The following is a 288,358-nucleotide window of genomic DNA, read 5'->3' as shown; positions in this document are numbered from 1 at the left end:
CAAAAAACGATGGGCTATAACCCATGTTTTTTTTGTTTTTTTTTTTCAAATCCTCAAAAATGACGAAAAACTGCGTGCTATAGTATGCCGTACGGTATGGGCTATAGCCCATGGTCAAAAATGATGAAAAACGAGGTTAAAAACTTTTTTCAAAAATTCAAAAAACGATGGGCTATAACCCATGTTTTTTTTGTTTTGTTTTTTCAAATCCTCAAAAATGACGAAAAACTGTGTGCTATAGTATGCCGTACGGTATGGGCTATAGCCCATGGTCAAAAATGATGAAAAACGAGGATAATTCTTTTTTTCAAAAATTCAAAAAACGATGGGCTATAACCCATGTTTTTTTTTTTTTTTTGTTTTTTCAAATCCTCAAAAATGATGAAAAACTGCGTGCTATAGTATGCCGTACGGTATGGGCTATAGCCCATGGTCAAAAATGATGAAAAACGAGGTTAAAATCATTTTTCAAAAATTCAAAAAACGATGGGTTATAACCCATGTTTTTTTTTTTTTTTTTTTTTTCAAATCCTCAAAAATGATGAAAAACTGCGTGCTATAGTATGCCGTACGGTATGGGCTATATCCCATGGTCAAAAATGATGAAAGACGAGGATATTTTTTTTTTCAAAAATAAAAAAAACGATGGGCTATAACCCATGTTTTTTTTTTAGTTTTTTTTTAATTCTCAAAAAGGATGAAAAACTGCGCGCTATAGTATGCCGTACGGTATGGGCTATAGCCCATGGTCAAAAATGATGAAAAACGAGGTTAAAAACCTTTTTCAAAAATTCAAAAAACGATGGGCTATAACCCATGTTTTTTTTTTTTTCATTTTTTTCAAATCCTCAAAAATGAGGAAAAACTGCGTGCTATAGTATGCCGTACGGTATGGGATATAGCCCATGGTCAAAAATGATGAAAAACGAGGATAATTTTTTTTCAAAAATTCAAAAAATGATGGGCTATAACCCATGTTTTTTTTTTTTTTTCAAATCCTCAAAAATGATGAAAAACTGCGTTCTATAGTATGCCGTACGGTATGGGCTATAGCCCATGGTCAAAAATGATGAAAAACGAGGATAATTCTTTTTTTCAAAAAATCAAAAAACTATGTGCTATAACCCATGTTTTTTTTTTTTTTTTTTTTTTAATCCTCAAAAATGATGAAAAACTGCGCGCTATAGTATGCCGTACGGTATGGGCTATAGCCCATGGTCAAAAATTCAAAAAACGATGGGCTATAACCTATGTTTTTTTTTTTCTTCATTTTTTTCAAATCCTCAAAAATGATGAAAAACTGCGTGCTATAGTATGCCGTACGGTATGGGCTATAGCCCATGGTCAAAAATGATGAAAAACAAGGATAATTTTTTTTTCAAAAATTCAAAAAATGATGGGCTATAACCCATGTTTTTTTTTTTTTTTCTTTTTTTTTTAAATCCTCAAAAATGATGAAAAACTGCGTGCTATAGTATGCCGTACGGTATGGGCTATAGCCCATGGTCAAAAATGATGAAAAACGAGGATAATTTCTTTTTTCAAAAATTCAAAAAACGATGGGCTATAACCCATGTTTTTTTTTTTTTTTCAAATCCTCAAAAATGATGAAAAACTGCGTTCTATAGTATGCCGTACGGTATGGGCTATAGCCCATGGTCAAAAATGATGAAAAACGAGGATAATTCTTTTTTTCAAAAAATCAAAAAACTATGTGCTATAACCCATGTTTTTTTTTTTTTTTTTTTTTAATCCTCAAAAATGATGAAAAACTGCGCGCTATAGTATGCCGTACGGTATGGGCTATAGCCCATGGTCAAAAATTCAAAAAACGATGGGCTATAACCTATGTTTTTTTTTTTTTTCATTTTTTTCAAATCCTCAAAAATGATGAAAAACTGCGTGCTATAGTATGCCGTACGGTATGGGCTATAGCCCATGGTCAAAAATGATGAAAAACAAGGATAATTTTTTTTTCAAAAATTCAAAAAATGATGGGCTATAACCCATGTTTTTTTTTTTTTTTCTTTTTTTTTTAAATCCTCAAAAATGATGAAAAACTGCGTGCTATAGTATGCCGTACGGTATGGGCTATAGCCCATGGTCAAAAATGATGAAAAACGAGGATAATTTCTTTTTTCAAAAATTCAAAAAACGATGGGCTATAACCCATGTTTTTTTTTTTTCATTTTTTTCAAATCCTCAAAAATGACGAAAAACTGCGTGCTATAGTATGCCGTACGGTATGGGCTATAGCCCATGGTCAAAAATGATGAAAAACGAGGATAATTCTTTTTTTCAAAAATTCAAAAAACGATGGGTTATTAACCCATGTTTTTTTTTTTTTTTTTTTTTTTCAAATCCTCAAAAATTATGAAAAACTGCGTGCTATAGTATGCCGTACGGTATGGGCTATAGCCCATGGTCAAAAATGATGAAAAACGAGGTTAAAATCATTTTTCAAAAATTAAAAAAACGATGGGCTATAACCCATGTTTTTTTTGTTTTTTTTTTCAAATCCTCAAAAATGATGAAAAACTGCGCGCTATAGTATGCCGTACGGTATGGGCTATAGCCCATGGTCAAAAATGATGAAAAACGAGGTTAAAAACTTTTTTCAAAAATTCAAAAAACTATGGGCTATAACCCATGTTTTTTTTTTTTTTCATTTTTTTCAAATCCTCAAAAATGATGAAAAACTGCGTGCTATAGTATGCCGTACGGTATGGGCTATAGCCCATGGTCAAAAATGATGAAAAACGAGGATAATTTTTTTTTCAAAAATTCAAAAAATGATGGGCTATAACCCATGTTTTTTTTTTTGTTTTTTGTTTTTTCAAATCCTCAAAAATGATGAAAAACTGCGTTCTATAGTATGCCGTACGGTATGGGCTATAGCCCATGGTCAAAAATGATGAAAAACGAGGATAATTTCTTTTTTCAAAAATTCAAAAAACGATGGGCTATAACCCATGTTTTTTTTTTTTCATTTTTTTCAAATCCTCAAAAATGACGAAAAACTGCGTGCTATAGTATGCCGTACGGTATGGGCTATAGCCCATGGTCAAAAATGATAAAAAACGAGGATAATTCTTTTTTTCAAAAATTCAAAAATGATGAAAAACTGCGTGCTATAGTATGCCGTACGGTATGGGCTATAGCCCATGGTCAAAAATTATGAAAAACGAGGATAATTTCTTTTTTCAAAAATTCAAAAAACGATGGGCTATAACCCATGTTTTTTTTTTGTTTTTTTTTTTCAAATCCTCAAAAATGATGAAAAACTGCGTGCTATAGTATGCCGTACGGTATGGGCTATAGCCCATGGTCAAAAATGATGAAAGACGAGGATATTTTTTTTTTCAAAAATTCAAAAAACGATGGGCTATAACCCATGTTTTTTTTTTTTTTTTTTTTTATCCTCAAAAAGGATGAAAAACTGCGCGGTATAGTATGCCGTACGGTATGGGCTATAGCCCATGGTCAAAAATGATGAAAAACGAGGATAATTTCTTTTTTCAAAAATTCAAAAAACGATGGGCTATAACCCATGTTTATTTATTTTTTCTTTTTCAAATCCTCAAAAATGACGAAAAACTGCGTGCTATAGTATGCCGTACGGTATGGGCTATAGCCCATGGTCAAAAATTCAAAAAACGATGGGCTATAACCTATGTTTTTTTTTTTCTTCATTTTTTTCAAATCCTCAAAAATGATGAAAAACTGCGTGCTATAGTATGCCGTACGGTATGGGCTATAGCCCATGGTCAAAAATGATGAAAAACAAGGATAATTTTTTTTTCAAAAATTCAAAAAATGATGGGCTATAACCCATGTTTTTTTTTTTTTTCTTTTTTTTTTAAATCCTCAAAAATGATGAAAAACTGCGTGCTATAGTATGCCGTACGGTATGGGCTATAGCCCATGGTCAAAAATGATGAAAAACGAGGATAATTTCTTTTTTCAAAAATTCAAAAAACGATGGGCTATAACCCATGTTTTTTTTTTTTCATTTTTTTCAAATCCTCAAAAATGACGAAAAACTGCGTGCTATAGTATGCCGTACGGTATGGGCTATAGCCCATGGTCAAAAATGATGAAAAACGAGGATAATTCTTTTTTTCAAAAATTCAAAAAACGATGGGTTATTAACCCATGTTTTTTTTTTTTTTTTTTTTTTTCAAATCCTCAAAAATTATGAAAAACTGCGTGCTATAGTATGCCGTACGGTATGGGCTATAGCCCATGGTCAAAAATGATGAAAAACGAGGTTAAAATCATTTTTCAAAAATTAAAAAAACGATGGGCTATAACCCATGTTTTTTTTGTTTTTTTTTTCAAATCCTCAAAAATGATGAAAAACTGCGCGCTATAGTATGCCGTACGGTATGGGCTATAGCCCATGGTCAAAAATGATGAAAAACGAGGTTAAAAACTTTTTTCAAAAATTCAAAAAACTATGGGCTATAACCCATGTTTTTTTTTTTTTTCATTTTTTTCAAATCCTCAAAAATGATGAAAAACTGCGTGCTATAGTATGCCGTACGGTATGGGCTATAGCCCATGGTCAAAAATGATGAAAAACGAGGATAATTTTTTTTTCAAAAATTCAAAAAATGATGGGCTATAACCCATGTTTTTTTTTTTGTTTTTTGTTTTTTCAAATCCTCAAAAATGATGAAAAACTGCGTTCTATAGTATGCCGTACGGTATGGGCTATAGCCCATGGTCAAAAATGATGAAAAACGAGGATAATTTCTTTTTTCAAAAATTCAAAAAACGATGGGCTATAACCCATGTTTTTTTTTTTCCATTTTTTTCAAATCCTCAAAAATGACGAAAAACTGCGTGCTATAGTATGCCGTACGGTATGGGCTATAGCCCATGGTCAAAAATGATAAAAAACGAGGATAATTCTTTTTTTCAAAAATTCAAAAATGATGAAAAACTGCGTGCTATAGTATGCCGTACGGTATGGGCTATAGCCCATGGTCAAAAATGATAAAAAACGAGGATAATTCTTTTTTTCAAAAATTCAAAAATGATGAAAAACTGCGTGCTATAGTATGCCGTACGGTATGGGCTATAGCCCATGGTCAAAAATTATGAAAAACGAGGATAATTTCTTTTTTCAAAAATTCAAAAAACGATGGGCTATAACCCATGTTTTTTTTTTTTTTTTTTTTTTCAAATCCTCAAAAATGATGAAAAACTGCGTGCTATAGTATGCCGTACGGTATGGGCTATAGCCCATGGTCAAAAATGATGAAAGACGAGGATATCTTTTTTTTCAAAAATTCAAAAAACGATGGGCTATAACCCATGTTTTTTTTTTTTTTTTTTTTTTATCCTCAAAAAGGATGAAAAACTGCGCGCTATAGTATGCCGTACGGTATGGGCTATAGCCCATGGTCAAAAATGATGAAAAACGAGGATAATTTCTTTTTTCAAAAATTCAAAAAACGATGGGCTATAACCCATGTTTATTTATTTTTTCTTTTTCAAATCCTCAAAAATGACGAAAAACTGCGTGCTATAGTATGCCGTACGGTATGGGCTATAGCCCATGGTCAAAAATGATGAAAGACGAGGATATTTTTTTTTTCAAAAATTCAAAAAACGATGTTTTTTTTTTGTTTTTTTTTTATCCTCAAAAAGGATGAAAAACTGCGCGCTATAGTATGCCGTACGGTATGGGCTATAGCCCATGGTCAAAAATGATGAAAAACGAGGTTAAAAACTTTTTTCAAAAATTCAAAAAACGATGGGCTATAACCCATGTTTTTTTTTTTTTCATTTTTTTCAAATCCTCAAAAATGATGAAAAACTGCGTGCTATAGTATGCCGTACGGTATGGGCTATAGCCCATGGTCAAAAATGATGAAAAACGAGGATAATTTTTTTTTCAAAAATTCAAAAAATGATGGGCTATAACCCATGTTTTTTTTTTTTTTTTTTTTTTTAATCCTCAAAAATGATGAAAAACTGCGTTCTATAGTATGCCGTACGGTATGGGCTATAGCCCATGGTCAAAAATGATGAAAAACGAGGATAATTCTTTTTTCAAAAATTCAAAAAACGATGGGCTATAACCCATGTTTTTTTTTTTTCATTTTTTTCAAATCCTCAAAAATGTCGAAAAACTGCGTGATATAGTATGCCGTACGGTATGGGCTATAGCCCATGGTCAAAAATGATGAAAAACGAGGATAATTTTTTTTTCAAAAATTCAAAAAACGATGGGCTATAACCCATGTTTTTTTTTTTTCATTTTTTTCAAATCCTCAAAAATGTCGAAAAACTGCGTGATATAGTATGCCGTACGGTATGGGCTATAGCCCATGGTCAAAAATGATGAAAAACGAGGATAATTCTTTTTTTCAAAAAATCAAAAAACGATGTGCTATAACCCATGTTTTTTTTTTTTTTTTTTTTTTTTTCAAATCCTCAAAAATGATGAAAAACTGCGTTCTATAGTATGCCGTACGGTATGGGCTATAGCCCATGGTCAAAAATTATGAAAAACGAGGATATTATTTTTTTCAAAAATTCAAAAAACGATGGGCTATAACCCATGTTTTTTTTTTTTTTTTTTTTTTAATCCTCAAAAATGATGAAAAACTGCGCGCTATAGTATGCCGTACGGTATGGGCTATAGCCCATGGTCAAAAATTCAAAAAACGATGGGCTATAACCTATGTTTTTTTTTTTCTTCATTTTTTTCAAATCCTCAAAAATGATGAAAAACTGCGTGCTATAGTATGCCGTACGGTATGGGCTATAGCCCATGGTCAAAAATGATGAAAAACAAGGATAATTTTTTTTTCAAAAATTAAAAAAATGATGGGCTATAACCCATGTTTTTTTTTTTTTTTTTTTTTTTTTAAATCCTCAAAAATGACGAAAAACTGCGTGCTATAGTATGCCGTACGGTATGGGCTATAGCCCATGGTCAAAAATGATGAAAAACGAGGATAATTCTTTTTTTCAAAAATTCAAAAAACGATGGGCTATAACCCATGTTTTTTTTTTTGTTTTTTTTTTCAAATCCTCAAAAATGATGAAAAACTGCGTGCTATAGTATGCCGTACGCGGCGTACGGTATGGGCTATAGCCCATGGTCAAAAATGATGAAAAACGAGGTTAAAATCATTTTTCAAAAATTAAAAAAACGATGGGCTATAACCCATGTTTTTTTTTGTTTTTTTTTCAAATCCTCAAAAATGATGAAAAACTGCGCGCTATAGTATGCCGTACGGTATGGGCTATAGCCCATGGTCAAAAATGATGAAAAACGAGGTTAAAAACTTTTTTCAAAAATTCAAAAAACGATGGGCTATAACCCATGTTTTTTTTTTTTTCATTTTTTTCAAATCCTCAAAAATGATGAAAAACTGCGTGCTATAGTATGCCGTACGGTATGGGCTATAGCCCATGGTCAAAAATGATGAAAAACGAGGATAATGTTTTTTTCAAAAATTCAAAAAATGATGGGCTATAACCCATGTTTTTTTTTTTTTTTTTTTTTTTTTAAATCCTCAAAAATGATGAAAAACTGCGTTCTATAGTATGCCGTACGGTATGGGCTATAGCCCATGGTCAAAAATGATGAAAAACGAGGATAATTTCTTTTTTCAAAAATTCAAAAAACGATGGGCTATAACCCATGTTTGTTTTTTTTTCATTTTTTTCAAATCCTCAAAAATGATGAAAAACTGCGTGCTATAGTATGCCGTACGGTATGGGCTATAGCCCATGGTCAAAAATGATGAAAAACGAGGATAATTTTTTTTCAAAAATTCAAAAAATGATGGGCTATAACCCATGTTTTTTTTTTTTTTTTTTTTAATCCTCAAAAATGATGAAAAACTGCGTTCTATAGTATGCCGTACGGTATGGGCTATAGCCCATGGTCAAAAATGATGAAAAACGAGGATAATTTTTTTTTCAAAAATTCAAAAAACGATGGGCTATAACCCATGTTTTTTTTTTTTCATTTTTTTCAAATCCTCAAAAATGTCGAAAAACTGCGTGATATAGTATGCCGTACGGTATGGGCTATAGCCCATGGTCAAAAATGATGAAAAACGAGGATAATTTTTTTTTCAAAAATTCAAAAAACGATGGGCTATAACCCATGTTTTTTTTTTGTTTTTTTTTTTCAAATCCTCAAAAATGATGAAAAACTGCGTGCTATAGTATGCCGTACGCGGCGTACGGTATGGGCTATAGCCCATGGTCAAAAATGATGAAAAACGAGGTTAAAATCATTTTTCAAAAATTAAAAAAACGATGGGCTATAACCCATGTTTTTTTTTGTTTTTTTTTCAAATCCTCAAAAATGATGAAAAACTGCGCGCTATAGTATGCCGTACGGTATGGGCTATAGCCCATGGTCAAAAATGATGAAAAACGAGGTTAAAAACTTTTTTCAAAAATTCAAAAAACGATGGGCTATAACCCATGTTTTTTTTTTTTTCATTTTTTTCAAATCCTCAAAAATGATGAAAAACTGCGTGCTATAGTATGCCGTACGGTATGGGCTATAGCCCATGGTCAAAAATGATGAAAAACGAGGATAATTTTTTTTTCAAAAATTCAAAAAATGATGGGCTATAACCCATGTTTTTTTTTTTTTTTTTTTTTTTTCAAATCCTCAAAAATGATGAAAAACTGCGTTCTATAGTATGCCGTACGGTATGGGCTATAGCCCATGGTCAAAAATGATGAAAAACGAGGATAATTTCTTTTTTCAAAAATTCAAAAAACGATGGGCTATAACCCATGTTTTTTTTTTTTTTCAAATCCTCAAAAATGACGAAAAACTGCGTGCTATAGTATGCCGTACGGTATGGGCTATAGCCCATGGTCAAAAATGATAAAAAACGAGGATAATTCTTTTTTTCAAAAATTCAAAAATGATGAAAAACTGCGTGCTATAGTATGCCGTACGGTATGGGCTATAGCCCATGGTCAAAAATGATGAAAAACGAGGTTAAAATCATTTTTCTAAAATTCAAAAAACGATGGGTTATAACCCATGTTTTTTTTCTTTTTTTTTTTTTCAAATCCTCAAAAATTATGAAAAACTGCGTGCTATAGTATGCCGTACGGTATGGGCTATAGCCCATGGTCAAAAATGATGAAAGACGAGGATTTTTTTTTTCAAAAATTCAAAAAACGATGGGCTATAACCCATGTTTTTTTTTTTTTTTTTTTTTCAAATCCTCAAAAATGATGAAAAACTGCGTTCTATAGTATGCCGTACGGTATGGGCTATAGCCCATGGTCAAAAATGATGAAAAACGAGGATATTTTTTTTTTTCAAAAATTCAAAAAACGATGGGCTATAACCCATGTTTTTTTTTTTTTTTTAATTTCAAATCCTCAAAAATGACGGAAAACTGCGTGCTATAGTATGCCGTACGGTATGGGCTATAGCCCATGGTCAAAAATGATGAAAAACGAGGATATTTTTTTTTTTCAAAAATTCAAAAAACGATGGGCTATAACCCATGTTTTTTTTTTTTTTTTTCCAAATCCTCAAAAATGATGAAAAACTGCGCGCTATAGTATGCCGTACGGTATGGGCTATAGCCCATGGTCAAAAATGATGTAAAACGAGTTTAAAAACTTTTTTAAAAAATTCAAAAAACGATGGGCTATAACCCATGTTTTTTTTTTTTTCATTTTTTTTAAATCCTCAAAAATGATGAAAAACTGCGTGCTATAGTATGCCGTACGGTATGGGCTATAGCCCATGGTCAAAAATGATGAAAAACGAGGATAATTTTTTTTTCAAGAATTCAAAAAATGATGGGCTATAACCCATGTTTTTTTTTTTTCATTTTTTTCAAATCCTCAAAAATGACGAAAAACTGCGTGCTATAGTATGCCGTACGGTATGGGCTATAGCCCATGGTCAAAAATGATGAAAAACGAGGATAATTCTTTTTTTCAAAAATTCAAAAAACGATGGGCTATAACCCATGTTTTTTTTGTTTTTGTTTTTTTCAAATCCTCAAAAATGATGAAAAACTGCGTGCTATAGTATGCCGTACGCGGCGTACGGTATGGGCTATAGCCCATGGTCAAAAATGATGAAAAACGAGGTTAAAATCATTTTTCAAAAATTAAAAAAACGATGGGCTATAACCCATGTTTTTTTTTTTTTTCTTTTTCAAATCCTCAAAAATGATGAAAAACTGCGTTCTATAGTATGCCGTACGGTATGGGCTATAGCCCATGGTCAAAAATGATGAAAAACGAGGATAATTTTTTTTTCAAAAATTCAAAAAACGATGGGCTATAACCCATGTTTTTTTTTTTTCATTTTTTTCAAATCCTCAAAAATGTCGAAAAACTGCGTGATATAGTATGCCGTACGGTATGGGCTATAGCCCATGGTCAAAAATGATGAAAAACGAGGAATTTTTTTTTTTCAAAAATTCAAAAAACGATGGGCTATAACCCATGTTTTTTTTTTTTCATTTTTTTCAAATCCTCAAAAATGTCGAAAAACTGCGTGCTATAGTATGCCGTACGCGGCGTACGGTATGGGCTATAGCCCATGGTCAAAAATGATGAAAAACGAGGTTAAAATCATTTTTCAAAAATTAAAAAAACGATGGGCTATAACCCATGTTTTTTTTGTTTTTTTTTTCAAATCCTCAAAAATGATGAAAAACTGCGCGCTATAGTATGCCGTACGGTATGGGCTATAGCCCATGGTCAAAAATGATGAAAAACGAGGTTAAAAACTTTTTTCAAAAATTCAAAAAACGATGGGCTATAACCCATGTTTTTTTTTTTTTCATTTTTTTCAAATCCTCAAAAATGATGAAAAACTGCGTTCTATAGTATGCCGTACGGTATGGGCTATAGCCCATGGTCAAAAATTATGAAAAACGAGGATAATTTCTTTTTTCAAAAATTCAAAAAATGATGGGCTATAACCCATGTTTTTTTTTTTTTTTTTTTCTTTTTCAAATCCTCAAAAATGATGAAAAACTGCGTTCTATAGTATGCCGTACGGTATGGGCTATAGCCCATGGTCAAAAATGATGAAAGACGAGGATATTTTTTTTTTCAAAAATTCAAAAAACGATGGGCTATAACCCATGTTTTTTTTTTTTCATTTTTTTCAAATCCTCAAAAATGTCGAAAAACTGCGTGATATAGTATGCCGTACGGTATGGGCTATAGCCCATGGTCAAAAATGATGAAAAACGAGGATAATTTTTTTTTCAAAAATTCAAAAAACGATGGGCTATAACCCATGTTTTTTTTTTTTCATTTTTTTCAAATCCTCAAAAATGTCGAAAAACTGCGTGATATAGTATGCCGTACGGTATGGGCTATAGCCCATGGTCAAAAATGATGAAAAACGAGGTTAAAATCATTTTTCAAAAATAAAAAAAACGATGGGCTATAACCCATGTTTTTTAATTTTTTTTATTTTTATCCTCAAAAAGGATGAAAAACTGCGCGCTATAGTATGCCGTACGGTATGGGCTGTAGCCCATGGTCAAAAATGATGAAAAACGAGGTTAAAAACTTTTTTCAAAAATTCAAAAAACGATGGGCTATAACCCATGTTTTTTTTTTTTTTTTTTTTCAAATCCTCAAAAATGATGAAAAACTGCGTGCTATAGTATGCCGTACGGTATGGGCTATAGCCCATGGTCAAAAATGATGAAAGACGAGGATTTATTTTTTTCAAAAATTCAAAAAACGATGGGCTATAACCCATGTTTTTTTTTTTTTTTTAATTTCAAATCCTCAAAAATGACGGAAAACTGCGTGCTATAGTATGCCGTACGGTATGGGCTATAGCCCATGGTCAAAAATGATGAAAAACGAGGATATTTTTTTTTTTCAAAAATTCAAAAAACGATGGGCTATAACCCATGTTTTTTTTTTTTTTTTTCCAAATCCTCAAAAATGATGAAAAACTGCGCGCTATAGTATGCCGTACGGTATGGGCTATAGCCCATGGTCAAAAATGATGAAAAACGAGGTTAAAAACTTTTTTCAAAAATTCAAAAAACGATGGGCTATAACCCATGTTTTTTTTTTTTTCATTTTTTTCAAATCCTCAAAAATGATGAAAAACTGCGTGCTATAGTATGCCGTACGGTATGGGCTATAGCCCATGGTCAAAAATGATGAAAAACGAGGATTTTTTTTTTTTCAAAAATTCAAAAAATGATGGGCTATAACCCATGTTTTTTTTTTTTTTTTTTTTTTTTCAAATCCTCAAAAATGATGAAAAACTGCGTTCTATAGTATGCCGTACGGTATGGGCTATAGCCCATGGTCAAAAATGATGAAAAACGAGGATAATTTTTTTTTCAAAAATTCAAAAAACGATGGGCTATAACCCATGTTTTTTTTTTTTCATTTTTTTCAAATCCTCAAAAATGTCGAAAAACTGCGTGATATAGTATGCCGTACGGTATGGGCTATAGCCCATGGTCAAAAATGATGAAAAACGAGGATAATTTTTTTTTCAAAAATTCAAAAAACGATGGGCTATAACCCATGTTTTTTTTTTTTCATTTTTTTCAAATCCTCAAAAATGTCGAAAAACTGCGTGATATAGTATGCCGTACGGTATGGGCTATAGCCCATGGTCAAAAATGATGAAAAACGAGGTTAAAATCATTTTTCAAAAATAAAAAAAACGATGGGCTATAACCCATGTTTTTTTTTGTTTTTTTTTCAAATCCTCAAAAATGATGAAAAACTGCGCGCTATAGTATGCCGTACGGTATGGGCTATAGCCCATGGTCAAAAATGATGAAAAACGAGGTTAAAAACTTTTTTCAAAAATTCAAAAAACGATGGGCTATAACCCATGTTTTTTTTTTTTTCATTTTTTTCAAATCCTCAAAAATGATGAAAAACTGCGTGCTATAGTATGCCGTACGGTATGGGCTATAGCCCATGGTCAAAAATGATGAAAAACGAGGATTTTTTTTTTTCCAAAAATTCAAAAAATGATGGGCTATAACCCATGTTTTTTTTTTCTTTTTTTTTTTTTTTCAAATCCTCAAAAATGATGAAAAACTGCGTTCTATAGTATGCCGTACGGTATGGGCTATAGCCCATGGTCAAAAATTATGAAAAACGAGGATAATTTCTTTTTTCAAAAATTCAAAAAACGATGGGCTATAACCCATGTTTTTTTTTTTTTTTTTTTTTTCAAATCCTCAAAAATGATGAAAAACTGCGTGCTATAGTATGCCGTACGGTATGGGCTATAGCCCATGGTCAAAAATGATGAAAGACGAGGATATTTTTTTTTTCAAAAATTCAAAAAACGATGGGCTATAACCCATGTTTTTTAATTTTTTTTATTTTTATCCTCAAAAAGGATGAAAAACTGCGCGCTATAGTATGCCGTACGGTATGGGCTGTAGCCCATGGTCAAAAATGATGAAAAACGAGGTTAAAAACTTTTTTCAAAAATTCAAAAAACGATGGGCTATAACCCATGTTTTTTTTTTTTTTTTTTTTCAAATCCTCAAAAATGATGAAAAACTGCGTGCTATAGTATGCCGTACGGTATGGGCTATAGCCCATGGTCAAAAATGATGAAAAACGAGGATATTTTTTTTTTTCAAAAATTCAAAAAACGATGGGCTATAACCCATGTTTTTTTTTTTTTTTTTCCAAATCCTCAAAAATGATGAAAAACTGCGCGCTATAGTATGCCGTACGGTATGGGCTATAGCCCATGGTCAAAAATGATGTAAAACGAGTTTAAAAACTTTTTTAAAAAATTCAAAAAACGATGGGCTATAACCCATGTTTTTTTTTTTTTCATTTTTTTTAAATCCTCAAAAATGATGAAAAACTGCGTGCTATAGTATGCCGTACGGTATGGGCTATAGCCCATGGTCAAAAATGATGAAAAACGAGGATAATTTTTTTTTCAAGAATTCAAAAAATGATGGGCTATAACCCATGTTTTTTTTTTTTCATTTTTTTCAAATCCTCAAAAATGACGAAAAACTGCGTGCTATAGTATGCCGTACGGTATGGGCTATAGCCCATGGTCAAAAATGATGAAAAACGAGGATAATTCTTTTTTTCAAAAATTCAAAAAACGATGGGCTATAACCCATGTTTTTTTTGTTTTTGTTTTTTTCAAATCCTCAAAAATGATGAAAAACTGCGTGCTATAGTATGCCGTACGCGGCGTACGGTATGGGCTATAGCCCATGGTCAAAAATGATGAAAAACGAGGTTAAAATCATTTTTCAAAAATTAAAAAAACGATGGGCTATAACCCATGTTTTTTTTTTTTTTCTTTTTCAAATCCTCAAAAATGATGAAAAACTGCGTTCTATAGTATGCCGTACGGTATGGGCTATAGCCCATGGTCAAAAATGATGAAAAACGAGGATAATTTTTTTTTCAAAAATTCAAAAAACGATGGGCTATAACCCATGTTTTTTTTTTTTCATTTTTTTCAAATCCTCAAAAATGTCGAAAAACTGCGTGATATAGTATGCCGTACGGTATGGGCTATAGCCCATGGTCAAAAATGATGAAAAACGAGGAATTTTTTTTTTTCAAAAATTCAAAAAACGATGGGCTATAACCCATGTTTTTTTTTTTTCATTTTTTTCAAATCCTCAAAAATGTCGAAAAACTGCGTGCTATAGTATGCCGTACGCGGCGTACGGTATGGGCTATAGCCCATGGTCAAAAATGATGAAAAACGAGGTTAAAATCATTTTTCAAAAATTAAAAAAACGATGGGCTATAACCCATGTTTTTTTTGTTTTTTTTTTCAAATCCTCAAAAATGATGAAAAACTGCGCGCTATAGTATGCCGTACGGTATGGGCTATAGCCCATGGTCAAAAATGATGAAAAACGAGGTTAAAAACTTTTTTCAAAAATTCAAAAAACGATGGGCTATAACCCATGTTTTTTTTTTTTTCATTTTTTTCAAATCCTCAAAAATGATGAAAAACTGCGTGCTATAGTATGCCGTACGGTATGGGCTATAGCCCATGGTCAAAAATGATGAAAAACGAGGATAATTTTTTTTTCAAAAATTCAAAAAATGATGGGCTATAACCCATGTTTTTTTTTTTTTTTTTTTCTTTTTCAAATCCTCAAAAATGATGAAAAACTGCGTTCTATAGTATGCCGTACGGTATGGGCTATAGCCCATGGTCAAAAATGATGAAAAACGAGGATAATTTTTTTTTCAAAAATTCAAAAAACGATGGGCTATAACCCATGTTTTTTTTTTTTCATTTTTTTCAAATCCTCAAAAATGTCGAAAAACTGTGTGATATAGTATGCCGTACGGTATGGGCTATAGCCCATGGTCAAAAATGATGAAAAACGAGGATAATTTTTTTTTCAAAAATTCAAAAAACGATGGGCTATAACCCATGTTTTTTTTTTTTCATTTTTTTCAAATCCTCAAAAATGTCGAAAAACTGCGTGATATAGTATGCCGTACGGTATGGGCTATAGCCCATGGTCAAAAATGATGAAAAACGAGGTTAAAATCATTTTTCAAAAATAAAAAAAACGATGGGCTATAACCCATGTTTTTTTTTGTTTTTTTTTCAAATCCTCAAAAATGATGAAAAACTGCGCGCTATAGTATGCCGTACGGTATGGGCTATAGCCCATGGTCAAAAATGATGAAAAACGAGGTTAAAAACTTTTTTCAAAAATTCAAAAAACGATGGGCTATAACCCATGTTTTTTTTTTTTTCATTTTTTTCAAATCCTCAAAAATGATGAAAAACTGCGTGCTATAGTATGCCGTACGGTATGGGCTATAGCCCATGGTCAAAAATGATGAAAAACGAGGATTTTTTTTTTCTCCAAAAATTCAAAAAATGATGGGCTATAACCCATGTTTTTTTTTTCTTTTTTTTTTTTTTTCAAATCCTCAAAAATGATGAAAAACTGCGTTCTATAGTATGCCGTACGGTATGGGCTATAGCCCATGGTCAAAAATTATGAAAAACGAGGATAATTTCTTTTTTCAAAAATTCAAAAAACGATGGGCTATAACCCATGTTTTTTTTTTTTTTTTTTTTTTCAAATCCTCAAAAATGATGAAAAACTGCGTGCTATAGTATGCCGTACGGTATGGGCTATAGCCCATGGTCAAAAATGATGAAAGACGAGGATATTTTTTTTTTCAAAAATTCAAAAAACGATGGGCTATAACCCATGTTTTTTAAATTTTTTTATTTTTATCCTCAAAAAGGATGAAAAACTGCGCGCTATAGTATGCCGTACGGTATGGGCTGTAGCCCATGGTCAAAAATGATGAAAAACGAGGTTAAAAACTTTTTTCAAAAATTCAAAAAACGATGGGCTATAACCCATGTTTTTTTTTTTTTTTTTTTTCAAATCCTCAAAAATGATGAAAAACTGCGTGCTATAGTATGCCGTACGGTATGGGCTATAGCCCATGGTCAAAAATGATGAAAGACGAGGATTTTTTTTTTTCAAAAATTCAAAAAACGATGGGCTATAACCCATGTTTTTTTTTTTTTTTTAATTTCAAATCCTCAAAAATGACGGAAAACTGCGTGCTATAGTATGCCGTACGGTATGGGCTATAGCCCATGGTCAAAAATGATGAAAAACGAGGATATTTTTTTTTTTCAAAAATTCAAAAAACGATGGGCTATAACCCATGTTTTTTTTTTTTTTTTTCCAAATCCTCAAAAATGATGAAAAACTGCGCGCTATAGTATGCCGTACGGTATGGGCTATAGCCCATGGTCAAAAATGATGAAAAACGAGGTTAAAAACTTTTTTCAAAAATTCAAAAAACGATGGGCTATAACCCATGTTTTTTTTTTTTTCATTTTTTTCAAATCCTCAAAAATGATGAAAAACTGCGTGCTATAGTATGCCGTACGGTATGGGCTATAGCCCATGGTCAAAAATGATGAAAAACGAGGATTTTTTTTTTTTCAAAAATTCAAAAAATGATGGGCTATAACCCATGTTTTTTTTTTTTTTTTTTTTTTTTTCAAATCCTCAAAAATGATGAAAAACTGCGTTCTATAGTATGCCGTACGGTATGGGCTATAGCCCATGGTCAAAAATGATGAAAAACGAGGATAATTTTTTTTTCAAAAATTCAAAAAACGATGGGCTATAACCCATGTTTTTTTTTTTTCATTTTTTTCAAATCCTCAAAAATGTCGAAAAACTGCGTGATATAGTATGCCGTACGGTATGGGCTATAGCCCATGGTCAAAAATGATGAAAAACGAGGATAATTTTTTTTTCAAAAATTCAAAAAACGATGGGCTATAACCCATGTTTTTTTTTTTTCATTTTTTTCAAATCCTCAAAAATGTCGAAAAACTGCGTGATATAGTATGCCGTACGGTATGGGCTATAGCCCATGGTCAAAAATGATGAAAAACGAGGTTAAAATCATTTTTCAAAAATAAAAAAAACGATGGGCTATAACCCATGTTTTTTTTTGTTTTTTTTTCAAATCCTCAAAAATGATGAAAAACTGCGCGCTATAGTATGCCGTACGGTATGGGCTATAGCCCATGGTCAAAAATGATGAAAAACGAGGTTAAAAACTTTTTTCAAAAATTCAAAAAACGATGGGCTATAACCCATGTTTTTTTTTTTTTCTTTTTTTTCAAATCCTCAAAAATGATGAAAAACTGCGTGCTATAGTATGCCGTACGGTATGGGCTATAGCCCATGGTCAAAAATGATGAAAAACGAGGATTTTTTTTTTTCCAAAAATTCAAAAAATGATGGGCTATAACCCATGTTTTTTTTTTCTTTTTTTTTTTTTTTCAAATCCTCAAAAATGATGAAAAACTGCGTTCTATAGTATGCCGTACGGTATGGGCTATAGCCCATGGTCAAAAATTATGAAAAACGAGGATAATTTCTTTTTTCAAAAATTCAAAAAACGATGGGCTATAACCCATGTTTTTTTTTTTTTTTTTTTTTTCAAATCCTCAAAAATGATGAAAAACTGCGTGCTATAGTATGCCGTACGGTATGGGCTATAGCCCATGGTCAAAAATGATGAAAGACGAGGATATTTTTTTTTTCAAAAATTCAAAAAACGATGGGCTATAACCCATGTTTTTTAATTTTTTTTATTTTTATCCTCAAAAAGGATGAAAAACTGCGCGCTATAGTATGCCGTACGGTATGGGCTGTAGCCCATGGTCAAAAATGATGAAAAACGAGGTTAAAAACTTTTTTCAAAAATTCAAAAAACGATGGGCTATAACCCATGTTTTTTTTTTTTTTTTTTTTCAAATCCTCAAAAATGATGAAAAACTGCGTGCTATAGTATGCCGTACGGTATGGGCTATAGCCCATGGTCAAAAATGATGAAAGACGAGGATTTTTTTTTTTCAAAAATTCAAAAAACGATGGGCTATAACCCATGTTTTTTTTTTTGTTTTTTGTTTTTTCAAATCCTCAAAAATGATGAAAAACTGCGTTCTATAGTATGCCGTACGGTATGGGCTATAGCCCATGGTCAAAAATGATGAAAAACGAGGATAATTCTTTTTTTCAAAAAATCAAAAAACTATGTGCTATAACCCATGTTTTTTTTTTTTTTTTTTTTTTAATCCTCAAAAATGATGAAAAACTGCGCGCTATAGTATGCCGTACGGTATGGGCTATAGCCCATGGTCAAAAATTCAAAAAACGATGGGCTATAACCTATGTTTTTTTTTTTCTTCATTTTTTTCAAATCCTCAAAAATGATGAAAAACTGCGTGCTATAGTATGCCGTACGGTATGGGCTATAGCCCATGGTCAAAAATGATGAAAAACAAGGATAATTTTTTTTTCAAAAATTCAAAAAATGATGGGCTATAACCCATGTTTTTTTTTTTTTTTCTTTTTTTTTTAAATCCTCAAAAATGATGAAAAACTGCGTGCTATAGTATGCCGTACGGTATGGGCTATAGCCCATGGTCAAAAATGATGAAAAACGAGGATAATTTCTTTTTTCAAAAATTCAAAAAACGATGGGCTATAACCCATGTTTTTTTTTTTTTTTCAAATCCTCAAAAATGATGAAAAACTGCGTTCTATAGTATGCCGTACGGTATGGGCTATAGCCCATGGTCAAAAATGATGAAAAACGAGGATAATTCTTTTTTTCAAAAAATCAAAAAACTATGTGCTATAACCCATGTTTTTTTTTTTTTTTTTTTTTTAATCCTCAAAAATGATGAAAAACTGCGCGCTATAGTATGCCGTACGGTATGGGCTATAGCCCATGGTCAAAAATTCAAAAAACGATGGGCTATAACCTATGTTTTTTTTTTTTTTCATTTTTTTCAAATCCTCAAAAATGATGAAAAACTGCGTGCTATAGTATGCCGTACGGTATGGGCTATAGCCCATGGTCAAAAATGATGAAAAACAAGGATAATTTTTTTTTCAAAAATTCAAAAAATGATGGGCTATAACCCATGTTTTTTTTTTTTTTTCTTTTTTTTTTAAATCCTCAAAAATGATGAAAAACTGCGTGCTATAGTATGCCGTACGGTATGGGCTATAGCCCATGGTCAAAAATGATGAAAAACGAGGATAATTTCTTTTTTCAAAAATTCAAAAAACGATGGGCTATAACCCATGTTTTTTTTTTTTCATTTTTTTCAAATCCTCAAAAATGACGAAAAACTGCGTGCTATAGTATGCCGTACGGTATGGGCTATAGCCCATGGTCAAAAATGATGAAAAACGAGGATAATTCTTTTTTTCAAAAATTCAAAAAACGATGGGTTATTAACCCATGTTTTTTTTTTTTTTTTTTTTTTTCAAATCCTCAAAAATTATGAAAAACTGCGTGCTATAGTATGCCGTACGGTATGGGCTATAGCCCATGGTCAAAAATGATGAAAAACGAGGTTAAAATCATTTTTCAAAAATTAAAAAAACGATGGGCTATAACCCATGTTTTTTTTGTTTTTTTTTTCAAATCCTCAAAAATGATGAAAAACTGCGCGCTATAGTATGCCGTACGGTATGGGCTATAGCCCATGGTCAAAAATGATGAAAAACGAGGTTAAAAACTTTTTTCAAAAATTCAAAAAACTATGGGCTATAACCCATGTTTTTTTTTTTTTTCATTTTTTTCAAATCCTCAAAAATGATGAAAAACTGCGTGCTATAGTATGCCGTACGGTATGGGCTATAGCCCATGGTCAAAAATGATGAAAAACGAGGATAATTTTTTTTTCAAAAATTCAAAAAATGATGGGCTATAACCCATGTTTTTTTTTTTGTTTTTTGTTTTTTCAAATCCTCAAAAATGATGAAAAACTGCGTTCTATAGTATGCCGTACGGTATGGGCTATAGCCCATGGTCAAAAATGATGAAAAACGAGGATAATTTCTTTTTTCAAAAATTCAAAAAACGATGGGCTATAACCCATGTTTTTTTTTTTTCATTTTTTTCAAATCCTCAAAAATGACGAAAAACTGCGTGCTATAGTATGCCGTACGGTATGGGCTATAGCCCATGGTCAAAAATGATAAAAAACGAGGATAATTCTTTTTTTCAAAAATTCAAAAATGATGAAAAACTGCGTGCTATAGTATGCCGTACGGTATGGGCTATAGCCCATGGTCAAAAATGATAAAAAACGAGGATAATTCTTTTTTTCAAAAATTCAAAAATGATGAAAAACTGCGTGCTATAGTATGCCGTACGGTATGGGCTATAGCCCATGGTCAAAAATTATGAAAAACGAGGATAATTTCTTTTTTCAAAAATTCAAAAAACGATGGGCTATAACCCATGTTTTTTTTTTGTTTTTTTTTTTCAAATCCTCAAAAATGATGAAAAACTGCGTGCTATAGTATGCCGTACGGTATGGGCTATAGCCCATGGTCAAAAATGATGAAAGACGAGGATATTTTTTTTTTCAAAAATTCAAAAAACGATGGGCTATAACCCATGTTTTTTTTTTTTTTTTTTTTTATCCTCAAAAAGGATGAAAAACTGCGCGGTATAGTATGCCGTACGGTATGGGCTATAGCCCATGGTCAAAAATGATGAAAAACGAGGATAATTTCTTTTTTCAAAAATTCAAAAAACGATGGGCTATAACCCATGTTTATTTATTTTTTCTTTTTCAAATCCTCAAAAATGACGAAAAACTGCGTGCTATAGTATGCCGTACGGTATGGGCTATAGCCCATGGTCAAAAATTCAAAAAACGATGGGCTATAACCTATGTTTTTTTTTTTCTTCATTTTTTTCAAATCCTCAAAAATGATGAAAAACTGCGTGCTATAGTATGCCGTACGGTATGGGCTATAGCCCATGGTCAAAAATGATGAAAAACAAGGATAATTTTTTTTTCAAAAATTCAAAAAATGATGGGCTATAACCCATGTTTTTTTTTTTTTTCTTTTTTTTTTAAATCCTCAAAAATGATGAAAAACTGCGTGCTATAGTATGCCGTACGGTATGGGCTATAGCCCATGGTCAAAAATGATGAAAAACGAGGATAATTTCTTTTTTCAAAAATTCAAAAAACGATGGGCTATAACCCATGTTTTTTTTTTTTCATTTTTTTCAAATCCTCAAAAATGACGAAAAACTGCGTGCTATAGTATGCCGTACGGTATGGGCTATAGCCCATGGTCAAAAATGATGAAAAACGAGGATAATTCTTTTTTTCAAAAATTCAAAAAACGATGGGTTATTAACCCATGTTTTTTTTTTTTTTTTTTTTTTTCAAATCCTCAAAAATTATGAAAAACTGCGTGCTATAGTATGCCGTACGGTATGGGCTATAGCCCATGGTCAAAAATGATGAAAAACGAGGTTAAAATCATTTTTCAAAAATTAAAAAAACGATGGGCTATAACCCATGTTTTTTTTGTTTTTTTTTTCAAATCCTCAAAAATGATGAAAAACTGCGCGCTATAGTATGCCGTACGGTATGGGCTATAGCCCATGGTCAAAAATGATGAAAAACGAGGTTAAAAACTTTTTTCAAAAATTCAAAAAACTATGGGCTATAACCCATGTTTTTTTTTTTTTTCATTTTTTTCAAATCCTCAAAAATGATGAAAAACTGCGTGCTATAGTATGCCGTACGGTATGGGCTATAGCCCATGGTCAAAAATGATGAAAAACGAGGATAATTTTTTTTTCAAAAATTCAAAAAATGATGGGCTATAACCCATGTTTTTTTTTTTGTTTTTTGTTTTTTCAAATCCTCAAAAATGATGAAAAACTGCGTTCTATAGTATGCCGTACGGTATGGGCTATAGCCCATGGTCAAAAATGATGAAAAACGAGGATAATTTCTTTTTTCAAAAATTCAAAAAACGATGGGCTATAACCCATGTTTTTTTTTTTCCATTTTTTTCAAATCCTCAAAAATGACGAAAAACTGCGTGCTATAGTATGCCGTACGGTATGGGCTATAGCCCATGGTCAAAAATGATAAAAAACGAGGATAATTCTTTTTTTCAAAAATTCAAAAATGATGAAAAACTGCGTGCTATAGTATGCCGTACGGTATGGGCTATAGCCCATGGTCAAAAATGATAAAAAACGAGGATAATTCTTTTTTTCAAAAATTCAAAAATGATGAAAAACTGCGTGCTATAGTATGCCGTACGGTATGGGCTATAGCCCATGGTCAAAAATTATGAAAAACGAGGATAATTTCTTTTTTCAAAAATTCAAAAAACGATGGGCTATAACCCATGTTTTTTTTTTTTTTTTTTTTTTCAAATCCTCAAAAATGATGAAAAACTGCGTGCTATAGTATGCCGTACGGTATGGGCTATAGCCCATGGTCAAAAATGATGAAAGACGAGGATATCTTTTTTTTCAAAAATTCAAAAAACGATGGGCTATAACCCATGTTTTTTTTTTTTTTTTTTTTTTATCCTCAAAAAGGATGAAAAACTGCGCGCTATAGTATGCCGTACGGTATGGGCTATAGCCCATGGTCAAAAATGATGAAAAACGAGGATAATTTCTTTTTTCAAAAATTCAAAAAACGATGGGCTATAACCCATGTTTATTTATTTTTTCTTTTTCAAATCCTCAAAAATGACGAAAAACTGCGTGCTATAGTATGCCGTACGGTATGGGCTATAGCCCATGGTCAAAAATGATGAAAGACGAGGATATTTTTTTTTTCAAAAATTCAAAAAACGATGTTTTTTTTTTGTTTTTTTTTTATCCTCAAAAAGGATGAAAAACTGCGCGCTATAGTATGCCGTACGGTATGGGCTATAGCCCATGGTCAAAAATGATGAAAAACGAGGTTAAAAACTTTTTTCAAAAATTCAAAAAACGATGGGCTATAACCCATGTTTTTTTTTTTTTCATTTTTTTCAAATCCTCAAAAATGATGAAAAACTGCGTGCTATAGTATGCCGTACGGTATGGGCTATAGCCCATGGTCAAAAATGATGAAAAACGAGGATAATTTTTTTTTCAAAAATTCAAAAAATGATGGGCTATAACCCATGTTTTTTTTTTTTTTTTTTTTTTTAATCCTCAAAAATGATGAAAAACTGCGTTCTATAGTATGCCGTACGGTATGGGCTATAGCCCATGGTCAAAAATGATGAAAAACGAGGATAATTCTTTTTTCAAAAATTCAAAAAACGATGGGCTATAACCCATGTTTTTTTTTTTTCATTTTTTTCAAATCCTCAAAAATGTCGAAAAACTGCGTGATATAGTATGCCGTACGGTATGGGCTATAGCCCATGGTCAAAAATGATGAAAAACGAGGATAATTTTTTTTTCAAAAATTCAAAAAACGATGGGCTATAACCCATGTTTATTTTTTTTCATTTTTTTCAAATCCTCAAAAATGTCGAAAAACTGCGTGATATAGTATGCCGTACGGTATGGGCTATAGCCCATGGTCAAAAATGATGAAAAACGAGGATAATTCTTTTTTTCAAAAAATCAAAAAACGATGTGCTATAACCCATGTTTTTTTTTTTTTTTTTTTTTTTTTCAAATCCTCAAAAATGATGAAAAACTGCGTTCTATAGTATGCCGTACGGTATGGGCTATAGCCCATGGTCAAAAATTATGAAAAACGAGGATATTATTTTTTTCAAAAATTCAAAAAACGATGGGCTATAACCCATGTTTTTTTTTTTTTTTTTTTTTTAATCCTCAAAAATGATGAAAAACTGCGCGCTATAGTATGCCGTACGGTATGGGCTATAGCCCATGGTCAAAAATTCAAAAAACGATGGGCTATAACCTATGTTTTTTTTTTTCTTCATTTTTTTCAAATCCTCAAAAATGATGAAAAACTGCGTGCTATAGTATGCCGTACGGTATGGGCTATAGCCCATGGTCAAAAATGATGAAAAACAAGGATAATTGTTTTTTCAAAAATTAAAAAAATGATGGGCTATAACCCATGTTTTTTTTTTTTTTTTTTTTTTTTTAAATCCTCAAAAATGACGAAAAACTGCGTGCTATAGTATGCCGTACGGTATGGGCTATAGCCCATGGTCAAAAATGATGAAAAACGAGGATAATTCTTTTTTTCAAAAATTCAAAAAACGATGGGCTATAACCCATGTTTTTTTTTTTGTTTTTTTTTTCAAATCCTCAAAAATGATGAAAAACTGCGTGCTATAGTATGCCGTACGCGGCGTACGGTATGGGCTATAGCCCATGGTCAAAAATGATGAAAAACGAGGTTAAAATCATTTTTCAAAAATTAAAAAAACGATGGGCTATAACCCATGTTTTTTTTTGTTTTTTTTTCAAATCCTCAAAAATGATGAAAAACTGCGCGCTATAGTATGCCGTACGGTATGGGCTATAGCCCATGGTCAAAAATGATGAAAAACGAGGTTAAAAACTTTTTTCAAAAATTCAAAAAACGATGGGCTATAACCCATGTTTTTTTTTTTTTCATTTTTTTCAAATCCTCAAAAATGATGAAAAACTGCGTGCTATAGTATGCCGTACGGTATGGGCTATAGCCCATGGTCAAAAATGATGAAAAACGAGGATAATGTTTTTTTCAAAAATTCAAAAAATGATGGGCTATAACCCATGTTTTTTTTTTTTTTTTTTTTTTTTTAAATCCTCAAAAATGATGAAAAACTGCGTTCTATAGTATGCCGTACGGTATGGGCTATAGCCCATGGTCAAAAATGATGAAAAACGAGGATAATTTCTTTTTTCAAAAATTCAAAAAACGATGGGCTATAACCCATGTTTGTTTTTTTTTCATTTTTTTCAAATCCTCAAAAATGATGAAAAACTGCGTGCTATAGTATGCCGTACGGTATGGGCTATAGCCCATGGTCAAAAATGATGAAAAACGAGGATAATTTTTTTTCAAAAATTCAAAAAATGATGGGCTATAACCCATGTTTTTTTTTTTTTTTTTTTTAATCCTCAAAAATGATGAAAAACTGCGTTCTATAGTATGCCGTACGGTATGGGCTATAGCCCATGGTCAAAAATGATGAAAAACGAGGATAATTTTTTTTTCAAAAATTCAAAAAACGATGGGCTATAACCCATGTTTTTTTTTTTTCATTTTTTTCAAATCCTCAAAAATGTCGAAAAACTGCGTGATATAGTATGCCGTACGGTATGGGCTATAGCCCATGGTCAAAAATGATGAAAAACGAGGATAATTTTTTTTTCAAAAATTCAAAAAACGATGGGCTATAACCCATGTTTTTTTTTTGTTTTTTTTTTTCAAATCCTCAAAAATGATGAAAAACTGCGTGCTATAGTATGCCGTACGCGGCGTACGGTATGGGCTATAGCCCATGGTCAAAAATGATGAAAAACGAGGTTAAAATCATTTTTCAAAAATTAAAAAAACGATGGGCTATAACCCATGTTTTTTTTTGTTTTTTTTTCAAATCCTCAAAAATGATGAAAAACTGCGCGCTATAGTATGCCGTACGGTATGGGCTATAGCCCATGGTCAAAAATGATGAAAAACGAGGTTAAAAACTTTTTTCAAAAATTCAAAAAACGATGGGCTATAACCCATGTTTTTTTTTTTTTCATTTTTTTCAAATCCTCAAAAATGATGAAAAACTGCGTGCTATAGTATGCCGTACGGTATGGGCTATAGCCCATGGTCAAAAATGATGAAAAACGAGGATAATTTTTTTTTCAAAAATTCAAAAAATGATGGGCTATAACCCATGTTTTTTTTTTTTTTTTTTTTTTTTCAAATCCTCAAAAATGATGAAAAACTGCGTTCTATAGTATGCCGTACGGTATGGGCTATAGCCCATGGTCAAAAATGATGAAAAACGAGGATAATTTCTTTTTTCAAAAATTCAAAAAACGATGGGCTATAACCCATGTTTTTTTTTTTTTTCAAATCCTCAAAAATGACGAAAAACTGCGTGCTATAGTATGCCGTACGGTATGGGCTATAGCCCATGGTCAAAAATGATAAAAAACGAGGATAATTCTTTTTTTCAAAAATTCAAAAATGATGAAAAACTGCGTGCTATAGTATGCCGTACGGTATGGGCTATAGCCCATGGTCAAAAATGATGAAAAACGAGGTTAAAATCATTTTTCTAAAATTCAAAAAACGATGGGTTATAACCCATGTTTTTTTTTTTTTTTTTTTTTTCAAATCCTCAAAAATTATGAAAAACTGCGTGCTATAGTATGCCGTACGGTATGGGCTATAGCCCATGGTCAAAAATGATGAAAGACGAGGATTTTTTTTTTCAAAAATTCAAAAAACGATGGGCTATAACCCATGTTTTTTTTTTTTTTTTTTTTTCAAATCCTCAAAAATGATGAAAAACTGCGTTCTATAGTATGCCGTACGGTATGGGCTATAGCCCATGGTCAAAAATGATGAAAAACGAGGATATTTTTTTTTTTCAAAAATTCAAAAAACGATGGGCTATAACCCATGTTTTTTTTTTTTTTTTAATTTCAAATCCTCAAAAATGACGGAAAACTGCGTGCTATAGTATGCCGTACGGTATGGGCTATAGCCCATGGTCAAAAATGATGAAAAACGAGGATATTTTTTTTTTTCAAAAATTCAAAAAACGATGGGCTATAACCCATGTTTTTTTTTTTTTTTTTCCAAATCCTCAAAAATGATGAAAAACTGCGCGCTATAGTATGCCGTACGGTATGGGCTATAGCCCATGGTCAAAAATGATGTAAAACGAGTTTAAAAACTTTTTTAAAAAATTCAAAAAACGATGGGCTATAACCCATGTTTTTTTTTTTTTCATTTTTTTTAAATCCTCAAAAATGATGAAAAACTGCGTGCTATAGTATGCCGTACGGTATGGGCTATAGCCCATGGTCAAAAATGATGAAAAACGAGGATAATTTTTTTTTCAAGAATTCAAAAAATGATGGGCTATAACCCATGTTTTTTTTTTTTCATTTTTTTCAAATCCTCAAAAATGACGAAAAACTGCGTGCTATAGTATGCCGTACGGTATGGGCTATAGCCCATGGTCAAAAATGATGAAAAACGAGGATAATTCTTTTTTTCAAAAATTCAAAAAACGATGGGCTATAACCCATGTTTTTTTTGTTTTTGTTTTTTTCAAATCCTCAAAAATGATGAAAAACTGCGTGCTATAGTATGCCGTACGCGGCGTACGGTATGGGCTATAGCCCATGGTCAAAAATGATGAAAAACGAGGTTAAAATCATTTTTCAAAAATTAAAAAAACGATGGGCTATAACCCATGTTTTTTTTTTTTTTCTTTTTCAAATCCTCAAAAATGATGAAAAACTGCGTTCTATAGTATGCCGTACGGTATGGGCTATAGCCCATGGTCAAAAATGATGAAAAACGAGGATAATTTTTTTTTCAAAAATTCAAAAAACGATGGGCTATAACCCATGTTTTTTTTTTTTCATTTTTTTCAAATCCTCAAAAATGTCGAAAAACTGCGTGATATAGTATGCCGTACGGTATGGGCTATAGCCCATGGTCAAAAATGATGAAAAACGAGGAATTTTTTTTTTTCAAAAATTCAAAAAACGATGGGCTATAACCCATGTTTTTTTTTTTTCATTTTTTTCAAATCCTCAAAAATGTCGAAAAACTGCGTGCTATAGTATGCCGTACGCGGCGTACGGTATGGGCTATAGCCCATGGTCAAAAATGATGAAAAACGAGGTTAAAATCATTTTTCAAAAATTAAAAAAACGATGGGCTATAACCCATGTTTTTTTTGTTTTTTTTTTCAAATCCTCAAAAATGATGAAAAACTGCGCGCTATAGTATGCCGTACGGTATGGGCTATAGCCCATGGTCAAAAATGATGAAAAACGAGGTTAAAAACTTTTTTCAAAAATTCAAAAAACGATGGGCTATAACCCATGTTTTTTTTTTTTTCATTTTTTTCAAATCCTCAAAAATGATGAAAAACTGCGTGCTATAGTATGCCGTACGGTATGGGCTATAGCCCATGGTCAAAAATGATGAAAAACGAGGATAATTTTTTTTTCAAAAATTCAAAAAATGATGGGCTATAACCCATGTTTTTTTTTTTTTTTTTTTCTTTTTCAAATCCTCAAAAATGATGAAAAACTGCGTTCTATAGTATGCCGTACGGTATGGGCTATAGCCCATGGTCAAAAATGATGAAAAACGAGGATAATTTTTTTTTCAAAAATTCAAAAAACGATGGGCTATAACCCATGTTTTTTTTTTTTCATTTTTTTCAAATCCTCAAAAATGTCGAAAAACTGCGTGATATAGTATGCCGTACGGTATGGGCTATAGCCCATGGTCAAAAATGATGAAAAACGAGGATAATTTTTTTTTCAAAAATTCAAAAAACGATGGGCTATAACCCATGTTTTTTTTTTTTCATTTTTTTCAAATCCTCAAAAATGTCGAAAAACTGCGTGATATAGTATGCCGTACGGTATGGGCTATAGCCCATGGTCAAAAATGATGAAAAACGAGGTTAAAATCATTTTTCAAAAATAAAAAAAACGATGGGCTATAACCCATGTTTTTTTTTGTTTTTTTTTCAAATCCTCAAAAATGATGAAAAACTGCGCGCTATAGTATGCCGTACGGTATGGGCTATAGCCCATGGTCAAAAATGATGAAAAACGAGGTTAAAAACTTTTTTCAAAAATTCAAAAAACGATGGGCTATAACCCATGTTTTTTTTTTTTTCATTTTTTTCAAATCCTCAAAAATGATGAAAAACTGCGTGCTATAGTATGCCGTACGGTATGGGCTATAGCCCATGGTCAAAAATGATGAAAAACGAGGATTTTTTTTTTCTCCAAAAATTCAAAAAATGATGGGCTATAACCCATGTTTTTTTTTTCTTTTTTTTTTTTTTTCAAATCCTCAAAAATGATGAAAAACTGCGTTCTATAGTATGCCGTACGGTATGGGCTATAGCCCATGGTCAAAAATTATGAAAAACGAGGATAATTTCTTTTTTCAAAAATTCAAAAAACGATGGGCTATAACCCATGTTTTTTTTTTTTTTTTTTTTTTCAAATCCTCAAAAATGATGAAAAACTGCGTGCTATAGTATGCCGTACGGTATGGGCTATAGCCCATGGTCAAAAATGATGAAAGACGAGGATATTTTTTTTTTCAAAAATTCAAAAAACGATGGGCTATAACCCATGTTTTTTAATTTTTTTTATTTTTATCCTCAAAAAGGATGAAAAACTGCGCGCTATAGTATGCCGTACGGTATGGGCTGTAGCCCATGGTCAAAAATGATGAAAAACGAGGTTAAAAACTTTTTTCAAAAATTCAAAAAACGATGGGCTATAACCCATGTTTTTTTTTTTTTTTTTTTTCAAATCCTCAAAAATGATGAAAAACTGCGTGCTATAGTATGCCGTACGGTATGGGCTATAGCCCATGGTCAAAAATGATGAAAGACGAGGATTTATTTTTTTCAAAAATTCAAAAAACGATGGGCTATAACCCATGTTTTTTTTTTTTTTTTAATTTCAAATCCTCAAAAATGACGGAAAACTGCGTGCTATAGTATGCCGTACGGTATGGGCTATAGCCCATGGTCAAAAATGATGAAAAACGAGGATATTTTTTTTTTTCAAAAATTCAAAAAACGATGGGCTATAACCCATGTTTTTTTTTTTTTTTTTCCAAATCCTCAAAAATGATGAAAAACTGCGCGCTATAGTATGCCGTACGGTATGGGCTATAGCCCATGGTCAAAAATGATGAAAAACGAGGTTAAAAACTTTTTTCAAAAATTCAAAAAACGATGGGCTATAACCCATGTTTTTTTTTTTTTCATTTTTTTCAAATCCTCAAAAATGATGAAAAACTGCGTGCTATAGTATGCCGTACGGTATGGGCTATAGCCCATGGTCAAAAATGATGAAAAACGAGGATTTTTTTTTTTTCAAAAATTCAAAAAATGATGGGCTATAACCCATGTTTTTTTTTTTTTTTTTTTTTTTTCAAATCCTCAAAAATGATGAAAAACTGCGTTCTATAGTATGCCGTACGGTATGGGCTATAGCCCATGGTCAAAAATGATGAAAAACGAGGATAATTTTTTTTTCAAAAATTCAAAAAACGATGGGCTATAACCCATGTTTTTTTTTTTTCATTTTTTTCAAATCCTCAAAAATGTCGAAAAACTGCGTGATATAGTATGCCGTACGGTATGGGCTATAGCCCATGGTCAAAAATGATGAAAAACGAGGATAATTTTTTTTTCAAAAATTCAAAAAACGATGGGCTATAACCCATGTTTTTTTTTTTTCATTTTTTTCAAATCCTCAAAAATGTCGAAAAACTGCGTGATATAGTATGCCGTACGGTATGGGCTATAGCCCATGGTCAAAAATGATGAAAAACGAGGTTAAAATCATTTTTCAAAAATAAAAAAAACGATGGGCTATAACCCATGTTTTTTTTTGTTTTTTTTTCAAATCCTCAAAAATGATGAAAAACTGCGCGCTATAGTATGCCGTACGGTATGGGCTATAGCCCATGGTCAAAAATGATGAAAAACGAGGTTAAAAACTTTTTTCAAAAATTCAAAAAACGATGGGCTATAACCCATGTTTTTTTTTTTTTCATTTTTTTCAAATCCTCAAAAATGATGAAAAACTGCGTGCTATAGTATGCCGTACGGTATGGGCTATAGCCCATGGTCAAAAATGATGAAAAACGAGGATTTTTTTTTTTCCAAAAATTCAAAAAATGATGGGCTATAACCCATGTTTTTTTTTTCTTTTTTTTTTTTTTTCAAATCCTCAAAAATGATGAAAAACTGCGTTCTATAGTATGCCGTACGGTATGGGCTATAGCCCATGGTCAAAAATTATGAAAAACGAGGATAATTTCTTTTTTCAAAAATTCAAAAAACGATGGGCTATAACCCATGTTTTTTTTTTTTTTTTTTTTTTCAAATCCTCAAAAATGATGAAAAACTGCGTGCTATAGTATGCCGTACGGTATGGGCTATAGCCCATGGTCAAAAATGATGAAAGACGAGGATATTTTTTTTTTCAAAAATTCAAAAAACGATGGGCTATAACCCATGTTTTTTAATTTTTTTTATTTTTATCCTCAAAAAGGATGAAAAACTGCGCGCTATAGTATGCCGTACGGTATGGGCTGTAGCCCATGGTCAAAAATGATGAAAAACGAGGTTAAAAACTTTTTTCAAAAATTCAAAAAACGATGGGCTATAACCCATGTTTTTTTTTTTTTTTTTTTTCAAATCCTCAAAAATGATGAAAAACTGCGTGCTATAGTATGCCGTACGGTATGGGCTATAGCCCATGGTCAAAAATGATGAAAAACGAGGATATTTTTTTTTTTCAAAAATTCAAAAAACGATGGGCTATAACCCATGTTTTTTTTTTTTTTTTTCCAAATCCTCAAAAATGATGAAAAACTGCGCGCTATAGTATGCCGTACGGTATGGGCTATAGCCCATGGTCAAAAATGATGTAAAACGAGTTTAAAAACTTTTTTAAAAAATTCAAAAAACGATGGGCTATAACCCATGTTTTTTTTTTTTTCATTTTTTTTAAATCCTCAAAAATGATGAAAAACTGCGTGCTATAGTATGCCGTACGGTATGGGCTATAGCCCATGGTCAAAAATGATGAAAAACGAGGATAATTTTTTTTTCAAGAATTCAAAAAATGATGGGCTATAACCCATGTTTTTTTTTTTTCATTTTTTTCAAATCCTCAAAAATGACGAAAAACTGCGTGCTATAGTATGCCGTACGGTATGGGCTATAGCCCATGGTCAAAAATGATGAAAAACGAGGATAATTCTTTTTTTCAAAAATTCAAAAAACGATGGGCTATAACCCATGTTTTTTTTGTTTTTGTTTTTTTCAAATCCTCAAAAATGATGAAAAACTGCGTGCTATAGTATGCCGTACGCGGCGTACGGTATGGGCTATAGCCCATGGTCAAAAATGATGAAAAACGAGGTTAAAATCATTTTTCAAAAATTAAAAAAACGATGGGCTATAACCCATGTTTTTTTTTTTTTTCTTTTTCAAATCCTCAAAAATGATGAAAAACTGCGTTCTATAGTATGCCGTACGGTATGGGCTATAGCCCATGGTCAAAAATGATGAAAAACGAGGATAATTTTTTTTTCAAAAATTCAAAAAACGATGGGCTATAACCCATGTTTTTTTTTTTTCATTTTTTTCAAATCCTCAAAAATGTCGAAAAACTGCGTGATATAGTATGCCGTACGGTATGGGCTATAGCCCATGGTCAAAAATGATGAAAAACGAGGAATTTTTTTTTTTCAAAAATTCAAAAAACGATGGGCTATAACCCATGTTTTTTTTTTTTCATTTTTTTCAAATCCTCAAAAATGTCGAAAAACTGCGTGCTATAGTATGCCGTACGCGGCGTACGGTATGGGCTATAGCCCATGGTCAAAAATGATGAAAAACGAGGTTAAAATCATTTTTCAAAAATTAAAAAAACGATGGGCTATAACCCATGTTTTTTTTGTTTTTTTTTTCAAATCCTCAAAAATGATGAAAAACTGCGCGCTATAGTATGCCGTACGGTATGGGCTATAGCCCATGGTCAAAAATGATGAAAAACGAGGTTAAAAACTTTTTTCAAAAATTCAAAAAACGATGGGCTATAACCCATGTTTTTTTTTTTTTCATTTTTTTCAAATCCTCAAAAATGATGAAAAACTGCGTGCTATAGTATGCCGTACGGTATGGGCTATAGCCCATGGTCAAAAATGATGAAAAACGAGGATAATTTTTTTTTCAAAAATTCAAAAAATGATGGGCTATAACCCATGTTTTTTTTTTTTTTTTTTTCTTTTTCAAATCCTCAAAAATGATGAAAAACTGCGTTCTATAGTATGCCGTACGGTATGGGCTATAGCCCATGGTCAAAAATGATGAAAAACGAGGATAATTTTTTTTTCAAAAATTCAAAAAACGATGGGCTATAACCCATGTTTTTTTTTTTTCATTTTTTTCAAATCCTCAAAAATGTCGAAAAACTGCGTGATATAGTATGCCGTACGGTATGGGCTATAGCCCATGGTCAAAAATGATGAAAAACGAGGATAATTTTTTTTTCAAAAATTCAAAAAACGATGGGCTATAACCCATGTTTTTTTTTTTTCATTTTTTTCAAATCCTCAAAAATGTCGAAAAACTGCGTGATATAGTATGCCGTACGGTATGGGCTATAGCCCATGGTCAAAAATGATGAAAAACGAGGTTAAAATCATTTTTCAAAAATAAAAAAAACGATGGGCTATAACCCATGTTTTTTTTTGTTTTTTTTTCAAATCCTCAAAAATGATGAAAAACTGCGCGCTATAGTATGCCGTACGGTATGGGCTATAGCCCATGGTCAAAAATGATGAAAAACGAGGTTAAAAACTTTTTTCAAAAATTCAAAAAACGATGGGCTATAACCCATGTTTTTTTTTTTTTCATTTTTTTCAAATCCTCAAAAATGATGAAAAACTGCGTGCTATAGTATGCCGTACGGTATGGGCTATAGCCCATGGTCAAAAATGATGAAAAACGAGGATTTTTTTTTTCTCCAAAAATTCAAAAAATGATGGGCTATAACCCATGTTTTTTTTTTCTTTTTTTTTTTTTTTCAAATCCTCAAAAATGATGAAAAACTGCGTTCTATAGTATGCCGTACGGTATGGGCTATAGCCCATGGTCAAAAATTATGAAAAACGAGGATAATTTCTTTTTTCAAAAATTCAAAAAACGATGGGCTATAACCCATGTTTTTTTTTTTTTTTTTTTTTTCAAATCCTCAAAAATGATGAAAAACTGCGTGCTATAGTATGCCGTACGGTATGGGCTATAGCCCATGGTCAAAAATGATGAAAGACGAGGATATTTCTTTTTTCAAAAATTCAAAAAACGATGGGCTATAACCCATGTTTTTTAAAAATTTTTATTTTTATCCTCAAAAAGGATGAAAAACTGCGCGCTATAGTATGCCGTACGGTATGGGCTGTAGCCCATGGTCAAAAATGATGAAAAACGAGGTTAAAAACTTTTTTCAAAAATTCAAAAAACGATGGGCTATAACCCATGTTTTTTTTTTTTTTTTTTTTCAAATCCTCAAAAATGATGAAAAACTGCGTGCTATAGTATGCCGTACGGTATGGGCTATAGCCCATGGTCAAAAATGATGAAAGACGAGGATTTTTTTTTTTCAAAAATTCAAAAAACGATGGGCTATAACCCATGTTTTTTTTTTTTTTTTAATTTCAAATCCTCAAAAATGACGGAAAACTGCGTGCTATAGTATGCCGTACGGTATGGGCTATAGCCCATGGTCAAAAATGATGAAAAACGAGGATATTTTTTTTTTTCAAAAATTCAAAAAACGATGGGCTATAACCCATGTTTTTTTTTTTTTTTTTCCAAATCCTCAAAAATGATGAAAAACTGCGCGCTATAGTATGCCGTACGGTATGGGCTATAGCCCATGGTCAAAAATGATGAAAAACGAGGTTAAAAACTTTTTTCAAAAATTCAAAAAACGATGGGCTATAACCCATGTTTTTTTTTTTTTCATTTTTTTCAAATCCTCAAAAATGATGAAAAACTGCGTGCTATAGTATGCCGTACGGTATGGGCTATAGCCCATGGTCAAAAATGATGAAAAACGAGGATTTTTTTTTTTTCAAAAATTCAAAAAATGATGGGCTATAACCCATGTTTTTTTTTTTTTTTTTTTTTTTTTCAAATCCTCAAAAATGATGAAAAACTGCGTTCTATAGTATGCCGTACGGTATGGGCTATAGCCCATGGTCAAAAATGATGAAAAACGAGGATAATTTTTTTTTCAAAAATTCAAAAAACGATGGGCTATAACCCATGTTTTTTTTTTTTCATTTTTTTCAAATCCTCAAAAATGTCGAAAAACTGCGTGATATAGTATGCCGTACGGTATGGGCTATAGCCCATGGTCAAAAATGATGAAAAACGAGGATAATTTTTTTTTCAAAAATTCAAAAAACGATGGGCTATAACCCATGTTTTTTTTTTTTCATTTTTTTCAAATCCTCAAAAATGTCGAAAAACTGCGTGATATAGTATGCCGTACGGTATGGGCTATAGCCCATGGTCAAAAATGATGAAAAACGAGGTTAAAATCATTTTTCAAAAATAAAAAAAACGATGGGCTATAACCCATGTTTTTTTTTGTTTTTTTTTCAAATCCTCAAAAATGATGAAAAACTGCGCGCTATAGTATGCCGTACGGTATGGGCTATAGCCCATGGTCAAAAATGATGAAAAACGAGGTTAAAAACTTTTTTCAAAAATTCAAAAAACGATGGGCTATAACCCATGTTTTTTTTTTTTTCATTTTTTTCAAATCCTCAAAAATGATGAAAAACTGCGTGCTATAGTATGCCGTACGGTATGGGCTATAGCCCATGGTCAAAAATGATGAAAAACGAGGATTTTTTTTTTTCCAAAAATTCAAAAAATGATGGGCTATAACCCATGTTTTTTTTTTCTTTTTTTTTTTTTTTCAAATCCTCAAAAATGATGAAAAACTGCGTTCTATAGTATGCCGTACGGTATGGGCTATAGCCCATGGTCAAAAATTATGAAAAACGAGGATAATTTCTTTTTTCAAAAATTCAAAAAACGATGGGCTATAACCCATGTTTTTTTTTTTTTTTTTTTTTTCAAATCCTCAAAAATGATGAAAAACTGCGTGCTATAGTATGCCGTACGGTATGGGCTATAGCCCATGGTCAAAAATGATGAAAGACGAGGATATTTTTTTTTTCAAAAATTCAAAAAACGATGGGCTATAACCCATGTTTTTTAATTTTTTTTATTTTTATCCTCAAAAAGGATGAAAAACTGCGCGCTATAGTATGCCGTACGGTATGGGCTGTAGCCCATGGTCAAAAATGATGAAAAACGAGGTTAAAAACTTTTTTCAAAAATTCAAAAAACGATGGGCTATAACCCATGTTTTTTTTTTTTTTTTTTTTCAAATCCTCAAAAATGATGAAAAACTGCGTGCTATAGTATGCCGTACGGTATGGGCTATAGCCCATGGTCAAAAATGATGAAAGACGAGGATTTTTTTTTTTCAAAAATTCAAAAAACGATGGGCTATAACCCATGTTTTTTTTTTTTTTTTTATTTCAAATCCTCAAAAATGACGGAAAACTGCGTGCTATAGTATGCCGTACGGTATGGGCTATAGCCCATGGTCAAAAATGATGAAAAACGAGGATATTTTTTTTTTTCAAAAATTCAAAAAACGATGGGCTATAACCCATGTTTTTTTTTTTTTTTTTCCAAATCCTCAAAAATGATGAAAAACTGCGCGCTATAGTATGCCGTACGGTATGGGCTATAGCCCATGGTCAAAAATGATGAAAAACGAGGTTAAAAACTTTTTTAAAAAATTCAAAAAACGATGGGCTATAACCCATGTTTTTTTTTTTTTCATTTTTTTTAAATCCTCAAAAATGATGAAAAACTGCGTGCTATAGTATGCCGTACGGTATGGGCTATAGCCCATGGTCAAAAATGATGAAAAACGAGGATAATTTTTTTTTCAAGAATTCAAAAAATGATGGGCTATAACCCATGTTTTTTTTTTTTCATTTTTTTCAAATCCTCAAAAATGACGAAAAACTGCGTGCTATAGTATGCCGTACGGTATGGGCTATAGCCCATGGTCAAAAATGATGAAAAACGAGGATAATTCTTTTTTTCAAAAATTCAAAAAACGATGGGCTATAACCCATGTTTTTTTTGTTTTTGTTTTTTTCAAATCCTCAAAAATGATGAAAAACTGCGTGCTATAGTATGCCGTACGCGGCGTACGGTATGGGCTATAGCCCATGGTCAAAAATGATGAAAAACGAGGTTAAAATCATTTTTCAAAAATAAAAAAAACGATGGGCTATAACCCATGTTTTTTTTTTTTTTTTTTTCAAATCCTCAAAAATGATGAAAAACTGCGCGCTATAGTATGCCGTACGGTATGGGCTATAGCCCATGGTCAAAAATGATGAAAAACGAGGTTAAAAACTTTTTTCAAAAATTCAAAAAACGATGGGCTATAACCCATGTTTTTTTTTTTTTTTTTTTTTTCAAATCCTCAAAAATGATGAAAAACTGCGTGCTATAGTATGCCGTACGGTATGGGCTATAGCCCATGGTCAAAAATGATGAAAAACGAGGATAATTTTTTTTTCAAAAATTCAAAAAATGATGGGCTATAACCCATGTTTTTTTTTTTTCTTTTTTTTTTTCAAATCCTCAAAAATGATGAAAAACTGCGTTCTATAGTATGCCGTACGGTATGGGCTATAGCCCATGGTCAAAAATGATGAAAAACGAGGATAATTTCTTTTTTCAAAAATTCAAAAAACGATGGGCTATAACCCATGTTTTTTTTTTTCCATTTTTTTCAAATCCTCAAAAATGACGAAAAACTGCGTGCTATAGTATGCCGTACGGTATGGGCTATAGCCCATGGTCAAAAATGATAAAAAACGAGGATAATTCTTTTTTTCAAAAATTCAAAAATGATGAAAAACTGCGTGCTATAGTATGCCGTACGGTATGGGCTATAGCCCATGGTCAAAAATGATGAAAAACGAGGTTAAAATCATTTTTCAAAAATTCAAAAAACGATGGGTTATAACCCATGTTTTTTTTTTTTTTTTTTTTTCAAATCCTCAAAAATGATGAAAAACTGCGTGCTATAGTATGCCGTACGGTATGGGCTATAGCCCATGGTCAAAAATGATGAAAAACGAGGTTAAAATCATTTTTCAAAAATTCAAAAAACGATGGGTTATAACCCATGTTTTTTTTTTTTTTTTTTTTTTCTTCAAATCCTCAAAAATGATGAAAAACTGCGTTCTATAGTATGCCGTACGGTATGGGCTATAGCCCATGGTCAAAAATGATGAAAAACGAGGATAATTTTTTTTTCAAAAATTCAAAAAACGATGGGCTATAACCCATGTTTTTTTGTTTAGTTTTTTTTCAAATCCTCAAAAATGACGAAAAACTGCGTGCTATAGTATGCCGTACGGTATGGGCTATAGCCCATGGTCAAAAATGATGAAAAACGAGGATAATTTTTTTTTCAAAAATTCAAAAAATGATGGGCTATAACCCATGTTTTTTTTTTTTTTTTTTTTTTTTCAAATCCTCAAAAATGATGAAAAACTGCGTTCTATAGTATGCCGTACGGTATGGGCTATAGCCCATGGTCAAAAATGATGAAAAACGAGGATAATTTCTTTTTTCAAAAATTCAAAAAACGATGGGCTATAACCCATGTTTTTTTTTTTCCATTTTTTTCAAATCCTCAAAAATGACGAAAAACTGCGTGCTATAGTATGCCGTACGGTATGGGCTATAGCCCATGGTCAAAAATGATAAAAAACGAGGATAATTCTTTTTTTCAAAAATTCAAAAATGATGAAAAACTGCGTGCTATAGTATGCCGTACGGTATGGGCTATAGCCCATGGTCAAAAATGATGAAAAACGAGGTTAAAATCATTTTTCAAAAATTCAAAAAACGATGGGTTATAACCCATGTTTTTTTTTTTTTTTTTTTTTCAAATCCTCAAAAATGATGAAAAACTGCGTGCTATAGTATGCCGTACGGTATGGGCTATAGCCCATGGTCAAAAATGATGAAAAACGAGGATAATTTTTTTTTCAAGAATTCAAAAAATGATGGGCTATAACCCATGTTTTTTTTTTTTCATTTTTTTCAAATCCTCAAAAATGACGAAAAACTGCGTGCTATAGTATGCCGTACGGTATGGGCTATAGCCCATGGTCAAAAATGATGAAAAACGAGGATAATTCTTTTTTTCAAAAATTCAAAAAACGATGGGCTATAACCCATGTTTTTTTTGTTTTTGTTTTTTTCAAATCCTCAAAAATGATGAAAAACTGCGTGCTATAGTATGCCGTACGCGGCGTACGGTATGGGCTATAGCCCATGGTCAAAAATGATGAAAAACGAGGTTAAAATCATTTTTCAAAAATTAAAAAAACGATGGGCTATAACCCATGTTTTTTTTTTTTTTTTTTTCAAATCCTCAAAAATGATGAAAAACTGCGCGCTATAGTATGCCGTACGGTATGGGCTATAGCCCATGGTCAAAAATGATGAAAAACGAGGTTAAAAACTTTTTTCAAAAATTCAAAAAACGATGGGCTATAACCCATGTTTTTTTTTTTTTCTTTTTTTTCAAATCCTCAAAAATGATGAAAAACTGCGTGCTATAGTATGCCGTACGGTATGGGCTATAGCCCATGGTCAAAAATGATGAAAAACGAGGATAATTTTTTTTTCAAAAATTCAAAAAATGATGGGCTATAACCCATGTTTTTTTTGTTTGTTTTTTTTTTTCAAATCCTCAAAAATGATGAAAAACTGCGTTCTATAGTATGCCGTACGGTATGGGCTATAGCCCATGGTCAAAAATGATGAAAAACGAGGATAATTTCTTTTTTCAAAAATTCAAAAAACGATGGGCTATAACCCATGTTTTTTTTTTTCCATTTTTTTCAAATCCTCAAAAATGACGAAAAACTGCGTGCTATAGTATGCCGTACGGTATGGGCTATAGCCCATGGTCAAAAATGATAAAAAACGAGGATAATTCTTTTTTTCAAAAATTCAAAAATGATGAAAAACTGCGTGCTATAGTATGCCGTACGGTATGGGCTATAGCCCATGGTCAAAAATGATGAAAAACGAGGTTAAAATCATTTTTCAAAAATTCAAAAAACGATGGGTTATAACCCATGTTTTGTTTTTTTTTTTTTTTTCAAATCCTCAAAAATGATGAAAAACTGCGTGCTATAGTATGCCGTACGGTATGGGCTATAGCCCATGGTCAAAAATGATGAAAAACGAGGTTAAAATCATTTTTCAAAAATTCAAAAAACGATGGGTTATAACCCATGTTTTTTTTTTTTTTTTTTTTTTCTTCAAATCCTCAAAAATGATGAAAAACTGCGTTCTATAGTATGCCGTACGGTATGGGCTATAGCCCATGGTCAAAAATGATGAAAAACGAGGATAATTTTTTTTTCAAAAATTCAAAAAACGATGGGCTATAACCCATGTTTTTTTGTTTAGTTTTTTTTCAAATCCTCAAAAATGACGAAAAACTGCGTGCTATAGTATGCCGTACGGTATGGGCTATAGCCCATGGTCAAAAATGATGAAAAACGAGGATAATTTTTTTTTCAAAAATTCAAAAAATGATGGGCTATAACCCATGTTTTTTTTTTTTTTTTTTTTTTTTCAAATCCTCAAAAATGATGAAAAACTGCGTTCTATAGTATGCCGTACGGTATGGGCTATAGCCCATGGTCAAAAATGATGAAAAACGAGGATAATTTCTTTTTTCAAAAATTCAAAAAACGATGGGCTATAACCCATGTTTTTTTTTTCCATTTTTTTCAAATCCTCAAAAATGACGAAAAACTGCGTGCTATAGTATGCCGTACGGTATGGGCTATAGCCCATGGTCAAAAATGATAAAAAACGAGGATAATTCTTTTTTTCAAAAATTCAAAAATGATGAAAAACTGCGTGCTATAGTATGCCGTACGGTATGGGCTATAGCCCATGGTCAAAAATGATGAAAAACGAGGTTAAAATCATTTTTCAAAAATTCAAAAAACGATGGGTTATAACCCATGTTTTTTTTTTTTTTTTTTTTTCAAATCCTCAAAAATGATGAAAAACTGCGTGCTATAGTATGCCGTACGGTATGGGCTATAGCCCATGGTCAAAAATGATGAAAAACGAGGATAATTTTTTTTTCAAGAATTCAAAAAATGATGGGCTATAACCCATGTTTTTTTTTTTTCATTTTTTTCAAATCCTCAAAAATGACGAAAAACTGCGTGCTATAGTATGCCGTACGGTATGGGCTATAGCCCATGGTCAAAAATGATGAAAAACGAGGATAATTCTTTTTTTCAAAAATTCAAAAAACGATGGGCTATAACCCATGTTTTTTTTGTTTTTGTTTTTTTCAAATCCTCAAAAATGATGAAAAACTGCGTGCTATAGTATGCCGTACGCGGCGTACGGTATGGGCTATAGCCCATGGTCAAAAATGATGAAAAACGAGGTTAAAATCATTTTTCAAAAATTAAAAAAACGATGGGCTATAACCCATGTTTTTTTTTTTTTTTTTTTCAAATCCTCAAAAATGATGAAAAACTGCGCGCTATAGTATGCCGTACGGTATGGGCTATAGCCCATGGTCAAAAATGATGAAAAACGAGGTTAAAAACTTTTTTCAAAAATTCAAAAAACGATGGGCTATAACCCATGTTTTTTTTTTTTTCTTTTTTTTCAAATCCTCAAAAATGATGAAAAACTGCGTGCTATAGTATGCCGTACGGTATGGGCTATAGCCCATGGTCAAAAATGATGAAAAACGAGGATAATTTTTTTTTCAAAAATTCAAAAAATGATGGGCTATAACCCATGTTTTTTTTTTTTTTTTTTTTTTTTCAAATCCTCAAAAATGATGAAAAACTGCGTTCTATAGTATGCCGTACGGTATGGGCTATAGCCCATGGTCAAAAATGATGAAAAACGAGGATAATTTCTTTTTTCAAAAATTCAAAAAACGATGGGCTATAACCCATGTTTTTTTTTTTCCATTTTTTTCAAATCCTCAAAAATGACGAAAAACTGCGTGCTATAGTATGCCGTACGGTATGGGCTATAGCCCATGGTCAAAAATGATAAAAAACGAGGATAATTCTTTTTTTCAAAAATTCAAAAATGATGAAAAACTGCGTGCTATAGTATGCCGTACGGTATGGGCTATAGCCCATGGTCAAAAATGATGAAAAACGAGGTTAAAATCATTTTTCAAAAATTCAAAAAACGATGGGTTATAACCCATGTTTTTTTTTTTTTTTTTTTTTCAAATCCTCAAAAATGATGAAAAACTGCGTGCTATAGTATGCCGTACGGTATGGGCTATAGCCCATGGTCAAAAATGATGAAAAACGAGGTTAAAATCATTTTTCAAAAATTCAAAAAACGATGGGTTATAACCCATGTTTTTTTTTTGTTTTTTTTTTTCAAATCCTCAAAAATGATGAAAAACTGCGTGCTATAGTATGCCGTACGGTATGGGCTATAGCCCATGGTCAAAAATGATGAAAGACGAGGATATTTTTTTTTCAAAAATTCAAAAAACGATGGGCTATAACCCATGTTTTTTTTTTTTTTTTTTTTTTTTTTAAATCCTCAAAAATGATGAAAAACTGCGTTCTATAGTATGCCGTACGGTATGGGCTATAGCCCATGGTCAAAAATGATGAAAAACGAGGATAATTTTTTTTTCAAAAATTCAAAAAACGATGGGCTATAACCCATGTTTTTTTGTTTAGTTTTTTTTCAAATCCTCAAAAATGACGAAAAACTGCGTGCTATAGTATGCCGTACGGTATGGGCTATAGCCCATGGTCAAAAATGATGAAAAACGAGGATATTATTTTTTTCAAAAATTCAAAAAACGATGGGCTATAACCCATGTTTTTTTTTTTTTTTTTTTCAAATCCTCAAAAATGATGAAAAACTGTGCGCTATAGTATGCCGTACGGTATGGGCTATAGCCCATGGTCAAAAATGATGAAAAACGAGGTTAAAAACTTCTTTCAAAAATTCAAAAAACGATGGGCTATAACCCAGGTTTTTTTTTTTTTCATTTTTTTCAAATCCTAAAAAATTATGAAAAACTGCGTGCTATAGTATGCCGTACGGTATGGGCTATAGCCCATGGTCAAAAATGATGAAAAACGAGGATAATTTCTTTTTTCAAAAATTCAAAAAACGATGGGCTATAACCCATGTTTTTTTTTTCCCATTTTTTTCAAATCCTCAAAAATGACGAAAAACTGCGTGCTATAGTATGCCGTACGGTATGGGCTATAGCCCATGGTCAAAAATGATAAAAAACGAGGATAATTCTTTTTTTCAAAAATTCAAAAATGATGAAAAACTGCGTGCTATAGTATGCCGTACGGTATGGGCTATAGCCCATGGTCAAAAATGATGAAAAACGAGGTTAAAATCATTTTTCAAAAATTCAAAAAACGATGGGTTATAACCCATGTTTTTTTTTTTTTTTTTCTTCAAATCCTCAAAAATGATGAAAAACTGCGTTCTATAGTATGCCGTACGGTATGGGCTATAGCCCATGGTCAAAAATGATGAAAAACGAGGATAATTTTTTTTTCAAAAATTCAAAAAACGATGGGCTATAACCCATGTTTTTTTGTTTAGTTTTTTTTCAAATCCTCAAAAATGACGAAAAACTGCGTGCTATAGTATGCCGTACGGTATGGGCTATAGCCCATGGTCAAAAATGATGAAAAACGAGGATAATTTTTTTTTCAAAAATTCAAAAAATGATGGGCTATAACCCATGTTTTTTTTTTTTTTTTTTTTTTTTTAAATCCTCAAAAATGATGAAAAACTGCGTTCTATAGTATGCCGTACGGTATGGGCTATAGCCCATGGTCAAAAATGATGAAAAACGAGGATAATTTCTTTTTTCAAAAATTCAAAAAACGATGGGCTATAACCCATGTTTTTTTTTTTTCATTTTTTTCAAATCCTCAAAAATGACGAAAAACTGCGTGCTATAGTATGCCGTACGGTATGGGCTATAGCCCATGGTCAAAAATGATAAAAAACGAGGATAATTCTTTTTTTCAAAAATTCAAAAATGATGAAAAACTGCGTGCTATAGTATGCCGTACGGTATGGGCTATAGCCCATGGTCAAAAATGATGAAAGACGAGGATATTTTTTTTTCAAAAATTCAAAAAACGATGGGCTATAACCCATGTTTTTTTTTTTTTTTTTTTTTTTTTCAAATCCTCAAAAATTATGAAAAACTGCGTTCTATAGTATGCCGTACGGTATGGGCTATAGCCCATGGTCAAAAATGATGAAAAACGAGGATAATTTATTTTTTCAAAAATTCAAAAATGATGAAAAACTGCGTTCTATAGTATGCCGTACGGTATGGGCTATAGCCCATGGTCAAAAATGATGAAAAACGAGGATAATTTCTTTTTTCAAAAATTCAAAAAACGATGGGCTATAACCCATGTTTTTTTTTTTTCATTTTTTTCAAATCCTCAAAAATGACGAAAAACTGCGTGCTATAGTATGCCGTACGGTATGGGCTATAGCCCATGGTCAAAAATGATGAAAAACGAGGATAATTTCTTTTTTCAAAAATTCAAAAATGATGAAAAACTGCGTTCTATAGTATGCCGTACGGTATGGGCTATAGCCCATGGTCAAAAATGATGAAAAACGAGGATAATTCTTTTTTTCAAAAAATCAAAAAACGATGGGCTATAACCCATGTGTTTTTTTTTTTTTTTTTTTTTCAAATCCTCAAAAATGATGAAAAACTGCGTGCTATAGTATGCCGTACGGTATGGGCTATAGCCCATGGTCAAAAATGATGAAAAACGAGGTTAAAATCATTTTTCAAAAATTCAAAAAACAATGGGTCATAACCCATGTTTTTTTTTTTTTTTTTTTTTTCAAATCCTCAAAAATGATGAAAAACTGCGTGCTATAGTATGCCGTACGGTATGGGCTATAGCCCATGGTCAAAAATGATGAAAGACGAGGATATTTTTTTTTCAAAAATTCAAAAAACGATGGGCTATAACCCATGTTTTTTTTTTTTTTTTTTTTTTTTTCAAATCCTCAAAAATGATGAAAAACTGCGTTCTATAGTATGCCGTACGGTATGGGCTATAGCCCATGGTCAAAAATGATGAAAAACGAGGATAATTTTTTTTTCAAAAATTCAAAAAACGATGGGCTATAACCCATGTTTTTTTGTTTAGTTTTTTTTCAAATCCTCAAAAATGACGAAAAACTGCGTGCTATAGTATGCCGTACGGTATGGGCTATAGCCCATGGTCAAAAATGATGAAAAACGAGGATATTATTTTTTTCAAAAATTCAAAAAACGATGGGCTATAACCCATGTTTTTTTTTTTCTTTTTTTTCAAATCCTCAAAAATGATGAAAAACTGTGCGCTATAGTATGCCGTACGGTATGGGCTATAGCCCATGGTCAAAAATGATGAAAAACGAGGTTAAAAACTTCTTTCAAAAATTCAAAAAACGATGGGCTATAACCCAGGTTTTTTTTTTTTTCATTTTTTTCAAATCCTAAAAAATTATGAAAAACTGCGTGCTATAGTATGCCGTACGGTATGGGCTATAGCCCATGGTCAAAAATGATGAAAAACGAGGATAATTTTCTTTTCAAAAATTCAAAAAATGATGGGCTATAACCCATGTTTTTTTTTTTTTTTTTTTTTTTTTCAAATCCTCAAAAATGATGAAAAACTGCGTTCTATAGTATGCCGTACGGTATGGGCTATAGCCCATGGTCAAAAATGATGAAAAACGAGGATAATTTATTTTTTCAAAAATTCAAAAATGATGAAAAACTGTGTTCTATAGTATGCCGTACGGTATGGGCTATAGCCCATGGTCAAAAATGATGAAAAACGAGGATAATTTCTTTTTTCAAAAATTCAAAAAACGATGGGCTATAACCCATGTTTTTTTTTTTTCATTTTTTTCAAATCCTCAAAAATGACGAAAAACTGCGTGCTATAGTATGCCGTACGGTATGGGCTATAGCCCATGGTCAAAAATGATGAAAAACGAGGATAATTTCTTTTTTCAAAAATTCAAAAATGATGAAAAACTGCGTTCTATAGTATGCCGTACGGTATGGGCTATAGCCCATGGTCAAAAATGATGAAAAACGAGGTTAAAATCATTTTTCAAAAATTCAAAAAACGATGGGCTATAACCCATGTTTTTTTTTTTTTTCATTTTTTTCAAATCCTCAAAAATGATGAAAAACTGCGTTCTATAGTATGCCGTACGGTATGGGCTATAGCCCATGGTCAAAAATGATGAAAAACGAGGATAATTTATTTTTTCAAAAATTCAAAAATGATGAAAAACTGCGTTCTATAGTATGCCGTACGGTATGGGCTATAGCCCATGGTCAAAAATGATGAAAAACGAGGATAATTTCTTTTTTCAAAAATTCAAAAAACGATGGGCTATAACCCATGGTTTTTTTTTTTCATTTTTTTCAAATCCTCAAAAATGACGAAAAACTGCGTGCTATAGTATGCCGTACGGTATGGGCTATAGCCCATGGTCAAAAATGATGAAAAACGAGGATAATTTATTTTTTCAAAAATTCAAAAATGATGAAAAACTGCGTTCTATAGTATGCCGTACGGTATGGGCTATAGCCCATGGTCAAAAATGATGAAAAACGAGGATAATTCTTTTTTTCAAAAAATCAAAAAACGATGGGCTATAACCCATGTTTTTTTTTTTTTTTTTTTTTTCAAATCCTCAAAAATGATGAAAAACTGCGTGCTATAGTATGCCGTACGGTATGGGCTATAGCCCATGGTCAAAAATGATGAAAAACGAGGTTAAAATCATTTTTCAAAAATTCAAAAAACGATGGGCTATAACCCATGTTTGTACATTTGGAGACATTTGGACATTTGGAGACATTTGGACATTTGGATACATTTGGAGACATTTGGACATTTGGACATTTGGACATTTGGAGACATTTGGACATTTGGACATTTGGAGACATTTGGAGACATTTGGACATTTGGAGACATTTGGACATTTGGAGACATTTAGAGACATTTGGACATTTGGATATTTGGAGACATTTGGACATTTGGAGACATTTGGACATTAGGACATTTGGACATTTGGAGACATTTGGACATTTGGACATTTGGAGACATTTGGACATTTGGAGACATTTGGACATTTGGACATTTGGACATTTGGAGACATTTGGACATTTGGACATTTGGAGACATTTGGACATTTGGATACATTTGGATACATTTGGACATTTGGACATTTGGAGACATTTGGACATTTGGAGACATTTGGATATTTGAAGACATTTGGACATTTGGACATTTGGAGACATTTGGACATTTGGAGACATTTGAACATTTGGAGACATTTGGACATTTGGACATTTGGAGACATTTGGACATTTGGACATTTGGAGACATTTGGACATTTGGAGACATTTGGACATTTTGACATTTGGACATTTGGAGACATTTGGACATTTGGACATTTGGATATTTGGAGACATTTGGACATTTGGAGACATTTGGACATTAGGACATTTGGACATTTGGAGACATTTGGACATTTGGACATTTGGAGACATTTGGACATTTGGAGACATTTGGACATTTGGAGACATTTGGACATTTGGACATTTGGAGACATTTGGACATTTGGAGACATTTGGACATTTGGATACATTTGGATACATTTGGACATTTGGACATTTGGAGACATTTCGACATTTGGAGACATTTGGATATTTGAAGACATTTGGACATTTGGACATTTGGAGACATTTGGACATTTGAACATTTGGAGACATTTGGAGACATTTGGACATTTGGACATTTGGACATTTGGAGACATTTGGACATTTGGACATTTGGAGACATTTGGACATTTGGACATTTGGAGACATTTGGACATTTGGAGACATTTGGACATTTTGACATTTGGACATTTGGAGACATTTGGACATTTGGACATTTGGATATTTGGAGACATTTGGACATTTGGAGACATTTGGACATTAGGACATTTGGACATTTGGAGACATTTGGACATTTGGACATTTGGAGACATTTGGACATTTGGAGACATTTGGACATTTGGAGACATTTGGACATTTGGACATTTGGAGACATTTGGACATTTGGAGACATTTGGACATTTGGATACATTTGGATACATTTGGACATTTGGACATTTGGAGACATTTGGACATTTGGAGACATTTGGATATTTGAAGACATTTGGACATTTGGACATTTGGAGACATTTGGACATTTGAACATTTGGAGACATTTGGAGACATTTGGACATTTGGACATTTGGACATTTGGAGACATTTGGACATTTGGACATTTGGACATTTGGACATTTGGACATTTGGAGACATTTGGATATTTGGAGACATTTGGACATTTGGACATTTGGATACATTTGGACATTTGGAGACATTTGGACATTTGGAGACATTTGGATATTTGAAGACATTTGGACATTTGGAGACATTTGGACATTTGGAGACATTTGGACATTTTGAGACATTTGGAGACATTTGGACATTTGGAGACATTTGAACATTTGGAGACATTTGGACATTTGGACATTTGGAGACATTTGGAGACATTTGGAGACATTTTGACATTTGGAGACATTTGGACATTTGGAGACATTTAGAGACATTTGGACATTTGGACATTTGGACATTTGGAGACATTTGGACATTTTGACATTTGGACATTTGGAGACATTTGGACATTTGGACATTTGGATATTTGGAGACATTTGGACATTTGGAGACATTTGGACATTAGGACATTTGGACATTTGGAGACATTTGGACATTTGGACATTTGGAGACATTTGGACATTTGGAGACATTTGGAGACATTTGGACATTTGGAGACATTTGGACATTTGGATACATTTGGATACATTTGGACATTTGGAGACATTTGGACATTTGGAGACATTTGGATATTTGAAGACCTTTGGACATTTGGACATTTGGAGACATTTGGACATTTGGAGACATTTGAACATTTGGAGACATTTGGACATTTGGACATTTGGACATTTGGACATTTGGACATTTGGAGACATTTGGACATTTGGAGACATTTGGACATTTGGACATTTGGACATTTGGAGACATTTGGACATTTGGACATTTGGATACATTTGGAGACATTTGGACATTTGGACATTTGGAGACATTTGGACATTTGGAGACATTTGGATATTTGAAGACATTTGGACATTTGGACATTTGGAGACATTTGGACATTTGGAGACATTTGGAGACATTTGGACATTTGGAGACATTTGGACATTTGGAGACATTTGGAGACATTTGGAGACATTTTGACATTTGGAGACATTTGGACATTTGGAGACATTTGGACATTTGGAGACATTTAGAGACATTTGGACATTTGGACATTTGGATATTTGGAGACATTTGGACATTTGGAGACATTTGGAGACATTTAGAGACATTTGGACATTTGGACATTTGGACATTTGGAGACATTTGGACATTTGGATACATTTGGAGACATTTGGACATTTGGATACATTTGGAGACATTTGGACATTTGGACATTTGGACATTTGGAGACATTTGGACATTTGGACATTTGGACATTTGGAGAAATTTGGACATTTGGACATTTGGATATTTGGAGACATTTGGACATTTGGAGACATTTGGACATTTAGAGACATTTGGACATTTGGAGACATTTGGACATTTGGATACATTTGGAGACATTTGGACATTTGGATACATTTGGAGACATTTGGACATTTGGACATTTGGAGACATTTGGACATTTGGACATTTGGAGAAATTTGGACATTTGGACATTTGGATATTTGGAGACATTTGGACATTTGGAGACATTTGGACATTTGGAGACATTTAGAGACATTTGGACATTTGGAGACATTTGGACATTTGGAGACATTTGGACATTTGGAGACATTTAGAGACATTTGGACATTTGGATATTTGGAGACATTTGGACATTTGGAGACATTTGGACATTTGGAGACATTTAGAGACATTTGGACATTTGGACATTTGGATATTTGGAGACATTTGGACATTTGGAGACATTTGGAGACATTTAGAGACATTTGGACATTTGGACATTTGGACATTTGGAGACATTTGGACATTTGGATACATTTGGAGACATTTGGACATTTGGATACATTTGGAGACATTTGGACATTTGGATACATTTGGAGACATTTGGACATTTGGACATTTGGACATTTGGAGACATTTGGACATTTGGATACATTTGGAGACATTTGGACATTTGGATACATTTGGAGACATTTGGACATTTGGATACATTTGGAGACATTTGGACATTTGGACATTTGGACATTTGGAGACATTTGGACATTTGGACATTTGGACATTTGGAGAAATTTGGACATTTGGACATTTGGATATTTGGAGACATTTGGACATTTGGAGACATTTGGACATTTAGAGACATTTGGACATTTGGACATTTGGACATTTGGAGAAATTTGGACATTTGGACATTTGGATATTTGGAGACATTTGGACATTTGGAGACATTTGGACATTTAGAGACATTTGGACATTTGGAGACATTTGGACATTTGGATACATTTGGAGACATTTGGACATTTGGATACATTTGGAGACATTTGGACATTTGGACATTTGGAGACATTTGGACATTTGGACATTTGGAGAAATTTGGACATTTGGACATTTGGATATTTGGAGACATTTGGACATTTGGAGACATTTGGACATTTGGAGACATTTAGAGACATTTGGACATTTGGAGACATTTGGACATTTGGAGACATTTGGACATTTGGAGACATTTAGAGACATTTGGACATTTGGACATTTGGACATTTCGAGACATTTGGTCATTTGGAGACATTTGGACATTTGGAGACATTTGGATATTTGAAGACATTTGGACATTTGGACATTTGGAGACATATGGACATTTGGAGACATTTGGAGACATTTGGACATTTGGACATTTCGAGACATTTGGTCATTTGGAGACATTTGGACATTTGGAGACATTTGGATATTTGAAGACATTTGGACATTTGGACATTTGGAGACATATGGACATTTGGAGACATTTGGAGACATTTGGAGACATTTGGACATTTGGAGACATTTGGACATTTGGACATTTGGAGACATTTGGACATTTGGTGACATTTAGAGACATTTGGACATTTGGACATTTGGAGACATTTGGACATTTGGAGACATTTAGAGACATTTGGACATTTGGACATTTGGACATTTGGAGACATTTGGACATTTGGACATTTGGAGACATTTGGACATTTGGACATTTCGAGACATTTGGTCATTTGGAGACATTTGGACATTTGGAGACATTTGGATATTTGAAGACATTTGGACATTTGGACATTTGGAGACATATGGACATTTGGAGACATTTGGAGACATTTGGACATTTGGAGACATTTGGACATTTGGACATTTGGAGACATTTGGACATTTGGTGACATTTAGAGACATTTGGACATTTGGACATTTGGAGACATTTGGACATTTGGAGACATTTAGAGACATTTGGACATTTGGACATTTGGACATTTGGAGACATTTGGACATTTGGACATTTGGACATTTGGAGACATTTGGACATTTGGATATTTGGAGACATTTGGACATTTGGAGACATTTGGACATTTGGAGACATTTAGAGACATTTGGACATTTGGACATTTGGACATTTGGAGACATTTGGACATTTGGATACATTTGGAGACATTTGGACATTTGGATACATTTGGAGACATTTGGACATTTGGACATTTGGACATTTGGAGACATTTGGACATTTGGACATTTGGAGAAATTTGGACATTTGGACATTTGGATATTTGGAGACATTTGGACATTTGGAGACATTTGGACATTTGGAGACATTTGGACATTTCGAGACATTTGGTCATTTGGAGACATTTGGAGACATTTGGACATTTGGAGACATTTGGATATTTGAAGACATTTGGACATTTGGACATTTGGAGACATTTGGACATTTGGAGACATTTGGACATTTGGAGACATTTGGACATTTGGAGACATTTGGAGACATTTGGACATTTGGAGACATTTGAACATTTGGAGACATTTGGACATTTGGACATTTAGAGACATTTGGAGACATTTGGAGACATTTGGAGACATTTGGACATTTGGAGACATTTGGACATTTGGACATTTGGAGACATTTGGACATTTGGTGACATTTAGAGACATTTGGACATTTGGACATTTGGATATTTGGAGACATTTGGACATTTGGAGACATTTGGACATTTGGAGACATTTAGAGACATTTGGACATTTGGACATTTGGACATTTGGAGACATTTGGACATTTGGAGACATTTGGACATTTGGAGACATTTAGAGACATTTGGACATTTGGATATTTGGAGACATTTGGAGACATTTGGAGACATTTAGAGACATTTGGACATTTGGACATTTGGAGACATTTGGACATTTGGATACATTTGGAGACATTTGGACATTTGGACATGTGGACATTTGGAGACATTTGGACATTTGGACATTTGGAGACATTTGGACATTTGGATATTTGGATATTTGGAGACATTTGGACATTTGGAGACATTTGGACATTTGGAGACATTTAGAGACATTTGGACATTTGGACATTTGGAGACATTTGGACATTTGGAGACATTTGGACATTTGGAGACATTTAGAGACATTTGGACATTTGGACATTTGGATATTTGGAGACATTTGGACATTTGGAGACATTTGGACATTTGGACATTTGGAGACATTTGGACATTTGGACATTTGGACATTTGGAGACATTTGGACATTTGGACATTTGGAGACATTTGGACATTTGGAGACATTTAGAGACATTTGGACATTTGGACATTTGGATATTTGGAGACATTTGGACATTTGGAGACATTTGGACATTTGGACATTTGGACATTTGGAGACATTTGGACATTTGGCGACATTTGGCGACATTTGGACATTTGGACATTTGGAGACATTTGGACATTTGGACATTTGGAGACATTTGGACATTTGGACATTTGGACATTTGGACATTTGGACATTTGGATACATTTGGAGACATTTGGACATTTGGAGACATTTGGACATTTGGAGACATTTGGAGACATTTGGAGACATTTGAACATTTGGAGACATTTGGACATTTGGAGACATTTGGACATTTGGACATTTGGACATTTGGCGACATTTGGACATTTAGACATTTGGACATTTGGAGACATTTGGACATTTGGAGACATTTGGAGACATTTGGACATTTGGAGACATTTGGACATTTGGACATTTGGAGACATTTGGAGACATTTGGACATTTGGACATTTGGACATTTGGACATTTGGACATTTGGAGACATTTGGACATTTGGACATTTGGACATTTGGAGACATTTGGACATTTGGACATTTGGAGACATTTGGACATTTGGACATTTGGAGACATTTGGACATTTGGAGACATTTGGATATTTTAAGACATTTGGACATTTGGACATTTGGAGACATTTGGACATTTGGAGACATTTGGAGACATTTGGAGACATTTGAACATTTGAACATTTGGAGACATTTGGACATTTGGACATTTGGAGACATTTGGAGACATTTGGAGACATTTGGACATTTGGAGACATTTGGACATTTGGACATTTGGAGACATTTAGAGACATTTGGACATTTGGAGACATTTGGACATTTGGAGACATTTGGAGACATTTGGACATTTGGAGACATTTGAACATTTGGAGACATTTGGAGACATTTGGACATTTGGAGACATTTGGACATTTGGAGACATTTGGAGACATTTGGACATTTGGAGACATTTGAACATTTGGAGACATTTGGACATTTGGACATTTGGAGACATTTGGAGACATTTGGACATTTGGAGACATTTGGAGACATTTGAACATTTGAACATTTGGAGACATTTGGACATTTGGACATTTGGAGACATTTGGAGACATTTGGAGACATTTGGACATTTGGAGACATTTGGACATTTGGACATTTGGAGACATTTAGAGACATTTGGACATTTGGAGACATTTGGACATTTGGAGACATTTGGAGACATTTGGACATTTGGAGACATTTGAACATTTGGAGACATTTGGAGACATTTGGACATTTGGAGACATTTGGACATTTGGAGACATTTGGAGACATTTGGACATTTGGAGACATTTGAACATTTGGAGACATTTGGACATTTGGACATTTGGAGACATTTGGAGACATTTGGACATTTGGAGACATTTGGACATTTGGACATTTGGAGACATTTGGAAATTTGGACATTTGGAGACATTTGGACATTTGGAGACATTTGGACATTTGGACATTTGGAGACATTTGGACATTTGGAGACATTTGGACATTTGGACATTTGGAGACATTTGGAGACATTTGGAGAAATTTGGAGACATTTGGACATTTGGACATTTGGACATTTGGAGACATTTGGACATTTGGAGACATTTGGACATTTGGAGACATTTGGACATTTGGAGACATTTGGAGACATTTGGAGACATTTGGAGACATTTGGACATTTAGAGACATTTGGACATTTGGACATTTGGAGACATTTGGACATTTGGACATTTGGAGACATTTGGACATTTGGAGACATTTGGACATTTGGAGACATTTGGACATTTGGACATTTGTAGACATTTGGACATTTGGAGACATTTGGAGACATTTGGACATTTGGACATTTGGAGACATTTGGACATTTGGACATTTGGAGACATTTGGACATTTGGACATTTGGAGACATTTGGAGACATTTGGAGACATTTGGACATTTGGAGACATTTGGACATTTGGAGACATTTGGACATTTGGACATTTGGAGACATTTGGACATTTGGACATTTGGAACCCATGTTTTTTCATTTTTTCATTTTTTCCAAATCCTCAAAAATGATGAAAAACTGCGTGCTATAGTATGCCGTACGGTATGGGCTATAGCCCATGGTCAAAAATGATGAAAAACGAGGATAATTTTTTTTTCAAAAATTCAAAAAACGATGGGTTATAACCGATGTTTTTTTTTGTTTTTCATTTTTTTCAAATCCTCAAAAATGATGAAAAACTGCGTGCTATAGTATGCCGTATGGTATGGGCTATAGCCCATGGTCAAAAATGATGAAAAACGAGGTTAAAAACTTTTTTCAAAAATTCAAAAAGCGATGGGTTATAATCCATGTTTTTTTTTTTTTTTTTTTTTTCAAATCCTCAAAAATGATGAAAAACTGCGTGCTATAGTATGCCGTACGGTATGGGCTATAGCCCATGGTCAAAAATGATGAAAAACGAGGATATGTTTTTTTTCAAAAATTCAAAAAACGATGGGCTATAACCCATGTTTTTTTTTTTTCAAATCCTCAAAAATGATGAAAAACTGCGCGCTATAGTATGCCGTATGGTATGGGCTATAGCCCATGGTCAAAAATGATGAAAAACGAGGTTAAAAACTTTTTTCAAAAATTCAAAAAACGATGGGCTATAACCCATCGTTTTTTTCATTTTTTCATTTTTTTCAAATCCTCAAAAATGATGAAAAACTGCGTGCTATAGTATGCCGTACGGTATGGGCTATAGCCCATGGTCAAAAATGATGAAAAACGAGGATAATTCTTTTTTCAAAAATTCAAAAAACGATGGGCTATAACCCATGTTTTTTTTTGTTTTTCATTTTTTTCAAATCCTCAAAAATGATGAAAAATTGCGTGCTATAGTATGCCGTACGGTATGGGCTATAGCCCATGGTCAAAAATGATGAAAAACGAGGATAACTTTTTTTTTCAAAAATTCAAAAAACGATGGGCTATAACCCATGTTTTTTTTTCATTTTTTTTTTCAAATCCTCAAAAATGATGAAAAACTGCGCGCTATAGTATGCCGTATGGTATGGGCTATAGCCCATGGTCAAAAAGGATGAAAAACGAGGTTAAAAACTTTTTTCAAAAATTCAAAAAACGATGGGTTATAACCCATGTTTTTTTTTTTTTTTCATTTTTTTCAAATCCTCAAAAATGATGAAAAACTGCGTGCTATAGTATGCCGTACGGTATGGGCTATAGCCCATGGTCAAAAATGATGAAAAACGAGGATAATTCTTTTTTCAAAAATTCAAAAAACGATGGGCTATAACCCATGTTTTTTTTTGTTTTTCATTTTTTTCAAATCCTCAAAAATGATGAAAAACTGCGTGCTATAGTATGCCGTACGGTATGGGCTATAGCCCATGGTCAAAAATTATAAAAACGAGGTTAAAAACTTTTTTCTAAAATTCAAAAAACGATGGGCTATAACCCATGTTTTTTTTTTTTTTTTTTTTCAAATCCTCAAAAATGATGAAAAACGAGGATAATTCTTTTTTCAAAAATTCAAAAAACGATGGGCTATAACCCATGTTTTTTTTTGTTTTTCATTCTTTTCAAATCCTCAAAAATGATGAAAAACTGCGTGCTATAGTATGCCGTACGGTATGGGCTATAGCCCATGGTCAAAAATGATGAAAAACGAGGATAACTTTTTTTTTCAAAAATTCAAAAAACGATGGGCTATAACCCATGTTTTTTTTTGTTTTTCATTTTTTTCAAATCCTCAAAAATGATGAAAAACTGCGTGCTATAGTATGCCGTACGGTATGGGCTATAGCCCATGGTCAAAAATTAAAAAAACGAGGTTAAAAACTTTTTTCAAAAATTCAAAAAACGATGGGCTATAACCCATGTTTTTTTTTGTTTTTTTTCAAATCCTCAAAAATGATGAAAAACTGCGCGCTATAGTATGCCGTATGGTATGGGCTATAGCCCATGGTCAAAAATGATGAAAAATGAGGTTAAAAACTTTTTTCAAAAATTCAAAAAACGATGGGCTATAACCCATGTTTTTTTTTTTTCAAATCCTCAAAAATGATGAAAAACTGCGTGCTATAGTATGCCGTACGGTATGGGCTATAGCCCATGGTCAAAAATGATGAAAAACGAGGTTACATTTTTTTTTCAAAAATTAAAAAAACGATGGGCTATAACCCATGTTTTTTTTTTTTTTTTTTTTTCAAATCCTCAAAAATGATGAAAAACTGCGCGCTATAGTATGCCGTATGGTATGGGCTATAGCCCATGGTCAAAAATGATGAAAAACGAGGTTACATTTTTTTTTCAAAAATTCAAAAAACGATGGGTTATAACCCATGTTTTTTTTTCTTTCATTTTTTTCAAATCCTCAAAAATGATGAAAAACTGCGTGCTATAGTATGCCGTACGGTATGGGCTATAGCCCATGGTCAAAAATGATGAAAAACGAGGATAATTTTCTTTTAAAAAATTCAAAAAACGATGGGCTATAACCCATGTTTTTTTTTTGTTTTTTTTTCAAATCCTCAAAAATGATGAAAAACTGCACGCTATAGTATGCCGTACGGTATGGGCTATAGCCCATGGTCAGAAATGATGAAAAACGAGGTTAAAAACTTTTTTCAAAAATTCAAAAAACGATGGGTTATAACCCATGTTTGTTTTTTTTTCCATTATTTTTCAAATCCTCAAAAATGATGAAAAACTGCGTGCTATAGTATGCCGTACGTTATGGGCTATAGCCCATGGTCAAAAATGATGAAAAACGAGGATAATTCTTTTTTCAAAAATTCAAAAAACGATGGGCTATAACCCATGTTTTTTTGTTGTTTTTTTTTCAAATCCTCAAAAATGATGAAAAACTGCGTGCTATAGTATGCCGTACGGTATGGGCTATAGCCCATGGTCAAAAATGATGAAAAACGAGGATATGTTTTTTTTCAAAAATTCAAAAAACGATGGGCTATAACCCATGTTTTTTTTTTTCAAATCCTCAAAAATGATGAAAAACTGCGCGCTATAGTATGCCGTATGGTATGGGCTATAGCCCATGGTCAAAAATGATGAAAAACGAGGTTAAAAACTTTTTTCAAAAATTCAAAAAACGATGGGCTATAACCCATGTTTTTTTGTTGTTTTTTTTTCAAATCCTCAAAAATGATGAAAAACTGCGTGCTATAGTATGCCGTACGGTATGGGCTATAGCCCATGGTCAAAAATGATGAAAAACGAGGATATGTTTTTTTTCAAAAATTCAAAAAACGATGGGCTATAACCCATGTTTTTTTTTTTCAAATCCTCAAAAATGATGAAAAACTGCGTGCTATAGTATGCCGTACGGTATGGGCTATAGCCCATGGTCAAAAATGATGAAAAACGAGGATAACTTTTTTTTTCAAAAATTCAAAAAACGATGGGCTATAACCCATGTTTTTTTTTTTTTTTTTTTTTCAAATCCTCAAAAATGATGAAAAACTGCGCGCTATAGTATGCCGTATGGTATGGGCTATAGCCCATGGTCAAAAATGATGAAAAACGAGGTTAAAAACTTTTTTCAAAAATTCAAAAAACGATGGGTTATAACCCATGTTTTTTTTTTTTTTTCATTTTTTTCAAATCCTCAAAAATGATGAAAAACTGCGTGCTATAGTATGCCGTACGGTATGGGCTATAGCCCATGGTCAAAAATGATGAAAAACGAGGATAATTCTTTTTTCAAAAATTCAAAAAACGATGGGCTATAACCCATGTTTTTTTTTGTTTTTCATTTTTTTCAAATCCTCAAAAATGATGAAAAACTGCGTGCTATAGTATGCCGTACGGTATGGGCTATAGCCCATGGTCAAAAATGATGAAAAACGAGGATAACTTTTTTTTTCAAAAATTCAAAAAACGATGGGCTATAACCCATGTTTTTTTTTTGTTTTTTTTTCAAATCCTCAAAAATGATGAAAAACTGCGCGCTATAGTATGCCGTATGGTATGGGCTATAGCCCATGGTCAAAAATGATGAAAAACGAGGTTAAAAACTTTTTTCAAAAATTCAAAAAACGATGGGTTATAACCCATGTTTTTTTTTTTTTTTCATTTTTTTCAAATCCTCAAAAATGATGAAAAACTGCGTGCTATAGTATGCTGTACGGTATGGGCTATAGCCCATGGTCAAAAATGATGAAAAACGAGGATAATTCTTTTTTCAAAAATTCAAAAAACGATGGGCTATAACCCATGTTTTTTTTTGTTTTTCATTTTTTTCAAATCCTCAAAAATGATGAAAAACTGCGTGCTATAGTATGCCGTACGGTATGGGCTATAGCCCATGGTCAAAAATTCAAAAAACGAGGTTAAAAACTTTTTTCAAAAATTCAAAAAACGATGGGCTATAACCCATGTTTTTTTTTTTTTTTTTTCAAATCCTCAAAAATGATGAAAAACTGCGCGCTATAGTATGCCGTATGGTATGGGCTATAGCCCATGGTCAAAAATGATGAAAAACGAGGTTAAAAACTTTTTTCAAAAATTCAAAAAACGATGGGCTATAACCCATGTTTTTTTTTTTTCAAATCCTCAAAAATGATGAAAAACTGCGTGCTATAGTATGCCGTACGGTATGGGCTATAGCCCATGGTCAAAAATGATGAAAAACGAGGTTACATTTTTTTTTCAAAAATTAAAAAAACGATGGGCTATAACCCATGTTTTTTTTTTGTTTTTTTTTTCAAATCCTCAAAAATGATGAAAAACTGCGCGCTATAGTATGCCGTATGGTATGGGCTATAGCCCATGGTCAAAAATGATGAAAAACGAGGTTACATTTTTTTTTCAAAAATTCAAAAAACGATGGGTTATAACCCATGTTTTTTTTTCTTTCATTTTTTTCAAATCCTCAAAAATGATGAAAAACTGCGTGCTATAGTATGCCGTACGGTATGGGCTATAGCCCATGGTCAAAAATGATGAAAAACGAGGATAATTTTCTTTTAAAAAATTCAAAAAACGATGGGCTATAACCCATGTTTTTTTTTCCATTATTTTTCAAATCCTCAAAAATGATGAAAAACTGCGTGCTATAGTATGCCGTACGGTATGGGCTATAGCCCATGGTCAAAAATGATGAAAAACGAGGATAATTCTTTTTTCAAAAATTCAAAAAACGATGGGCTATAACCCATGTTTTTTTGTTGTTTTTTTTTCAAATCCTCAAAAATGATGAAAAACTGCGTGCTATAGTATGCCGTACGGTATGGGCTATAGCCCATGGTCAAAAATGATGAAAAACGAGGTTAAAAACTTTTTTCAAAAATTCAAAAAACGATGGGTAATAACCCATGTTTTTTTTTTTTTTTTTTTTTTTTAATCCTCAAAAATGATGAAAAACGGCGTGCTACAGTATGCCGTACGATATGGGCTATTAGACGAGCGTCTAAAAATGGGATAAAAAACGTCTAAAAATAGACGTCTAAAACACGTCTAAAAATAGACGTGTTTTAGACGTCTATTTTTAGACGTTTCTTAGACGTCTATTTTTAGACGTTTTTTATCCCATTTTTAAACGCACGTCTAATATCCGGCTATTGCTCAGTGGGATGGTCAAAAAGGATGAAAAACGAGGATTAAAGAAAAATCGTGCTATAGTATGCCGTACGGTATGGGCTATAGCCCATGGTCAAAAATGATGAAAAACGAGGATAATTTTCTTTTCAAAAATTCAAAAAACGATGGGCTATAACCCATGTTTTTTTTTTGTTTTTTTTTAATCCTCAAAAATGATGAAAAACTGTGCGCTATAGTATGCCGTATGGTATGGGCTATAGCCCATGGTCAAAAATTATGAAAAACGAGGTTAAAAACTTTTTTTTTTTAATTCAAAAAACGATGGGTAATAACGTCTCCCGATGGTCCTCCAGCACCTTGATGTCATGACATGGGACTTGAACCTGCCAACTGCCTGTAGCAGAGGCAACGGGTCAAGCACTCCACACCATTACGCCAAGGCACCTTTGGGCATTCAGCAAATGTCTCCTGGTGCTTTTGAGTTTTTATTTTTTATTCAAGCCTTGAAAAGTTCAAATTACTGCAGCATTGAGCTGTAGGAGGAACACGACTTGAACATGGAAGGTCTGTATTGAAAGCCTGATGATTAGACCACTGCACCATCAGTCAGACACTCTCAGGCAAAGTCTCCTGGTAATTTTGAAGTGATCTTTTGTGCGTTAGCCTTCAGTAAAGTTTAAATAACACAGAATGATATTAATCAGATGTTTCTTAGCGCTGTTGAGGTCTTCTTTTGTATGATAGTGTAACAGCCGGGAATCGAACCCTGGTCTCCAACGTGGAAAGCCAATATCTTAACCACTACGACAATTAGAGTTTTGAGGTAGTCAGGCTGAGGCTGTGAGCCACTGCTAGAATAGCAGTAAATGAAGCTCAATAACTAGCATTAAACTTTAGGAAGAGTGGGATTTGAACATGAACTCTCTGTGCTGAATAGCCCCTACTACACCATCACTCAGTAACATCTGCCTCTTTGTACTGTTGAAGCGATCTTTTGTATGTTAGCCTTCAGATAGTAAAGTTGAAAGAATCAAGAGTTGAACATAGACTCACATTCATCAGAGTGTAACACCCAGGAACCGAACACAGGTCCCCTGCACTGAAGGCCAACATCTTAACCACTAAGCCAAAGCAACTGCCTATGGCTCAGGGGAGATATGAGACTTTTGAGGTTATCAGGCTGAGGCTGTGAGCCTTCAGTTAATACACCTCTAAATGTTAAAATCCCTGTTCTCCTATAGCTTAATGCTGGAGTGTTAAACCCATAGTTTTTTTCATTTTTGAAGAAAAAACAAATCCTCGTTTTTAATCATTTTTGACCATGGGCTATAGCCCATATCGTAAGGCATACTATAGCTGTATAGCACACCGTTTTTCATCATTTTTGAGGATTTGAAAAAAATGTAAAAAAAACAAAAAAAACATGGGTTATAGCCCATCGTTTATTTTTATTTTTTTAATCCTCGTTTTTTATCATTTTTGACCATGGGCTATGGCCCATACCGTACGGCATACTATAGCACGCCGTTTTTCATCATTTTTGAGAATTTGAAAAAAATGAAAAAATGAAAAAAACGATGGGTTATAGCCCATCGTTTTTCTTTTTTTTTTTTTTTTTTTTTAATCCTCGTTTTTCATCATTTTGGACCATGGGCTATAGCCCATATCGTACGGCATACTATAGCACGCAGTTTTTCATCATTTTTGAGGATTTGAAATTTTTTTTTAAAAAACAAAAAAAACATGGGTTATAGCCCATCGTTTTTTTTATTTTTTTTAATCCTCGTTTTTTATCATTTTTGACCATGGGCTATGGCCCATACCTTACGGCATACTATAGCACGCCGTTTTTCATCATTTTTGAGAATTTGAAAAAAATGAAAAAATGAAAAAAACGATGGGTTATAGCCCATCGTTTTTTTGAATTATTGATTATTTCTTTTATCCTCGTTTTTCATCATTTTGGACCATGGGCTATAGCCCATATCGTACGGCATACTATAGCACGCCGTTTTTCATCATTTTTGAGGATTTGAAAAAAATGAAAAAAACGATGGGTTATAGCCCATCGTTTTTTGAATTTCTTTTTTTATCCTCGTTTTTCATCATTTTGGACCAATGGCAGAAATTGGCACGTCAAAAAAGCACTTTCACCTAGAAACTCCATTCACACTTTTAATTATTCAGCTTACTGTGGAGACACATGCTGGAACTTTTTACTTTGAAATGTTTTGTAGTTTCTGAGTTATTTAACTTAAACGCCCAATGCATTCTCTATGCACAAACTTTGGCATGCTACTAGTCCTACATACTTACACCTAGCAACTCCATTCTAGCCTACTTAGGTTCATCTTACGGTGGACATGTTTGCCTGAAAAGGAATCACAAAAAGTAAACCTTATATGGTAGGGGAAATAGGGGAAACCTAAAAGATGGAGTTAGGTGGTTTCTGCTGGACAGCGACGACGATATGTATGACATTGACAGTGTCACACAAAATGTGCAGAAATAGCGATCTACAACAAGCTCACATGCACTGTGAAATGTACAATGACATGAAAAATACATGTAGGGATGTTAAGATGAAAGTGGTTATGTCGGTCTGTCTGAGTTTTACAAATATTTAACTAATGACTAACAAGAGCTCGTGACTAAACAATAACTATAGGATCCACTGGGACACAGTTCTTTATTACATTCCTGAAAAGTAACAGTTTTGTGCATAAGGTTTCCACCCGACAGCGACGATATACAGTAAGGCCTGACTTCTACAAAGTCAATCTTACCATTCAGACACCTTTGGGTAAACTAAAGCCCAGAGCCAGGTATATGCTGCGTTATGAGCCGAGTAGGCCTACTGGAGGTGGTGTGGCCACCCAGCGCCTGGTGGATGGATGGCCTCTTTGGGCCTGTTTGACTGGAAACAGGTGTGTGTCATCCGAAGATGAAGGCCTGCGTGATAAACATTATTGGAGAACATCTGCTGCTTGTCACAACACGGGAGCGAGCCGGAGCGCCCCCCGCATCCATCAGTTTCACCGGGGGAGTAGTGGGGTGGTTGATGGGTGGGGAGGGGGTGGACGGGCTCTGTCCCTCGCCCGCGGGCCTGTTGGTCCCATCACTCACCTCAGGGACGGTGTTTCTGCCGCAGCGGGGCCATGCGTGGTCTGTCCTCCAGGCACCTGCCTGCCGGCCAGCAGCCGCCTTTGGCCACTAGCAGTGGAAACGCTCCATCGCACACTTGAGAAATGCCTCAGCAATAGCATTCTCACTAACACACACACCCGCACGCACACGCGAGCGCACACACACACGCACACACTTAGCTTTGTATTACTATATTTGTGAGGACACCCTTTCAGGACAGCATAGGGATTTTAAGTGTGCAATTTTTAACCCTTTAACTAAAGCTGAAAATACCGACAAACAAGCTTATTTAAACAACTCATCGCTCTGCGAGCTTGTATTTTGAGTATAACAATCTGTGATTTCTTTCATTTTCTTTCTCTCTTTTTTTACCATAAAACCATTAATTTAGTGAGGACCAGGAAAATTGTCCTCACTATGTAAATGTTCCAAATACTACTCGTGGGGAAAAATTTTGGCCCACCACACAAGTATAGTAATACAAACAGACACACACAAGACTTGCACACTGGGCACTGCAGCTGAGGCGTATAGTGTGCAGGGGAACACACACAGACTATGATGTACACACACACACACACACACACGAACATTCACCTCCTATCAGCACACATACACTATGTTGTTACACCCTCCCATTTCAGACAGGTGTCAGGGAGGCAGCCGAGGCCTCGGTGCTTGACCCCCCACCGGCTGATGAGAATGAGAGCCTGGGCACCCTGGCTGAACCCCTCTGAGTGAACGCACACGGGCGCGCACACGCACACGCACACGCACACGCACACGCACACACACACACACACACACACACACACACACACACACACACACACACACACACACACACACACACACAATCAGAGCTGTGACAGCAGGTACCCCCACCTTCCCCACTATTCCTCCTCTCAGGAATCACAGGAGCCAATACCATGCAACATCGCTCTCAAATCCCACTCCTCACATATCATTTGTTTACACTAACACACACATCAAGCTCTCAAAGTGGGACATGTTGTCCGAGCTTGAATTACCGGTAAGTGGTAAATTCTTGCACAACCGATATATGATTTTCCAACCCGTAATGAAAACATTATAAGATCGTGATCACACACTGAAGAAAATAATGTTTGTATGTACGGTAAATACAAACACACATTGAAATGTAGAGTAGACCAAAACAAAAGTATGAAACTCATTTTTATCAAAATGGCACCATTTACGTGGGCATTCCATTAGGCAGAAGGTACAGTACATTATGAGTCATGTAGTAGATATTGACCTGAGATACAATACAAATTCAATTTTGCAATAATCACACACGCTTATTTACATTATATACATGTTTGGTAAATGATAGCAGTAGTGGTACGGGGAATAATATTGATCAGACCATGATCATGTTGTCCAAAGGCCTCAAATATAGACATATTTTTTTTATATTCACTTTTACCAAAGACAGGTACACAAAAGAAAATCAAGGTCAATTTACGTGTATTGAACTTCACGCTCTACATCCACTCCTAAATGGATCTTCACATACAGTACCTGAAAGAGCTACAGGACACGTCATATTTAATATGGTAAAACACCTAGTGCTCTGTGCACAGCACAGCGCACTGCAATAGGAAACGCTACTGTGTGATCAATGCCAATTAATTTAGAACGTTTGCAGTGCCGAGGAGCAAAGCTTGCCCATGTCTGCTCAAATTCCCAAGCCAATATGTGGGAGTGATTTGTAGATGGGGGATGCATGCACAGCATTATTTCACCACAGTCATATTTTATAAATCAAGCATACGCAGGATTATGATGAAGTTGAAAGTCAATTTTTATGGCCAGGCCCACATAGCTGGGTTTCCCTAAAACATCTGTTTGGAATAATTTAGATTTTTTTCTGTAAGCCTAAGAACAAGGAAGGACATGATCTTAGTGAAGAAAAGAACAATCAACACATTTAAAAAACATGGATTTACTAAAGGGCAACATTGACGTTTCAAATTAAAAACAAAAGGAAATCATTTAGTAACAACATTCTCATACTGTACTGTACATGATAACAGCATAAATATGTTTGCGTGACAACATCAGTGTGATGGTATTGAATGACATCATTGGTGAGGATTTAGACAATGTGCTACTTGATATTTAGAGAGACAACCAATGAAACTGACTTTACTGTAGCTTTATCCGATTCGTTTTTTCTTTTTGCAGATTATGCACAGTAGGGGGAGGATAATTCAACAAAATCATTTCTGTTAAAAATGAATGCTGAAGTTCCTAGTGCAGAGGTGGTCCTAGAGACCACTGCATGGCACACTGTGAAATGTCCCTGTACATTAGGATGATGGATCACGCATCTCTACAGGTTTTCACACAACAATCTACATATTTGAATAGGGCTTAAATGGTTAAACTCTCATTTCCATGTTTCCTTACCTGTGAAAAGAATTGGCAGAGAAAATGTTACGTTACTGTGGAATCACACTGGAGAAGACAATGTTTTACAAGCTTGATGGTTAAACAGGAAGGTACTGTATCTGGGAGTAGTATTTACATTAAACGTAAATGTAAATTATTCCAGATCCCTTCCTGTTTTGCAAGTTACACTGTAGATTTGCCATTATGACAGGCATATGTTTGTTCAATATTGCTAAGATACTTGTGAAAAACCTTGCCTGGTACATGGAGTTGTACTCTTTGTTTTAGTCTTTTCCAGAGCCTCTTTTAAGTCCATTGACTGCGTAACACCACCACCAGTCTCAGTTCTGGAAGCCTGGTTCCAGTTTCCACAAAACATCTTCATATGAGCATCAGCTTGGGTTCCTTTGTAAGATGATCTCAGTGTGAAGATGCAGTGGTGAAGTGGTCCTGTGCTTCAGGACTCCCCGGTCAGGAGCGAGGCCCTCTATCTGGGCTATGTGTGTTTGACGCCTGCTCTTCTCCTGGTCCGCTGGGACACGGAGGAGTTCACCGCTGCTGGGATCTGCTCCAGTAATCCTGAGAGGAAGGAGAAAAAAAGCACACAAAAGACCCACGAAGACATTCAGCACCGTTCGGGAAAATCAAAAGCAAATGTTCTGGGGTTTTGGGGAAGAGAAGTAAACTGCTACGCAGGTCTCCCGTGAGCTTGGCTTTTGGCGGGGGGGGGGGGAACGGAGACAGCCTGAAGCCTGGTAACCTGCTGAGTGCAGATTAAAATAACTGTCAGGTGACAGGAGCCGCTATTGAGGTAGACAGGGAGACACACAGAGCGATGGGGCTCAGCCTCACTCACTTACTGACACAGTATTTCACCAAAGCTGGTTCAGCTTTACTGCTTATAGGTGTGTGTGTGTGTGTGTGTGTGTGTGTGTGTGTGTGTGTGTGTGTGCATGCGTGTGTGCGTGCGTGCGTGTTTGTTCATGCTACATTGGGCTTCATAGGCAACAGGAGAGTTTACCTTTGCTACAGGTGGGACCCAGCCAGGTGAGGGGGCAGTGGCAGCGTCCACTCCGCTCGTCACACCGGGCCCCATGGGAACACTGGCACAACAAGGAGCACTGAGGGCCAAAACGATCTCCACCACAGTCTGAGAGAGAGAGAGACAGAGAGAGAGAGAGAGAGGGAGAGAGGGAGAGAGAGAGAGAGAAATAAAGGAGAGACTAAAAGACAGCATAGCCAGGGGATCCGCGGAATAATTCACAGATTGTTTTATTTATTATTATTACCAGTAAGATGCCCTGAGGGCGAGAAGCGACCTCGCCCTTTGGGGCTATAGGTCGCCCTAAAGGGCACGCATCCGCCTGGGTGACTGCTGGGCGAGCGCTGGTGCTTTGGCATGGGGGGGTCAGATTAACATATGGAATTAATTCTGTACTGGCCATAATATGGAGCGTGTGTTGAGTGTACAGGGTTTGATGAGGTCAGCTCCATATATGGAGATCTAAGGGTGGACAGTGGGGGCACAGTGTACAGAGTTTGATGAGGGCCCAGGTAGGGCCTTAATTTCAGGGCCTGTTCAGAACTCTACTGCCGGGCTGCACTAATAACTTTGGGGAGGGCCCGTCTAGAGTTTGAATGGACAGGTATATCAGTCAAAAGGCATGTTTGGTGCCCAAACATGCCCAAAATCGGGATGTTAGGTTGAAAGTGGCTAGCAACGGTGCCATGTACTGTACCTCTGTCACATCTGTCTCCTGTCCTTCCTGGGGGACAGAGGCACCTTCCTGTGGCCGAATCACATGGTACGTCCCCGACGCAGTCACATGACTGTTGACAGTCCAATCCAAACCACCCAGGATCACATCCTAAGAACACACGCAATCACGCACAGATGCACACACAAACACAGTTTTGCATGCATGCAACAACAAGATGTGCATACAGATATAAATGTCCAACCAACCCATATATAAACACAAACATGGGAGGACAGATGCAATGGTAAAGCATGCACAGACATCTCCTCTCTCTCTCACACTCACGCACGCACACACACACACGCATGCACAGTTGCACACAGGTCAGGTTTGATGGTGGAGTCATTGGCTATCTTGCAGCTGCTGTACAGTGCTCAGTCATATCTCCTGCTGGGGCCGAAGTGGCCATTTAGGCCCCAACACTGTGGCAGAGAGCCTCCAAGCCGGCTGGAGGACACATATATAGGCCCTCACACACTGTGAGCCTCATAAAAGGCGGGAGGGCACAGGGATGCAACAGGAATGCATTAAGCAGGCAGGAAACACCTGTCTCTCATCAAAAAACCACATCTGCCTGCCCTCCTGCCAGCCTGTCTTTCTGTCTGTCTGTCTGTCTTGGCTGGGTTTTATTAATTTTTTTGCAATGTGTTGTTCATGCAGGTATATGTTCATACTTACATAAATGTACTTCTAACAGATGCACAACATGGGGGGTTTCCTGGTAGACTAATGTGTATACCACATGCATTTGGCTTTGAAACCTGGCCCACTCTTTCTTCAAGAAACATCCTCACTCTCTCACCTTTTCTTATTACAATTTAGGCGTTTAGCAGATGCTTTTACATCCAGAGCGACTTACTGTACAAGTGCAAGTATACAGCGTAACTGCGTAAGCATGAATCCTTGTCAACAAACAACAAGGCAAACAGTCACGTAAGTCAGAGAACAATGCAGTGGCTCAAACCTAGCACCTGTGTAAACAACATGCTGTCTAAATAACATTCTTGATATTTGTAGTCAAGCAAAACAAAGAAACATGTATAAAAAAAACATTTTGAACAAGTAACCGATGTAGATCTGTAGGCTATAATAGATTATGTGACTACTTGAAAAACTATTTTGTTGAACGAATAAGATATTACTCCCATTTTCCTAATCTTGACCTCTTTGTGAACAAACATTAAACACAAACAGGCTGAATCCAAATGCTTGTCTAATTAATTAAACTCACGTCTCTGGCACTGTGATCCATGGTATCCTGGGGGACACACACAGCTGCCTGTCACATGGTCACATGACTGCCCCATCTTACAGTCACAGGGAAAGGCACAGCTTGCTCCAAAGAACCCGGCCGGACATCCTTCAACAAATCAAGTTTATGGTGTTTAGTGACTCCAGCCATTCCCAACTTCCCAACTGGGCCGTGAGGGTATTGCAGGTGGGACCCAAATAATTACCAAAACATGCTTTATATTATAACAAAATAATGCATTTTTAAAAGGTTTTAACCTTGAAAAATTATACCAATGCATAGGAACTTAGTATACTGTACTATGTTAGTGCTATTGATCCAAGCCGGTGCACAATACATTGATTGATCATTAATATAAACAATATATGGTCAGATGGGTGTGCTGCGAACGCTTTTGAGATTTTCAAGTGGGCCCTGGTCAAAAAAGGGTTGGGAACCATTGGTTTAGTGTATTCTGAACCAATCCAGTCCTCTTCGTGACAGGTGTTTTCAACACTGTTGAAGGGATTAATTTTCATTCCAAAAATTCTCCTCACATTAAAACAGGTAAAAAAAAGGAGATGTGTTAGAACCTCTGTAGTGATAGCGTCTAAATAAAACAGCATTGTCCATTAGGCCATGCAGAGATAAACAAACCAAAGAAAGCGTAATAAAGGAAAGCGTACTGTGCTGACAGGAGTGTCCATAGTGGCCAGCAGTACAGCTGCAGCTGCCACTGATGCGGTCGCAGGTTCCATTGTTGTTACATGGACAATCAAACTCGCAGTCAGGCCCGTACTTCCCTTGTGCGCAGGCTATACACGCACGCGCGCACACGCACACACGCACACACACACACACACACACACACACACACACACACACACACACACACACACACACACACACACACACACACACACACACACACACACACAGTTATTACTACACTTTGTACACACGTTGTAAGGACAAGGAAAAACAACCACACTAATAACGTCACATTTTTAACCATAAGCCTGAGATACACTTAACAGGGGTGTTGATACAGTACATTTAAATTTAACAGTAAAAATGTAAAAAGAAAAAAACAACACAACTCACAAGGAACTCTACATGTCTGCACACTAGGAAAATAAGACTTTATAAATAAAACTGTGGAGATTAAATTATAAAAAGAGCAATGCACTCTTATTTTCTCAACATGCCAGGTTGTTAATTCATGTCTGATAAGTTCATCAGTTACAACAGTGGATCTCAAAGTGGGGTCCAGGGACCGATAGGGTTCCTTGAGGGATATACATACAATCAAAATAGTCATGGGGTGTGATGGGGAGTTATGGCGTTCTTGAAATAAAAACGTTTGAGAACCACAAGAGAAAAAAATACGTACCTATGTCACAGCGAGGTCCGGTCCAGCCCAGACCACACCTGCAGGTCCCGTTCACAGGGTCACACATCGCCCCATTCTGACAGCTGCACGTGTTCCTGCACTGCAGGCCATAGCGCCCCCTAGAACATGCTGGAGCAACAGCAGAGACGGGCTCAACGTCAGAAAGAGACAAGCATGACCAGGCCTCTGCTAGGGCTGGGTAATTCACCGAAAATATAGAACCAACTAGAAAATCTATCTATATCCACCAGGATAGGAGCATTTTTGGAAAAATGTCAAGTGGCATTTCTTCCTCAACCTAGTGAGAATATGCATGCAACACTGTAGTGTTGCATGCATATGTGTTGGACACACACATACACGGACGGACGGACGGAATGCAAAACATATACTCTCCCCATGCCTTCGGCCTGGTGGAGACAATAACTGACTTAATCTTGCTCATGTACTGTAGGTTTATCAATAACTAATCAAGAATAATCAAGAAGCAGGGGTTTGTTTTAATGTTTTGATTTCTTATAGGAATCAACAAAAAAATATGCCAATGGATTTATTTAATAATCAAGTACATTTATTAATTAGTTCTATTAACCACTTAACCCTGTATTATACTTTGGTGCACAATCGTGGCATACAGAAATAGCCAATCTACAATCACAATGTGTGAAAATACAACCCGTTGTGAGCTTGTAGGTCTGCCATTTTCACCATTTATTTTCTATAAATAATCGAAATCGAGGTAAACGTTTGAAATAATCATAATATTGATTTGAGCCCTAGCTTAGCACTCCCACTGCAGACGAACGCAGATACTCTCACAAGCATGAACAGGCGCATGCATGCACGCACACACGCACACGCACGCACACGCACACACACACACACACACACACACACACACACACACACACACACACACACACACACACACACAGACAGACGCTCCCATGCAGATACAAAATGCACTAACATTTAAGTTTATTTAGGCAGCAGTTCATTAGTGAGATGGCAAAGTGGTCTAATTTGGCACCGATATAAAAGAATAATCATGTTTCTCTGGGTAATTTAGATTGGAGAAACAATAAGCGAGTCTTCTTTGATTCCCCTGTTTATTTATTTGTTTCGTTGCCAAGTCCATCGACACGGAACATGGGGAACGAGCTACTAATAGGCCTCTCCAAACATTCAACAAGAGCAGAACATAAGTGGTGGCACGTCCACAGCACTACGTAGTATAGGGAGCGTTTAGCTCAGGCAGCCATGGAAACTCCCGTTCTTCAGTCCAATGGAACTGCTGATAAACGGAGAGATTAGGAGGCCAGACAACCGCCTATGTTCCCCAGGAAATCAACTCTCTGATCATCAGAGCCCCTCAAACTGAGGAAACTGAGAATTTGTTACTTAAATATACAGTGGAAAATGGAATCTTGAAAATATACACCCTTAATACTTTTCCCCAAATGTAGATGTTTTCCCACTTGTCCGTTGTTCTGTTCATTTGTGATGAGCTCATTAAGGCAAATAGTGCCTGTTGCCGTCTGTATCTAAAGTAACTCAGTATCAACACAACAGAGGAGTTGCATGTGGGTTCAGGGGTGTGCCCGCTGTACATATTTTTGGTAACTTTACTGATTAGATATTGATTAGTATCTCATTAAATGATGTCATAACGAGAGATGGAATTACGGAATGTCACTGTTAGACATTGGTGGATTCGGCCTCTATTGCCCATGTACCTTGTTGGCAGGACTGTCCTATCCTACCAGGAGCACATCTACACCTCCCAGTCACTGTGTGGCACTGTCCGCCTTCCCCACAGGAGCACAGCAGACCACAGTCCTTCCCATAGTAACCCTGTGGACATCCTGCAGAAATAAACATTTCACGGTCAGAAATGTCAGCACATACCAAAGGAGAGCAGAGCTTACTGTGCAGACCTCATGGGATGTCCTCTGTGGAGGTTAATACTTAATGGAGTAGATATCTTGTCTATGAAACAGTCCATATCGTTGCCATCAGGAAAGAAAACCTTGTATCTGTATTGTATTCAACGTTCTTCAGTTAAAAAATAAATCAAGTCATATGAGGGTAATGCAAAAGTAGCGAAAATAGCTGTTCTATTTTGAAGGGAAACGTTAAAGTGGTTATGTGTGGATTTTATGAATATTGAACCAATGAAAATAATTTTATCAAAATGACAACCCGGGCACTCAGGCTTCCCCTCACCTTTTTACTCCTGATTGCCCGGATTGTCTGTTTTGATTTTGTTTAATCCGTGAGCACCATTGACACTTTTAACCATTTTATATCTTCCATGTGAACACCTGGTTGTTCCGTTTTCTCAATGAAAAGTATTAACAAGAGCTTGTACCTCAAAAGTTGTACCTTGGAGCACATTTTTTAACATTTCCTGAAAAGTAACCATTTTGGACATACAAAGTCTACAAAGGTTTCCACACGACAGCGACATTATATTGTTTACTGCCACATTGCTTTGATCTTTTTCTCCCATCACAGATCTATACATAATATCCATAAGTGGACTGACATGAAAACGTTTCTCTGGAATAACCAGTACAGACAAATGCAAGGTGTCCTGATAGTGTCTGTGCGTAATAGTTTCAAACATAACGATATCTGATATAAAAATATTGGTAGCTACCTGAGCTACAGTTAGCTCCGATGAAGCCAGGTGGACACTGACAAGCTCCAGTCTTGAAATCACAGCGACCACCGTTGATGCAGCGACATCTTGACTTGCAGTTTGGTCCGTAAGTCCCTCCTCGACATCCTATGGATGGAGAGAGACAGAGAGAAATAATGAGTTATTACCCATTGTCTTTATAAGCACTTCATTCCTATACTTCGTTATGTGATGTGTGCGATGCATTGTGTGCTTGTAGATTGAGTATTTTCCAAATTTCTGAAGATGTTGGGAAAATAATGTTTGAAACTCAAAATGTTTTGCCTACATTGACATGCCCAGAATAAGGAAACCAGATTGAAAGTGGTTCATTCTGTGGCTGTTGGAAGACCAGAATATGTTTATCTTCTATGATAAATAATTCTTTTCCTCAATTATTTTCCAAAAAGAAGTAAAAGTTGGATATTTGTCTTTTCTTTTATTAAAAACAAACCCTGAATATAAAATATTACATAAAGCTCCATTTTAAAATGATGGGTATTATTGTGTGTGCTTCTGTTCTACTCACGTAGCTCACAGCGTGCTCCATTGTAGCCTGGTAGGCAGGAGCATCTTCCCGTGACAGGGTGGCATTGCTCCTGGTCTCCTGAACACTGGCACAGCTGGGTACAGTTCTGTCCATACATCCCAGCTGGGCAGGCTAACAACAAAAGTATATATATTAATAAATCTAACAACCCAGATAGTGGGCGAGTACATTGTTCTTCAAGTCAAGACGTCCCTGATATTTACCTAAACCCAAGAGTTAAAAGACAACTTTTTAGCTTTATTTCCTCATACTAATAATGGGAAGATTAATAGCATTTGATCTTAAAGTGCAAGACCACTTTGGTAGAGGTTTGGGTTGTATAGTTACCTTGCCATGTGGACTCCAAATGTGGATAAGAAATCAAAAATAATTGCTCCAGTGATTAGAAATTGATAATTTGTTTACCTACTAAAATAGTGACTTTGAGAGCTGTTTCAGCGTACAATGTAAGTCACTGAGGAGCATATTTTGAATTATCAATTTCTAATCACTGGAGCAATTATATTTAGATTTCTTGTCCACATTTGGAGTTACATCATGGCAATGTAACTACACAACCCAAACCTCTACCAACGTGGTCTTGCACTTTAAGCATTCAGCATCTGGCTGCAAACAGCAGGTGATGTAGCCAAACAACATGTTTAGACAATTCAAGTAGGCTACAGATGTTCCTAGATAAAAGACAACAATCCAATTTATTCCGATTCCGATTATTGTCCCGAAGGCATGGGGAGAGTATGTTTTGCACTCCGTCCGTCCGTCCGTGTGTCCGTGTGTCCGTGTGTCCGTCCGTGACCAGCTAATCTCAGCCACCGTTAACCCGGTCGATGCCAAATTTTGCACACACACTCCCTGGATGCCAACCATGAACCTCTGCCCCAAACTTTCCAGAACGGCCTGTTATAGCGCCACCAGGAGGCCGCTTTGTGCAAAACAAGTTTTTGCACAGTACACCTACAGATTTTGTCCAAACATCACGCAAATTGGTACACAGTCTCTCTAGAGCCATTCAACCAAACCGCTCTTTCAGATTTCTCAGACTCCATCCTGATTGGTTAAGATTGGCTTCCAAAGTTCACAGGAGTGCTCAGTTTCAAACAAAATGCTGCAAATCATGAACACATCGTGAGATTTCCGTGAAATTGTGCACCCACATTCCCACTAGGCCGAGGACGAAATGCCACATGAACAATTTCAACTCAGCCTCAAGGTGGCGCTATAACTGGCCCAAAAGTGTTTTTACCTCTAACTGCACGGATCTGTGGATAACTTTCTATGCCAACTCCCTAGAGGCCAAGGAAAAACCTTTGCCTGGAATTCTTCACATCTGCTCATCCTGGTGGAGACCTGTGCCCAGTAGGGCACTTTTTCTAGTTCCGATCTATTCCGGTGATATTATGTTACATTATTAACAAGAAAGCATTCAATATTTTGCAGGTAAGAAAGAGAAATGTCATCAACTAACCAGTTTCAAATCACATCACACGCACGCACGCACACACTTCGCACATGCATACTGCACATTGAATTATTATTGAATTAATAATAATGAATTGCATTTTTATAGTGCTCAAAGCGCTTTACAATGGTTCATTCATTGGGAGGTGAAGCGGCGAACAGTCGATGCCAGCGTCCTCACTTCCCACATTCACACACCAATGGTGGCAAGCTCACACCAACCAACTCATTGGAGGCAATGTAGGGTTCAGTGTCTTGCCCAAGGACACTTCGACATGTGGACAGGAGGAGCCGGGATTCGAACCGCCACCCCAGGGATCATTGGACGACCTGCTCTACCTCCTGAGCCACAGCCCCTATGGTGCAAACGCAGTAACGCACCATAATATAACATCTTCAGTGTTCATTTAACCATTTGTTACTCAGAGAGTGTACAAAATGTAACCAGATGGACCCTCACAGACACAGTACATTTGGATTGTACTGTGTATACTGTCACGGTAATGAATGTGGCCCGCAGACAGAAGTACAATCAGTCATAAATAGCGAGATAGATCTGTGAACCAAACATGTTGTTTTGTGGTGTGTGTGTGTGTGTGTGTGCGCAGCACTGAGGTACTCGGCAGTAGGCAGCATGGGGGACAGATAAGAAAAAGGACCCCAGACTAAAGAGGCAATTACGGCGCTGTCATTATGCATGTCTGCCTTCCAAAAGCCCTTATCCGCTGCTGAGGAGACAAAAACAATGCCTTCTGTTTTACTTGGCAACCGGAGTGTAACATTTATCAGATGTCTGGGGAGTTAGCTAGCCTGTGAGGAGAGGGGGGTGGGTCGATGCTAGAGGGAGAGGGGGGGGGGGGGGGGGGTAAAGTCATAAACCTGCTAGTACACAGACCTACAGGGTAGAGAAGCAAATGGAATTGATTTGGTATAATTCTGTATCACACAGTGCAGTTTCCACGTCGAATAACCGAAGGACTTGTGGCGTATCGGCGATACTGAAACACGCCACTCAAGACTGGTGGCTTTACTTAAAAACTGTCAACATGATGTCGAACATGCAAAAATACAGACAAATAATTTTGTCCTTCACACATTGTGGAGACTAAATGTCTTTTTTTGTCCACTTAATTTTAATTATTTTTCAGAACAAGGGATTTCTGTGTTGCTGCACCACAGATAAAGGCACCAACAGTATTTAAATTGTTTGATGCTACAAATATTACTTCCAATAGAACACCGAAGTCTGACGTCAATATCGGTAGAGGGTGGTTAAGTCCACGGGTTCATGTACTTTTTATTTGCATTGTAATAGGCATTTTAGAGCGCCTCATATAAGAACTATGATTGAAAAATAAGCAAATCATCCCGGCCGTTTCACTCATATGGATATGAAGAATCAACTGACTGTGAGAAAACGCTGATGTTACTGCTGTTGAATTAGTTACATTTTTGTCTGACTGTAGCAAATATGGGGGACTGACAGTCATAAACGATACAGAGACACCTCCCCGACAATATCGCCGGGACAGTATTTTTGAAAAGCTTCCATGAACCAGGGCATGAGCGAGTGACGTCAGGACTTCTGCGCTCTATAGTCATTCTGTTTATCCGTTACGCCTGTGGTTTGTTTTGTCTTCAAAATGTTGATGGATAATTATGAATATATTATATTCATCATAAATCACAGAATCCAGCACAAATGATTGGGTGCGTACGTTTCTTCCATGATGCAATTCTGTCGTTAATACCGTTGTGCGAGTAGTGTGGCTGCATCAAGGTGCAAGTGGTTTGTTTTTGAATAGTGTAAAAGCCATGACAGCAATATGAGCCACATGCCAAAGGCTCAATAGACAGGATAATTTCTGTGTTGAGCATTTACAGGAGACAGTAAAACTGCCTTTGACACATAATCATCAAGATGTACAGCCCCTGAAGTTAAGCAGTGACCTTGTCCTCCAGGATAAGAGAGTCTCCACCATCACTCAGGTCGTCTCGGTGAAGTGGTATTACTTTAACCGCACAATTATATTTATTTTATTTAGCTGCACTCAAATTGTTGAGAACAATTAAAGTGAGCAGTGAGAGCGCTGACTCAGGTGAAGAGAACACTTGGAAGGGTCGGTAAATTAAGCAGTTTTGTTTTATTTTATTTCTCTATTTGGCAGTACTCTTTGGCTGGGTGGTTTGACTGGTTCTGGAATAGTGCACGTCCATAACCGTGCCATGTATTTGCATTCAAAGTAACGGCATCAGATCAATTTTTTTTGTGTTTCTTACCCTTTTCACAGCCGTTCCCAGTCAGCCCCGGACGGCAGCCACAGGTCCCTGTCTCATGGTGACAGGATACCCCAGACTGGCACTTACACTGAAGGGCACAAGAGGCACCGTATGACCCCGGCAGGCAGGCTGCGAGACCACAGAAGAAAGAAATCCAAGAAAGAAATGTTTTTCATGTTATCACAAAATTTTCCCTTAAGGCCCATTTTACAGTGAAAATACTATGTAGCACATCTAGGAGCTCACTGTCTATAGTTTAGCTGCTTAGTAGAAATGGAAATTCAAAAATATGCTTCATATTTTAGCCAACGGAAATGAGAAAGGGCTGACGAGTTACGGACATCCGAAGAGTTGTCTGGCTTGAGAAGACCAGTACATGTATTTCTTACACCACTGGTTCCCAAAGTGGCGGGTCCACAGCTAAATGAGTTCACACCACATCGCATCGTGATAATAAATCCTGAAATATTTTGTTTATCCTCGACATAAAAAGGTCTGAGAACCACACACACACACGTACGTTTGTCACACCTGGGTCCTCTCCAGCCTGGTTCACATTCACAGTGGCCTGTGACATGATGACAGTTGCTACTGTGTACACAGTCACACCTCTGCTCACATCTGTCCCCATGGAAACCCTTAGAACAGGCTGTAGCCGGAAAAACAACATGCAACGTCAACGTCCAGGAACAAGAAAACAATATTTCTCCATCTTTATCAAAACTTTGGTACATATTGACTTGATTTTTTTATGCAAGGTAACTAAGCTCTCTGACTGAACAGTTGTATTTTCTGTGCCAAACACTATAACAAAGTGTTCTCTATAAATATATGAAAAGAGAAAATAATGGATTGCTATATAAATGATGAGGCATACTGTATAACTGTTATTTTTATTTTCCGGTTCGCATTATTCAGGAGCATTATTCACATTCACGTAAAAGGAGCTGACAGCAGAGACAAATAAATACTGTACTATATGCAAGCCACAGCTATATCTGTACAGCTACTTGCTGTAAGCTTAATAGTGTTGTCACTTGTAGCGTGCTTAGTAATTAAATGCTATAGGACTATGCCTTAACGATTGCCCGTTGGGAACAATGACTGTTGGGAACCCATGCCCCTCTGGTTATGCAAAACCTGTTGTACCTATCCGTTGCCTATCTGTCCCTTTTATACCCAGAGATCCCAACCGCTGATCCGACCACATAGGTACTGTCTATATTTTAGGAGAATATTTCGACTTCACACCGGGATCTGCACTCTGATATCTTTGGCAAAGAGATTTGATGTAGAGTAGACAGAAGAAAGCATAGAGACAACTCAGGTTCAGTTCACCTGTCTGACAGTGCTCGCCCTCCCAGCCAGGTGGACAGCTGCACTGCCCTGTCACTCTGTCACATCGTCCTCCGTTGGTACATCTGCAGGTCTGGGCACAGCCCTCTCCGTAACGCCCTTCCTCACACTCTAGGAGAGAGGAGAGGGACAAACAGTTTGTGACAAGACTTTTTTTTCTTTCTTTTTCTTTTGTTAAAGTTAACATTCATCATCACACCCAGGGAAAGGGAATATTTTCTGGTCCCAGGGGAAGGAAAATAGCTTTTACTGCTTCGCCCAGCTGAAGTTGGTTCAGATGGCTCTCTAACTACAGTAGCTCTCTAACTTGATATGGTATGGTATACTGGATGAGCCGGGGATCGAACCCGGCAACCGTCCGATTCCCAGACGGCCTCTCTACCCACTGCCTCCAAAACGTCCACATTTGGAAGCCTGAGAAATGTACGACTTTGACCTTTATTACATTGTGTGTGGGACATGATCCTAATAGCAATGTGCCTCCAACATTAGCTCTAATCCTGTCAAGTGCTACTAGTGAGAGCTCTGGTTGACGTGCCCTCCAGAGGAGGAGGACAACTCACCCAGCTCACAGGCTGCTCCTGTCCAGCCATGGGAACAGGACAACTCACCCAGCTCACAGGCTGCTCCTGTCCAGCCATGGGAACAGGACAACTCACCCAGCTCACAGGCTGCTCCTGTCCAGCCATGGGAACAGGACAACTCACCCAGCTCACAGGCTGCTCCTGTCCAGCCATGGGAACAGGACAACTCACCCAGCTCACAGGCTGCTCCTGTCCAGCCATGGGAACAGGACAACTCACCCAGCTCACAGGCTGCTCCTGTCCAGCCATGGGAACAGGACAACTCACCCAGCTCACAGGCTGCTCCTGTCCAGCCATGGGAACAGGACAACTCACCCAGCTCACAGGCTGCTCCTGTCCAGCCATGGGAACAGGACAACTCACCCAGCTCACAGGCTGCTCCTGTCCAGCCATGGGAACAGGACAACTCACCCAGCTCACAGGCTGCTCCTGTCCAGCCATGGGAACAGGACAACTCACCCAGCTCACAGGCTGCTCCTGTCCAGCCATGGGAACAGGAACACTGGCCAACGATGCTGTCACAGGAGCCGCCGTGTTGGCAAAGACATTGATGGGAGCAGTCCTCACCGTACTGTCCTGCAGGACAAGCTAAACACACAAACACAGGAGGTTAACGGATAAGAAGACAAAGCAGCTCATGTGAAGAAAAAATAATAATATACAAGTATCATCGTGATTATGAATATGAATTATTAATTTATAATTGTCTGACTGTGTTGAAAAAATACATACATTTCCATATGTAATAATATTTTGGCTAGATCATTAAACCAAGAATATATTGAAATTACAAGCATTCTAAGGCAAACATTATATTTATCACGTACAGTAAGAGAAATGCACAAATGACATACCATCCTCCGTGTTAATTTAGGCTACTGCATCCATTTGAGACTCTGAGACCCTTATGGGTGTTTACATGTGTTCACTCTCAAGAGTTGAATTAACACACCGAGACAGTGACACATTGACAGTGTCACTATCAATGTGTCCATGAAAGGACATCCTTATTGAAATGAACCTCCTCAAGTGGCCCTGTGGTAAAGCGTAGAGACAGTGAGCCATAGAGCCGTTGTCACTGTTTTCCTTTGCATTTCTATGGGGCTGACTGCTGAGTGATGAGCTACTCACGCTGATGGCAGTTGGCGCCTGTCCACCCGGCCGTACAGCTGCAGCGGCCGGTGACGTGGTCACACCTGGCACCGTTCTGACACACACAGGTCTCACTGCACCGCTCGCCAAAGAGACCCTGCGGGCAGGCTGCCCAAACACACAACCCACAGCACACACACATTTAGTCAGTAAATGGACGACGGACATTCAAGTGCATCATGCAAGCACGTGTGTGAACACACACATACAGTACTGACAGACACGCATGTGTGTGTGTGCGACACACACACACACACACACACACACACACACACACACACACACACACACACACACACACACACGCACACACACACACACACACGCGCACACACACACACACACACACACACACACACACACACACACACACATTTATCTCACAATCAATGCACTGTGGCTACAGTATATCCACACTGATTTATCCAGACTAGAGGACTTTATGGAGGAATAGAAAGGAAGCAACAAAAAGAGCCAACATTTTTAGGGCATTTTTGGGTTTTCTGGGCACGTATCGTGAACTTCCCCTAATGATCAATGTCTGCGATGACATTTGAGTCAAAGAGAGAGAGAGGGAAACCAGCTAATGACAGAGACGTGTCATTAAGTCATGCTAGTGGCTTTCTGCTGACTCTGGCAATGGTAATCAGGACCGCAAAACGGGCTGTGGCGAGAGGAGCGCCTTGAATAAGACTTCAGAATGACAGACTCTGAACTTTTAGAGGGCATTTCACTGGATTCATTAAAATAAGGGCATGAAGCTCTCAGGAAACCTTCGGCATGCTAACACTGATGGGCCTTGCCCCGACTATAAGAGCTTTCCATGTAAAGTCCTCCCTCTCCCGATGTTCATCCCAATAAACACGTGGATGTATTTATCCAGAATAGACCCCAATTAACCATCGTTGCCCGAGGGAACCGTTGTCCCCCCCTCCCCTTGCTCCCTCCGCCCCACCCTGCCCTTACCCATCCCTAAAAAAAAAAGTCATTGGCAATGTCTCATTATAGAGATAATTGTTCACAAACACATTGCAGTTGTATTTAAGGAGAGGATGTCGTGATGGGATCGCAGAGAGAGGGCCTCCCTCACACCCCGTTTTAATGATGTGGCTTCCATTACCCAGAATGCAGTGTGGTCCGGCCCAGCCGGCGGTGCAGAGGCAGGCTCCTGTGATGTGGTGGCAGCGGGCATCGTTCCTGCACTCGCACATCTGGCCACAGTCAAGACCGTAAAAGCCGTCCGGGCACACTGTGGGCCAAAGATAAAACATCCCAATGGTTAGGACTGGCAGCTCCACACACGAGGAGAGGAACACGCTCAGATGCCAACTATTTTTTTATTCTCTCTCCCCATACTCCTCCCTCTCTCTCCCTCTCTTACCACCTACCGAAAATACCAATATCAAATTGCAGTACCGTGCTGCGGCTGTTCATTTGCGGAGCGTCTGCGTTCGTTAAGTGAGCTCATGTCCCACATGTGCAGCGTATCTGGGCCACATCAAAGTGGCCCGGCGGCCCGGGGGCCGTTCTCCTTTGGGGGGCGGCGGAGGGGGCCCACCGAGCGCTGGTAATTAGAGCACCTGCTGGGCCCACAGGCCCCGGCAACACACGGCAAAACAAAGCCAGGTTACTGTGCCCCCTCAGACAGACACACACACACACACACACACACACACACTTGTAGACATACACAGTACAAAATATCGGTGTTAATTTAACTCTGGGATGCCTTCATGGACATACACCATGCTTTCATTCACGCAACTCGCATGCAACGACTGACATTTTGCATATGCACGTGTATACACACTACACATGCATGTGCGCGCTCACTCCTCCTAGTGTATTATCATTGCCGGTGCGCAGAACCGCCAGCACAAAAGTCTGTTTCCCATTCTCAAGGCGGGGTTCTAGAGATTGTTTAAGTGTGTGTAGAGTCAATAGACACTCAGCGAGTTTGGTAAACACAGTGCCTGCCATCCAGAAGGACTCAGCGAGAGGCTGGGGGATGAATGGGCCTTTCCACTACCGGGATGTAAATATTGTCTGCAGGCATGACTTCACCAGAGCAGGAAAGAATGACTCTGTTTATTCACTGTCTTCTTTTGATTGCTCAATTTGTCACCAAACAGTTGTAGGGATCACAGCCTAACACGAGCATAATGGTACTATTTTTGCAAAACACGTACCTCCATTCTGGAATGTATTTACATGAGCGCTACTCTTGCTCTGCCAAAGCCCTTTGATTGATTGACAGATATGGTTGACATTTCTCCCTTACAAATCCCCTCTCTTCTGCTTTCAGCTGTTATTATGTGTGGGCAAATCTGGAGCTGATTATGACTTTGGCCCAGTCCCAATTCCTATACGTCTCCTGCTCCAATATCATTCGTGGGCAGCAGCAGACCTTCTCATTTACATACTACCTCTCATGTGTGTGTAAAGCCTGATTTATACTCCTCTGCGCACCGCTGTCACGTGATTTATACTCCTCTGCGCACCGCTGTCACGTGCAACCAAGTGGGCAATGAATTAAGCATAAGGGAGAAAGGAGGCGTGGCACAATGCCATCATAGCGAGACAGAAAATGGCAATGAGATAAAGTGCGGAAATTTGTAAAATGTTCAACAATTTGGTGCATTGTAAATGCCACTGTGTAGGGCTGGGTGATATGACTTCGAATCAATATCACCATATTATTGTTTCATTGTTTCAAATGTATGTCTCGACTACGATTAATGAGCGATTATTATACTTAATCGATTATTATACTTTTTTAATAGTGAAAGAATTGCAGATCTACAAGCACACTATTCATCACAATGTGATACATTGTGAGCTTGTAGGTTATTTTCACTGTCACTGTTTTGATTGACTGACACCTTTATTGATACGAAACAAATATGTAACAATACATATCAGGATACAAGGAATAAATAAAATGCAAAAAAGCTGACTGCTTGTTTACATCGTAAATGCAATCCTTGAGATGTGTATGTGTAAAATGAGACGTGTATGAAATTATGAAGTGAGGGATAAGTATGAATGTGTAAAATACATTACAATGCGTCCGAGCACACTATGGGTGTAATAGATTAGATCTGATTAAGTGGTAAATCAGACTAATCTATTTAGAATTTTGTTGTAGATTCTTTGAAATAAAGAACATTCTAAAAACAAAACACATGGTCCTCGATTATTCGATTAAGCTAAGTTTCGGTCCCAAGAGTCCCTTCCTAGAAGCAGTGGAGCAATTTTTAAATTATTTCAAATGTAGCGGCGTGAAAAGGAAAAAGAATCACACCTGTGTCAAGTGAGGGGCGCTCTTATCATCATACATCATCTCATTCTGGCCAATCACAATTTGCGTCCTCACTTTTGTCTTCAACATTTGTGTTTACACACTTTTGTCTTCAATGTTTGTGTTTACACACTTTTGTCTTCAATGCTTGTGTTTACACAAAGACTCAAAGCTGGGCATAGGAGGGGCTGGCGCCCCTCAAAAATATGAAATAATAAATACTAAACAAAATGAATGTACTAAAGCACAGTACTCAAAGTAAATGTACTTAGTTGCTGTCCACCACTGCATGATGGTGTACACGGGTCGTTGCTCCTGTGGAGCTTTCCTTAAAGGCTTCTTCTACTACTGAGGAAAGCATCCCTCGTGCTCAGCAGTTTTCTGGCCCGCACCACTGCTGTGTTCCCGGGCTGACAGCATGACGTCTGTCTTTATAGTGGTTTAGACTATCGTCCATTGATGATGCTGTCATCTTAAGCTGGCTGCGCTGTAACTCTGCGGCCGTGCTGCTTCATTGTTTATTATTAACATCACGATTACTGACGACATAGTGACAAGTTAGACATCCTCTCACTGCCGCGGGAAGAACAACCCCGTTTTCTTTATTAGGGAAGGCATAAATTTATATGAAAACATACCACAAAAATATACTTTTTCAAAATCTCCAATATTATTATTCTCTGCAGTACAATATGACCAGCACCGCAGTAGGTATGGTGTACACAGTGGCTCCATTCTCAAAACAGAAGACTATACTCATTTGCACCAGCAGGGGGCAGACCACATAACATAAGTCATCTAATATTAGCCTTGGCCCTGCCAGTATATTTCAAAGTTGAGGCATTTCTTTTTTGCAGCCTGTGTTTATAGGTAGGCATGGAGGAGTCGATCCGCCACCACTACCACACACACTGTGCCATCACTGAGAGACTCCATCTCTGCTCTAAATGAGCTCTTTAAGACAGCGGGATTATTTCCAGATCCCTGGTTGTGTAAGAGCCTCTGCTGTCAGCCTATAAAGCAGACCCAGGGACCACACAGCCAGGCTAGAGCAGACCACAGAATTAGAATGGATAGAAGGAACGCAGAATAGAACTTCCTGGTGCCACTCAAGGACTTGCGAGACAATGAATAAGGTCGATACAAGTACGATAACAAAACGCTCACGTTTCCCTGACAATATTGCGGAAGTTTGGCGGCCGTTTACCGGGGCAGCTGCGAGCACAGCTGAACTGTTTTGATGCAAAACATCAAAGAGGACCTTAGCAGAAAGAGAGCATGACGCACATTAATTGAACTACGTTTGAAGAGCTTTGGGTCAATGTCAGCCCTTTGACTGCTTTCTTTCTGCTAGACTGGCTTAAAACTTTCATCCTGGGGTTTTTCAGTTAAATGATGCCTTTGCCATGGCAACATATCAGCTTTCCAATGATAATAATGCACAGCCCCAATTGTTATGACCAATGAATTACTTTATCTGCTGCTGATACAATTCTATTGATGCCAAATAGACTGTGTACCATGCCAAACCAAGCCCTTTGTGAATGCTAATTTAACCACTATTCTAGACATGCCATCTCTATACGGATCAATTCTGAGGATCACACAGACCTGGTCCTCCTCACCGAGCAGGCCTCTTCCTGACTACTCCTGAAGGGAAGAGGCCCAGTGGAAGACTGGAGAAACTGGACACCTCTGTTTTAGGGGGAAAGGCCTTTAAAAAACAGAATCTGGCCAGACCGATAGGCCTATTTCCACGGCAACGTCCAATCAGAATGACGTCTGTGTCTGAGGCCATTAGACTGTTATGGCTAGGGATGTGAAGCTCTGTTCTAATGTGACACGGCAGTGATTTACAATGCCCCATGCACCGCTGAGCTGGTAGGACTTTCCAGGGCTGCTAGTACACTTACAGTAAATCTCACACCTTGTAATAACATACGACCACTTCCAGTCAAAAGACCATGATCAAGATCAAATCCATTATGCTGTTAAGACTCTGTGAGGGATGGTGCGGTATGTCTTTCATAAATAAATAAATAAATAAATATCACAACGATAAGCAGAGCATCAGAGAGAGAAAAGAGTTTGCCATGTCACGACACCATAAATGCGTACAATAATTCTTTACAGACGGTATGCAGATTATGAAATATCATAAATCCTGCTGTCCCAAAATGTAAACTATTATGATTCTATATATGTTTTGTTGTGGTTTGATTGTCTGTGTTAGATTACTGATGGTTCATATTCATATACTGAACATTAAAAGCAGAAGACCATCCTACAGCTCCCTCTAGAGGATGTTCAAGATAATGACATAAGGATCTGAGGGCAATGAGCACACAGGGAGAAATGAAGAAATGAGAAATACTACAAAGAACATAAAGATAATAAATCATCATACAGGCCTACTCGCCTAAGCAAAAAAATAAATACATGCATATTTTTGTATTTTTCTAAACTTTCTTAAAATATATTTCTAGAGTCCAGAATATAATGTCAAAATGTGTTTTTTTGGCCAGTGTTAACTATACAATTTATTATTATTATTATTAATAATAATAACAATTAATTGATTAATTGATTAATTGATTAATGTATTTATTTTCAGGATCAAAACAGATCAAAGTGGTTGTCTCTAGCAGTGTGTGTGTTTTGTGTGTTCTATCAGAGGGGACTATACACAAAGATACTGTATCATGTGGAATCTATCACTGGAAATGTTTCACAGAACATTCCAGTCCATACAAACAATTTTGACCTGAGATCAGATTCTAAAAATGTCTCCTAAATCCTGACAGTTTTCTGAAAAAGCTATGTTTCTATGTCAGTCGTTCTTCGATTTTTCAAAAATAGCAGACCTACAAGCTCATAGCGCGCCACTCAGTGGCGCGCTATGAGCTTGTAGATCTGCTATTTTCCAATAGCTAAAGCATAACATAATGCTAACACCAAAAGGGGTTAAGAGGCATGGTCATGTACAGTAAATGGGAGAATAAGTGTCAAGTGAGTTTCAGATAAATACTGTATATTCACAGAACATTATATCTGATAATGGAAATTATTAATTGTCCTTTAGATATCTTTCTCAAAGCAGGCACAGTCCCAGGACATCCAAAGGAGGTACAAAGGACCCCTTGCAATCTGAATAATGTTTGTAAATGTCAGACATGTAAATATAAAAGTTATAAAATATGTCACATAAACTACAGTTTAATTGGCATTATGGTGGCTCCACCAAACAGTATCTCACTTTTTTAGGAATCATAGCCTGTAAGAATTAAAGTGTGCCTACACATTTAATTTGGTCAAATGCATCAAAGGATGAAAGGTGCACTGAGGAATTACATTAGATCAATGGCTAGAGGTCTATATAAGTTTAACTACGCACCAAGTCTGAATTTTTAATCCTAAATGGTCACGCGTTAAATAATTAATACGACCTGAGACCTCACGTTGTGTCAATCACCTTTACACACTATATCATGCAGTGACTGAGGCTGTACTCTGTAGAACGAAGCCTGTGGATTCAGGAAAAACTCATGGTCTAGTGCACACAAAAATGTGGAATGCACTTCCCATTGCAGTCAGAACTGCAGCATCACTCCCAATCTTCCACCGTAGCCTGAAAACCCACCTTTTCAGACTCCATCATGGCCCATAGCACTTACCCCACCCCCTTGGATAGCATTTCTGTTGGCTTAGATAGCATTTGACACAGACTTATAGCATGTTATGTAGACAGCACTATAATTGTATTGTATATAGTCATAGCACGCCATAGTACATATGTATAGCATAGTAGTAAATATGTATAGTTTATATGTATAGTGTATGTATAGTTTCATTATATAGATATTCCACTGTTACTTTCTTAGCTTACGCATGTTTCATGATATTGATAAATGCTTTTATGTGATGTATTCCCATGCTTTTGTTCTTGCTTAAATGTAAGTCGCTCTGGATTAAGAGCGTCTGCTAAATGCCTAAATTGTAAATTGTAAATTGAATGCCCCCAAAAACATTAAAATAAAATCAATTACATTTGGTGGTCCAGTAGGAGGTGGACCACTGAAATAAACATTTAAACCATTGTGTAAAGAGCATCCTGCAGATATTCACAGGATGCATCCAATAATTCTCTTTTAATTGTTTTGTTCAGTAAGTGAGAGGACCATCCAATCATCCTCATTGCTTTTTATTGGATACGAAAAATAAGGACTCAGTGTGCAAGCGTTATACGTAGGTGAAAATCCTGAAAGATATAGCCAGGGGCTATTCTCATTTCAATCACATCGTACTGTGGTGTTGTGTAGAAAAACATCACACCCGTGTGCTCTTGTCGTCGTACATCAATTTATGTTAGCGGACATTTGACATTGCTACAAGAGTAAGGTGGTCCCTTATTGGCCAACCATGTGATTGGTTAGCCGATTTGCTCGTTTACATATGACGTAAGTTTTCCCTTCAATGTCAATGGCGTTTAATGTTTTTTTTGTGGCTTTCGCCTTTATTTTATAAAGAAATGTATGGCGGGACAGAAAGTAGGCTGACAGGAAATGGGGAGAGAGATGGGGGGATGACATGCAGTAAAGGCCGCCGGGATCGGGAGTCGAACCCGCGGCACACTGCCAGACTGGATTGCCAGCCAAGGTGCCTGGACCACTGAGCCATGGCCCAGGCCGGCGTTTAATGTTTTGATGTTTAATTTACGTCATATTTAGCGGAATTATCAGCTCTTATCATCATACATCATCATGCATCATCTCATACTGGCCAATCAGAATACCTGTTGCCTGTGATTGGTTGGCTGATTTGCTCGTATACATATGACGTAAATTTTCCCTTCAATGTCAATGGCGTTTAATGTTTAATTTACGTCATATTTAGCGGAATTCTGACGTCATTTCTCTGTTCATTGTAGCTGACATTTGACCGGAATTCCCCTTTCATTGTCAATGGCAAATCTTGAGACGTGTGGGGACAAAAGCTGTTTATAGAAGGGGCTAGCAATAGCAGGTCTACAAGTTCAGGTCTACAAGCTCACAATACACAAACTCTTTTCATAACTTACTTTTCTCACAGAAGGAACCGGCCCATCCAGGGGAACACGTGCAGGCTCCGCTGACATGGTCACACACAGCTCTGTTCTGACAGTGGCATCGCTGGGCACAGCCCTGCCCATAGCTTCCATTCACACACTCTGGAAGAAGACACACGCAAGGACAATGCAATAGGCATAGTAAGAGCACAGTATGTCCTGTATCTTAAAGCAGTGGTTCTCAACCAGTGGTCTGGGGACCACCAGTGGTCCTTGAGAGGGTCCCCAGCTAAATGATGGCGTTGGTAACCAAATGGACCCTTATAGGTCTTTAACTCTATAGTTACATTATTGTTAAATATCAATTGTTGTTAAACAATTTACAAGAGGTCTACACAAGTAAGATAATGTAGAATTGTTATTTTGATCAACGTTTGACTGTTATCTCTCCTATGATCCTAGATTACTATTTCTATGCATTTGATGTACAGTATTACCCTCTGTTGTCCTTGCTTACTGTACATCACTCTGGATTAAGAGCACATGCTAAATGCCTAAATGTAAATTTAATGTGACCCAGGCATCCTTCAAATTTAAGGGTTAGATTCTTATCTTCAGAGGTCCAACCAGTCTGATTGAATTAATTCATCAATTACTTTGTTTGTTCAATGTCCTATCCAGTATTCCAACTCAAACTCAGCGCCACATGTACTACTGCGGAGCTAATACAGCTAAGACTGTTTGAGCAAAGGATATGATTGTGCTCCTGAGCATCATGCAATGCCACCCATCAACCAGTAGTGGTCCAACCTGACCACAGATACAGTATACATTTCAGAAGATCAGGGTAGTAAAAGGAAAAGCACCACATGTGTCATATTGTATTATCATATACATACAGATTGGTCAAAACAATATTTTATTCATTAAAAAGGTTAAGGATTGCAGCTTTAATCATTTCTTAATTAATGTAACTGAATTCATTAAATGAAATTGCTGTAAGTGTGTGCTTTATAGAAACAAAAGTACAGTATGTCCTAACATGAACTCATCACTAGGGGGCAGCATGCACTAAAATATACCGTAAGTTAATGTTTTGCTAATAGGAGTTACTTACTGTTTTCACAGTGGCCTCCGGAGAAGCCAGCCTCACATGTACAACGGCCGGTAACAGGCTCACAGCCCAGGGAACTGTCACCACACTGGCATTTATCAACACAATCCTGTCCCCAGGAACCAGGTACACATGCTGTGGAGGTCAAGAAAACATTACAAACACACTACATCTAATAACAAAATTGCCTTCAAAAAGTGTCTTAGAAACTGATTCAATATTAGAAGTCATAGCATCCACAGGGCTTAAACCTTTACTGTTTTCACCCGCCTACATCACCTGCTACGGAAATACTCATAGCGAGATTATCAGAGGTCTCCGCCTACCGAAACATCTGGTGACCTCTCAATGTAGGGGCTAAAACTGTGTGAAAACAATTCTGAATTTCTGAGATTAAAAAAAATAACAGCATTCCAAAACCAGTGAATATTGGGATGGTATCTGAAGGAGTAGTTTCCAAAACAGTAGGCGTATGTTTGTTAGTAGCCATTTCCCTCGCTGTTATAATTGATGAATTTAGATGTCACCAGATGTATCGCCTGGCTACACAAGACTATAGGCTACCTGCTATGGTTAAAAAGACAGTCCCAATGTAAGCGGTTCCCAAACCTTTTCTGGAACAAACCCCGCTTGAAAATGTTGGTGACACTGACAACTTGACTGACTTATTTTTGTTACATTAATCTTTTTTTAATATTGATGTTATATAATTATCATGACAATCCTAGTGCTTTGCTAATTATTTGGGGGCCTATAAAGGCTAAGAATCGCTTCCCTACATACGTGTGATGCAGTCAGGGCCTGTTTTGCCAGGTGGGCAGGAACATCGTCCACTCTGTGGGTCACAGCTGGTGTCAGTGTGGCATAAGCAAGGTATCAAACAGTCTGCGCCGAAGAATCCTGAAGGGCAATCTGTGGAGAAGACAGTAATATACATAAATTAAGCAGTGGGTAGTAACAAACATGAGGAGTGTACTATACTAGTAGTAAAAATATATGACTTTCATTCCACTACATACCAACCTTACAAAATATACATCATGAATCCACCACTTAAGCCCCGTTTTGTATTTAAATAAATATATATAATGAAAATAGACGACCTACAAGCTCACAATACATTGTGAGCTTGTAAATTGGCTATTTTTCACAATTCTTGGAGCGGCGCTAGCCCCTCCTATGACCAGCTTTCAGTGTGCGTGTAAACACAAACTTTGTCCTAACAAACATGAAACACCATTGACAATGAATGGACAGTTTTGAGTGTTTGTGTATAGACAAACATTGAAGATGAAGGTGAGGACGCAAATTCTCATTGGCGAGTGAGACATTTTTATTTCAATACCCTGATTATTGATTTGATATATTAAAAAGAAAATCACACCCATGTGAAGTGACTGCCATGTTCTCAGCTGATAAGCCTCTCTGACCCTACTTACTTTTGTTTTTTTTAATACTTTTTCCTTTTTTCTCTCTTTACTACAAATTTAACTGAGAAACTTTCACTTGTAGCTGTACATGGCCACTATTGGGGTTCAGTATGTTGTCTACCACTGTATGCAATTAATATACTTTAGTCACGCATGCTGCCGCATTCTTGGCTAACATCGAGCTTCAGAAACAGTCACTGACTGCAACTTTTTATGACTTCAGTAAAAAAAATAAGAAACTTCAAGAATTGAAGCAATTAAATGAACAGACAGACAGACAGACACATGATTGAAATGATAAAGGTGGAATTCAGAGACTGTCATGTAGTTGTTTTTTAACCACTGTAATTAGCATGCTTTAAAACACATGGGAGTGAATAAGCGGTCTGCATATTGACTTGTGATCCTTCCAAAGCTAAAACAAGAATGCTGGCACATATTTATAATTGCTGCAAAACTTGGCTTCGAGCTACATGTATGATTATGGTTGTTTCATTCATGAGAAGACATGTCTTACTACAGTTCCAAACATAACATCAAAGTCACTGAAGTCTGACCGATGCCAGAATTTGGTATTTTTGGAATGTCCTAGACCTCCAATTACCAATGTTTTGAGACCAATATCTTGTGGTGTAAAGTCTTTAAGTGAATTTGAAAAACTTAAGATTTGATTTAAGTTTTTATTTGAGAGCATTTAATTCATAAGCAAACAAAAACAAAAAATTAACAAATAACTCTTTGATAGAATACACACATTGAACATTGAGAATCCTTTGAAACGTTTTTAAACTTCCACCTATAATGACATGCCTAAAAGAGTGAAGCCAGGGTGAAATTGACGGATTGGCCGCATAATTGCCAATAGTGATGACGTCCAAAAAGTAAAATAATGATGGATACAAAGCAATGTATCAGTCTAATAGTGAGTGACAGCACGTCTTGGTATTCCAATCCCAGTTTTGTCTTTATTTAAGTCTCAATGTATAGCAGTTTAAGCCTATACAAACCATGAGGTATAGTGAAAGAATTCCAAGACGGGTTCACCACATGGTAGGCTACAAAGCGATGAAAAGTGGTAATTTTCTCCCCAATTTAGTCATCGCCAATTCCCTCCATGTGTACTGCGGTCCCTGGTGCTGTCAACCCCCACTGTCGGTCTTGGGGAGGGTGTAGGCCGCTGGTTCTCAATGTTTGGTCTGGGGACCACCTGGGGTCCAGATGGACCCTTATCTGCCTGTAACTCTGAGAAGTGTACAAATGGAACCAAATGGACCCGTAATTGTACACTCTCATTATTGTGGCCTCCTGGTGGTGGTGCTATAACAGGCCAATGTGAAAAGGGTGCCATTTCTTCTTACGCCTTTGATGGCAATTGGATGATTTGTGGCATTTTCTACCAAAAATGTGTTTTGCAAAAGTCCACCTTTGACGGCGCTATAACAGGCCAATGTGAAAAGGGTGGGATATATTCCTCAGCCTAGTAGGAAAGTGTGTGAAAGCGTTCACGTAAATTGCATGCTGTGTTCATGATTATTGGACAGATCCATCTTGCGAGACATGGCCAAAGGATTTCTGGGGATCCCCAGCCAAAAACGTTGAGAACCCCTGGTTTGTAGACAACCATTATGCCTCCTCTGATTCACATGGAGCCAGCCGCTTGATTTCAACTGACAGCCCAGAGCAAGCAGCAGGAGTCACTAGTGCAGTGGACAGTCCCCTGCCGTCTTCCCAACCACGCTGAGCTGCCTGGCCAAGCCAGAGGCACCGTTGCCAGGTGAAATACACCTGGCTTCTCCAGAGACTCGTAACTTGTATGTAAAAACACGTCTTGCCATGTACTGTACCACCTTCCTTCGATTTTACAGTAGCTCTAGTGAGAGAAAATGAGGCATAATGCAACTAATACCAGGTCAGGCTCTGATGGTGTAACTGTGTAGGCCTATTCATTCATTTTCTGAAATTTGAATACATAATTTCTTCAAAAAGCTTGATATTTCCAAGTCAAATAATAGCATGGCTTCCCTGTGAATGTCTGATGTCATACTGATGATGTCGGTCTTGCCCAATTATGGAGGGATGGCGGAACAGCGGAACTGAGATTTCAGATCCATCACAAAACGTGAAACATTATCTCAGACACAAAAACAAAATCACAAATTGTGAAAGATATTGGGGATTGGTTTCCTTGGCCTACTGGCAGCATGCACAAGAAATGTGGCACTGATCGGTGTAGTGGTTTGCGAGATTAGCTGCAGACGGACAGGCAGATGGACGGATGATTTGGGGATATTACATACATACTGTGGGATGGCTATTCAAACTAACTGTACCCGGAGCTACAGTAGTGTGAGTGTACACTTGTTGTGCATCGAGGTAATCAATGCACTCAGGATAAACCAGCCATCCCCCCATTGTACATCAATGTCGCTGCCATAATTGACATAACTCCACTAAAATATCCCTGAGCTGTAGCTGAGACAAAAACCTTTTCTATGTTATACTTTGTCAAGTGTTTTGTTCTAAGCAAATATACCCTCTAACGTACGTAACCTAACATAACTACTGTGTTTGACATTTGTAACGAACCAAACCACTTGTAAAACGGTTGAGAATTCAGCGAGTTACAATGATTTTAATTGTGGAGAGACCTCCTGCTTCAAAAGACATACTGTATGTGGCATACAGTAGATGCATTAGGAGGCACGGCTTGCCCCTACTCATATGGCAGCCGCGATGAATGATGTATCACTCCAATGAACAGCAGCAGTCAATCCAGTATGTCCCCACACACACTCAGGGAGAGAGCCACTCCCCAGCCAGAACACTAAATCTGCTCTCCCCTGTAAGCGTTTTTCTGTAGCGATTCAGTTTCAGTTATACCACAGTATGGAGAGCAGCCCTGTTTTATTCTGTAAAGCTCATTGCAATAAAGAGAACTGTGTGATCCAGGAACATTGGCTGCTGTCAGTGTCTGTCCTAGCATGGAGCTGTTCACACATACAGACAAACACTGTTCTAGATGGCTGACTGCTTTGGTGCCATGCTGTAAACATTAAAATAGTTGTGTTGTGTTAAAACACAGATCTGCAATATGTTGGATAAAACTCACCAGCCTGGCAGAGTGTTCCAGTGAAACCTGGCCTGCAATCACACACACCAGTCTGCTTGTTGCAGGAGGCTCCATTCTCGCAGGCTCTACAAGACAGCTGGCACTGCAACCCCCAGAAGCCATCGGGGCAGTCTGCAGGAAACAAGGGAACACGCAAAGAGCTCATCTTCCAGTTTGCAAGACACATACCATTAAACAGGGAGGGTGTTCCGGGGAGGGCCCAGCAAGATTAGTTATGGTTTAACCACTAACATTCATTCTATGGATATTAAAAAATAACCATAGTCCCTGGCACAAATCAAATGCAGGTCCACGGCCAAATACATACTACATTTGGGGGTTCTAGACATTAAAATGATTGAGAACCGGCCTGGGCCATGGCTCAATGGTCCAGGCTCCTTGGCTGGTAATCCAGTCTGGCAGTGTGCCGCGGGTTCGACTCCTGATCCCGACGGCCTTCACTGCATGTCTTCCCCCCATCTCTCTCCCCATTTCCTGTCAGCCTAGCCCTCCAAGCAGAACCCAATGCTACTGAAGTTTCTGACATTTGTTAGACCCAGTGCATTGGGTCCTGTTGCATCAGTACCATGCCACCTGGTACGCGGACATACATAAAACATAAACAACATGGATAACGCCTGTCTGCGCTCTTTGACGACATTTTTTCGTGTGAGGGTTTCTGAATATGTGAAGTATAAGTACCCATACATGCCGCTGCGAATATCTCCTGTGGCGCGGAAGCCGTTAAGTATTTTTAATACTATATAAGCGACCAAATCGGTCAAACAAAGATTAAAAATACTTAACGGCTTCCGCGCCACAGGAGATATTCGCAGCGGAATGTATAGGTACTTAAAGTTCCCAAATTCAGAATAACGCAAACAAAAAAAGGCAGTCAAACGCCGCAGATTCTATCTTAGAGAGCATGTTTATCATCCGCGTTCCAGAATTCCCATACGAAAATATAGTCATGAACAGGGACCCTACATAAAACTCATCAAAATTTCAGAAAAGCTTTATGTAGGGTTCCGAGAGGGGCTACTGTCAGCCTACTGTCTGTCCCTCCATAAAATATATATAAAATAAAGGCGAAAGCCACAAAAGAAAAAAAAGAGAAATTATTGAGAACCTACACTAGATACATTTAAAGTCAGATGATGATAAAGTTACACCCAGTGGAAAAACACATTTTAATGGCCTAAAAAGTTCGTAGTAGCAGTATCCAAAAGTAAAGCTATCTGACCTAAGAGTGTCATTAGATCGATGTACCTTAACTGCTGAATGTTTAAATATGATAAACTGAATTATTTAAGACTGTGGATAAGGTTAGAAATAAGTTTAGGGTTAGGCATAATTTTACTGAGGTTAAGTTTAGGAATACGAGGTTCCGAAGTCGCCAGATTTACACCCCGGGGCGACTGTGTTTTGGGTCGAGCGTTTTGGTATTCACTTGCACGCATTTGTGTTCAGTGGAACAAATGACTCCATGTGACATCAGGCTAAGAGGAATGCTATGAATTAATATATAACAAAAACAAGCAGGATTCTACCGTATAGAAAAACAGAGGCTGGAGGGCATTTTCTTTGCAACAAATACAGAAAATAGCCGATCTACAAGCTCACAACACATTGCGAGGCGTTGTAAGGACATAAAGACAATGAAAAGTTGTGCACCTTGTTGACATGAGTCTCCAGTCTTCCCAGCAGGGCAGATGCAGCGTCCAGTCATGGGATCACATGGAGCTCCTCCACACTCGCAGCTTAACCCACAGCTGGCTCCATAAGTCCCCTGTCTGCAGGCTGACAGCACACGCCAATACATCAAAACCCAATGCAACAATGGTACCAAAAAGCACAGTGCAAAGTGTCACAGAGGCCTGACGTCTGACGAACACCAGACTTGGTTGATACATTGTGCAATAAATAATGTAATAAAAAACTAAAAAAAAAGATTTCACTCTTGGGAACACAAAAGCTGTTTGCAGTTATTTTCTCTTCTCTTCAAAAGCACAGTGCAACATACAGTAGGAGTCGGGCTGCTCAATATTATATAGCAGTAGCACAGACAACTAGAACTACCCTACACAATACAATTGTGCTTGTACTCTACTTGAGCTTGTACTGTAGATCTGCTATTTTAGCCACTGAATATATAGTATATAAAACTGTTGAGGCATAAAATATAGGGTTAAAGTGGTTAAACTGATATTGATACTTTTTTAACAAATATGTATGGGATCCCCTGGAAGCACCTCAAGGACCCCTGGGGGTCCCAAAACCCAGCTTTGAGAACCACTGGTTTATGTAATACATTTCTGCCAATAGTCTCTGGGCTTGAACTAAGAGGCCCCCTGTTAAAACATAGCGTAAATACATTCTAGTAAAGGTGAATGATTTGTTTTCTTTAATAAAATCAGCCTGCCAGAGCATTTAGGGATGACATATTGTCACTGTTATCTCGGACTTAGCCTCGGAAAGGACTCATCCGCAGAGACAGTAACATTATGAGTTTAACAGAACCTCCTGAACCAGATAGATTTTTTTCTGGACCACAGTTCTGAGAGCTCAGCCACCGGAACTTTCCATCAGCCAGTAGAGCAAGCAGCCAGATAGACGAGGGCCTGCTGAGGAGGGGACACGTACGCTGATGGTACAGCATATTAGGTCCACAACATTTCCATTAAATACACAAGATTCGACCTTGGGTCTCCTGTGTGGGAAACCAAACATTACCATTAGGGCAAGAGGGAATCCCCCAGGCCTAAGATTGAGCTACTCTGCTACACTAGTATAAAACTTTCTTGGAGTTTGCCCAAACAAACTCACTCCAACCATGAAGGAGATTTAAGAATTCAACTTTTATATTCAACAAAGAGAGGATGAGGAAGAAGTGAAATTGCACTTCTTCGTGGTCGCTGGAAGGAACCACCTAATGTAATTTGCGCCACCCAGTGCAAACCTGTGTCAATTTGTATCTTTGCATTGACTTTGTATGTAATCACACTGTGCTGCACTGCAAGCTTGTACATCTGCTATTTTTGTTTTGTAATCTTGAAAGAACTACTGGTTTAGAAGACATTTGTAGAAATGTCCTCAGGTCTTAATGGGTTAAGAGTGTCTGCTAAATGCATAAATTGCAAATTGTTACTGCAGGTGTTGTGAGGCCTTGTCTCACCCAGCTGGCATTTGTCCCCATGAGGGCCTGCAGGACATCTCTGGCTGCACTCCCCACTACTGGACTCACATGGTCCTCCACCTGGGCAGTCACACTGCTTCTCACAGCCAGGCCCAAAGAACCCTAACGCACATTCTACACATGGAAAACACACACACACACACACACACACACACACACACACACACACACACACACACACACACACACACACACACACACACACACACACACACACACACACACACACAGGGAGTTATAGGGAGTCAACCTAGTAACGCTATACTGTAAGGATAAAATGTAATGGGAAACAGCTTGCACATATTTTATTTCCTCATATTTTAAGTCTCTCTAAAAGTTATAATTCAAATAAACTCTGTCTGAAGCTGCTCCGTGAGCAACGTATTGATGTCTGACTTTATGCAATCATAGAATGGCAAAGATTTCAGGCAGACATACTTCCACAATAATTAAAACAGTACAAAGAAGGTTGTTATCAGTACAGCTAAGATTTCACTCAAGTGTCCTTGAGTGAAAAGCTGAACCCATACCCTCCCACTCTATCCAAATCACTCTGGACCTCAAGATTTCACCTAAATTCCTAAGAGATACATTTAAAATGCTAATAAATGAAAACGTAAGAAAATCACTGTTCTCTGGAAAGTCAAGCCAGGACACTGAGGACAGTGCTTACCTTGCTGACACCGTGCACCATGGTATCCAGGCTTACAGAGACAGGTTCCGCTCCTAGGGTCGCAGCCAGCGGAATGTTGCAGAACACAGTCGCATTCCTTGGAACAGCCTGTACTGTGGGTCCACCTGGGACATGCTGGGGGAAGGAAAGGGACCACAATGAGAAAAGGACACGTACGTACTATGTTTTATTTCGATCTGATGTATGTCGCAGTGCTTGGGTAATGCTTTAACCACTTACGTACGGCGTACGCCCTATTGTAATGATTGTAATGATTGTAATGATGTAATGATTGTATAAAGCTCTCAATGGTCTCGCACCTTCCTACCTACATGACTGCCTGCCTAAATATGTCCCAAAACCGCCCGCTAAGGTCTTCCACTGCTGGCCTGCTCGCTTTGCCTAAAAAAATGGCAACTAAAAAATACGGGGAAGCAGCTTTTTGCTTCTACGGGCCGTCGGCATGGAACAAGCTCCCACTGTACCTTCGTCAGGCAGCCTCTGTAGACATTTTTAAAGCTCAGCTCAAGACCCACTTCTACAACATTGCTTTTAAGTGATCTTATATTTTTGTCCTCACTGTATTGCATTACTGCTTGTTTTTTAATGTCGTTGCCTAGCTTTTCTTTTATTCTCCATTGTTCTGTAAAGCACTTTGAGCTGCATTTGATGTCATGAAAGGTGCTATACAAATAAAGTTTTATTATTATTATTATTATTATTGCAAGAGCTAGTAGATAGGGATGACAGGTTGAAGGTGGTTAATACATACTGAATCTAAGAAAGGCATGTGTAAAAGGGGAAGAAGATAATATCATAGATGGGGGAAGAAACAAAACAAAAAGTAACTTAAAAAATATATTAATGATATATTAATTTGCACTTAATTTGGTGTGCAGACAGTTTTTTCTGGCTGTACGTTGTCATCCTGCACCTTCACATGACTTTGGTTGGATGTGCACTCTGACGCAAGGGTTCATTCATGTGGTTAAAGTTTAATGCTCATTTGAATGAACCAAACAACTGAAAGCCGAGATGTTACACAAACAAAGTTTATGAATGAAAGTACGCCCCAAAACCTGACACTAAACCATGGGTTTAAAACAATCAATCTCTACTAAACTCTGTCAGGATCGTCCCGGTTCAGCGACTTCAGCCTCAAACAATTACAGATCTGAACTCAACTCCGTCTCCACCCTGTCCCGCTTGACATCTACTGTTTTGTGTTAGGTGCAGCTGCAGTCTTGGTTACACCCTCTCCACCCTCCTAATGTCCCTCAGCAGGATGGAGCAGACAGCTGTATGATTCTGATAATATTCGGCTTTCACATACTTCCATCATGCACATTTAGTCTAGACTTAGAGAAGAGAGGGCCTGCTGACACATTCACGCCTGAGAAATTATTTCTTCAGCATCAAGGAGGCATAAACCTTGTTGCCATGTCTCTCCGCAGACTTTGGAGCAGCCCTAAAACACTGGACGATGTCAACATGGTCACTGAGGAGCTGAAGAATCTTTATTATAAGAGACTGATGCCCATAGAGAAGTACTACAGCTTCCAGCATTTCCATTCTCCCAGCTATGAGGATGCAGACTTTGAAAACAAACCAATGGTCTTAGTGATGGGTCAGTATTCAACAGGAAAGACCACTTTTATCAAGTGAGTATACGATCATCATTGTTACCCGAGTTCATTCCCACTGTGCATGTTCTAATGCATATTACTGTCAAATGTTGTCTATCATATATCTGACATGTATGTTTATGCACGTGTGTGTGCTTGTGTGTTGTGTAATGTGTACTCATCTGTGTGTGTGTGTGTGTGTGTGTGTGTGTGTGTGTGTGTGTGTGTGTGTGTGTGTGTGTGTGTGTGTGTGTGTGTGTGCGCGCGTGCGTGCGTGCGTGAGTGCGTGCGTGCGTGCGTGCGTGCGTGCGTGCGTGCGTGCGTGCGTGCGTGCATGCGCGCGTGTGTGTGTGTGTGTGTGTGTGAGTGCATGCACGTTTCTTTAGGTATCTCATAGAGCAAGATTTTCCTGGTAGCAGAATTGGACCAGAGCCGACCACTGACTGCTTCACTGCCATTATGTATGGAGAGACAGAGGGAATTATCCCAGGAAATGCCCTGACTGTAGATCCAAGGATGCCCTTTCGTAACCTCAACCCTTTTGGAAATTCCTTTTTAAACAGGTGATGAGAACTGAGAGAGAGAGAGAGAGAGAGAGAGAGAGAGACATGCTATTCATGTCAATAAAGTATAATGAATAGCAACGAAATAGCTCTAGCCTATCTATTAGATGCATGTTAAATAATACATGTTCTTTGTTTGTCCAGGTTTAAGTGTGCTCAGTTGCCAAATCAGATCCTGGAGAGTATCAGCATTATCGACACACCTGGCATCTTAACTTCTGCTAAGAGAAAACTGAGTCGAGGTGAGAGACAATACTCCTTCAAAAAGTATTGAAGGTGTTGGTCTGGATGTTGGGAGGAAACCTAAAAATAATTTCCTGATTTAGTCTTGAATCTACTTTTGATAGTTAAAAAGTATTTACCATGTCAACAGCTGTAATTTTACACTAAAGGCTGACAACATTATTGACAGGCCAGGAATATTATTGGTATCAGAAGGAGTCAAGGTGAGTTGAAATGAAATTGGATACTGGGATAATCTTCATATTTTTTTCACTATAGATCAGTTATAAATGTACGTTGGGAGTTAAAGGGCACTCCAATCATATACATAGAAAACTAGGCAGGCCAGGAGCCTATAGCGAATGAGATAATATGACTTGGATATGAGATGTAAGCATAGGGCAGGTTTTGCTATACTTTATGGACGCATTAATCTCTGGGTGTAACCGACACAGCCTGAAACTGATGAGGCCTATTGGGACACGTTACATGTTCTACCTCTCAAGGCATAACAGCCTGGCCACAGCACATCATGTGCTAATGAAAACCCTGTGCTGTCTTAATCCAGGGTACGACTTCCCAGCAGTGCTGCGCTGGTTTGCGGAGCGCGTCGACCGGATCATCCTCCTGTTTGACGCACATAAGCTGGAGTTCTCCGATGAGCTCACCCGGACCTTCGGGGCTCTGTGCGGCCACGAGGACAAGCTGCGGGTGGTTCTCAACAAGGCAGACAGGGTGGAATCCCAGCAGCTCATGCGGGTGTATGGCGCCCTCATGTGGTCACTGGGGAAGGTGTTTAAAACCCCCGAGATCCTGCGGGTTTACATTGGGTCTTTCTGGTCTGAGCCGAGGCGGACGTGTGACCACTACCAGCTGATAGAGATGGAGGAAGAGGATCTCCTGACTGACATAAGGAACCTGCCCCGTAATGCTGCTATACGGAGGCTGAACGACCTGGTGAAGAGGGCCCGTTTAGTCAGGGTGAGAGATGAGAGATTCTGACAAATGTTTATTTTTTTTAAGATATTTTTGGGGGCTTTTTGCCTTTATTGATAGATTACCGTAGTTTGACAGGAAAGGGGGAGAGAGATGGGGGGAAAGACAAAGGTCGTTGGGATCGGCCTGGGCCGTGGCTCAGTGGTCCAGGCACCTTGGCCGGTAGTCCGAGCCTGGCAGTGTGCCGTGGGTTCGACTCCCGAACCCGGCGGCCTTTACTGCATGTCACTCCCCCATCTCTCTCCCCCATTTCCTGTCAGCCTCTATAAAAAAATATAAAATAAAGGCCATCGGGATCGGCCCAGGCAAGATTCTGGCAAATGTTAAATCTATATTGACAAAATTATTGGGGCAAAGAAAATAAAATAAATTTGAATTATTATAAAAAGGAAATATTTGGGGATTCATTCAGTTGTAATGCATAATGCAGTATCCACAAGATTTGTTTTAGTCATCTGAGTCATCATGTTGACGGCAAAAAAGTCCACTAATATAATAATAATAAAATGCATGTATTCATGTACGGTATGTTATTGGGGTTTTGCTTTAATTATCACACTCGTTTGGTCTCTCTATATAGGCTCATGCACACATCATTGGCTATCTGAAGCAAGAGATGCCCACCATCTTCTGCAAAGAGTCAAAGAAGCACAACCTGATCTACCAGCTTCCTGTGATCTTCAGCAAGATCCAGCAACAGCATCGAGTCCCAGCGGGTGACTTCCCAGACTGTACCAAGATGCAGGTGTGCACTTGAAGCACTTCACACTTTATATTCTCACAGATCTCTGACTAAACTCCTAGTCACAGTGATTGTGATGTCTATGTCAAATAAATAAACATAACATAACATATCTCAACTTGACTTTCAGGAGAGGCTTTTGGGTCAAGACTTCTCCAAGTTCAAAGCGCTCAAGCCAAGTCTCATGGCTTCCTTGGACAAGCTGCTGTCCACAGACATAGCAAAGCTGATGCCCTTACTTCAACAACAGGAACAGAAGAGGGAAAAGAAGAAGTCCCTCCCCGGAGTGTTGGATGGTGATTTTTTGGGAACTTTCAAGAGAGGGCATTACAAGAGAGATCCCTTCAAGCAAATCCCAGAGGAGGAGGAGGGCAGTGATATATATCTCGACGAATGGGTGGTGGAGAAACACAAGCCAAAATACGATGAGATTTTCCACAGCCTCTGTCCCGTCGCAGGAAAGCTGACCGGCACCAAAGTACGAGAGTGGATGATGACAACCCTCCTGCCCAACTCTGTGCTCGCTCATATCTGGAAGCTGTCTGATGTGGACTGTGACGGAATGCTAGACAATGAAGAGTTTGCCTTGGCCTTACACTTTATTGAGGGAAAACTAGAGGGCTATTGGCTCCCACATGAGTTGCCTCCTCACTTGGTGCCACCATCGAAACGGCCACAACACACCGATGAATGATGAGAAGTAGTACTATCAGGCAGGGTTTGATTTGTTAAAAAAAAGAAAACACACAAAAAAACACTTTAGCGCTTTATACTTCATCATACAATAACTAGGGGAAATGGCCAATCTACAAGCTTTGTGAGATTTGCTATTTTCATTATGTTTGTGTTTGATATATTTATGTTTGATGCATAATCAAACATCACATTGTAGAACAAAGGCACTGGAGCAGCAATTAAAGCCTTTTATTCACAGGGTGCAGGCCAACAGAGCCACAGCGTTTTGATGTCAATACATCTTCGTCAGGTCTCCCCCCGGCACCTCCCCCCCCCCCCCCCCCCCCCCACCCACCACACACACACCCCCCGCGGCAAATCCAACACAAGAATGAATGTTACAGTTAATCTACTCAAACATTTACAGCAAAATAACTCCTGTTTCAGGACTTGTATGATATCACTTCAAATAAACTATTACAATGATATATGATGCAATAATGTCCAAATGTAGACTAACCTGATAATATCTCATTTTGGGTACCTGTACTACACTTGTGAAATTTGCTGTTCACGTATCCTACTGTATCACTACTGAAGATTATAGATCTCTTCAGATTTGTACTCCTTGCCGTATACTTATATACATTCATATTCTATGCCATCGCTGTCGGGCAGAAACCTTGTATCGTCATAATTAATCTTTTCTTTTCATTTCATAAATGCCCCTATTTAAAACGATGTATGAAAGTGTTGTGTAGTTAAAAGTAGTTCAATCAATCAATTAGCCAATCAACAAGCTTATAAAACATTGTGATGCAACGTTTTAGATGTCTGCCTATATGACATGCAATGCAGATGAAAGTGGTTAACACTACGGGTTTCACAAATATTTGACTAATGAAAAGTGTTAACAAGAAGTGACTAAATAATAACTGCATTTACGACACCTTTTGTTTTTCATTTCCTGAAAAGTTACAGTCTTGGACATACAAGTTTTCCACCCGACAGTAACAATGTCTAATGACATTTTGCACAATCACAGTTCATGTATAAGACAAATGCATTCTAAATAAAATAAGCTTTCATTGATGTTCAGTTTGTACTCACTCAGGTGACAGAAGCGTCCATACAGTCCTGGAGAACACAGGCAGGACCCGAAGAGTCGGTGACAGCGGCCATTATTGGGACAGTTGCACTTCCTTTGACAGAGCTGCCCGAAGTAGCCTTGAGGACAACCTGTTAGTATTGGCAAGAAGACGAAGAAACACATAAAGAATTTCCTGTTTGCCGTCCCTATTTTGGGCATGTCATTATAAGCGAATATTCTCAAAAATAGCCTAGGGGTACAGTATTATTCTTCATCATTTAATATTCCATCGTACGCCAGTGTCACACTGCAAAGATAGCTACAATCTCACAATGGGTCGACACGCAGTGGCTATTTTCACCACATGACACCAGTATACGACAGTATACGTAAGTGGTTCAAAAGCCAGAAAACTCTCTCAGTGGCACTGACACTAAGATGAAGGTCTAAGCTGCAGCCAGACTAAAGCTTTGGTGTGGAACGGTGGGACTCCAATGTAGATCTCAGACTTCGTTCATGACGTCAGTCATGAACATAATATTCATGTCATGACCTATGGCGTTTGACTCCACAGTTGGCAAGAGTCACATTGACTTTGATCATCAAACTAAGTTAAATATTTCCAAAACATAATGTGAACAATAACATCTGTGGCCTACTGGCTGTGCTAACAGACAGACACACATACAGCTAGCCTCCTACAAAGCCACACTGTAAACAAACAAACACATTTAGTAAAATAAACTATTATTCTCTGGAAAATCTAATCAAACTACAATGTTAGACATGCAAAAGACACTGGCATAACCAAGATTCTGTGTGTGTGTGTGTGTGTGTGTGTGTGTGTGTGTGTGTGTGAGGGTGTGTGTGTGTGTGTGTGTGTGTGTGTGTGTGTGTGTGTGTGTGTGTGTGTGTGTGTGTGTGTGTGTGTGTGTGTGTGTGTGCGCACGCACATACCATCCTCACAGAGCGGGCCATGTACCCCAGGTGGGCACAGACAGCTACCAGTCACAGGGTCACAAGAGCCTCCATTCTGACAGCGACACAGACCATTACAGGCCTTCCCATAGGTCCCCTGTGGACAAGCTGGAGGGAGGGAGAGAGGGAGAGAGAGAGAGAGAGAGAGAGAGGGCAAAATAAGGAGAATGATATATAGTTATACACAGAACATTATGCAAAGTTATAGTAGGGGTAACAGTAGTGTAACATTATTGATGCCACAGTGTGAAAATGCTCACAGACAGTACAGTACAATCAGGCCCGGATTATATTAATGCAATACGTTTTAGGGGCTGCAGACCAGGGCACCAAACGCCTGACCAAAAAGAAAGACAGACAGACTAAATACTGTCCGGGGGCTAAATCAATGTGTAAATGCGTCGGCAGTGCCGTGATTATTTTCCACCCTAAAACATGATTATCAGGTCAAGACAAATATCCTTCGGGACAATAAAGATTATTATTATTATTATTATTACAGTATTTGTTAAAATGTTGTTTTTATGTGGGCACCAGTTCATTAAGTATGCCTGGTTTGCCTGGTGGGTGGTGATGGGTGGTGATCCACCTGATCTGAAGCCGCACCCACAGCTGTAGTTGTATGATAAAGGGGGGGGGGGTGGCTGATAGTGTGACACCATTGCACATAAAAACGACTCCAGGGTGTCTAATGAAGTACTGTCACCTCATAGACACACGAAAAACTGGAAAAATAAAAAAAATTGTGGCACTCCCTCTTTAAGTCGAAACACCTTGGCTTTTCTAGCAAGACAGATACAGTCCCAAGACTCAAGAGGCTGTGGGATGACTGCAGAATAGCTATGGGGCATTGTTGATGTGGAGCGGTGTGACTGATTTACTTGATAAGAAAGCAAACGCTTAATTTCCACCACTCACTCATCCATGCTTAGCCCAGCCAGTAAATCCAAAATGTAAATCACATGTTGGAATGAGAGAAGAGAGACATGCTGACAAGATGGGAGTTGGATTGAAACTTGCGCTCACAACAAGTAGAATGGTACTGTACGTGCGCTACACATTACATTATGCATAGGAGTGGTTTGGGCGTTACATTGATACAACCAATCACTGTGCCAGATGCCATTGCCTTTAAGAGAAGACTAGTCCCTATAGTCCCTAGTGCAATCTTATGCTCTCTCCCTATCTGCCCGTGGAAGAGCGAGGTTGCCTTGGAATACAATTAAGCAATATTACACGAGAGGGTGTGCGTGTACTCCTTGCCTTATACTCATATTCATTCATATATTCCATATATTCATTCATATATTCCATATATTCATTCATATTCCATATTCTACGCAGGCCATTAATGACAGTAATGCACACCCTCGAGTGTAATATTGCGATTATACATAACAGTTACCGTTAAAAGATGAAGCCACTACGACCACAAATGTTCCAAGAGACTAGCTACCCTAGCCATGGAGTCTGCTGCGCTCTGGGAGAACAACTATATATATTATATATATTATGAATTATAATTTGTTTTAATTAGGTGTTCCATGATGCTGGTTTGAAGTATGGCTAGAAGTTTGTTTCAGCAATATGCTTGTGTTCTGGATTCATTCAACTGAATGGTCTGTGTTGTTAGAGCAAACACAGATCAAAGACATTGTATTTGTCTTTGATAAGCTTAAGTGGCAACTGCTGATAAAAACACAATTTATTGACAAAAGGAATTAACAGTCACACTTTTGTAGATTACAGTAAAATTGTAATAAGCATATTCACAATCACTTAATTCAGAAGTGCAGTGGGTCCATGCCACTGAGGCGTTTGCTTCAGAGTTCAGACGCTTAATTGGTCTTTGATTGCCTTTCAATAAAAACATATTTGATAGACATAAGTATCACCTACAACATGTTACTGATTATGGAGAATGTTATATTATCGTAATTCGATGTTTACCCTACACAATGGATTAATACAAAGTGTGTAAGTTGGAGCACATGGCATTGCATGGCACAATTGTCTTCTATGAATAGAGTAGTATCATCTTGACACAATTGACATAAGGAGTAATTTACACTCATTTCTGCTGATTATAGGAACATTAGAATCACAGAGAATCATGGAGAATTAGGGGAGAAGGAGACCTCTGAATATTGCGCTATTGTGCGCCCCTACTCCGAACATGTCCATTGCAGGCGAGTGCTCTACCAAACGAATTTGGCATAGTGGGTGGTTTTAGAATCCGCTATGTCTTTTTCTAAACGTGTGTGGGCAAGAAAGGAATTTTAGGGAAAGTGCAACAACACGCCCACAGCCACACCTCCAGGTGCAAATAACAGAGTTGGCATAATGTATAGCAGGCCCTAAGATACAATTTAGGGAAAGGGCCAGCTGCCTTGCCTGTAATTCACAGGTAGCGGGTAAAGCTAACGCGTAAGGCACTGGCAAAGATGTTGTTTGTTTTCTTTGTTTGGCACAATGGTAGAGTGTATGCCATTACATGCCAGATTTAAATGCTGAGGGCACGGGACACCATGCCCAAACAGCCTAACTCTAGTTCTCAGTCACCACAACTGTTCTAGTCATTCCTATAAGATTACAAATAATTTCTCAACCTAGCAGTAGAATACATGTGTTATTGCTTAAATTGATGTTCAGAAGAATCTTCCATAAAACCCTAATGGTCTCAGATATTTCATAAAAGCAAATGTGATTGTCTCAATCTGCAATTTCTTCAACTGGTTAGCTAAATAAATTACAGCAAGAATTTTGGTTTAGAATGATAATAGCTAAACATCAAAATTCTACATTGTGCTAATTGTTCAGGAAACACAGCGCGGTTTCACAAATTGCAGATTTGGACAGATTAACAAAACAATTTAGTCGTATGTGTTATATAAATAAGTGTATGCACCAAAAGTGTGGTGGAGCAACTTCATTCAATACTTTTGACTAAAAATACTATACTGATTTTCATTTTTGAGACTCAGATTATAAAAAGAACATGGCTCCATATTGTACGTCAGACAAAAGAGGGTGGTAAACTATATTTACCTCTGTAAAAGCCATAATACACACAGTATGATCATGGGAGATTTACAAAAGAAATTATGACCAACAGCATTTCATCATTAGACTTTCATATAGGCCACAATGTCATTCACACGGATTCCCAGATACAAATTCCTACCAGCGCTGCAAGCCATGATGCTCATCTCCACTGCCTCCTAATGTTGCCCATGTATCATCAACTCTGAAAAACTCCACTGCCACAGGAGCATGTTGCTAAAAGTGACAGATTGCTTGTAATGGATTTATCCCCATGTGGCTCTCTTCTCATGATTACAGACAGCCCTGTCTGGAGTTCACACCAAAGACAGCCATTAATCATACTGTTGGATGGGAACAATGGAGCCCTGATTCCCAACCTACTGTAGCACTGGACATCCTTGGCCTGAGGCTGATGCTCTCACTGAGGGCCTTGGCCCGGCTCCACTGACTAGCAGACAGATTGATTCCCCCTGTGCCCTCTGTGTTCCGGGGCCCATAAACAAGCCAGCCTCCCACACGGTTGAGTAGACAGGGTTTGATACATGGCCCTGAGTGGATGTACACATACAGTAGGGAGCCCTCTCATCTCTCTCTGGAAGAGGCCTGCATGGATCCCAATGGCTGGTTCAAACCTATAGACCTACAGGGCCTTTTGATTATCTTCTTAGCAATTATACATTGCCCTATGTATTTATTTATTTATTCATGTATTATATTAACAAATCAACTGTTATTGTTTTATTAATGTACTAAATCAATTGGTATGATTAACCTCTCAATACTATGTTTTGTATCCCACTTTCCCCTCTTTTCTGCATTTCTGAACATTGAGGATTAAAATCTATATTTATTTTCTTTGAGGTTTGTTGCACTGTTTAATATAGTGTTTTACAGGGCACCCGCTGGCCAAGTTGTCCAGCGCATGCCACATATAGGCTTTGGCCTGACAGCGTGTCACGTGTTTGAGTCCCATTCATGACGACCTTTCCTGCATGTCTCTCCCCTTCTGTCTCTCACTCTTTCCTGTCAATCTCCACTTGATACTACCAATAAAAGCAGAAAAGCAAAACAATATATACAGTATATAGTGTTTTACTCCTTGTTCTAAAAAGATCACCTTCCCACATTGTAGGTGATAATGCATATCTGTGTGGAGTTTGCATGTTCTCCCTGTGTCCCCTAGGTTGGTACCCTCACAAAAACATGCAGTAATCCTGGTCCCTAAACTGCCTCCGCCTGGCCAGCCTGATGGAGGAGAATGTAACTGGTTGGAATAATGTGTTCCTTCCATGCGCTACGTCCAACCAGGGAAACTCCCCCTGTCAGGTGAAAAGAAGCGGCTTGGACTACTCATGCATAGAAGAAAGCATGAGGTCAGTCCGTTGCTCTCCCCAGGTTGGCAGAGGAGGCCCAGGATTACATTTGATTAGATAATTGACACTGGGTGAAAGAATGGGTTGCAAAATCGTGGAACAAAGAATACAAATAAAAGAAAAGGCATGTCATGCATGCAGTTAAGATGTTCTTTTTACATTTGGGGAAATATTATATATTTTCTGCTCAACTCAGTCTCTTGCTATTAAAGAAGCTAAAATGTCTTACTCTCATTGCAGATGACCCCGGTCCATCCAAGTTGGCATTCACAGCGGTCTTTGTCTGGACCACACACACCTCCGTTGACACAGTCCTCACAGCTCACACTGCAGTCCTCTCCAAATGAGCCATCTAAACACACTGAGAAAGACTTGAGCTACAACTGTACTTTTATTCATCGACTCAACACCAATTTCAGCTTGTAGATCTGCTATTTTGGCAAATGTTCCCCCAGGGAGGCATGTAGATTGAATTCAATATACATTATTTATTATTTATTGAGCATAAATGTAATATTTGATATCAAGGCTCTGTCTCAATTGACTAATTCCCTGTAAGCATAGGAATTATTTATAATAAATAACTGACATGCCAAATACAGAGAATATAAATAGCAAGACCCCAAAGGGGATTATAGAAACAAAGCTAGAGGTAGATAGATAGTGGTCTTATTTGGCCAATAATGACATGCAAAACATAGGGACGCCATGTTCAAAGTTTAAAAACATTTATTATATACGAATCTATATAAAAAAAGAACGAATCATGTGGATCTCAGAAACCACATGAGAACAGTGTGGCTCCAATGTGAATCTCCTATTTCAAGTGGCCAGCCTGTGATGTCAGTCATCATATCCATGTCCAAATACAGAGCCAACTCAGGTGTCTATAGAATCTACTATCTATACTAGAGATGGGGTTTTCAACGTTTTTCAGGCTAAGGACCCTTTTGGCCGAGAGATATATGAAACAAGGACTATATAAAATATTACGTTTAATATTTCATATTAAACATTTTCCATAGATTTCATAGACTTGTTTGACAGCACTATCATCAGCATTATGTAAATTCATAATTATTTTCCGTTAACTACATTTTGTACACTTTTACAGAATTATGGTGATCCTATAAAGAGTTTGAGAACCAATGGTGGAGGGTTTAAGTGGTTAACGGGGGTCAGTATTGTACCTATATGGCTGACGAGTCTGAGCTCCCCTCGCTGTTCTCTGTGGGCCTCGGCCTCCTCGTCGTTGTCATAATCCTCATCATCACCACCGCCATCGTCATAGCGTGAGTGCAGGGCTGCTGTGTACCGCAGGAGCTGAGGAGGACGTCGGAACAGCAGGTCGGGCAACCGACGCACCTCAAGATCCTCATCTTCTTCCCCATCCTCTTCTTCATCATCCAGGTCACTGTATAGAGCTGAGATGCACAGACCAAGGTATAGTTGTAAATTCACTGGCGGAAAGTAACTATGGTGCATTTACTTACTTAAAGGACAACTTTACCACTTTTCAACCTATCTTCATTTGATTGATTGATTGAAATATTTATTAACAGTTTGTAGAATTTACAGTACATTTTAAGCACAAACTCAATACAAAGACTGTCAACTGTGAGTGGACGACCCAATTAAGCATTACACTTGTTTACAACAGGGTCCACATTGTTCAATTCATCAAAACATTTAAAGACATACAAACATTTAGAGACATACAAATAGACATTTCTATGTAGCTAAATTCATCATATGGGAAGCAAAAAAGGGAAAAGATACATATAATATATATAATAGGTCCTCACTAATAATCCTAATCCTAATAATCCTCACTAATAATCATGATAAAATGGCATGATTCTTTTCTACTCCGTCATCTCTCATAGGAGGGCTGTTCATGATTATTTTGTTCATGATTATTAGTGAGGACCTAGTATATGAAGATAGGTTGAAAAGTGGTGAAGTGGTCCTTTAAGTACAGTTTTGAGTACAGTACTTTTATTTTACAAGGCAAACGGTGTACCTTTTACTCCACTACAATTATTTGACAGCTTTAGTTACAAGTCACTTTAGTTTGTAGATTACTATTACACAACATAATAATAACACAATAACACGCCAGACTTCCCGGTCCTTCATTGCCATCCCCAGTTGCCATCCCCAGTTCCCCAGTGATGCCTGCTTTGAGGCAGGACTCCAGAGAAGAAACTGGCAAACTGTGTTCTTCTGGATCGGATTAGTGAAGAAACACGGGGAAGGTTGCCATATATTAGATTAGTCGATGGGTGGCTCTTCCAAGACAGATTTTGCGCGCTCATTAGAAGGTGTAAGTGCCATCCAACCGTTTCTCTAGTTTCTTTGAAAGTGTCCATGTCTCGGAGCCATAGAGTAGAATTGGCTCAACGGTCGTCCAAAATATTTTTACTTTAAACATCTTACTAAGCTGGGATGACAAGATCTGATGCATGTCATGTTGTTAAGTGTTGTTAGGTGTTTTTATAATGTGGTTATTGTTGGATTTGCATATATTTACGTATTCAGTTTTCGTCTCGTTGAGATAAAGACCATCACAGTTGGAGGCCTGCTCAAGAGACTGAAGGAGAGCCTGAGCGTATTCCAATACTGATAAGCGCGATGTCATCAGCGAAGTCAGTGTCGGTTAGGTATTTAGCAGGATGATGAGAGCTTCTCCTAGGGTGTAGTTGGTAGCCCTTATCATTGATAGTATCAACTGACATACGAAGAACATAATCAACTAGAAAAAGTGCCCTTCTGGGCACAGGTCTCCACCAGGAGGATAGGAATGTTTAGGAGTAATATAAACATGTTTTTTGTTTGTTTGTTCCAATCTTTGCCAATCAGGATGGAATATGGGAAATGGTGCAGATCCGTGTTGATCGCACGCATGCACAATCCACCTGTTGGTGGCGCTATAACAGGCCAATGTGAAATGGGTGGGCTATATTCCTCAGCCTAGTAGGAAAGTGCGTGAAAGATTTCACGTCAAATTGCACGCTGCGTTCATGATTTGAGGCTTTTTGTTCAAAACAGGCCAATCCTGCAAAATTTGAAAGCCAATGTTAGCCAATTAGGATGGAATATGAAATATCAGACACATCCGTCTTGAGCACATGACTATGGAGATACTGTGTAACGATTTGCGGGATTTTTGGACAAAATCCGGAGGAGTAATATCCAAAAATGTGTTTTACAAAAGTCGGCCTCCTGGTAGCGCTCTAAAAGCCAGATGTGAACTAGAGAGACTGTGTACCAATTTGCGCGATGTTTGGACAAAATCTGTAGGTGTACTGTGCAAAAACTTGTTTTGCACAAAGCGGCCTCCTGGTGGCGCTATAACAGGCCGTTCTGGAAATTTTGGGGCAGAGGTTCATCGTTGGCATCCAGGGAGTGTGTGTGCAAAATTTGGCATCGACCGGGTTAACGGTGCCGGAGATTAGCTGCTCACGGACACACACACGGACGGACGGACACACGGACGGACGGACGGAGTGCAAAACATACTCTCCCCCCATGCCTTCGGCCTGGTGGAGACAACAACAATAATAAATAGAAACGGGGCAAGTGTGTCGCCTTGGAGAATGCCAGCAAGGATGGGGAATGATGGTGTTTCTTCATTAACACAACTGACACTGATAATTCACCGGCATTTACTTACAAACAGCTCAAGGACAATATTTTTGGGGTAGTTGTGCTGATAAACTATCCGCTATAGTAATTGATTACATTATTCTGCACTGTAACTGTATCTATTATTTTTTACTTATTTTGTTTTATGCATGCCCCTAATGGCCTTTTATAAGTGTGTTTCCTTAGCTTGATGTTCTGTGTTGTTGAAATGTGTTAACCCAATTTGGGGCTAGTAGAACCCCTTTTGGTGTTAGCATTATGTTATGCTTTAGCTATTGAAAAATAGCAGATCTATAAGCTCATAGTGCGACACCGAGTGGCACTCTACGAGCTTGTAGGTCTGCTATTTTTGAAAAATCGAAGAACGACTGACATAGAAACATAGCTTTTTCAGAAAACTGTCAGGATGCAGAAGACATTTTTAGAATCTGATAAATGGGTTAATGCAAAAAAAAACTCCCTTGTCTTCCATTTGATCGTTCATGTCATCACAAAACCTCACTCACGGATGCAGGCGTGGCGGTCGTGATCCAGACGGAAGCCCAGTCGACAGAAACACTCGTAGGTTCCCAAGGTGTTGATGCAGTAGTGTTCACAGCCTGAGCTCTCCCCAAGACACTCATCAATGTCTAACAACACAGATCATGACATATCTTCATTAATAACCACATTAACCCATTAACCAAATCTTTAAAAAATATGTTCACAAATGAGGTTGCATTTTCACTATATAAGTATGATATATACTTTGTTTAAAGTATAATATATATCTAATGTTTGTGAATAAAACATTATTTTTGACAAAATATGGCAGGGTGTGTCTATACAAGGCCCACTCTTTTTTGCCTCTATAAGAATTCTTACAGTATAGCCATTAGCCAATCTACCCACAGAGCTTGTAGAGCTAATACTTTAGCCAAATGTCCGCCCTCAAAATAGGGATGCTAGGGTAAGTGGTTTATAGTTGTTGATCGATTTGAAATAATATTCAATTAAGTTCCTTTCCCAGCATGCAAATAATTATGCTGACACTGTACACATTCATTGGTTTATGTGATAAAAAGTTATATGGAATATTTCATTGGACAGTTATACTGGTGATCTAATAGTTACAACAACAGATCTGTAAAAAATATATAAGAACTAGAAAAAGTGCCCTTCCGGGCACAGGTCTCCACCAGGTTATCCACAGATCCGTGCAGTTAGAGGTAAAAACACTTTTCGGCCAGTTATAGCGCCACCTTGAGGCTGAGTTGAAATTGTTCATGTGGCATTTCGTCGTCGGCCTAGTGGGAATGTGGGTGCACAATTTCACGGAAATCACGCGATGTGTTCATGATTTGCAGCATTTTGTTTGAAACTGAGCACTCCTGTGAACTTTGGAAGCCAATCTTAACCAATCAGGATGGAGTCTGATAAATCTGAAAGACCCGTTTCGTTGAATGGCTCTAGAGAGACTGTGTACAAATTTGCGTGATGTTTGGACAAAATCTGTAGGTGTACTGTGCAAAAACTTGTTTTGCACAAAGCGGCCTCCTGGTGGCGCTATAACAGGCCGTTCTGGAAAGTTTGGGGCAGAGGTTCATGGTTGGCATCCAGGGAGTGTGTGTGCAAAATATGGCATCGACCGGGTTAACGGTGGCCGAGATTAGCTGTTCACGGACACACGGACGGACACACACACGGACGGACGGACACGCCGACGGACGGAGTGCAAAACATACTCTCCCCACATGCCTTCGGCCTGGTGGAGATAATTAGTACATAAATGAGCCTTGGAAACGTATGTCCTGCCATTGTAAGTGTGTCAGTGAATTAGAAATCAATTGTACAATGAGATCTTACTCTTAGACTCAAGCCCTCTTACCATCGCAGCCGCAGCCATCTGGGTTGGGTCTGTGTCCGGCCTTGCAGCTGCACTCGTAGCCTCCTGGATAGTTCCTACAGTAGTGGCTGCAGCATGCATCCCCACTCTCACATTCATCGCTATCTGAGGATGGAAAAGAGTGGGTAGGAGCCAGCTGGCATCAAGGCATTTATATAGCGCCTTTATCCAAAGCACTTTACAATGTGCATTATATTCACACACACATTCACACACTGACAGCGAAGGAAACCATATGGTAAATGGTGCATTTATATAGTGCCTTTATCCAAGTCGCTTTACATTCACCCATTCACACACACATTCATACACCGATGGCAGCGGAAACCATGCAAGGCACCAACCAGCACATCAGGAGCAATTAGGGGTTCAGAGTCTTGCTCAAGGACACTTCGACACTAACTCTGGGGGAGCCCAGGTTCGAACTGGCAACCTTGCGGTTACCATCCGGCCACTCAAACCCTGAGCCACCGCCGCCCCATACCGGAACCAACTGCGAAACCATGTAAGGCACAAACCTGCTCATCGGGAGCAGTGTCTTACTCAAGGACACTTTGACAATAACCCAGGGGGAGCCAGGGATCGGACCAAGAACTTCCCAAGTGGCCAATCTATTGTACCTCCTGAGCCACTGCCGCCCCGATATGATCATCAATAGAAGGGGAAAGAGAGGGAGAGAGGGAGGGGGAGAGAGAGAGAGAGAGAGAGAGAGAGAGAGAGAGAGAGAGAGAGAGAGAGAGAATCATACCCAGGAGAGGACATCAATTATTTACCAACGCAGGTCTTCCTGTCCTTGTCCAGGTGGTAACCCTGGTTGCAGGAGCAGAGGGGTCCATTGGTGGTGTGCTCACAGTGATGGGAGCAGCCTCCATTGTTCTTCTCACAACTGTTCACTATCTCCATCTCAATGCCTGGAGGACCCAAACCACAACCAATTTTGCTCCGTCAGCTCTGTCTGTTCACAGTCTCTTTTCTATTGTGTGTTTTTTTTTTTTTACTATTGTGTATTTCATGCACTTCATGAATATTGTTTGTGTTTTGTTTTGGGCAATATGTGGGGACTTGGAAAGTGAAAGACATATTTTGAGGGTAACGCTGATAAAGACTGTCTAGACAAAACATCCTCTGGGACTCCTACGCTGTCCTCTCAAGACATTGTTTATTTAGAGTTGAGCGTGCCGCCTTTAGTTCATCTTGGCTGTCGGGCAGAATGTGTCCATGTATCGTTATATAATTCAACTTTGTATGTATTTATTTCATTTAAAAAAAATCACACACACTAAGTGTAAATGTTTCCTGAATAGCATCCCTCTGCTCGGAAAACACTGAGCATAAGTAGTGAGAGAGTCACTCAGTGGGAAGAAAGAACTGGCAACCTCCCACCAGCTACAACGATGGAGTTAAAGGCTAGCGAGGCACTACCCCCTGGAGCAGACTGAACCTACGCAGTGTGGAACTGCTTAAATGGATTAAGATCTGGTGTTGGGCGAGCAAAAGCCACTCTCGCAAAATGGGGATTTTCAAATGACGAGGACATTGTGTGTGACTGTGGCACTGAGCCGCAGACCATGCAGCACCTCCTCACATGCCCCCTGCTGGAACATCCCTGCACAGCATCGGACTTGGCAGAGTTTAATGAGAAGGGACAGCAATGTGTTCAGCTGTGGCTGAACCACATCTAGCCAAGTGTTGTAACTGACTGTCTTGTGGACACGACAAGAAGAAGAAGTGTAAGTGTACAACAGTGTAACTGTTGTATAATTGCAATATTTGCAATATTTGCAATATTACACTTGAGGGTGCGGGCGAGTACCTGCAGCATCGCAGGCGTGCGAAATGACGGTAAAGCACACCCTCTAGTGGAATATTGCTTAAATAAATACAATGGATATTGGTTATTGTGTTCCATACTGAAAAGTAATGGTTTTGCACATGGGTGGTTTCCACCCGACAGCGACAGTGTCACGGTATTTTAAAATGTATTTTGAGCGTATCAGCAAAAGTCTAATCAAAAATAGTAACATGTCCACTTGTCCAGTAATCACACTGCATTGGATCACACAAAGACAAAGACAGTGTGTACTTACGGTAGCACTGTTTGCCATCAGAACCCAGTTCAAAGCCGGGGTTACATACACAGCTGAAGGAGCCCAGCATATTCACACAGCCATGGGAGCACTTGGCATGGTCTGTACTGCACTCATCAATGTCTAAAAGGAAAATGCACGCACACGCACGCACACACACACACACACACACACACGCACACACACGCACACACACACGCACACACACACACGCACACACACACACACACACACACACACACACACACACACACACACACACACACACACACACACACACAAAGGTTCAGTTAGGGTTAGTGCCAGGTCAGACTCTGGGGTCTAACTAAGTATCGGAGGTCAGATAGTTGTCTCGCCAGTGGAGGCACTTTCGAAACAATAGTAATATAGTGATGAATGCAGCTTTTGTTTAGCGCTATCCTACTGACACCACGGTTCAATACTGTTGAACACACCATCTATGAGGGTGGCTGTTATGAATAGTAGATGCTTACTTTTTTGCTCAAATATGGAGCACAGGCAAAGATTCAACAAACAAGCTGTGTTCAATTTCCTCTACTTTAAAGTGGGACCACAGATGCCACTTAAATTATTACAATCTTTCAGATAAGACGGTTGTCTATAATGTGTGTCTATGTTTGTGCATACACACGTGTGTGTGTGTGTGTGTGTGTGTGTGTGTGTGTGTGTGTGTGTGTGTGTGTGTGTTGTGTGTGTGTGTGTGTGTGTGTGTGTGTGTGTGTGTGTGTGTGTGTGTGTGTGTGTGTGTGTGTGTGTGTGTGTGTGTTTGTGTGTGTGTGTGCATGCGTGTATGTCCACGTGCATAACATAATTTGTATTGTTATTATTACAGTATATCTAAAACGTGTGTGTTTCTCTGTACCGTCACAGCTCTTGCCATCTACAGCCAGGGTGAAGCCAGGCCTGCAGCTGCACACAGCCAGGATGTCTTCTGAACGACACAGCTGGGCACAGCCTCCATTCCTCTCCTCACAGGCATCCTTCACTGGACCACACACACACACACGCACACGCACAAACACACACACACGCACACGCACACGCACACACACACACACACACACACACACACACACACACACACACACACACACACACACACACAAAATGAACCAAAATGTGGTCAGTAAACACATGAAAATTTATCAGACAGGGACACGCCAACAAAGGGAGGGAGACAAGAACCCAGCAGGCCAGCTCAGACCAGCAGGTGATTATATGGCCTCTGTCACTGATGTTCAGTTTTTAGTGCCCTCATATCTGGGCCATGATAACGTATAAAGCTCAAAGTCTCCTGCTTACGCACAAATGCTTATGTTCCATTGCATCAAGAAATAGGTTGAAAGCTGGGATATTATGTGTTATCTAACCACACCCGAGATGAGGGGAAGTGAGTGATAGACACTATGCCTATTTGTACGACAATATGACGTAACATTCTCCATTCATTGTCAATGGGAATTTGATGTTTGTGTAGAACAAAGTTTGTGCACACACCAAAAGCTGGATATAGGAGGGCTAGCAGCCCTCAAACAAAAATCTCTAAAACATACAATATAATGGCCATTGTTGCTATTCCAGGTTAGGATGTAAGATTTGCTGCCAGTTGTAGTCGGTGTTGTATTCCCTTTAACTTCCATATGAGGTGTATTATAGTCTGTATTACTTGTGATGACAGGTTGCATTCTAATCCTAGCATTCCTATCTAGCCTGGCATAACAAGACTATATTTCGCTTTGGCAGAATTGTCTGTTTTCCAGGCTAATTCCTATCAAACCGAAACTGAAACTGAAATGCCAGTTTAAAACTAGAAATGCCGAGCTGCCAACTTGCGATTTGCACACAAGTAGGCCATGTGCACACAAGTAGGCCATGCATGGCCTACTTGTGAGCAGATCGTGCCATGATATCTGAGCGTTCATGGCACAATGCTATTAACCAATGTCTACTAGAATTGCCGTTCTAATGTTCTACACCCTTTATATACAACTTTGAAAAATAAATGAGAATGTCCACCGGCCAATGGGTATGGCCGGTGGAGGACACCAACATACATACATACCCATTGGCCGGTGGACAACACCGACATACATACCCAGCAGATTGCAGCACTTGCACGCTCTGCTTGAGCAAGTAATACTAGCTCAAATTGTTTGCGTCAGACAAAGACACTCCCTTTATACGTCACGTGAAAATGTATATTTGATTATCAGTGAGAAGTTCCTGTCGGTAGATGAATTACATTGACAGTGTTTGCCGTCTCTCTTCAGCTGGTAAGTCTTCCGACATTCACACTTGTAGTGATCATTTCCCATGTCCACACACTTATGCTCGCATCCACCATTCTTCACCGAACAGGAGTTCACCGCTGTGTAGCACAAGACAAATAAACGACAAAGAAAAACAACTTTAGCAAGTGACAGAACCCACATCTCACAAACAAATTATGAATGAAAATGTACCCTCATAATGAATACACAAAATAGGCACAAAAGCTTACTACACACCTATACACCGTGTAAAAACTCACACACGCACAATTTTGATTATCATGGCCCCCAGTTCCTCTACTCTCAGTTATATAAGTAATGGTGTAATGCCTAATGCACAAAAGGGGACAAATAGCACCCTGGAATGGTTTTCACACCTCGAGCTCAGTGGCCATGTGATTAAGGAAAGCAGTCGGGTAACGGCTGGAAACTGGAAAATGATAGTGAGCCCATTCCAGTGGTTAACCCTGATTACTTTCTAATGCGCTTTCCAGCCAAAGTCATTCTCCTGTGATTTAATGATGTGCCGAATAAGGAAGTCAGCCCTGCGCCTATGGGTGCTCTAAATACAGACATGATGACACAGACTGGCCATAAAAGTGAAAGAGAGCGGCTGGGTTTTAACAATGATGACTTCAGCAGATACAATTAGGAAAACCAACCATACACCCAACCATACAGTAAACCACAGAGCTTGAAACCAACAGTCAGCAAACAGAGATATTATAGAGTGAATCATGGAGGTGACCATGGAAGTGATCCAAGACAACCTTTGCTTCATCATCCGCTGATGAAATCATGGGGAAATATATTGTCGATGTCAGGCAGAAACCTTGCATCTCCATATTTCATCTTTTGAATGAATATTTTTGCATTTTTTTTTAAATGTTGGAACATTTTCGGCTAACAGGGATGCCAGGTTATACAATTTTAAGTATATCTTTACGTTTTATAAATATTGAAACAAAGTAAACTATTAACAAGACTTGTGACTAAATAACAACTACATTGGAACTAGCACAGCTTATTTTTTTCCATTTCCTGAAAAGTAACAGTTTCCGCCCAACAGTGGTCAGGTTTCCTGTGGACTTACAGGCACCAGATGTTCTCGCCATGTGAGCAAATAATACAAAACTGAAATCCAGCATAGCCGTAGTAAAGTCTACATTGTTGTTGTAGTGGAGGGGAAAAAACACTTGATTGGTTAGTATTGTTTGAGGAGCTGAGTATATTGAATTTACATTAGCAGAAAGCTTTTAATTAGTGAACGTAAAACTATTTAACGTAGTTCAATTGTGAGAAAGACGTCAATAGCTGACAGTATACGATTGTGACAGTATAGGGCTAGCTCTAGCTCAGTCCAGGAAAATCTCTGCAAGCCTATGTGAAATGATGCATTTCAACGTGTCTGGTCTGTATCACAACAGAAGGATGTTAAATAATGCCTGCACGGCCCAGGCCGTGGCGTAACGGTCTGGGCACCTGACTGGTAATCCAGTCGCAGTGTGCCGCGGGTTCGACTCCCGAGCCCGACACGGCCTTTACTGCATGTCATCCCCCCATCTCTCTCCCGTTTCCTGTCAGCCTACTGTCTGTCCCTTCAAAAATCAATAAAAGGCGTAAGCCGCGAAAAAATATCTTAAAAAAATTATAAAAAATAAAAAATAATGCCTGCACCCCCCCCCTTTAGCTATTACTGCATGCAAATCAGCCACACAATTAAAAAAATTAATAAATAATTTGTTTTTTATTCCCTGAATAAGAAAGAAAGAAATGGCTCTCTTTCATTGTTTTCTTACTTAATTACTAAGTGCAATCCTCAAATATGTTATCTATTCAACACTGTATGTGTATTATATTATTGTACTTTTAAAGGTACATACTAGTATCTCTAAGGTCATCGAGATTACCAGCCTAGGTGCCTGGACCGCTAGGCCGGTCCAGGCCAACGATAAATGTTGCACTCACTTAATTCCTACAGCACATACACAGCACTCTTTCTTCAACTTTCCTGTGAAGTTGGCAAACTCCTGCAGCATTCATGTTGTGTGGGTGTGTGAGGGGAAAGGGGTTTAGTGCTCACCAATGCAGGTCCGTCCATCGCTGTGCATGCGGAAGCCATGGCTGCATTCGCAGTGATGAGAGCCTGGTGTGTTGACACACGTCTGCTGACACCCTCCATTGATTTCTTCACACTCATTCACATCTACAGCACACACACACATGCACGCACGCACGCACACACGCACGCACGCACACACACACCCACACAAACACACACATTAAGATTAATGTAGATCTGCTATTTCCGCAGTGTAAAAAAAATGTCAACCAAAATTGTCCAAATCAACTGGCATTGCCATCCTTTGAGCTTGCACCCTAGTGCAGATAAATAGATAACCAGCAAGGGCGAGATCCAAAATCCCTTTAAAACATGAAAACACGTTTTGGCACTAGTGTTTAAGGCCATTGGGTCCTACAACCTGTCAAGTAGAAAATGAGCATTCCTGTATGCAAAGTTGACATTTTGACCTGAAGGTGGCATTAGAGTAACAGTTGTGGGGTCACTCAAATGATTATTATGGTTCCTAACTTCCTCCCCTGGGGAATGTGCTCAGCAAATGTCATTAACCTCTTAAACCACTGTAGAACTGGACTTGAGTTACAACTGTACGTACTTTGGTAACGTTTTTCCATTTACACCATAAGTCAAATTAGTTGTGTTGCGACGCATTGTGTGAGCTTGTAGATCTGCTATTTTTGGCTAATACATGCACGCACACACTCACGCATGCATAACACACACACACACACACACACACACACACACACACAGACACTAGTTCAAGAACGCACTGTTATAACATTTGAGGCTGTTGCTCAGACGTTGAATAGCATCCCAAGTAATAGAGTGGCTGTAAGTCATTTTCATCTCTTTTGCCCATGCCTGTCCATCCGAGCACACGCACGATGTGTTCGTGCTCACACGTTTGGTAGGAATTGAGGAATGGGGGGGGGTTCTCGTGCATTCGTGGGAACAGCCCCTCCAAAATGACCAGGAACAGATTAATATGATCAGGTTAGTTAGAGGAACCAGAAAATCATCCACAATTCCTTTAGACAGCTGACTGACTAAAATAAGGGATCTCTACTACACAACCCCCTGTGGACGTTGGCATATTCATGAAGTCATGGGGCCCAGCTCTGATGTGGGGGGAATATAATGCATACAAGATCCTAGATGTAGGGGATGTTTGATGAGGTTAATATACTCAAAAGCAGCCTTCGTCTGAGAGGATTTCAATGGGGAACACAATGGCGGCCTTTCAATACTGGGTGAATTTGGGTCTGTGGTACTATGTGTGGGGGTGGTGTTTTGGAATTATGGGTGGGGGGGGGGTGGTATTTTGTCGTCTGAGGCCATGCAGTGTGAATGGTATCGTATGACACCACCTGACCCTAACCCTGAGCTGCTGAACAAGCATTTAGAGTAGGCTAGACCTGGACAAATTAATACTTTAAGGTATTTTGAGCCGTTTAAAAATAGCAAATATGTCTGGGGTGTTTGATCAATCTCATCTTCCATGGACAAACTAAAATAAATAATGCACTACATTTACATACATTTGATTATGTTTTTGTCTGCAAGTGGTCAAATGTACCTCAGTGGACCCCCAGATGTTGTCTCACAATCCCCCTTTCAAGGGTAGAGTATCATCACACACTAAACCTGGACAAGGAAATTCCACTGTTCCATTTCGTTTTTCTCAGGTTCATAAAGAAAGACCACACATTCCACCATGTTCTGGTCCACTAAAAGTGAACCACATCCCGTATCAGGAATCCATCCATGGTCATGGACACCTGTTCACACCTGTAAGTTCTGTAGAACTTAATGTCTGAGCAGATGAGCCCAAATTACTGGTCAGTCACAAGAGATGCTTGTCCAAGAGATTATTAGAAAGCTATCCCAGCCTGTGTGGTCTGCTGACTGCTCAGATCTTTTACAGCCTAGGCAAGATATTTAAGATTCAGTGAGGCTAGACAGCATAGCTAGAGAGGCTGTGATTCAGATAAATCGTGAGATAATTAAAGCAAAGAATCATATAGTATGTATAGGCTGCTACAGTTTGAGGTCCTAAAACCCAGAAATTAGATCACAATCAGTTTGTTCGCAATCATTTATCATAGCGTTATTGATTTATACAAAAATAAGGTCTGTAGTTAAAAACAGAGTTTTACGGGTTGTTGTACAACATAAATTACACCCATTAATATCTTGCCTGAAAATGCTGAAGCCATAAAACTTTGCTTTGTTTTCTACTGATCTTATTAAAACGCACTAGTAATTCCATTGTTAATCTTCTGTGGGAACCCATGGCGTGAGTAAAATATAAAGCCTCCTCCCCACTTCCGTTTCGTCTTTACAGTCACGCAAATTTATCGTAATATAAAGCATATATAGCTTGCTGCTTAGCAGAAATAAAATTTAAAGATATTGTAAAATATATTTTTGTGAAGGTGTAGTTCCAGACTCTATATAGCATTCGGAGATTGTAGAATAGTTGTCTGGCTACGCGAGACGAATCTGAGTTCCCAGAAGTTTTATTTTTCACCACTAGGCGGGCGAGAAAGACTTCTGGGAAAAAAGGACCGTATCCATGTGAGGGAAGTACGTTGCGCTCAGAATCCGAGCGGACACTCCCCTTTCCGGTCTGAAGCACTGTGCATACCATGAAAATAGTCCGAAGGGAATCCAATTCCAAATTGAATTGTAGTAGGCCACCACCGCTCAAGGAGCAATTGTTTCCCTTCCGTCTTATTTAGATGTAGCTCCATGTGGAACCCGCCCCTGTCTTTTGATTCGCATTTCATTTGAAACGCAACGCACTGGGCCACGCCCCTGCTGCACAGGATCTGAGGCCAATTTTCCTAGACTAACGCGAGACTAACGTCTACAAGGTAATGTAGGTATCCTTGTAGCACAAAATGAAACAACATGACATCAGAATACTACACCGTCCCTCCCTTTCCTTTCTTATATTATTGTGAGGCGCCATGTTCATTTAATGCATCTTCATTTAAAAAGTGGTACTGTACTGTACTGTACTGTACTGTACTGTACTGTACTGTACTGTACTGTACTGTACTGTACTGTACTGTACTGTACTGTACTGTACTGTACTGTCACACCTGAAATCATCATATATACAGTAAATATGTACAGTATGTGTGTGTTAGGCTGCACAACAGTGACACCAGGGACACCAGGGACAGACCCAGCCAGGCAGGCAGCCAGCCAGAGACACACAAAGCTCCGTAATGAAGTGGTTGCACCACTTAAAAATAAAATAAAATAAGGGAATGTACTTGGAAGTTTAACTCCTTGACGAGATTCAAACATTCAAGTTAGTTCAAGTAACTTCTCCCATTCAGCACTTCCCACAGGAAGCTCTAGCTGGGCAGGAAAGCCTCTAGGTATGCCAGGTTATTTACAATGCACTTAAAACATACAGTACAACCTTTCTCTGTTTTTAATGTACCCCTCTTAAGTAGCAGACCTATGTACAGTATGTGCAAGCAACGACACATTTCTATCTTTTGCAGGCAAAAAGTGCACAATCGTAGTAAATATATTTTTAATTTGTTCACATCCAGATCTTCATCTTACCCTGACAAGCTCTGCCGTCCGGCCCTAGTCTGGTGCCCTCAGGACATTTGCAGTAGAAGCTGCCAATGGTGTTGCAACAGTAGCCTTCACAGATCTGGACGCCTTCATTCACCTCACATTCATTGACATCTGAAAGGAGAGGCCGGTGTTATTAATGCATGTTCAGAAAAACGCTCAGATCAAATCAAAAGTGAGGGCTGTATGCTTTCCAATCTAATTCAATTCTGCTGAAGATTCCCCTCTCTCTGTGTAACACCCTTCTCTCTCTGTCTGTCTGTCTGTCTCTCTCTCTCTCTCTCTCTCTCTCTTTACTAAAGTAATTTTCACATCGCACATTGTAGATCCTTGCTGTCTCACAACACTGTCGTAAGTTTGAGTCTATAGCCATTAGTCAATGTACCAGTCTAGCCAAGCTAAGGTTAAAGGGAAATGTGTGACAATGGTCACACATTACACCACCCAATCCAAGTTAAGGGATATTTTATATCCAGGGTAGTCAAATCTAAATTAAACCCCATCAGTCAATTGCTTGTACTTAAAGTCATGACTCATTAGTCTATTGCAATCATTAATCTGCATCTAAATCTAAACAGGTATGTCAATAAAAAACTCTATGCTTTCCTTCGATGTTTCTTTCTTTTTAGTTCAACACTCAAATAGTTTCCAGCTTGGTTCGTTGTTTACTAGTGCTCCAGCAACAGGCCTGCAGGCTCTCCTCGTCTTGTTACTATAATGAACATTGTTTACGAATGAGCTAGTGCATCACCACCAAAGAATATACATTGAACGACACAAACACTACTAATATGATCAAGCTGTATGAAGAAGCTGTAATAGTTAGAGACCACAATATGGCTGTGTGTGTGTGTGTGTGTGTGTGTGTGTGTGTGTGTGTGTGTGTGTGTGTGTGTGTGTGTGTGTGTGTGTTTTTTTTGTATTGATCATGGAGAAACATTCATGTATGGACACTGTTGTTTTATAGAGGTATCAAAGGAAAGTCGAAGCACAATTTCAGCAGTCAAATTTAAGTCGGGGGAGTTAAGCCATACCACTGTGCCACCTGAGCGCCCCAATATAGCCTACATTTTTAAGTTTATATTTCCAAAAAATATGTGAACATGTGAACATGTGAAAAATGGTACTTATTTCCCCTGCTGGTAGCATGTGACAAAGTGAGTGAGACATTGATCATCTTGGCAAAGCATTCCCACAACACATTTGGCACTGATCGGTTCCAGCAGTTTACAAGATTGGCTCCAGACAAGCACACGCACGCACGCACGCACACATGCGCACATACGTGTGCACGCACACACACACACACACACACACACACACACACACACACACACACACACACACACACACACACACACACACACACATCAACCCTCTTATAGACTAGCCTTGTATGTGGCCAGACTATATCACTGGAAATCCGCCATGGGCAGTTTTTGCACCAGCAGATTTGTATGGACCCAGGCTACTATATAGACGGTAAAAGGACAGTATATCTATCTATCTATCTATCTATCTATCTATCTATCTATCTATCTATCTATCTATCTATCTATCTATCTATCTATCTATCTATCTATCTATCTATCTATCTATCAATCATCATTATTAAATTCAAGAACCGCTGTCTGTCAGTCTGTCCCTTCCCTAGCATAGAGCAAGACAGCTGCTCGCCTAGAGCGCCTCCTCACAACGCCACAACGCACGGACAGCCTCACGGAACCTAGCGCCGCGCAGCCCTGTCCTCCAACCTCAATCTGCCCCACATTACACACACCAAACATTCTAACAATCATCTTAATTACATTCATTTGCGTCATTTCTTTTGGCTTAAATTATATTTATCGATATGTTCAGCTTGTTCTGTATCCCCGGATAGTGGAGCATTCCAGTATCTGATGTTGCATTCCTTTGCAGGGTCACAGAGGAGAGTCTCGTCTGTTGAAAGATTCAAATATAACTTTTTTTTTGCTAAACCTATGACCCTGACAACATGGCTAGAGTTGCTTGTAAAGAGAGAGAGACAGAGACAGAGAGAGAGAGAGAGAGAGAGAGAGAGAGAGAGAGAGAGAGAGAGAGCAGAATATAGAATGGGAAGATGAAAACAGGCCATGCCATGAGCAGTTTCGCTGCTTGTTTGTGCAGATTGAGACCACATGACAAATCAAGTTCTATGTACAGCATCAGGATGTAAAAAGACAATTACAGTGTTCAGTCTAACCACTGCTGCTGCCTATGGCAAAAAGGAAACCTGATCATTACCACACTAACGATTAGAGTCTGCATTTCACTTAGAACTGTCTTGCATCATATTCAAGGTTATATCATCATAATGCTATCTCTTATGCTGTGTTCACACAGACAGATACAAAGCTACAATCCAAGTTGAGCTGGCTTCAACTTCAGCTACAAAGCTACAAAACGATCAGTGTTATTTAGCCATTTCCACTCATGTTCTCTCTTCACACAAGCCCTGCTTGTAATGGGGGGCAATTAATTATTTCCGTCAGCCAGTTATTTTTAACCCCAAGCTTTATTTTCCTTAATATTGCTCTCGCTCGTCGGAAGCACAATTGATGGCGTCAAGGAGCGTGTTGATCATCACTTGCATCTTTTTATCTTTTGTAGCTACCAGTGTGCAGTTGACCGCGGAGTACCCCAGGGGTCTATACTAAGCCCCCTGGGGACTCTTTTTGAGCGGTGCCTAGCCTCTCCAATACGCAGCCATGTGTGTGTGTCCGCCAGAGTCCTGCAACGGGTCGGATACCTGCAGATACCCCGTGGGTACCCGAGTTTGACGGGTGGGAACGGGCAGGACAATATACCTTTATAAATTAACGGGTGCGGGTACGGGCGGAAGTTCGGAACGCAACGAGGGTGGGTGACCTTTTTTAATCAGCAGACCCACACTGCACGATGTTATAAACAGCAGCTGAGCTGGGGGTTTTCAAAACAGCGGAGGGAGACAAGTTAAATCCGTCACATGCCCAAGGAATCGTCAGAGTTGTCACATCACTGCCGATTCCTTCATAAGGGCGTTCTGTTTCTGCTGCTGTGCTTCCCTGTGCTACTTCCTTGTTGCATAGCAGTGACATCACGGCCGAATCCTTTCTTCCTTATCGTAGCATTTCACGCGTGGAGTTTATTTCTTTATCACCATTCTGCAGCCTGTACTCCTGTAGCCTATATTTCCGTTCGCTCACGCTGAAGAAACACCAAGGGATTATAATGCCAACACAAGCTGTAAAGCTAACCCAGGTAATGTTGGCCTAATTCCTAATGCGTCACTCTGTCTAAGTGTAAATAAAGTTAAAAAGATTAGCCTGATGAGTGATGACCGTGTTTGAAACAGCCTTGTATCAAGACGGTCGACTCATCAGGCTAATCTTTTTTTTATCATCCTCTCCTTGTTGATATATTATGCCAATATGCCATTTAGGTTGAAATCATGATATAACTTTATGTTGTGATAATAAGCAGCAGTAGCCTCAGTCAACTACATGTCTTCCGTTCCGTGTGCAAAGCACTGCTGCCGCCCACCACCACCACCACATGAAATAAAGTCAATGATAGAGCTCTACGAACGGGTAACGGGGCGGCTAACGGCCGGGTACATTTTTTGACGGACGGGACGGATCTGGTTTTGAGTTTTATATAAATCACGGGTAACGGGCGGGTTGCGGAACTGATGATTGACGGTCGGGGCGGGTACGGGTATCGAAAATTGGTTCAGCATAGTTGCACCGCTCAGTTCACACAGGTGTAATTTTTTTCCATACTACAAGCTCACAAAAAGCTTGTAGATCTGCTATTTTTGCTGAATGTTCGTCCCGGTTGTGTCATGTGTTCAAGAATTTATTCAAAGTTTAATACAAAGTTCATCCACCAAAATGCAACCCAAAAATATAAGCTATATCAGGGCCATATTCTCCAAGGTCATTGTGATGAACGGTTGAAAATCAATTCTGAGTGTGTGTGTGTGTGTGTGTGTGTGTGTGTGTGTGTGTGTGTGTGTGTGTGTGTGTGTGTGTGTGTGTGTGTGTGTGTGTGTGTGTGTGTGTGTGTGTGTGTGTGTGTGGTGGGGGTAGATAAGTGGCTCAAAGCTGCTGAAGCATTCAGTGAATTTACATCCAGCTCTCCCCTGTGTTCATGTTCTGATGTTTCTCTGGCCAAGTGCACGGGAAACATCCATCCTGCAACAGTAACTCACATGGCATTCCAAACAGCAGAAAACTCCATGAAATATAGTCAGCAACTGCTGCTCAGATAAAATGCATGATTCCCCATCTCTCTGCTGCAAATACATGCACGAGCGTACAAAAACACATGGATGAGCACACACGCACACACGCACGCACGCACACACACACACACACACACACACACACACACGCACGCACGCACGCACGCACGCACGCACGCACGCACGCACGCACACACACACACACACGCACACACACACACACACATACAGAACTGCTTGCGGCTGATTTTGTAAAGACAGGGCCACTGTACGAAGATGGAGATGAGAAACTAAGACTGAGAAATGACATTTATGTAAGGCTATAGGCAAGGCTGTGCCTTAACAAATTTGAAGCTGGGATTTTTTTTAATCATATATAATATATATATAACATAATATTACAGCCCCGTGCCCCTAGTGACAATCAGGTAGGCTAATAATACAGCAAGCATGAGGTGATTATGGGTAGGCACAGAGTGGTGTAAACGGCACTGGGTAGGCAGACTAAAAAAAATGTCCTAAGTGGCCAATCAATTTTGAGCTGGGAGCAAAGCGTCATGCTGCAGGGTGTGATTGGCTACTTGGGACGTCTGTTACAGAGTAATCTAGTAAGAGAGTGGTGTATTCATGCTGACACCACGGTCAGCGGAGTAGGCGGAGAGGCTGTCCAACGCGCCCGCCTCATGAGGAGCAATGAGTGGGGTATTTCCCTCTACACTAACTCTCTTCGCACAAAATATCTATCTACAAGCTTAACACACACTGTGAGCTTGTAGAACAGTTATCTTTGCTGAATGTTCATTCCAAAAAAGGGGAGATATGGTCAATGTGTAGAAAATAGGGTAAGAGTGAAAAAATGTTTTCCCCCATGTGGGCCAGTAGGCCACACCAGTCCCTGAGGGGGAGACTGTACCTAGTTGGCCATGTGACATTCATCATCACTATTATTAACTCATTGGACTGCTGACTGACAACATTGTTACTTTAATTTGGCAAGCAGTGCTTGAATTTGGCTAGAACTCATTGGAAGTAACATTAACTTGGATTTTTGGAGACCTTCATAGTGAGTACTGAGTACCCTTTCTTCTTATTAACAAAGCTAAGTAGGAAGACTTGGAAACCAACGGTTCCTGGGCCATGTTGTCAGGAGGAGCCTATCTCATGTGCACAGCGTCAGGCAGCTTGCTGTATGTCGCAGGGACCCCAATCCAACCCTTGAGGTTGAGTGCCAAGCAGGCACGCATTCGGTACCATTTATCATCTATCTACGGTATGATTCGGGATTGAACCCCTGTTCTCCCAATCTTAGGGCAGACACTCTAGTCTAACCATAGCCATGAGGCCACTGTTCTTAAATGTACAATTATTCACAAGTACATACAATTGCTTGCATTTTTCCTGTCAGTGCTTTATAATCAAGGACTCAATGTCAGTCTATCAGTCTACGTTGGTATATCAAACAATGTGAGGAATAATCCACTACAAGAGACAATCCATACATTTTATATCTGTTGTTTCTCCCTAGGGAGAGGCAAACCGATGTTAATCAATATTCCCAAAACAGTTTGTCATCTACATGCCAAATGCCGTTGGTGTATTGTGGCCTTCAGTTCAGCCTGCAGGATCCCACATGACCTCAGAAACCAAGGATGGGTCGCCGTGTTGTCATGTCAGGCCACACCCACGCTTGGTTTCTAAGGGCAAGCAGAGTGATCTGGTTCAACTGGGATGGAGGAAGAATAGGTCAGCACTTTGGATGTTCTCAGGCAATGACAAGGTATTGTTATTTTTTATTTGGGGTCCAAATAGAGTCACAATTTCAGACACGCGCACACAGGCACAAGGTGAGTTCTGCGCCACTTGTAAACAACATGGTGCAAACGTTGAGCTATACTCCTCTGGGGCCTGTGTCCTGGTCTCCATGTAGGCCAGCAGGCCACCATGTGGGTTTAGCACATTCCACTTCACCAGGGGTGATCCCAAGACCCCTGCCCCCATCCCCAAAACAAATACTTGTCATTAACAATATGAGACCCCGTACACATTAACCACTTTGATCCCTCTGGTTCTGTGAGCCCTAATGAGGTCCCAATATCAGCTCGAAGTGTCTCGTCATCATTATCAAAAGGCTAACTGGACAGAAGACACTGTATGAGAGGTAAAAGATCCATTCAGTCACTGTGAAGACATGCTAGAACATATCCATTTATGGGAGGCACCTGTTATGTTCAGTAGACGATCAGTAGAGGAATGATGCCAGAGTTTTGCATCTGATGCCGACCCGATTCTGGAGAGTCTGATTACGGATATTTTGACCAATATTCTGTCAAAAAGTTATATTTTACAACTAAGCAAAAATTTGTTACGTATGTTGAAAGTGGTAAGAAATCGTGACACAGTGGCTGCATAATTACAGATACAGATGTTGTCAAAAACATCAAATAGTGGCCTATACATTGGCCTACCCGATATACTGTAATGGTCTGGCTCTAATCCTCAGGCTGATGTATTAGTGATTTCCAGCATGAAGTCCCAATGCCACAGCTCCTTAATATGTACAAATGCAACCATTAATCTCACCATAACATTTACTATCAGCTTCGATAGTCTTTACAAAAACTTGGATGGGTTTTAATATTTCGGAGTAAGTGAGTGCCTGAAGAAGGTCAGTAGACCGAAAGCTTCATTATTGAAATGACTTGACTCACAATCAAGCCAGTTTAGCCAGGCAAGTACTGTAACACAATTTCAACTGTGACGTAATTAATTGAAAGCCATCAGTCAACTCTTGTCCTAAGCTGACAATCAGCAACTTACGGCCACAATACTGGGGTCAGTTGAATGGCTTTTCTAAAGTGATGACTCTTTAGTAAGCTGACTCTTGAACCAAATCATGAAGAAAAGATTTAGCTATGGCATTTAACGTCATTTGAGGGACGTGAGGGATTTGCCTACGACGACTGTACAGTACAGTAAGCCGTCCTACTGACATAACCCACATGCATAGCCAGAAATCCATCCCTGTGGTTTGTAAAACAGCTCAAGGGAGGAGAATAAAGATTATTTGCTGTCTGCAGTCAATTTAAAGTGTAGTAATTAGCGCTTTGCGCTGGACTTAAAAATAACCAGAAGCAAAAACAAACAAACAAATGAAGATGTCATTAGATGTGCACTGACTCCCGTCCAACACCAACAGAGTGGTTGAAGTCATCAAAGCAACGTGCTTCTAGTTCTGGGTCATGAATTGAACCATATTATAGCTTTCTCACGTCACCGGACAGGATGACCCTCTTAGGTACTACCATCTAAAAATATATTCTATATTAAAAAACAATGCTTAATGTAAATCGCTCTGGATTAAGAGCGTCTGCTAAATGCCTAAATTGTAAATCGTATACCGGTATTCATAAACCATAAAGAGATCCAATGAAGTGCATATGATATGATACCAATTATATTTTACAATGTTGGATTATTTGCAGAAAAACGTTTAACCAAGCCCAATGAAAAATATAACACAGTGTATAGGTCATGTGATAGGCCAGGTGGGATGTTGAGAAATGCAGCCAGGGAAATAATTTGCAGATGCAGCCGTAATAGAGGAGTCATATATCATAACCTCCACCTGGAAGCAGGATTCTGATTCCACCACCATGGGGAATTGTTTGGGAAAGAAAATGACATTGACAGTGTGTGTGTGTGTGTGTGTGTGTGTGTGTGTGTGTGTGTGTGTGTGTGTGTGTGTGTGTGTGTGTGTGTGTGTGTGTGTGTGTGTGTGTGTGTGTGTGTGTGTGTGTGTGTGTGTGTGTGTGTGTGTGTGTGTGTGATCTTGAGCAGTCAGTGTGGGTTTGATTTTTGCAATATTTTGTAATTCAAAGAAACAATACTGAATCACTTTCTTCACATGTATCTCTACGTTCACTTGATGGTCAAGGAAGACTCTGTTTCACATTAACTGCTAAGGGACCAACAGGGACTATCAAAAATATTTGAGAGATGCTCTCAGGACCTATGACAAGGATCTCAGTTTTGTCTGGACTGATTCGGTAATTCGGTTTAAACGAAAAGTACAACTGTGTATCAAGTATCAAATATATAATCCACACAACAATGATAGGAAATGCACTGAAAATGTCAAATGAGGACACCAAGGGGAAGCATATGCAGAGAAAAAATAAATGTACTCAGGATTTAACCCTGGGGCACGCCAAAGGTCAAAGACGCACATGATGAAACATGATTGTTGCTGCCAAAGCAACACTCCTAACTGACAAAATACAAGTTAAACCGAATCAGCCATGGGCAGACACAGTTGAACTACGGTGACCAGACGTGCTAAAATTATTGTCCCCCATCCTGATAAAAACAGCAGACAAAAAACAACAACAAACCGTTTGGCCACCAGGATTAATTAAAGAATGATTACTAGTCTATATGCCAGGATTTTCCTCAGTTCAACCCTTATTTTGAAGATCCAAAACACCGCAACCGGAACCGGATGTTGACTGAATGGTGTGTGTGTTGTCGGATTAGGTGTTGATCTCTCACTAGCCGATGAGAAGTACAGGCCGGCGCAATTACAGCGACCGCTATGCTCTGCGCAATAAGCGTTGTTTGACCAGAAATGGACGGGGAATTGGAGATAAAAGTGACTGAAGCGTGCGTACGTGGGTGCATGCGCAAATCAAGTTGGCGCAGTCCAGTGTTATGGCTAACAACAGATCCATCCGAAGCTAATGTGAGTAGCCTTTCGACTAGATCGGATCAAAACATGTATACAACTTAAAACTGCCAAGACTAATGGTTAATGTAGGTTACGTTTTTCGGCGGGGATTATGTTAAAAGGAATAGCATGCTTTAAAGTATCTGGCACACAGTCACAGCTGAGAGGACTATTTCCACTATATACTACAATATATATTGGAAAAGTGAGGTTGGAATAATATCAACAGTCAACCCTAGTGATACGTACAGAGCCCCTGAATGGCCATGCATTCAAAATATATTTTATCTTCTCCGTACAAGATAATATATTGTACGTACAAGATAATTATTATAAGATACGTACAAGATAATTATTAATTATCTTGTACGTACAAGATAATATATTGTATGTACAAGATATTATCTTGTCCGTACAAGATAATATCTTCTCCTATTTATTTTTTTAGCTCCTATGCACAGCTTTGTGCATAGGAGCTAAAACAAATAAAAAATAGACGTCAAAAACGTGATTGGCGGTGAGCACCTGGTTGGCAAATAGTCCTGCATATGACGCCCATAAGCCCAATATCTTGCCTGGCCAAGCAGGGATTCACTCTCTCTGAGTGGTACATGTTTGGTCAACCATGTTGGAGACCCATGGGTTTGAATTCCGGATGTACATTTGCATATCTCTGTCTGGAGAGGACATACAACTTATGGATTGCATCTTTAAACAGGCAACCCACATGGCGAGCAAGCTAACACACAAGCCCATAACCAGCTGCAGAAGGACATTGTGTAAACATACACAATGATGCAGGCAGGCACGCATGCACGCACGTTTCATTACAGTATATATAGGATCAAAGAAAATCTGTAGCATTTCTATAATGCATCTCAACACTAAGGTCATCGTCATTTCGTTAACATGTAATGGAGCAAAGATGTAATTTTTTTAATTCCCACTCTGGGTATCTAAAAGCAAAGGTTTTAAACATGTGGATATCCAAAGTACACACCAACATCCAATGAGTTCATTTAACTTGCAGCTTTAATTTAAATTAAATTAAAGCTAATTGTATTTAAATTAAATTATGGCTGCAATCTGAAACTTTCATCTCATACCCGGGTTTGGAACTTTGGATCCCTCTCAAAAGGCCTCTAAAACTGCATCTGGATCATCCATCTTCATTCAATGCAACACTGACACGCTGGAGGACATGTACCTCAATGGAGTCATCCTACTATATAGTTCTGTACACCAGAGATTCTCAACCTTTTTAATGTCAAGGACCCGCAATGTGATATGCATTAGGCCAAGGGCCCTCGTGTGATATGATGTTCTGGGCTGTATTTTGCGTGTCTTAAGTACCAGGTCTTATTCCCTAACTTGAGTAAACTAAAGACCTGGAGGCGTGATCAATGCTCTTTGGCCACTCAGAATAGCCAAATGGCATTGATCACGCCTCCAGGTCTTTAGTTTACTCAAGTTAGGGAATAAGACCTGGTACTTAAGACACGCAAAATACAGCCCTCTGTCTCTGCAAACCATACACTGTAAAATCCTGAGTTATTCATTTTTGAGTGGTGCAACCACTCCTACATCCAGCAATGTCCGTGTACCTAGGTAGGTATGTATGTGTACCTGTATGTATGTATGTATAAGTGAGCATGAGTATGTTACTTATTTATACCAGTAGGGGGCACCAGAGTACAGAGAAGAAATTGGAACGATACAGAGAAGAAATTGGAACGATACAGAGAAGAAATTGGAACGATACAGAGAAGAAATTGGAACGATACAAATTGGAACGATACAGAGAACCAATAGATGGGAGTTGCACCACTCGGTTCACACTGGTGTGATTTTTTACTGATAATGGACCCATAAGGTTTAGAGACCCATAATGGTCCATTTGGTTTCTATTCTAAGTATCAATCATTTAGCAGGGGACCCTCTGAAACCCTCTCAAGGACCGTTCGTGGTCCCTGGACCTCACATTGACAAACCACTGCTGGAAATGGTTCTGCTTTGTGTCAAGTACATGTTTGGAAGTCATAGGAGATTCTTGGTTTGTAGCTTGTGGATAATCTCTCAGTGTTATATGACATCTACTTGCCAGCCAAAGGGAGGTATTAGACTTTACATTGCTACTCATATGTAGCTAGGAGGACACTATTATCAATGCAATCATCATTTCAAATCGCTATAAGAACATTATATTGTGTAAATATACCGTATGTCAAACATTATATGTTTGATATACGGTTTATCAAACAGTTTGTCCCCTGGTAACATTTATGCTGACAACTGAATGCTATCAGGTACTGTAACTCAGTGGTTCTCAAAGTGGGATCAGGGACCCCCAGGGGTCCTTGGCGGGGTTCAAGGGGTCCCCAGCTGTAGCAGTAAATGATTGATAGTTAGAAACCAAGTGGACCCTCAGGTCTGTAACTCTGAGAGTGTACAAAATGGAACCAAATGGAAGGGCCCATTTGTACACTTTCAGAGTTAAGGGGGTCCGTAGCCTAATAATGCACTCCAAACTGGGGGTCGTTGAAATGAAAAGGTTTGAGAACCACTGCTGTAAGTGAGTGAGCAGACAGCTGTGGAATGCTCTGATGTCCTGTACTGGCAAACATCTGATGCCTGCTTACCTCGTTAGATGTTATTGACCCCCCCCCCCCCTCTCTCACACACACACACACACACACACACACACACACACACACACACACACACACACACACACGCACACACACGCTACTCTACCCCAGAACCGTCCCAATCCCACCAAGGACCATCTTGCTTCCTCTCCCGGCGGAACCAGCCTGTTAGAAGTATGCAAGCACCAAATAAATCAGCAGACCTCTGTTGCAGCTACTGCTGCTTCTGTGTGTGTGTGTGTGTGTGTGTGTGTGTGTGTGTGTGTGTGTGTGTGTGTGTGTGTGTGTGTGTGTGTGTGTGTGTGTGTGTGTGCGCGCGTGTGCGTGCGTGTGTGCGTGTGTGCGTGTGTGCGCGCGACGCGCGTGCATGCGTGCATGCGTGCATGCGTGCGTGTTAAAAATGTATGGATGTTCCTCACAAGTTAATATGTAAATCATCTTCAAATACCTTCAAATTTCCTTGTTTTGTGTTGTGTCCAAGTCTGGCATATGTGTGCGTGCGTGCATGCGTTTGCCTGTGTACATGCATGAGTTGTTCTTTCTCTCAGATGTTAAAGACATATAAGAAATTGCAGCCAGGTCCAGATCAATAAGTGAATCAGCTGACAGGTCCTTGAACAATGACTGTGGAATACTTAGGATTCGCAACTCAGTGGACAAAACTGATTGTACAGTATCTCCACCACAAGCTGCAGTTTCAATCTAAAACCAGAATGAAATGTATTTCCTGCTTCATCAAAGTCCAGATGCTCTGACAATTCAATGAACACAGCCTGGGCGCTCATCTGCACCTGTAACACTACTGACCACAAGGATGTTGACAGTGTGTTGTCATAGCAGCGTCATAACAATGTATTAAACCAACCAATAAACATTGATTCTGAGAGGTGATAATCTCTCAGATTAATTTGGCGAGATTCTTAACAATAAACACGTATTTTGCTAGTTTGTTTTTCCGCAACATTTGATAAACAGAACCAGGGCTACATACAGTATGAAGAACTGTCATAATAGGAAATGCTTGGATTATTGCTCCTTCATGCTGCAAAAATATTACATGAAGCCACAATGTCATCTAAAAAAACTGGATTCTGTTTCATTGTGCTTCACCATGGCCTCTCCTCTTTCCATCTCTCTATTTCCCTTTGCATCCTTTGTTCGTCGTTGGTGCAATGGTGCTGTCACACTTTACAAACAATGTCAATCATGTGGATATGGGATTATGCAGCACTGCTTACAATCTTACAGGTTGATCTCGAACTTCAAGTGGCAAGTCTGTAACTTCAATCTGTGACATATCTATTATTACAGTATTATATATATTATTACACATATGACTCGATCTGACCCCATTGACTTCCAATCACAGTGCTTGTGAATGGCTGAATCAGAAGTAATTTATGAACAACTGAGGGAGCGATATGCCGATACACGACTTGTCAGGGAGAGAAAAATCAAGCTTCAACAATAATCTCACCGGGAGATAAACAGCAGACAAATGTTTAATTGTTTTCAAGCTGACTGATGGACACCCAACTCCAGCAGGTGACATGGTCAATCAGGGCCCTGGACCTTATCCGATCAGGGCTATCGCAAAGAATACGTGCTCATTAAAGTCCTTATTCAGGAGGATGTTGATACAGGGGACTGTAACACAGTGCTGTTGTTCGCTCAAACACAATCAAATGTCTTTTCTAACTAGACTGCAAGATAGAAGCTATAGGGCTGTAAATGTAGACTACACATGTTCTTCTGTACCCTCAGCTCCCCCCCCCCCCCCCCCCCCTCTCTCTCTGCAGTGTACTGTATGTGTGGAACCAGCTGCCAGCTACACCTTTTCAACTACATAGTTGAAGCACTGGCACTGCCTCACCAAAGCACATAATGTTTTCCATTTGTCTTAAGAATGTATATACACCATGGCATAAATACTTAAGCCCTATTCTTTTAGCTACAGTGATGCCACACCCTAGTATGGGCAAATAGGGGAAAGGAATTGACATAACAAGAGTGTGTTGGAGGTGCAAACAAGGATGCTTTTTATGGCTTGGGAACTTAAAACTATATATGTTCCTGTGCTGTTTGCACTTACAAGGCAATGGCCGACTTGGTCACACCCCTAAATACCTGTAGGCCTACGTGGAATCGTTTTTGAAAGTTTGGAACATTTCTGAAAGTTTCTGCCTGTAAATAATTTCTGGCAAACTAATAGTGACACCAGGGTTAATGCGGTTCATAAAGGACCTTCACAGAGCACGCGTTAAATCAGTTTATTTATTTATTTTTTATATTCTTTCTGTGGCTGTGCCACATTTTTCTCCCGTTTCATTTCTGTTACTGTATCTATAAAACGTTATTCCTTTGCTGTCAGCAACGAACAAATCACGGGGATGATGAAAACGCGGTGCTACTCCCCTATATATGCACCCTATTTCACCCCTGGTACTGTAGGCCACTCACTCATCACATAAGCCAAAGCACGTGTACTTTCAGATGAGAGCTGATTTATTGAGTGAAGAAGATACAGACAATGCTCCCAGACCAGACAGTCCTATATAAAATTCCAACGATCAGCACATATTTTGACAGAGTATGTGATACCTCTGTATGCAGGGACCATGTGAATTATTTGAAAGCTGAAATAATTCAGAAGCAAAAGCACAAAAAACATGTGAAATAAATAATCAAACTATCATCACCAAAACACACCAACATGTTGCAAGCCATTCGTTAAAATCTGAAATTGTATATTTCGTAGAACCGTAGATCGATCGAGATATACTTTATTCATCCGGAGGATGATCAAGAAGCTTACAATACAAAATGTATCAAACCAATTAAACTATCTTTACAAATGCCTGAGACGATGCACCTGGTACCATAGATACTGTACTTTCGTGAAACAAAATGTACAACAGTGCTAGATGCTTTGGCCCAGTGGACGTAGATAGGCCTTTCCCAGAAGGTATCGCTAAACCACGGCCAATTCACTGTTAAGTATGCTGACCCCTGAGGAACAGCCTCTGCCTGAGGAATCTGTTTAAAGTGAAGGACAGATAATGGCTTAAACAGACTGAGAAACAGAAAGCTAGCTCTAGATTCATACTCCTGATGTTGTTGACTTGGATATTCTTGAACGGAAGGAAGGTACATATGATGAATTCCTGTTCTGTTCTTTAACTATATAGAAGAGTCTATTTGTACGTCTCTAAATGTTTTGATGAATTGAACATGGTGGACCCTCTTGTAAACAAGTGTAATGCTTAATTGGGTCGTCCACTCACAGTTAACAGTCTTTGTATTGAGTTTGTGCTTGAAATGTACTGTAATTCTGTAACTGTTAAGAAATATTTCAATCAATCAATAAAAAAAAACAATTTGGCATCTCAAAGCAATGAAATAACTGCTATGAAATGCCAAATTGATTAAGAGTAATCCGAATCTAAAAGTATTTTTATATACAATTAAAATAGACAATTCAGAATTGATTAATTGCTTAATATTAAGAAATCTCCATATAATTGACCCTTAAAAGAATACTGAATATACGATAAAAATCAAATGCTGAGTTTTTCCATCCTTTCTAAGGAACAGACACAATCACACACACTGTTTCACACTTTCTCATCAAGCCAGTAGAACCATTTGTTCTCCATCTGACGTGGGATACGGGAGAACTCGACAGTTTACCAAGTCGCCACGCCGAACATTTTTCATCAATGTATTCATCGTTATGCTAACATGCTGTCTTCATCAGTGTAGTATGTCCAACTCACAGTTGTTATAGTTAACTTCCAAAGTGATCAAATTATTTTGTGCAATTAAATGGTCAGCTAGATGATGATACAAAGGTGAGTATGTGAATACCAATGATAAGTAGGCCTACCATTTCTGGAATTGTTTACTAATTAATTACATTGCTTTGGTACTTTGGTGTTTAAACTTTTAACATTCGTACGTGTAAACAACAATCCTCTCTCTCTCTCAATTCAATTGAAGGTGAAGTAAAACTAAAATGCACTAAATGGCGGCGAGTTGGTGAACTGGCGAGTTCTCCGGATACCCTGACGTGGACATTGAGCTGCTACAATACTACACATGAAGTTGTAGGTTAGGTAGCTTGCTCAAGGGCACATTGACTATCATTGTTGACGAAATAACTTTGTCAGGATTCAAGACTTTCCTGACTGAAACTTGCTTCTCTAAATCTTTTTGACCAAATTGGAACCAATCCGAACTAGTTTCATTAATCTAAAGTGTGATTCTCTGCTGGGATCTCACAGTAGAGCCTGGGGTGCACATGGGCAATCACACAGACCATTACCTAGTACCCCACGCCGCATTAACCTGGTAAACAATGGTGCCTTAATGCACATGGAGAGATGAGGGACTGCTTAAGGAACTTCTATACCATATGGCAGCCATTATAGCTCTAATGAGCGTCTTCCTCCGATAGTAATGCTAAGCACGTAGTGGTGGTGGTGGGTGGGGGGGGTCATGGTATCTGCCTGACAAGCTTCAGGGTTGTGTCTCGCCTCTGACATATGGTTACTTTACTCCACAGAGTCACTGGCAGTCTTGCGGAATGCAGAATGTAATAATTGCGATCATAGGTCGCATTTACTATGAAAACGTGCATTCCCCGTTGGTTCGTTGGTCACACGGTCACACCTCCATATATGGACATGCCTCGTGACCTCAATTCTGCATGGCAGCTTGTGACCGACTTGATGTCCATGTTGGCGCGCCAGCACAGGAAGGCCTCTGTCTAAATGGGGTAGTTATTCATCAGTGCTGGGCACGACATCGCCAGGGGCCCTTCCCCATATATGGGAATGTGAATACATGGCCATATTGTGACAGTCTCATGATAACCAGTGTGGCTGCCATGACGTGAGTCACACTTGCAAATGAACCAAGTTGGTACAACACATGGATCTCCATATGATGGAGCTGACTATCATCACCTGGATCTCCATATATGAAGATCACGCCACTGACCTCATCAAACCCTAGATAGCCATACATGGTTTGACATACTATATCTGCATATATGGACCCGGCCAGCAACTCTACATCTGACCTCACTGACACCAGATTAATAGTTGAACTGCTTCTCAACTGTGCCATATTAAAAAGCTCTGTTGTTTCAGCGAGGTCTAGTTTTTCTTTTTGTATCAAAAAGCAGGTAACTCTCAATCACTATTATTTCTCAATTGCTCATTATAATTGAGCTTACCTTGCAACAGAAATATGTTATATAACTTCATGTGACTTGTGTCATCGCTGTTGGCTTTCTACTCACACAGGAATCAGGAACATATGTGACTTGAAATAGCGTGTGGACAGAAAAACACCAGTATGTTATTGCAGTTTTAGCACATCAGATTTGGTTGGAATGGTAATCTGCCTGGGCTTTACCGGTTCCCCAAAGGAACATCAGGAACTCACACCACAGAGAACATTCTCAGTAACAGATCAGACGAGCCAGTCCTGACTCCCCATCTCACAAAAATTCTTTGGCACATCGATGGTTATTAAATATTGCTATCTAAAAACTTAGATTGAATGCTTATATAAGGGTTATTTCTTATTTCATATAATCAAATGTTTAATGGTCAGTAGTATTATGTCGTAGTAGTAGTATTATAGCTGGCAGTGAGTGCTGGAAGTTCTCCAGTACTGCAATCGTTAATATTGATTCAAATTCTATCCAAAGGTGCTTGGTTTGTTTGCAATCTCTTTCCTCTATCCTTCAGGTGATCCTTAATAACTATGTAATGTATTCAAAAGGTTTACCATGTACAAGTCTCAAGTCATAATACAATATGGCTTGCTCAATATGGAACTTCATGTTACACCTGACCTGTGTCAGAATTAAAATGTAGTTGTAATTATTCTGTCTGGCAAAGAAGGCTGAAACCTCTAATACAGCTTTATGGGTACCTTCACCTCTAACCTCTAATACGAAGAACAAGGAAGGCTGTCAGCCAAAGCATAGACCATACTATCAGGGGTAATTGAAAGGGCTGTGCTGCAGATCCTTATGAAAACAAAGCACATCATGCCCAGACATCCACACTTCTGAAACGTTGTCACCACAGGGGCCATATTCCACATTTCTGTTAGACATCTTTGGAAAAAGGACCAAAGCAAACAATGGGGCCTGTTTTCATTGTGTCCACATGGTTCCCATTATATATTAATTCAAAACACAGTATGCAGTGTACCTTTGACACAATTAAGATCCTGTAATCTGTTAACTAGGCATTACAATTATGGTCTACTCTAAGTGTTGGGCTTGAATGGTGTTAAAAGCAGAGGTGATAATGTCAACCCCTGTTGCATCCCCCTGTCAGCTGACAGTGACTTAACTGTGAACCCTCACATTTGGCTAGTTTTTTCCCTGTTTATCTTTTTTAAGTAATTTACTCAAAACAAAAACATTACAACATTAGTGGCTCTAGCTATAATATTCCATGGAGAGCCATTCTCACGGAGAGGACAAACTCACTATGAATGTTACACACATTTATTTCAGGTGTGAAAATCTTTCATGCCAATCTTCTAACTATTATTCAAATATTATGAATAATAGTATACTGCACCAGAAAACTTGTACTGGTTTCTACTGTACTGTACAGTGTACAGTATACAAAAGTATATGTTGCATTGGCAGGTAATTGCCCATTTTGACCAACTTCTTGTGACAAAATAATTTCCTGTCAGGTAAAACCGAAACAGACATTTATAATTATACTGGTCTGGTGCATCGCGTTGTTCCACATGAGAACAGATGGCCTGCCGAACTCTGCATGCTTAGGATGCCGGGAACATTATGATGGACAATGCAAGAGGAACACTAGCTGACAGGTTATTATCAATATCCTGACCTAGCAAGTAGCACATGGTTACAACTCACTATTGGGGACTATGCTCTAACTCTAACTAAGTTCACAAAACTGGTTAAAGAAAAGGGCAATCTGTGCTAATGGCAAAAAGTCAAAATTATACTGGTATGACCGGTCCTTTAATGCAGTGGTTCCATGCTGGCTTTGGGATTTTGTGACAACCACACATTATTACGTCAATATACTGTCTACAAAAAGTTATCACATTAATTAAACCACTTTCAACCTGGCAACCCTACTTTTCTCTCCACAAATGTTCTCACATCGTGTCGCATCGCAGCATGTGAGCTTGTAGATCGACTATTTGCTATGAATACAGCTCTGCCTTGACATTCCCATTGGCGTGCCTTTGGCAAAAGAAACACTGCTTTAATGCATCCGACTTTGAACATTTCATAGACTGGATCCTTTCGGAAAACGACTTCAAGCAGTCTGCAAGAACTCCTGTAGTATCTTTACCTGCTTGAATTCTTTCACATGCTCTCTATTTAAGGCATATAGCAAGACCAGATGCACTAATAAAACAGACACAGAGGAAATGTCTCCTGTTGTCCAGGATCACTAGTATGTATGATTTTATAGCCAGATCAATGGAGGAGATCACATACTGCCTAATGGGCCATGGAAGACATCACAGTTACACAATATAAACGGAAGAAAATGGACCAGGGTTTTCCACAGAGCACTTTTCCAGAGTTTTCCAAGATGCTCTAACTTTTTAACCTGATTCAAAGCATTTTATAATGACTTTCACAACTTGTCCTGAATGCCATTCATGCTTCATTCATTTTAACAAACCCAGGATGATTAACCCAGGAAGTCTAAACACAGCAGAATAATGAGTTATAAGATTGCTTATCAAGAGCCATTCCGATTAAGAGAGGACAAGAGAAAGTGTGCACAACCATTATACAAACACAACTCCAGTGATGAAGTGAGAACATTAACATCCATCTGGTGAATAACATCTTTACAGACACATTCTGACACACACACACACACACACACACACACACACACACACACACACACACAGAGCTTGGAACTGGTAGCTTGGAAGGGAGCCTGAAGGGAGCCTGACTCCCAAGCTGGTTCACCTGTCGTGGACCACTGATAAACCCACAATAAAAGCCAAAGGTAGACACTAGACACATTTTCTGTTATAATGTTTAACACACACACACACACACACACACACACACACACACACACACACACACACACACACACACACACACACAATAAGGCAATAAGGCAAGTCCAGATCAATTGGTCAACCCAGAGCGGACAAATGGATGAGGAGTCTGACAGATTGACAGACAGAGATTTTGTGCTTTTATGGTAAGATAATGAGAGAGGATCTAGTCTTAATTCTTAAACCATGACAACTATAAAAGAAACGCTGTAACCACACAGTAAAAGTATCAAATCTGTAACTCGGAGAGGGTACAATGTATCCCTCTCTCATGTCTACCCTCTCAGAGTTAAATACATGCTGTAGAATTTTACTGTGCAGTGTGCAGGCTTTTTTTTTTTTTAATTTATATTTTTGTCCCACGATTTTGTAACCCATTTTTCACCCCTGTGTCAATCATCCTGTGATGTGATCCTGGGCTCTACACACCCTCCGCCAACCTAGGGAGAGCAACGGACTTAACTCATGCTTCCTTCATGGTTGAGTGTCCAAGTTGCTCCTTTACACCTGACAGGGGGGAGTTTCCCTGGTTGGACGTAGCGCGTGGAAGGAACACGTTATTCCAACCAGTTCCTTTCCCCTCCATCAGGCGTCCCGGCTGGCCAGGGGGAGGCAGTTTAGAGACCAGGATTACTGCATGTTTTTGTGAGGGTACCTACCCTAGGGGAGTGTGCAGGCTTCAATAGCTAGGACCAGATGGGATTTCTCCTTTTCATACTCTCGTTTATTCTGTGTTGCCTTAACTTCTTTCCCGCTGATGAATTCAGTCATTCCACCAAAGCAATGCTTGGTCTGAGGCATAATGGAGTGGGACACAGGGGTGTCATTAACTGGCAAAGGGTAAATGCCACCATCACAGAGCTAAACCTCAAGTGCCTACAGCACTATCGTGTTTTAAGGCAAGCTTGAGTTATGTCCAGGCTCGCTATCATCAGCCTGCAGTGTGCAGTCAACACCATGGCCTTGGTGTCAGAGACAGAGACACATGGCATCATGGATGCCCCCCCCCCCCCCCCTCTCTCTCTGATATCAGAAATTGGAAGCAGGTGCCCCGCCCCCCCCCCCCCCAGCATACACAGAGGCGGTACCACCACAGCTTGGCAGGAACACCAAAGAGAGGATGTTCACAGGAGGTCAGCCGATGATGAGTGCTGAAAAGAGGAGGGAGAGAGGGAGGTAGCAGAGCAAGGATTCTCCTCGAAACTGTACCCAGAGACCAGGGTTTTATTACATGTTCCTGTCAGCATGTATTCTCCCGAGTTGTGCTGAAAAGATGCGGTTGATGATCCCACTGCTCATTGCCCTAACCATTATTCTTTTCTGCTCTGCATTTTGTGTAGCTTTGAACAATTCAAGGTGCTTGCGACATGAGTTAAGCCTGATTTATACTTAGTTGTGTGCCTAAAATAGCAGATCTACAGGCTCACAACACATGCACTGCGGTGCTGTGGGCTTGTAGACTGGCTTCTACAAGCTCACAACACATGCACTGCGGTGCTGTGGGCTTGTAGACTGGCTTTTTTCACACACGACACTGGCGCACAGATTAAAGGGTTTCAATGACCCATTGCGCATGACAATTTTAATCTGCTTTTTTATGTTTTCTGTACACATACGTAGTACGTACACACACACAACACACAAGAGATGCAGTATCAACAAGTGCTTTCTCTCAACTCAAATATATCTGTATCACACCAAATTGCTGTTTCAGTGTCAGTAGCAGAGGCTGTTGAGAGCAGCTGAGCAGAGAGAGACAGCAGTCTCTGACTCATGGGGGCCGATAAAGACTGATTTATCATAGTCGTGAGAACAGCAACTTACATGTTCTGTCACATGTTCTCTAGCTCTCTCACAATGCCCAAGATTAGATCGTACTTAGTTGTCACATCACATCTGTAATCTGTATACTCTATAACAAATACTAAAAAAATAAACCTTCAATGAGGGTCAACTGCTATTCCCACCAACAACACGCACGCATGCACGCACACCTTTGTCCTTAATAGCTTTAACAGTGCACCTCAGGAACCCAAACTACTGCACAGTCAAATCCTCTGTGTCCATTTAACTCAGAGATTGTACAAATGTAACATTTGTTGCATTAATACTCTCTCTGAGTTACAAATGGATAGATTAACACTGATGATTCAACTGTGCACAGTGAAAATGAGTGATAGATAATTCCGCTTTCGCATACAGTAAGTATGCAGAGCAATATGGATAGTTTATCGTTACATAATTGTTAAACGTATAGCCAGAACCTCATACCATACTGTAAAAAACGAAATACTTTAAGTTTCCCCTTAGGGCATCTATTTCAGAAATGTACTGTAGGACTTGAAATGCTGCTGGTCTGTCCATTAGGCCTCTAAAAACTATCTAAAATATTGCTTCAATATATCATAGCATCCCTAACGGACTCTAAAAAGGATTTTCCATTAAGATTCCCAACAAACGTTTTGGCTATAAAAGTTTAGTCACCATGGTCTAAAAATAACCTCAACACTGGACCCCAACATTTTTACAGAGTAGAAATAACGTGCTGAGCAGAGGTACAGGTGGGGAGATCCCTGGCATACTATGACCATACAATAACTATGGCTGCAACCAGCCTTGGTTTTGCTGATGGCGATTTGGGGGTGTCTAAATCCATCCATGCCTCTGCCTTTGTAGGCTATGTTTTATCCCTGCTTCTGATCAGACTTAATTACATACATGTATTTACCTTTTTGGGAAACATAGTCTGTCTGACATGTTTAATATTGCGTTTGATAATATCTAAATTGCATAACTTCATTGTGACAATAGCAAAAATACCAGATCTACAAGCTCACAACATGCCAATGGAGGAATTGTCAGATTGCAAGTACAGAGACAATAAGTTGTGTACAGTTTACGAAGTATAGAGTGGTTAAGGACAAGAGAAAAACGAGGGCTGATGGTGCAGACTGAGGTATAGACGAATCCAGAAACGGGTCTCATGTTCGCAGCTTACGTATTTCCTGTAGGCGGAACTGACGTAGCTGCGGGGTAAACCTGCACGTCTTCTACCACATTGAATGGTAGAGTGACTGATGTTAGTCTGCTCAAACATTACTCCTTTACCTGCTTTTTACTAACACTAACATAACATTACAAAGATGCCCAGAACATCGGGATGGACCTGTGTTGTTTATGGCTGCTCCAACAGTAGTGGCAACAAAAAAAAAAAAAAAAAAACGGAATGTCAAAATATCCACCGTGGTGGCTGAGACCAGAGCCAGGCATAGAGTAATGGTTGAGACAAAGCAGTGAAAGGTCCTGAAAGATACATAACGTCAGTCTTACCCAATACCCAATCTTTCTGTTTTATGAACACAAGGCTGCTGTACTTTATACCTCATACTTTAAATGCTTAGTATGAGGTATAAAATACAGCAATAAAGTGTTCATAAGACCTTTCACTGCTTCGTCTCAACCATTACTCAATGGCTCTGGTCTCAGCCACCGTGGTGGATATTTTGACATTCCGTTTTTTGTTTTTTTTATGTTGCCACTACTGTTGGAGCAGCCATAAACTACACAGGTTAATCCCAATGTTCTGGGCATCTTTGTAATGTTAGTGTTAGTAAAAAGCAGGTACTGTAAAAGAGTAACATTTGAGGCAGACTAACATCAGTCACTCTACAGTTCACTATAGTAGAAGAGGTGCCCCTGGTGAGGGTTTAAACCCTGCAGCTACGTCGAGTCCGTCTACAGGAAATACGTAAGCTGCGACCATGAGACCAGTTTTTTAATTCGTCTATATGGGGTGCAGAGAGGTAGAGAAGGAGGATTGGAAAGCCAAAGAGGAAGAGAAAAGGCTGTCCACCCCGCTGTGTGAAAAACAAAGACACTCTGTGAAAACAAACGAGCACAAACAAACTGTGACGTGTCCCTGTGAAATCTCTCAGCCAGCGGAAGAGCTTTGTGTAGAACCAGCAGGTATAGGCCTTCTTTTCTGGGGATGTTAGTTCAAGCTGGAGGGAAGACCCTTGGGATTGAGTGTTTGTGTGTGCATGTGTTTGTGTGTGTGCTTGTATTACTATATTTGTGAGAGCCAAAAGTCCCCTAATGTATAGCAGAATTTGAGATGGGATGACTATTTTCCTGGTCCTTGAGCAGTGGCGTTTCCAGGAATTACATTTTGGGCAGGCAAGATGTGTTAATTGTCGTCCCCCCTCTCACAATCAGTAGCACTACAGGTTTCCAAAGAGATATACAGTACCTGCCAGCCTAGGATACAAAGGCTGAAAGCCATGCATTTGCATTCGAATGGGTGATTGCGGGTCTCTATACGTGCAACGGCCAATCCGCTGTCCACTAATAGTTCTCAGATCTTGTTTTTGTCCTCAGTGTATGGATTTTGGCCAGGCAGAAATGGATTTGGACAGGCGGATGTCCTCGCCTTATTGTAGATACGCCTCTGTCCTTGAGAATGTTTTGAGATAGGTTTACGATAAGAAAAATATGAAGTTTGAGGTGAGCATTTAGAGCAAATTGTCCTAAAATGTGTAGTATTACAAGCGGGCGTGGACACATGTGATGCTTCATATTTTGGCACTGTCCCTCAGAGGTTAATGGTAATATGGAAATCATTTTCAAATAAGGTGTGTGTGTGTGTGTGTGTGTGTGTGTGTGTGTGTGTGTGTGTGTGTGTGTGTGTGTGTGTGTGTGTGTGTGTGCGCGTGTGTGTGTGCGTGTGTGCGTGCGTGTGTGTCTTGAATGGGAAACTAAAAGTCATCCTGTGTGTGTTGGTGTGTTGACCTAGATCACAGGGGGTCAAATAAAAGTCAGAACGGAAAACACACTGATCTGACTGAAGAGGAACAGCTCTGCATTGTACCAGCTCACACCCTGGGTCAAGATTGTTGAGCTGAACCTAAAGGTGGCAGGTCCGGTTTCAGGTTTGAGTGTGCATGTTTGTGCATATGTTTGTGCGTGCGTGTGCGTGAATGTGTGAGCATACATGCATGCTAGAGAGAGAGAGATAGACATGTTTGCCTCCTTTTAAATGGTCTAATTCAAAAGTGCTCAATTCAGGTAGCACGTAAGTGATGTTGTTTAATTCATGATTCAAATGTAAGCGGTAATAATTCTCGTCATAATTCATTTTACTCTTGTCTGGTTCTTGCTACTGTCAACGTTACAAACTCTGTTATAGTGTCATGGTGACTCCTTCAACAGCACAGCACGTGCCCTCATTAACATCCGGATTTCTGAGAACGAATGCAGGGTTGAGTTAGCCACAGCCCCCCTGGCTCCAGTCTTCAAAGGTAGCCGCTCTTCCTAGACTGCACTTCTGCTACCTTTAATAAACCCAGAGTTCCCCACAGAGCGGCCTGAGCCAATCACAGCATCTGGATAGACTCATTTATCTTTTTACAAACTGAAAGCATGAGGTCTGATCTCGTTCCCCTGGAACTTTAACAACACACTCTCTCCTGAAGACGTGGGAAGCGCGGTCTCAGAACAGCAGCACAACACTCAATTAGCTTAACACATAACTGGTCAAGTATGCTTTGCGTGAGTGTGGGTGATAGATTTATTTTTGGCATTTGTATGCTTTATTATTTCAGACAGGAGCATGGAGAGAGATGAGAAACCAAGGGCAGAGAGAGAGGAGATACACAGGAGACAAAACGGAGGGTCAGTCCTCGCACTCCCTTGCTTGGACCATAATGGTCTGTGCACTAACTGGCTGAGCCACCAGGCACGCACATGAGTGTGAGTGATAACTCACCATATTGGCAGCGTGTCCCTTGGAAGCCTTGTGGACACTGACATATCTGGTCTCCGCTCTCTGCACACCTGCCTCCATTGAAGCAGGTATTGGCACCACACACCCCTGCACAGCACAAAGTGCCACATTCATCATTATAGAACATAACTGATTATTTGTGTTTGGCCATCAGTTTGTTCACCCATCTATCTATTCCATCTATCCGTCTGTCCGTCCATCTATCCAATGGTTTGACAGACGACCCTCACGTCCTCCCAAGTTCAATTCACTTGGGAGGATGTGAGGGAAATCCATGCTGCTTTTGATGTACCCCCAGAGGTATTTCATCAATCATTTTGTATCGCCGGTGGGGATAAATACATTAATTTTGTTTTTGGAAAGGTAGAATGTCTTACGTTATGTTATTCTGAGTGTTAACATTTGTTGTGATGCATTGTGAGCTTGTAGATGGGCTATTTTCGCAATTTGACATACACATTACCGGTAGTATATAGGACTTAAGAAAGTTATTTTATCTTATCTATCCATTCCATCAAATGGATGGATATATGGATGATAGATAGATGGATGAATGGATCCATTCAGCCATGTTGATGAAATTGAATGAATGAATTAAAACTGTAAATGATGCATCACTACTTACTGTGCAAACAGCCCCTTTCATCACCCTTCTGCGTCCACCCAGGACAGCACTTATAGACTGTGTGCAAATCCATGTTATACACCTGCCTGTAGGTGGTATAGTAGCCTGTCCTGAAGAAGAAAAACGTTACAGTGTTGCAGAAAAGTATGAATTCAATTTGTATGTAAATACTGCTGACTGTCGATTTGCTGCAACTCAAGGGACTATCCTTCAGGGAAATTAAAATAATGAATTAATAAAAATAAAAGTCTAGTCCTAGTTGTCTATAAACATTCTGTGTCATGATGAAGAATTAAACAAATCAAACAAATCAAATTACATTCCCACCATGTTGTATACTTGTTTCTGGTCTACAAAGTGAATCATGCTTGCAATCAGAAGGTCACTGTGGCAATATATCTGGGAGGGGACAATTGAAGATACTGTAAGCACTGTCCCCTCAAAGGTTACTACTTACTACTATGAAAGTACCCGAGAGTGAATAAACAGCCAAAACATTGGACCGTAATAGCGCTAGTGTCGTAGGTTAACAGGCAGCCGTGGCCGAACGGTTTGCGGAGCGGTCTTGATATCGGAAGGTCGCTAGTTCGTATCCCTGGACCGGCACGTTAAAATTACCACCGCTGAAGTGCCCTTGAGCAAGGCATTGAACCCCTACTATGAAATGTTCTATGAGCCTGGCTGTAAACAAGTTCTTGAGCTTAGTCCAGTTACCCTGGGTAAAACAAACATTGCTTTGCTTTGCTTCGTCATTGAACAAAAGCCCAAGAAGTTTGTGCTGGACATCTTCCAGCTGTGGGTGTGTTTAAATCTACAATAATTATATATATTTTTTATATATACACAATTCCCCTGTGTATTTTCATTGAATTGGCCTAATCATGAAAACATTAGAAAATATCTAGTTCATTGTAAATGTAATAGTGGTCCTCACCTCCTCTCGTAGCCCACACACCAGCTGTGGCCAGTGCAACCCTGCCTCCATACCTTGACCATACGGGTGAATGCCTGGACACAAGGCTGACGTGCCCCCAGTATGGACATCTCCTGGTCGGCACACACATTTGGCCTGCACACGCAAACACACAAGACAGAAGAGAAAGACAGGGATATACAGACAGACAGATGAAAAAAGTAATAGAAGAGAGATCGAGGCACACACAGAGAAAGGTGGGATATGGTGAAATGTTCACAAACAGGCTAGCTGTGTTAGACACAAAAGTGCTAAAATTTACATTTGGTACTTTAATGCTTTTACTTGTGCTTATATTTTACTCATAAGCGTATTTCTACATTGTCGTATTGCAACTTTTACTTCAGAGCATGGGCTTGCTCCAGAACAGATGCAGACATGAACTGTAACTTGCTACACATAATGATGCACTCAAACAAAGGGACCCATACGGGGCAATAGTATACTTAGTATACAATGCTTCTAAAGTTGTATACTGTAGCATGATCACGTGTGCTCGAAAAATGCCATGGTTTGACCACCCAATAAACAACAAATTAAACACCACAGGAAACTCGTTTGCATGTGTCTGCCGTGTGGCTTTGTGTAGGGAATGCTGTATACAGAGTGTAAACAGTACATCTCTCTATTTTATTGTACACAGATGTGCAGTAAGCCTATACATCACTCGAAATCACAGCCCATACTGGTGACATTGGGGCAGGTACTCAGAACAGAATCCAGAGGTGTATTTGCAGTAGAGTAGACCATCTGGATTCAATATTCAGCTGCCATGGGTTAATTAGAGGAAGTACTAACCCTCCCTGGTCATGAAACATTCTCCAGTGTACATGTCCAGCAACACCATTTAGTTTCTAAAACATGTCATAAGGTTAGCAAAGAATGCATAGTCCAAATAATCTGCAATATGCATCAACACTACAATACTGCATGGACATCATAGCAGGGGCCAGGAAAGTGCTCCTCCTACTGGCCAAATAGTGAATACAAAACAACATTCAAAAGAGTTCAAGAATAGCAGGCAGCATGCAACACTTGCAAAAAAGATGGTTCAAACGTCAAAGAGTAATCATTTAATTAAACTGTACATTCAATGCGAATGATATCACACAAACCAAGCATTTACTGTTTTAAAATACATTTAAAATGTAAATAGTCTGACATGACAATTATATTCATGAATGAGTTCGATCGCTATTTAAATGAGACAAAATTTCAAAACACTTACATGCCAACCTGCAACTCCACAGACGATGCGATGCGTGCTGTGTTAAACGATATTACACACCAGAAGATAATGTCCAAGAACATTATTAATCTTATTGAAGAAAGAGCGAGAGAAGAAGTTTGGTGTTCAGATGGAGCAGCAGCCTTTGTCCGTCAAATATCACATCCTCGAGGATGTCAGGATCCTGACATTGAATTGAACGCATGCCTTGAGACCCGGTGTTGAAAACAGTTACGGCTACACACCAGTCAGACTGTCCGACCTACACACTACAATGCTGTAATACTCTGTCTGCACTCTGCAGCTCTGCACAGTCTGGACTCACTCACTCTCTCTCTCTCTGCCTCTGGTGTCTCTCTCTAGTCTCTGGTCTGGTCCACTTGGTCGTGTCGTCGTGTCTCTGAGTGGGATGAACGTTTGTGCAGTGCAGTGGCGTGAACGCAGTGTCATTCAAATTCCACAGTCACACGGTTAAAATAATAATCGTGTGAATAGTGGTTAGCTCTGATTCCATAGCCCTAATGCCATCTGATGAACGCATTAGAGCTAGACCCAGTTTCTACTTTTCAACAAGTAGATGTCCTACTCGACATGTGCGGGTTCTCTCAATTCAATGGAATGGAAGAGTAGAGTAGGGACACATGATACAACCACTGCAGGAGTGCAGGTGTAGCCTACTGGTTATTATTGACTAGACTACCCCACTCAAAGAGGGTTGCTTTTGTTACTCACTTAGGTAAGCCTACATCTTTAAAGATTTTACATAATATTCAAATAATGTAGTAAAATTGCACATAGCTAAGGCTATAATTTGGCATATTTTCATTTCATAAACTACAAAATATTCAGATAAATCTGCTCTGCCCGAACATTCAATAATCTCAAATTCCCCAGTTTTGTGAAAACTCACCCAAACTCCATAAAAAATACAAGGATACTAAAATCATCAATAATTTACTTTAAAGGTATATTCAGTGATTTCACTTAATTCAAATACTTATTTTTTTGTTTTGTTGTGATAATCCTCTCTACTATAGAGTGTGCTGACCATATAAGGAGTTCCTCCCTGTCCCCAGTTAACCCCTGGGGGTCAAAAAACCGTAGGTTTCGTTTTTGGCTCTCTATCCTGATTGGATGAAAGGGTCCCAGCCAAAAACGAAACCTAAGGTTTTTTGAGTGAAATCACTGAATATACCTTTAACCTTTTACAGTGGAGTCATCTGGCTTCTATAGCAAATAGGCTATACCTAGTTTTACGTGTTAGACATCTACAATATATTGTACACTGACAGTACTTTGAGTACAAATCTTTGACCATTCATACTTCAATTGAGTGAAAACGCAGAATCAAGGTCTTAATATAATACCCACATTTTATTCAAAAAGGTATCAAAGTACAACAGTGGACAGTGCTGGGAAGTTGATCAAAGAGCACAGTGAGCCCTGATAATCACTTGTCCATCACTTGATCCGCTCTGTGAATGGACATCTGCATATCTAAGCTCATGCAAAAATGGTGTTCATTGAAGTGAGTGACACATCGTTTGCTGAACTTTGAAATATTCAGATGAAAAAGCTTATATATTAGATATATTCCCAATATATTATTGTTCTCCCAGCTTGGTTTTTAAACTCCCTTTGCAATCACATCAAAACCAATAAAACTTGAGATTGCCCATACAAACATTTGACTATTAAGAGGATGAACTGATAACACAATAAAGCAAGAGAAGAAGTTGTTGGAAGTGCATGCAAGATATTGCCATCTGTGTACCTGTGAACAAAATAAATTGAGAACGGAGAGGCATGAAACTAAGTGGGAATGATGAGTAGGCTGCTCCGACAAGATGATTACCTATTCTATTGGGTCAAACAGTTCAAAGGTTAAAGTCACAGTCAAGGCAAAATTACATATTCAGTCATATCTAAAGGAACAACCGATGAAGTTGCATTCAGGATTTGCAACCCCACCCCCCATGGCGTATTTTAATTGAAAACATAAAGAGTGTCTGTCATCACAAGGAACCTTCTCACTGGAGGACACAGATTTCGGGGCCATGGTTGAGAGTTTCTCCAGCCCGATCATGCTCTCCAGTTCTGTGGGAGTGCAGGTATTCATCTCGCTCAGAGTGCTCCTCCTGGTACATACTGTGTCTCAGCTCCATTAGCAGAGCCTTGCCGTCACTGGAAGGAAGGTTCCCCAGGTAGTACTGAGGAGTCAGCTCTACAAGCCTACAGCAAGGAGAGAAAGACAAAATGAAGGAAGGTTCCCCAGGTAGTACTGAGGAGTCAGCTCGACAAGCCTACAGCGAGGAGAGAAAGAGAAAATGCTTGTTTATAAATGCAGTGTCATTACAATGGCAGCCCATTTCCACCACTGAATAGTAATAAAATACTTATTTTTTCCTCCTGCAATTGTGACTTGTATCACCGATTTCTTTGTCTCACAGTTGTTAGATGGGAAATTCAAAGAAAAACACATAATAATTACGATATGAAGTTGCGATTGTGAGGGGGGAAAACACCTCAGTATTCTGAGAAACAGCATACCGGTAGTAGGAATTGTTTAAAAAAAAGAAAAGAGTGAGTGAGAGAGAGAGGGGGGAGAGAGAGAGAACTACATAGAGCTTGCCTTTAATTAGGGTTAACTCCAAGTACCCAGTCCAAACAAGGACAATGTATTGCAATGACAAAAGTGTCCCCTTAACATACTGTACTGAGGAGGAAACTCACATGTGCGGGTGGACTTCTGAAACGGTGCGGATACAGTTATCATGAGAGATGGTGAAGTCGTGATACAGGACCCAGGGAGGGGGGCTGGGGCAGGGCTGGCGACACAGGTAGGACGACGAAGGGTGGAGATGAGCCACATGACGGTGAGTTAATAAAACATAGTTCCCTGAGCCGTCCACATCGTGGGCCACCTAATGCACACAAGAGCATTTCAATTCCAACAGGACAGTAAAGAAAATCAGTTGAGGTCATTAAATCAAGCAGGATTAGCAAGTAAAGGATCCCATGCAATGGAGTTACACAATTTCAGACAGTAAAGACTTCAAGGCGGGTAGTAGTAACAGATGAATATCTTTTGTTTTGATATTTTATTTTGAAACACCAAAACAAGCTTCAATGATGTTAAACTGAAGAACCTTGAATTACTAAACACTGAGTATTCATAATGTCTTGCTGCACTAGGACATTTCTTGATAGTACAAGTAAGACGCGCAAACGCGGGAAGCGAACGCAGCTCGTAAATTGCAATAACAACAATTAGAATAAATTACGTACTTCTTTTTTCTTTTTAGTTAGTCATTTTTTAAAGTTTTCTACTGTGTGTGTGTGTGTGTGTGTGTGTGTGTGTGTGTGGTTGTGTGTGTGTGTGTGTGTGTGTGTGTGTGTGTGCTACAGCTGCGCCCTCTGGTGGCGGGCGGGTGGTGTCACAGCGGGACAGACAGACACACAGACAGACATGATCTGCAGGGTCTCATAGTTAGTGCTGATCTGCAGGGTCTCATAGTTAGTGCTCATTGCATTCGCAATCATTGCATTCGCAATCATTGCATTCGCAATAATAAATACTAACCTGATTTAAAACATCCATTTATAAAGTAATCAAATAGTAATTAAAAAGGTAACCTTCCAACCCTTAATTAAAGTGAAATAACAGAATTGAATGGCTACAAAAATAAACAACATGAAGGATGAATATAATAGTCTGATTACTTTCAGGAATAACCCAGAGATGAGAGCCCGCTTGATGTTAGTGCAGTTGTCTTGGTAACCGAATGCAGGAGGTGATACAGGCAACTCGATTCGTTGCATCACTTCTAGCAGCTCCGCCCTGATTGTCACGGCCAATTGTAAGGCAGCAGGATTGAGGAAGTTTGTCGCACACCATGTCTCATCCTGATTATCTGTAATGTCAATATCACACAGACATATTATGACCATTGAGGTTAAATAAAGTACCGCTATAGCATTATACAGTATGCAGAAATATTGAATAATAATCATTTTAACACTTTAAAGGTCTTTAGAGTCATTCAGTAGCGTGTGTGATAATTCTCATTCGTTCCAGTGTAACAGTCACTTGATGTTTGAATATTAGGCTTAATGTGACTTTTGAAAAAGTAAAAATTACATTGTATTAACAAGATAAGTAAATATAATTTATTTAAATGTAAATAAATCATATTTCACCCGTTCAATCCAGGAAAGCGTGTGTGTGTGCGCGCATGTGTGTGTGTTTTTGTAAATTAACTTGATCATACTGAAGCTTGTCAGTGGATCAACCCAGTGTGCGTGCTCAAACGTACGCTCTGTGAAGGCTTTGTAAATGTTAATGAGAGTCATGTGGTCGCCCTCTGTGTGCAGTAGAGGGCGTCGAATATTGGCTGCGGCCTCCTCTTTGTTTGGAGCTGGCTTGGCGAAGCAAGGTGGAGCTGGTGGGACACAGAGGACACAGAGTTAAGGTACTTTCAGATGGGCAGCGATTAACGTGTCTAGTAATTCATTTTCAATGAGACCTGTGTTTCTTTTGTACACGTGGAGAAGTTGAGGGGCAACAACGCAAGCGTATTTCCTGTCAAATTGACGTGCGCGTGCTCGTTCTGTGCACACGCCCGTAACTGACTAGACCTAGATTGTGTTGAGCTTTTGTACGCTTGTGTTGTCACGCCCCTCATGAACAGACCTGGAGCAGACCTGTCGTTGATCCAGGCGACAACGTCTGCGTTAATTGATGCCCGTCTGAAAGTAGTACCTTTAATGTGGTTCACATTGAGTCCATATTGCTGATCACATCATTTGATTGGACAAGAGGCATTCGTTGTACCGCATCAGTACATGCGGTACAACCTAGCCCATGACTTAACTGCACCCTGTTTTTGGCGCTCGCTACATTTACAAAAAATACGTATATATAAACATTCGGATTTCAAATATAAAGTACTCACAATTTGTCCCACGGGTGTTAGTTAGTTGCTGCACCAGCGATTAGAATTGCTGCATCCCGCGTTGTTTAATAAAAAGCATTTTTATCCGAGTGCCCCGGCTACTTTTTTCAAACGGGGTTCGTTTGGGAAATCCACAGTTGCACACCGGGAGTGCACTCGCCTATTAGTCTGTATTGGCAGGGCGGTCAGCGTACATATATCGAACACACCGAGTGCCACCCTCCTCCCGACCGATAGGGGCGCGTAGTTGAAAGCCAATGGCAAAATAACAGCTCGGATAAAAATGCATTTTATTAAACAACGCGGGATGCAGAAATTCTAATCGCTGGTGCAGCAACTAACTAACACCCGTGGGACAAATTGTGAGTACTTTATATTTGAAATCCGAATGTTTATATATACGTTTTTTTTGTAAATGTAGCGAGCGCCAAAAACAGGGTGCAGTTAAGCCATGACTCTCGTATAAATACGAGAGTCATGAACCATGGCTAGGTACAACCAAGCTGGAATTATTCACTGCTAGCTACATTAGCCTGTCAGTTATTTGGAGAGCTGGGATTACGGGTGATATTTAGATTTGTAATTTCTCTACTGATAGTAAGAATCACAGCCGTGCTTACAGCACAACAGCCCTCCCTAGTAGTCTAGTGTGACAGCACAATTATCTCATGGGACTTTATATTGTGTTACCTGTTAGCATGGCAGCGATGGTCAGCAGTTCATCCACACAGTCGTACTCGCAGGCAGCGATAACAGCCTTGGCCAGAGGGGGAGCTAACGGAAGCTCCGACATGATGATCCCCACCTCTGACAGATTCCCATCATCATCCAGAGCTGCCAGGTAATCAAGGTCCTCCAGAGCCTGCATTAGAGCCTCAGGGTCTAGACATACAACAAATACACGTTATTTAACACATTGGCAAGTCTGCCCTGTGACATAATGGAGGACTACACCTGACTTGATATTTATGCATTATTTTCATTTTAATTGAGTGAGTAATACCATGAGTCAATGTCAGGCCCCCTTTACATGAGAACGGTGTCCATAGAAAATGGCAAAATAAAGTATCGTTTGCAGGGATCAACAGCGTTTTTGGGGGTTGAAAACGCAACCCCCGAAAACTCCTTCCAGAGTGGAAATCTTTGAAAAGGCTGTTTCCATGTGCAAAACGGTGAATCCGCAAAACGTGTGACCTCATGGCTCACAACGCTTATGTTTATTACATTGATGCAGAGCCGTAGGCGATATTTGGTGCTCCCTCACTCCCTCATCCTACGAATACAAATGTAGTGACTAACGATGGTGAATGTAAACCATGATGAAATTGTAAACAAATTAACAAACAGCCTTGTTGTTATAGGAAGTAGAACGGAAGTGGTTCTACTACGCGTGCCTGGTCTATCTGGCAGCCCATCACCGCCACCTAGCAACCTGGCATGCACATAACAGAGTGTTCAATCATTGTTGCGTCTCTGTGTAAAGGCTATATAAAAAATTAGAACGCAACAGGACTTTGCTGTTTTTTCTGGAGACTGTTGCCGTGTGATACAATTCTCATGTCTGGGACCAAAATCGACACTGGAGCGTGTACAATTGGAACCAAATGGACCTGTAAGTGTTAATTTAGTTCGATTTGTTCATTCTCAGAGTTACAGACCCATAAGGGTCCATGTGGACTCACAGTGGTCCCCGGGAGTCGGGACCCAACGTTGAGAAACAGTGGTGTACTCAATAATGACAGACCACTGCTAAAGAGAGTTTAGAATGAATATCCAGCAGAGATGGTAGCATCGTAAGGTACCTGGTCTGTCCAGGAACTTGCACTGTCCCATGTCAGCGATGTCCAGTCTCTTGAGCAGCAGCACTAGGTGGCTGAGGTTCTCCTCTGCCACACCTGGACAGCGAGCTTCCTTCATTCCCTCCTCGTACAGTGACTTGGGGTATAGACGCAAACACAGTCCTGAAGAACAGACATAAAAGGAGACTGGTATTAGACAACAAACCCTGACAGGTCAATTTCTGCACTCTCAAGAGTTAAATGAACCCTATGAGCTGATTGTATATATTTTATACAGTTGAACGCAGCTGAACTGCAGCACCATGCATCTGCATTTCAAACATTTAAATTTGACTGTCCTGAGTTCCCCAAATTTTTGGTGCAAGCGTAACTTTCAAGCATCACTTTCTTGTTTTGCAACAGAGATTGTCGACACCAAGCTGAACCATTTTATTATTAATAGGGACGTAGAGCCTTCGTCCTACTCCTCCTGCCCAACACTCCCCATTGATGTACACGGGCCAATTTTGTTCACATTGAAGCCATTGACAATGCCGGTTGCAGCACTGTGGATTCGAACCCACAACCTCCATTGGTGGTATTCCCCCTTCATTATTTTGCTTCTCTTTCTGGAAACAATCCAAAAGATGGACTTGCACTGTTGCGGGTTCAAATCCAGATCCAGACAACCTTTGTCACTTCACATCTCCCTCTCCCTCTCCCCATGTCAGCCTACTGTGCTATGAATAAAGGCATAAAAGCCAAAAAATAAATCTTAAAGAATTAAAATAATAATAAAGATGATTCTGACCATATTCCAATGTGGCTGCCAGAAAGCCATGAATTCTGACGTACCTGGCAGAGAACTGTTGACCCTCTGAGTGCGGATGTCTGCTTGGTGCTTGCTGATAGGCTGCAGGACCTGAGAATTTGCTCTTATTTGTGGATTGTAAACCTATTCAAATACATGAATAAGAAGTCATTTTTGAGCTGACTGCAATCATAGGGGGAAAAAATATTTTATTGCAATATAATTGACTTTAGTTATTGATATAAATGAAGTCACCGTTCTGAGCTGAAGGCCCGTGTCTATCACGTAGCGGATACCCGTCAGAGAGAAAGACGCCTCAGCCAGGGTGTCTGAGAGAATGACCCTCCGTCTAAACCCTGATCCTGCTGGTTCTTCAGCACCGTTCGACTCCCCGAGGCCAGCGTCAGGCTCCAGCTCATAGACTCGCTGGGTTGCAGCGCCCAGGCTGGCATGGAGGGGCACGATCTTCAATGGACCCAGCTGAGGACTTAGTGCTACAGACTCCTTCTCTAGCAGTAAACCACATTCTTCTATTTGCTAGTGTAAAAGGGATCAGATGAAGAGGCATTGTTGTTTATTCAACTGGTTTTTACTCTAACCTGGATTTGAATCCTGTTCGTCCACATGAGGAACTAATATGGGAGAAGAGGATTCAAATCCAGGACTTTTCAAATCAGTCCAAACACAACAACAACCCCACATGTATTAATTATTTCAAGCTAAAAGCTCACAATGCACCCAACACTTAATGAGCTTGTAGATTGTCCATTAAAAGAATAATAATAATAATAAATAAAAAACATTGTACAGTACCTGTGTGCTTGCCAGGAACACCATCACATCTCCTGCCTCGCCCCTGCGATGCAAATCCAGCACAGTGTGACAGGCAGCAACCAAGGGTTCTCTCCCCTGTGGTGGCTCGCGGTAAACTATCTCCACCTCACGTGATCCTCCTAGTGTCCTTTCTGTTGTCTCCGTGTCCACCTCCCCTACCTGGTCCGTGTCAAGCAACTCTGTGCTTATAGTGTCCAGTGTGAGGACAGGGATGTCTGGCCCCAGGAATGTGGTGAGGCGGGGCAACAGTGTCGGGTGGCTGAGAAGGACCACACGGAGGTCGTGTGGCCTCTGACTGCAGACATCACAGAGCAGGCCGAGGAGGACATCGGTGGGTACGGTGCGCTCCTGAAGTTCATCCAGCACGAGCACGCCGTACTGCCGCAGTAGTGGATCTGACATCATCTCCTCCAACAGAATAGAGTCTTTGACAAATCTGAGTGCAAATCAAAGAGGAAAAATTAAGAGTAAACAATGTAAAAAGATTTCATAATAAAAAATATGAGGTAAAACTCATTTTTCGATTTGTTCATGCCGTGAGCTGGCATCTCTCTGATTGGTTCACATAAGTCCCTGGTTTTAGAAATGCAGAATTTGAGATTAAGACCATTCCTTGAGATCTAAGAAAAGAAAGAATGGGTATGATTTAATCATATACTATTACTAATTAATACGGTTACGTCTGGGGTGTTTTTAAATCAGTGTTAATAAAGTGTCATAAAAATGCTTTATATGGTTGGATTGTTCCTTTAACATCGTTCTTCTGTACGTCAAAATATTGATTATCCTTCCTAACCTGAGCAGAGTGTCTGGTGTACAGCTGTCGTCATGTGGAACCCTGTATCCCACCTCCAAACCCAGGCTCAAATCCATCTCATCAGCCACTCGCAGCGCCAGGCTCCCAGCCGCTACAGAATGTGGCTGAGAGCAGCACACTAGCCCCTGAGAGAACTCGTGGGACAAAGCATACTCTACACACCACTGGGGCACCTGGAGGAAGAGGAGAGGGACATTAGTTTAACCTGAGTGTAAATGCGGCCAGCAGGTATTCATCTAACATCCTGTCCTACCTGGGTGCTCTTGCCGACGCCGCTGGGTGCACTGAGCAGCACCATGCTGTGGTCCTCCAGGTGCTCTAGCAGACTGCGCTTAAGCTTCGAAACGGGCAACAGATGCCTCTCTTCCAACAAGGCGTAGTAACGTGAGGAAAAGGGCAGGCCGTCATATGGGTTCACCTCCAGGTCTCCGAGATCCTCCTCCTCGCCGTCGTCGTCGAAATCCTTAGAGAGCAGGGACGAGACGGAGAGAGAGTCCAGAGGCCCGGGATGAGCCAGTGAAGTAGAGGTGCTTGCTGGATGCAACGACATCATCGGCAGAGAAATTTTGAATATGGACGAAGGAAAAGCCTCACGGAGAGGCTTAAGATCACCTAAAAGAAAAACAGGAAAAAAATGAAATGAATTTGTTTCCAATTATTGAGTGATCACTCACAAACTTTCAACCTTCCAGTACTATTGCAGAGGTTCCCAACCACTGGTACTCCCTCTGGTGGTACACAGTCGCCCCAAAAGAGGAGAAACAAGACAAAAGTGAAATTAAATATTTATATTAGTACAGGTAGTTCTTCTGAGTTCTTCTGACCAAGCAATTGGTTGAAATAGGCTATCCAGCCGTGCTGAAATGGGCATGACAGCACATCTAGCCATTAATAGACGCTTTGAGAACGGATTAATCACATCAAAATTTCATCAGAGCAGCAGCAATATTGGCTTAGGAATGGAACAAAAGGGGCATGTATACGCTCCTGTATTTTAACTAAATACATAAATCATATTTATTATGGTGTTAGATGGAGAGCCAAAATATTTTCTTAGGCGGTACTCCAGTATAAAAAGGTTGGGAACCAATGCTTCGATTTGCATGTCTCCATCATGGTTGCCTTTGCAGGGAGCTCACTCCTGACTGAGCTGCATTTTTGCCTCAGGCGGCACATCATCTCAGGATGGCACTAAGGGTGTTCTCAATATTAGTAATTTAATATGTAGTACAAAGTCTGAAGCTGATTATTGTAACATTTTAATAATTGCAGTATAATTAAATGCAGTAGAGACAAGAGACTGCTGTTGACAAACATTTGGACCAATGACAGATATTAGACAGCTTTGTTGAATACTTGATTCTGATTGGTCAATCAAGCCAGAAATTCTATAGTAGGGTATTTCCTTATATTATACCCAGCGTATAACCAGCGTTTAGAAATAGATGTGAGAAAAGGAGTGAACGCAGAATGGGAGGAGGTTGCAGACCGGCAGCAAGGAGTGAGTTGCAGTCACGCTGACTGAGGCTTGGATAAGAGCTGGGTAGACTCCTTAATATTGTTGAATTGTTCCGTTGTCTTCTCTTGATTGATTCTTGTTCAGAATTAAAGGGATTTGGGGCCTGACATAGGCCTACCAACAAGGAGGACTGGACCTGTATTGATTAAATGCCATTAAAAAAAACACATGCCTCCTTTGGCAGTGAAAATGGGATACAAAAATTGATTTACTCTATATTTCCGCATAGTGAATGACAGCCTTTGGTGTAAGGGGCAGAGATCACTGTTTCACAATAAGCCTTTTTTACAACACTCTTTATCTCTGGTGGGCGACACAAGTGTGACTGTCAAGAGACTCCAGTGGGACAAAATAAGCGCCAGAGCTCTGCCCTTATTATATGATCTCCTGTGATGTCACCACCAGTGAGCGAGTCCATTGAAACTGAACGCGGCCGCGCACGACCTGGATCACGCAAATAATACATTCATCATTCATGCACGCGGACCAATGGGCGCTTTTCATCAGGATAGGGTGCAATTATTTCAGCAGCAGTCAGAACAGAACACGATAAACGTCATCAACGTTGTCTATGCATGCGTTGAAAACAGGCATTATTACAATTGTGGTGGTGAACATTGCAATGTACAGACGGATAGAGTCGTGACACCCAGAAACCGGGACATCCCGACCCGGACAGTGATCATCATACCTCCCGGAGTCCGGGTGATGTCTTGTCTGTGTAGAAAACAAACAGTCGTGTGATGTTGATCTCATCTGTTGTCATGTGACGTCTAGGAGAGCCATGACGGAAACAAAGTCTGGGTAATCTGTCCTTCACGCTCCCATTTGGTCATTCCCTGTGTGTCTGTGTAATTCACCATTGACCGAGATCCATTAAACGAACGAACCGATCATAATCGTTGATATTGTCAGGGTTTCCGCCATGTTTGTGCCGTGTCACACGCGTGACGCGTCGTGCGTGTCACAGTGGGGCAGGTGGAGTCCACAGTCGAATGGGTGGAGCTGCTGTGTATGTTGTTGTGACTGTATCCTGGGAACCAGATGAATTTGCTCTCCTCAGGTTTCATTTGCTCTGAATGATGCCAGGGGCTACGGTTTTCCCCCAGATGAATTAACCACATTCAACCTGGCGTCTGTATATTTCGGGCATGTTATACGTGCAAATGTAATAAATTGTAAATACGACTGAAATTGCGTATATCTGTTATAAATATATACGGCATCGAAACCTCCAGTAGTTGCTAACGTTATTTCCCATTGGCTAGTGATATTATACATCTTTACTTTATCAGTTGGTTATTTTAGTTATCCCTTCACCTATTGGGAAGTGTGAATTTGATTTGTATTGAAGTTAATATGCTCAATATTCTCTCATGTACCTACCATACACATAAATGTGTATTTATTTATAAAAACTTTATTTGATTTTGCCTTTAAGCTCATATTTTTAAATGAGACGTGACTCCTTTGTGGCAAGTTTGACCGTGGGCGCGTTCGGAAATAGCGCACTGAGCGCACTGTGCAATGCAAACTAATAGGAGTGCGCTCCCGGTACGCATTTCCGAACGCACCCCGTTTCAGCGCACTTACCAACTCAGTGTACTAGTAGCAGGCTTGTATAACAAAGTCGTGCAGTACTGGGAACTGATGGTAGGTGTGGCACTCCACCTCAGCAATCCGTCTCCCAGGGGTCTAGCGCATTGTCTTACTTGGCCTACTTAATTATGGTGTCAATACAGAAAATATGAACAAAAAGAATATAGCCTACATGCATTTTTTTTTACTTTCATTTTAATATAATAAACATTACAAAATTAACATGGGTCAATGTCAATGCAGTGTACATCATAAAAAGTTAATTAGAAAAATATTTGACCCCAAACAGGATTGTAAAATGTCCCTAAATAAATACTCCAGGCCATAGAAGAAATGTTTTCCGTTTATGGCACATTAAACTCAAGAAAGACTAATGGAGCTACTGTACTTAATTTATCGTTTATTCTGAGGCCTTTTCACATGGAAGTGACAATTTCCAACGTGAGGCGATTGTTCAGGTAGGGAGGTATGGGTAAACTTACATCATAGGAAGGTTCAAGCGCCGAGCGGGCTCTCTCCCCTGAAACAGTGACCTCCACCAAGGAAGGCTGGACCTCACTTTGAGAAGCAACCACACCACTGTTCCAGGCGATGTGTAGAAACACATCTGTGTGAATGCAGGGAACGCAGAGCTCCCCCACAGATCCAAGTGAGTATGCAGACATAGTGTTGCTCCCCATAAAAGGCTTTTTATTTTCCTTCCATACAGCAGACAATGTTTTGGAATCATAAGTAAACACAGAATGATGTCAGATAAAATAAAATAGCTAAAAGATATATGCATCTTCATTCAGTCAGTGGTTTCAACGTGACTGTCTCGACACCGTCTAATCTCTGCTACTTAAAACGTGTAGAGAACCTCAGAAAATCTGATATGTTTAGATGGTTAGAATTTGTGCTATAAATATAACTCCTTTCTTGCCTGCATACTCTTAAAACAGAAAATCTTATTTATAAGTTCAAATATGTCAAATCAAAACAATGGAATCAAATAGAAATTTGACAGAACATGTTAGTGTGTAAGTTTTAGTTATCAAAGGGGTCAAATGTTTGGTTAAATCAAACAAAGTTTACAATGAGCTTCCATGTATTTTCTCAATGACCGTGGTTGTGATTTGAGTTAATCTACACGGCATCATTCCATCCAGAAGCCTCTCTTATGGTTAATAGCTACCATAAGTCTGTTATGCAGTGTCCTCTTGACTGGGTATCTCTGGTAGATGGGCAGTAGCAACAGGGAATCACAGGGGAGGGATTCTGGGAAATGTAGTTCAAAGGACTGGGGCCGGACAGCAATTTTCATCTTAATCTGGTCCATTCCCAGGATTGGTACACGGTCACAACCTGTAACAAACACTGGGAACAAACAGTGGAATAGAATATTACAAACTGCAATTTGGCCTTTAAGTTTAAGCAACAACAATTTTTAGATCAATGACATCACATTACAAGTGGGTACAACTCAAAGATTTTTGATGGTTGATTAATAAGTGGGTGGTATACACAGCTGTTCTAGCTGCTACTGTGCACTCAATAACATCAATAGTGTATTATATTGTAGCAAACATCCATGGGTGAAAGTCTAATCAAATGGATTAGTGGTAAATATTATTCATTTGTGAGTGCCAGCCCCATGCTGGTCTATCAAGTATCAATATCTATGAAATGCAAAAAGAAATATGTTGAAGTAAGATGTAAGGACCTTACTTTTAAACATGAGGAAAACCAGGGTTACAATTGTTCAAAGTGAATTAAAACCACAAGCAAAATTATACTTACATAGGAAGCTTTTCTTCTGATCTTCTGTCAGTTCTTCAAACACCTTCCAGAATGTAATGATGTTGGGATGTTTGGAGTGATACTCCCCCTCATACTCAGTGTTCTAGATGGAATTACAATAAATTATAGCAATTATTGCCATCTCATGTTTAATCCAACATAGTCAGTAAAATATAATTCTACATCTAAATCACTATGAGGTCAAGCCATTCTCACCGAGCTATGAATGAAACCACCAGAGGGCAGCACAATATCATAATTACATCTCCATTATACATCTTTTCTGGCTCAAAAGTAAGACAAGAACCGTTTTCAAACTAACCTTCTTCAATACATTCCAGTCGTATGCGTCTTGTCCCACCATCACTGCTTGTAACTCATCTGGTTGGAATAGTTCCACTGCATCTCTGTCACACACCTTGTAGAAGCCCTGCTTGAACGCCTCGAAGACTCGCTCCACAGATGTGTTGAATGTGTAGTTGACGAAAGCGTCAACAAACTCCTTCCTAGTAAACAGCAGACATAGATTGAAATAAATCAAAAGTCAAGGGATTAATTCAGAACAAAATATAACCGAGCAATCGTGTAAATTGTCAGCATATGAATACGTATGCTGCTACTCTGAGTGCAAAGGACCGTTGGCAGCTACAGAAATCCTTAATTAATTAATAGTTAAAACACATCGATTAATCCTTGACCGACAAATTTATAATAAGTTTGCAAAGTCCAATAGTCAATTACTGATTAATTAACAATGAAGAGGCAGTCCTAACGTGTATACTCAATACAATACAATTGCAATTATTTATTCATACTATACAGTTCTGTGCATACAGAATACTGTATAATTATGCTACTACCCTCTGTAAACATCAACACATTAAACATTAATTATTTCACGTGTACCATGCCTTCGATAAGAAGTCAGTGGGCATACTATATTCCATCATAACCAGAGAAAAGAGAAGATTTTGTCTGTAAATCTGCATATGCATAAGCAGTGACAATCAGCAAATGCTGAAACTATATGATGCTCCTAGTAGTAAAAGTTAAAGAAAATCTGGAATGAGCCTTATAGACCGTGAGCCAGGGGGGTTTGTTTGTACCATTTGGGGGATTAATGCTCATAGTGATTTTTGTGAAGGTATACATGTCTAGAGTCAGAAAATATGTGATAGCATTGCACCAGAGGTAGCTTTATTGGTGTTATCATGCATTTTATTATACAACAATAGGCGAAAATTACATGGGTCAATATATGAAAACATACAACTTAACCCCCTAAAATAAAATATACAAAATGTTTTTCCAATTGATTCTGGTACCTTTAGGTATGCTTGAGAACATAGTGAAAATCTAGTAAAATATATTTTCCAGAAAGGCGTCATTTTCAATATCTAATATGGCTGAGGGGCTTAAAATGGCCATATGAGCAAGGGGGGTTGGTCTGTACCACCTAGGGGGCTAATGCTCAAAGTGATTTTTGTGATGGTATACATGTCTAAAGTAAAGACAAGTAAGACGCGCAAACACGAGAAGCGAACACAGTTTATAAATTGCAATAACAACAATTAGCATAAATTAGCAATTATTGAGTGTGTGGTACTGTAAAATTTGTGAAAACAGGGCCGCCACGAGAAGGCTCAGCACCGCTAGCCCCCTATATATATTTATATATATGTTTTTTTTTTTTTTTTTTTTTATATAAATATTTTCTGTCTTTGTTGTTTTATACTTTTTTTTCTTCTTTTTTTTTTTTAGCTTTTTTTCATCAAGTTTTGTTTGAAATTTCTACAGTGACACTGACAACTGCAGTTTACTTTGCTGTCCATACCTCCACAGCCTAATAATCAAAATCATTGTCCAAGTCTTCAACGTCTTCATCTGAACTTTCCACACTCTCTGAGGTGGATGCCTGGTTCTCACAGTCTGCCAGTCTACACATGTCAGTAGGCTACACTTGAGGCCATTTGCACACACACATTTTGGGAGTGAACATTTCTTTGTACAGTTACAGGCCAGTAGATCCAGGACAGCATCAGGTGCAGGCTGGCCTTCCTTCCAGTGCACCACCAACTGTTCAGATTCCCCTTCTCTCTCCATCTTCCATCCTCTGCCAACAGGGCTGGGAACTTGTGGGTCCTGCTCCAAGCATCTTCTCCATATACCAGCCTGGTAGTTAGCTCGCTGTGCATGTTTTGTTAAACAGTCATTACATGGTGGGAGTTGATGACTTTCAATTTCACCTTTTTTGGCACAGAAAAGATGATACCTGAGCTCATTGATCTTGGTGGTTGAGGCTTTTGGGACATACATGAGACATGTAAATACCTCTAGTTTGTCCATCAGTTCTGGGGAAAGGTCCCATTCCGTACCCAACTCAAAGAATATGTCCTGTATTTCCCTGTTGCTGGTGAGAAGTTTTAGGGCACTTGTTTTCCCTTTGCCTGCAAAGGCACTTACAGTGTCACATCCAGTATATGCATGCAACCCAATGAGATCCCTACAAACCTCCAAGCCAACAGAGGCAGCAACTTTCCTGATGTCTACAAGCCTTGTACGGGTTCTTGTGCCACATTTCTGGAACAGTGGGGCCATAATCCTGTCACAGAATGCTAAAGACATAATGAAAACATCAGTGTCTTCTGAGCAGATGACTACAGACCTTGACCAAAGTCAGCAACAAAACCAGTCTCATTAAATTCATTGTGCATGAATGGAGGAATGCAGAATATAGATCAAAGCTACAGGGAAAGATTCTTTATGCAACTGTGAATGACACATGTTACAGAATTACGTCCCAAGACAGTGAGGAGGTGTCTGCTCTTCAATGTCAACAAGAAGAAGCAGATGGTCGCCTACTTCTCCATGCTGCCCATGCCACAAGAGAGGGATACCAGTCTGTAGTCATCTGCTCAGAAGACACTGATGTTTTCATTATGTCTTTAGCATTCTGTGACAGGATTACGGCCCCACTGTTCCAGAAATGTGGCAAAAGAACCCGTACAAGGCTTGTAGACATCAGGAAAGTTGCTGCCTCTGTTGGCTTGGAGGTTTGTAGGGCTCTCATTGGGTTGCATGCATATACAGTACTGGATGTGACACTGTAAGTGCCTTTGCAGGCAAAGGGAAAACAAGTGCCCTAAAACTTCTCACCAGCAACAGGGAAATACAGGACACATTCTTTGAGTTGGGTACGGAATGGGACCTTTCCCCAGAACTGATGGACAAACTAGAGGTATTTACATGTCTCATGTATGTCCCAAAAGCCTCAACCACCAAGATCAATGAGCTCAGGTATCATCTTTTCTGTGCCAAAAAAGGTGAAATTGAAAGTCATCAACTCCCACCATGTAAGGACTGTTTAACAAAACATGCACAGCGAGCTAACTACCAGGCTGGTATATGGAGAAGATGCTTGGAGCAGGACCCACAAGTTCCCAGCCCTGTTGGCAGAGGAAGGAAGATGGAGAGAGAAGGGGAATCTGAACAGTTGGTGGTGCACTGGATGGAAGGCCAGCCTGCACCTGATGCTGTCCTGGATCTACTGGCCTGTAACTGTACAAAGAAATGTTCACTCCCAAAATGTGTGTGTGTTGCAAATGGCCTCAAGTGTACTGACATGTGTAGACTGGCAGACTGTGAGAACCAGGCATCCACCTCAGAGAGTGTGTCAAGTTCAGATGAAGACGTTGAAGACTTGGACAATGATTTTGATTATTAGGCTGTGAAGGTATGGACAGCTGTAAACTGCAGTTGTCACTGTAGAAATTTCAAACAAAACTTGATGAAAAAAAGCTAAAAAAAAAAGAAAAGAAAAAACTATGGGCACATGTATTTATCTACAGTTTGAATTGGAATTTAGTGTTGAATACAGCTACTCAATGTAAACACTCCTCTCTCTTCGTTCAGTTATGTAGCACTGTCTAATCTCCACTGACTGGCTCTTTTTATACTGTGTTATACTGTGTCAATTAACTCAATGCACAGCAGCTGTTTTGTCACACTCAACTGTGAGTACTTGTTAGTTTGACTCAGGTCAGGTCACTGTGACATAAATGTCACAGTGACATTTTAGTACGGTAAAAATACTTCAGATGCATTACTTACACTATAGCCTAGTTCTATCACTATTCTGTCACTACCTGTCATAGATATTATTGCTGAAGATGCTATTTTTAACAACTTTTTTGTAAAATATATAGTATGGGCTATATCCTCACCATTTTTTAAAGAAAGGGGGTCAATAACCAGATAGAAACATGAATTTGAAGTAGAATGCTTCATTCGGATTTTGAAAACTGTCTTTTAACATGGGGTTATAAATGGAGTGATAACACACAGAAAGCTACCACCAGTGCAATGCTATCACATTTTTTCTAGCACTAGGGGTGTATACCTTCCCAAAAATCACTATGAGAATTAATCCCCCCTTCGGTACAAATGACCCCAAAAATGGGGTCCTGGCTCACGGTCTATTAAGGTAAGGCCGCATTAAGGCCACATTCTCTTTTTATGCACCAAAATTATGGAATACAATTCCTCAGGAAATCAGAGAGGCCAACTCCACCAACATTTTCAAACAAAAACTAAAAACACACTACTTCAGATTGGCCTTCTCCACCCTACCATAGCACTTTATTGAGGCTTCCCCAGCATGCATCTTTTTGTATTATTTTTCAACAAATTAAATATCTTAAATGCTTGACCTTCTCATGCCTATTTTTATCTCGATGTCTGACTTTATGCACATTCACTGTCTTGTATTATTTGATATAACCTATGACCTAACTGTAAAGCACTTGATGTATGTCCCGTCTGTGAAGCACTTTGAACTGCAACCCTGTATGAAAGGTCCTATATAAATAAAGCTTATTAAGGTAATCTCCATATCAATCACATATCTTATACATACTTGTTTGAGTTTGCGACAGGCTTTCCTTTTAGTTTCGGATCAAGTTCAACATTACTGCCGTCCCACGGAACCTATGGAATAAAATTATTAGATGTGCAAACGAAGGATCATTGCACCAATCTTGTAGATCAAAATCTTTAGTGAAATATCACCTAATTGCACGTTACAGAAAATGCACGAAAGTAGGAAATCGATCTACTTACCATTAACATTTCCCAGTATAGTGCTAAAGGTATACTGTATCTTCCCATTTTAAATCGATAGATCAATAGACTATATTCCAATCAGATACAGCATTGAATGCTGAAGTGATGAAGGCTAAACACCAAAATGTGTACATTGTGCTCACCCGTGCCAACTGAATAAAAGTGCCTTATGGACATTTCCGTGAATTATGGCAGTTCCTCTTATTGTAAGGAAATCTCTCTCCGTGTACATTCTACATTCAAATCTAGATGTCCTGCTTTTCAGCTGAATATTTACTGTCACATACATGATCATACGTACATGATTGATGATAGATGAGTCAACCTACCGTGAAAGTGATCAGCAGGTTGTCAACGACATCGTCAGTGTAGTCCTCCAGGATGCAACGCAAACTCCTAAATGCATAGAAAGTGTTCAAACAGAAAAAGGTGTTCATTATTACCTCTGCTCTGTGGGGAGCCACATTTTCTTCTACATGACAGAAATGCCTTTATTGCATGCACAATACATTATCTTGATTGATTTAGGTTATGTTCAAGCTTCCCCTAACTCATAAAATAAAAACAAGCCAATAACAGCATGGCTGCTCTGCGTAATCTGTAGCTATGAATAGCAAGTTACCAAGTGGGAGGTTTATGAACTAAGCAAAATTGGAATTTCCTTCTTTAGATACACATGTGACCTGTACCAAATTTCTGCCAGGTACAATAACATATTTGTGTCACCCAGTCTTACTCTGCAACTGCAGGTTCAAACTCCTTCATGTCGTCCAATGAGGGTTTGAAGTAAAGCAGCTTCTTGAAGAGGACCAATGGGAATGGCAGGTGAATGAGAATGTTGTTGAACATAGCCATGCCAACGAGAACCCCAAACAGGAAGTAGCTCTTCACCTCAACTCTGGGCTGTTGGCATAGATGTAGACCATCAGGGAAAGCAGTAATATATATTTTTTATTTTGAATTTAGGCAGAATATCAGACAAAACTATCATCTAATGAGGTAAGAGAATATTCAAACATACATCTTCTATTCCTTTCAGCTTTTCCTTTCAGGGGTCGCCACAGCGAATCATCTGCCTACATCTCACCCTGTCCTCTGCCTCCTTTTCTCTCACACCAACTAATTTCATGTACTCTTTCACTACATCCATAAATCTTCTCTTTGGTCTTCCTCTAGAACTGCCAGTGCCAGGCAAGAGCCTGGCAGTTCCAAATTCAACATCCTTCTACCGATATACTCACTATCCCTCCTCTGAACATGTACAAGCCATCTCAGTCTGGCCACTCTGGTTTTATCTCCTAAACATCTGACATGTGCTATCCCTATGATGTACTCGTTCCTGATCCTCTCCATCCTTGTTACTCCCAGAGAGAACCTCCACATTTTAGCCTCTTTAACCCTTAAACCTTTTCCTCAGTGCAAATATTCAAACATACATAAATGAGAAAAATAAATAATTAAAAACAAAGTACTAAATGACGATCACAGGCAAAAATAAAACAAGCACATGACATTAGGTGATTTCGAGCATGTGAATAATGCCTTACCTTGACAGGAAACCAGGCTAGTGTCCGAGTCTCATTGTACATGAACATCTGGGACTCTGGAGCCATCAGGTCATCAAAGACATGGAAGAAAAAGTCTCTTCTGTTGACTTCAGTCAGGTTCAAGTCCTCTTCAAACTGCACCTAAGAAATTTGTAGTGAAGGTGTAGGTGATATCTCCTCCTATTGTTACCTTCAATTTGAGTATTTGGCCTGACATTTGTTAAAGGACCACTTCACCACTCTTCAACCTACCAGTATCTTCTTCATATAATTGGTCCTCACTTTGTCCGTGTCTCATAGGAGGGCTGTGGGCAATTCAGAAACCTGCACACCAGTGACATCATTAGGCAGATGTTTTTCTAATTACACGGGCGCTTAGGACGAGTCGGCTCGTCTTAAGGCGTTTGATAATGCTATAAGAAAGCCTTGCAGTCGCTGTGTTTCATTTTTGGAAGCGCTCCGGTTGCTACGGACGCTTGCTAAGGCCTCGCCGAGTCGCCAGCACTGCTTCTGTTTCTCCATAGCCATTAGTTTCTGTATTAGCCGCAGCCTTTGCACGCTCCTTTCACGGAGAGACGGCGCTGTCTGTGGTTTTGAACATTTGTGATTATCCGGTGATCAAGATTGGAACATTGGCGTTTTCTAGAGTAAGGATTGGCCCCAAAACCAGACGTGTGTCATAGTGGAATTGATTCTCATCACGTGGCAACATAAGCACCACCACTTTCGTCCACCAGGTGGCACTCAATGTATATAATATATATATATTTTTTTTTAATCTAGTTTATCATGAGAATGATGGCTACCATTTTCGCATTGCAACTTTTCAGGAATAGAAAGCCTGCAGTTTCTATTAGCTTGGATTCCCCATTGATGATGTCACTGGTGGACAGGTTTCTGAACTGCCCACATCCCTCCTATCATGAGACACAGACTAAGTAAAAATAAATGGTCATGGGTTGAAAAGTGGTCCTCGTTAGAATACCATGTCATCAAGTCAAACAAGAAAAAACTAAACTATTTACCATTAATTCACCACGGAAAGCATTGTGGACAGCTGTATCTAGTAGTTTGAAGGTGTCCTCTACCAAGTGTGACCGTCTCAGCTTCAGCTGCAAGTCCGGGGCAGGGGTACCATCTGGGATATCAGGCGATGATCCAGCAGGCCACATCGAAGACCATTTATCAACCAAAATGTGTACTCTCTATAATCACAGAGAATTATCATTAATTTGGAAACATTAGTTTCCAAATTATTTTGGAACTTTTAGCAGACATACCATCAGACACAGGTTAGCCTGTTGAGCTAATCTGGGGCTAATACGCCCGAGACACATTTTAGGGGCCGAGGCAAAACATGAAGGCGTGGCAAAACATGAAGGAGTGTCCACTCCCAAATAGATATTCCATTGCTCTAGGCCGGGGTAGGTTCACACCTGGCAGTTCAATTTAATTCCATTTTATAGTGCCAGTGACACTTCACATACAAAAAGTTAAGACCCAACATCCATCAGTCATGCTCATAAGGGGTGCAGGCTTTAGTTCTGACACTATTATTGGTCCGACAGTCATTAGACCGACAACCTACCTCAAACCCTAACCTAACCATAACCTCAAGCACGGGAGCAGCGCATGTTCGAGCGCTAGTCCGACCATTGTTCCCGCATGTCGGACTAATGCTCCGTCGGAATTACCATTGGATCCCGAGTTATATCCTACAAATGTGTGTGTGTGTGTGTGTGTGTGTGTGTGTGTGTGTGTGTGTGTGTGGTTGTAATGCACATAACTCGAGAACTGTTTTACCCACCGACTCAAATTCGACACACGCATTCCACACCCCCACAGGGAGTGCAGTGCCAGGTATCGAGTTGGTCGGACCCACGCTTCTCCAGAACCACCACAAAAGGCTCTGCTCTGCCAGTGGGCCTAATGAGGCCAACTCCTTTCACCTGTGCAATTTACAGCCTCAGCCAACTGAGGCTCAACCAATAAGGCTCTGCCAGTGCCAGTGGGCCGAATTGATTTAAGCAATATTACACGAGAGGGTGTGGGTTAACGTGATTATTGCCACGACAGGGATGCAGTCAGGAACGATAGGAAGTAGAGTTCCGCAAGCATCACTGAGTGGCAATAATCACGTTAAACAACACCCTCGAGTGTAATATTGCAATTCTACCAGTTACCCTTAAAACTAAGAAAATCGCTGAAAGAATATATATTTTTAATGACAGATGTAGTCACTACGACCACAAATGTCCCAAGAAACTAGCTAGCCTAGCCACCGAGTTTGCTAGCGCTCTGGGAGAACAGATCAGCTGAATTCTTTGTTTTGATTAGGTGTTGAACGGTGCTGGTTTAACCCACGGCTAGAAGGCTGTTTAAACCAATCAGATTGCTTCCTCGAAACGACCTGTGGTAGAATGCCAAATACACTTTTCAGTTTGTAGTCTTCACACTACTGAACGGGTGCTACGACAACGTATATCATTAGGTTCCCAAGTTGCATCGTTCCCAAGTAGGCTGATGGCCGACTGCGACGGGCACGTAAAGGTCTAGTCTATAATAGTAAGATATTAAGTAAGTTTTATGTGTCTCATACCTTATACACCATTGATCGGCGTGTATCAATATTGAAGACTGCAATCTTGCAACCAGGATTTAACAGAAATGGGTAGCGGCAAAAGATGGCTGGAGTCAGTTCATCCTTAAAAAAGAAATCATCATTAATCATCAAACTGTAATAATACTTGTACCTGTGTATAATACCTGTAAAGGGTATTATATTTTAACCATTGATATATTATCCTGTGCTTTTTCGGGGAAATCTTTTCCCAACATCAAGAGGCATTGTTAGTAGTGATGTTACCCTGAAATTTGTTTTTACCTTCCAACTTGCGCACTGACGCCAGGCAAATGCATCTACAAATGGATCCACATTACCAGCGATTTCCTCCACATAAAAGGTACTCAGTGGGACCTTTGGGTACTTCTCAGATTTGTTTGCCTGTAGTATGAAAATGCAAAATTAATTGAGGTATAATAAATGTATAATATAATAAATTATATTATAGTAATAAATATAATAAAGTATAGTATAATAAATTAGGTAATAGGTTTTTGCTAAAAGGAGAAAATTATCAGATGAATTGGATCACACATACTTTCTCAAACAGAATAACTAAAGTTAATAATTTTAGAGATAAATACTGACTTTGTAGACTAGTTTGAGGACTTTTAGCAAGTATTTGATCCCTAGATTGTTGGTGTGCAAAAGTCCAGTTTTCAGCATGAAGGCCATGGCCTTTTTGAACACCAGGATGACCCTCAGCAGGTTTCCAGCTTCTAGAGAAGCCCACCAGCCTCCTGTAGAGCAGAACATCAATATGTATGCATTACCCAACACATTATGCACTGATGTTGAATGTCTGATCATTATGAAATGAATTATTATACACCCTTTAACCTCTTAAACCAAGTAAACTTAAAGTGAGTTGGCTCTGTAACCCACTCTACAACAAAATGACCTACAAGCTTCATTATTTTGCGATGCATTGTAGATCTGCTATTTTCGGCTAATGTCCTTTAGGCCAAGGTTATGTTATAAATTCCCTATTTTATCACCCTACGGAAAACAGATCTGTTGCACCTATTTGATAAAATAGGTGCAACAGATCTGAGATCTGTTGAAAACAGACTATTGTAAACAGCTCAAACAGCAATTAGTCATCCTTGCATATATCCACCAAACTACAAAATCAATATAAAAGAACAAGGGAAAACAACATGAATTGCTTACTTAGCGTTTCCAAGGTCTTCTCATTCAGGTCTATTATACAGATGGCCAGGGGTACCACAAAGTTCATGACGTGCTCCTCAAATTGGAGAAGTGGACATGTCAGAAGAATCATGAAGATCTCTGGTGATTTCATGACCTCTCTTGCCTCTATGATCTGATCCATTATATGAGCAAACTTTATCTACACAGGGAAAAGGTTAACAGTAAGATAACAGCGATTTGTACATGCCTATACCAATATATGGAAATATGTCCAAAAGCATTTCATAAAATATAGGGTTAAAGACCCAGGTGGGGTAGAGGTACAACTCTCCCCCAGAGGCCTAGGTTCCTCTGGCTTCATTGGAAGAAATTGCAGATTGAGGCTTTTATAAAAATGTCTGAGACCATTAAGGTTTTATAGAATCAAATAATACATTGACTGAAATATTTTTTCACCTACGTTTAAGGGCCTACTGAAAGAATGAGTCCTCAATCATCATTTGCAATTTTAGAATCTAGTTTAATCTCTTCTGCAAATTATACATTTGTTGTTAACTAGTTTGTCGATGCCATTTTTCAAGTTATGGACTGCAGCTTTAAGTAGAAATTCTGTTGCAACTGTGACAAAATGTCTGCGTTTATAAAAAGCACTGAAGTCTGACGTCAATATCGGTAGAGGGTGCAAATACACGGATTCATGTACTTTTTATTTGCATTGTAATCCCCATAGGGAGATAAGAAGTATGTTTAAAAAATAAACAAATCATCCAGGCCGTTTCACTCATATGGATATGAAGAATCAACTGACAGAGAAAACGCTATTGCTACTGCTACTGAATTAGTTACATTTTCACTAGAAACAGACCATCATACATGAGTGACCCTGACAATAACGCAGAGACTGGACCAGTGCTTATAGGAGACGATTTTAAGGTGACCCCATGTTATTCTCCATAGAGAAATTACTTCCGTGAACCAGGCAAGACCAGGGGATAAGCGAGTGATGTCAAGACATTATATTCTATACAAGCCATGTTAGCCTGACCTTTTCTTATAAATGTGATCTAAACATGTTCTGTGCCTTAACATTGTGGTATGATTAAATTAAGTATTGCCTCTAATAAGTCACTTGCAGTTAAGAATAATCTACTTGAAAATGGATTCATTATTGATTAGTTATTAACCCATTCTGACCCGAGATCAGATTCTAAAAATGTCTATTACATCCTGACAGTTTCATTATTAACCCATTCTGACCTGAGATCAGATTCTAAAAGTGTCTTCGATTTTTCAAAAATAGCAGATCTACAAGCTCATAGCGCGCCACCGAGTGGCGCGATATGAGCTTGTAGATCTGCTATTTTTCAATAGCTAAAGCATAACATGATGCCAACACCAAAATGGGTGCCCGCCCAGAATGGGTTAAGACCCCATGCCCGTCAGTGTGGGGTGTAGAAAGGTGAGGACGTAGCCACGTAGGACAGAGGCCCTACATCTGCCGAGTGCGAGCTCGTCCTAAGTGGCATAAAGACTAAAGTGGGAGAAAACTTAATTGGCTCTAAAAACAAAAAATATATCATTTAAACATGTACTTAACCTGGTCTTTGATCCATGGTCTTCTCAACATCAGGTCAAAGGTCCTATTGGCAATGTCAACATCCACCGTTAAGGCATCTATAGCTAGTGGGGGGCCTTTGCTAAGAGAGAACAAATAACATATCAAATAACAGCCACCAAACATGTGCTGACTATGTATCCACTCACAGCCAGTGTATAAGCTATCAGTTATTAATTTATAATGGAGTGTTGTAGTCGAGCAAAAAGCAGACTATTCAAACATGAAGAGTAAAAAACTAAAAATACAAGAGCTTATGCACATTACAACCCAGCTTATGTCAGGTCTAAAAAGGCCCAATGAGTGGCAGTGCATCATCACAGCTACTGCTCCAGATCTATAAAACATATTATGGCTGTCGGGCAGAAACCGAAAATGCATTTTTAGCCATTTTCCACCGAATATAACATAACATAACAAATGTAATTTATTGAAATTATTTGGTTGGTTGGTTTCTGCCCGGCAATATATTATTCTGGTACCTTAATCTACAGTATTCATGATGTTCTTTGTTTTAATTAAATGAATGTATTTATTATATTTATATGTCTCGTCTAATTATAATTACCTTACCTGGGTGTTGTGAAGCTAGCCACAAGGCACGAACTTGTATAAAACATCATGGTTAAGTATCTGTTGGTTTAACGACACATTGGACATCTCTGTGAATACTGCAGTGATGAATAACTGACATTCAACTTGTGCAGTGATCAAAAATATTGTAAAAAAATGAAAAAGGGGTGGACCTTATTGCCTCCTCAGTGCTTTTGCCCATTAGCACCCATTTCTGAAACTTCATCTGATAAAGTATCCCGAGTGGCTTCTGCACCTCACAATTTAATACCTTAATATAGTCCTAGAACAACGAAGAAAATAAAATAAAATATGCAACCAATCTCATTAAATTGAACTGGCAGACATTCATGTTATTACTACTTAAAATAGGTTTACAGCAGTACAGTACCTCAGCAAGTGCACAACAAATGTAGTTTGTACTCCATCCAGAGGATAAAACCATATCTGTTCAAACAAATGAAAACAAATGAACAATGTGAATCTTAATAATAAGATAGCATGAGCTAATGCTAACATTAGCCTTTTCTTACAATGGAGCTGCAATGGAGGTCTGCGAGCAGGGAAAACGGAAAAACATTAGTAGTAATCTCACCAATTCCGGCCGGCACAAGCCATTTAGTATTTACCACTTGTGGCCACACGGCCGCAGTCACCCACAAACATGGCTGATTGTGTTCGTTGGGAGTGCCCAGCCAAACGAGATAAACCGTAGATTAACCCCTGTCTCCACATTGAGACACATGGATATCCTAAAAATATGTATTTTTAAATTGGCTAGTTTAAAATTATTTTACACATCATTTTGTTTTATGGTTTGGTTGGGCGCTCCAACTGATGTTTTGGTGGGAGGCCGGCAGTGGAGGGTGATCATTGTCACTGAACTAGCAGAACTGAGAGATAGCATGTTTCTTTACACACATTATGCCTATGCACTGCCGATGAAACTATCAGGTGAAAATAATTGTCTGGCAACTAACTACATCATGTGTAATATCCCCCCAGTCATGTGGTTATCTACACCAGTACCTTCTCAGGCCGCAATCGCTCCAAAAAACAGTTTGAACCACCCGGAGAAGCACTTGGATTGTAGGCATTACATTTAATTTTCGACAGATAAATATTGTGAAGAAAATAGCAGATGAGCTTGTAGATCGGCTATTTTCAAAATGTGTGCATCTTTCTTATAAGAATTGACAATTAGGCCAATGTTTCACCAGTTTTTATAGTAGTTTGATGCAGTAATGGTCTTTTTTCTTAAATGGCAATGCCTGTATGTGTGTGTGTGTGTGTGTGTGTGTGTGTGTGTGTGTGTGTGTGTGTGTGTGTGTGTGAAACATTATAACAGAAAATGTGTCTACCTTTGGCTTTGATTGTGGGTTTATCAGTGGTCCACGACAGGTGAACCAGCTTGGGAGTCAGGCTCCCTTCCAAGCTTCCAGTTCCAAGCTGACCTTTCTCCCCATTTCCAAAAGACCATAGTTGGCCTGAAGACACCAATACGGTAGTATGGTAGCTGGAAGACCAAAACCACAAGACAACAGGAAAAAGATTTAGATATACCCTAGTATTCCAAATTATCACTACACCCCAGGTATTTTAATAAAGCAAGTGGTATGAATACATCAGGGTATGAATACATGGTATGAATACATCAGTAAACAGAATGTAAGGTTGAATTTTACAAAGAAAAAGAAAAGTTTGATTCTCGCAATCTATATACAGTACACGTATGATACTAACAACACTGCAGTGAACATACCTGCCACATTTAATCTGTGCTGCACGGCCATCAATACCCTCTACCTGTCTGGGTATCAGTTCATTAGAAGTGGAGTTGTGCCCAAGCTGACCTTGACTTCCCTCTCCAAAGGTGAATACCTTGCGATCCTAGGGTACAATAGGAACCAGCAATTACTAGAGTGTATGTATTGCTACATGTCGATGTTCAACTCATGCATAGGGAAAGGATAGTCAACAACTAAAAGTCACTTAATATGATTTAATGGAGATATTATGGTTCAATAGGATTTCACTTCAGTGGTTGAATAGAGTGCAACAGGGATGATGTCTTATTGTACGCCAGAAGCGGGAAGTTATCTTTGATATTTTTCAATGAATTTCTGCATTTGTAAAAAGGTAAGAAATAATTTTAACAATAGTTGAACCACACAAGAAATTGGAGTGAAAGGAATGATGAAGTGCAGTACCTTTGTTAAGATAGCAGAGTGTGCATATCCGCAGCTCATGTGGGACACTACTACTGTTCTGAGGGCAGGTACTACACACACATTGAACCTACCTGAAAAATAAATATATGTAGACAGAGGACATGATCATTTCCCCACAGAAATAAAAGTACAGTTAATTAATTGATAGATGCATTCAACTTTACAACAGTTTCAAGTTCAGACTTAATCTTTTCATGGTGTTGTAGCAATCAACAACTAATCTGTAGTCTACAAACAACTGAACTCCATCTACTCCAATCTGTTACTGCGCCGTCACTCATTATTGTGATCTGGGAATTGCGCTTAGTTAAGGGAACTACCGTTCACAATGACAATGAGCGGTCAACCGCAGCTTTATTATTTTATTCCTTAAGTTCTTTCTCATCCCAATCACAATTTATGACATTCTTTAATCAGCAATGGTATATGTGCCTGTCTGAATTCAGTGTTAGTCAAGTTATACCCTTCTCGTCCACCCGGTTGAGCCCAAGTTGGCCGTATTTGTTGGCACCACAGCAATACACCAAGCCTGAAAGAGTGAGGAACAGGGAGTGCATCCCTCCTGCTGAGATCTGGCTCACTGCTGTCCCAGTCAGAGCGAAAATCCGGGCAGGTGACGGCTGCACTGAAATGTCCTTCCCCAGACCCAGCTGACCATGACTGTTCGAACCCCATGTGAAGACATCTCCCACTAGAAAATAAAGCAATGAATTAAATGAAAAACATAAATACAGTCAGTTTTATAAAGCACAACACTGAGGAAGAGTACACAAGGAATTGAACCAGAAATGGTGAACAGTATTTTAATGACCATTTGTCCGTGCCCAAAAGTGTATCTTACTTATAGTTAAGGCCACAGTATGGGAGGTCCCGCAGGAAACCTGCACCACCAGTGTTTCCAACATCATGGGGACAGGTCTGTAAGTTAATAGAAATATCTTAACAAGAAAACATCATATTTTATATCACGTGTTGGAACTCAATCTAATTCTAATAATGTTATACCATTGTTTTAGTACATTTTCAAAAGGCAAAAGAATGACAAATATTTTCCAAAACAGCAAACATTGCAGATCTACAAGCTCACAACCCACTGTGCCATGTTGTGGGCTTTAAATAGGGCTTAAGTGGTTAAGCTGTGGTATTAAAAAGCAGTAATTTGCTTTTCAATATTATTACTACTCAGGTGTCCACTGTCCACTTAAAATCATAAATGGTGTGTGCCCATCCTGGATTTGTAATATGATGAACTTAGGTCTTACCTTGGTGTGTAAAGTTTGGTCGGACAACTGGGACCAGTACCAAGCTGTCCATCAACTCCTGCCCCCCAGGCATACACATCTCCAGAGCTGGTCAGAGCCATAGAGTGATCCTTACCACAAGCCACTGTCACAATGTCATTAAGACCCTCCACACGGCCTGAAAAACAGACAGTCACACACATAAGAAATGTACACCGGTCCTTAACCACTTTCAACCTGGCATCCCCATGTTTTTGAGAACTGTAATATACACTCGAATTTTGCCGCGCTTCGAGCGGCTCATCCTAGAGTTACGTTGCAGCGCAATATGGGAAGAAGAACATTGCGGGATTTGACTGACTCCACTTCATGTTTCAGCTGTTTTTTTAACCCAGTGTTGTGCCCTGCAGATGGGTTATTATTATTATTATGGGTTGTTAACTTGTTTTGTATTATTTTTATTAGTGATGCTGAAATCAAACTGCACATGCATGCGTGTGTGTGTGAGTCCATGGTGGGACTGGGAAATAAACAATGCGCAGAAGAACTTGGCAGACGACTGCGCGTTTTGTGGCGTGTGCGTGTGCCCCAGCGGCTACGCCTGCAGCCTTGCCTGCCACATCGGCTGAGGAGGGAGATCGGGCCCAATCCCCATCCACAGAGCTGGTCTTTGATAAGAACGAGCTCCTGGACTTGTACAGGCAGGCGGCGACAAGGAGCAAGGTCACAAGGTGGCCTGGCCAGCGAGTACTCTACGGCGTACAACAGCTTCGGCCCAACACAGTCCCAGCCCCAAGAGAAGCAGAGGCAGGCTGGTGTCAGGCTTCACAGACATCTTGTCGGACTGTGGAACACCATGTATTTTCTGTGGCGGCGCTAGAGGGCACCACCCCACCAAACGGTGCGGAGTAAGCAATGAACCCTCTAGTGTAGCCTACAAATAAATAGTGCATAATATGCTTTTATTTGGTCAAATGTCAATAAAAGCCAAATAAATCAATTGAACAGAATATTAAATGATGAGAATTACAATGTTGTGCACTGAAGATTAGACCCATCTGTAGCCTGATAACAACTGCACTTAAATAGAAAGACAGAAAATTATGTTTACATTTATGGTCTGTATCCAGGGAGCTGTTTACAATTATTTCTAACATTACGTATTACACATGTCCTTACTCCTTAGAGTTAAACATAGGGTTACATTATTTTGAGCTCACATCCTGTGAATACTGACGTAACTGCAGTGTCCCACAAATTGATACCCTGTCCTACTTTGTGACTGACAAGCTCAAATGCCCTATTAGTCTCCTAATAGTTTGCTTTCTGTTGTAAAGCATATACATTACATACATGGACATATGACGATGACATCATTAACTTGCGATGGTTCCCATCCCTATTGACTGAAAGATTATCCATTTATGAAATAACTAAAATATTGATGGTGTTTTTCATTTTAGTTATAGGGATAAGTAGCTCTGGTCTATACATTGACATAACAACGCGTCATCAGAGCGGAGGGAGGGGCGTCAGCTGCGACTCCGCGGCTCCGCCCACCCCCCAGGGTAAGATTTGTGATTTGTGATTTGCTCTCGTTCACTGCAATGCAATTTGCGGCATTTTCAAAACAATATTGCGCAGAGTAGCGATTATCAAACGTATTTGCAATGCCATACGTTGAAAGATCTGTTGCCCGCGGACAAGGCACGTTACCTCCGCAAGTTAGATATTATCGGCATTGTCCGTATGTGATTAAGGATTGGAAAAAGTTGCATTGGCAGCCATAGAAAATTCTGCCCAGGGTAAAAAACCGGATGTGATGTTTTTGGGCGTTCCTGTCTTGTTAAAAAACCGGCTGTGACGTTTTTGGGCGTTCCTGTCTTGTTTCGTGTCAATGTATAGCCTTCTACTGCTTCGAGCAGAATCGAAGCAGTAGAAGGCTATGGACCAGAGCTAAGGGGTAAGTATAATGTTTTAAGGCATATTTGTTTTATTAGCCAGGGACCCTTTTATATTTAATTGGATAATTTCTTAACGGCGATTAACATCCCTTCAGAGTCCAAAGCAGGGGGGCAGTCAGACAGATATTTTGTGAAGCCACAAGGAAATCGGGATTTCCTGAAAGTTCATATAATGGCCTGTTGTGGCGCTGTCATTGGGCCCAAAAAAACCCATAGCCCCATAGAAGTCCATGTATTTGGGCCCAACTTCACCTAGACTGTATTACCTTAATAAACATGGTCATGAATACTTTTTGCTTCCAGTCACTAGTTTAAAGTCTCATTTCTAATGTCATAATATTCTTTTTGGAAAATTATGGTCCCATTTATAAAAAAGATGACCATAAAGTCGCGCATGTTCTGAGGGGCGTGGCTACCGTTACAGTCTGTGATCGGGATTCCCCGAGTCAAAATAAAAACCAGCTAAGAAGAAGGGGGGAAGTCCCGCCTCGTTGTCTGGGCCAGCTGGGCCCAAACGGATCTAGAAAGATGGCGACTTACAATTCAAGGACTCAACTGACAGGCTTCATTTTACGTTCATGTTAGACCCGGGGAACACTTTGTCCATATTTTTTACAGTCTATGGTCCAAAGGTAACCCATTTGGAGCACACCGCTTGGCGCTTTCAGACCGAAAGTCAAAAGGGCTCCAGCAACGAGCGCAAACCACAAAGTAAACAAACTCGAGACTCGAGTCATGCCGACTTCCCCCTGCCGCTAGCCCTCCAAGCAGAACCCAAATGCTACTGAAGTTTCTGACATTTGTTCGACCCAGTGCATTGGGTCCTGTTCCACGTCGTCCATGCCACCTGATTAAAACATTTACTGGCTCATGTTTACATGTTTACCGCCTCCCCGCGCTCTTTGACGATATTCTTCAGTATGAGGCTTTCTGAATATGTAAAGTATAAGTACCCATACATGCCGCTGCGAATATCTCCTGTGGCGCGGAAGCCGTTAAGTATTTTTAATATATGTTTGCCCGATTTGGAAGCTTGGATTCTTCTTTTCCTTCCTTGTTTATTGACACCTCATTGTACCGCCTATCTGGCTAGCTAGTGGCGCTATAGCTATGACACAGCAGATCAGAGGCAGGGACGTAGCCTCACAAGCCAACCGCACACCGGGAGGCGGTACAATAAACGGTAAACAAACAAGAAGAAATAAAGCGACCAAATCGGTCAAACAAAGATTAAAAATACTTAACGGCTTCCGCGCCACAGGAGATATTCGCAGCTGGATGTATAGCTACTTAAAGTTACCGAATTCAGAATAACTCAAGGAAAATAATGGCGTCACATGCCGCGGGTCCTATTTTAGAGAGAATCTCCACTTCCGCATATAGGAATTTCCATACGAAAATACAGTAGTGAGCAGGGACCCAACGTAAAACTCAACAAAATATCAGAAAAGTTTTACGTAGGGTCCCGAAAGGGGCTACCCTGCCGCCATCCACATTGGTTGATTCTTTTAGGTGGACATTATTTTGGTTCGAACGGAACGAATATACAAGTTTGGCCCGCCCACCGACCGTTTAAAACTGTGATGAAGAAACTAAAATGTCACTTCTTGGGACTTTAAAATGTCGACGCCATCTCTCGTAGACATGTTTTTTTTTCTTCATACATAGATCATGTATAGCCCGAACATGTATAAATGTCTGTCAACGACTTTATGTATATAACAAAGTAAACATACATGAAACCAAGCTAATCTTAACTATAATCGTTACATGTGCTACTGCTACTGTAGACAAAAACACGGTAGGCTAGGCAGTGACTTGTGTATTTTTTGTTTCTCCCCCTAGCTCGGAGCGAGAGGTTCCGATTGGAGCCATTTATGATGACTCACCTGGCGACTTTGGATCGGAAACACGCTCTCTGCCGAGTTGTCCTTTAGAGTTGTTTCCAAATGACAAAACATTCCCTTTCCTAGTGAGAAATAAAGTGTGCCGCTTCCCGCAGGCGACGTTGAGCAGTAGTTCAGGTTTGTTCCACGACCACGGTTCAGGAGTCGATTTCTGGTTTTGTCCAATTTGTCCCCAGCAGTGCAGCTCCATCTTTAGGCACTTCCTAAAGGGCCAAAACTAAACTACTTAGCTACGACAAAAACTTAAAACACAGGGCCAAAGATGGCCGGCTTGTTGCCCGATAGAGAAATGCATGCAGCGCCAGCAGCACCAGAATGTGTCGCTTTGTTGCGGGAAGTAAACACGTGGTTGATGACGTTTGACGCAAACGTGCCAGTACGTCTACCCGCCAGAGTGATCTACGGCGCAACTTCACCCCTGCATAGTAGGTGGTGGAAAGCCTGGTGAGGCGAGGTTATGCACCTAGTATGCTGCACCCTAGGGCCATAGTAGATCCATTGAAATTTCCAATGGATCTACTCTGGCTCTAACACTCTGGTAGCTTTTATTAATCACCATCCTGTGGAACAAATGAGCAATTACTTTTGAAAGACATTCATGTTTATTTTATTATTATTTGTTATTGTCTCCACCAGGCCGAAGGCATGGGGGGAGAGTATGTTTTGCACTCCATCCGTGTGTGTGTGTGTGTGTGTGTCCGTCCGTGTGTGTGTGTGTGTGTGTGTGTGTCCGTCCGTGTGTCCGTGAGCAGCTAATCTCGGCCACCGTTAACCCAGTCGATGCCAAATTTTGCACCCACACTCCCTGGATGCCAACGATGAACCTCTGCCCCAAACTTTCCAGAACGGCCTGTTATAGCGCCACCAGGAGGCCGCTTTGTGCAAAACAAGTTTTTGCACAGTACACCTACAGATTTTGTCCAAACATCACGCAAATTGGTACACAGTCTCTCTAGAGCCATTCAACGAAAGCAGTCTTTCAGATTTCTCAGACTCCATCCTGATTGGTTAAGATTGGCTTCCAAAGTTCACAGGAGTGCTCAGTTTCAAACAAAATGCTGCAAATCATGAACACATCGCGTGATTTCCGTGAAATTGTGCACCCACATTCCCACTAGGCCGAGGACGAAATGCCACATGAACAATTTCAACTCAGCCTCAAAGTGGCGCTATAACTGGCCGAAAAGTGTTTTTACCTCTAACTGCACGGATCTGTGGATAACTTTGTATGCCAACTCCCTAGAGGCCAAGGAAAAACCTTTGCCTGGAATTTTTCACATCTGCTCTTTATAGCGCCACCAGGAGGCCGCTTTGTGCAAAACAAGTTTTTGCACAGTACACCTACAGATTTTGTCCAAACATCACGCAAATTGGTACACAGTCTCTCTAGAGCCATTCAACGAAACCAGTCTTTCAGATTTCTCAGACTCCATCCTGATTGGTTAAGATTGGCTTCCAAAGTTCACAGGAGTGCTCAGTTTCAAACAAAATGCTGCAAATCATGAACACATCGCGTGATTTCCGTGAAATTGTGCACCCACATTCCCACTAGGCCGAGGACGAAATGCCACATGAACAATTTCAACTCAGCCTCAAGGTGACGCTATAACTGGCCGAAAAGTGTTTTTACCTCTAACTGCACGGATCTGTGGATAACTTTCTATGCCAACTCCCTAGAGGCCAAGGAAAAACCTTTGCCTGGAATTCTTCACATCTGCTCATCCTGGTGGAGACCTGTGCCCAGAAGGGCACTTTTTCTAGTGTTTGTATTATAATTGGTTGAATGTTCGCCCCCCTGGTATATAGAGATGCTAGTGTTTGTGTTATAATTCATGTCTACTGACTATGAAAACAAAGTTCATCTGTGGAGCCAAAAGTATAGAAAGTATACTCATTTTGTAGATTAGAAAGTCCCATTTTACAAGTTTTCAAATGTATTCAATGTGTACAAATCTTTTGAAAATAGCAGATTTACAAGCTCACAATGCATTTGTAGGTCCGGTATTTAAAAAAGGCCAAAATGTATATTTTACTGAAGGGCTGAAGTGGTCAATGTATGTTTTGTAATAATAATAAAAAATCTGCAAAGTAAACTAACTAAATTTGTCAAATAATTGTCGTGGAGTAAAGGTACTATATTTGTCTCTGAGATGTACGTAGTGAAAACTATTGCAAACCCTCCAGTATAAAAGTCCAATTTCCCTCAAAAGTGTACTTTAATAGGCCCAGGCCGTAGCGTAACGGTCTGGGCACCGGACTGGTAATCCAGTCGCAGTGTGCCGCGGGTTCGACTCCCGGACCCGACACGGCCTTTACTGCATGTCATCCCCCCATCTCTCTCCCGTTTCCTGTCAGCCTACTGTCTGTCCCTTCAAAAATCAATAAAAGGCGTAAGCCGCAAAAAAATATCTTAAAAAAAAAAAAAAAAAAGTGTACTTTAATGTACTTTACGCCACTGAGCACATTAATGAACCTTGAATCAAATGAACCATGTAAATACAACAAATTGAGCAGAGCACTGCAGGGAGTTGAACCCCATTCCGGTAAACCAGAAGTACCACAACCAGTGCCTTGGGTTTTTTTTTGTTTTACGAGGTCCATTCGTTGAAATGTAAATTTTGCATTTTAACAGTAAAGTAATTTCACAATTTACATTGTAGGCAATGATTAATTACGGTATGGCACCAGGCCAAAGCCATGGGGAGAGAGTATGTTTTGCATTCTGAGTGTGTGTGTGTGTGTGTGTCCGTCAGTTTGTTAACAGCTAATCTCCGGCACCATTAACCCGGTCGATGCCAAATTTTGCACACACACTCCCTGGATGCCAACGATGAACCTCTGTCCCAAATTTTCCAGGACGGCCTGTATAGCACCACACATTTTTTTATGCCCTCCGAGACTATGGACTTTAGCCTTTCGCTTTTCCGTGATTTTCACCTTTTTCAAATCCTAAACAATGATGAAGAATCGCGCACTATAGCATGCCACTTAATGACCTTGACCAATATCAATGACCTTGAGCAGTATAAATGAACTTCAATAAGACTAGTAAATGACCTTGACCAGTATAAATGACCTTGAGCAGTATAAATGAACTTCAATAAGACTAGTAAATGACCTTGACCAGTATAAATGACCTTGAGCAGTATAAATTAACTTCAATAAGACTAGTAAATGACCTTGACCAGTATAAATGACCTTGAGCAGTATAAATGAACTTCAATAAGACTAGTAAATGACCTTGACCAGTATAAATGACCTTGAGCAGTATAAATGAACTTCAATAAGACTAGTAAATGACCTTGACCAGTATAAATGACCTTGAGCAGTATAAATGAACTTCAATAAGACTAGTAAATGACCTTGACCAGTATAAATGACCTTGAGCAGTATAAATTAACTTCAATAAGACTAGTAAATGACCTTGACCAGTATAAATGACCTTGACAAGTACAAAATGACCTTGACCAGTATAAATGACCTTCACCAGTATAAAAGACCGTGACCAGTATATGACTGTGACCAGTATAAATTACCTTCATGAGACTAGTAAATGACCTTGACCAGTATAAATGACCTTGAGCAGTATAAATGAACTTCAATAAGACTAGTAAATGACCTTGACCAGTATAAATGACCTTGAGCAGTATAAATTAACTTCAATAAGACTAGTAAATGACCTTGACCAGTATAAATGACCTTGACAAGTACAAAATGACCTTGACCAGTATAAATGACCTTCACCAGTATAAAAGACCGTGACCAGTATATGACTGTGACCAGTATAAATTACCTTCATGAGACTAGTAAATGACCTTGACCAGTATAAATGACCTTCATAAGACTAGTAAATGATCTTCACCAGTATAAATGAACTTGACCAGTATGCGGTCCGTGACCATGGACTATAGCCTTTCACTTTTCCTTGATTTTCACCTTTTTTTTAAATCCTCAACAATGATGAAGAATCGCGCACTATAGCGCGCCACTCAATGACCTGAGACCACAACAGGTATAAGAAAGACGTTCTGATCTTCATCAGGTCATGTGTACACAAAACATACACTTTTATACTAAGGGAGTGCCCCCATTAACCAATCAAAACACCACATTTTGGTGCCCCTCCCATCACTGCAGGTGTGACACGTCAACCCTGAGTGAGTAGGTGGGGACCCAGACATATTGATGTAAATATAGTCTGTTCAGAAATGTTAGTGCCTCTCATAGAGCTTGTAGGTGATGCAGAGGAGGGAAATGGGTCGGTAGCTCTTCAGTGATAATGGGTCTTTGCCAGGTTTAGGGATTGCAACCACTTTGGCCTTTTTACAGAAGGGATGGTTTTCTGTGCTATGCATGTGTTCAGCATCCCCACAAGCCAGGTCTTTGCGTTAGGTCCCAGGTGCTGTATAATTTCTGCCAGTATGTCATCAATCCCTGCTGCTTTTCCGGGTTTCAACCTTCCCATTGCAGTTTCGAGTTCTTCTAGGTCGAAGGGTTTGGTTTGAGGGCTGACTGATTGTGGTTGGTCTGATACCACTGTGCGATGGTATTCTATGTGGGTCGGTGGCGGTGTTGGTTACGACTGTTGGCCACCAGTTGTGACCAACACCGCCACCGACCCACAGGAGAATACCATCGCACAGTGGTATCAGACCAACCACAATCAGCCAGCCCTCAAACCAAACCCTTCGACCTAGAAGAACTTGAAACTGCAATGGGGAAGTTGAAACCCGGAAAAGCAGCAGGGATTGATGACATACTGGCAGAAATTATACAGCACCTGGGACCTAACGGAAAGACCTGGCTTGTGGGGATGCTGAACACATGCATAGCATAGACAACCATCCCTTCTGTCTGGAAAAAGGCCAAAGTGGTTGCAATCCCTAAACCTGGCAAAGACCCATTATCCCCAAAGAGCTACCGACCCATTTCCCTCCTCTGCATCACAAGCTCTATGAGAGGCTGCTACTCCAACGCCTCGTTGCCACTCAGATGCCAAGCTGACTAAAGACCAAGCTGGTTTCCGTCCCGGCCGCTCCTGTGCTGGACAGAGCTCAACCTCACCCAACACATTGAGGATGGGTTTGAGGGAAAACAAATAACTGGAGCAGCATTCAGAGATCTCTCTGCTGCCTACGACACTGTCCAACACCGCACAATGGTCAGGAAAAGCCTCCTCAAAAACAGACGCTTCTATGTCCAGTTAAATGACCAGAGGAGTAAATGGAAAGCCCAAAAGAACGGCCTCCCACAAGGTAGCGTGCTCGCCACCCTCCTTTTCAATATCTACACAAACGACCAGCCACTACCCAATGCCTAATGCCAGCATTTCATCTACGCCGACGACCTCTGCATTACAACCCAACAAGCAGACTTCCAGAAGATTGAGTCTGTCCTTGAAAGTGCCCTCAAAGAAATGTCAAGCTACTACAATACAACCACCTGAAACCCAACCCATCAAAAACCCAACTATACATTCGACATTCGAGGGTCGCCAGTCCTCTCGAACGGAACAGTTTAACGTCATGCCCAGGACGAAAAGATATAGAGAACACCAACATGACAAATAACAGCAGGAAGGCATGGGCCACAATCCACCGTCTTGGCAAAGACCACACCACCCATAATTCACAACGGTCAAAGCAAACTCTGTTGCATCACAACTGGTGTAGGCATTGGATGGAGCCCGCACACCACAGGTATAAGAAAGACGTTCTGTATTGAAATACTGACAACGTTTCGATCTATTTGATCTTCATCAGGTCATGTGTACACAAAACATACACTTTTATACTAAGGGAGTGCCCCCATTAACCAATCAAAACACCACATTTTGGTGCCCCTCCCATCACTGCAGGTGTGACGTGTCAACCCTGAGCGAGTAGGTGGGGACCCAGACATATTGATGTAAATATAGTCTAACATAACATCAGTAGCATTACAAAGTTATTGTGACAGTAATAATTGCTATAGTGTGTGTTCAGTAAAAGTGTTAAGTGTTCAGTAACAGGAATATTCCTGTCTCTCCAGCTCTTTAATAAATAGAAAAGGGTTTAATCAGGAGTTGTAGTAGCCACAGGATAATCTAAGCGGTGGATATTGCTCTTGTCTTCATGTCTTTATGTATGTCAATTGTCTTGTTGTTTGTGTTATGTCAAATGCGTGTATATGTGTTCTGCATACTTGGCTGCTGTGTTGCAAGATAAATTTCAGTGTGAACTGACAATAAAGTACCATATCATATATATCATATCGTCACCTTATTAAACTAATGGCCTAAGTAATGGACCAATGAACCAAATGTAAATACAACACATTGAGCAGGGCACTGCAGGGAGTTGAACCCCGTTCCGGTAAACCAGAAGTCCGACACCAGTGCCTTAGTTTTTGTGTTGTTGTTCATTTACAGGTCCAGGTGTGCATACACATGTGTGCCTGTGCGTGTGTAGGTGCATGTGTGCATGTGTGTGTGCACGCTTCAATGACCACTGTTGGACCCCATGGGGATCAAGGACCTCTGGGAGCCACCCATAATTCACAACGGTCACAGCGAACTCTGTTGCATCACAACTGGTGGCCAACAGTCGTAACCAACACCGCCGCCGACCCAAAGGTGAATACAATCGCACAGTGGTATCAGACCAACCACAATCAGCCAGCTCTCAAACCAAACCCTTCGACCTAGAAGAACTCGAAACTGCAATGGGAAAGTTGAAACCCGGAAAAGCAGCAGGGATTGATGACATACTGGCAGAAATGATACAGCACCTGGAACCTAACGCAAAGACCTGGCTCGTGGGGATGCTGAACACATGCATGGCACAGAAAACCATCCCTTCTGTCTGGAGAAAGGCCAAAGTGGTTGCAATCCCCAAACCTGGCAAAGACCCATCATCCTCAAAGAGCTACCGACCCATTTCCCTCCTCTGCATCACCTACAAGAGAGGCTGCTACTCCAACGCCTCATACCACTCATAGACACCAAGCTGACTAAAGACCAAGGTGGTTTCCGTCCCGTCCTGTGCTGGACAGAGCTCAACCTCACCCAACACATTGAGGATGGGTTTGAGGGAAAACAAATAACTGGAGCAGCAACTGGAGGGCGAAGCAAGCACGCAGGCAGCTTGTGCCTGCCTGCGTGCCTGCCTGCCTTCCTGCCTGCCTTCCTCATGTGGAAGCTGCATAGTTGACTTTGTGTGTGTCTTTCTTTTTCTGTCTGTCTTTCTTAGGATGAAGATCAAGGTAGACGCCGTTGGAAGGCTCAACACAAGCCGATGCCCCTAGAGATCCATCCCAAAGCTTCCCTCAGGGAGTCCAGCAAGCCAGCTAGCCAGCAAGCCCGCCCAGTCAGCCAACGCAGCCAGCCAGCTCCGCCAGTCAGCCAGTGTAGAAAGTCAGGTTGACAAGCCAGAGCATATCAGCCCTTGCAGTCCGCCATTGCAGCCATACCAGCCTTGCTCAGTCAGCTCAGCCAGGCCTCTCTCGAGGCCTGGCTCTCTGTCTGCCTGGCCCGGTCTGCCCTGCCCTGCCTTGCAGCAACAGAACCAGCCTTGCTAGCAAGCCAGCCAGCTCAGAATACGAGCTCAGCAAGCCAGCGCAGCTGGCAAGCACGCAGTTAGTCTTAACCAGTTTCAGACAGGCAGGCCAAGGCAGACAGACAGGAAGACCGAGGCGCCTAGGCAGGCAGACAGGCCAGGAAGGCAACAAAGTGCAGGCAGGGGGACTATCCGGCCTAAGGCTGCGCTGCAAGGGTTGGAGCCTGGCCAGCTCCTGCTGATCTCCGCTGAGTGGCTGTGGCTGCACAGTAAGGCTGCAGTAACCTAGTCTGGGCTTGTTGCTGCACTGGCTTGCTCAGCTCGCATTCTGAGCTGGCTGGCTTGCCAGAAAGGCTGGTTCTGTTGCTGCAAGGCAAGGCGGGGCAGACCGGGCCAGGCAGACAGAGAGCCAGGCCTCGAGAGAGGCCTGGCTGAGCTGACTGAGCAAGGCTGGCATGGCTGCAGTGGCTGACTGCAAGGGCTGATATGCTCTGGCTTGGCAGCCTGACTTTCTACACTGGCTGACTGGCGGAGCTGACTGGCTGCGTTCGCTGACTGGGCAGGCTTGCTGGCTAGCTGGCTTGCTGGGCTCCCTGAGGGAAGCTTTGGGATGGATCTCTAGGGGCATCGGCTTGTGTTGAGCCTTCCAACGGCGTCTACCTTGATCTCCGTCCTAAGAAAGAAAGACAGAAAAAGAAAGACACACACAAACCCAACTATGCAGCTTCCACCTGAGGAACCGAGACGCGAAAAAAGAACTGAGCGTCACTTGGGATGGTCACAAACTCTCCAACCATACCCACCCCATGTATCTTGGAGTTACACTGGACAGGACACTCTTCTTCAAAAAACACCTGGAGAACACAAAAGCCACGGTCAACACCCACAATAACATCCTGTGAAAACTAGTGAACTCCAAGAGGGGCGCAGACCCACAAACAATCTGTGCAACTGCCATGGCCCTGTCTTTCTCTACAGCAGAGTATGCCTGCTCAAGCTGGAGCCGATCACGTCACACCAAATTGGTCGACACAGCCCTAAATGACACCTGTCGCATCAACACGGGATGCGTCAAGACAACACCTGTCCCGTGCCTTTATGCGCTAGCCGGCACCTCCCCCCGCACATCAGACGACTGTGTATCGCTCAAGATGAATGGAGAACACAGGAGATAGACAGTGAAGTTGCGAATGAACGAAGGAAAGTCTGGAATGAAATGATAGAGAACACCTCACACACACATAGTTTCCTTTCATGGCTGTTTACATTCGAGGGTCGCCGGTCCTTTCGAACAGAACAGTTTAACGTCATGCTCAGGACGAAAAGATATAGAGAACACCAACATGACAAATAACAGCAGGAAGGCATTATAAATTACCTTCATGAGACTAGTAAATGACCGTGACCAGTATAAATGACCTTCATAAGACTAGTAAATGATCTTCACCAGTATAAATGACCGTGACCATTATGCAGTCCGTGACCATGGACTATAGCCTTTTGCTTTTCCTTGATTTTCACCTTTTTTTTAAATCCTCAACAATGATGAAGAATCGCGCACTATAGTGCGCCGCTCAATGACCTCTGAGACCATGGACCAATGAATGAAATACAACACATTGAGCAGGGCACTGCAGGGAGTTGAACCCCGTTCCGGTAAACCAGAAGTCCGACACCAGTGCCTTAGTTTTTGTGTTGTTGTTCATTTAAAGGTCCAGGTGTGCATACGCATGTGCGCCTGTGCGTGTGTAGGTGCATGTGTGCATGTGTGTGTGCACGCTTGAATGACCACTGTTGGACCCAATGGCGATCAAGGACCTCAGGGAGCCACCCATAATTCACAACGGTCACAGCGAACTCTGTTGCATCACAACTGGTGGCCAACAGTCGTAACCAACACCGCCGCCGACCCAAAGGAGAATACAATCGCACAGTGGTATCAGACCAACCACAATCAGCCAGCTCTCAAACCAAACCCTTCGACCTAGAAGAACTCGAAACTGCAATGGGAAAGTTGAAACCCGGAAAAGCAGCAGGGATTGATGACATACTGGCAGAAATGATACAGCACCTGGAACCTAACGCAAAGACCTGGCTCGTGGGGATGCTGAACACATGCATGGCACAGAAAACCATCCCTTCTGTCTGGAGAAAGGCCAAAGTGGTTGCAATCCCCAAACCTGGCAAAGACCCATCATCCTCAAAGAGCTACCGACCCATTTCCCTCCTCTGCATCACCTACAAGAGAGGCTGCTACTCCAACGCCTCATACCACTCATAGACACCAAGCTGACTAAAGACCAAGGTGGTTTCCGTCCCGTCCTGTGCTGGACAGAGCTCAACCTCACCCAACACATTGAGGATGGGTTTGAGGGAAAACAAATAACTGGAGCAGCAACTGGAGGGCGAAGCAAGCACGCAGGCAGCTTGTGCCTGCCTGCGTGCCTGCCTGCCTGCCTTCCTCATGTGGAAGCTGCATAGTTGACTTTGTGTGTGTCTTTCTTTTTCTGTCTGTCTTTCTTAGGATGAAGATCAAGGTAGACGCCGTTGGAAGGCTCAACACAAGCCGATGCCCCTAGAGATCCATCCCAAAGCTTCCCTCAGGGAGTCCAGCAAGCCAGCTAGCCAGCAAGCCCGCCCAGTCAGCCAACGCAGCCAGCCAGCTCCGCCAGTCAGCCAGTGTAGAAAGTCAGGCTGACAAGCCAGAGCATATCAGCCCTTGCAGTCCGCCATTGCAGCCATACCAGCCTTGCTCAGTCAGCTCAGCCAGGCCTCTCTCGAGGCCTGGCTCTCTGTCTGCCTGGCCCGGTCTGCCCTGCCCTGCCTTGCAGCAACAGAACCAGCCTTGCTAGCAAGCCAGCCAGCTCAGAATACGAGCTCAGCAAGCCAGCGCAGCTGGCAAGCACGCAGTTAGTCTTAACCAGTTTCAGACAGGCAGGCCAAGGCAGACAGACAGGAAGACCGAGGCGCCTAGGCAGGCAGACAGGCCAGGAAGGCAACAAAGTGCAGGCAGGGGGACTATCCGGCCTAAGGCTGCGCTGCAAGGGTTGGAGCCTGGCCAGCTCCTGCTGATCTCCGCTGAGTGGCTGTGGCTGCACAGTAAGGCTGCAGTAACCTAGTCTGGGCTTGTTGCTGCACTGGCTTGCTCAGCTCGCATTCTGAGCTGGCTGGCTTGCCAGAAAGGCTGGTTCTGTTGCTGCAAGGCAAGGCGGGGCAGACCGGGCCAGGCAGACAGAGAGCCAGGCCTCGAGAGAGGCCTGGCTGAGCTGACTGAGCAAGGCTGGCATGGCTGCAGTGGCTGACTGCAAGGGCTGATATGCTCTGGCTTGGCAGCCTGACTTTCTACACTGGCTGACTGGCGGAGCTGACTGGCTGCGTTCGCTGACTGGGCAGGCTTGCTGGCTAGCTGGCTTGCTGGGCTCCCTGAGGGAAGCTTTGGGATGGATCTCTAGGGGCATCGGCTTGTGTTGAGCCTTCCAACGGCGTCTACCTTGATCTCCGTCCTAAGAAAGAAAGACAGAAAAAGAAAGACACACACAAACCCAACTATGCAGCTTCCACCTGAGGAACCGAGACGCGAAAAAAGAACTGAGCGTCACTTGGGATGGTCACAAACTCTCCAACCATACCCACCCCATGTATCTTGGAGTTACACTGGACAGGACACTCTTCTTCAAAAAACACCTGGAGAACACAAAAGCCACGGTCAACACCCACAATAACATCCTGTGAAAACTAGTGAACTCCAAGAGGGGCGCAGACCCACAAACAATCTGTGCAACTGCCATGGCCCTGTCTTTCTCTACAGCAGAGTATGCCTGCTCAAGCTGGAGCCGATCACGTCACACCAAATTGGTCGACACAGCCCTAAATGACACCTGTCGCATCAACACGGGATGCGTCAAGACAACACCTGTCCCGTGCCTTTATGCGCTAGCCGGCACCTCCCCCCGCACATCAGACGACTGTGTATCGCTCAAGATGAATGGAGAACACAGGAGATAGACAGTGAAGTTGCGAATGAACGAAGGAAAGTCTGGAATGAAATGATAGAGAACACCTCACACACACATAGTTTCCTTTCATGGCTGTTTACATTCGAGGGTCGCCGGTCCTTTCGAACGGAACGGTTTAACGTCATGCTCAGGACGAAAAGATATAGAGAACACCAACATGACAAATAACAGCAGGAAGGCATTATAAATTACCTTCATGAGACTAGTAAATGACCGTGACCAGTATAAATGACCTTCATAAGACTAGTAAATGATCTTCACCAGTATAAATGACCTTGACCAGTATGCAGTCCGTGACCATGGACTATAGCCTTTTGCTTTTCCTTGATTTTCACCTTTTTTTTAAATCCTCAACAATGATGAAGAATCGCGCACTATAGTGCGCCGCTCAATGACCTCTGAGACCATGGACCAATGAATGAAATACAACACATTGAGCAGGGCACTGCAGGGAGTTGAACCCCGTTCCGGTAAACCAGAAGTCCGACACCAGTGCCTTAGTTTTTGTGTTGTTGTTCATTTAAAGGTCCAGGTGTGCATACGCATGTGCGCCTGTGCGTGTGTAGGTGCATGTGTGCATGTGTGTGTGCACGCTTGAATGACCACTGTTGGACCCAATGGCGATCAAGGACCTCAGGGAGCCACCCATAATTCACAACGGTCACAGCGAACTCTGTTGCATCACAACTGGTGGCCAACAGTCGTAACCAACACCGCCGCCGACCCAAAGGAGAATACAATCGCACAGTGGTATCAGACCAACCACAATCAGCCAGCTCTCAAACCAAACCCTTCGACCTAGAAGAACTCGAAACTGCAATGGGAAAGTTGAAACCCGGAAAAGCAGCAGGGATTGATGACATACTGGCAGAAATGATACAGCACCTGGAACCTAACGCAAAGACCTGGCTCGTGGGGATGCTGAACACATGCATGGCACAGAAAACCATCCCTTCTGTCTGGAGAAAGGCCAAAGTGGTTGCAATCCCCAAACCTGGCAAAGACCCATCATCCTCAAAGAGCTACCGACCCATTTCCCTCCTCTGCATCACCTACAAGAGAGGCTGCTACTCCAACGCCTCATACCACTCATAGACACCAAGCTGACTAAAGACCAAGGTGGTTTCCGTCCCGTCCTGTGCTGGACAGAGCTCAACCTCACCCAACACATTGAGGATGGGTTTGAGGGAAAACAAATAACTGGAGCAGCAACTGGAGGGCGAAGCAAGCACGCAGGCAGCTTGTGCCTGCCTGCGTGCCTGCCTGCCTTCCTTCCTCATGTGGAAGCTGCATAGTTGACTTTGTGTGTGTCTTTCTTTTTCTGTCTGTCTTTCTTAGGATGAAGATCAAGGTAGACGCCGTTGGAAGGCTCAACACAAGCCGATGCCCCTAGAGATCCATCCCAAAGCTTCCCTCAGGGAGTCCAGCAAGCCAGCTAGCCAGCAAGCCCGCCCAGTCAGCCAACGCAGCCAGCCAGCTCCGCCAGTCAGCCAGTGTAGAAAGTCAGGCTGACAAGCCAGAGCATATCAGCCCTTGCAGTCCGCCATTGCAGCCATACCAGCCTTGCTCAGTCAGCTCAGCCAGGCCTCTCTCGAGGCCTGGCTCTCTGTCTGCCTGGCCCGGTCTGCCCTGCCCTGCCTTGCAGCAACAGAACCAGCCTTGCTAGCAAGCCAGCCAGCTCAGAATACGAGCTCAGCAAGCCAGCGCAGCTGGCAAGCACGCAGTTAGTCTTAACCAGTTTCAGACAGGCAGGCCAAGGCAGACAGACAGGAAGACCGAGGCGCCTAGGCAGGCAGACAGGCCAGGAAGGCAACAAAGTGCAGGCAGGGGGACTATCCGGCCTAAGGCTGCGCTGCAAGGGTTGGAGCCTGGCCAGCTCCTGCTGATCTCCGCTGAGTGGCTGTGGCTGCACAGTAAGGCTGCAGTAACCTAGTCTGGGCTTGTTGCTGCACTGGCTTGCTCAGCTCGCATTCTGAGCTGGCTGGCTTGCCAGAAAGGCTGGTTCTGTTGCTGCAAGGCAAGGCGGGGCAGACCGGGCCAGGCAGACAGAGAGCCAGGCCTCGAGAGAGGCCTGGCTGAGCTGACTGAGCAAGGCTGGCATGGCTGCAGTGGCTGACTGCAAGGGCTGATATGCTCTGGCTTGGCAGCCTGACTTTCTACACTGGCTGACTGGCGGAGCTGACTGGCTGCGTTCGCTGACTGGGCAGGCTTGCTGGCTAGCTGGCTTGCTGGGCTCCCTGAGGGAAGCTTTGGGATGGATCTCTAGGGGCATCGGCTTGTGTTGAGCCTTCCAACGGCGTCTACCTTGATCTCCGTCCTAAGAAAGAAAGACAGAAAAAGAAAGACACACACAAACCCAACTATGCAGCTTCCACCTGAGGAACCGAGACGCGAAAAAAGAACTGAGCGTCACTTGGGATGGTCACAAACTCTCCAACCATACCCACCCCATGTATCTTGGAGTTACACTGGACAGGACACTCTTCTTCAAAAAACACCTGGAGAACACAAAAGCCACGGTCAACACCCACAATAACATCCTGTGAAAACTAGTGAACTCCAAGAGGGGCGCAGACCCACAAACAATCTGTGCAACTGCCATGGCCCTGTCTTTCTCTACAGCAGAGTATGCCTGCTCAAGCTGGAGCCGATCACGTCACACCAAATTGGTCGACACAGCCCTAAATGACACCTGTCGCATCAACACGGGATGCGTCAAGACAACACCTGTCCCGTGCCTTTATGCGCTAGCCGGCACCTCCCCCCGCACATCAGACGACTGTGTATCGCTCAAGATGAATGGAGAACACAGGAGATAGACAGTGAAGTTGCGAATGAACGAAGGAAAGTCTGGAATGAAATGATAGAGAACACCTCACACACACATAGTTTCCTTTCATGGCTGTTTACATTCGAGGGTCGCCGGTCCTTTCGAACGGAACAGTTTAACGTCATGCTCAGGACGAAAAGATATAGAGAACACCAACATGACAAATAACAGCAGGAAGGCATTATAAATTACCTTCATGAGACTAGTAAATGACCGTGACCAGTATAAATGACCTTCATAAGACTAGTAAATGATCTTCACCAGTATAAATGACCTTGACCAGTATGCAGTCCGTGACCATGGACTATAGCCTTTTGCTTTTCCTTGATTTTCACCTTTTTTTTAAATCCTCAACAATGATGAAGAATCGCGCACTATAGTGCGCCGCTCAATGACCTCTGAGACCATGGACCAATGAATGAAATACAACACATTGAGCAGGGCACTGCAGGGAGTTGAACCCCGTTCCGGTAAACCAGAAGTCCGACACCAGTGCCTTAGTTTTTGTGTTGTTGTTCATTTAAAGGTCCAGGTGTGCATACGCATGTGCGCCTGTGCGTGTGTAGGTGCATGTGTGCATGTGTGTGTGCACGCTTGAATGACCACTGTTGGACCCAATGGCGATCAAGGACCTCAGGGAGCCACCCATAATTCACAACGGTCACAGCGAACTCTGTTGCATCACAACTGGTGGCCAACAGTCGTAACCAACACCGCCGCCGACCCAAAGGAGAATACAATCGCACAGTGGTATCAGACCAACCACAATCAGCCAGCTCTCAAACCAAACCCTTCGACCTAGAAGAACTCGAAACTGCAATGGGAAAGTTGAAACCCGGAAAAGCAGCAGGGATTGATGACATACTGGCAGAAATGATACAGCACCTGGAACCTAACGCAAAGACCTGGCTCGTGGGGATGCTGAACACATGCATGGCACAGAAAACCATCCCTTCTGTCTGGAGAAAGGCCAAAGTGGTTGCAATCCCCAAACCTGGCAAAGACCCATCATCCTCAAAGAGCTACCGACCCATTTCCCTCCTCTGCATCACCTACAAGAGAGGCTGCTACTCCAACGCCTCATACCACTCATAGACACCAAGCTGACTAAAGACCAAGGTGGTTTCCGTCCCGTCCTGTGCTGGACAGAGCTCAACCTCACCCAACACATTGAGGATGGGTTTGAGGGAAAACAAATAACTGGAGCAGCAACTGGAGGGCGAAGCAAGCACGCAGGCAGCTTGTGCCTGCCTGCGTGCCTGCCTGCCTTCCTGCCTGCCTTCCTCATGTGGAAGCTGCATAGTTGACTTTGTGTGTGTCTTTCTTTTTCTGTCTGTCTTTCTTAGGATGAAGATCAAGGTAGACGCCGTTGGAAGGCTCAACACAAGCCGATGCCCCTAGAGATCCATCCCAAAGCTTCCCTCAGGGAGTCCAGCAAGCCAGCTAGCCAGCAAGCCCGCCCAGTCAGCCAACGCAGCCAGCCAGCTCCGCCAGTCAGCCAGTGTAGAAAGTCAGGCTGACAAGCCAGAGCATATCAGCCCTTGCAGTCCGCCATTGCAGCCATACCAGCCTTGCTCAGTCAGCTCAGCCAGGCCTCTCTCGAGGCCTGGCTCTCTGTCTGCCTGGCCCGGTCTGCCCTGCCCTGCCTTGCAGCAACAGAACCAGCCTTGCTAGCAAGCCAGCCAGCTCAGAATACGAGCTCAGCAAGCCAGCGCAGCTGGCAAGCACGCAGTTAGTCTTAACCAGTTTCAGACAGGCAGGCCAAGGCAGACAGACAGGAAGACCGAGGCGCCTAGGCAGGCAGACAGGCCAGGAAGGCAACAAAGTGCAGGCAGGGGGACTATCCGGCCTAAGGCTGCGCTGCAAGGGTTGGAGCCTGGCCAGCTCCTGCTGATCTCCGCTGAGTGGCTGTGGCTGCACAGTAAGGCTGCAGTAACCTAGTCTGGGCTTGTTGCTGCACTGGCTTGCTCAGCTCGCATTCTGAGCTGGCTGGCTTGCCAGAAAGGCTGGTTCTGTTGCTGCAAGGCAAGGCGGGGCAGACCGGGCCAGGCAGACAGAGAGCCAGGCCTCGAGAGAGGCCTGGCTGAGCTGACTGAGCAAGGCTGGCATGGCTGCAGTGGCTGACTGCAAGGGCTGATATGCTCTGGCTTGGCAGCCTGACTTTCTACACTGGCTGACTGGCGGAGCTGACTGGCTGCGTTCGCTGACTGGGCAGGCTTGCTGGCTAGCTGGCTTGCTGGGCTCCCTGAGGGAAGCTTTGGGATGGATCTCTAGGGGCATCGGCTTGTGTTGAGCCTTCCAACGGCGTCTACCTTGATCTCCGTCCTAAGAAAGAAAGACAGAAAAAGAAAGACACACACAAACCCAACTATGCAGCTTCCACCTGAGGAACCGAGACGCGAAAAAAGAACTGAGCGTCACTTGGGATGGTCACAAACTCTCCAACCATACCCACCCCATGTATCTTGGAGTTACACTGGACAGGACACTCTTCTTCAAAAAACACCTGGAGAACACAAAAGCCACGGTCAACACCCACAATAACATCCTGTGAAAACTAGTGAACTCCAAGAGGGGCGCAGACCCACAAAAAATCTGTGCAACTGCCATGGCCCTGTCTTTCTCTACAGCAGAGTATGCCTGCTCAAGCTGGAGCCGATCACGTCACACCAAATTGGTCGACACAGCCCTAAATGACACCTGTCGCATCAACACGGGATGCGTCAAGACAACACCTGTCCCGTGCCTTTATGCGCTAGCCGGCACCTCCCCCCGCACATCAGACGACTGTGTATCGCTCAAGATGAATGGAGAACACAGGAGATAGACAGTGAAGTTGCGAATGAACGAAGGAAAGTCTGGAATGAAATGATAGAGAACACCTCACACACACATAGTTTCCTTTCATGGCTGTTTACATTCGAGGGTCGCCGGTCCTTTCGAACGGAACAGTTTAACGTCATGCTCAGGACGAAAAGATATAGAGAACACCAACATGACAAATAACAGCAGGAAGGCATTATAAATTACCTTCATGAGACTAGTAAATGACCGTGACCAGTATAAATGACCTTCATAAGACTAGTAAATGATCTTCACCAGTATAAATGACCTTGACCAGTATGCAGTCCGTGACCATGGACTATAGCCTTTTGCTTTTCCTTGATTTTCACCTTTTTTTAAAATCCTCAACAATGATGAAGAATCGCGCACTATAGTGCGCCGCTCAATGACCTCTGAGACCATGGACCAATGAATGAAATAAAACACATTGAGCAGGGCACTGCAGGGAGTTGAACCCCGTTCCGGTAAACCAGAAGTCCGACACCAGTGCCTTAGTTTTTGTGTTGTTGTTCATTTAAAGGTCCAGGTGTGCATACGCATGTGCGCCTGTGCGTGTGTAGGTGCATGTGTGCATGTGTGTGTGCACGCTTGAATGACCACTGTTGGACCCAATGGCGATCAAGGACCTCAGGGAGCCACCCATAATTCACAACGGTCACAGCGAACTCTGTTGCATCACAACTGGTGGCCAACAGTCGTAACCAACACCGCCGCCGACCCAAAGGAGAATACAATCGCACAGTGGTATCAGACCAACCACAATCAGCCAGCTCTCAAACCAAACCCTTCGACCTAGAAGAACTCGAAACTGCAATGGGAAAGTTGAAACCCGGAAAAGCAGCAGGGATTGATGACATACTGGCAGAAATGATACAGCACCTGGAACCTAACGCAAAGACCTGGCTCGTGGGGATGCTGAACACATGCATGGCACAGAAAACCATCCCTTCTGTCTGGAGAAAGGCCAAAGTGGTTGCAATCCCCAAACCTGGCAAGGACCCATCATCCTCAAAGAGCTACCGACCCATTTCCCTCCTCTGCATCACCTACAAGAGAGGCTGCTACTCCAACGCCTCATACCACTCATAGACACCAAGCTGACTAAAGACCAAGGTGGTTTCCGTCCCGTCCTGTGCTGGACAGAGCTCAACCTCACCCAACACATTGAGGATGGGTTTGAGGGAAAACAAATAACTGGAGCAGCAACTGGAGGGCGAAGCAAGCACGCAGGCAGCTTGTGCCTGCCTGCGTGCCTGCCTGCCTTCCTTCCTCATGTGGAAGCTGCATAGTTGACTTTGTGTGTGTCTTTCTTTTTCTGTCTGTCTTTCTTAGGATGAAGATCAAGGTAGACGCCGTTGGAAGGCTCAACACAAGCCGATGCCCCTAGAGATCCATCCCAAAGCTTCCCTCAGGGAGTCCAGCAAGCCAGCTAGCCAGCAAGCCCGCCCAGTCAGCCAACGCAGCCAGCCAGCTCCGCCAGTCAGCCAGTGTAGAAAGTCAGGCTGACAAGCCAGAGCATATCAGCCCTTGCAGTCCGCCATTGCAGCCATACCAGCCTTGCTCAGTCAGCTCAGCCAGGCCTCTCTCGAGGCCTGGCTCTCTGTCTGCCTGGCCCGGTCTGCCCTGCCCTGCCTTGCAGCAACAGAACCAGCCTTGCTAGCAAGCCAGCCAGCTCAGAATACGAGCTCAGCAAGCCAGCGCAGCTGGCAAGCACGCAGTTAGTCTTAACCAGTTTCAGACAGGCAGGCCAAGGCAGACAGACAGGAAGACCGAGGCGCCTAGGCAGGCAGACAGGCCAGGAAGGCAACAAAGTGCAGGCAGGGGGACTATCCGGCCTAAGGCTGCGCTGCAAGGGTTGGAGCCTGGCCAGCTCCTGCTGATCTCCGCTGAGTGGCTGTGGCTGCACAGTAAGGCTGCAGTAACCTAGTCTGGGCTTGTTGCTGCACTGGCTTGCTCAGCTCGCATTCTGAGCTGGCTGGCTTGCCAGAAAGGCTGGTTCTGTTGCTGCAAGGCAAGGCGGGGCAGACCGGGCCAGGCAGACAGAGAGCCAGGCCTCGAGAGAGGCCTGGCTGAGCTGACTGAGCAAGGCTGGCATGGCTGCAGTGGCTGACTGCAAGGGCTGATATGCTCTGGCTTGGCAGCCTGACTTTCTACACTGGCTGACTGGCGGAGCTGACTGGCTGCGTTCGCTGACTGGGCAGGCTTGCTGGCTAGCTGGCTTGCTGGGCTCCCTGAGGGAAGCTTTGGGATGGATCTCTAGGGGCATCGGCTTGTGTTGAGCCTTCCAACGGCGTCTACCTTGATCTCCGTCCTAAGAAAGAAAGACAGAAAAAGAAAGACACACACAAACCCAACTATGCAGCTTCCACCTGAGGAACCGAGACGCGAAAAAAGAACTGAGCGTCACTTGGGATGGTCACAAACTCTCCAACCATACCCACCCCATGTATCTTGGAGTTACACTGGACAGGACACTCTTCTTCAAAAAACACCTGGAGAACACAAAAGCCACGGTCAACACCCACAATAACATCCTGTGAAAACTAGTGAACTCCAAGAGGGGCGCAGACCCACAAACAATCTGTGCAACTGCCATGGCCCTGTCTTTCTCTACAGCAGAGTATGCCTGCTCAAGCTGGAGCCGATCACGTCACACCAAATTGGTCGACACAGCCCTAAATGACACCTGTCGCATCAACACGGGATGCGTCAAGACAACACCTGTCCCGTGCCTTTATGCGCTAGCCGGCACCTCCCCCCGCACATCAGACGACTGTGTATCGCTCAAGATGAATGGAGAACACAGGAGATAGACAGTGAAGTTGCGAATGAACGAAGGAAAGTCTGGAATGAAATGATAGAGAACACCTCACACACACATAGTTTCCTTTCATGGCTGTTTACATTCGAGGGTCGCCGGTCCTTTCGAACGGAACAGTTTAACGTCATGCTCAGGACGAAAAGATATAGAGAACACCAACATGACAAATAACAGCAGGAAGGCATTATAAATTACCTTCATGAGACTAGTAAATGACCGTGACCAGTATAAATGACCTTCATAAGACTAGTAAATGATCTTCACCAGTATAAATGACCTTGACCAGTATGCAGTCCGTGACCATGGACTATAGCCTTTTGCTTTTCCTTGATTTTCACCTTTTTTTAAAATCCTCAACAATGATGAAGAATCGCGCACTATAGTGCGCCGCTCAATGACCTCTGAGACCATGGACCAATGAATGAAATACAACACATTGAGCAGGGCACTGCAGGGAGTTGAACCCCGTTCCGGTAAACCAGAAGTCCGACACCAGTGCCTTCGTTTTTGTGTTGTTGTTCATTTAAAGGTCCAGGTGTGCATACGCATGTGCGCCTGTGCGTGTGTAGGTGCATGTGTGCATGTGTGTGTGCACGCTTGAATGACCACTGTTGGACCCAATGGCGATCAAGGACCTCAGGGAGCCACCCATAATTCACAACGGTCACAGCGAACTCTGTTGCATCACAACTGGTGGCCAACAGTCGTAACCAACACCGCCGCCGACCCAAAGGAGAATACAATCGCACAGTGGTATCAGACCAACCACAATCAGCCAGCTCTCAAACCAAACCCTTCGACCTAGAAGAACTCGAAACTGCAATGGGAAAGTTGAAACCCGGAAAAGCAGCAGGGATTGATGACATACTGGCAGAAATGATACAGCACCTGGAACCTAACGCAAAGACCTGGCTCGTGGGGATGCTGAACACATGCATGGCACAGAAAACCATCCCTTCTGTCTGGAGAAAGGCCAAAGTGGTTGCAATCCCCAAACCTGGCAAAGACCCATCATCCTCAAAGAGCTACCGACCCATTTCCCTCCTCTGCATCACCTACAAGAGAGGCTGCTACTCCAACGCCTCATACCACTCATAGACACCAAGCTGACTAAAGACCAAGGTGGTTTCCGTCCCGTCCTGTGCTGGACAGAGCTCAACCTCACCCAACACATTGAGGATGGGTTTGAGGGAAAACAAATAACTGGAGCAGCAACTGGAGGGCGAAGCAAGCACGCAGGCAGCTTGTGCCTGCCTGCGTGCCTGCCTGCCTTCCTGCCTTCCTCATGTGGAAGCTGCATAGTTGACTTTGTGTGTGTCTTTCTTTTTCTGTCTGTCTTTCTTAGGATGAAGATCAAGGTAGACGCCGTTGGAAGGCTCAACACAAGCCGATGCCCCTAGAGATCCATCCCAAAGCTTCCCTCAGGGAGTCCAGCAAGCCAGCTAGCCAGCAAGCCCGCCCAGTCAGCCAACGCAGCCAGCCAGCTCCGCCAGTCAGCCAGTGTAGAAAGTCAGGCTGACAAGCCAGAGCATATCAGCCCTTGCAGTCCGCCATTGCAGCCATACCAGCCTTGCTCAGTCAGCTCAGCCAGGCCTCTCTCGAGGCCTGGCTCTCTGTCTGCCTGGCCCGGTCTGCCCTGCCCTGCCTTGCAGCAACAGAACCAGCCTTGCTAGCAAGCCAGCCAGCTCAGAATACGAGCTCAGCAAGCCAGCGCAGCTGGCAAGCACGCAGTTAGTCTTAACCAGTTTCAGACAGGCAGGCCAAGGCAGACAGACAGGAAGACCGAGGCGCCTAGGCAGGCAGACAGGCCAGGAAGGCAACAAAGTGCAGGCAGGGGGACTATCCGGCCTAAGGCTGCGCTGCAAGGGTTGGAGCCTGGCCAGCTCCTGCTGATCTCCGCTGAGTGGCTGTGGCTGCACAGTAAGGCTGCAGTAACCTAGTCTGGGCTTGTTGCTGCACTGGCTTGCTCAGCTCGCATTCTGAGCTGGCTGGCTTGCCAGAAAGGCTGGTTCTGTTGCTGCAAGGCAGGGCGGGGCAGACCGGGCCAGGCAGACAGAGAGCCAGGCCTCGAGAGAGGCCTGGCTGAGCTGACTGAGCAAGGCTGGCATGGCTGCAGTGGCTGACTGCAAGGGCTGATATGCTCTGGCTTGGCAGCCTGACTATCTACACTGGCTGACTGGCGGAGCTGACTGGCTGCGTTCGCTGACTGGGCAGGCTTGCTGGCTAGCTGGCTTGCTGGGCTCCCTGAGGGAAGCTTTGGGATGGATCTCTAGGGGCACCGGCTTGTGTTGAGCCTTCCAACGGCGTCTACCTTGATCTCCGTCCTAAGAAAGAAAGACAGAAAAAGAAAGACACACACAAACCCAACTATGCAGCTTCCACCTGAGGAACCGAGACGCGAAAAAAGAACTGAGCGTCACTTGGGATGGTCACAAACTCTCCAACCATACCCACCCCATGTATCTTGGAGTTACACTGGACAGGACACTCTTCTTCAAAAAACACCTGGAGAACACAAAAGCCACGGTCAACACCCACAATAACATCCTGTGAAAACTAGTGAAATCCAAGAGGGGCGCAGACCCACAAACAATCTGTGCAACTGCCATGGCCCTGTCTTTCTCTACAGCAGAGTATGCCTGCTCAAGCTGGAGCCGATCACGTCACACCAAATTGGTCGACACAGCCCTAAATGACACCTGTCGCATCAACACGGGATGCGTCAAGACAACACCTGTCCCGTGCCTTTATGCGCTAGCCGGCACCTCCCCCCGCACATCAGACGACTGTGTATCGCTCAAGATGAATGGAGAACACAGGAGATAGACAGTGAAGTTGGGAATGAACGAAGGAAAGTCTGGAATGAAATGATAGAGAACACCTCACACACACACATAGTTTCCTTTTGTGGCTGTTTACATTCGAGGGTCGCCGGTCCTCTCGAACGGAACAGTTTAACGTCATGCCCAGGACGAAAAGATATAGAGAACACCAACATGACAAATAACAGCAGGAAGGCATGGGCCACAATCCACCGTCTTGGCAAAGACCACACCACCCATAATTCACAACGGTCACAGCAAACTCTATTGCGTCACAACTGGTGTAGTTATTGGATGGAGATGAAGAATCGCGCACTATAGCGCGCCGCTCAATGACCTGAGACCATGGACCAATGAATGAAATACAACACATTGAGCAGGGCACTGCAGGGAGTTGAACCCCGTTCCGGTAAACCAGAAGTCCGACACCAGCGCCTTAGTTTTTGTGTTGTTGTTCATTTAAAGGTCCATGTGTGCATGTGCGTGTGTAGGTGCATGTGTGCATGTGTGTGTGCACGCTTCAATGGCCACTGTTGGACCCCATGGGGATCAAGGACCTCAGGGAGCCACCCATAATTCACAACGGTCACAGCGAACTCTGTTGCATCACAACTGGTGGCCAACAGTCGTAACCAACACCGCCGCCGACACACAGGAGATTACCATTGCACAGTGGCATCAGACCAACCACAATCAGCCAGCCCTCAAACCAAACCCTTCGACCTAGAAGAACTCGAAACCGCAATGGGAAAGTTGAAACCCGGAAAAGCAGCAGGGATTGATGACATACTGGCAGAAATTATACAGCACCTGGAACCTAACGCAAACACCTGGCTCGTAGGGATGCTGAATACATGCATGGCACAGAAAACCATCCCTTCTGTCTGGAGAAAGGCCAAAGTGGTTGCAATCCCCAAACCTGGCAAAGACCCATCATCCCCAAAGAGCTACCGACCCATTTCCCTCCTCTGCATCACCTACAAGAGAGGCTGCTACTCCTGTTTACATTCGAGGGTCGCCGGTCCTCTCGAACGGAACAGTTTAACGTCATGCCCAGGACGAAAAGATATAGAGAACACCAACATGACAAATAACAGCAGGAAGGCATGAGCCACAATCCACCGTCTTGGCAAAGACCACACCACCCATAATTCACAACAGTCACAGCAAACTATGTTGCAACACAACTGGTGTAGGTATTGGATGGAGCCCGCACATCACAGGTATAAAAAAAACGTTCTGTATTGAAATACTGACAACGTTTCGATCTATTTGATCTTCATCAGGTCATGTGTACACAAAATATACACTTTTATACTAAGGGAGTGCCCCCATCAACCAATCAAAACACCACATTTTGGTGCCCCTCCCATCACTGCAGGTGTGACACGTCAACCCTGAGTGAGTAGGTGGGGACCCAGACATATTGATGTAAATATAGTCTGTTCAGAAATGTTAGTGCCTCTCATAGAGCTTGTAGGTGATGCAGGAGGGAAATGGGTCGGTAGCTCTTCGGGGTGATGGGTCTTTGCCAGGTTTAGGGATTGCAACCACTTCGGCCTTTTTCCAAACAGAATGGATGGTTTTCTGTGCTATGCATGTGTTCAGCATCCCCACAAGCCAGGTCCTTGCGTTAGGTCCCAGGTGCTGTATCATTTCTGCCAGTATGCCATCAATCCCTGCTGCTTTTCCGGGTTTCAACTTTCCCATTGCAGTTTCACGTTCTTCTAAGTCGAAGGGTTTGGTTTGAGGGCTGGCTGATTGTGGTTGGTCTGATACCACTGTGCGATGGTATTCTATGTGAGTCGGTGGCGGTGTTGGTTACAACTGTTGGCCACCAGTTGTGACCAAGACCGCCACCGACCCACAGGAGAATACCATTGCACAGTGGTATCAGACCAAGCACAATCAGCCAGCCCTCAAACCAAACCCTTCGACCTAGAAGAACTTGAAACTGCAATGGGAAAGTTGAAACCCGGAAAAGCAGCAGAGATTGATGACCTACTGGCAGAAATGTTACAGCACCTGGGACCCAACACAAAGACCTGGCTTGTGGGGATGCTGAACACATGCATAGCACAGAAAACCATCCCTTCTGTCTGGGAAAAGGCCAAAGTGGTTGCAATCCTTAAACCTGGCAAAGACCCATTATCCACAAAGAGCTACCGACCCATTTCCCTCTGCATCACCTACAAGGCTATATGAGAAGCTGCTACTCCAACGCCTCGTTGCCACTCATAGATACCAAGCTGACTAAAGACCAAGCTGGTTTCCGTCCCAGCCGCTCCTGTGCTGGACAGAGCTCAACCTCACCCAACACATTGAGGATGGGTTTGAGGGGAAACAAATAACTGGAGCAGCATTCAGAGATCTCTCTGCTGCCTACGACACTGTCCAACACCGCACAATGATCAGGAAAAGCCTCCTCAACAACAGGCGCTTCTATGTCCAGTTAAATGACCAGAGGAGTAAATGGAAAGCCCAAAAGAACGGCCTCCCACAAGGTAGCGTGCTCGCCCCCCTCCTTTTCAATATCTACACAAACGACCAGCCACTACCCAATGCCTAATGCCAGCATTTCATCTACGCCGACAACCTCTGCATTACGACCCAACAAGCAGACTTCCAGAAGATTGAGTCTGTCCTTGAAAGTGCCCTCCAAGAAATGTCAAGCTACTACAATACAACCACCTGAAACCCAACCCATAGAGAACACCTCACACACACATAATTTCCTTTCGTGGCTGTTTACATTCGAGGGTCGCTGGTACTCTCGAACGGAACAGTTTAACGTCATGCCCAGGACGAAAAGATATAGAGAACACCAACATGACAAATAACAGCAGGAAGGCATGAGCCACAATCCACCGTCTTGGCAAAAACCACACCACCCATAATTCACAACGGTCACAGCAAACTCTGTTGCATCACAACTGGTGTAGGTATTGGATGGAGCCCGCACTTCACAGGTATAAAAAAAACGTTCTGTATTGAAATACTGACAACGTTTCGATCTATTTGATCTTCATCAGGTCATGTGTACACAAAACATACACTTTTATACTAAGGGAGTGCCCCCATCAACCAATCAAAACACCACATTTTGGTGCCACTCCCATCACTGCAGGTGTGACACGTCAACCCTGAGTGAGTAGGTGGGGACCCAGACATATTGATGTAAATATAGTCTGTTCAGAAATGTTAGTGCCTCTCATAGAGCTTGTAGGTGATGCAGGAGGGAAATGGGTCGGTAGCTCTTCGGGGATAATGGGTCTTTGCCAGGTTTAGGGATTGCAACCACTTCGGCCTTTTTCCAAACAGAAGGGATGGTTTTCTGTGCTATGCATGTGTTCAGCATCCCCACAAGCCAGGTCCTTGCGTTAGGTCCCAGGTGCTGTATCATTTCTGCCAGTATGCCATCAATCCCTGCTGCTTTTCCGGGTTTCAACTTTCCCATTGCAGTTTCACATTCTTCTAAGTCGAAGGGTTTGGTTTGAGGGCTGGCTGATTGTGGTTGGTCTGATACCACTGTGCGATGGTATTCTATGTGAGTCGGTGGCGGTGTTGGTTACAACTGTTGGCCACCAGTTGTGACCAAGACCGCCACCGACCCACAGGAGAATACCATTGCACAGTGGTATCAGACCAAGCACAATCAGCCAGCCCTCAAACCAAACCCTTCGACCTAGAAGAACTTGAAACTGCAATGGGAAAGTTGAAACCCGGAAAAGCAGCAGAGATTGATGACCTACTGGCAGAAATGTTACAGTACCTGGGACCCAACACAAAGACCTGGCTTGTGGGGATGCTGAACACATGCATAGCACAGAAAACCATCCCTTCTGTCTGGGAAAAGGCCAAAGTGGTTGCAATCCTTAAACCTGGCAAAGACCCATTATCCACAAAGAGCTACCGACCCATTTCCCTCTGCATCACCTACAAGGCTATATGAGAAGCTGCTACTCCAACGCCTCGTTGCCACTCATAGATACCAAGCTGACTAAAGACCAAGCTGGTTTCCGTCCCAGCCGCTCCTGTGCTGGACAGAGCTCAACCTCACCCAACACATTGAGGATGGGTTTGAGGGGAAACAAATAACTGGAGCAGCATTCAGAGATCTCTCTGCTGCCTACGACACTGTCCAACACCGCACAATGGTCAGGAAAAGCCTCCTCAACAACAGGCGCTTCTATGTCCAGTTAAATGACCAGAGGAGTAAATGGAAAGCCCAAAAGAACGGCCTCCCACAAGGTAGCGTGCTCGCCCCCCTCCTTTTCAATATCTACACAAACGACCAGCCATTACCCAATGCCTAATGCCAGCATTTCATCTATGCCGACAACCTCTGCATTACGACCCAACAAGCAGACTTCCAGAAGATTGAGTCTGTCCTTGAAAGTGCCCTCCAAGAAATGTCAAGCTACTACAATACAACCACCTGAAACCCAACCCATAGAGAACACCTCACACACACATAATTTCCTTTCGTGGCTGTTTACATTCGAGGGTCGCTGGTACTCTCGAACGGAACAGTTTAACGTCATGCCCAGGACGAAAAGATATAGAGAACACCAACATGACAAATAACAGCAGGAAGGCATGAGCCACAATCCACCGTCTTGGCAAAAACCACACCACCCATAATTCACAACGGTCACAGCAAACTCTGTTGCATCACAACTGGTGTAGGTATTGGATGGAGCCCGCACTTCACAGGTATAAAAAAAACGTTCTGTATTGAAATACTGACAACGTTTCGATCTATTTGATCTTCATCAGGTCATGTGTACACAAAACATACACTTTTATACTAAGGGAGTGCCCCCATCAACCAATCAAAACACCACATTTTGGTGCCACTCCCATCACTGCAGGTGTGACACGTCAACCCTGAGTGAGTAGGTGGGGACCCAGACATATTGATGTAAATATAGTCTGTTCAGAAATGTTAGTGCCTCTCATAGAGCTTGTAGGTGATGCAGGAGGGAAATGGGTCGGTAGCTCTTCGGGGATAATGGGTCTTTGCCAGGTTTAGGGATTGCAACCACTTCGGCCTTTTTCCAAACAGAAGGGATGGTTTTCTGTGCTATGCATGTGTTCAGCATCCCCACAAGCCAGGTCCTTGCGTTAGGTCCCAGGTGCTGTATCATTTCTGCCAGTATGCCATCAATCCCTGCTGCTTTTCCGGGTTTCAACTTTCCCATTGCAGTTTCACATTCTTCTAAGTCGAAGGGTTTGGTTTGAGGGCTGGCTGATTGTGGTTGGTCTGATACCACTGTGCGATGGTATTCTATGTGAGTCGGTGGCGGTGTTGGTTACAACTGTTGGCCACCAGTTGTGACCAAGACCGCCACCGACCCACAGGAGAATACCATTGCACAGTGGTATCAGACCAAGCACAATCAGCCAGCCCTCAAACCAAACCCTTCGACCTAGAAGAACTTGAAACTGCAATGGGAAAGTTGAAACCCGGAAAAGCAGCAGAGATTGATGACCTACTGGCAGAAATGTTACAGTACCTGGGACCCAACACAAAGACCTGGCTTGTGGGGATGCTGAACACATGCATAGCACAGAAAACCATCCCTTCTGTCTGGGAAAAGGCCAAAGTGGTTGCAATCCTTAAACCTGGCAAAGACCCATTATCCACAAAGAGCTACCGACCCATTTCCCTCCTCTGCATCACCTAGAAGAGAGGCTGCTACTCCAACGCCTCATGCCACTCATAGACACCAAGCTGACTAAAGACCAAGGTGGTTTCCGTCCTGGCCGCTCCTGTGCTGGACAGAGCTCAACCTCAACCAACACATTGAGGATGGGTTTGAGGGAAAACAAATAACTGGAGCAGCATTCAGAGATCTCTCTGCTGCCTACGACACTGTCCAACACCGCACAATGGTCAGGAAAAGCCTCCTCAACAACAGGCGCTTCTATGTCCAGTTAAATGACCAGAGGAGTAAATGGAAAGCCCAAAAGAACGGCCTACCACAAGGTAGCCTGCTCGCCCCCTCCTTTTCAATATCTACACAAACGTCCAGCCACTACCCAAAGTAGTAGTACTGGAATGAAATGATAGAGAACACCTCACACACACATAGTTTCCTTTCGTGGCTGTTTACATTCGAGGGTCGCCGGTCCTCTCGAACGGAACAGTTTAACGTCATGCCCAGGACGAAAAGATATAGAGAACACCAACATGACAAATAACAGCAGGAAGGCATGGGCCACAATCCACCGTCTTGGGGAAAAAATAGCTGATCAATAAGCCCCAAACGCGTTGCACTGCGACGCGTTTTGAGCTTGTACATCGGCTATTTTTGCTACAACAGTAATATGCAACGTGGCCCTCTGGAGTGAGAGTGGAAATATAGTGGACTGTGGAAATATAGTCTCTATCGTCAAAGTTGCCCACCCCCATTCTAAACACTACAACATGCAGAGGAGAAGTCATAACAGAACCATCTAAACACTACAACATGCAGAGGAGAAGTCATAACAGAACCATCTAAACACTACAGCATGCAGAGGAGAAGTCATAACAGAACCATCTAAACACTACAACATGCAGAGGAGAAGTCATAACAGAACCATCTAAACACTACAACATGCAGAGGAGAAGTCATAACAGAACCATCTAAACACTACAGCATGCAGAGGAGAAGTCATAACAGAACCATCTAAACACTACAGCATGCAGAGGAGAAGTCATAACAGAACCATCTAAACACTACAACATGCAGAGGAGAAGTCATAGCAGAACCATCTAAACACTACAGCATGCAGAGGAGAAGTCATAACAGAACCATCTAAACACTACAGCATGCAGAGGAGAAGTCATAACAGAACCATCTAAATACTACAACATGCAGAGAAGTCATAACAGAACCATCTAAATACTACAGCATGCAGAGGAGAAGTCATAACAGAACCATCTAAACACTACAGCATGCAGAGGGGAAGTCATAACAGAACCATCTAAACACTACAACATGCAGAGGGGAAGTCATAACAGAACCATCTAAATACTACGACATGCACCTCCCCCGGGGCAGACACCTAAACCTAACCGCAACCCTCTCCCGACCCGCAGCGCATCCGACAGAGCATTGCTCCTTCGGAGCAATGCTCTGTCGGATGATAGTATGCCTCCCCATAAGAGAACCATCTAAATACTACAACATGCAGAGGGGAAGTCATAACAGAACCATCTAAATAGTAATACTACGACATGCAGTCATAACAGAACCATCTAAACACTACAGCATGCAGAGGAGAAGTCATAACAGAACCATCTAAACACTACAACATGCAGAGGGGAAGTCATAACAGAACCATCTAAATACTACAACATTCAGTCATAACAGAACCATCTAAACACTACAGCATGCAGTCTTAACAGAACCATCTAAACACTACTCTGTTCACCTCTAGTCGATTATTTATTCAGCCACGGACCACCATTGTGAGCATAGAGTATATTATGAATAGAGAAGGCACCCAGAGGAAACCCTGAGGCGAAATGGACATAGTGGCCGAATGAAGGTATTGCAGCCTGGCCCCAAACACATGAACGCGCTGGTCCGTTGACTATCATTGTGCACGTTCACGACGGCAGCACGCTAGCTAGCTAACGAACTAGCGTGCATCCCAGAATGCTCTGTTCCTACTGTGTTGTGTTCATATATGTTACTACTACTACTTTATAAAACCATGATCCAGTAGCCGAATGGTTAAGCCGATGGTATGTGAACATCCGGGCACTTCCCAGTCGATGACCAAGTTTATTTTCTTCTTAACAAACACAACACTGTTTGTTTGCATCAAGTCGAGGTCCTTTATTCATTCCGTATCTGAGCCACGGGACCACCATTTTTAGGCTCAAATACTGAATGAATAATGGACCTCGACGAGAAAAGCTAAAACAATTGTGCTAGTTTGGTAAGAATGAAGCTAACTCTCAGTCCTCGATGGGGACTCGAACCCGGGCCCTGTTGTCTAGTAGGCGCCGAGAGTAACCATTAGGCTACTGGAACACGGTTTTACAGAGTGGCACGAACATAATATATAAACATCACAACAAGTTAACATATAAAGTGATCACAGATGTTTGAACAACAACAACGTTAAGTATTAAATAACATTGAACGTACCTGCTGCTGCGGCGGACACGACGACGACCGACATGGTGACGTGGCAAAACAACACTGAGCAAAACCCCCTCCACGCGTCTCTTCCGTATTTGAGGGGGGCGGCACTTCCTTCCGGGTATGACGTGAGGCCACGCCCGCGAGGACGTGGAGCTTTCTTGATTTGAGGGGGGGCGGCACTTCCTTCCGGGTATGACGTGAGGCCACGCCCGCGAGGACGTGGAGCTTTCTTGATTTGAGGGGGGGCGGCACTTCTTTCCGGGTATGACGTGAGGCCACGCCCGCGAGGACGTGGAGCTTTCTTGAGTAAGACCCGGAAGCGGGTTACGTCACGGCTTATAAATAGTCAATACAGACATGAGTCCCCTTCCTGGCAGCGTCCTCAGTGGTCTAGCGGTTTAGACACCCGACTTTGAATTAAACTTTATAGAACTTCACGGGTTCAAACCCCTCTGATGTTTTTCTCAATCATTGATTCACAATACCAGAATGCACGTTTAATCATAGTACATAAAGCAGACAGCCCTGTGATTAAACCTTCAGCATTACACTGCAACCCCACTGTGGCTATACCTTTTTATTCACAATGCAAAGTTATTGTACTCCTAATAATATATCATGGTGTAGTCTAGCTCTGGTTTGATTGATTGATTGAAATATTTATTAACAGTTTGTAGAATTACAGTACATTTCAAGCACAAACTCAATACAAAGACTGTCAACTGTGAGTGGACGACCCAATTAAGCATTACACTTGTTTACAACAGGGTCCACATTGTTCAATTCATCAAAACATTTAAAGACATACAACCATTTAGAGACATACAAATAGACATTTCTATGTAGCTAAAGAACAGAACAGGAATTCATCATATGGGAAGCAAAAAAGGGAAAATATACAAGCACTGGGAAAATATACAATATACAGTGAGGGAAATGGGGTGGGGGGGATTCAGATTTTACAGAGGCCAGTTTCGAATTGCAGCCATCCGTAGGTGCCCTTTGAGAGCGGTTTTGAAGGAGTCAAGGGATTCACATGTCTTAATGACTCTTGGTAGGGCGTTCCACATTTTGGTGGCATAGGAGCGAAAATAATTTAGTCCCTTGTTTGTGCCGAATCTGGGTTGTACATGGTTTGTTGCACTCCCTCTGGTGTTGTGGGTGTGGACTTCGTTTACATTAAGGAAGTATTTAGACAGGTACATGGGTATCTTGGTGGTGTATCGAATCTTGTGGACCAGACCCATTGCAAGATGCTGTACTCTGTCGACGACCCTAAGCCATCCCAGCCTCTCAAAGTGGGCAGGGGTGAGGTGGGTTCGGGGGGTGAGGCCAAGTAGGAGCCTGACCAGTTTGTTTTGGGAGGTCTGGAGCCTTGTTTTAAGGGCCTTTGAGGTGCTGTGGTACCAAGAGGTGGATGCATAGTCAAAGAAACCTTGTACGAGGGCTCCTGTTAAGGTCTTCAAGGTGTTTTTGCTGACCAGTGAGGAGATCCTGTAAAGGAATCTTGTTCTTTGATTGACTTTTTTGATTACGTTGGTGGCCATTTTATCACCGGAAAGATTAGCCTCCAGGATGGAACCTAGGTAGGTAATTTGATCTTTTCGTGTGATAATATTGTCACCCACTCTAACCAAGAAGCCATCTGCCTTGCTGAGTTTACTATTTGATCCGAAGAGGATGGATTCAGTTTTTCCCAGGTGTAAGGATAGTTTGTTATCAGCGAGCCAGGTGCAGATTCTACCGAGTTCAGAGCTGAGGGTCTTTTCAACCTGCAGTTTGTTCCTGTCCGAGACCAGCAGTGCTGAGTCATCTGCGAACAGGAACAAGTTGCAGTCACAAGCTGAAGTCATGTCGTTAACATAAATTAGGAACAGTAAAGGCCCTAGTATGCTTCCTTGTGGGACACCACAGCTCACTGGGAGGGGAGGGGACAGTGTTCCGTTCACCTCCACCATCTGTTCTCTCCCCTCCAGGTAGGATTGCATCCAGCTCACTGATGTGCTATCAAAACCAATAGCTTTAAGCTTGTTAACCAGTATGGAGTGGTTCACGGTGTCAAAAGCCTTTTGGAGGTCCAGCATGACCATGCCGCAGTATTTTCCAGCATCCACCTCGTGTTTGATGTGATCGCTCAAATAGAGGAGGCATGTGTCAGTGGAGTGGGATGTTCTGAAACCAGATTGGAACTCGTACAGCAATTTATTAGTGGCAAGATACTTTTCAACCTGTTCATAGACTATTTTTTCCATCACTTTCGAGATGGAGCTTAGAATAGAAATAGGGCGGTAGTTGCCGGGTTCTAATTTACTCCCTTTTTTGTACAAGGGGGTTACTTTGGCCAGTTTAAAATCTTGGGGGACCTGTCCCTGTTTGATGGAGAGGTTAACTATGTGGGTGATGACTGGAGCTATGGAAAAGGCTGAGTCTCTGAGAAATTTGGAGGGAATATTGTCATGGCCAGTGGCCTTGTGGGGTTGGAGGGCACTCAGTTTTTTAAGTACCTCCTCGGTTGTTACCATTGCCATTTTAAAATCATCTTTACAAACACCAAGGTTTTTGTAGAAGGCTTTGATGTGCTCTACACCAAAACGCCCAGAGTGGGAGGGCAGTTTGCTAACCAGCTTTGTTGCAATGTTTGTAAAGAAGATGTTCAAGTGGTTGGCTACATCGACTTTGTCAGTGATGAGGGTGTTATTCGATTTGATGTTTATGTTAGTAAACCTGGTTTTTAGTTTCCGACCACAGCCTAGTTGGTTGTTTAGTAACTTCCATAGCTCCCGAGGATTGTTTTTGATTTCCTCGGCTTTATCATTGATAAAGTTACATTTGGCTGATTTGGTCATGGCAATTACACCGTTTCTTAGCTTGTTACACTGGGCTTTTAGGTTGTGCAGTTTGGTTTGGAGATCACTGTCGAAGCGCTTGCACTTGGCTAGTTTGGATTTAAGAAGTTCAGAGCATTTGTTGTCTCTGGCTTTCATTGCAGTCAGTATATCCGAATTCATCCATGGCTCCGAGCGGGTTTTGACCCTGACGGTTCTCAAAGGAGCCATGTAAATTTGGTTTTAAAGCCAAGCCATGCTTCTTCGACTAGTGAGCTCCTGAGCACATCGGACCAATCCAGATTCTCCAGTTCCAGGTTAAAGGCCTCACTAGAGTAGGTTTTGAGGTCCCTAGATATGACTGTTTTGTGACAGTCAAACTTTAGTTTTTGTATTTTGCGGGTACAGAAAATCATAAAATGATCACTGAGCCCACATACAATAACCCCTTTCTTTGAGATTCTGGATTTGTCCGAGGTCAGAATGAGATCAATGACAGTTTGAGTAGAATCACACACTCTTGTGGGTTGGGTAATTAGCTGACTGACACCATGCAGATCACAAAACCGACTAAATGACTTGAACACAGGAGCTTCCTTACGACGCATATCCGTATTGTAGTCGCCAATCAGGATCTTCTCTACACATTCCTCCCCAGCTAAGCACCCCTCAAGTATATCATAGAACTCATTCTGATCAGGGGGTCTATAGACGGTGCCCATTAATACTGATTTAGCATTTTTGAAAATTAATTCAACCCACACAGTTTCAATTTCATCATGCTGCAAGTCAGTACGAGTAATGTATTCAGTATCTTGGTGAATATACATGCACACGCCACCACCATGTCTGTTTCTGTCATTTCTAATGACTGAGTAATTTTAAATAATAGTCTTAGCCTCTTAATTTTGCCGGTTCGAACCCCGTTGGTAATTTTCCTACAACACGGACTGCTTGTTTTTGTGAGGTTATGGTTAGGGCTAGTTTGACATGCATTAGACTGCGGACCCCCATTTAGTGGCATTTCTATCTCTGGGACCCCCAGCCAGTAGCCTAACGGGGGTCCCCGCACACCAGCAACTGACAGGTAGGTAGGCCTACTGGGGGGTCCCCGGACACCTGCAGCAACTGACAGGTAGGTACTGCATGGGTTCCCCGGACCCCCCAGTCTGTGACTCACTGTGCTATTGTAGGCTATAGGCCTATTGTTATTGTCTCCACCAGGCCGAAGGCATGGGGGGAGAGTATGTTTTGCACTCCGTCCGTCCGTCCGTGTGTGTGTCGGTGAGCAGCTAATCTCGGCCACCGTTAACCCGGTCGATGCCAAATTTTGCACACACACTCCCTGGATGCCAACGATGAACCTCTGCCCCAAACTTTCCAGAACGGCCTGTTATAGCGCCACCAGGAGGCCGCTTTGTGCAAAACAAGTTTTTGCACAGTACACCTACAGATTTTGTCCAAACATCGCGCAAATTGGTACACAGTCTCTCTAGAGCCATTCAACGAAACGGGTCTTTCAGATTTCTCAGACTCCATCCTGATTGGTTAAGATTGGCTTCCAAAGTTCACAGGAGTGCTCAGTTTCAAACAAAATGCTGCAAATCATGAACACATCGCGTGATTTCCGTGAAATTCTGCACGCACATTCCCACTAGGCCGAGGAAGAAATGCCACATGAACAATTTCAACTCAGCCTCAAGGTGGCGCTATAACTGGCCGAAAAGTGTTTTTACCTCTAACTGCACGGATCTGTGGATAACTTTGTATGCCAACTCCCTAGTTTACTTTTGTTGCCCTTTTATCCAACCACCAGATGAAGGCAAGCTGCAATGTCCTACATTCCTATCCTGGTGGAGACCTGTGCCCAGAAGGGCACTTTTTCTAGTTCTAATATAAACCACACATACATCTGCAACTATATACACTTTTCTTGTTTCCTACTTATTTATATGTTTTTGCATAATATTGTGTATGTGACTGTGTCAGTCTGTCATTAATGTTTTTCGATTGAGTACATAGGCTTTCTTCTTCGATTCACCCTTTAAATACTTACTAGCAGACCTTGTATTGTACTGTACTTCCCTGTGCTTGTCGTGTCCATGCAAACTGTTAATTAATTCAATCAATGACAGCAGCCATTAAATAGTAGGGTAAATGTAAAAAGCTCCCTTATTCTATTCAGGCCTAGTCGTTGGCTCATTGGTAATCTGGCAACACATCAGCTAAAATAAAAACAGCGCCCTCTTTTCCTTTGAATTTGCGAGTCAACAGTCTGTCTCGAGACTATAGCTCACTGGAAATGACTATACTATAGTGTCATTGGTAACAACTTTACACTACCATTTGATTTGAAAAAATATGGCTTTTGCTAGTTTAAGCCATTCAAGCCATTCTATTTTCAAGTACAAGGCACATTCAGGGAAATACTTTTGATTACCGTTAAACAGGTGATACTCGTCTTGTAGATCAATAACAGCTTTAATTCGACAAGTGTCTGTTACAGTGATTTTGTAAACACCCATGGACCTTCTATAATAATAAAAATCACACTTGTGTGAAGCGAGGGCCGCTATCATCTTATCACATTCCGTGCTCAGCCAATCAAATCATCACAAATTAAATGGGGTACACACAAATCTGGGCATAGGAGGAGCTAGCCCCTCAAAAATTAAATTATCTACTCACTTTACTTAGCAGTTCCTCTCAGTTTAGATTAGAACCTAAGCCTACTATAGGCTACTACTGTCTAGTATAAACTAGTATTACTCATCTATGAATTCGTTAAATACAGATGTTGCCTAGCCTATCTCTTCTTGATAAAGACGTGCATAGAAATATTCATGATGTAGACATTTAATTACTGATCAACAATGTGGTACAAAGACATAACACGTCATAACATGACCCGGCCATTTGGTTAAACTTTGTACATTCTCAGAGTTAACACTGAGGATTTAACTGTGTGCATACTAGCTGTGTTTAGGTGCTGCTAGATTGGATGGCTTGCTGCTGAAAGTTCTGTGGTGGAGAGAAGTCCGACGGTCTACGATTCTCAGTGAAGCCATAGAATTTCCTCAGGGCCACACGAGCTGCTTCCTCCTCCGCAACCAGAACAGTCTCTCCTGGACCCTGACCCAGAAGCTTCTTATCGCTGAAAAACATTTTGGCAATATGTTGGCATTTTGAAATTACCAGACTATCAAATCACAATTTCTTTGAGACTTGGCTTTGAGGTGTGGCTTTTGCTGTTGACAGATAATGTCTTGCCATGATTTTTTAAATCTGTTCCTTTCACTCCCCTACTTTTTGAGAATTACATTTCACTCCATTCTCCCACACACAAAACAGAGTAAACTAACAGAAAATGCACTCACTGACTGCACTTCGGAAAATGTGATTCACGATTTACATACCTATACAGTCCCACAAAGTAGAGTGGGAGAACTGTGCTGGCTCCAGCAGACCTGATGAGACGGGGCTCTGGAAGAGGAAGGTTCTGCCGTGCAAATTCTTCCACCAGCAAGCCCATTGGGTCAACCACCATCCACATATCAAACAAGTCCTTCCCTATCAGCTGGGTGGCCAGGAAATCCTAAAGGAAGAAAGGAGAAAGAAAAGATGAAAACTACAGTGAGAGAAATAACCAGTAGGCCTATCATTCAGATCATTTAATATTTTCTACATTTTAGAATAATGGTGAAAATAACACATGGAATCATGTTATGTAGTAAAGAAAAACAATAATAGTATCCACTGTTTGCTTTGATGACAGCTTTGCACACTCTTGGCATTCTCTTTTTTGATTGACTGAATACTTTATTAACACTAACAGTTTGCAAAATAGTACAGAGCATAACACAAACACAAAAAGTCCTAAGGGCTTGTTTCCATTGTGGTCTCAAACCACAAACATGAGAAAGTCACCTGGAATGATTTCCAATTAACACAGTGGGCTTTGTAAAAGTAAATCTGTGGAAGGTAGGTTTGGTATACCTTATTTGGTAAACGGCCAATATATTAACATCTCATCTAAGCAAAGACAAATAAATGTTAGTCTGTTAGTCAGTAAATCCCTAAAGTTTCAAGTGCAGTCGGATAAACCAGTGCTATGATGAAACTGGCTCTCATGACGACCACCACAACAAAGAACACCCACAGTTACCTCTGTGTATGTTTATTACAGTTACCGGACCAATCACAAATGAAATACACCTCAGACAATTGGCCAATAAACAAGATACATTGTAATATAGTTCAGAGGGAATAAACATGGCTTTTTACCCTGAGGAAAAATCCGGCTTGCTCTGCTCCACTGCTCTGCTGGAGTGCTCCAATTACAGCTGTGAAGGTTGAATACAGCACGACATCAGGGACAGGAAACTCTGCACTCATGGTGAGCTCTTCAATGCCCAGGTTCCTCGCCACATGGCATATGACTGCAGAACTGGTCAGGTGACTTACAATAGCAGTCAAACCCTCATTTGGCAAGCATGGGAAGCTGGCCTTGCTCCAGTCACTCAGGAAGCTTTGAGTGAAACCTAGACCCTGTGCACTCAACTGAACATTGTCCCTTAGGACTAGAGCGGTTGTTTCTGTGTCCATGCCTAAGGCTTGCCTTCTCTGTTGCTCCGACTGCACGTAACATGGACTGACAAAGGCCGTCTTCAAAAGCTCCAAAGAGAAATCTTCGTGAAGACGGATGCTGAAAGCTTGGACCTCAGCATGGTAATCCCAGTTAGGATGCTGAGAGCTGGAGGATAATGGGACAGGACAGGATAGTATTTATTTAGTAAAAACAACAAAAAAGAAAGACAGTGTTAGATGCTGGCTACACTGTAACATCTAACTCTGAGATTGTACAAATGGAATAAATTCAACTTTATTTGGTTCCATAAAACAGAATTTATGCAACACTACCCTAAATATCAAACTTCAGGTCTGCTACAAGCCACAAGCAACTCGGATGCTAGAATGCTTTCTGGCATGTAGAGTTTTAATATCACCCTTGACAGCCCATTTACCCAAACAGGAAAGTCCTATCTGATTGTATTAAACTCATCAGGATTACAGCTGTATGGAAAGCTTGGATTATCCTCTTTGTATCTGTACTTTTTTTGTTTCATAAAAATACAAAAAAGGAAAAAACAGCGCCCTGTTTTCTTTTGTTCGGAATTTGAAGTATTGCACAGATGCCATATAGAATTAGGCCTATACTGATTATAGCATCCGAGTTGATTGTGGCTAGACTCTGCAGTCTGCTACAATTGAATTCTAAAGCTAAAGACATTCATGTTGCTGCTGTTTTTTTGTTTTGTTTTGTTATTCTGCGCCGTAAATGTATTTTCCTATCTTATTTTAACTCCTTTTTTATTGATTTTAAATGTAGTCCTTAAGTCCTACTTTAATGTTTCTTTTGCACTATATTAATAGTCTTGATTGTCTTGCAATGTTTAATGCAAAGCACTTTGAATTGCCTTGTTGAAATGTGCTATACAAAAATACACTTGCCTTGATTTATGGTGTAAGGATTGACTATGGCAGCATACATAGATACTCTATGCAGAGATCTGTTTCCCCAGATTAGAATGCACACATTGTATTAGCCTAAGATTTAGACACTCGTAGGGGTTCATCGTAGCCCCGCTCGGACCCTACGTACAGTTTGTTTACACTACGTAGGGTTCCGAGCGGGGCTAGGGTTAATCGTAGAATGTCAAAATCGAAAAATACATCTACGAGAGTCTAAAACGTAGGCTAATATTTTATATAGGCCTATTGGCCTTGAGCTGATCTCTACAGTGAACTGGCTAGGGAAACGTTACCGTGGTTTGGGAGGTGGAGGTCCTTCAAGTTTTAACTTTCTTGCCATGATGCTGGTATATGCCTTCATCCATCGCTTCTTTTCTCTGATCTGTGTGAATGAAACATTTCTACCAACATGTTGGTAATGAATACCTAATGTTCTCACACAATTTACAATACCAGACGCCATGACACTTCTCACAGATAGCGTGTGCGTGCGGCAGTCAAAACAGTCCGGCGCGCGCGGACCGATCGTGATTTTAGTTCCAAGCCGACCGCTAACGTTACCATGGAAACGAAGAGACGGGTAACCAAACAACAAACTAACGAACAAACGAATAACAGCTCGTCTCTCAACTCAAGCATTATTCAGTACTTTGAGTTTTGGACAGACATAAATATAGTAATGGCAACTCAACAACTTCTTGAAGCTCAAGATGACAAGATAGTACATTATCCTCCTCTCATAGATGAAGAGAACAAACAGCAGATCACGGCAGGAGTGAACAGCGACCATTCAGAACAAAACAGGAGAAATAGCAAAACATCACAGCCAGATAAAAAGGACAGAGAATCAGGACCAAGGATCACCAAGAAATTCCTGAAGGACCATTGCAAGGATCACAAACTTTATTTAACACCTTACCTGAATGATACATTATACATGCACTTCAGAGGTTTCTCCACCATAGAGAACTTGGAGGAGTATACAGGACTAAAATGTCTCTGGCTGGAGAGCAACGGCCTGCGACGCATTGAGCACCTGCAGGCACAGACTGAACTGCGCAGCTTGTTCCTGCAGCAGAACCTTATATACAAGCTGGAAAACCTTGAACCTCTGAACCGACTCTGCACCCTGAATGTCTCCAACAATTGCATACGAACCATAGAGAACATCTGCTGCCTCCTTGAGCTAAGCACTCTGCAGATTGCCCACAACAAGCTTGAGACGGTGGCCGACATGGAGCACCTGAGTCAGTGTCCCTCCATCAGTGTCCTGGACATGTCCCACAACTTGTTGAACGACCCGGAGATCCTCTCTGTGCTTACGTGCATGCCAGAGCTGCGGGTATTAAATCTTATGGGAAATGAAGTGGTGAAAAAGATTCCCAACTACAGGAAGACTGTGATTGTACGCCTGAAACAGCTCACATACCTTGATGACCGGCCAGTGTTCCCCAAAGACAGAGCATGTGCAGAGGCATGGGCAGTGGGTGGGCTGGAAGCCGAGCGCACAGAGGTGGGGCTATGGGAAACACGCGAGAGGAGAAAGATCCAGGATGGTTTGGACACCTTGGCAGCCATGCGAGAAAAAGCCCTGGAGAGACGCTGTCTCAGAGATCAACAAGAGAGAGGTAGTTGGCACCGTTTCTATTTGTCCCTGTACCCCACACCCCCCCAAAACAAACAAACAAACAAACAAACAAACAAACAAACACACACACACACATACATACATACATACACACACACACACACACACACACACACACACCCCCCCCCCCCCCCCCCAAGTGTCTCAGCCTTTAAAGTTTATTCTGTTTCATTATAGGTCATGAGGCCTTGAGAACTCCAGAGTCTCACAATCCCAGTGAGAGGCGTGAGACCCAGGCTTTGAGCTCATCACAGGGAGTGGGTATTCAGGCATCTGAGCAGGACAGCTGGGAAGATTTTCGACAGGCCTCATATGATAAGATAGACGAGGAACAACTTGAGGGAAAGTCATTAGAAGAGTTAGATGTGAGCCAGCAGCTAGAGAATCATCTACATGATAATTCAGAGACGGCGCATTCTGTCCGAGAGAATTTAGGACAGAAAAGGCAACTGAAAGAGGGACAGAGCATAGGCATGGCAGCAGTGTTGTTGGAGAGAGAGCAAAGTCCAGAGACAAAACAAACATACAAAATCCAGTCTGTGAGAAAGCCATGGGTGAAAGATCAGGGGAATGAAGGAAAGTTTGAGAAAAAGCAGTCAGAGCATAAACAGCCTCTTCCTACCATGAGAGCAGATGAGGAGGTAGCAGTGCATGGTCCTGGGGCGCTGGTGACAGAAATGCAAGCAGCAGAGCACCTGGAGACTATTCACCTCCAACCACATAGCTCTCTGTATATTGATGATTTGCCTGATCTAGAGGAGGTTGACATGGAAAATCCAGACTCAGCCGGTATCTTATTCTGTAAGCAAATGTCCAGGCCAAAAATAGAGGTTATATCAAGCAATGATGATGATGATGAAGTAGTCAAATATCAGAGTGTGACAGAGCTGGCTTATAAATCTAAATCTACTTCTGGTCCAGAAGGAGAAGTGTTCATCAAGAGGAGTGACTGCAAGGCCTCAGCTGAGCTCCTTAACATTTCCTTGTATGGTGAGCATGTACCAGATGTCATTTCAAAGCCAGAAAGCGAGCCCAAACCAAAGCAAGTGTCCTGCCCACCTTGCTTTCTGATTGAGGAGATTGACTAATGACCTTCATGAAATTGAAACATTCAGAAGACATCTCCCCATTTTATCTTGGTTATTTACTAATCGACTTTATTTGTGTTTGTTTTTATCTTCCCTTTTTGTTGTTTTTCTTGGTCTCATTCAGCCCTGTTTGATGTCCCATAAAAGTAAAAAATCACACCCGTGTGAAGTGAGGGGCGCTCTTATCATCTTACATCAATTACAACATGTTTGTTTAAGCAACGGGTGCCAATGTTTGTTTTAGTCCTCAAAAGAAACATTAAATGTATCTTTATTATCTATGGTATTTTCTTAAACAAGCATCGTTGACACATTAAAGCTGTATATAGGACCGGCTAGCTCCCCTCAAAAACAGAATCATGGTGATATCTTAACAATGATAACTTACCCTCGTTTCTCTGTCTCACCAATAAAAAATAAAAATAAAGTAAGATTTACTTTTTTATTTCAAAACAAAGTAAATCTTACTTTATACTTTAGGGTAGGCCTTTCATAGAGAGAGAGCAGAAATGAGCAGAAATGTTTTCTTTTGCCAAAGCCAAATATAGTAGCTTGTTAATGTTATATCACATGACCACAGGCCTGGATGACTCAACCCTCTCACAGGTCTCCTCATATAAATACTTGGGGGAGCTGTATTGACAACTCACTAACTTGGAATACACATGTTGACAGTCTCCGTAGTAAACTACAGCAAAGACTGCACTTCCTTCGGCGTCTCAGGGTTCATGGTGTTGACCAAAGATTTATGTTAGTGTTCTATCGAGCAGTCTTGGAAAGCCTGGTCAGGTTTGGCATCACAGTTTGGTTCGGTAATGTGCAACTGAGGTCCAAATTGTTCAGATTGGTGCAGACTGCAGGGAAGATCATAGGGGTAAGACTCTCTGCACTGTGCAGTCTATTTATGAGCATTAAAACAGGCTCAGTGATGTTACCCATGTTTTAAATGGCGAGTTTGTACTTCTGCCCTCTGGGAGAAGATACAAAGAACCAAAGTACATCAGATTTAAAAAAAAAAAAGTGTTTGTACCAGCATCAACTAAGATGTTGAACGAGGCTCTGAAACAGCAGTAACTGTGTGAGGCTAGATTATCCACATCATGTGTGCAATTGTGTAATGTTGTGTCTTCCTCTGTAATGCATTTTTGTTGTCATTGATGTTTTATGTGTGGCTGTAGCTGGGGTGACAAATTTCCCTTGTGGACAATAAAGTTTACCTTGACCTTGACATATTGTACACTTATCTTTTTAAACATAATCATTCAAATCTAATTTAGCAGTTCTAAGAAATAAGTGTCAGTGCTACAGTTAACTACAGCAGCAAGCATTTATTAAAATGAAATCTGTCATTTTAATTCATGAAATATTATTTATATCCATAGGATTGATGGCTATTAAGGTCCTTACAATAGCAAAATAATGGAAAATCAAAAAAGCATTGTCTATTGAATTCAGCATATCTTTAAAAATACTATAAGAATCCTCTTACAATACAGCAGTACAGTTCTCAGATTTATTCACATATTACTCTGCTCCCAATAAATACATTCTGTCCATAGGTATACATCTAAAATGTGGCTCAATTTGTCTTTTCACACACTTATGTTGTACATCTTAGGATCATTGACTACCACAATTTAGAGTGACAGAAACAAATATTTACAGCCAAACGTGCTTAACATTAAGAAGAAAGCTGTTCATAAAACAGAATGGTTTACATACAGAACTGTAAAAAATAAATGTACATGTCATGTATACAATAAATGAAATCAAAATATCCCTTTGTGCAATGGGTCTTCTGTACACACAGCTAGGCTTTGCTTGTATGGGGGACTGAGTGCAGTGGATAGGGTTTTGCTAACATTTGACACAGAACAAGAGAGAAGTCTCTTACTTCTCTGGTGTGGTTTAATTATAAGGCGGAAAAGCTTCAACGGCGGAACCACACCCAGCTGTTGATGAGCCAGAAAGCTACAGTAACCGAGTACAGGACCATCTCACGCTTTGCTCGCTCCTTGTTCTCCTCTTCCAAGAGCTGGAGTCTCCGATTCAACTTGATGATCTGTCAATGAAAAGAAAAAACAATATCTTATCGAGTTGCAATAATTAATCAAGTTTATAAATTTAAGAGAAATTTATATATTGATTTATACATTTTCAAAAATACTCAAAATAGGATGTACAAGCTCACAAGGTGTCACAAAGCCATGAGTTGTGAGCCTGTAGACTGGCTATTTGACATATTGTAGGTACTTTTAGTAGATAATTAAAAATCGATTCAATAGATAATTAAAAATCGATTCAAATCATTCCACATTGATTCGGTTCACAAAGCTGAGGTAATATATTTGCTGGCTAACCTGACGTCTCAGGGTTGCTGCATCAACCACAGCCATATCATCTGACCCTCCATCCATAGAGGCGTCTAATGTAGATAGCACAAGCCTTGAATAGAGTGTGGGAAACTGTTAGGACAGTAAACTTACAAATGAACATATGATATTAGAACCGATGTCTACTTTGCACACTTTGAAATTGATTTCCTTTGAATCTTTTACTACCTGCTAATTTGGTAATATGTGATAATAACCCTTTTATTGTGCTGATCTTAAATGAGAATCAAGGACAGAAACCAAGAAAGAAGGAAAATCAAGATAGGAAAAGCTTGGAATCTCTGAGTGCCAGGTGGAGTTACCTGGATTCATGCAGGGGGTTGGAGATAGATGCCGACCCCCCTCGCAGTGATGGTTTGCTGAAGTGGTAGGAACAACACAGGAGAAAGAAAGGAAAGAGACAAGACAGAGACAGATAGTGATGGTAGTATGGTACTGCTGCAATACATGTAGCCTCAGCTCACATTCCCCTCCTACACATTTATTGCTTTTCTGAACACTAGTTCTTTAAAAAAATAAACAGACAGTGCCTTCACTGCCTTGTAACACAATGGGGCAAATTAGGTTTTGGCTTTACAAAAACAAAACTGCAAAAAACAAACAAAAAAAAGAACATTGTGGATGGAAAAATAAGGTAAGGTGCAGCAGCAGCAGTGGTCACAATCTGGTCAGGTCTCGAAAAGTAAACTCAAACTCTGATTGACTATTTTAGAATCAAAGCTGAGTGTGGAAGGTTGAGCCAGAAAGCCAACAACTTTGAGTACCAGAGGACCAGCGACTGATAGTGCCATTTCAATTTGTGAGAGTTCCTGATGGTGTCTGTCGTATTTGATATAAAGTACAAGGAAAATCACTCACTAGTCACTACACTAGTATTATCACTTTTTCAAGACTGTGTGAGTCAAGATGAACCGTATTTAGATTTCCTGTTAACTATTTTAGACATAACAGACATGTCTTAAGGTGGCTTTCTCTTCAATGCATTGAGCCAAACACAGAGAAGCCATCGCTAGTTAGAAAGGAGAAAGAGTGCAATCTGTGTAATTAACATGCAATATTAATAGTGTTAGAAACATTCATGTCAATTGATTTTGCGTGATTTGCTAGGGATGACTTCAAAACGCTCCCAAACTTTCAACACACCTAAATAATGCAAATGCACTTTAGAGGCATATAAGAGTCATTCAGGTAATAACTATGTTTTTTTGTAATTCCCAAGAATATTCACTAGGGGTGCCACAGAGCAGGGATTGAATCCAGAATGCACAGTCAAAATAGTGAGACTTCATGCGTTTCAAAATGACAGCTGATCCCAGATAACTTGAGCAAATTGACCAACTGGCCAGTGGCCATAAACAATTTATACAGATAGTATAACTTAAATAAATCGTGAAATAAAAAAGGTGGCGGGTCGGGAACGGGTCGGTAGGTCAATATTTCGGAAGGGTGTGAACAGAGTGGGAGAGCTCAGTTGCGTCACGGTCCTAGCAGGAGGGGTGATTGACAGATCACCTGCTATGGTTCTCATCCAGGACCTCCAGGACCTGCTGATAGGCCCGGCGTGTAGTGGAGTGGAGGTAAGACAGAACGCCGCTAGCGCTGTACAGGTTCTGTTCGTCCTCATCCGTGGTGAGAGGGGGGCAGGGGCGGACAGGGGCTTGGGGGGGTAGGGTCGCACTGCTCAGTGGCCACCAATAGGAGCGGGCCAAGCCAGAGAGAAGAGATACAGGTAGAAGACAGTAGAAAAGGGATGGAGGGAGGGGAGGGAGAGAATGAAGAGTATCTGTCCTCAACTTACTAACTGCACAGAGATAGCCACTAAGTGAAATAGTAAGCCCCCCAAAAAGAAATAAAATCTGTTAATGATGAAGGAACACTTATTCTTAACATGCCAATCAATAGAGGTGCTCCACTGACCTACACCCAAGCACTCCAATAGGAATGAGAAGATACGCAAGCATGCGACTGATTCTTTTGATTAAAACTCCAAAGACCATGGAACCACAGGTGGTGACTTGACTGTTCAAAGGCATAACAATACGTGTCATTTGACATGAAGTGCTTTTAATCAATAGTTTCAGCACAGCGTTAATAAGTTAATGACTTGCACACCAAGCATGGAGAAAATTCTAACACTGATGGCATCAACAAACCTAGCAAGACCGCAGCCTCAACAATAATGAAACCAACAAGCGATACCAGTGCTGTTGTATAAACAGACACCAAATTAAAGGCAAGTAACCAAATAGGGCTGTAACAGTTAATCAAACTAATCAATTTAATTTAATAATTGATTATAAAAAATAAATATATATATTTTTTAGATAAATACATATCTTATACAAAACAAAGTGCTTCTCTATTGTTCGATTAATGCAAAAAGGTAATAATTAAGAATAATCAATATGAAAATAATCAACATTTACAATGATGTAATCAACAGTTGCAGCCCTATAAAAGCAAACTTACAAAGAAAGGAAGAAAAGAAAAAGCTGCAGGATGTCAGAAAAACATGCAAGCTCATTGTGTGGAAGAGATAGTGTGGAAGAGATAAGATGGGGCAAGTGGTGGTGTTGGAAACCTGATACTCACATGGAATCACTTCCAGACAGCTGGCCATTATGACGGATAGTTGTGTTCTCACTGGCCGAGCGTTCCCGTCGTAATCGCCCTTGATTCCGTAGCTAGAAGGAGTAACAATAACATTTGAATTGGCTATGCTTTCCTCCTAATTTCCATTTTTTGTCAATAGGGCTGATTTAACCACATGAACCCTAGAATCTCTATTCAGGGGATGTTGTAGATGTTGTAGATCCGATCGGCGAAGAGATTTAGTTTTGATGGAAGAAAGGATGGACCCCCTGTTAATGAAGTATGATAGGGTTTACGTGGTAATGTCAAGTAAAGGTTATTATTAAAATGATTATAGAAAACATGTTTTGTAGGGGTGGGACGATTCACTTACCTCCCGACTTGATACGATTTTGACAGGGTGCCAATTCGTTTTAAATTGTGATTCTTAATTATAATAGTTATTAAGAATAATAGTTTGATTTATTCGGAAGACAGGCTTTCTTGCCCAATAAACAGAGCTCAGCTTACTGTACCAAGACATAAACCAAATATTTGAAACTTTTGGCTGAAAATAAGTTTCATAATTATGGCAGTGGTGAAAATGTCCACAGTGCTGCTGCACCACCTCTATCCCTTACTGGAGAGAACCATGATCCCAAAAAGATTTCAACAGCTTCTAACCTCTTCATTGGGTATGGCTGGGGCTGCACTCCGCTCCATCTCCATGAAGTCCAAGGGCCTTTCATTGAGGGTGAGAACTCTGGGTGGGGTCTTCAGTGATGGGATATCTTGTAAAGTGGACTGGATCAGGTCCAGGTCCCTGGGTCTTGAGAACTGGCAGTTATCACTGTCTCCTGATGGCAAAGAAATTAGGATCACAATGAATGAGATCAATCTCTTTATGTTTCAACAAGGGAATGTTCTTTGAAACTAAAACAGTCCACATAATATCCATCTAACATATAATTTAAGTAAAGTCTGGATGCATTCGGAAATGTGCACCGGTGTGCCTATTACTTTGTATTGGCTGTGCCTATCAGAACGCACCCTACAGTAAGTATGTCTGTCTGTCTGAAGAACTACCACCATCACTGGCCAGGCAATTGCCTCTGCATTTTCATGTACCAGGTCCATTACCTTATGGAGGTCTTAACGAGCCCCCTTCTCACTTTATCAAACTGTATGCTGTAATATTAGTCTTAATCTAGAATGCGCGCCATTGACTACACACATCCGGGTACATTGCGTTACACCATACAGCAGTGGCGTCAACTCCGGGGGTGCACAGGAGCAGAAGAACCCACTGGCAAAATAATAACACAACACAACGGCTCTTTTAAGAGCTAATAGCAGCCAGCCGCAGCGCAAATATGCGTGGCTGCACCCACTGCCGTTATAGGAACCTTCCGCCACTGCCATACAGTAGTTCAATAGTTGCATAAATGCCTATCTAATTCAGTTACCTCACGTCACCCTCATTATGGGTCACAGAATCCCACACTTTCAAACAGTGGCGTAACACGGAGAGCTGCACCAGAACACGCCAACACTCTAAGCTAATAATTTACTTACTTACAGGTCGCGCACACGTGCATGTATGATAACCATAGTTATGTAGCCATATAAGTCTCTCATTTTGAATGACCAACCATGGATCCCAGGACTCAGACATCAGTGTCCTGCACTTGGGTTTGTCAGTCTCACATTAACACACGCAGAATATATAGAAGAAGTCCATCAATGGTTCTAAGAAGCCAAACAAGGTGAGTCATGAATGATGTACAAGAGATTAGCATTCAACAACACCTTGTTGATCTTTTAAGGGTGTGGTATAGTAGTTGCAACACAAACAGTAAGAGAGTCTAAAAGGCCTACCTGCTATCACAATCCTCTCTGGAACTTGCATCATGGTGCTGTGGATCTCATGCATCTCAGCTTCAGGACCCTCTGAGCCGTATGGAGCTACTTTGAGCATCTCTGGGATTCGCATTCGTTGGCTGATGCCCTCTGTGTACTCCAGCTCATAGTGGATACGGTTCATCTCCGCCATCTCTGAGGTGGGGGAGGGGAATGCTGCAGCATTCATTTGGCTGTGAAAGACAATGCAATGTATTCAACATGGCAATCACACATAGGCTTAGTAGTAAGTCAAACCATTAACTAACTATACATAAATCACTATACATTTCATGTTTTTGTTGTATTCTCATAAGCTAAACTGCAGCCACCTTGTTGAGCTATGACAGAGGCATACCGTCTGAGCCTAATCGATTTGGCAATGTTGCACCAAAGGCCGAACTTTATCCACTGTGACAGGTTGCTGGAGTGTGCCGACCCACAGACCAGAGAGACAGGTTGCGTGGCAAACTAACTAACGTAGGAAGTAGGGGTGGGTTCAATAAATCGATATGGCAATAACCGTATCGTATTCCTTGCCGATAATCACATACCATATCGATATGGCAGGAAATGCTGTGTGTGACGCGGCTTTAAAAACAAATCGTGTATCGTGATACGCATCGATCGTGAGGTTGTTGGTAATACCAGAAGTCAACAGGTCAAGTCATGCAGAAAGCATGCTTGGCCAAACCTTTATTAACCATGACTGTGGTCTCCCTATATCCTTTCCTCCACCTTTTTCCCTCGAGAACAAATCTTTTTGACTGAAATTGATAGCTCAAATCGCATCAAAGATCTACTATTTTCACTGAATGTTCGCCTATTTGACGTCATGACGTTCACTGTTTGTTTTGTGTAGCTCCGAAGAATGTAACCAAATGGATCATGAGTCCTCCTCGGAATTTAATTAACTAACTATAAGCACTAAGCTCTTAAAGACCAGATTGTAAATAAAGTAATTTTCTGACTTTCTATTTAAGGGACATTCAAGCTCGTAAGCCTACTACTCGTGAAAGTTAATAGAACTATTAACTGAACAAATTAGAATAATTAGATAATATATAGAGCTCTTCATGATGGACGCAAACCCCAGATCCGAGTGGAGCCGACATAAAAAAAGGAAAAATGCACTTGGGGCACCCATTGGAATGGAATGACGTTAAATCCCATGTTTTCACCTTGATACAACAAATAGAAAAAAATAGCTGTTCTGAGGTCAAAACACATCACATCAAGCTTGTAGATAGTCTATTTTTGAAATTTTGAGGGAAGACTTTGTTTATAATTAATGACATGGCCAAAATAGGGATGCCCAGTTGAAAGTTGTTAAGTCTGTCTGTAGATTTATAAATATTTAACCAATGAGTAAATAATAACTACATTTGGATCTGTTACAACACAAGATATTTCTTTCCTGAAAAGTATTAAACCGTTATGGACAATAGAAGGTCCAGACAAGCAGAGTGACACCTATTCCACCTACAGCTACTGTAGAAAGATATTATCATTTGAATCTCTTAAAGAACTTCAGAAGATGTTGTAGAGCAGCATGTGATGAAGCCAGAGCTATAAATGGACAAAGCTCGTGATGCTGTCATATGATGATAATAACAAGCCTAAAGTGTCTCTTGGAGGTATAAATTGTGTGTGTATGAAAAAAGAAACTGACTGGTACAAGTTAATTGATTCATAGCTCAACTTAGCTACTTTGCAGGCAAAATTATCATTGCTTTAACACTACACAAGAACACACTGGAAATAACATTTAATGAAGGAATACTTTTTGGGAAGAATATTGAGATTGATCACCAAGCTGTTTTCCAAGGCTGGCATGATCACCCAGCTCCACCAGTCTGCCAAACAGTATACAGTACATTATTTGTGTTGTTATAGGCTGCCAATTAGAATACGGTAAACACAGAATCAGGGATTAATAATTACATTTTAGGATTAATAATTTAATATGAATAATAAAGTTAAGATAAATGCTGATTACCTGGTTAGTAAAGTTGTATGCACTACCAAACAATAATTATTGTATTAACCATTAATGGTTAATAAACGACGAGCAACTCAAATTATCACCGTTATAGCTCAATCTGACCACTTGGTAATGGTAGATACAAAAGAGGTGATTTCTCACCCTTGATAGACGATCTATATTATGCGTGTGTGCTGTCTGTAGAAAAAAAGGTCTTGCTACGACGTGCAAGAATAGATGGTTGACAATGACAGTTTAGCATAGCCAACCACATTAGCGCCATTTCTAGCCACCATCTGCTATGTAATCTGTAACTTACCCGTTGGCGATTTGCTAGATCCTCTTCAAATAGAATGTATGTACATTAAGTTAATACAATTGCCGTGGAGATTTGTTAAAAAACAATCTAAAGAGTAAGTGCATCATAGAAGCATCATCCTCTACTGTTGATGTTTGACACTGACTGTCTGAAGCGCCGCGCCGCCTCCTCTGTGCGATGCTTAAACAGGAAGAGCCGAAGGAAAGAGGAAGTTGCGTGGTTGAAGCCTGGCCCCACCTGGCGCCTGGATACAAAATAACATGAAATGCATTGATAACTTTAGCAAAAAGTACAGCGGTCCCAGGCATAATTACTTATCGTGTCCAGTTGCAACAGACAGGTCGTACCGCTGTGTTTATTACCAATCTGTAAATAAAAGTACCAGCAAAAAAAAAAGAAAAACTCCCCGCGGGGCTGCGGGGGGCCCCCATGAGGATTATCATAACTCTTCGGCTCTGTAAGACAATATTTAAATCATAATTCACATTTCACATCGAGTGTACATCTGTGCTTTAGTGCGCAGTGGTTTTCAACCAGTGGTCCGGGGACACTAGTGGTCCGGGGACCACCCGTGGTCCTTGAGGGGGTTCCAGATGGTCCCCATGCAGCTAAATGGTGGAGAGTTGGTAACCAAATGGACCCTTATAGATCTTTAACTCTTGAGAGTGTAAAATGAAACCAAATGGAACCCTGCGGGTCAAAAAAAAAAAAAAAGTATGGTGGTCCGTGGTATGAAATGGGTTGAAAACCACTGCTTTAGGTTATAGGACCAGTCTGGATGGCCGAGCGGTCTAAGGCGCTGCGTTCAGGTCGCAGTCTCCCCTGGAGGCGTGGGTTCGAATCCCACTTCAGACAACCCTTTTCTGTTCTGTAACTATATAGAAGTGTCTATTTGTACGTCTCTACATGTTTTGATGAATTGAATGGTGGACCCTGTTGTAAACAAGTGTAATGCTTAATTGGGTCGTCCACTCACAGTTAACAGTCTTTGTATTGAGTTTGTGCTTGAAATGTACTGTAATTCTGCAAACTGTTAATAAATATTTCAATCAATTTCAATCAATCAAACAGGTGCTCTTTTATGACTGGAGGCCAGGGCATGAGTCACACTCTTTGGTCAGGGTAGGCTACTAACGTATAATTAGTTTTTCTCTTCAAAATAAAATTGAGAAAACCATGTTTTATTTTTAAACCTAAAATGAACAGAACATAGGCCTGTTTTTCGTAGCCCATGATTTAGATTCTCGTAGCGTATTTTTAGATTCTGACCTTCCTAAACCAGGCTAACCAGCCATTTACCTATTCTGTCTCTGCAGCATTGTAATGTGGATGACCAGTTAGAGCTGAACATTTCTGAGAAAGCCAAGGTATGATGCACTGTGACTGTCGAGATGGGATGGGACACCGTCCGTGCCATGTCTAGATGAGACGATGACACAGTAATCCTAAAAATGAGATGTAGTTTATAGCTAGAATTTGGTAAGATAACAGTTTACAAGTTACTTTGAAGGTGTCAACTCTTGTGATTAAACAGCATCATACTGCCATAAATAAAGTACATTATTTCCAACAATACCAGTAAGACGCCCTGGGGGCGAGAAGCAACCTCATCCTAAAGGGCAAGGTCGCGTGCACGCATCCACCAGGGTGATGGCAGACTGCTGGACGAGCAGCGAGTGCTGGCGCTTTGGCATGGGCATGATGGCCGGGGGTCAGATCAACATAATCAAATGAATTCTGTACTGGCCATATATGGAGCGTGTCTTGAGTGTATATGGTTTTATGAGGTCAGATCACATATGGAATGTCAGAACAGGTCAGCTCCATACATGGAGATCTTAGGGCCGATTCATACTCCTATTTTAGAGCCGAATAAAAGTCGGTTCGGCGCTGTAGAGCCTACAATTTGAAGTCATTTGAGGTTCCTAAAGTCGGCTCTCCGGTGCTACTGAAAATTTCTGACGAGCCGTAATCATTTCGGCACTACAGCGCCGAAACAGCGGTAAAATAGGAGTATGAATCGGCCCTAAGGGTGGCAGCGGGGGCAGTGTCTTGAGTGTACAGGGTTTGATGAGGGCCCAGGTAGGGCCTGTTGAGAACTCTACTTTTCGCCGGCTGCCAGGCTGTGGCTGCAGTAATAACTTTAGGGCAGGCCCGTCTAGAGTTTAAATGGACAGGTATCAAAAGGGAGACATTGAAAAGGAAGGATGGTTTTTAGCAAGGAAGCTTTGAGTGGTCACATGAGGGCTGCGCCATGACACTTTCATGGACACTTTCATGGGAGCCAAACTACCCGGAAGTTTGTGTTCGAGTTGGAGCTGTCCGATATTTCATATTCCATCCTAATTGGATAACATTGGCTTTCAAAGTTTGCAGGATTGACCCCTTTTGAAACAAAAAGCCTCAAATCATGAACGCAGCTTGCAATTTACGTGAAATCTTTCACAGACTTTCCTACTAGGCTGAGGAATATATCCCACAACCTGACCTGGTGGAGACCTGTGCCGAGGAGCACTTTTTTCTAGTTTGAACTAGTTTGACAGCCAGGTACATGGCATGATTGGCAATTTGTGCATGCATGGTCCCTTAATTGACTCCCTTGAGGAATCCGTTGAAAACCTGACCCAACTGAACCCCCTCAACTTGCTTCAAGGACCCCTGTGTGAGCTGTGGGTGGGTTCCCCGACAGTCAGACCCCACTTTGAGAAATTTTAGATCTGCCAATCAATAACGCTAAAGCAGCACGTCTACTCTACAGCTTCGGGAACGCCCATTCTTTAAAAACGTGCTTACAGTCCACTAGGCCTCGGACAGTTAAAGTGAGCTACATCATGGAGAAAGAGGAGCAGCAGCTGCTGTACTGCTGGGGAGATAATTTATATGGACAATTTGGTCCACAGAAGGCATCCAGTCCCGAGCAGTGGCCGGTGCCTGCAGTTCCCCAGTGGCCATGGAGCTGCCCTGACAATGTCACCAAAATCAGTTGCGGGGAGAAGCACACTTTATTTGTCACTAGGAACGGAGATGTCTTTTCATGTGGGAGCGATTCCAGAGGACAGCTTGGCAGACGGCATATTTCGGATCCAAAGATACCAGGTGAGTCCATTAGTCCAATCACAATCCTCATTCATGTCGTCTTTCTTTTTATTTTAAAGGCGCATGGTGTGCATTTTGGTTACTGTACATCTCCTGTTACTGTAACAAACTGTACACTATCAGTTACCTGCTTTTTTTGCTGGCGCAGGCAACTTGAGCAAGCGCACGTTTGTCGTTTACCCATCCAAACGTGTTTAAATGTTTATGTCTTAACTTAACTCTTAATTAAGCTCACACAGTAAAGTACTATAACAGTTTAAACTGTTATTCGTCTATAGACGTAGAATAAAATGTGGACTTAATTAAGTCCAAATTTTATTCTGACCCCTCCACGAAAAGGCCTAGTTGTCCTAGTTGCCCTTATCCATCATTTATACATTATGGATAACAGTGTGGACTTAAACTGTACTCGTCTATAGTAGGCTACTCTAGTTAGGTTTCACTTTCGTTTCCTCCATCCTAGGCTTAGCATTGGGTGTGGTGGAGAATGTTACCAATGTTCTGATAAGAGAGAAAATATTGTAGAAGAATAAATATAAAGGTTGTTCTGTACATGGACAATAAAAACATGGCACTTATTTTATTTGTCAAAAAGGTTGCCAATCCATGACATACAGTACCTGTGTATCCCCCCCCTGCAAACACTTTACTGTTTGTGTTTAGGTCGTGTGGAGGATCTTGGTGGGGTGTTTACAGTGGCATGTGGTCAGGACCATTCTCTGGCTGTGTGCTACTCTGGAACCCTGTTCTACTGGGGGGAAGAATGTGAAGAACAACCGGGTGCTTGTCCCCATAGTCCACCCAACATTGTAAAACCAAGGCAAGACCTAATAGAACATCTATCTCTATATTTGCAGACTCAATGTGAGTGTGTCTCTGTGTCTTTCTGTCTGTCTGTCTGTCTGTCTGTCTGTCTGTCTGTCTGTCTGTCTGTCTGTCTGTCCTTCGCTTATCTCAAGAAGCATTTGACTTGGCGTCACTAGAGGGTCCAAGAGGGTACAGTGCCCGGTATGAAGTTTGCAATTCCTCATAATGTTTTTATGCAATGTATGATTGACTATGTCCTGTGTTCATGTTTGATACTGATAATAAAAAGGAAATGGTATAGAGCAGGTGTTCCCAAACTGTGGTACATGCACCCCTTGTGGTGCGCGAACGCCTTCTAGGGGGTGCGTGACATGAAAAGGGTAATGGTGGTTTTATGGTGTTATTTAGCAGCACAAACGGCAAATTCCGGTAAACCACTGTTGTAAGAGCAGCTGTGGGAGTAGCAGCTGTATGTCTCTCAGTGTGGTGACATTCTGTGATTATTTGCCATAATCATATTTTAAAAAAGATATCATTTTCGGCCAAATACAACGAGACTTAGCGCTGGGGGGTGCGTCAGCTAGGTCAGGAGGTAACACGGAGGTAAGCACGGCCAATAAAGGTGGTATAGAGGGCATGCGCATGTATTAAGTGAGTGGCAAATGGAATGGCAGTGGCAGTCGTTTAAAGGTATATTCAGTGATTTCACTCAAAAAACCTTAGGTTTCGTTTTTGGCTGTGGGACCCAGCCTTTCGTCCAATCAGGATAGAGAGTCAAAAACGAAACCTAAGGTTTTTTGACCCCCAGGGGTTAACTGGGGACAGGGAGGAACTCCTTATATGGCCAGCACACTCTATAGTAGGGAGGATTATCACAACAAAACAAAAAAATAAGTGATATTTGAATTAAGTGAAATCACTGAATATACCTTTAATGCAATCAGATAGGACTTTTCTGTTTGGATGTATGGGCTGTCAAGGCCAGAATGTAGTTTTTTGCCACTCAGTAAGTAACCTCGCATCACCAGGCTTTCCACCGCCTCGGAGGAAAGCCTCGTCTCTGTTTCAAAAGTCCGTATGATCCGGGCTGGGGCCGGATGATGTGGTTACGTCATGTTGTAGTATTGTTTTGTAGTCGCCAGACAGGACGAACAGGCGGTGGCAACTTCCTTTTCCCTCTCAATAAAAGCTCTCGTAAGCAAGAGCTTTTATTGAGAGGGAAAAGGAAATTGTTGCCGCCTGTTCTTCCTGTTTGTTGTAGGCAAACCATTGCCTACAACATGACGTAAGCATATCATCCGGCTCCAGCCCGGATCATATACCGAAATGAAATGGTGCCCAGGCTACTCAGTAAGCGTTCCTGCATAACTTCCAGGTGTGATGATGATGTCACGCGCATACCCTACATCACAAGCTTTAAATAAAACTCAACTTGAAATGGTTAAAATAAAGTAGATTTTTGAAGATGGACTAAAACAAAGGCACACAACATTCCATTAGATTATGATCAGAAGTTATACAGTATAAAATATGTAAGAGTTTTAACTTTTTAACTATTTCCACTAACCTACAGACATGTCCCCCTGCCGATACCAGACCCCATCCCAGTGGTGCAAGTTGCTTGTGGAAAATCCCATTCTTTGGCCTTAATTAAAAGTAAGAAGATATTTCAAAACTGGACGAAAGTAGAATTCTGTTTGTAATTGTTAAGATTCCTTATGTGCTCAAAAAGTACATGTTATGTTTTTTTTCTTTTTTTTCAGCAGGTGACGTTTTCTCATGGGGCTCAAACAGTCATGGTCAGTTGGGTCTGGGGAAGGACATTTCACTGCAGCCGTCACCTGCCCAGGTTCTCGCTTTGACTGGGACAGCAGTGAGCCGGATCTCAGCAGGAGGGTTGCACAGTCTGTTCCTCACTCTTCCAGGCTTGGTGTATTGCTGTGGTGCCAACAAATACGGTCAACTTGGGCTCAACCGGGTGGATGAGAAGGGTACAGACAACTGAAGACTGAATTAAAACACCCACATACCATTGTAGACCCAGAAATTGAAAGAAAAAGAAGGGAAAAAGCAACTCCTCTGTATACATTATTTGTTGTTCTTGTCAACAGGCAGGTTTAATGTGTGTGTAGTACCTGCCCTCAGAACCTTAGACGTGTCTCTCATGAGCTGTGGAATGACACACACTGCTGCCTTAACAAAGGTACTGCACTTCACCTTCTCATAGAATCTCATAGAAATGTTTTAATTAAATGTTGTTTGCTATTATTTGCACAAGTATGTTTTGCCATGTAGATGGCTAAATAGGTTGAATGTTAACATAAGAGTACACTGCAATGATCTTAGTTGTCAGTTCCTAATGTTGTACCCTAGGATGGCAGGGTATTCACCTTTGGAGATGGAAGTCAAGGTCAGCTTGGGCACAACTCCACTGCTAATGAAGTGATACCCAGACAGCTACAGGGTATTGATGGTCCCGCCCTACAGATTGACTGTGGCAGGTATGTACTAAGAATTCACTGCAACTCCCATGTATTTATGATCATACATTATTTGAGATAAGACAGTCGTTTTTGTTTATTGTAAAATCTTTCATTTTGTTTAGGTTAACTCATATACTATCAGTTATTGAATAGGTTCATAAGATGTAGTGATAGTGGTGGTTACTAAGGTATAACTGTGTCTTCACTTTACCCTTTTTATTTTTTTGTGGTTTTGGTCTTCCAGCTACCATACTGTTGTATTGGTGTCTTCAGGCCAACTATGGTCTTTTGGAAATGGGGAGAAAGGTCAGCTTGGAACTGGTATCTTGGAAGGGAGTCTGACTCCCAAGCTGGTTCAGCTGCCGTGGACCACTGATAAACCCACAATCAAAGCCAAAGGTATCAAAGCCAAGGTCACATTTTCTTTTAAAGGGGCATTTCACCCAGTTTCAACGGGTGCAGCTTCATATATTTTGTCCTCACTAATGCTCAGAACTACGAGAATGTACCTGAACTACTTAAGGTTCTACAGTATGTTATGTTTCGTAGGTTCTTTGGTGAAGCTTTGGTCATTTATTTGACTTAAGTAAACTAAACATTATATAACTGTCAGTTGATAGTTGACAAATGACAATTTAGGATTAGGAACATTTATCAAATTAGAATTTGCAATCATTCAAATGTAATATGAATCCTGCTATTGTATTAAACCTTCATGGAATCTTGTGGAAGATTCCCATGACACATTTCTTATTGTGTAAATCTGTTTGAACAGACATGAAAATAGTCTCCGGATGGAAAACCAACTTTGCCTATGCTTCATCTCCTGAGGTACTGCTTTAAACCTTTTTCAACTTGTGACAATAATGTTCTGCAGTGCATTGTGATGATTGTTGGTTGAGATTCATGTCAATTGATTGAATGCATCTTGATTGTCTTTGATATGATTACCTTAATATTGTTTCATAATAGAACTTGGAGAGGGAGCAGCCAATCGGAAGGCTAGACAACCTGAAATTGCAAAATTGGCTGGCAACGGACCAACTAAATCTAATGACACTGAGGTTCACACTTATTCTATTCTATGAAGTTATTTCCTAATCATTGCACACATGAAATTGATATTCATCACTGCAGTATTCACAGGCTGGCCAATATGTCTTTAATCCAACAGAGAAATAAGAATGGTGTTTTATTCAAGTTCAGGCATTGTTGCTAGCTTCACGAAAGACGGGTAAGGCCTTCAAGTTCATTATAACTTAAAGTTTTCAAGTTTAAGGCGTTAAATGAAGATGTTTGGGGTCCGAAAAGTACTTTTAATGTACCTGTAATTTTACCAATTTGGTCAATGACTTATTTGGTGGTTGGTTCTGCATTTATTTCATAACATCATGTTATGTTGTCTCTCTAATCAGTGGTCCGCCATCAGCTACAGATGCCTTAACAGTGGATGTTGACACTGCTGCCCAGTTCATCGGGGAGCTGTTCAAGCTCAAGATGCTGACGGAAGTGATCATGCACGACTGTATCGTCAAGCTGCTCAAAAACCACGACGAAGAGTCCCTGGAGTGCCTGTGTAGACTTTTCGCCACCATTGGCAAAGACCTCGACTTTGAGAAGGCCAAGGTACATACTGCATAATAATACATTAACACCCAGGACGCAAAGCCGCCCCATAACCCGCCAGATGACGGATTTTACCCCTCAGATTGCCATAACCACCATATGGCGGGTTATAAAGTTTATATCAATTCCAAGCAGCCGAAGCTCAAAACTAACCTTTCGTGCTGTCCAGGCTGCTAGGATTAATGCGCGCACACTAGGGCATTAACGAGTTGAGATTTTTCCCAGTCGACTTGTCGGACAGTAAAGTCAAAGTTGAGTCGATGCATTTTTTTTAATGAATGCCCTAGCGCACACCCCATAAGGAAACGTTCATTGTGGATTATTTGCTGCTTGTTTTCTCAGAAAAAGACTCCAAAGTTGTTGTTTTTGTCCAATCCGTCCGACGTTCAGGTGTAAATTGTGATTTATTTAATCGCATCGCGCCTGACATATTACCACTTCTGGCGAAAGCTAAGACATGTCGGCTGTTGCTCGTACAACGTTTTTCTCCTCCTCTCACGGTGATGAAAGTGTTTTAACAGAAGATGTGTAAATGACAAATGTAGCTACCATGCTGTCGGCATGATTAATCTGACTGTTGAACCACAGGGCAATTTACTGAACAAATCGCAAACATCTATGACGGCACTAACTGTAATTGTATTAAATTGTATTTCTGTTAAGCCTCGCATGGACCAGTACTTCCATCAAATGGAGAAGATTATCAAGGAGAAGAAGACCTCCTCTAGGATCCGCTTCATGCTGCAGGATGTGTTGGATCTGCGACGGGTAACACATACAAGACTACTTTTCACATACAACAAGATGGGTTATCATATTGTGTGTATGTAACCTGCACATGAGATGTCATTATGTAGTAGTTTTTCTAGGTTTTTAGCAGTTTGTATTCTTCGCTGTTTTATTGTCCTCACAGGATAACATAATATCATTACTAGACTCCAATTCCAAAAGAGAACTCATTCTGTTATTCAGCATTAAAAACACTATTCTAATGACTGCTTTTCTTATGAACAATAGCTTATCTGGTTTGACATATTTTATGTCATTTTGTAATTCATGCCTGAGTGCTGTATGTTTGTGAATGTAGCGTGTTGTATAGTGATTTTAACTATGTATATAACTGTGTATAACTATTTCATTCTCATCAGCCCATAACTGGAGATGCAGACCTGTCCTGTACATCAGACCTGTTATTATAACAATGTATCAATACTTGTCTTATCCTTATTCAGGCAAACATGTTTTACTTTACCCAATTTAGCTGTTATGGCAATCCCCAGTTCCCTTTGTATTCTAGTCCCTTGTCACTGCACAAACCAGTATGAGCTGCTAGTGCGACACCACAAGCCTGGTACTCATCATCTACCTGTCCCGCCCTCTGTCCCAGAATAACTGGGTGCCCAGGCGAGGGGACCAGGGTCCCAAGACCATCAACCAGATCCACAAAGATGCCGAGATGGAGGAGCAGAGAGAACAGATGAAGGTCCAGCACGCATTCATGTCCAAGCCGATCGGAGGCTCGGGGGGCAGGATGGGTGGAGGGGGGCCTGGCGGCCGGGGAGCTCACCCCCAGGGCCGTAGCCAGCCCCAGGATGAGGGCTGGAACACAGTCCCCATCTCCACCAAGAACCGACCCATCGACACGTCACGTCTCAGCAAAATCACCAAGGTAGGATGTGGACGTGTCTGGGCTCCTTTAGGGGTTCCAATACATAGCCTGGGGACTTATCGTGATCCTTGTCCTATGTGTTGCCTCACAAGTTAACAAAGGACTGTTTCAAACCTGATTATTCAGTTTTTCTTCCATTTGTTATTCCCTTGTTCATGGGTTTCTTCCCTCACCAAAAAACATGAATGTTAGGCATATTGTTCCTACTGGTATTATAACCAGACCTGGTGACTATGATATTCTACTATATATATTTTTTTTAACTAAATTAGTAAAAGATAATAAAACAGCTGGGCCTAGAGATAGTTTATTCTCAACCGTCTCATGCTGAGTTCCTGATAATGCAAACCAATCAGTGGTGCTAACCAACACCCAGCCAGTAGTCCTAAATAACAGGTGGTTCTAACTTCTAACCAACCAGGTCATTCTAACTACCAGGTGGTTCTAACCTATGATCACCACCTCCACAGACTCCAATTCTTGACTTTAACAACCAGCTGCTGGCTCCAGGAGGTAAAGGCACGTGGGGCAGTTGGGGTAAAGGTAGCAGCGGTGGAACCACTACCAGTACTGCCAAGCCTGCAGAGCCTGGTAGCGGTAGGTACCCTGAGGATGAGGGCTGGAACACAGTCCCCATCTCCACCAAGAACCGACCCATCGACACGTCACGTCTCAGCAAAATCACCAAGGTAGGATGTGGACGTCCACGTCCCCAAACCCCCACCAAGCCTGCCTTGACTGAGGAGGAGCTGGAGAAGAAATCCACGGCCATCATCGAAGAATATCTCCACATCAAAGACATGAAGGTACACACCCGTGCCGTTTCTATGGAAAACATGAGCAAGAGCTTTGAGGTAGGGTACGCTATGGTAAATCCTCCCAGCGTTGCGCTTAACTGTCTGTGTTTGTGCTCGCCTGAACCAACAGGAGGCATTGCAGTGCGTACAGGAGATGAACAGCGCCCAGTTGCTGTTTGTGTTTGTGCGGCACGGTTTGGAGAGCACGCTAGAGCGCAACGCCAGCGTGCGAGAGCACATGGGGCTGTTGCTGCACCAGCTCATCAAGACTGGCATGATGCCTACACAGCAGTACTACAAAGGGTAAGACCGTTTGAGAGAAAAGGGGGACTGTCATTAAGCCAAGTCATTCTTTAGCGAGACAGTCTGGCAGCTTTAACTGCATTCTTTAAATTGAGGTAGATTCTGTGTGCAAACGTACTCAGGAATGGTTGTAGAAAATTAACTTTGCACTTGCTGTGATGCGAGTGTCAAATGCTTATATTTTCATAACGTGTATTTGTATCGGGCTTGATGTGCAAAATACCTTAAACTCAGTTTGTGTTTCCAGGCTTAAAGATATCCTAGACGTGGCAGAGGATATGGCTATAGACATCCCACTCTTCTGGTTGTACCTGGCTGAGCTGATCACCCCCATGTTGCACGAGGGAGGTATCCCCATGGGACAGCTCTTCAAGTGAGTTCCAGGCCTCACTGGAGGCTTACGAACGGACACATCTGAGACTGTGAAGCATGTTCTGCAATTAACACCCATATGTCAAATTAGTTTTCTAATGAGGGAAATATTTTGTGTCTGTCTGTGTGCAGGGAAATCTCCAAGCCTCTCATTCCTCTGGGTAAGGCCGGAGACCTGTTGGTCCATATCCTCATTCTACTCTGCAAAGGAATGGTGAGATTTCACCCTGTTAATTACTCACCCTATTAACCCTGACACACTGTCACAATATCATTCATTCATTACACTGGAATACTGAATGATGTTAAACTAACCCACTAAAGGGTGTTGTTACATTGATGAATGCATCGGTCTGAATACGATCTTCCTCTCTTGCTCTTGCAGAACCATATAAAGGTGGGAGCCATGTGGAGGGAGGCAGGCCTTGGCTGGAAAGACTTCCTGCCTGAGGACGAAGATGTCAATAAGTTTGTGACAGAAAAGGTCAGAGCTCCACCTGCACCACTCATTTTCAGTCAAAGACGGCACAGCTATCTGTTAATTTTAGCCATGTGCAAGACCAGCCAATACGTTTCCAACAGAATCATGTTATTGGACATGTCAAACATATCATGTTGTCCTCTGTCCTGTATCTTCATAGAATGTGGAGTTCACCCTGGGCGATGAGACTGAGACGGGCAAGACGGAAGAGGTGAGCCCCACTGAAATGAGCAAACAGCTGGACAGACTAATCCAGGACAATGCAGACAACACCAGGATCTTCGACTGGATCGAGGTACGCTTAAATGTCCTAAAGAGGGTTTAAGACATTTGGTCTCAAATCTAGGTCAATGTTTAGTTCTGTTTGTGACCATCAGCTTTAAGGTTGCAGCGTACTCGTGACTAACCAACGCTGAACGTTGTTCGTCTAGGTTAGGTCACTAAAAATACAATTACGTTATCAGGAACTTCGGCAGTGCCTTGGCGTTTCTATTTCTTGCACTTCCAAGATTTTCTGACCAGCTGACACTTGATGCACTCATACACAGACCGTAAATCTATGACAGCGCAAACAACCAAGATGGCAGTTAATTAATTAATGGATACCAGTACCACACACTTTGGCAACTGTCTGTCGAAATCAGACAAATACATCAAACCATGTTGGGGATTGATATTCTAATAAACTGCAGAGATGTCAATGTCAAATCATGCTGACATCTTGCACAAATTTGGCATCATGCATCATCATAGATATGGCATAGAGACGACTGACGACGTCACAGGCTGGCCACATGACGTCTAAGATCCACATTCAAGCCACACTATTCCCATGTGGTTCGATTCTTGAGGGGCGCTAGACCCTCATGTCCAGCTTTGAGGGTCTGTGTGAACAAACATTGAGAATGAGATGATGTATGATGAGAGAGCGCCCCTCACTTCACACGGGTGTGATTTTTTTTTTTACGCTGTAGTTGCATTGTTAACCCTGCTTATCACCCGTCATCATCATGAATGTTAATCAGTGTGAGTTTGTGTGCAGGCCAACCTGGAGGAAGAGCAGACGTCCTCCAACACGTTTGTCAGAGCGTTGATGACCTCTATCTGCGTATCCGCCATGATCTGTGAGTACACTTCTCGCCATACATAGTCCAGCTCGGATGACAGTTTGCCTAGAATGTGCAGGATACCACAGTTTCAGCAAGCAGAGGATAGATGGTTATTCTGCCAGATACAGGGCTGCCCAGATATGTTATGAACAACAAAGTGGTTTAGACTTCTTTATTTTTATAAAATAATAGTGATTTGCCAAAACATTATTTTATTTAAATAAAGAAGTTCTATCCTTGAAGATTATGTTATGCTCTTAACGCAGTAGCCACTATCATTCGAATTAATTAATTTTATTTCCGTGTTCGGACAATTTCATTCACTGGTTAATCTCTCCTCGGCCCTCTCCGAAACTACCTCCCCGCGAGTTATAAATAATAGAGACGGCACCAGAATTTGCCTCCCATCCACTTGCATTGAGTTGCTCACCCAGCGCATGAGGCGTTTTCACCTCTTGTTCCGGTTTGGAAAAGTGATGGATGGATGGATGGAGAGAGATGAGATGAGATGGATTAATTAACATGCTAAGGCCAGTAGCTTTTATGTAATGTTTATAAATATTAAATAATATAATAAACTAAGGGTAAATATAATCATCGCCTGGTGCAATCTGCAACAGCGCTGCCTGCTTCTAGTAACAGCAGCACTGCGTGCCTGTCACTCAAGACGGCTGTGGCCACGCCTCCGTACCCTTTTGAGGTGCGAACTATAAGCAAGCATGTACGTCACTGCAGTGCTCGTTCATGCTTTCAGCCCGGCGTGTTCATGAGAGCTCTGTTGAATTGAATACAATTCTATGATGTAGATGGGCCCCAAATGGGTGGAGCCCACCACTTTTCCAATCCGGAAGAAGGGGTGGGCCCCAAATGGGTGGAGCCCACCACTTTTCCAATCCGGAAGAAGGGGTGAAAACTCCTCATGCGTTGGGTGAGCAACTCAATAACTCTTGAGAGTGTACAAATGGACCCATAAGGGACCATTTCGTTCCATTTGTACACTGTCAGAGTTACAGACCTGTACGGGACCATTTGGAAACCACTCAAGGATACTGAGATGATGAGATGAGATATACTTTATTAATCCCCGAGGGGAAATTGAAGCGTTAAAACAGCATAATGTGACAGATAAATCAAGGCTGAAGCTTAGAGGGAACCGGGCTTTTGCAGTCGCAGCTCCCAAGCTCTGGAATGAGCTGCCTCTGCACATAAGACAGGCCCCCACTCTTCAGGTGTTTAAATCACGCCTCAAGACATATTTTTATTCTTTGGCTTTTCCTAGCACAGTATGAGCTTTTTGATGTTGAAAGTGACACTGTGTACTGTATGTTGTTTGTTTTTAAATGAAGTTGTGTTTTTTATTATTTTATTGTAAAGCACTTAGGAACAACTTGTTGTTATTTAAATGTGCTATAGAAATAAAGATGGTATGGTATGGTATGGTACATAACAAACTAAAAATACTGGACAGACAGAAGAACACAAAACAGACACAAATGGACATAACCACACAAGACCAGGACCACCAAGGACCATATGCCATTTGGGGGGAGGCAGTTCTTATGCATTCGCATTGTATAGTCTGATAGCAGTTGGCATGAAAGAGAGTCTGTATCGTACTTTGAGACCCACTGGTGTAGCAGTGTTTTCAGTGAGCCAATATGCACAATAGCAGCACCCAGACTCTTGTTTGACCAGAATGAGCCTTCATTAGTATCATCGGTAATACCTGTGAACTTTGTGAAGCAAGTAGGGAAGAGGCCCAAGTTCTTTACAAACCTGCGTGTGTGCATAGAGAGTATTTAATAATACATTTTGCAGCCAGAGTTGGCAATAACGTGAAACACCCTTATGATGCCTTGAGTTGGTAGTGGTGCTTGAGTGTTTGACATTGTCAGTTTTGGCACCACTCTTGTCCTTCAGGTGAGAATCCATACAAGGTGGACAGTGAGAAGATCAACCACAGAGCCAAGCTGCTGCAGAAATACCTGAAGGACGAACAGATGGAGTTGCAAGCTCTCTATGCCTTGCAGGCCCTCATGGTGGAGATGGAGCAGCCTGCCAGTGAGTGTCATTCATGTTTACCACCATGTGATGCATGCTAGACTAGTACCATTCATTAACCCCAAACCAGGACTCTCATTATGTCAATATTACTTGAGCAAAGCAGACCCAAGACAGCCACAACTGTGTATGAAGGTATTATGAGCTTGTATATCTGCTTTTTATTTAGCTCGAATTGAAAATGACACAGCTGCTTTCCCTGTCTAAATTGTATTGTATTAACATTGTATTATTACTTTTAGGCTGGTACGTAAAACTTTCGATCTGGTCTCTCTTCTCACCTTCTCTTGTCGGCTCTTCTCTCTCTAGACCTTCTGCGGATGTTCTTTGACACCCTTTATGACGAGGACGTGATCAAAGAGGAGGCCTTCTACAAGTGGGAGTCCAGCAAGGACACTGCCGAGCAACAGGGCAAGGGTGTGGCCCTAAAGTCCGTCACCGCCTTCTTCACCTGGCTCCGCGAGGCAGAGGATGAGTCTGACAACAGCTAGGCCCCCCACTACTCCTGCCCCACCCCCTGGACTTCAAGAAAGCCTGGCGGGGTGGCAGACATTGATCATGTGGGAGTGCGATTGTTGAGTGGAAGATTCAGAAGACAGTAAGACACTGAATCAGCAAAATCCTTCTGCATAAACAGAAAAATACAAAGCAAGAAAAAAAACCTTTCTTCAACTGGGAGAGATTGTATTACGGATCGAACATTCGATCGTACTATTTTGTTTTTTGTTTTTCTTTCAGTTTCTTCATATTATATTTTTCCTGTGCTGCCGAATGTGTTTTTGAACTCAATGAAAGCGTCTACATAGGTGGCACGCTTCTTTCCCCTCCTGGCTTATGCTATAGGCTACTGTACTGTAGTAACAAAGTTTGACCTTCCTATTTGCCTTTGTTAATTATTTTAATTGGCTTACCTTTTCCAACTTGACTGTTCTTAACCCATGTGGAGTTTTAGTTGGATGACTGTATTAATAGAGTCAGGCATTGAATAGAAAAAACATTCAGCAGTGACCTTTATTCATACTGCCAGGCACCCTGTGCCCATAGCTGTTTAAATAAAACATGAAACATTGTACTCCATAAAATTATACAGAATGCCCAGCATTTTCTCCATAGATTTTTTTCTTTCACATCTGTTGAAAAAGTTTAACATTTTAAATGAAAACTGACAAACATGCCTACTAGAAATACAATATGTGGATAAACAATGTATTAACTGAATATGGTTGTGATTTGCACCACTGAAATAACATTCTGTTTGTTTATTGGCTCATGGGTGTCTACTGATGGACACACTGCATACAGTACTTAATCAGCGAGCCAGATTTCTTTAAAGCATCTGGCTAAGGCGAAATGTGTTAAAAGGATTCTTAAAAACCTTAAATATTATTTCAATTTTAGAAATAGTTAATCTTTTACTCCAGTGGGACTACACCAGTCGCAAGTTAATGATGTAATTTGTCCATCTGTGATCCAGCAATAAACAATCGTACCTAAACATAAAAAAACATAAAAAAAATACTTCCCAAGCATTAAAACAATATTTCAAACAAACAATGTTAGCACATGCAGATACATTCCATAGGGCTGGACCACATCAACTTGCGACGGGCACTGTGCCCCTTGAGCAAAACATGAACCATTAGGATATTCATGCCTCCGCCCTCATCCTTGGCGTTGCATGACGTATATACTGTATTTACCCATTTTCTCTTCTGACATTACATTCTCCTCTCCCCAGTTTCCTTAAGGCCAAGATTTATGGTCAATATAGGTATAAACTGAAAGGGAAGTTTTGCCTATAGCAGCATTTTATGCACAACATAAAGCAAACATAACAAAACCAAATTAAACAGAAATATCAAAGAAAAATACTGGTTTCGACCAAATGGTTAAATTACATTCCTTTGTGTAATGGTTATCCTCCTGTGTATGAGGACCACACACAACTACAGTACAGCGACAGGTGCCATTTAATGTCACCTGTCAGTATCGCTTCTTCTGCATCTGCATGTCCTTGTGTGATAGCCATCATGACAATTAACCTTATTGCTGTGATAACTAGAACACATTCATATGTTCTCTTCTTCTCCTCGCCACTCATTCCCACCACTTCCTTGTGTCATCACCACAGATCACCTCCTATGACCCCTGCTTTTGTTCCTAATCGTTTTGAGTTCTGTCTGTTCTCCCCTCATACCCCTGTGCTGTAACCGCAGATGACCCCAACGTCCTCCTCATGTGAGCAGTTATGCTTTCCGATCTTTGACCTCTTGCACTCCAGCAGCGACCTCTCACCGCCCTCGCACTCCACGTCATCCAGTAGGATCCGGACATGGTCGCCTGCCTCTCCCAGCACGGCCCTCTTCATCGCAGCCAGCGCAACAGTGAAGCCGAGCTGACGACATACCACCGTCGCTGCCTTACTGGTGAAGAGATCATCGCATACTGTCCCCCACTCTCCACAAATGAAGATCTCCACACGGCCTCGGTCCAGCAGGCCGTCAGCACTTACCAGCCGCACTGCGCCGGCCCGCAGTTTCCTTCTCCTCTTGAAACCGTGACCCCTGGCTCTTTCTCTGGGTCTCTTCTGCACCTGGTTCCCCTCCCCAAGGTTGTCCAGCTTATCCCCCAACCGTAGCTTCTCTTCCTGGGTTATGAGTACAGTGGGGTTGGGCTTGATTGACGTGGGTGGTTTGGGGGTCCAATATAGTGGCCGGTGGGTGGTCATCAATCGGGGGCGACGCGTAGGGGTTGGAGTCGCCTGGGCTTGTTTCAGGGAAGTGGTTACCGCTGTGGTGGTGACAGGTTGTGAAGTGGTCCTAGGGGGCTGCTGGTGGGGTCTGCGGGCTTGGGGGGTGGGGGGTGGCCGGGCGGAACCATCTCGTCTTCGTGTGTAAGGCGTGGTTATATGAGCTGTAGCCATGATGGTGGAGTGATAACCTGAGGGAAAAACACAATTACCCCCTTGTTTAAACATGTGTAAAATAACACTTCTGACAGATGAAAAAATAAGAAAAGAGTAAGACCAATTTGTGCCATTTGTCAGAATTTGTTGAAACTAGGAATGAAAAATAGGTTTCTTGAACCTAGATTCTGTGAAAGCTACTGGACTGGAAAGAGGTTTGACATTGGACAGCAGGGACATAAAAGACAGACACACAAAAAAGATTGTCCAAACTGAGGCATTTATTCATTTGCAAAAAGATTTATTTAAAATAAATAAGGCCATCATTTCTGATTTAGACGCAATAGTGCAAATTATTTGTCTCTATACACAATTAAGTACCTTTGTTCCTGCCATAGGTTTTTCTACTCGCTAATAACTAAAACATTTAAGAAGTTATGAATGAATCTACTTTATAAGCTAATGCCAGCACTGTACCTGAGTTCATTAACACACATGCAAATCACTGATACTATCTACAAAAAAATATTGGCACCTACAGAATGATCTGCTCAATGTTCTGAACTTTTCCAGAAGTTAAGACATGAAATATAGTGCAACTAATTCATTTAATTATTTGTAGCTAGTAACCCTGCTGCATCATCATGACTTCACTAGAAGACTAGAATAATTTATCAGCCCCTCCAGGATTTGGCAGAATCATCCTGTGATAATTAGCATACACAATTATGTGAAATCTTTATTTACACAGTAATTAAAAGTAAATGATTGAAAATTGGAAAGTAGGAAGGTACGGAGATGATTAATAATAAAATCCAGTTTGCATTGTATACTATACATATTTCTGGAGGGTCTGAAAATTAGTTTCAGTTACTAGAGATTGAAAGCGTAGATTAAAAATAAAGCGCAAAAGAAGAGAGGACCTGGTCTGATGCTTGTGGCTAGTCCCAGGGCTGAAGTGGGGGCAGTGGGCTTGGCGGTCGGTTTAACACTAGGCCTAAAGGTACGGCTGGGTCTTGTGGCAGCTGTTGTTGTCGCCATTGTAGTCTGCAACGTTGTGGTTGTTTTTGTTGTTGTTGTTGTTGCCTTTATTGCCGTTGTGGCTTTCGTTGCTGGTCTTCTCGTTGTCGGTGGTGTTCTAGTCGTTTTTCTTGTTGTTGGTTTCCTTGTGGTCGTTGTGGAAACGGTTGTAGTGGTTGTGGTTGGTTTCTTGTTGATCACAAATTCTGCAGGAAGAAATGGGTGCAATAAACCAATCCGCTCAAAGCAACAGAAATTTACATTAAATATTTTCATTCTTTTTTTAAAGATTTGTTTTTAGATTTTGTGCCTTTACTGTGAACAGTGAAGACAGACAGGAAAGAGGGAGAGAGACATGCAGCAAAGGTCATCATGAACGGGACCTGAACACGCGACAAGCTGTCAGGCCAGAGCCCACATGCGGCATGCGCCCGGACCACTAGGCCAGTGGACGCCCCTAAATGTTTTCATTCTGATGCATTGTTGAGCCTTACCTTCCTTGGGGTGGAAGTGAATCAGCTTGCCCTTTACCTTGACTGGGCTGGGCTTGATGCTGCATTTACCTGGTGCAGCTCTCCTGTGTTGCAACAGTGGATAAATTGCACAAGGCATATTAGCTAAGCTATAATGGTCAATTATTGGAAAGATTGCAACTTGCTTATTAAACAAAAAAATGGTTTATCTATAAACAACTATTAAGTCTAAACCATAGCTCCGTGTGCAGGTTCTATCCTTTCTCACCTGGAAGGGTCCACTATCTTATAGATGAATCCTGCTTTTGCTGTTGAGCTTGGAGCTCCTGTGGCAAGAAAATACAGCTCACCTTGAAGAGGAGATACAAAGAGGAAAGCAAGATTATGAGAGGGGTTGAGAGAGGAAGGAATGCAGGGAGGGAGGAGCAAATGAAGATGGGAAGAGAGAGGAAAGATGAGTGGGGACGTGGACAAGGAGGCAGGCGGCAGAAAGAAAAGTGAAAGGAGGGGAGACGGTAAGAGAAAAACTAAAAAGAGTTATTGTAAAAAGCATTAATGGCTATGGAGACCTGGCATAAACCAATCTCTTCCTCTTCAGTCTCAGAGAGAGAGAGAGAGAGATGAGTCAAGACGAGCAGCCAGACTAGCCAGTGAATGCAGACAGTCTATAATTATTTGAAGCCATTAAAGCTTTGAAGTCTGGAATTCTCTAGTGGGGAAACTGTGCTCTTAAAAATGTCACCCAAGAAGACCTAGAGAGGAACATCTGACACCACTCGTACAGTGCTTTGGGCTTATTGAGGCCCTATTGTCCTCATAAGACTTGGCTGGGAGTGTCATATGTCCTGTGAAACTGTCTCTGCAGTCCCCTCCAACACACATAGACACACATGAATTCTGCACACAATACCTGCTTCATCCTCAGCAAAGGAGATGATGTATTTGTAGTAACTGTTGATGAGCCTAGGGAATCGACAGGTCTTGTCTCTTCCCATACAAATCTCAGTGTACTTCCATTCACCCGTAGTGGTATTCTCCTTCAAGGACATCAGACGTCTACACAAGCACGCGCACGCACGCAAGCACACACACGTACACACACACACACACACACACACACATACAGACAGCTGTAACAGTACTGTAGTGACGCATACTTTACTAAGTTTAGTTTTTTTTTTTGTGTGACTATTCTCATGGCTGACCCCTGAACAGTGTTTGTATCAAGTTTGGTGCAGATCGGATGTTACATGTGTGACGTACACCGCCGGGCCGCCCACCCTTTATCAGGGGTTCTCAACCTGGGGGTCACGACCCCTTGGGGGGGGGGGGTCGCCAATTTTTTAGGCCTGATCTAGGCCTCAAGATCAGGTAGATTATAGATTATACAGTTTTTAAATGTACAAATATTTATATATATATATATATTATTTTTTACATAATTGGTAGTTAAACAACTAGTCGACTAGTAAACTAGGCAACTAGTCTACTAGTAAAAATGACTAGAAGTGAATGCCCTGTCGTATGTAGTGACTGCTTTAAGCACTTGATGAAGATACAGTACACAACAATACCATACAATGTCGTAGTATAGTACATACCCGCTCATGAAATCCCCAAAGATATAGATCCCATTTAGATTGGGCATCTGACAACCTCTGTAAATGTACCCTCCAGTAACTGACTTGCCCAGTTTGTGGGGGTAGGCAAAAATAGGCAAGATGTCATCTGCACAGAGATAAACACACGTCACCAACAGAGGGTTTTAACTTTTGTTTTTGCTTTCTAAAGTGTATCATGTTGTTTACCGTAAACAATCTCTGTTTCACAATGAGGTCATGCACAATTGCAGTACCATATTGGTGAAAGCTTTCCCCACATTAGCAGACAACTGAAAATATACTAGTATAGAGCCCTGAGGGACTCAACTATATGGGGTTTAAGTGGTTAATATATAAAATGATTTAAATTGAGTGTGGACACAAAATGGAGGGAGTGAGACGGTGAGTAAAGATAGACTCACCTAATGAGGAGTTTTGACAGAGTTTACGATCATAGCAGCTGAATCCTTCTTTGGCCCTCCATCCATAGTTCCCTCCTTCAAAGATTCAATGATACATGTAGGGCAACTTAGCAACAATTCACAGTTTCTCAGAGTATTATTTTAACTCGGCTCATGAATGTTGAGTTATACATGGATAAATCAAATGAACACTTTATCAATTTACAGAGTAGTTTTATACAGAATCGTACGGAATATGTATTATACCGAATATCCAGTATGTACAGCATGACTTTTAAGATGGGCTACTCAATTAGGCTGTACTGTTATCAGTCCGCTGCCCCCCCAGGTTGGCAGAGGAAGCGTAGCGCCCAGGATTACATTAGATAATTGGCACTGGGTGAAAAGAAAACTGGGTTACAAAATCGTGGGATAAAAATTTAAAAAGAAAGGCTGTACTGTTATAACTATGAGAAAACATCCAATTTCTACTATTTACACCTGTTCTGAGTTTGCTGAGTTAGTTATATGAATGCTTTTTGCATACAAACACGGAAAAATGTAACCATGTATAATTTAACTCCATGTTAAAGGCCATACCTTAATAATAACAACCTATTATTGGTTATCCCAGGATAGCTGATATTATTAATTGAGAGCTCCTGTCAACTGAGAGGTGCCTTTTGCATCTGCATTTCCCCCACTGGAGAACAAAACCGGTTGAGGTGGTTCGGGCATCTACTGTAGTATTGATGCCTCCTGAGGTTCACCAGGCAAGCCCAGTTGGGAAGAGACCACAGGGCAGACCGAGGACCAGCAGGTGGGGGAAGGGAAGTCTGGGATCCTCTGCTGGAACTGTTACTACTGTGACCATCCAAGGGATAAACAGATGAAGATGGATAGATGGGTGGACTTGTGAGAACCTACCTTTTACGATGATGTCCACTTCCTCATATTTGTTCTGTCCTACGTCTCCGCAGAACATCCTGCCTCGTCCCTGGCCTGTCGTAGGATCTCCCCGGTCAATGGAGCAGCGCCACATGTTACGTACCCCGTAAGCATAGATCTCTGCAATGGATGGAAGGTAAGTCATTTGGGCAAATGTAGGCTGTTATACAACTATTACACGATTTAAACTAGACATCAACCAATCTGTTGAAAATGGAATTTCTCAAGAAGATTTCAATCCTTCAGTGAATTGACACACCGTTCCACAACTATCACCAATTACATACTGTACACGTAATTCAGGCAGACTGAAGTCAAGTCAGGCCCACGCTCATACAGCCTCCAATGGGCTACATGCATCCAACCCTTCCGCGTTCAGCTTGGGCCGCTGCTGCACTTCCGGTCGCCATTGCTAGTGGACGTACGGTACGTGTTTCTGACATTTTAGACCCATGTATTTTGTTTGTCCCACATCAGGATTAAAAAACTACCTGCCATCACATGCCAACCCTTGAGCCGAATGCGAACGAAAATAAAAGCCCGGGTGCAGAGGCTACTTGCCAACTAACTTTGTTTGCACCTTGCATGTTTTACACCAGAGCGTGCATGTGTGTGTGTGACTGAGAGAAAGAGTGAGGTAGCTATGATAGGCCTACAGATATTGCGAGTGAGAGAGAGAGATATGCGAGCGTAGATTATGTATTCCTCATGGGTGTGAGAGATAGTCAGGCAGTGCGTGAGCAGTGAGAGTGGATGAGTGGGAGGCAGCAGTGTAATAACTGGAAAAGCTGCTGTTTTTAAATGGAGATTTTAAGACGTTTTTAGCTCATGCCATCATGTCAACATCCAAAGAAAAAATAGAGTCCGCAACACTGGTAAAGAAACTCAGCTCCACTGTTTTAATATTGATTCAACGTTTCAATCAACAGGATCTTCTTCAGGAATACTATTCATACTAATTCCTGAAAAAGATCCTAATGATGGAATCGTTGAATCAATAATGAACCAGTGGAGCTGAGTTTCTTTACCAGTGTTGCAGACTCAATTTTTTCTTCCTGTATTGCCGTTTGTCCAGCACCTGGGCCTCTATCATGTCAACGTCGCCACACAAATAATACTATGAAACTATGAAAAACCACAACGTCAAATACCGTATTCAAATGAAATAGTGTGGTTTAAAGAACTCATCTTGATACGGTCATGATCCTAATGGTTCTAATGCGGTCTATTTAACCAGAACCACCTCTTTCATTTTCAATGTCTCTCTGGCTGCTACCATAAAGGACAGCTCATCAGTCAACCAACTCTCTCCTCTGTGTCACAGTTGAGCCACACCGCCAAATACAATGCAATATCATCGCAATAAATGGTTGACATCTTGACTGAGCCTAAACGAATGCAAGCAGATACATGTAATGATGAAATCCGTATGAATGAATTTGCTTCTATGAGTGGTCCTTGAGGGGGTTCCAGATGGTCCCCATGCAGCTAAATGGTGGAGAGTTGGTAACCAAATGGACCCTTATAGATCTTTAACTCTTGAGAGTGTAAAATGAAACCAAATGGAACCCTGCGGGTCAAAAAAAAAGTATGGTGGTCCGTGGTATAAATCGGTTGAAACCCACTGCTTTAGGTTATAGGATCAGTCTGGATGGCCGAGCGGTCTAAGGCGCTGCGTTCAGGTCGCAGTCTCCCCTGGAGGCGTGGGTTCAAATCCCACTTCAGACATCCCTTTTCTGTTCTGTAACTATATAGAAGTGTCTATTTGTACGTCTCTACATGTTTTTTTTTGTTTTTTTTTAAGATATTTTTTTTGCGGCTTACGCCTTTTATTGATTTTTGAAGGGACAGACAGTAGGCTGACAGGAAACGGGAGAGAGATGGGGGGATGACATGCAGTAAAGGCCGTGTCGGGTCCGGGAGTCGAACCCGCGGCACACTGCGACTGGATTACCAGTCCGGTGCCCAGACCGTTACGCTACGGCCTGGGCCGTCTCTACATGTTTTGATGAATTGAACATGGTGGACCCTGTTGTAAACAAGTGTAATGCTTAACTGGGTCGTCCACTCACAGTTAACAGTCTTTGTATTGAGTTTGTGCTTGAAATGTACTGTAATTCTGCAAACTGTTAATAAATATTTCAATCAATTTCAATCAATCAAACAGGTGCTCTTTTATGACTGGAGGCCAGGGCATGAGTCACACTCTTTGGTCAGGGTAGGCTACTAACGTATAATTAGTTTTTCTCTTCAAAATAAAATTGAGAAAACCATGTTTTATTTTTAAACCTAAAATGAACAGAACATAGGCCTGTTTTTCGTAGCCCATGATTTAGATTCTCGTAGCGTATTTTTAGATTCTGACCTTCCTAAACCAGGCTAACCAGCCATTTACCTATTCTGTCTCTGCAGCATTGTAATGTGGATGACCAGTTAGAGCTGAACATTTCTGAGAAAGCCAAGGTATGATGCACTGTGACTGTCGAGATGGGATGGGACACCGTGCCATGTCTAGATGAGACGATGACACAGTAATCCTAAAAATGAGATGTAGTTTATAGCTAGAATTTGGTAAGATAACAGTTTACAAGTTACTTTGAAGGTGTCAACTCTTGTGATTAAACAGCATCATACTGCCATAAATAAAGTACATTATTTCCAACAATACCAGTAAGACGCCCTGGGGGCGAGAAGCGACCTCATCCTAAAGGGCAAGGTCGCGTGCACGCATCCACCAGGGTGATGGCAGACTGCTGGACGAGCAGCGAGTGCTGGCGCTTTGGCATGGGCATGATGGCCGGGGGCCGGGGGTCAGATCAACATAATCAAATGAATTCTGTACTGGCCATATATGGAGCGTGTCTTGAGTGTATACGGTTTTATGAGGTCAGATCACATATGGAATGTCAGAACAGGTCAGCTCCATACATGGAGATCTTAGGGCCGATTCATACTATTACTATACTACAATTTGTAGTCATTTGAGGTTCGGGGGGCGGGTACTGTCCTAAAGTCGGCTCTTCGGTGCTACTGAAAATTTCTGACGAGCCGTAATCATTTCGGCACTACAGCGCCGAAACAGCGGTAAAATAGGAGTATGAATCGGCCCTAAGGGTGGCAGCGGGGGCAGTGTCTTGAGTGTACAGGGTTTGATGAGGGCCCAGGTAGGGCCTGTTGAGAACCGGCTGCCAGGCTGTGGCTGCAGTAATAACTTTAGGGCAGGCCCGTCTAGAGTTTAAATGGACAGGTATCAAAAGGGAGACATTGAAAAGGAAGGATGGTTTTTAGCAAGGAAGCTTTGAGTGGTCACATGAGGGCTGCGCCATGACACTTTCATGGACACTTTCATGGGAGCCAAACTACCCGGAAGTTTGTGTTCAAGTTGGAGCTGTCCGATATTTCATATTCCATCCTAATTGGATAACATTGGCTTTCAAAGTTTGCAGGATTGACCCCTTTTGAAACAAAAAGCCTCAAATCATGAACGCAGCTTGCAATTTACGTGAAATCTTTCACAGACTTTCCTACTAGGCTGAGGAATATATCCCACAACCTGACCTGGTGGAGACCTGTGCCCCGAGGAGCACTTTTTTCTAGTTTGAACTAGTTTGACAGCCAGGTACATGGCATGATTGGCAATTTGTGCATGCATGGTCCCTTAATTGACTCCCTTGAGGAATCCGTTGAAAACCTGACCCAACTGAACCCCCTCAACTTGCTTCAAGGACCCCTGTGTGAGCTGTGGGTGGGTTCCCCGACAGTCAGACCCCACTTTGAGAAATTTTAGATCTGCCAATCAATAACGCTAAAGCAGCACGTCTACTCTACAGCTTCGGGAACGCCCATTCTTTAGAAACGTGCTTACAGTCCACTAGGCCTCGGACAGTTAAAGTGAGCTACATCATGGAGAAAGAAGAGCAGCAGCTGCTGTACTGCTGGGGAGATAATTTATATGGACAATTTGGTCCACAGAACGCATCCAGTACCGAGCTGTGGCCGGTGCCTGCAGTTCCCCAGTGGCCATGGAGCTGCCCTGACAATGTCACCAAAATCAGTTGCGGGGAGAAGCACACTTTATTTGTCACTAGGAACGGAGATGTCTTTTCATGTGGGAGCGATTCCAGAGGACAGCTTGGCAGACGGCATATTTCGGATCCAAAGATACCAGGTGAGTCCAATCACAATCCTCATTCATGTCGTCTTTCTTTTTATTTTAAAGGCGCATGGTGTGCATTTTGGTTACTGTACATCTCCTGTTACTGTAACAAACTGTACACTATCAGTTACCTGCTTTTTTTGCTGGCGCAGGCAACTTGAGCAAGCGCACGTTTGTCGTTTACCCATCCAAACGTGTTTAAATGTTTATGTCTTAACTTAACTCTTAATTAAGCTCACACAGTAAAGTACTATAACAGTTTAAACTGTTATTAAACTGTAGAATAAAATGTGGACTTAATTAAGTCCAAATTTTATTCTGACCCCTCCACGAAAAGGCCTAGTTGTCCTAGTTGCCCTTATCCATCATTTATACATTATGGATAACAGTGTGGACTTAAACTGTACTCGTCTATAGTAGGCTACTCTAGTTAGGTTTCACTTTCGTTTCCTCCATCCTAGGCTTAGCATTGGGTGTGGTGGAGAATGTTACCAATGTTCTGATAAGAGAGAAAATATGGTAGAAGAATAAATATAAAGGTTGTTCTGTACATGGACAATCATGTCTGACTATCAAGAAAATAAAAACATGGCACTTATTTTATTTGTCAAAAAGGTTGCCAATCCATGACATACAGTACCTGTGTATACACCCCCCCCCCCCCCCCCTGCAAACACTTTACTGTTTGTGTTTAGGTCGTGTGGAGGATCTTGGTGGGGTGTTTACAGTGGCATGTGGTCAGGACCATTCTCTGGCTGTGTGCTACTCTGGAACCCTGTTCTACTGGGGGGAAGAATGTGAAGAACAACCGGGTGCTTGTCCCCATAGTCCACCCAACATTGTAAAACCAAGGCAAGACCTAATAGAACATCTATCTCTATATTTGCAGACTCAATGTGAGTGTGTCTCTGTGTCTGTCTGTCTGTCTGTCTGTCTGTCTGTCTGTCTGTCTGTCTGTCTGTCTGTCTGTCTGTCTGTCTGTCTGTCCTTCGCTTATCTCAAGAAGCATTTGACTTGGCGTCACTAGAGGGTCCAAGAGGGTATGAAGTTTGCAATTCCTCATAATGTTTTTATGCAATGTATGATTGACTGTGTCCTGTGTTCATGTTTGATACTGATAATAAAAAGGAAATGGTATAGAGCAGGTGTTCCCAAACTGTGGTACGTGCACCCCTTGTGGTGCGCGAACGCCTTCTAGGGGGTGCGTGACATGAAAAGGGTAATGGTGGTTTTATGGTGTTATTTAGCAGCAAAAACGGCAAATTCCGGTAAACCACTGTTGTAAGAGCAACTGTGGGAGTAGCAGCTGTATGTCTCTCAGTGTGGTGACATTCTGTGATTATTTGCCATAGTCATATTTTTAAAAAAAAATCATTTTCGGCCAAATACAACGAGACTTAGCGCTGGGGGGTGCGTCAGCTAGGTCAGGAGGTAACACGGAGGTAAGCACGGCCAATAAAGTTGGTATAGAGGGCATGCGCATGCATTAAGTGAGTGGCAAATGGAGTGGCAAAGTCAGTGGCAGTCGTTTAATGCAATCAGATAGGACTTTTCTGTTTGGATGTATGGGCTGTCAAGGCCAGAATGTAGTTTTTTGCCACTCAGTAAGTAACCTCGCATCACCAGGCTTTCCACCGCCTCGGAGGAAAGCCTCCTCTCTGTTTCAAAAGTCTGTATGATCCGGGCTGGGGCCGGATGATGTGGTTACGTCAAGTTGTAGTATTGTTTTGTAGTCGCCAGACAGGACGAACAGGCGGTGGCAACTTCCTTTTCCCTCTCAATAAAAGCTCTCGTAAGCGAGAGCTTTTATTGAGAGGGAAAAGGAAATTGTCGCCGCCTGTTCTTCCTGTTTGTTGTAGGCAAACCATTGCCTACAACATGACGTATTAAAGCATATCATCCGGCTCCAAAATGAAATGGTGCCCAGGCTACTCAGTAAGCGTTCCTGCATAACTTCCAGGTGCGATGATGATGTCACGCGCATACCCTACATCACAAGCTTTAAATAAAACTCAACTTGAAATGGTTAAAATAAAGTAGATTTTTGAAGATGGACTAAAACAAAGGCACACAACATTCCATTAGATTATGATCAGAAGTTATACAGTATAAAATATGTAAGAGTTTTATTTTAACTTTTTAACTATTTCCACTAACCTACAGACATGTCCCCCTGCCGATACCAGACCCCATCCCAGTGGTGCAAGTTGCTTGTGGAAAATCCCATTCTTTGGCCTTAATTAAAAGTAAGAAGATATTTCAAAACTGGACGAAAGTAGAATTCTGTTTGTAATTGTTAAGATTCCTTATGTGCTCAAAAAGTACATGTTATGGCTTATAATACGGATGTTTTCTTTGTTTTTTTCAGCAGGTGACGTTTTCTCATGGGGCTCAAACAGTCATGGTCAGTTGGGTCTGGGGAAGGACATTTCACTGCAGCCGTCACCTGCCCAGGTTCTCGCTTTGACTGGGACAGCAGTGAGCCGGATCTCAGCAGGAGGGTTGCACAGTCTGTTCCTCACTCTTCCAGGCTTGGTGTATTGCTGTGGTGCCAACAAATACGGTCAACTTGGGCTCAACCGGGTGGATGAGAAGGGTACAGACAACTGAAGACTGAATTAAAACACCCACATACCATTGTAGACCCAGAAATTGAAAGAAAAATAAGGGAAAAAGCAACTCCTCTGTATACATTATTTGTTGTTCTTGTCAACAGGCAGGTTTAATGTGTGTGTAGTACCTGCCCTCAGAACCTTAGACGTGTCTCTCATGAGCTGTGGAATGACACACACTGCTGCCTTAACAAAGGTACTGCACTTCACCTTCTCATAGAATCTCATAGAAATGTTTTAATTAAATGTTGTTTGCTATTATTTGCACAAGTATGTTTTGCCATGTAGATGGCTAAATAGGTTGAATGTTAACATAAGAGTACACTGCAATGATCTTAGTTGTCAGTTCCTAATGTTGTACCCTAGGATGGCAGGGTATTCACCTTTGGAGATGGAAGTCAAGGTCAGCTTGGGCACAACTCCACTGCTAATGAAGTGATACCCAGACAGCTACAGGGTATTGATGGTCCCGCCCTACAGATTGACTGTGGCAGGTATGTACTAAGAATTCACTGCAACTCCCATGTATTTATGATCATACATTATTTGAGATAAGACAGTAGTTTTTGTTTATTGTAAAATCTTTCATTTTGTTTAGGTTAACTCATATACTATCAGTTATTGAATAGGTTCATAAGATGTAGTGATAGTGGTGGTTACTAAGGTATAACTGTGTCTTCACTTTACCCTTTTTATTTTTTTGTGGTTTTGGTCTTCCAGCTACCATACTGTTGTATTGGTGTCTTCAGGCCAACTATGGTCTTTTGGAAATGGGGAGAAAGGTCAGCTTGGAACTGGTATCTTGGAAGGGAGTCTGACTCCCAAGCTGGTTCAGCTGCCGTGGACCACTGATAAACCCACAATCAAAGCCAAAGGTATCAAAGCCAAGGTCACATTTTCTTTTAAAGGGGCATTTCACCCAGTTTCAACGGGTGCAGCTTCATATATTTTGTCCTCACTAATGCTCAGAACTACGAGAATGTACCTGAACTACTTAAGGTTCTACAGTATGTTATGTTTCGTAGGTTCTTTGGTGAAGCTTTGGTCATTTATTTGACTTAAGTAAACTAAACATTATATAACTGTCAGTTGATAGTTGACAAATGACAATTTAGGATTAGGAACATTTATCAAATTAGAATTTGCAATCATTCAAATAATAATAGTAATATGAATCCTGCTATTGTATTAAACCTTCATGGAATCTTGTGGAAGATTCCCATGACACATTTCTTATTGTGTAAATCTGTTTGAACAGACATGAAAATAGTCTCCGGATGGAAAACCAACTTTGCCTATGCTTCATCTCCTGAGGTACTGCTTTAAACCTTTTTCAACTTGTGACAATAATGTTCTGCAGTGCATTGTGATGATTGTTGGTTGAGATTCATGTCAATTGATTGAATGCATCTTGATTGTCTTTGATATGATTACCTTAATATTGTTTCATAATAGAACTTGGAGAGGGAGCAGCCAATCGGAAGGCTAGACAACCTGAAATTGCAAAATTGGCTGGCAACGGACCAACTAAATCTAATGACACTGAGGTTCACACTTATTCTATTCTATGAAGTTATTTCCTAATCATTGCACACATGAAATTGATATTCATCACTGCAGTATTCACAGGCTGGCCAATATGTCTTTAATCCAACAGAGAAATAAGAATGGTGTTTTATTCAAGTTCAGGCATTGTTGCTAGCTTCACGAAAGACGGGTAAGGCCTTCAAGTTCATTATAACTTAAAGTTTTCAAGTTTAAGGCGTTAAATGAAGATGTTTGGGGTCCGAAAAGTACTTTTAATGTACCTGTAATTTTACCAATTTGGTCAATGACTTATTTGGTGGTTGGTTCTGCATTCAACATGTTATGTTGTCTCTCTAATCAGTGGTCCGCCATCAGCTACAGATGCCTTAACAGTGGATGTTGACACTGCTGCCCAGACGTTTGACCAGATGCTGAGAGTACCATGGATCAAACAAACAGTTAAGAGCTAGAGCTTCCTTAACCACTGTTGTTGTTCAACTATTCTCGTCAAATGTTTTTTGACAAGAAACATTTTTGCTTATGTTTGCCTTGTTCCACTTGTTACAGATCGACTATTTTTGTAATGGTCCACTATTGATAACGCTGGTAACTTCAAGTACTGTCCTGAGATCACCGGAGATCTTCATGGTTCTTCTGACATGTCCTCTTCTCCAAGAGGAAAAGGGTGTGAACATGGTGCTGGCCCTGGTCGTCTGTATAGCAGACATGAATGAAAAGACTTTGGGAACACTAAGTAAGTACATTTATTGTTCTGGAGATTTCTTTGTTATCTTCATAGATTTCTACATGCTAAGTAATTTCCATGTCCCTCCCTGGGGAATGGGGACATGATAAACCCAAATATAACTGGTAAACTTATTTCTGATTACATTTATTATTATTATCTTATCAAGATATCCAGTACTTTCCTACATTGTGAAATATTTGCTTACATGTATCTAGTACTGTATAACAATGTATATGTAACAGACAGTTTACACTTACAGTATATAAACATTGTGCCCATTCTCCCATTCAAGAGCATCAATGTCCTACACTACAGTAATGACCCAGGAACACACTGTCTTACATCTCCTTACTGCCAAAATCTAGTGTTCCAGGAGTTCCAGGTTGTTGTTTGGTAATTAGTTATTTTAATCTTTGGTTTATCCATATCCTCATGGCGGTTGTGCAACCATGAGGCTACCAGACAGTGGACTTGGTTAAGAGTGTTCGCCCTGAAACTGGGAGGTCGGGGTTCGATCTCTGGCCAGCATATACCAAAGACTGTAAAAATGGGACCCAATGCCTCCCTGCTTGGCACTCGGCATCAATGGGTTGGATTGGGGTGTCAAATCAACTAATCAAATTATTCACATGCGCGGCACGGCTGCGGCTCACCGCACCAAGAGATGGATCGGTCAAATGCGGAGAACAAACTTCGCCGACTTCGATTTCACACCAACGAGTCCCAGCACTTAGCCAACCAGTGTATAATGTATATAATAATTAATTATTTATTCCCTGCATGACATGTGTGCATGTAGGCTGTAGGCTATAGGCTTTTATTTTTAATTCTGCAAAGCACACTACAGTACATACATAGCATATAACGGTAGAACTGCACCACTGGGCTCCACCCCGATTGGTGCCCGACAGCATTAATATATGATAAATGACAGTATGTGTGTGTTGTATTGTCCTCTACAGGAGGCTGGTGGGCTTCTCTAACGCCCCCCAATTTGACGAGGGTCATCCTGGTGTTCAGAAACGCCCTGTCCTTCATGCTGTCAAATGGCTTTTTGGAAACTCTCAACCCAGAGAACTGTCAAACTCTCAACGCTCTGCTAAAAGTCCTCAAACAGCTCTTCAAAGTTAGTACTCATTCATCGCAATCATTTGTTTTGTTTAATAAACTGTGTGAATTAGAAATGTTAATAATTCAACTGCCTTTCAACTTTCTTATGTTGTAAGTTGTAACCCACCCAAGTGGAACCACAAAACTAAAAAAGAAAAGAAAAGAGAGGGATCACATTTCCTTGCTTAACTTGGATGACCAATTTTAGTTTTTGTTTGATTTTACAGGCAAATAACAAACATGGGTCCCCAAAGGTCCCACTGAGAACCTTTTATGTGGAAGAAATCTCTGGTAATGTGAATCCAATTACGGATTTCATGCTTTGGCGTGGGTGCAACAACGCCACTCTCGAGGTAAGATTTTATTAATGTCATAAAAACATAATATTTTGAACAACTCAACCCGTTACAAACTATGAAGGATATACAGTAAAGCAGCTCCATACTATGGCATAGAGCATGGGTCTTGCCATGGATCCCTGATGGAGATTATTATTACTCGTTTATTTGGAAGGGACAGCACATATTAATGAACACCACACAATACAATGCTGTGTAAATACACCGGATTTAGCAAGAATGCAAATTTTCATCTGTAGTCTCCATACAGAAAACAAGCAACATTAGAAAAAAGAGCACATATAAACAGTACTCAAAGGCTCCAAACAGAAATCATGTTTGATTGATAAAGCAGGGACCCCCACAACATATTGTATAAAATTGTGCTGGAGATTAACCTTTTTCATAGACTTGTTTGACAGCACTATCATCAGTGTTGTTTAAACATGTTTTTGTTTACACATAGTACACTTTGGCTCTGTACTTTGTTGTCTCCACCAGGCCGAAGGCATGTGGTGAGAGTATGTTTTGCACTCCGTCCGTCCGCGTGTCCGTCCGTGTGTCCGTCCGTCCGTGTGTCCGTCCGTCCGTGTGTCCGTGAACAGCTAATCTCGGCCACCGTTAACCCGGTCGATGCCATATTTTGCACACACACTCCCTGGATGCCAACGATGAACCTCTGCCCCAAACTTTCCAGAACGGCCTGTTATAGCGCCACCAGGAGGCCGCTTTGTGCAAAACAAGTTTTTGCACAGTACACCTACAGATTTTGTCCAAACATCACGCAAATTGGTACACAGTCTCTCTAGAGCCATTCAACGAAACGGGTCTTTCAGATTTATCAGACTCCATCCTGATTGGTTAAGATTGGCTTCCAAAGTTCACAGGAGTGCTCAGTTTCAAACAAAATGCTGCAAATCATGAACACATCGCGTGATTTCCCTGAAATTGTGCACCCACATTCCCACTAGGCCGAGGACAAAATGCCACATGAACAATTTAAACTCAGCCTCAAGGTGGCGCTATAACTGGCCGAAAAGTGTTTTTACCTCTAACTGCACGGATCTGTGGATAACCTGGTGGAGACCTGTGCCCGGAAGGGCACTTTTTCTAGTTTGCTCTTTTTTCCCCCTGCCGAAAATAGTAGATCCACAGCCTCACCCTTGGCTACTTTTGTCTGCAGTAGACTTGACAAGTAGCATGAATTCCTCGACCTTAGCTTTAGGGGAATTCCACCGTTTCGATTTCTAGGTGATTTGTAGATTAATTATGATGTTTTCTTAGAGGGATAAGGCAGACACACCAATCTTCTGCTGCTACCCATTTGTCCTTCCCCTCCATTGCAAGTTGGTGTTGATCAACATTGATGCATTATGCTCAAAGGTATGGTATAGGACGTTATGTAAATTACGGTACTTTTTTCACATATGTGTTCTTGTAAATCATGTTCTGTATTGATAAATCTACATGGTTGAAATCTACATGCCTAGCTTTTCTGTAACTATAAGCATGACCTTGAATGGAGGGTTCAGAATGAATAAGTAGTGTACCATTGTTTGTAATTACAGAGATTTCAATTGGCTGCATTCTGGACTGGACGAATGCGACTGGACGTCTTCCTGCTAAAGCTAAGACGGCTACACCTTGTGGAGGACACTTTCAGACAACTAGGTGCAGCTGAACACAGTGCTTTCCGGGGGGAACTAATGGTATGATAAGATAAGACCTTTATTAATTCCGCTGGGGAAATTGAGGCGCCAACAATAGGTTAGGAATGGGAAGGGAACACCATCAGCAAGGTGGCAAAAAGAAAGACAAAATATTTTTATAAATAAGACATACAACATACAATAAACACTGACTACAGACCCTCAGAAGTGCTACATGTAGCATAGTGCAAGACGGGTAACAGTACCAGAGAACACAGTGAAGCATACCATACTAAACGTCTTGTTTCAGAGACATTAGTCTGCTGAGTGAGATGAGCGACCAATATTTAAAAATAATTTAACTTGAGCTTTACTTACATAATGTATTTTTAACTTGTTTGGCTTGTTACCCATTGTACGTCAGAGTTTCCGTTAACAGACTACCCAGTGCAATACCCACTACCATACAACTGACTAAATATGGCCATCCCTGTGGCCAAACCGTCAGAAATGGCTCAAATAGCGTTGATGACGTACATGAGCATACACCAATCATGGAGTTCCATTGTACAATACATGCTCCTGATATTGGCAATTTGGCACACAGGCACAAGTGTGACTTAAAGCTTGGCCATTCTGTAAAGCCAATGTGTCGGGTAGGCCAATCAGGGAAACCAATGTGTCGGGTAGGCCAATCAGGGAAGCCAATGTCAACACCTCCCCAATTGGCCCAAACACAGAGATTCAGCGCATCCTCCACAGACCCACGAACAGACAGATACAGATATTCGTGGTTTTTCAGTTCTCTGAAACTGTTGGTCTATTCTAACACGGAGCCCGCCAGAACCGTAGTAACCGTAGGATAAAATTAGTTGTGCAGCCTGCGAGAACCGTAGCCTATGATTTCCAGGGTTTATATTCTTTAATCCATATTTTGATCGGATCGCGTCGGTAGCTGCCTCTCGTTACAGTCAAAGTGGGACAATTTTGAAGATATGCGTGCATCCACTTGCAATCTATGTGCTGCTTTCAATGGCCTGTATCTCCAAATGTCGTTTCTGGTGAAAACAAGGTTTTTCAACGGCAGACAGCAGGCGCTGTGATACTCGCGGAGTCGCGGTCGGGTTTTTTCACCACCGACCGAGAGAACAACAACCGGTCAAGACACCACACACAGCATTTTGTCATTGTAACATCTGGTTACGGATATTTGGCTCTTCAAAATAAGGGTTGCATGCAATAAAACGTGGCAATGCGCAATAGATCGATTAATTAATCCTGGTGGTCAAACGGCTAATTTCCATTCATCACTGCACAACCACAGGTCGTCTGGGACACACTTTTAAGTCATGTGGTACCCGAGTTATGACAGACACAAAAATTGTGATTTTATAGACTGATGATGGAGATCGATATTGTAACATACCTGCCAGTAACAATTTACAGTTTAACATGTATCTGTCATAGGTGCAGTTTACGGATGACTGTAAGGAAACTGATGTCAACAGAAGAGACTTTTTCTTCTATGTGTTTGATGAGCTGATGGCCCCTGTACCCCATATGTTCATGCACAATGAGACCCAGACACTAGCCTGGTTCCCGACCAAGGTAAGATGATGAGTGGGAGACTCTGTGACATTCATAATTTTCTTTTAAGAGAGCATGTGTGATATAACAAATCCGAGGGTAGTACTGCAGATCTCTTTAACTTTCAGAAAGTTAATTTTCAAACTACAATGTGGTGCGCCATGGCACGCCTATCTCTGCCTGGCTAGACCCATGCTCATATTACTGAATTCCTTCATATTTACTGATCAACCTCATCATGTTCTACATCTATGTACAGTCCAGAGTTGAGGTGAAGAGCTACTTCCTGTTGGGGGTTCTCGTTGGCCTGGCTCTATTCAACCACAGCATTATCCACCTGCCCTTCCCATTGGTCCTCTTCAAAAAGCTGCTGAACATCAAACCCTCATTGGACGACATGAAGGAGTTTGAACCCATTGTTGGAGAGTAAGAATGTTGTACCTGGCACTCATTTGGTACAGGCATCATACACAGAGTTGGATATCACACATGGAAATGGGAGTCTCTGGCAATGATGTTTTAAATAGTTAAAGGAAGCTTAAACACAATATAAAACAACCTAGGTAAAGTGCACATCATATATTAAAATTGGCTATGGGCATGCCAATATACAGCGTTTGGGCATATACATATTTATTGCACCAAACCTCTGGTGCAATAAATGTGTTTCTATCATGCAGAATATTGGCACCTCAGTACCTACAGTAAGTTTTTCTTTCTTTCTTGACTTAAGCCCTTTGCTTCTCTAGGGTGCATAGGCCGTTGACAAATCTTCTCTGCCACTCTGCCATTTCTGTCTCGATACTCCTTCCTTCGTGGGGTGACCTTGTTTTCTTTTTTGCTGGAGGTTCCATTTCAGGGCTTGTCGGGTGATGTTTGTCGCAGAAACTTACAAATTAATTAATACATCTGGAGGTTCCATTTCAGGGCTTGTCGGGTGATGTTTGTCGCAGAAACTTACAAATTAATGAATACATCATTCTGTTTCAACACATATCTTCAGGAGTTTGCGCTGCACCTTGGAAGACTACACTGATGATGTTGTTGATAGCATGCTGATGACTTTCACGGTAGGTTGAATGATCAATCAATAATAATACACAATCTATGTCACAGAAAATATAGAAAAAAACTGGTAATTTATAGATTCATATGTATTTCCCAGACGAGTTTATATATTTCCACCAGGGCCAAATGTATACATTTTGCACGATAAAAATAGTACATCTGTAGAGATCCTATGTTGTACAATATAGTTTCCCACCATGAATTTAAGTACATCTGTAGAGATCCTGCGTTGTACAATATAATCTCCCACCATGAATTTAGGTACATCTGTAAAGTTCCTGTGTTGTACAATATCTCTAAATACTAAGTGAAGTTAGTGAACCAAGTGCACGTTTACCTGGAGGTCTATAGATTTTCCAGGGGAAATGTATATACGTTCCTGTTGAAAAGCTAATGCAGACAGGGTACTAAATACATTTACCAATCCCACCCATAAATGTACACACATACTGATGAATATATTGATATACCTTTTCTAAGATTCCTTCTGTAGACCCAAGTTAGGTGTGGGGCTGTGGGCTGTGATATTGGACATCTAATAATTGTATTCTATAGGTTCGATGGGACGGCAGTGATGTTGAACTTGATCCAAAAGAAAAGGGAAAGCCTGTCACAAGCTCAAACAAGTATGTACTATAGAGTAGAATGTTTTTATTACATAGATTCAGTATTTGCTGAATCTCACTGCTCTGTAAACCTGCATATATCCTCACCAGTATCAGACTATAACTACCTTTGACTCTGGCATAATGGTATGCAGCTTGTTGAGTGAGTTGTTAAGCCAAGTGAATGCCTGTGCCAACAGCAATGCTGTCAACCCAGCCGCGTCAAAGTTGTAGGGAATCAGTCAATAGTCAGTACTTGATAATGAAAGTAAAGGAGTCGGTGATGGACGACAGTGATGCTTGCGGAACTCAACTACGTCTCGTTCCTGACCGCATCACTGTCGTGGCAATAATCACGTTAAACCACACCCTCTCGTGTAATATTGCTTAACTCTGTATTCTGGATATAAAGCGTTCCAAGTTTGTCTGCAGCTCCCCATTCATACAGTGCTGCAGCTACCAATTTACACGATTGCTTGGTTATATTTTGTTGATCCCTTGATTTGTATTGATTTCAATAAATGGCTGCTGTTTACTAGGAAGGAGTTTGTTGATGCTTTTGTCAACTATGCATTCAACACATCTGTGGAGAAAGTGTTCGAGGAGTTCAAGAGGGGCTTCTACAAGGTGTGTGAGAGAGATGTGGTGCACTTATTCCGACCAGACGAGTTACAAAGAGTGACGGTGGGACAAGAAACCTACGACTGGGACGTGTTGAAGCAGGTTTGTTTGCAAACTTACTTTTGAGACCTTTTAAAGTTTAAAGTTGTTCTTGAAGCCAGACAACTCTTCCACAATCTTCAAATGCCAGAGTATATGTACTTCTGACACCTAAAAGGCCTTGTTTGTCATTTCCATTCACAAAAGTGTCTTTTTTAGATACATTTATTACATTAAGTTATACAATGTTGCATTAAACATAAAACGGCAAAATTGTTTGTCATAATTCCATCTACTGTAGAACACTGCGTATGAGGGGTTGTATCACCCCAATCATCCCAACATCATTACATTCTGGGAGGTGTTTGAAGAACTGACAGAAGATCAGAAGAAAGGTTTCCTTTGTAAGTATCATTTTGCTTGTGGTTTTGATTCACTTTGAACAATCGTAACCCTGGTTTTCCTCATGTTTAAAAGTAAGATCCATCAGCCCTGTCCTTAGCTCTTACTTCCGAGATATTTATTTTTGTATTTTTCCATTTATATTCTAGGCTCAGATATTGGTCAGCCAGTATGGGTCTGACCATTGAAATTCAATACTAATGGTTCATGTTGCTGACCTTTTTAGAAATGGCTGTTGCCACTCAAGGCAGCTAAATGTCAAAGTTCACGAGTTATTTGCTAAAATGTGCTTCCTTTTAAATGTGATATGTTTTTCTTTTATTGCTTGTGTTTAGTGTTCCTTACAGGTTGTGACCGTGTTCCCATTCTGGGTAAGGACCAGATCAAGATGAAAATTGCTGTACGGCCCAAGTGTACTGAACTACATTTCCCAGAATCCCTTACCTGCCAATCCCTATTACTGCTGCCCATCTACCAGAGATACCCAGTCAAGAGGACAATGCATAACAGGCTTATGGTAGCCATCAACCACAAGAGAGGCTTCTGGGTGGAATGATGCTGTGTAGACTGAGTCAAAGTAATGCTTAAAGGGTTAGTTCAGATTTTTTGAACTTAAGTTGTATGAAATACTTGCCATTAATATAGTGGTTGCAACTGTATTAATTGATTGCCCGAGTCCCGTGGTGGGAGTTCTGCTCTGGTTTTGGTGAAATATCAAGTAGTTCCGGTCATTTTGTGGGGGGTGCTGGGGGCCACACAGTAAAAATAAATGAATTGACAAAACTAACGTCATTTGTATTGTTGACCTATTTCTAAAATATGAGTGCAACTTTCGTTCTGTTTTTACCACTCTATCACACAGAACTATGTTTTTTGTGTCCATATCACTACGCCCAAAAAATAGTTCCATGTGATAGAGGGGTCAAAGTTCAACGAAAGTCATGCTAATATTTTTTTTAAAGGTCACCAATACAAATTACGTTCGTTTTGTGGATAAATTTACTTTTACTGCGTGGCCCCAGTGCCCCCCACAAAATGACCGGAACTACTTAATATTCACTAAAACCAGAGCAGAACTCCCACCACAGGACTCTGGCAATCAATTAATACAGTTGCAACCACTATATTAATGGCAAGTATTTCATACAACTTAAGTTAAAGAAATCTGAACTATCCCTTTAAGAAAATACATGATGGAAGTTATAGCCATTATGACACACGTTTTTATTTTACAAAATGTATCTCTTCCACGCAGTCTATTGACAATTTTGTATTTGATTACAATGTTTATTTGAGTTTGTAGTGACCATAGCTGTGTTACATATTTTCCATTTTATTTCTAATGTCTAAGAAAGATGACGATGCAGGCAAGAAAGGAGTTGCATTTGTATCACAATCGAATCATCTAAAATTCTAAATGTAGCTGATAGTTTCAGGCTCTGGAAAGACTTGTTTCCAAGAGAGAGATCCGTGTCCAGACAGTCATGTTGAAAGAAACCACTGAATCCATGTGCAGTGGGACAAAGGGAAGTCTGATTTATCATAATGAAGATGTAATGTATATCTTGCAGAGAATAAAATTTTTCCGTTTGGTCCGATATCTGCATTTGCTTACACAATTCCCTTGCATCTGTTGATCAATACATTGTCTGCCGTAGCTATATGGAAGGACTAACATTCAAAAATAAACACCAAAGTACTGTCATCAGTCTTGAGTTGAGTTTATTGTGCCATTAACAGAACAATATTCACATTCTATAGCCTGGGAGGATTTAGGCTAATTTTACAGTAGGGGTTGGGGACAATTAACCTTTGTAAATGTAAACGGCATTGGCTATTAAATTGTTAAAATTATACCTTTTAAAATAAGTTAATTTATATTGGTCTTCATCATACACACTGACATTTTCTGTATTGGCAAAACGATACTCAGTGTCTGAGTTCTGCCTTTCATTTCAATGAGATTAACAATGTTGTACGTGTGCTCCTTAGCATGACAGACCAACAGACAAAAATAAGTTGCATAATGGCACATCATGATTACTTTGTTATTTTGGTAAAAACAAGCTTTACTATTGAACATCAGTTAACATGAGTTGAGCACTGCCCCTTTTATACAGGGTTTCCTAAAGTTGCGAATGTACTGTTTTTAGGCAAAGGGATACCTTCCCTAAAATCACATGCCAGGGTTATGTAAAGTGACATAGTGAATCAACAACTGATGCAGAATGAAACACCATTATAGTCATTAAAGTATTTCAAGTATCTCAAGAGAAAAACACAAATCTAACCTTCACAGACGTTGAATCTTTTCCCTTTATTTAATCTTTCTGCTTTAAAAGCAGTATAAGATTACTCATCCGATCTAATCATGTATTACTTCAATTGAGGCTTTGCACCGTTGCCGTTCCTATTCAAAGTTTCCAGTCAGTAAAACTAACAGATTTCACAACTCCCCTAGGTCTCTTATACAAGGGCCACTTCCTTTTTTCTCTTCACTTATTCTTGCTGAATGTCTGTCCCTGAATAGGGACGCTAGGGTTCATGTACACAACAAAAAGCAACAAGTTAAGATTATTCGACTCTTAAAATTCTCTCTTAGTGAGGATTGGACGGCTTGGCTCACCAGTGGTTACTGTGCTTCCGTCCCATGCGCTCAGAACATTACTTAATTAGATTTCACAGACGCCAACAACCCCCCAGCAACATTTTTGTAATACATGTACTGTACATACAAACATAAATATCTCTAAAAAAACTTAATTACAAATAATTACACGGTATACAAAAACATGTAAAGCCAGTTTCAGCGAGGTGATAATACAAACATTTTCTACACCGTTACATAAAAAAGAGACGATAGAAAAAGCATTACTAATGACACTGGGTTGTGCTGTGGAAGAAAAAGGCAAAAGGTAATGCCACAGGTCTCTGAATGTTCTATTTGTGTGAGTGTCTTTTCTCCATGGATGGGAGACTCGCGAGCCAAGTGTGTGTGGGTGGAGAAGCAATATTACCCAGATAATTTGGCTCCTGTGCTTCATCCAAGTCCAGTTTCTGTGTGTGTGAGTACTTAAACAATGTTTGGCCTTGGGTTCCAAGTCTTATCTGATGAGGTGATAGGTGAGCCAGTACATGAAGATGGGCTGTACTCCAGCTATAGTCATAGTGAGATACATTCTCAGCTGGTTTCTGGCTCCTCTCACCAGCCTGCCTTCTGCTGCAGACTCGGACAGCAGTTTCAGACGGAGGGTACGGATCTGTGAAGGAGAACAGCAGGCGCCATCAGAGACTGCTCAATGTTTAAACCTATTAATGCAATTTTGATGAATGTTTTAGAAAGGCTCCCTACTCACCATAAATACAAAGATGGCTACACAGCACCACAGTAGAGAGAGGTAGTATGCTGACCTCCCAAACATCAGACCTGCTACTATGCCTACAATCATCCTACAGACAAACACAGTATAGTAATGAAATGTCATGTTGTACACCACATATCCACTGTGATTCAAGTCTCCACATGCTTTATGTTATAACAACTTAAGACAATCAAAGTCACAGTGATGACAATTTGGGTAATAAATGGAACATCAAGCAAGAATGGTACCAAAAAGCAAGAGAGAAAATAGCCAGAGCCAGATTGTTATGAACTATGATTATGGGACTGACCTTTATCTGATTGACCCAGTACATGCATAAATTGAATCACTCGTAAGCACCACTGATACACTTGATGCTGTGACAATCAACCACTTTCTTTTTTTGTCATGTTCGGAGAAAGAAGAAACACTCAACAGCACTACAAACTGCCTACATACCCAACGTATTTGTAGCCAGAGAAGGCCAGAAGGTCGATGGTGGTAAGGTCTGTGTTGACGGTGACCAGGTATAAAGACAGGAGGATGGCCAACACCTCCATGATCAGCCACACAAAGGCTGAGCTGGCCTGAACACCCAGTAACTCGGGAGAAAACCTGGACAGAGATAGAGGCACATTCACACAAAGTTCGGGTGAAGTTGCATCATTGTTGAATTTTTGTGTTTGCACACTATGCTTTGTCAATCGCAGCAGGGAACTTTATTAAAGTGATCAATTAATAAACTACACAGTCAAATCCATAGTTGTGAAATTATACTTATGTGCGGCGTAACAGTAGGACGTTAAAGTGAGGGTAGCGTGAATGCAGGGGGTGTGTCGGGGACTGGACGTTACTGTGTGTGTGCGACTGTGCGTAGCAGATCACTAGAACTTTACAAACTTGTTTTGTAAAGAAGACGCTAGCCTACATACATAAATAAACCTGGTAGGTTAATTAATAGGAGTAGCCTAACTGTCTACAGTATACAAACAAACCTACCACTTTTATCCAACTCCAGATCAGCGGAGCAGTCAGGATTCTCGAGTTCCAGATAGACCTGGGCTCATGATCTTCTTTGCTTTTTGGTCTGCCAAATAATATTGCGTCCAGGTCGTCATACCATGTGACCTTTCTCATCACCCGCACTACCACTTTTACTGCATACTGCGAGCACAAACTCTTTACTTTAATGCAATATTGTGCGAATGTGCGATGGAACCAAATCACCTTCATTCATAAATATCCTGTTTGTATGTGTGTAACCTTCAGCATTAAGATAAATGTGATCGTCTGGCCATATTGCGATAAGGGCTTCTATCTCTTCATTAGATCACGTCTGTCCACGGGACATCTTTATGCTGTGTAATAATGCCTTCTACTTCCTCCCGCACAGACATTCAAATTCTTCACACAGGCCCAAACAAAGCGCACTTTCCGACAATACGCTCCAGGATTCATTTTAATCACAGTAAAAGATCCTAGTGTGAATGTGCCAAGAGACAGGGAGAGAGGTAAATATTTTGAAACACTTTACCCTGGCATCCATATTACATTTTGGACATGCAATTAGAGGTCCAAAATAAAAACGGATGCTGCTAATTTGTTAGTTATATAGACTTACTACAGTGCTGCTTTGACAATAGAATTTACCTCTGGATCAATAAATGTATTTTTACTAGAGGCTGTCCAATTGTCATTTTTGCATGGTAGGTTCTATGATGTACCGTCACACTGTATTTATGTATCTGAATTTTTTTACCAGGTCGAACTTCATGTCAGCAACAATGATCCTGAAAGGATGGGACAATGAAATAGGGGTGCCTGGTGGCTCAGCCAGTTAAAGACAATAACACTCCTTGCGAGTTGCGAGAACCGAAGTATGACTCCATTTCTCTCCTCTCACTTTCCTAGGTTTTCTGTCTCTCAACAATGTCATGTAAACCTGTGTGTGTGTGTGTGTGTGTGTGTGTGTGTGTGTGTGTGTGTGTGTACCTATTCTGTGTGCCCAGGGCCAGCCCGGCCACCAGTACATATGTGATGAAGCCCATGGCTGGAATGTAGAGGTCAGGAGCATTCACGTCAAAACGTGGGGCCACCGGAGTGTCCTGTTGATAGCTCACCTCCCAGTTCTGAAATACATTCACAAACTTTTATCCTGTTGGGCTTATACAAGAAATGGATTATTGTCTAGAGTTATAGTACCACTAGTTGGTACCCCTTGTTTCTACATTGTAAAGTCTCACAATTCATTGTGAACATGTTTATCTTAGACTTGTAAAACTTTGAGAAGGCCCATGACGGGAGAATGATTTCATTAATTACTATAACGTGGTGTAAATATTGACTTTACAGCTTGTACATCTATACACTTTAAATTGACATACAGTAGCTTAAAAGATCTAAACAGTCTTGGGATTAGCATGTGTGTACACAGACATACCTCGTGCATGTAGGGAAACATTACCAGGCCCAGCTTCTTCCCAACGTACAGTGTATCCACAGCAAAGTAGTACTTCAGTTTAGAGATTGGGATGAATCTGTCCAACTTAAACACATAAACAGTCACCGTTTGGTTAATTATGGGTGGCCGAGGACCTCTTGTGGTTGAGATGAGGTCTCGTACTTTATTCTAAATAATTTTAAACAATGTTTACATTCTTATCTTAGCTTTAAGATGTTAGGATCATTTTGTGTACATATCTTTATGTTTAGTAGTATTTGTTTTCACTAAGAACGCGAGCGTGCGTCGGCTGTGGTTCTTATTTGACCTGTGTTTATTTGAGTTAATATTCGAAGGGTATAATAGTCGAAGGGTTGTGTGGCATCAGTGCGCATGCGCAAGCTGGCTGTGGTCAGTCAGAGAATGTTTACAGAGTGGACGGTCCAGTGTGTGAGTATGGAGTTTAAATGTCCATGAAAATATACTTGACGTAATTACCATTATATTATACTCATTTGTTATTATTACACAGTCGTTATGTCCGATGTTTATTGTGTTTTCTTTTGTGCTTGTGTTTCAGTATATTACCTACTACTACTACTACTGCTGCCGTTATTGCTACTACTGAAGCTCATGCTAATAAATGCAAAATCAACCACGTGTAGAGTGGACACGGGTCGGTCTAGGAAACTGTACACAGTATAGTTAGAGTGTGTGTGTTTGTGTACGAGTGTGTTTTATAAATAAATGACGAATTGTTGTTTATTCAAGTTTGGCAATATTGTGTGGTTGTGTTGGTTGAGTAATACCATTGATGTCCAACTGTAGACTACCCCATGCGGAGGGCTTTTCAGTTAAGCTAAAGTTATGTTTAAGGTTCATAAGGTGGAACCAAAAGCACAGGGAGAACTTAGTTTAATAATATCCATACAGTCACAGTTATTATTCTTTGACTAAAACAATTGTGGCATTATCACTTTGCACTGTAAATCAGTGAATACAGTGTAAACAGTAATAAAATGAAAGTGTATTAAAAAATAAGTGTATTAAAGTATAATAAAGTGTAATCATCAGGGTCCTCAAGAAATCTATAGCAAAAATAAAATAACCCTGTCTCTTCATCTTACATTCTTGTCCACCATCTCCCGTCCCTGGGAAGCCAAGGAGCTGCCATATGCCATGGCCAGGTTAGACATGGGGTCGGACATGAGTGTCTGGCCAACAAACGCCGATGCTTCATGCCCGGCCAATGGGGTCCTGTCAACATAGCAAAAGATTGAGTGCAATTCATAATTGGCGACAGAATTTATTTATCATTATTTATTACATACAAATTTCAACTAGTTGCTACCCTAATACAGAGATACCACAATAATAGCCTGATGAAAAGTCATTAATGCAAGCTAGGGGTGTTAATAAACCAATAAAGACATCAATTGTGGGGGAAAAACATATTCTGTTATCCATCCACATGCAAATGTTGCCTCAATCAGGTTAATGATAACAGATACCAATACCATCAATACCATCAATACAGGCACACTTTGGTAGGACTTTAGCCCTGTACTCAACATTGCTCCATATAGCATTCAAGTCACCTGCAGTAGGCCTAAACTGACAAAATAAATGGTATCCTCTTAAAATGTATTGGGCAGGGGTTGGATGACAATATAGCCTTTACAACTATATATATATATATATATATATATATATAGTTGCCTTGGAATCAGAGTGTACAACAGTGTCAGCATCTAGTGTTATGCTGTTTGACAGCGGTTGTGTGTGTTGACTACATACACTACATACTTTTGAGTGGTGCAACCACTCCTACAACCAGGAATGTCCGTGTACCTGTGTGTGTACCCGTTTGTATAAGTGAGCACGAGTATGTGACTTAATAATAGCAGTAGGGGGCGCCAGAAACAGTGAGAGGGGTAGTGCTGTGTCTCTAATGAGAGAGAGAGAGGGGGGGGGGGAATTGCACCACTCAGTTCACACGTGTGTGATTTGTTTAAGATGCTTGACAATGTTAGCTAGTTCCTTACTACAGTATATATTGAACTGCTCTTCTCTCAGTCAGCTTGCATTATGGCTATTAGCACAACGGATAAACATAAAATGATCAAATATTTGTGGTCCCAGACTCCAAATCCTACATATTGTAGACAGCAATTACATAACTGGCTGTCCCAACCTGTAACCTCCGCTGTGAGCACCAGGCCCAGCACCACTGGTATCATCAAACAGCTGGCTGGCATGTTGGGCACCATCTGCAGCATTGTTCCGTAGACGCATAGTCGGCTCTAGAGAAGAAATGGATGGAGGGGGATGTCAGAAAATGTAAATGTAAGAATGGAATGTGAAAGTTCTCATTCTAGCCCATAGTATCCAGCTTTGCAGCAAGATGCAGCATGTCATGAGTTGACTCTATCTATGGGTCTGATAGGGACAGTCAAGGCCTAAGCCCTAAGGCAGGGGTGCCCCCTCAGGTAAATTGTTAAACTATTTCCAGCAATGGGATCATATTTTTTCTGGTGGGTAGATCTTGTTGAAATAGTCATGTTGAAAGTAGCTCTCAAGTAAAAAATGTGTGGGCACCCCTGCCCTAAGGTGTTAAACTCACAGCTGATTTGTGATTCATGGCAAGCAAGCAGCCACATGATTACAGATAACTTAATCATGAAACCAGCATGGACTTCAGGATTTCAACTGAGCAGTGATAAGATACAGTAAGCTGAGTAAGGTAAAACCATTTTTTGAGTAGCAAGTCAATACAAACGGTGTAGCTAAGCCTACCATGTGGACCCACCTGCCAGTAATGCCTACATGTATGTCTTTACTCTTTAACTTGTCCTACTCTACTGTATTTGGGTCAACAGTATTCCCTGATCTTTGTACTCAATTTAATGAAGCTCTAAGAGCATTTCTAGGCCAATTCTCTAGGGGAATTTCCGAATTAGTGATCATCATCACATTCTTATCACATGAGCAGCACTGCATCATTCTGCAAAGCAAAACAGTACAGTGCCTCTCCTCTTCATCCCAAAACAACAAAGGATCATCTGACAAGTTATTTTCACTGGTAACATTATTTGGAATGTATAATGCATGTTGGCAGTCAATGGATGTTTATGACTGCATTGGTAATTATGCATTGATACCGTAGTTTGAGAGTATACATTCCCAGTGAATGGTACTACAACGTTAGTTAACATATAAACGTTACCACGTTTACAAGGCAAGGAATACGTTATGTAAAGCAAATAAACAAGTCCAGGGCACGGTTGGTACTAATGTCTACCCATGTTAGATCATTTGAAACCTAGCATTAACACTCAGTTATTACATTAAATTAAGTTATTTTAGATATTAGGTCACCGATTATATAACATAACCATATAGCATTTGAGAACCGCTACGTAGCTAAAAGTAGTAGCTAACCAGCCAAACTGAGCTGACGTTCACGTTAGCGTCTCCTGCCGTAAGATCTGTACTGATCTACAAGCTAACAACCCGTCGCGGCGTTAGCGGTTGTTAGCTTGTAGATCTGTTGTTACGGCCGTCGAAACCGACGCACCTACGGATCTAATTCTAAAAAGAATGAATTATAAAAAACTGCAGCAGAACCAAACTGCGCGGATGCAGACAGAAATGTTTTGCCTTTAAAACAAATTCACGCATAGTAACTTACGCTGTCTGAAGCCACTCTGTGTCGCTGTGTAATCCATCTGGAACAATGTAAAACAGTGTATGTATGTATGAAGAGCTCACAGACAGAATAAACGGGAGACTCCCTCCCGACTCCCAAACAGTAAACACACAAATCAGAGTGTCCCAAAAGTAAAACAACTACCCCCAGTACCCCGGATGTAAAATTTGAGCTTCCGCTTCTTTAAAGGACTACGGGTCATATGCGTCAGTACCATCGGTCATAGTTTTTTGTTTGCCTTGTATATTTTATTCCATAGTATTTATTTTATTTAGGTGCAAACGTAATTAAGATAGTGATATTTTATTTATTCGTGTGGTTAAATTGGTAAATATTTACGTCATAATAAAATGAGCCACGTTGCAGGCTTCCTTGCACGTCTTAAAATTGTCCACATGGTGGGAGTGTTGTCACACGTGTAATGGATGGGTGGACGGTAGCGTCAAAATAGATTAAAAAAAACATCCACGAGTCTAATTTTAGGCTAGGTCTGTGTGTGTGTGTGTGTGTGTGTGTGTGTGTGTGTGTGTGTGTGTGTGTGTGTGTGTGTGTGTGTGTGTGTGTGTGTGTGTGTGTGTGTGCGCGCGCGCGCGCGCGTGCGTGCCCGCGCGCGTGTAGGTGTGTGGGTGCGGGCCTGCGGTAGCCTGGCAAATAAGCCAGACCGAATCAGCCGTCGCACTGTTGTGCGATATTAGTCTGGCTTATTAGCCAGGCTAGGCCTGCGGGCAGCGGGGCCATTCACTGCATGGATAAAGCTCTGTGGTTTGTTCAAATGTGAGATGATCACATCACATCATTAATCTTGTCAAAGTAAGACAATCAAAGTAAGACCATTTACAAACAAATATAATGATTGATTGATTGATTGATTGATTAAGTTTGCAGAATTACAGTAGGCCTACATTTGAAGTACATTACAAAAACTGTTAACTGTGAGTGGACAACACCATAAAGCATTACGCCCA

At 40.9% G+C, this 288,358-nt stretch overlaps 11 protein-coding genes across 13 annotated transcripts; 4 read left to right on the top strand and 7 right to left on the bottom strand.

Annotated features, from left to right (window-relative positions):
* Positions 1–65,172: 65,172 nt before the first annotated feature.
* Positions 65,173–154,289, bottom strand: egfem1 (EGF-like and EMI domain containing 1). Its single transcript, XM_083773817.1, has 38 exons — positions 153,926–154,289; positions 152,659–152,793; positions 151,725–151,834; positions 151,082–151,186; positions 125,580–125,708; positions 121,992–122,114; positions 119,881–120,006; positions 118,501–118,623; positions 117,618–117,740; positions 116,304–116,441; positions 115,513–115,635; positions 114,152–114,274; positions 111,188–111,421; positions 110,227–110,358; positions 105,559–105,687; positions 104,622–104,750; positions 98,689–98,823; positions 97,995–98,129; positions 96,494–96,619; positions 94,820–94,951; positions 91,064–91,192; positions 90,284–90,415; positions 89,200–89,328; positions 81,942–82,070; positions 80,801–80,929; positions 80,129–80,257; positions 79,068–79,196; positions 78,250–78,378; positions 77,730–77,858; positions 73,971–74,102; positions 73,421–73,549; positions 72,495–72,623; positions 70,759–70,887; positions 70,052–70,180; positions 69,366–69,494; positions 68,114–68,242; positions 67,396–67,524; positions 65,173–66,953 (listed from the first exon to the last, which is right to left on the bottom strand). Exons 1-38 carry the CDS (start codon positions 154,006–154,008, stop codon positions 66,871–66,873), a joined length of 4,875 nt encoding a protein of 1,624 aa, XP_083629943.1. The 5' UTR covers positions 154,009–154,289; the 3' UTR covers positions 65,173–66,870.
* Positions 98,753–104,604, top strand: LOC310864957 (EH domain-containing protein 2-like). Of its 2 annotated transcripts, XM_083773840.1 has the most exons (7): positions 98,753–98,861; positions 100,143–100,349; positions 100,700–100,876; positions 101,021–101,118; positions 101,667–102,079; positions 102,675–102,839; positions 102,967–104,604. In XM_083773840.1, the coding sequence occupies exons 2-7, from the start codon at positions 100,180–100,182 to the stop codon at positions 103,528–103,530; spliced, it is 1,587 nt and encodes a 528-aa protein (XP_083629966.1). In that variant the 5' UTR covers positions 98,753–98,861; positions 100,143–100,179; the 3' UTR covers positions 103,531–104,604. The 2 variants fall into 2 exon arrangements, with proteins under 2 accessions (XP_083629966.1, XP_083629965.1); XM_083773839.1 differs by lacking the exon at positions 98,753–98,861 and having other exon boundaries at positions 100,015–100,349.
* Positions 154,290–155,292: 1,003 nt separating the features above from the next.
* dqx1 (DEAQ box RNA-dependent ATPase 1) lies at positions 155,293–165,581 on the bottom strand. Its single transcript, XM_083773599.1, has 12 exons — positions 165,331–165,581; positions 163,374–163,732; positions 163,100–163,293; positions 162,283–162,739; positions 161,725–162,006; positions 161,514–161,613; positions 160,683–160,841; positions 159,571–159,762; positions 158,242–158,367; positions 157,649–157,839; positions 156,659–156,849; positions 155,293–156,157 (listed from the first exon to the last, which is right to left on the bottom strand). The coding sequence occupies exons 2-12, from the start codon at positions 163,671–163,673 to the stop codon at positions 155,956–155,958; spliced, it is 2,394 nt and encodes a 797-aa protein (XP_083629725.1). The 5' UTR covers positions 163,674–163,732; positions 165,331–165,581; the 3' UTR covers positions 155,293–155,955.
* Positions 165,582–166,905: 1,324 nt separating this feature from the next.
* Positions 166,906–188,267, bottom strand: LOC310864291 (putative E3 ubiquitin-protein ligase HERC6). Its single transcript, XM_083772927.1, has 23 exons — positions 187,977–188,267; positions 184,145–184,301; positions 183,724–183,800; positions 183,346–183,573; positions 182,862–182,953; positions 182,414–182,541; positions 182,013–182,167; positions 181,043–181,098; positions 180,825–180,934; positions 180,652–180,711; positions 180,061–180,160; positions 178,482–178,662; positions 177,897–178,048; positions 177,570–177,689; positions 177,285–177,389; positions 175,711–175,890; positions 174,686–174,826; positions 173,875–174,041; positions 173,468–173,534; positions 172,933–173,003; positions 168,340–168,523; positions 168,018–168,120; positions 166,906–167,594 (listed from the first exon to the last, which is right to left on the bottom strand). Exons 1-23 carry the CDS (start codon positions 188,182–188,184, stop codon positions 167,374–167,376), a joined length of 3,063 nt encoding a protein of 1,020 aa, XP_083629053.1. The 5' UTR covers positions 188,185–188,267; the 3' UTR covers positions 166,906–167,373.
* A 36,063-nt stretch (positions 188,268–224,330) lies between these two features.
* On the bottom strand, positions 224,331–227,847 carry mrpl44 (mitochondrial ribosomal protein L44). The gene is made up of 4 exons (XM_083773365.1): positions 227,660–227,847; positions 226,119–226,587; positions 225,251–225,429; positions 224,331–224,988 (listed from the first exon to the last, which is right to left on the bottom strand). The coding sequence occupies exons 1-4, from the start codon at positions 227,827–227,829 to the stop codon at positions 224,817–224,819; spliced, it is 990 nt and encodes a 329-aa protein (XP_083629491.1). The 5' UTR covers positions 227,830–227,847; the 3' UTR covers positions 224,331–224,816.
* Positions 227,848–228,045: 198 nt separating this feature from the next.
* On the top strand, positions 228,046–230,236 carry LOC310864568 (dynein axonemal assembly factor 1-like; the record flags this gene model as incomplete). The annotated part of the gene is made up of 3 exons (XM_083773257.1): positions 228,046–228,997; positions 229,192–229,372; positions 230,227–230,236. 3 exons carry the CDS (start codon positions 228,046–228,048, stop codon positions 230,234–230,236), a joined length of 1,143 nt encoding a protein of 380 aa, XP_083629383.1.
* A 1,179-nt stretch (positions 230,237–231,415) lies between these two features.
* Positions 231,416–239,444, bottom strand: mffa (mitochondrial fission factor a). Of its 2 annotated transcripts, XM_083772876.1 has the most exons (8): positions 239,269–239,444; positions 236,945–237,159; positions 235,751–235,923; positions 235,088–235,179; positions 234,008–234,172; positions 232,798–232,854; positions 232,463–232,547; positions 231,416–232,164 (listed from the first exon to the last, which is right to left on the bottom strand). In XM_083772876.1, exons 2-8 carry the CDS (start codon positions 237,153–237,155, stop codon positions 232,033–232,035), a joined length of 915 nt encoding a protein of 304 aa, XP_083629002.1. In that variant the 5' UTR covers positions 237,156–237,159; positions 239,269–239,444; the 3' UTR covers positions 231,416–232,032. The 2 variants fall into 2 exon arrangements, with proteins under 2 accessions (XP_083629002.1, XP_083629003.1); XM_083772877.1 differs by lacking the exon at positions 234,008–234,172.
* Positions 239,445–242,099: 2,655 nt separating this feature from the next.
* On the top strand, positions 242,100–254,661 carry LOC310864567 (eukaryotic translation initiation factor 4 gamma 1-like; the record flags this gene model as incomplete). The annotated part of the gene is made up of 22 exons (XM_083773256.1): positions 242,100–242,364; positions 243,028–243,184; positions 244,745–244,827; positions 244,935–245,162; positions 245,283–245,374; positions 245,545–245,672; positions 245,899–246,053; positions 246,430–246,485; positions 246,627–246,718; positions 246,829–246,888; positions 247,070–247,280; positions 247,944–248,048; positions 248,668–248,949; positions 249,420–249,755; positions 249,877–250,049; positions 250,297–250,422; positions 250,554–250,635; positions 250,807–250,905; positions 251,063–251,197; positions 251,945–252,026; positions 253,932–254,072; positions 254,382–254,661. 22 exons carry the CDS (start codon positions 242,100–242,102, stop codon positions 254,561–254,563), a joined length of 3,270 nt encoding a protein of 1,089 aa, XP_083629382.1. The 3' UTR covers positions 254,564–254,661.
* Positions 254,662–255,748: 1,087 nt separating this feature from the next.
* LOC310864956 (HHIP-like protein 1) lies at positions 255,749–261,532 on the bottom strand. Its single transcript, XM_083773838.1, has 8 exons — positions 261,400–261,532; positions 260,494–260,568; positions 260,072–260,198; positions 259,381–259,526; positions 258,739–258,820; positions 258,492–258,574; positions 257,901–258,203; positions 255,749–257,012 (listed from the first exon to the last, which is right to left on the bottom strand). Exons 1-8 carry the CDS (start codon positions 261,512–261,514, stop codon positions 256,264–256,266), a joined length of 1,680 nt encoding a protein of 559 aa, XP_083629964.1. The 5' UTR covers positions 261,515–261,532; the 3' UTR covers positions 255,749–256,263.
* Positions 261,533–265,323: 3,791 nt separating this feature from the next.
* LOC310864566 (putative E3 ubiquitin-protein ligase HERC6) lies at positions 265,324–278,462 on the top strand (the record flags this gene model as incomplete). Its single annotated transcript, XM_083773255.1, has 23 exons — positions 265,324–265,588; positions 266,272–266,428; positions 267,740–267,822; positions 267,945–268,172; positions 268,293–268,384; positions 268,555–268,682; positions 268,909–269,063; positions 269,447–269,502; positions 269,644–269,735; positions 269,846–269,905; positions 270,077–270,173; positions 270,283–270,469; positions 271,426–271,589; positions 271,801–271,926; positions 273,196–273,294; positions 273,480–273,620; positions 275,028–275,168; positions 275,407–275,573; positions 276,151–276,217; positions 276,771–276,841; positions 277,360–277,543; positions 277,782–277,884; positions 278,218–278,462. 23 exons carry the CDS (start codon positions 265,324–265,326, stop codon positions 278,436–278,438), a joined length of 3,084 nt encoding a protein of 1,027 aa, XP_083629381.1. The 3' UTR covers positions 278,439–278,462.
* A 1,124-nt stretch (positions 278,463–279,586) lies between these two features.
* yif1b (Yip1 interacting factor homolog B) lies at positions 279,587–287,504 on the bottom strand. The gene is made up of 8 exons (XM_083773845.1): positions 287,376–287,504; positions 285,879–285,987; positions 284,812–284,941; positions 283,685–283,789; positions 283,237–283,373; positions 281,704–281,859; positions 281,239–281,332; positions 279,587–281,142 (listed from the first exon to the last, which is right to left on the bottom strand). Exons 1-8 carry the CDS (start codon positions 287,410–287,412, stop codon positions 280,987–280,989), a joined length of 924 nt encoding a protein of 307 aa, XP_083629971.1. The 5' UTR covers positions 287,413–287,504; the 3' UTR covers positions 279,587–280,986.
* Positions 287,505–288,358: the final 854 nt, after the last annotated feature.

This window comes from Protomyctophum parallelum (assembly GCF_964188405.1).
Source record: "Protomyctophum parallelum genome assembly, chromosome: 9".
Classification (NCBI taxonomy): Eukaryota; Metazoa; Chordata; class Actinopteri; order Myctophiformes; family Myctophidae; genus Protomyctophum; species Protomyctophum parallelum.
This window is presented reverse-complemented; position numbering and strand designations above follow the sequence as displayed.

Coding starts and splice junctions, on each gene's coding strand:
- mffa (XM_083772876.1), bottom strand. CDS start 237,155: ATGAATGCTGCAGCATTCCCCTCCCCCACCTCAGAGATGGCGGAGATG. Junction 235,180..235,750: donor CAGCCATACCCAATGAAGAG/GTTAGAAGCTGT, acceptor TACTCCTTCTAG/CTACGGAATCAAGGGCGATT. Junction 232,855..234,007: donor CTGGATGAGAACCATAGCAG/GTGATCTGTCAA, acceptor CTACCACTTCAG/CAAACCATCACTGCGAGGGG.
- yif1b (XM_083773845.1), bottom strand. CDS start 287,412: ATGGATTACACAGCGACACAGAGTGGCTTCAGACAGC. Junction 284,942..285,878: donor GCTCACAGCGGAGGTTACAG/GTTGGGACAGCC, acceptor CTATGTTGACAG/GACCCCATTGGCCGGGCATG. Junction 283,790..284,811: donor GGGAGATGGTGGACAAGAAT/GTAAGATGAAGA, acceptor TATGTGTTTAAG/TTGGACAGATTCATCCCAAT.
- mrpl44 (XM_083773365.1), bottom strand. CDS start 227,829: ATGGCGTCTGGTATTGTAAATTGTGTGAGAACATTAGGTATTCATTAC. Junction 226,588..227,659: donor CCTCCACCTCCCAAACCACG/GTAACGTTTCCC, acceptor ATTATCCTCCAG/CTCTCAGCATCCTAACTGGG. Junction 225,430..226,118: donor AAGCCGGATTTTTCCTCAGG/GTAAAAAGCCAT, acceptor TTCTTCCTTTAG/GATTTCCTGGCCACCCAGCT.
- dqx1 (XM_083773599.1), bottom strand. CDS start 163,673: ATGATGTCGTTGCATCCAGCAAGCACCTCTACTTCACTGGCTCATCCC. Junction 157,840..158,241: donor TTACAAAGCCTTCACAGAGC/GTACGTTTGAGC, acceptor TTGACATTACAG/ATAATCAGGATGAGACATGG. Junction 156,158..156,658: donor TCAGAAGTCCACCCGCACAT/GTGAGTTTCCTC, acceptor TCCTTGCTGTAG/GCTTGTAGAGCTGACTCCTC.
- LOC310864957 (XM_083773839.1), top strand. CDS start 100,129: ATGTCTCTCCGCAGACTTTGGAGCAGCCCTAAAACACTGGACGATGTC. Junction 100,350..100,699: donor GGAAAGACCACTTTTATCAA/GTGAGTATACGA, acceptor ACGTTTCTTTAG/GTATCTCATAGAGCAAGATT. Junction 102,840..102,966: donor CAGACTGTACCAAGATGCAG/GTGTGCACTTGA, acceptor CTTGACTTTCAG/GAGAGGCTTTTGGGTCAAGA.
- egfem1 (XM_083773817.1), bottom strand. CDS start 154,008: ATGTTCTTGGACATTATCTTCTGGTGTGTAATATCGTTTAACACAGCA. Junction 89,329..90,283: donor CGGAGGCCACTGTGAAAACA/GTAAGTAACTCC, acceptor GTCTTCTTCCAG/AGTGTGTGAATGGAAGCTAT. Junction 80,930..81,941: donor CGGACCACACTGCATTCTGG/GTAATGGAAGCC, acceptor GTGTTTGGGCAG/CCTGCCCGCAGGGTCTCTTT.
- LOC310864291 (XM_083772927.1), bottom strand. CDS start 188,184: ATGGAGCTGCACTGCTGGGGACAAATTGGACAAAACCAGAAATCGACT. Junction 182,954..183,345: donor CAACCGGGTGGACGAGAAGG/GTATAACTTGAC, acceptor TTTATTTTTCAG/GTAGGTTCAATGTGTGTGTA. Junction 173,004..173,467: donor ACCTGCTGATCACTTTCACG/GTAGGTTGACTC, acceptor TTTATTCCATAG/GTTCCGTGGGACGGCAGTAA.
- LOC310864956 (XM_083773838.1), bottom strand. CDS start 261,514: ATGTGGCGCTGCTCCATTGACCGGGGAGATCCTACGACAGGCCAGGGA. Junction 259,527..260,071: donor TTTGGGGATTTCATGAGCGG/GTATGTACTATA, acceptor GTGCTTGTGTAG/ACGTCTGATGTCCTTGAAGG. Junction 257,013..257,900: donor AGCCACAAGCATCAGACCAG/GTCCTCTCTTCT, acceptor TTTTTCCCTCAG/GTTATCACTCCACCATCATG.